Source organism: Lithobates pipiens, unplaced genomic scaffold (assembly GCF_037356315.1).
Source record: "Lithobates pipiens isolate NorthernLeopardFrog02 unplaced genomic scaffold, aLitPip1_a1.2 Scaffold_28, whole genome shotgun sequence".
NCBI lineage: Eukaryota > Metazoa > Chordata > Amphibia > Anura > Ranidae > Lithobates > Lithobates pipiens.
Genome location: NW_027507789.1, coordinates 192,559,622 through 192,847,979, shown reverse-complemented (window position 1 = coordinate 192,847,979; position 288,358 = coordinate 192,559,622). Strand labels below are relative to the sequence as shown.

The 288,358-nt window shown below is 45.1% G+C and overlaps 4 protein-coding genes and 1 long non-coding RNA gene across 7 annotated transcripts in view; 2 read left to right on the top strand and 3 right to left on the bottom strand.

The window, feature by feature from the left end:
* Positions 1-78,961, bottom strand: part of JPH2 (junctophilin 2) — a 113,505-nt gene extending 34,544 nt beyond the window's left edge. For both annotated transcript variants that reach the window (XR_013263590.1, XM_077460210.1), the window contains exons 1-2: positions 78,094-78,961; positions 50,803-51,583 (exon numbers count right to left, since the gene is read on the bottom strand). Coding sequence is in view for 1 of the 2 variants with exons in the window: in XM_077460210.1 (XP_077316336.1) it covers positions 50,803-51,583; positions 78,094-78,472 (1,160 nt within the window). In the remaining variant the exon portion in view is untranslated. The remainder of the gene's footprint in view (positions 1-50,802; positions 51,584-78,093) is intronic.
* The window catches only part of LOC143935969 (uncharacterized), a 105,372-nt gene extending 18,110 nt beyond the window's left edge, over positions 1-87,262 (top strand). The window contains exon 3 of the long non-coding RNA XR_013263592.1: positions 87,133-87,262. This is a non-coding gene — a long non-coding RNA (uncharacterized LOC143935969). The remainder of the gene's footprint in view (positions 1-87,132) is intronic.
* Positions 87,263-100,925: 13,663 nt separating this feature from the next.
* OSER1 (oxidative stress responsive serine rich 1) lies at positions 100,926-189,161 on the bottom strand. 2 transcript variants are annotated; one of them, XM_077460213.1, is made up of 4 exons: positions 189,050-189,161; positions 109,598-109,721; positions 106,901-107,014; positions 100,926-104,278 (listed from the first exon to the last, which is right to left on the bottom strand). In XM_077460213.1, exons 2-4 carry the CDS (start codon positions 109,672-109,674, stop codon positions 103,606-103,608), a joined length of 864 nt encoding a protein of 287 aa, XP_077316339.1. In that variant the 5' UTR covers positions 109,675-109,721; positions 189,050-189,161; the 3' UTR covers positions 100,926-103,605. The 2 variants fall into 2 exon arrangements, with proteins under 2 accessions (XP_077316339.1, XP_077316338.1); XM_077460212.1 differs by lacking the exon at positions 189,050-189,161 and adding an exon at positions 129,438-129,585.
* On the top strand, positions 149,962-236,118 carry GDAP1L1 (ganglioside induced differentiation associated protein 1 like 1). The gene is made up of 6 exons (XM_077460211.1): positions 149,962-150,302; positions 171,965-172,157; positions 193,924-194,097; positions 195,599-195,693; positions 199,852-199,966; positions 226,535-236,118. The coding sequence occupies exons 1-6, from the start codon at positions 150,123-150,125 to the stop codon at positions 226,876-226,878; spliced, it is 1,101 nt and encodes a 366-aa protein (XP_077316337.1). The 5' UTR covers positions 149,962-150,122; the 3' UTR covers positions 226,879-236,118.
* A 21,827-nt stretch (positions 236,119-257,945) lies between these two features.
* On the bottom strand, positions 257,946-266,939 carry FITM2 (fat storage inducing transmembrane protein 2). Its single transcript, XM_077460209.1, has 2 exons — positions 266,716-266,939; positions 257,946-262,863 (listed from the first exon to the last, which is right to left on the bottom strand). The coding sequence occupies exons 1-2, from the start codon at positions 266,886-266,888 to the stop codon at positions 262,257-262,259; spliced, it is 780 nt and encodes a 259-aa protein (XP_077316335.1). The 5' UTR covers positions 266,889-266,939; the 3' UTR covers positions 257,946-262,256.
* Between the last annotated feature and the right edge of the window lie 21,419 nt (positions 266,940-288,358).

The following is a 288,358-nucleotide window of genomic DNA, read 5'->3' as shown; positions in this document are numbered from 1 at the left end:
ATGTTACCCACTAGAGTTTCCAGAACCAGGATTTGCTGATCCGTATGGGAGGCAGAACAGGGACATGCTTAGCCTTATGGAGGCAAGAACAGGGGCACTTTTACCCATGGGAGCACCAGAACAGGAGCACACTGGTTCCTTGCAGCCAGACAAAGTGGGGGGTAATCATACTACTGAACAGGGGCAAACCAACCCATGTGGGAGCCAGACTAGGGGCACAATGACCCTTGTTGGATGCAGAACAGGGACACCCTTACCATCAGGGGTGCTTTAACACAGAGGCATTTCGACCCTTAGGGGTGGGTTCTATAACAAGTGCACTTTGACCCCTGTGGGTTCCAGAACAGGGGCATGCTGGCTTGTGGGAGCACCAGGACAAGGGCACACCAACTCATGGGGACCCTGATGGAGGCCTCTGTTGTAGGTCATAGGATGATCGCTCGCTTTCCCCTCTCGCTGTCCTGTGATACCAACGCAGGCGTAGCTGTCAGTCTCCTATGACTGATCCCAGTGACGGGGGATTGTGATGAGCTAAAGCTGATAATGTTCATGCCATTGTCAAGAGCTGTAGAATTCCAGTGCACAGCAGACAATTGTCCTTCCAGCAGATCAGCTAATCATTTAGATGTTTAGAAGCAATTATGAGCTAACTCTTGCTAAGCCCATCGCTGGCTGGCTATTTTCCAGGTGTTATACGGGTGGCATTTTATCAAGCATGTCTACTACAGACCAGCAGCTCCTGTCTGAGCCATCCAGGGTTCGCATATAATACAAAGGGCATGACAGTACTTAATGAACCCTATTTATTAAACGGCAGCGTTCAGTAAGCTAGGAAACACTGAAACTGCCAGCAACTCATATAGGAATGTACATTTCCCATGATTCCTTGCAGCCAGACCAAGCAGGGGTGATCATACTACTATTGAAAGGGACTACAACCTCTTGCCACTTTTGTTTTGTGCAACTGTCAACCACTTGCCCACCAGGCCAATTCTGACATTTCTCTCCTACATGTAAAATTCATCATTTTTTTGCTAGAAAATTACATAGAACCTCCAAACATTATATATGTTTTTTTTTTAGCAGAGACCCTAGAGAATACAATGGCGGTCATTCCAACTTTTTATCTTGCACGGTATTTGCGCAGCAATTTTTCAAACGTGTCTTTCATGCTTTAAAAAAAAAACAAAAAAACTGTAAAGTTAGCCTAATTTTTTTGCACAATGTGAAAGATGAAGTTGCGCTGAGTAAATAGATACCCAACATGTCACGCTTCAAAACTGCACACGCTCGTGGAATAGCGCCAAACTTCGGTATTTAAAAATCCCCATAGGCGATGCTTTAAATTTTTTTTTTTTTTTACTGGTTAAATGTTTTGAGTTACAGAGGACGTCTAGGCCTAGAATTATTGCTCCCGCTTTAACGTTCGCGGTGACACCTCGCATGTGTAGTTTCAACACCGTTTTCATATGTGGGCGGGACTTATGTATGTGTTCGCTTCTGCGTGCGAGCACACGGGGACAGTGGCACTTTAAAAAAATATATAATTTTTTATTGTTAATTTTACTTAAAATTTTCTAATTTGACAATTTAAAAAAAACATAAAAATTTTTGCTCACTTTTATTCCTATTACAAGGAATGTAAACTTCCCTTGTAATAGTAATATGACATGACAGGACCTATTTACAGTGAGATGTGGGGTCAGTAAGACCCCACATCTCACCTCTAGGCTGGGAAGCCTAAAATAAAAAAATACAAAAACAATTTTTTTGAATGCAGGGGTCGGGGGTGACGTCATAATATCGTGCCTGGCCCCCGACGATCATAGAGACTCCGGCGACCATCTGGTCCACCTGGAAATCTTTATGGTGGACATCCAAGCCTGGCGGATCCATTCTCCTACTCACCGATTGCAGAGGTGAGTCGGTAGATTCACAGGAGGGTGGCGGGAGGGGGGGGAACGTCCCTTCTCGCTGCCCATAAGAACAATCTAGCGGCTGACCAGCCGCTATGATTGTTGTTATGGTGTAGGAAAACGCTGATATCTGATGCCTGCAGCTTCAGGCATCATTCAGATATACCACCACAAAGCCCAGGACGTCCATGGACGTTCAGCCGCCGGCAAGCGGTTAAACTGAAGCCTAATACTTAAATCTCAACTCTGAGATTAGCAAATGTCTAAATACAAGATCCCTTCGTAGTATTTTTCTTAAATCTTGCTGTGCTTTGTGTATTTCTTCCAGATCTGAGCAGTGATCCAGTGTGAGACTTTCCCTCTGTAATAAAGACTGCTCCCTGGTAACACAATGTCGGCACACAAGCAATGATGAAGGTGCAGTTGTGAGCCCCTGAAATGCGTTGACCTATTTATGCATTGTGTTTAATGAAAACCTTTACTGGGCTTCCCTAATCCTAAATCTGGTTGGTTATATTGGTTGACTGTTTTGTCCAAAGACACCCAACTTTGGTAAAGCTGGTAAGATCTGGAGAGAGTTAAGGGGTACTGTCACTTTGCCCATTCAGGATCTTTGTAAACGCTCACCCTCCAACCCAATGCCAGGTACTCCCTTTTCATCTCACAATCTCAAACACATCACATTAGTTGGTTTTCCCCTTAACTGCCTCTATTCTGTGAAACCACTTGTTGTAATGTCATACAAGTGCCCTAAATACCACCCCAGTACGGTGAAAATATTCAACCTTTGCCATTAAGCCGCCTCAGACTGTATCAGATGTGGGTATAGAAATGCCAGAATTTTTGACCAATTAAAACAACGCAGCTTATCATACTAGAGTGTCACCTGAAAAAATGTCAAGTGGATTTTTCTACGAGGCTTCTACAGTCTTGTTAAAATAATCTCGACAGATAAAATGTCACCAGAAACAATGGCCTGAACTTTTGTTAAACCCGAGAGCCGTCTTCTTATCCTGCTTAGACTTCAGTAGTCTTTGGCATTTTGAAAATAATTTTTTTTCTGTGTGTGTCAAAAATATGACATATGATATAATGAAAAGTGAGATCCCTGATAATAAAGGAACTTTTGGCAATCTTATTGTGAATGTGTATTAAAGTCCGTTGGGCCCCGCACGTAAGATGGCCCCTGGCACATGTCCTTTGCACTGATGGATCAATAACAAGTGCAGAATTTGCCGTCATATATGCAAGTGTCATGGCTGGGCTCAGCCCTTCCTTCTCTGAGCTGGCCACTCAGCTGTTGGCTAATTGCCAGCTCCTATCTCTCCACAGTGACTCACCTGTTGATGATATCCTGCTCGTCAGTCCTGCCTACTTAAGCCGTCCAGCCCAGATGATCTCTGCCTTCACCTTGGTCACATCTCTAGAGACTCTCTCCTTTGTTCCTATTAAAGACTTGATTGGCTGACATTTCTTCTGTCTCCAGATCCTGCTTGCTGTTCAAATACGCTTATCTCTGGCTCCCTGACGTTTTGGCTTGTCTGACTATACATTACGGTTCCTGACCTCTGGCTATGTTTTAACTACGTTTACTCTGTTTACCTTTTTTTATTTGTAGCGGCCACATCATTTGCTGTGCGGCTTTGACTTATTGGGCTTACCATTTACCTTCTCTTGGCCTGCTCTTCCATGTCTAGTGGTTCCCAGGGTTGATACCCAACGACTTGAACACTGACACAGATGAAGTCCTCCTTTAAAAGTCTTTATTTTGCAGCAACAACTTCAATAACACAGTCTCTTAGGGAACAGAGAGCATGTGTGAAGAACTCAGGCACCTTGAACTGCAGGTCTAGCAAAGTCTCTATTTGTCACCCAGAGAGTGGCCACTCGCAGCTGGGTACTTCAAGGCTGAACAGATCTCTAGCCAGAGATCATGGCAGTCAGCACGTTGACTCAAAACTTGAACAATCAACTAAGGGTGAACAGGAATCTCCATATCTGGAACGTTTCCCGTCTACTCAATGGTACTGGAAAAGTGTGAATTCGTCAATGTCCTTCCCAACTCAGTAACCAGGCACTTCTCAGGATGCCACTTGCCGGCCCTCCTCTGAAGTGTCCTCCCCCGGTCACTTCCACGAGCTGTGGTGTCCCTCCAAGCCAAGAGCACACCCGGACACTTTGAATCCTCCCGCAGTTACTGCGCCTCAGACCAGCAGGTTGTGAGACTCGGGAACAGACGGATCCCTACCCCAGACCAGGCAGGTCTATCAGGGGCAACTAATAGGAACATCTTGCGGGATGTCGAACACCCCGTGACCGTGCCCCCTCACGGGGCTACCCCAGTCCTGGGACCAGACCCCACAGGTCTCACAAACTCCTCTCATGACCCACACCCCTTAAGTACCCCTTCCCAGACTCCTCAGCGGGCCCTGGCACTCCCACTGATTGGCTCAGAGAAGGCTGATACCTAAACATCCAACCAGACCTGGTTCTGGCCTGTCATGCGCACCTCACCGCTCACATGACCAGGCAGAACTTCCAAACACACCATGGCCAGACTGGTGTTAAGGCCTACCTACACCATGAACCCCTATTGTTCTGAGGCAAAAACTAAATTTACATGCGTGTGACATTTTATCCAAAATGTCATCCGCTACATATTATTATTAAACAAGTGAGATTTAACTGTACTTCTGTCTCAGTCTGATTCATGGTTTCTGACAGAAAGCCATGGGTGTGAACTTTTAAAGTGAACCTGTATGCAGGGCAATACAACAGGTTCATTTTAATCTCTTCTCCTGGTGTGTAATGCACATGTCAGCACATCTGGTTGGCCCAACACTAGCTGTATGCATATGTGTCAGCACGTCTGGTGGGCCCCAACTCTAGCCCTACACATGTACGTGACAGCGCATCTGGTGGGCCCCAACACTAGCCCTGTGCATATATGTGTCCGCACGTCTGGTGGGCCCCAACACTAGCCCTACACATATATGTGACAGCGCATCTGGTGGGCCCCAACACTAGCCCTGTACATATATGTGTCCGCATGTCTGGTGGGCCCCAACACTAGCCCTATGCGCATATGTATCAGCATGTCTGGTGGGCCCCAACATTAGCCCTACTCATATATATGTGTCAGCATGTCTAGTAGTCCCTAACACTATCCCTACGCATATACCTGTCAGCACATCTGGTGGGCCCCAACACTAGCCCTACTCATATATGTCAGAATGTCTGGTAGGCCCCAACACTAGCCCTACGCATATACATGACAGCAAATCTGGTGGGCCCCAACACTAGCCCTGTGCATATATGTGTCAGCATATCTGGTGGGCCCCAACACTAGCCCTACGCGCATATGTGTCAGCATGTCTGGTGGGCCCCAACACTAGCCCTAATCAGGGCCGCTGATAAGCCAGTAAGACTGGCCCTGTTGTACCGGGCCTGGCCACCAGGGGGGGGCCCAGGCAATATAAACAGGGATGAAAGAATGCATAGTAACTAATTTAAAAAAAAAAAGTGTAGCCCTCCCCTTCTTCAGCCCGCTCACCTTTAACTGTAAACAATGCTGGAGTGGGGCTGAATGGGGGAGAGCCAGGAGGGAGACACAAGGAGGTATGACTACAGCAATACAAGTTCTGCAGGAAACGGGATCGTATGGAGCACAGTTACACATAACTGGCTGGCTGCAGTGTCTTCCGTGGGATTAGCCAGTGTACAGGTTATCGTTCAGCCTCCCCTCCCTCTTGTCTTGCTGGTTACTTTTTTTTTTATCTGCCTAACCTGACCTGCACATTGTCTGATCACACTGATAAGATTCCTGGAAGACTCTGTAGCAGCTTTTAACCATTTCAGCTTATAATCAACTATTTAGCCAGAGCTCTGTGTGTGCTGCACAGATTGTTTGATATTTTAATTCTTTTTTGGAGAAGGATTTACTTCTAAATCAGGCTAGAAGCTTCACAGACCCATTAACTGGTTACTGTCCTCAGTAATCCTGACCAGTTCACTGTTTGTAAGAAAATGAGTATTTTGGAAATTGTATGTGAAGCTGTCTTCTGTCACTTGGTTGTACTTTCAAAGGAAAATCACTGACTTGATTTTGCAGAGGTGGTTTAAATAGAGTGGATCAGCCCTGTGATACTATATACTTGTACACTGGGTTCAGCCATAAACGGAGTCTCTGACCATTTCCTGAATCAATCATGTCTGCGATCCCTAACCATCTCCTGTACTATGTCTGCAGTCTCTGATCATCTCCTGTACCATGTCTGCAGTCTCTGATCATCTCCTGTACCATGTCTGCAGTCTCTGATCATCTCCTGTACCATGTCTGCAGTCTCTGATCATCTCCTGTACCATGTCTGCAGTCTCTGATCATCTCCTGTATTATGTATGCAGTCTCTGATCATCTCCTGTACTATGTCTGCAATCCCTAACTGTCTCCTGTACTATGTCTGCAGTCTCTGATCATCTCCTGTACTATGTCTGCAGTCTCTGATCATCTCCTGTACTATGTCTGCAGTCTCTGATCATCTCCTGTACTATGTCTGCAGTCTCTGATCATCTCCTGTACCATGTCTGCAGTCTCTGATCATCTCCTGTACCATGTCTGCAGTCTCTGATCATCTCCTGTACCATGTCTGCAGTCTCTGATCATCTCCTGTACCATGTCTGCAGTCTCTGATCATCTTCTGTACCATGTCTGCAGTCTCTGATCATCTCCTGTACTATGTCTGCAGTCTCTGACCCTCTCCTGTACTATGTCTGCAGTCTCTGATCATCTCCTGTACCATGTCTGCAGTCTCTGATCATCTCCTGTACCATGTCTGCAGTCTCTGATCATCTCCTGTACCATGTCTGCAGTCTCTGATCATCTCCTGTACCATGTCTGCAGTCTCTGATCATCTCCTGTACTATGTCTGCAGTCTCCGATCATCTCCTGTACTATGTCTGCAGTCTCTGATCATCTCCTATAGTATGTATGCAGTCTCTGACCATCTCCTGTACTATGTCTGCAGTCTCTGACCCTCTCCTGTACTATGTCTGCAGTCTCTGATCATCTCCTGTGGTATGTCTGCAGTCTCTGACCATCTCCTGTGGTATGTCTGCAGTCTCTGATCATCTCCTGTGGAATGTCTGCAGTCTCTGATCATCTCCTGTAGTATGTCTGCAGTCTCTGATCATCTCCTGTACCATGTCTAAAGTCTCTGACCATCTCCTGTGGAATGTCTGCAGTCTCTGACCATCTCCTGTACTATATCTGCAGTCTCTGACCATCTGGGGAGGGGTGGGGCTGGAGGAGGGACCAGGGGAGAAAACAGGGTGGAGCTGAAGGGGGCCCCGTCAGGTAGGCTGTACGGGGCCCCATGATTTCTATCAGCGGCCCTGGCCCTAATCATATATGTGTCAGCACATCTGGTGGGCCACAGCACTAGCCCACGCATATATTTTTGTCAGCACGTCTGGTGGGCCCCCACATTAGCCCTACTTGTATATGTGTCAACACATCTGGTGGGCCCCAACACAAGCCCTACGCATATATGTGTCAGCACGTCTGATAATTTTTCTGTGCATTGTCTCTTTAGCTCTCCCTGACCGCTTCTACTTACAGTATGTTCCTTTCCTTCCCTGGTGGCTCAGTTCATCTTTCAGGAGTGAAGCAAAAGTCCAGAGCTGTAATGTATGCAGGGCTATGGGTGCTGATTGACCCAACGCTATCACATGGAGTAACCAAGTCCTGCATACCTGAAAGTACTAAGAATTTCCAGCAGCTCCCAGCACTGGAGTGGCGGAGCAAATGAGATGTGAGCACATGCTGGAGATGGGGGTTCAAAGCCTTAATTGGCCAAAACAGGGTGTTTTAAAAGGGCAGGGATAGCATGTGCTGGATGTACAGTAATATACACTATATTACCAAAAGTATTGGGACACCTGCCTTTACACGAACATGAACTTTGATGGCATCCCAGTCTTAGTCTGAAGGGATTGCGTTGGCCCATCCTTTGCAGCTATAACAGATTCAACTCTTCTGGGAAGGCTGTCCATTAGGTTTAGGAGTGTGTCTATGGGAATGTTTGACCATTCTTCCAGAAGTGCATTTGTGAAGTCAGGCACTGACGTTGGATGAGAAGGCCTGGCTCGTAATCTCCACTCTAATTCATCCCAAAGATGTTTTATTGGGTTGAGGTGCAGGCCAGTCAAGTTCCTCCACCCCAAACTCGCTCATCCATGTCTTTATGGACCTTGCTTTGTGCACTGGTCCAAATCATTTGTTGGAGAGGGGATTATGGTGTGGGGGGTTGTTTTTCAGTCGTTGCGCTTGGCCCCTTAGTTCCAGTGAAGGGAACTCTTAAGACATCAGCATACCAAGACATTTTGGACAATTTCATGCTCCCAACTTTGTGGGAACAGTTTGGGGATGGCCCCTTCCTGTTCCAACATGACGGCGCACCAGTGCACAAAGCAAGGTCTATAAAGACATGGATGAGCGAGTTTGGGGTGGAGGAACTTGACTGGCCTGCACAGAGTTCTGACCTCAACCTGATAGAAAACCTTTAGGATGAATTACAGCAGAGACTGCGAGCCAGGCCTTCTTATTCAAATCGACATCTTTGCCTCCTCACAAATGCACTTTGGGAAGAATGGTCAAACATTCCCATAGACACCCTCCTAAACCTTGTAGACAGGCTTCCCAGAAGAGATTAAACTATTATAGCTGCAAAGGGAGGGCCAACTCAATATTGAACTCTACGGACTAAGACTGGGATGCCATTAAATCTCACGTGCGTGTATAGACGTTCCCAATACTTTTGACAATACTGTATGTATATGTATATGTGTATATATATATATATATATATATGGTGTATATTTAAAAAAAACATCCTGATAATGGTGTGCAACTTCATTTACCTGTATATACAGCTGAGACCTCTGCGTTTATGAAGAAGTGTGAAGTCAGGATTTAATTGGGTCCCTTATGCCGACAAGCGTTGCTGAGCGCCGAGCAGTTGCTGCGAATGGCCCCTCCATTTGTATCTCTCTTGTAAATTAGAAATTGATGAGCTTCTTGCATATTTCATTTCTTTTTAGAGCCTGTAACTGATGCACAGTTGTTGTAAGGCAGAGTCAATGAGCTCTGACAGCCCAGGGACTGAGCGTGGGGATCAGCCGGGACAGGTACACCGGATAGACAGTGATATACTGCTCTCTAGTGGAGGCTTTGTGTACTGTCAGCTTTTACACGATAAAGATGATGATGAGCGCAGTGTAGAAATATCAGGGAGGGTTGTTAAACGTAGATTTTAACCCTAATTTGGTATGTATCATAAACCATTTGTCATTTTTTTTGTAAATGATAAAATGCTGTTTTCATCTTCTGTTATTTTGTTCCATCTGCTGCTGATCTCCTGCAGCCTCTTAGCAGACACCACCAATCTACTAGCAATGCCTGCGTGTCATTTCTCGGGGTGGGTCTCCCGGTGGTGACAGTAGTGGATCACGTCTGTGTAATGGGTATTGAAACGCCATCATCGGAAGCCTGTGTACCAGGTGACAACACAGGAGTACATTTGGGAGATGGGGACAGAGCGTTGTCACCCTACAACAGGAAGTGCATGAACAATGACCTTTATGGAAGAATCACCATCTATTACTTTAGTAGAAGATTTAAAAAAAGACAGAAAATGACTTTACGTGTTAGACGTTTATGTGAGATTTTACATATAGTAAGGAAAAGACAGAGAACATGGGAAGTATTTGCCTCAGACCATGCACTAGCACAGGTCTCCTATATCAGCCCAAAGAATGCTAGATAGTGCTGCTTAGTGAAGATATAAAAAAGAATCGCAAGGCATCAAAGCTGTAACAGGTATGTGCAGGTGTCCTGAGACTTCACTGGCTGCATGCTTGTTCCATAGCCAATATAAAAAAAGGTATCCTGGGATAAGTGTGAATGGAGCTTAAAGGTCTATTTCCTTCTACTAGTAACTTGCTTTCCATTTGCCTAAACAAAAACGCTTACACCTAAAAAAAAAAAAAAAACCTGCGTATAAAAGTGCGAATAAACAAAAGCACCTTAAAAAGTCTAAAGAAGCCAACAATCAAAGGCCTATTTGGGTCAATTAACCACTTGCCAACCATCCGCCGCAGTTGTACGTACTGCGGCAGAATGGCACGGCTGGGCGAAACGGCGTTATGTAACGTTACTTCGCCCTGTGGCCAATAGGGGGCGCATGCACGCTGCCGGAGGCGCACGCACGCGCCCCCCGGGCTGATGCGAGTTCCCGGTGGTCACGATCACCGCCAGGCTCTTGCGATCGCTCAGCACACACAAAGAACCGGGATCAGTTTCAAAGTATGAAAAGCGATCTGTTCTCTTCCCTGCACAGTTACCCCCCCCCTTCAGTTAGAGCACACACTAGGGAACACATTAACCCCTTGATCGCCCCCTAGTGTTAACCTCTTCGTTGCCAGTGACATTTACACAGTAATCAATGTATTTTCTATAGCACTGATCGTTGTAATGACAATGGTCCCTAAAATGTGTCAAAATTGTCTGACGTGTCCGCCATAATGTCGCAGTCCCAATAAAAATCGCAGATCGCTGCCATTACTAGTAAAAAAAAAATAATAATAATTAAAATGCCATAAAACTATCCCCTATTTTGTAGATGCTATACATTTTGCGCAAACCAATCAATATACGCTTACTGCGATTTATTTATTTATTTTTTACCAAAAATATGTAGAAGAATACAAAAAATTGTCACTTAAAGCGACGCAGTGGCGAATTGCAAAAAGTGCTCTGGTCAGGAAGGGGGTAAAATCTTCCGGGGCTGAAGTGGTTAAAATAATTAGGCGTCTACGCGTGCGTTGGAAAAAAATTAAAGCATTCTGTCAGGGCTGGGCTCAGCCCTTCCTTCAGCTGTCGGCTAATTGGCAGCTCCTATCTCTCTCCATAGGTACTCAGCTGTTGATGATATCCTGCTCGTCAGTCCTGCCTACTTAAGCTGTCCAGCCCAGATGATCTCTGCCTTCGCCTTAGTCAACATCACGCTGTCCTGCATGCCTTTTGAAAGACTTGTTTGACTGACATCGATTATTGCTAGTGGCTACAGCAGCTGCTTGCGATAATTGCAAGAGAATATGGCAGGCTGGTTGTACCCAAGTTGATCGACCAATCATAGTCGCTAACGATAATTGCTGACTTCCCCTGCCACCCCAACCCCACCAGGAGAAGACAATGGCCTGTCTGTGTTTGATGGGGGAATCGAGCAAATTTCTTTCCTTCACTCTGCATATGACCCGGCTAACTCACATAAACCTACTAGGGCCAATCAACCTACAAGCATGTCTTTGGAGTGTGGGTAAAACCTACACATATACAGGGAGCGCATGCAAACTCCATGTAGGTAGTGTCCTGACAGGGATACAAAGCAGTGACCACAGTGCTGCAAGGCAGAAGTGCTAACCACTGAGATAAAGGTATTATTATTTATTATAAAGTATATTATTTCTGAGTGTTTTAATCATAGGCTGATGGATTGATGAATAAGGCTAATGATGAAGGACTTCTCGTCCTGCTTCTCATTTGAGGTTTGCTTGATACATTTTGCTTGCTCATTTGATTCTTCTTCCTATATATTGCATTGTTTTGCATATCTAAAGTCCTCTTTTTTTTTTTTTTTGGATGTCCCATTGGGGAAGCACAAGAGAAAATGAACGTAATCCATACAACAGTTGGTCTCCCCATTGGAAAGACTTCCTCTCTGTCCAAAGTTTGGGTTTTCCCCCATTTTACTCCCGGTGACAATAGTAGTCAAGACTAATGCCCCGTACACACAGTCGGACATTCCAACCACAAAATCTGTTGGATTTATTCAGACAGATTTTGTCCGAAACTGGTGTCGCATACACACGGTTGGAGAAAGTTGTCGGAAAATCCGATCTTTCCAACGGAAAAAGTCAGATCAGATTATATTGTCCGAAAAAGTCCGATAGAGCCCACACATGATCGGATTTTCCGACAATATAATCCGATCGGACCTTTTCCGTCGGAATTTCCGACCGCGTGTACAGGGCATAAACAGAGTACAGCAGGGACATAGAAAGGAATAAAAGTTTCTCGGGGGTTCTCACCCTTCGCTACTCTACCCCAAACTAAAAGATAGTTTTCTCATGCGATCATTATGTACTGATATATGGAAAAAGGGTGTAGGGTCAATCTGATCATGTGCATGTGGCATCATAAGATATAATTCTAGGGGTACCAAAAGTATAGAGCAGCCCTTCTCAACCTTTTTAAAGCAGAGGAACCCTTGAAATAACTTTTCAGTCTCAGAAAACCCCTGCTAAAAGTTACTATATCTACAACTCATGATTAGTGTGATGGTCAGTGGGAAGAATGCTCCTTACACTTTGTGGTCATTGGGAAGAATTACCCCCCTTAGCCCTTGTACACACGGATTCCTGCTCCTCATTACTACTTCTCCGGTACTGGGTGGTCCTCAATGATGCAGACAGCGTCATAAACGTGATGATGTTGACATCATTCTTTGAATCACTGTGTTATAGAGCACTGTGGTGCCCCCCCTTTTGCCCATTGGGTGGCCAGTGACTTCCTACACTCAGTGGGGTTGGCTTGAATGATGCTGGTTGTCATTCAATCTGGAAAAGAATCAGAGAGCGGAAGGTGACGGTACCAGAGAAGAGCATTATTTCATTATTTGTTATTTGGTGGGCTTCCTATTTAAAAAAAATAAATAAAATAGATTTGGGTTTTTAACCGCTTGCCGACCAATGCACGCTGATATACGCAATGGCAGTGGTGGGCAAATGGGCGTACCTGTATGTCCCCTTTAAATATAGGGGCTATTGCGCCCACCACGTACAGCGTGACCATGCCTGCAGGACCCGCGGACTCTATGTCCGCCTGGCTCCCAGCGATCGTGTCATAGAACCGCAGAACGGGGAAGTGCCTATGTAAACAAGGCATTTCCCCGTTCTGCCTAGTGACATGACAGAGATCACTGCTCCCTGTCAAATGTTTTTTTAAATATATTTGTGCGGGATATTTATTAAAAATGTATTTTTTTCCAAAATTGTTGCTTTTTTTTGTTTATAGCGCAAAAAAATAAAAACCACAGAGGTGATCAAATACCACCAAAAGAAAACTCTATTTGTGGGGAAAAAAGAAGGTCAATTTTGTTTGGGTGCAACATGGAACGACTGCGCAATTGTCAGTTAAAGCAACGCAGTGCCAAATGGCAAAAAGTGCTCTGGTCAGGAAGGGGCTAAAAACTTCCGGGGCTGAAGCGGTTTAACAAAAAAAAAAAAAAAATAGACTTGGGTTTTTAAAGCGACGCTACATAAAAATGTATTTCCTTTTTTTTTTCTTTTTTTTTTTTTTCAATCTTCTTTGTAAATGGTTATAAAAAAATGTAATATTCTTGCGTACTGTTACTTTATACTATTAAATTTTTTTATTTTTTTATTTTTTATTGGGACATCTATAGAATGAGGTGGCATGACAGCAAACAGCAGATACCTGTGACGGGTAGACAGCTCTTGTCTGATAAGCAGGGTGACCCGTAGTAGTCATGCTGACCTCACAAGTGTTTGTTAGAATGGAATGAGATCACAGCTATCCAACAGTTGTAACTTCTCCCCATAAAAGGAGTCGGAGTTCTCCCAGTCCAGGCTCGCTACTGAAGCCATGTAGCCTCTTAAAAAGGCATTTTTTTATTTTTTAGTGACAAGTAAACGCATGCATTGTACTTTTTTTTTTTTTTTTTTTTTTTTTTTTTTTTTATCCTTCTAATATATATATATATATATATATATATATATATATATATATATATATATATATATATATATATATAAATATATGAAAAAAAAAATTGTCCTGCTTTTTATATATGTCTCATAGTCTGATTCCTGAAAAAAGATACTCCAAAGACAGAATTTGTTGGCATTAGACCTGCAGTATCTTATCAGCTTTAAAGGAAAACTTTAATAGTTTAGAGACCATTTCATTTTAATTGTTTGAAGGCTCTGTTTTTTTTTTTTTTTTTTTTTTTATAATAATTTTTTTTTCATTTACTACACAGCAAAGCATTTCCAGAGCAATTTGGGTTGGCTAAAGAGACAGAGCTGCTTGCTTTCAGACATCATTTATCTGATTGAAACTTCAGAGTGATCCATCCAATATAAAGCATAACACGCTGTGATGAGACTGAGCAAAGAAGGCTTTAAAGCGGAGGTCCACCCTAAAGTGGACCTTCCGCTCATCGGAACCCTCCCCCCCCCTCCGGCGCCACAATTGGCACCTTTCAGGGGGGAGGGGGGTGCAGGTACCTGTACAGTACAGGTATCTGCACCCACTTCCGGGATAGCTCTCTGCGGAAAGGGGCGTAGATTACGCCCCTTTCCGAAAGTCCCCCGCTGCCTGCTGGGAAACGCACAGATCCCAGAGGCAGCGGGTCCATCCTTATTGCGTAGCGCGACTCGCGCATGCGCAGTAGGGAACCGGGAAATGAAGCCGAAAGGCTCCACTTCCTGATTCCCATACCCAAGATGGCGGCGGCAGCACCCGAGAGACGATCGGGAGATTGGCTTCGGGTGCCGACATCGCGGGTGCGCTGGACAGGTAAGTGTCACTATTTTAAAAGTCAGCAGCTGCAGTATTTGTAGCTGCTGGCTTTTAAAAAAAAAAAAAAAAAACGCGGAGTCCCGGCGGACTCCCGCTTTAAAAAATAAAAAGATGACCAGAGCGCCTCCTTTTGGCTGAATAGAGGGCTGCCCAATAATAATTTGCAACATTTTATATACAGTGCATCCAGGAAAGTATTCGCAGCGCTTCACTTTTTCCACATTTTGTTACAGCCTTATTCCAAAATTGATTAAGTTCATTATTTTCCTCAGAATTCTACAAACAATCCCCCATAATGACAACGGGAAAGAAGATTGTGTGAAATCTTTGCAAATTTATTAAAAATAAAAAAAAGGAAAAAAAATGTACAGAAGTATTCACAGCCTTTGCTCAATACTTTGGTGAAGCACAGTTGGCACCAATTACAGCCTCAAGTCTTTTTGAGTATGATGCTACAAGCTTGGCACACCTATTTTTGGGCAGTTTCTCCCATTCTTCTTTGCAGGGCCTCTCAAGCTCTTTCAGGTTGGATGGGGGGCGCCGTTGCACAGCTATTTTCAGATCTCCTGAGAGATATGGGGTTGAAGTCTGGGCTCTGGCTGGGCTACTCAAGGTCATTGACAGAGTTGTCCCATAGCCATTCCTTTGTTATCTTGGCTGTATGCTTAGAGTCATTGTCCTGTTGGAAGATGAACCTTCACCCCAGTCTGAGGTCCGCAGCACTCTAGTGCATGTTTTCATTTCATTAAAGAGGTCTCTGTAAATTGCTGAATTCATCTTTCCCTCGATCCTGACTAGTCTCCCAGTACCTGCCGCTGAAAAACATCCCCACAGCATGATGCTGCCACCACCATGCTTCACTGTAGGGATGGTATTGGCCAGGTGCTGAGCGGTGCCTGGTTTACGCCAGACATTCTTGCCATTCAGGCCAAAGAGTCCAATCTTTGTTTCATCAGACCAGAGACTTTTGTTTCTAATGATCTGAGAGTCCTTCAGGTACTATTTGGCAAACTCCAGGTGGGCTGTCATAGGCCTTTTACTGAGGAGTGGCTTCCGTATTGCCACTCTACCATACAGGCCTGAATCAATTTTGGAATAAGGCTGTAACATAACAAAATGTGGAAAAAGTGAAGCACTGTGAATACTTTCCGGATGCACTGTCGCTGGAAAAAAAATAATGTGGGTTGAGACTACAGCACTGGGGTTGACTTACTAAATAAGCTGAGAATCTTCACACTATAAATTGGTCATTGGTTCGAATCCCAACAACAGCTATGAGTAAGCACTGATTATGGTGCGAAACGCGTCAGCATCGTCCTGTACCCTGTTATTCTTTTGCTGTGGATTTTTTTTTATTCTGTTTTGATGTGACCCACGTTGTTTCAATTAAAGATGGGATTTCAAGTCTTTTTCCAGTGTGCGGCTATCCAGAGTTTTATCCTGCTTGTTTGCTCACAGCACTACCTGCCTGGAGTTTGGATGTTCATTCAATGAAATTGCAAAAAAGAAGAATTAGTCCCAAGAATTTGAATAGTTCCATTGCTGGTAATAGGGTGCCACAAATCACACTGGTGTAAACCAGGGCTGGCTAAACTCAGGTGTACTTTGATATGCACCTGACAGCGCTCACAACCTCAGAAGTAGTATAGTAAGATAAATAAATCTAGAATAAAAAAGAAAACAAATTCTAGCACATTTCTATTTAACTCCATATACCGGCTCGCTCCCGCTGTGGTAATGCACAGTGATAGCCAATCAGCGGGGGCCGCGGACTCTATGTTCGGTACAGAGGCAAAACGGCAGTCTATGTAAACAAGGCAGATCGCTGTTCTGTCAGGAGGGAAGACGTGGATCCATGCCTTCCTCTAGTAAAAGCATCTCCCCCACAGTGCACAAACACTGGCTAGGCATGCCGTTAACCCTTTGATCCCCCTTAAATTTCATTATTACAATGACATTTTTAGCACTGATCACTGTATTAGCGTCTCTGGTTCCCAAAATAAAGTGTCAAAAGTGGCGGTGTCCGATTGCCCACCGCAATGTCGCAGTCCCGATATAAATCACTGATCACTGCCATTACTAGTAAAAAAATAAATAAATAAAAATTCCATAAATATATCCAATAGTTTGTAGGTGCTATAACTTTTGCGCCAACAAATCAATATACATTTATAATTTTTTATTTTATTTTTTTTTACCAAAAATATGTAGCAGAATAAATATTGGCCTAAACTGATGAAGAAATTCGATTTTTTTTTTTTTTTTTTTTACATTTTTTTTTTTTAATTGCATATGTTTTATGGCAGGAAGTAAAACCTAAAAAAAACACAGAGGTGATCAAATACAACCAAAAAACAAAAGCTCTATTTGTGGGAAAAAAAAGGACAAAAAATGTTATTTGGGTATAGCGTCTCACGACGCAATTGTCTGTTAAAGTAACGCAGTGCCATATCGCAAAAAATGGCCTGGCCATGAAGGGGGGTAAATCTTCTGGAGCTGAAGTGGTTAAAAAAAACACACACACACACACACACACACACACACACACACACACACACACACACACACACACACACACACACACACACACACACACACACACACACACACACACACACACACACACACACACACACACACACACACACACACACACACTATTGCCAAAAGTATTGGGACACCTGCCTTTACATGCACTTTAATTGCATCCCAGTCTAAAGCCCCACACACACTATTAGATTTTCTGCAGATTTTTTACTTCAGATTTACCAAAACCATATAATACGAGGTCAAACCTTAAGAGTTTCAATTTGTATGCAATCAGGCAGGCCTTTCCACTACCTGGTTTTGGTAAATCTGGGGACAAATATCTGCAGAAAATCTAATAGCGTGTATAGAGCCTTAGTACATAGGGTCCAACAATGAGTTGGTCAATCCCTTGCAGCTTCAACTCTTCAGGGAAGGCCGTCCACAAGGTTTAGGAGCGTGTCTGTGGGAATGTTTGACCATTCTTCCAGAAGCGCATTTGTGAGGTCAGGCACTGATGTTGGATGAGAAGGCCTGGCTCGCAGTCTCCGCTCTAATTCATGCCAAAGGTGTTCTATCGGGTTGAGGTCAGGACTCTGTGCAGGCCAGTCAAGTTCCTCCATTCCAAACCTGCTCATCCATGTCTTTATGGGCCTTGCTTTGTGCACTGGTGGGTAGCAATGTTGGAACAAGAAGGGGCCATCCCCAAACTGTTCCCACAAAGTTGGGAGACTGAATTTGTCCAAAATTTCTTGGTATGCTGATGTCTTAAAGTGTTTGTTAACCCAAAAAAAAAAAAAAAATGCAGATCCCGGTCCTTTAAAGCAGATTACACAGCACAGCAAAAATATGTAGCAGAATACATATTGGGCTAAACTGATGAAGAAATTTGATTTTTTTTTTTTTTTTTTTTTTTTTTTATTGGATATGTTTTATAGCAAAAAGTAAAAACACATTTTTTTTTTTTTTCAAAATTGTCGGTCTTATTTTTTGTTTATAGTGTAAAAAATAAAAACCGCAGCGAATGATCAAACACCACCAAAAGAAAGCTGTATTTGTGGGGGGGGGGACATCAATTTTATTTGGGTACAGCATCTCACGATTGTCAGTTAAAGTGCCGTATCGCAAAAAATGTCCTGGTCATGAAGGGGAGGGGGGGTAAATCTTCTGGAGCTGAAGTGGTTAATAAGTGCTTGGAGTTATGCTGGATCCGGCTGTCCTAGCATAAGGCTCAGTGGGTACTGGTCGGGCGCAGTCATTGTGCCAGTGACTTGTGTGTCCATAGAGAGGAATGTGTGATGTGTAGTACTATGAAGCCATGAACTTACATTCACAAGTCCTGTGTAGGACATTGAGCGAGGTGCTTTGGCTGGGAGTTGCAGTGTTGGCTCTCAGCTGTCACATTCTCTCTCCCAGCACTGATAAACCATTGCTATGCATTGCCATATATAGTCAGGGAGTATGTGCTGGCTGCGGCCCCCCCCCCTCACCACCACCCCCCACCACCGCATTTATACCATATACCCAACCGACTGCTGCTGCTGAGATGCACTTTTCTAATGCACCAGCCCTGGGCCGAACACGAGACGCCGTCCATCTGACCGTTCCATGGGATCAGTCCCAAGAGGTCAGGGATCTGTTATTTCAGGATCAGTATCAAGACATTGACACTGCTGTCTAAGGACATGCCGTGCACTTGTGTGATGGAGACAATCTAGGAAAGGACCGCCGATGTAACGGGTCAGTCCACCCAAAACTGAGATTTCAGTGTTTGGTAGGGCTTTTTTTTTTTGCAGGAACTAGGGGAAACTCCATTCCACCACCTCTGGCTCAGGTCTTCTGCTCCCTGCTCACCACTAGGAATGACCCGAACACCCCCCCGGTTCGGTTCGCACCAGAACTGTCGAACGGACCGAAAATTTGTGCGAACTTTAGAACCCCATTGAAGTCTATGGGACTCGAATGTTCGAAATAAAAAGTGCTAATTTTAATGGCTAATATGCAAGATATTGTCCTAAAAAGGGTTTGGCGACCTGCCCCAGGGGACATGGGTCAATGGCAATTTTTTTTTTTTTTAAACGGCCGTTTTTTCGGGAGCACTGATTTTAATGACGATTAAAGTGGAAAAAAAAAAAGTAAAATATTCCTTTAAATATGGTGCCTGGGGGGTGTCTGTAGTATGCCTGTGAAGTGCCACGTGTTTCCCGTGTTTAGAACAGTCCCTGCACAAAATGACATTTAACGGAAAAAAGTCATTTAAAACTGCTTGCGGTTTTAATGTAATATCTGGTTCCTGCAATACAGATGAAAATCGTTGAGAACAAAATGGCATGGGTAGCCCTCCCTGCCCATTACCAGACACTTTGGGTCTTGTACGCATATTAAGGGGAACCCTGTACCCAAATTAAAAAAAGGAAAGACGTGGGGCCCACAGGCACTAATGGGCACTCATAGGTACCACTGATAGATGGGACTGATGGGCACTGATAGGTGGCTCTGCTAGGTGGCACTACTGGGCACTGATGGGCGACACTGGTAGATGACACTGATGGGCACGGATATGTGGCACTGAGGTGCAGCACTGTTTGCTGAGGCAGATTGTGGGCACTGATAGGTGGCACTATGGGCACTAATGGGTGGCACTATGGGCACTAATGGGTGGCACTGATGGGTGGCACTTTTTCCTATACTTGGGTGGTACTGGCAGGTGGGCACTGATGAGCTGGCCCCAGCTCGCCGTGATCGGGACTGAAGTCCCTCTCACGGCCGCCGGTGAACGGCTTTTTTTTTTCTCCTTGCGCTATCAGCGCGAGGAGGAAAAATAGCCGATTGCCGGCTCTGTTGTGATCACATGACATTGGCTGACAGCTGATCATGTGGTAAGGGGTCGGGATCGATCCCTTGCTCCGATCTGTGTTCCAGGTGAGTCTCGTAGACTCGCTGATCACAGAGCGTGCCGCGCACGCCCCTCAGGGGGCGCGTAGGCCGCTCGTGCACGGGACGACGTCAATAGACGTCGTCCCGGCAAAGCAGGTCTGCGCTGTAGCCGTCATTCGGCTATAGCGCGGATCTCAAGCGGTTAAAGTGTAACTGCAGTCAAAAAATCTATTTTTAAGCTTTTTGTAAAACATAGGGAAGGGTTATCACCCCTGAAATTTTTTTGGGGCGGTCCGTCTTTTTTCATCTCACTTCCTGTTGTCTCCTTCCGTTTGCAAGTAGGAGACATTTGTAAGTTGGATGTTTGAAAGTAGGGGCCTGCCCTATATGCTCTGCAGAAATGGGGGCCTAAGGTGTTGGTGTTGCCACAACACTGTAAGCCCTCAAAGTGACTTTTGCTGGGCGCTGGAGCACCCTGCTGTGAACGATTATATCAAGAATTACATGCCATTGTTGTACAGTGGTAGAAAAATTGGGCCTTTGGTGGTTGTGGTGCTGGTGCCACAACACTATAAGTCCTCACAGTTACTCTGGGTGGGCACAGGAAGGGGCCCTCCTGTGAAATATTATAACAAGAATTGTAATTACATGTCCCTGTTAAACAGGGGCTGAAAAATTGGGCCTTAGGCACTGCTTGCTGGTGCCACGACACTGCAACCTCTCCCATATACTCTAGTTGGAGTGCAGGAATGAGCCCTGCTGCAAATCATTGCTTCAAAAATTGTAATTACACGCCCCTGTTAAACATTTAACAACAACCTTCGAACAAAATTCCGCAGTTTTGTTGCCGGAAAGTCCAATTGTGTGTACAGGGCATAACATTAGCTGTTGCTTAGTTCTTGTGTTAAGAGTTCCAAGGTTTGCACAGCTCCCATGGTAAGGAGGTCCCCCCTCTGCAGATCTCCACATTTCATATTTTCCCCCGGAACTTTATATAATTTATCTAAAACTAAATTCCAGGTATGGATATTTTTCCATAGTTTTATTGGTCCAGCTAGGACTAATATACAATGAACGCATATGTGCCATGCCTGGCCGATCCCCATGGAAGCTGGAAATCACTGTGATAGGCACTGGGTCCTGTGCTGATCCGCTGCTCTGCTGCTTATTGAACATAGGAGGTCACTCACTCATCACAGGCACCATTCACAGAACGCCTTGAATTGTTTTTAGTGAATGCAAAACATTCTCTAATTGGAAAAGGTGGATATTGCATACCTCCCAACTCCACTTACTAATACAATTTGGTATCTTCCTCTGCTCTCTCCTTCTGTTTAGTGCTAGTTAGTTCAGTCCTAGCTAGGCCCTGCCTGTTTGTTCCATGTTCATACCTCCCAACTTTTTGAGATGGGAATGAGGGACACCTATCAGAAAAAAGTATGCAGGCATAGGACACACCCCTTGCCATGCCCCTTAAAGGGGAATTGTACAAAAAACAAGATTGGTTAAACCCACAAGTGCTTTTTTTTACCACTACTATTCCTTTATATTGGCTTTTGGAAGTTACAAATGCAGCAATTTAGAAATGGGATAAAACGTTTAGCGCTGGAAAACACTTTTTGATAGATAAAAAGTGCATTTTATATACATCTATATAGATCAGACCAAAAGGGACAAATGAGGAGGAATGAGGGACAGAGGGACATTGCTTCAAATCAGGGACAGTCCCTCGAAATCAGGGATAGTTGGGAGCTATGATATTGTGACGTCAGCGCCCCATTTATCCACCTTGTCCAATCAGAGAATGCTTTGTATTCATTGAGAAAATGCAAAGTGTTCCTGAATGACAGCTGTGCCGAGCGAGCTCCTGTGTTCACTGCAACAGGGCACTCTGCATGGGAATTGGAAGCTAGTGAAGATCACTGAAGTAGTGGTTTGTGCTTCATGGATTTTGAGCTGCTAGAGCAGGGATAGGCAACCTTGCCCCCCCCCCCCCCCCAACCGGGTGCAACTACAAGTCCCTGACAACCACAGGCATGACTCCTAAAGACAGAGGCATGGTGGGATTTGTAGTTTCACCAAAGCTGGAGTGCCGATATTGCCTACCCCTGTTCTAGAGGGATCATCCAGGACATCCAGGCTGGTGGGGTTAATTTACAGAAATAGAATATTTCCCACTTAGTATTCTCTTCAACCATCCAAATGTGTGCAAAGGAAATCCTTTTTTGTCATCCTTTGTACATGATTGACTGTTCAGGTGAATGCAGGTCTACTTGGCTAGGTGAAAAATGTCCTTCATTGGTAAATTTCCACCCCCCCCCCCCCCCCCCCACACACACACACACTTTGTGTCTGCTTGTTCGCAACAATAAAGTTACACCTACATTGAATTTTAACAGCGAACCCGCGGCTTTTCTTCTTTGGATTTACTGCTGGTTGGGGCAAAGGATGAGCCCTTGCTTGGCTTCTGCCACCCGATCAGCCAAGACAGGGGGTCAGTGTAAGGAGCTAGTGAGCAGTGAACACACACTTTATTAACAAAAGTATTGGGACGCCTGCCTTTACACGCCCATGAACTTTAATGGCATTCCAGTCTTCGTCCGTAAGGTTCAATATTAAGTTGGCCCTCCCTTTTGCAGCTATAACAACTTCAACTCTTCTGGGAAAGCTGTCCACAAGGTTTAGGAGTTCATTGAGATTTTTATTGCTCCCAACTGAGGAGATTCATTCTCTATGTCCTGGTCACTACTGTCACTAGGGATGAGCTCGGTGTTCGACTCGAACATCGGCCGTTCGTCTGTTCAGCAAATTCAGAACTTTGTGGACAGTTCGCACCAAATTCGTGTGGTACGAACGGCCCACAATGCACTACGCCATCGCAGTGCATTGCTGGCTCATGATTGGCCAAGCATGCACTGTGACCCCACATGCTTGGCCAATAACAGCGCCGGCAGCGAGGAGAGCCATAATTGGGCAATTATAGCTCAGGGGGTTTAGTACATGCCCCACACTATATAAGGCCGCCAGCGCGGCGGCCTTGTGTAGTGTGTTCCGGCATGCAGAGAAAGAGCAAGATAGGCAGGGACAGTGTGTTCTTTTCTCAGGCATCTGCAGGAGTTAGTGGGTGTTGTGTGCCTCCAGCACAGTATACACCTGTATCTACCCTTTTTGCTGGTGTTCTCTAATACAGGCATCTGCAGGAGTTAGTGGGTGCTGTGTGCCTCCAGCACAGTATACACCTGTATCTACCCTTTTATGCTGGTGTTCTCTAATACAGGCATCTGCAGGAGTTAGTGGGTGTTGTGTGCCTCCAGCAAAGCACAGTATACACCTGTATCTACCCTTTATTGCTGGTGTTCTCTAATACAGGCATCTGCAGGAGTTAAAGTGGGTGTTGTGTGCCTCCAGCACAGTATACACCTGAAGATACCCTTTATTGCTGGTGTTGTCTGTTGCATATCTTGCATATTAACCTTTAAAATTGGCACTTTTGATTTCGAACATTTGAGTCCCATAGACTTTAATAGGGTTCTAAAGTTCGTACAAATTTTTGGTCTGTTCGAAGGTTCTGGTGCAAACCGAACCGGGGGTGTTTGGCTCATCTCTAACTGTCACCAAGACAGGAACTGATAGGAAACTCTAAATGTTACAGTGGTCACCAAAACAGGAGGTGGAGGGAAATCTTCCAGTAGGGACATCTGCTTTAGTGACAGCTGTTTATGAGATTTCTTTTTACTTATTATGGTCACTCTAATAGGAAATAAGGGGAAAGTTCCCCAAATGGGACACAGACAGCCAAAAACCCTTCCATGCACCGACAGCTCTTGGTTAGGGTCTTTGATTGAAGGCCATCCTGCTGGTGCCAAATCATGCGATCACTGTGTGAGCTAATCACAATGAAATTGCACCACATTAAAGCCCACTTAAAGTGGTTGTAAACCCTTACAACCAACTTTGACCTACAGGTAAGCCTAGATTAAGGCTTACCTGTAGGTCTAAGAAATATCTCCTAAACCTACACGGTTTAGGAGATATTTGCCGAAAGACAGGCACCGCTGTCTACGGCGCATGCGCCGTAGACAGCGGTGCGCAGGCGCACTGAGCATGCCGCTGTCAATGGCGATATGCCGCGAGTGGCGGCTCCCATGCGCATGCGCGGGAGTCACGTCTTAGCGGCTTCGCCGAATGACAGCGGCGGAGCAGCGAGACCCACTGAGAAGATGGATGCTCCAGACTACAGGGGACAGCGGTGACTTCGCTGGCTCCTGTGTCAGGTAAGTGACACATAATGGACTACTATGTGATGCATAGTAGTCCATTATGCTTTACCTTTGCAGGGAATCAAAGACGTGAAGGAGTCAAAAATTCATTAACATTTGTATCTACTACAGGATGAAGTTTATACCGGCTGAGAAAATGTTAGTGAAAATCAAGGACCAGTAAATTACACAAGGATTTCCCCAATTTTTCCACATTATTAATATCACATGGTCATTTTTACATTATGCCACACCCTTAAATCACCATATAGGTCAACACTTACCCAACGCAGGATGTCAATGGGCAGGGCTTTGGGGAGAAGTTAACATGCCATGAACTAATGTTTTACTCATGCTGGGTACTTTAATGGTACCCCCCGCAATTGATCAAAGTCCCCTTCCCTTGGCTGCATGAGTAGAGGTACCTGGTATACCCACAGCTCAGATTTTTACAACAAACACAACTGGGATAGTTAAAAAAGGAACAGTAGATCTCTTTAAATATATCGAAAGCCCAAACTGTTTTTGTTGAGTATAGTTAAAACCCACCAGGTGTTTGGGATCATCTCAAGAAGCTAGAAGAGATGTCTGCAAAGGATAGGAAATCTTTTCTTACATACAGTATTTACCATGGAGACTCTATTGGAGACTTCCCATCCATTTCATTTCTGGTGACAGTAAAAATGTTGGATCTTTTCTCCATTCCAGTCATGGTTGTCACCAGGACAAATATTGTGACTGGTCTCAACGGGGAGACACAGATTTGTATGTAGTTGAAAGGTTGTAGTGCACCAGAAATGTCAAGATGTTGTGTCTGGTGCCGGGGTGGATTGCTGCGGTTCTTCTAAAGACACTTGAAAAGTGCTTTGATTTTTATGCCAGGTCTTCCTAGTAGAGACTGGAGTTGGACTAGCCATTGATGGACAGGAAAACGTGTGCGTAGCTGTTATACATGTGACCTTTTCGGGGGGGGGGGACCTTCTCCCTTCTCTTGAGTCATTAAAAATTAGAAGCAATCTGTTAAATTTATTAGAGATTTACAACTACCTGTAAAGAAAACACCAATCACCTTCTAGACAGAGGTACCCCCAACCACCTGGAAGGTGAAGCACTGCTAGCGAGAAATGTTATCGGGAAAGGCTACAGTGGACCAGGCCAATAAGCGATATATATTCCTTGACTACCATCAGTCATCTTAAATCTACAGTATATGTACATTAAAAAAAAAAAAATTACCTAAGTAATCGCCTACTATGTATGTAACTAAGGAGTAACCTCTTTTTGTTTCAGAGAATACTGGGAAGTCAGAACCCGGAACTACATATAATCCATACATGTATGGTAGCTTCCAACTCCAAAGTTAATGGTGTTCGATGAAGCCATATCCAAACCACACGCTAGGTGATTCTAAACTTGGGGTTATTGTAATACTTTACAGAATAAGGGGTCGATTCATACAGAAAAATTGCACAGCTATTTATCAAGCAAAACTGTATGTACTTTTGTTCTGTGTTAATAAGCATTCGCTCATTAGTTTTAGGGATTTTTTGCACAATAAACTTGGTGTTCTTAAGTTTTTTTCTCTTCTAGTGGAATGGGTTTTCTTTTAGATTTTTTTTTTTTCTCTTCTGATGTTCTTAGCCTATTATGTTAGGCTATTTTTGATTGAATGTCCTTTGGCTATTGTTTTTGGGCTTTTTTTCTCTACTGGTTGAATGTTCTTGGCCTATTGCTTTAGGCTTTTTTTCTCTTTTGATTGAATATTCATTGTCTGTTGTTTTAGACTATTTTCTCTTCTGGTCAAATATTCTTGGCATATTATTTTATATCATCTTTGGTTGAGTATTACTGGGCACGTGTCTTTTCTTTTTATCAAATTTACTTGGGCTATTGTTTTGGGCTTTTTTTTTTTTCTTCTGTTTGAATTGTCTTAGTCTATTGTTTTAGACTTTCTAAGATTTCTCTCTGGATTTTCTCTTCTGGCCAAATATATTTAGAATATTGTTTTACGTTATATTTGGTTGACTGTTACTGGGCTAATATTTTACGTAAGTTTCCCTTTTGATTTGAACCTTCTTGTGCTAGTGCTTCAGGCTATTCTCACTTCTGGTCAAATGTTCTTAGGCTATTGTTTTGGGTTGTTTTCTGTCCTGGTGAAATGTTGTTGGTCTATTGTTTTAAGCTATTTTCGGTGGACTGTTGTTGGGCTATTGTTTTACACTATTTTATATTCTGGTTAAATGTTCTTATGCCGCGTACACGTGATCGGATTTTCCTTCGGAAAAATCTTGGATGGTTTTTCCAATGGAATTCCGCTCAAGCTTGGCTTGCATACACAAACGTTTGGTGAACTTTCTACCGTCAATAACGCGGTTACGTACAACACTATGACAAGCCGAGAAAATGAAGTTCAATGCTTCCGAGCATGTGTCGAATTGTTTCTGAGCATGTGTAGGAAACATGCGTGTCTGAATTGCTACAGATGATCGGAATTTCCGATCGGAATTTTTTCTGACCAAAAAATTGAGAACCTGCTCTCACTCTTTTGTTGGCGTGAATTCGGCCAGCCAAAGTCCGATGGAGCATACACACGGTCGCATTTTCCGACCAAAAGCTCTCATCAGTGTTTTGCTGGCTGAATTTCTGATCGTGTGTACACGGCATTAGGCTATTTTCCTTCAGGACTAAAAATGGTCAGGGTAGAAGGGAATGTAACATTTGCCCTACAAAAGACAACTTAAAATAAAAAATTTTAAATGTTTTAAAGCGGTACTATTGTATATACATTTATAGACCCCCTAGGTATCACGGATACCCTTACACAGTATAATTTATATATATATATATATATATATATATCAATCCATAAGATAAACTTTTAAAATGGAAAACAATATTATAATATAAAAAATATTCAATAAAAAAAAAAATCAAAACTATGCTTAACCTTTTTATTAACAAAAAGGTGAACAGGTGTCCCCAGTGGGAGATTTCCCCTCAACACCTGTTTTTGTGTCACGAGAAATTAGGGGAAATTTCCCTAATGGGGATAGAATTCCTCTGTAATCTGAATGATATACATGATACTTATCTTGGTCTAAAGGTTCTCATTTATAACTGCGTAAAACTGTTTTCTTTCAAGTCTTTTTATTTTTACAATATCCTCCTTATTATATATTACTATGGATAATTGGACACATAAACATTTTCTGTGTACTTTGGTAAAGTTTTCATAACAGTGGAATATCGACTCTCAGCAACTGGTAGTTAATCCCTGAACTGCTATGATCCCGGAAATATTATAATTCTACTGAATTCACAGAATCTGCCCAGTGTAAATTTTATGAATTCCAGAGCAATTGGATTCAGCAGGCTTTTTACAGTGCTCCCAAATTTGCTATTTACTGTACCTGCTGGAATGTGGGGAAGGCTGCAGAGCCTTCTGAAAGAGTCAGGGTTTTTTTTTTTAACAGGTAACACCTTAAGCCCCATACACACTATCAGATTTTCTGCTGATTTTTTTCCTTCAGATTTACCAAAACCACATAATATGAGGTCAAACCTTATGAGTTTCAATTTGTATGCAATCAGGCAGGCCCTTGTACTACATAGTTTTGGTAAATCTGAAGGAAAAAATCTGCAGAAAATCTGATAGTGTGTATGGAGCTTTTGCCTGCCTTTCTGTGATCTCAGATCCAGAGACAGCCAAAAGGTCATGATATGGACGGTTGTATAGCAATTTAGAGTGAATGCCAAAATGGAATTCAGAGCCAGTGAGTCATTCTGTCCTGTACTGAGTCAGTAAGTGCAAATTTTTCATTTTTGTTTGTAGTGTCTATATATGGTGTGTGTGTATATGTGTGTGTGTGTGTGTATGTATATGTGTATATATATATATATATATATATAGATATAGATATAGTGTGGCAGCAGGCAGGTAAAGTCACCTGGTTGTATCCAGGATGGTAAATATGTGTGTCCTAGATTCAGGCTTTATGCAGACTTTTACAATTAGAGGGGAAGAGTTAATCAGCCCAGCTGAATTAAGTGGGCTCATTAAGGCCTCTACAAAAAACCCCAGCATGCATAGGGAGATGCTCCATCCTGGAACCAGTTTTGTGTGTATAGACTGGGGAGTCTGAGATCTGTTCTGTGCGGTGAGTTAACGCCTGTGTGGCAAACCCCTACAATAGAGACAGGGACTGGGGCAGCACAAGGCTGCACCCAGTTATTAGACAGGGAGTCTACGTGTGTAGTTAGAGGTCAAGCTGACCAGGATTTATTTTCTTGTTTTATTTTGTTTGGCTGTTATATGTATCACTGCATGTAGCCTAAATAAACCGGATCTTTTGTTTTTTGCACCTACACCGCTGTCTGCTGTGCCTGACTTTGTGTTGTGAACCCATCCAGGGGGTCACACACACCCGCTACCGAGCTAACCCCCTCACAATAGATATATATATACACACACACACATTTCAATTGGCCATACAATCCTGGATTTTTTTTTTACTTCTGTAATACTTTGTACTACTTTAGGAAATGTTTGAATGGTTAAAAAAAAAAAAATTATAAAAAATGTTCTGCATGGCTGCAGTTGCTCTCTATGGACCCTGTCGACAATTATGGGGGCTGAGCCCTGCTGAAAATAGTGGTCATTGTGCTATCCATGGTTTGATGGTCACCTGGCTATCCTTGGTTTGATGATTACCTGGCTATCTCTGGTTTGATTGTCCCCTAGCTATCCCTGGTTTGATGGTTACCAGGCTATCCCTGGTTTGATGGTTACCAGGCTATCCCTGGTTTGATGGTTACCAGGCTATCCCTGGTTTGATGGTTACCAGGCTATCCCTGGTTTGATGGTTACCAGGCTATCCCTGGTTTGATGATTACCAGGCTATCCCTGGTTTGATGGTTACCAGGCTATTCCTGGTTTGATGGTTACCAGGCTATCCTTGGTTGGATGGTCCCCTGGCTATCCCTGGTTTGATGGTCCCCTGGCTATCCCTGGTGTGATGGTCCCCTGGCTATCCCTGGTGTGATGGTCCCCTGGCTATCCCTGGTTTGATGGTCCCCTGGCTATCCCTGGTTTGATGGTCCCCTGGCTATCCCTGGTTTGATGGTCCCCTGGCTATCCCTGGTTTGATGGTCCCCTGGCTATCCCTGGTTTGATGGTCCCCTGGCTATCCCTGGTTTGATGGTCCCCTGGCTATCCCTGGTTTGATGGTCCCCTGGCTATCCCTGGTTTGATGGTCCCCTGGCTATCCCTGGTTTGATGGTCCCCTGGCTATCCCTGGTTTGATGGTCCCCTGGCTATCCCTGGTTTGATGGTCCCCTGGCTATCCCTGGTTTGATGGTCCCCTGGCTATCCCTGGTTTGATGGTCCCCTGGCTATCCCTGGTTTGATGATTACCTAATTATACCTGGTTTGATGGTCCCCTGGCTATTCCTGGTTTGATGGTCCCCTGGCTATTCCTGGTTTGATGGTCCCCTGGCTATCCCTGGTTTGATGGTCCCCTGGCTATCCCTGGTTTGATGGTCCCCTGGCTATTCCTGGTTTGATGGTCCCCTGGCTATTCCTGGTTTGATGGTCCCCTGGCTATCCCTGGTTTGATGGTCCCCTGGCTATCCCTGGTTTGATGGTCCCCTGGCTATCCCTGGTTTGATGGTCCCCTGGCTATCCCTGGTTTGATGGTCCCCTGGCTATCCCTGGTTTGATGGTCCCCTGGCTATCCCTGGTTTGATGGTCCCCTGGCTATCCCTGGTTTGATGGTCCCCTGGCTATCCCTGGTTTGATGGTCCCCTGGCTATCCCTGGTTTGATGGTCCCCTGGCTATCCCTGGTTTGATGGTCCCCTGGCTATCCCTGGTTTGATGGTCCCCTGGCTATCCCTGGTTTGATGGTCCCCTGGCTATCCCTGGTTTGATGGTCCCCTGGCTATCCCTGGTTTGATGGTCCCCTGGCTATCCCTGGTTTGTTGATTACCTAATTATACCTGGTTTGATGGTCCCCTGACTATTCCTGGTTTGATGGTCCCCTGGCTATCCCTGGTTTGATGGTCCCCTGGCTATCCCTGGTTTGATGGTCCCCTGGCTATCCCTGGTTTGTTGATTACCTAATTATACCTGGTTTGATGGTCCCCTGACTATTCCTGGTTTGATGGTCCCCTGGCTATCCCTGGTTTGATGGTCCCCTGGCTATCCCTGGTTTGATGGTCCCCTGGCTATCCCTGGTTTGATGGTCCCCTGGCTATCCCTGGTTTGATGGTCCCCTGGCTATCCCTGGTTTGATGGTCCCCTGGCTATCCCTGGTTTGATGGTCCCCTGGCTATCCCTGGTTTGATGGTCCCCTGGCTATCCCTGGTTTGATGGTCCCCTGGCTATCCCTGGTTTGATGGTCCCCTGGCTATCCCTGGTTTGATGGTCCCCTGGCTATCCCTGGTTTGATGGTCCCCTGGCTATCCCTGGTTTGATGGTCCCCTGGCTATCCCTGGTTTGATGGTCCCCTGGCTATCCCTGGTTTGATGGTCCCCTGGCTATCCCTGGTTTGATGGTCCCCTGGCTATCCCTGGTTTGATGGTCCCCTGGCTATCCCTGGTTTGTTGATTACCTAATTATACCTGGTTTGATGGTCCCCTGGCTATCCCTGGTTTGATGGTCCCCTGGCTATCCCTGGTTTGATGGTCCCCTGGCTATCCCTGGTTTGATGGTCCCCTGGCTATCCCTGGTTTGATGGTCCCCTGGCTATCCCTGGTTTGATGGTCCCCTGGCTATCCCTGGTTTGATGGTCCCCTGGCTATCCCTGGTTTGATGGTCCCCTGGCTATCCCTGGTTTGATGGTCCCCTGGCTATCCCTGGTTTGATGGTCCCCTGGCTATCCCTGGTTTGATGGTCCCCTGGCTATCCCTGGTTTGATGGTCCCCTGGCTATCCCTGGTTTGATGGTCCCCTGGCTATCCCTGGTTTGATGGTTACCTGACTATCCCTGGTTTAAAGGTAACCTGGCTATCCCTAGCTTGATGGTCGTCTGTCTATCCCTGGTTTGATGATTACCTAATTATACCTGGTTTGATGGTCCCCTGACTATTCCTGGTTTGATGGTCACCTGGCTATTCCTGGTGTGATGTCCACCTGGTTATCCCTGGTTTGATGGTTACCTGGCTATCCCTGATTTTCACCTGGCTCTTTCCGTTTTGATGATTACTTGGCTATCCCGTACTTCGATATTTTGAGTATTCGTATGTATAATTTTCTGTATGCCTGGAGTTGCTCTCTAAATGTAACCTGGCAAGAATTATGGGGGCTGAGTACTGCTTAAAGTTTTTACCTGGCTATCCCTAGTTTGATGGTCACCTGGCTATCCCTGGTTTGATGGTCCCCTGGCTATCCCTGGTTTGATGGTCCCCTGGCTATCCCTGGTTTGATGGTCCCCTGGCTATCCCTGGTTTGATGGTCCCCTGGCTATCCCTGGTTTGATGGTCCCCTGGCTATCCCTGGTTTGATGGTCCCCTGGCTATCCCTGGTTTGATGGTCCCCTGGCTATCCCTGGTTTGATGGTCCCCTGGCTATCCCTGGTTTGATGGTCCCCTGGCTATCCCTGGTTTGATGGTCCCCTGGCTATCCCTGGTTTGATGGTCCCCTGGCTATCCCTGGTTTGATGGTCCCCTGGCTATCCCTGGTTTGATGGTCCCCTGGCTATCCCTGGTTTGATGGTCCCCTGGCTATCCCTGGTTTGATGGTCCCCTGGCTATCCCTGGTTTGATGGTCCCCTGGCTATCCCTGGTTTGATGGTCCCCTGGCTATCCCTGGTTTGATGGTCCCCTGGCTATCCCTGGTTTGATGGTCCCCTGGCTATCCCTGGTTTGATGGTCCCCTGGCTATCCCTGGTTTGATGGTCCCCTGGCTATCCCTGGTTTGATGGTCCCCTGGCTATCCCTGGTTTGATGGTCCCCTGGCTATCCCTGGTTTGATGGTCCCCTGGCTATCCCTGGTTTGATGGTCCCCTGGCTATCCCTGGTTTGATGGTCCCTTGGCTATCCCTGGTTTGATGGTCCCCTGGCTATCCCTGGTTTGATGGTCCCCTGGCTATCCCTGGTTTGATGGTCCCCTGGCTATCCCTGGTTTGATGATTACCTAATTATACCTGGTTTGATGGTCACCTGGCTATTCCTGGTTTGATGGTCACCTGGCTATTCCTGGTTTGATGTCCACCTGGTTATCCCTGGTTTGATGTCCACCTGGCTATCCCTGATTTTCACCTGGCTCTTTCTGTTTTGATGATTACTTGGCTATCCCGTACTTCGATATTTTGAGTATTCGTATGTATAATTTTCTGTATGTCTGGAGTTGCTCTCTAAATGTAACCTGGCAAGAATTATGGGGGCTGAGTACTGCTTAAAGTTTTTACCTGGCTATCCCTAGTTTGATGGTCATCTGGCTATCCCTGGTTTGATGGTCACCTGGCTATCCCTGGTTTGATGGTCACCTGGCTATCCCTGGTTTGATGGTCACCTGGCTATCCCTGGTTTGATGGTCACCTGGCTATCCCTGGTTTGATGGTCACCTGGCTATCCCTGGTTTGATGGTCACCTGGCTATCCCTGGTTTGATGGTCACCTGGCTATCCCTGGTTTGATGGTCACCTGGCTATCCCTGGTTTGATGGTCACCTGGCTATCCCTGGTTTGATGGTCACCTGGCTATCCCTGGTTTGATGGTCACCTGGCTATCCCTGGTTTGATGGTCACCTGGCTATCCCTGGTTTGATGGTCACCTGGCTATCCCTGGTTTGATGGTCACCTGGCTATCCCTGGTTTGATGGTCACCTGGCTATCCCTGGTTTGATGGTCACCTGGCTATCCCTGGTTTGATGGTCACCTGGCTATCCCTGGTTTGATTTTCACTTGGCTCTTTCTGATTTGATGGTTACTTAGCTATTCTGTACTTCAATATTTTGAGTTACAGACCCATAAAAAGTATTTAGTTGATTATGTATTGCTATTTGATAAATACGAATAGAGCGTTATGTAGAGTGCTCGGCTCACTTCTGCTCAGAATACAGCACAGCAAGGTTTAAGGGAACGTATACCATTGCACGTGCCGGATTGTAGCCTTTTGGTTACGGCTGGTCATAAGCATTAATGTGCATTTGCTAGAGTACATTAATGTGTGTCCCTGACGTTGGCCATGCTCACAAACCTAGGAGGTATTTAAACGTGGGCATTGTTGTGTTTTCTTGCCAGCTAACTAATGTTAGCTTACTGTTATTCTGCCTTTCTCGTTGTTGACCCGGATTGCCTGACTCTGCTCATGTCTCTTGCCCTCGTTGCCTGCCACCTACCTAGACCTCTACCTGGACACCAACTACTTCCTTGACTGCTGCATGCCTCACCCTTTGCTTTGACTTGACCTTTCACTATATTGTTACCCTGTCTTCACATTGGAGCTACCCTGGTGGGATGATCCTGAAGGCCAATAGGGTCACTGGCTCATCACTGCTTGTGGGGTGCTCTGGTGAAGACCAAGTTGTTATCATATTCCAATCCTTGGATAAGCCAACATCATTTGCTAGGGGTGTTAATCATAACAATTATGTAAATACTTCAAGTCCAACTGGTAAAATAGGTGTAGCACCCTGATGTCTAGGCAGGGATGCTGTTAAATTTAGTTGCCAGGCTTGTTAAATTTAGTTCCCTTAACTTGGGGGATGCAGAGGAGGCCCTGGACTGGGGGGTGCAGAGGAGGGTGCTGGGGGGTGCAGAGGAGGCCCTGGACTGAGGGGGTGCAGAGGAGGGTGCTGGGGGTGCAGAGGAGGCCCTGGACTGAGGGGGTGCAGAGGAGGCCCTGGACTGGGGGGTGCAGAGGAGGGTGCTGGGGGGTGCAGAGGAGGCCCTGGACTGAGGGGGTGCAGAGGAGGGTGCTGGGGGTGCAGAGGAGGCCCTGGACTGAGGGGGTGCAGAGGAGGCCCTTGGCCAATTGTTCAGAGGTAAAATGATTTCACCCTAATTCTGCAATTGCGGCACTTCTCTCTTCTGTGTCTAGGTGGCACCTGGTGACATTGGATAAGACAAGGGCATTGCAAGGATAGATTAGAAATGAATGGGGTGTCTCCGCCAATGGGCAGGGATTTTCTTGGATCCCTTGGCCTGCTGGGAGAGGCTATTTATTTGGGTAGAGTCAGGTGACTGGGGTTCTGTGCCACCTGGATGGCTGTCGGGGTGGATGAGTGTTTTACTGCTCCGGGCTGCTAGGCCGGAGTCTGAGGCCTATCCTGGGGGGGGCATTTGGCTGCTAGGCTGCCTGAGAGGCCTATCCAGAAGCAAGAGAGCAGCAGAGGGTTGGGTGCAGTCCAACCAGAAGTGATGGTTCTGCCAGCCAGAGAACCTGTCATGGTCAGAGGAAGAGGGGAAGCTGTCGCCACTACCATCCACCTTATTACCAGGGACCACTGTGAGCAGCTGAAGTAGGTACCAGAGCAGCGTTCTTACCAACCGGGGATGGTGAAGAATTGGGAAAATTCAGCAGGTGCCAAGCCAGGGACCCAGCCAGTGGAGGTGACGTTTGCAGAGTATTATTGTGTGCCAAGCCAGGGACCGAGCAGGCCAGCGGGTTGATGCTTGAGGAGTATCTGAGTGCCAAGCTAGAGACCCAGCAGAGACACGGGGGTGACGCTTGAGGAAGATACTGAGTGAGAGGATTGTAAGAGCTCAGAGTATCCAGTGGCAGTGGATCAGCAAGTCTGAGAGCTCAGTTGAGTGAAGATCTACAAGAGGAGGTTGTAGAGGAAGTAAAGGAGTTTGTTACAACTTGTGTAAGAAACTGTTACAAGACTGTTGCCATGGGAGACGGCGATCCTACTCATGCAGATGTGGTGTCCTGCTGGATGCCTTTCCCTGCATGGCTGTCTACCTATCTCGGAGCCAATTAACATTGCAACTGCTAGATGGTGTCCTGGCCCTAACCCTCTCTCCCACACTTCTGTTTAAGAGACAATAAATCTCTTTGCATTCAAGAAGTGTCTGGCGCCCATTAATCTACCTAACACTGCATCCACCATGCCTCATAACCCACTTTGCATAAAAGTATGTCAGCCGTCCCTAACTCTGGAAGTCACCATTAGGCCTGGAGAGGCCCAGGACCTGGCTACCTAGGGAAGGGTTAGAATCTGTCAGGGTTTTTATTTCCATCTGTGTCCCTGTTAAGTTGCTTGCCTTTCACTTCCTGTCTTGGTGACCACACAGAAAATGAAAGTGGATTTCCGTGATGGGGACAGAGACCTTTTAAAACGCTAACAAACAGATTTTATTAAAAAATAATGTTCATCTTCCAGTTCTTAGGGAGTGTTATTAATGAAAGCATCTACAGTTTTAGCCGGTGTAGTGTCAATCTGTATAGAATCTCAAGGTCTGTGGGGATGCCATCTTGTCACAAAACCCCCGAGAGAACATGAGTCAGTTTATAAATGTCCCCCCAGCAAGAAGGGTTAAGCTCTGCTGATGTATCAGAAAACCAGCAGGTGTCAGATTTGGATAAAAATGGCAGCAGGCTGCCCCTCCAGACATGACCCCTTTTTAAACATGCCACAGCCTCTAGATAATTCTGCTCCTGGGGGATTGTCACTTTAAATGCCTACTCTGCTATAATTCCAACCGACCATCTCTGCAACCTGAAACTGGAGTGGGCCTAGCTTGTGCCACCTCATCAACTTACTGAGGCCTAGACACACCCCGCACATTCCAAGGTGTCCGAGTGCACTCGGCGAGATATATATATATATCAACACGCCAAGTCACATACTTCAAATACAGTACATGTGGTCACCATTCAGCCTCAGGGCACATTCATCTCTGTGTGTTTAATCAGGGTGTGAAATGCAGCGTGAGCCTCATAACTCAGCCTGAATAGGCTGTAAAATTGCATCATAAGTCTACTCCATCACTACAATGGGCAATAATTTAAATACCACATTCTAGAGCAGAGACGCTTCTGTTGTTGTGAAGAAGGCGATCACTGTGTCTTTGGGTCTATAGGATTAACTGCTGGTTTTGCTTTGTGGTCTTCCAATGTTCCTCTCTTTATCTGCCCTAAGAATTTGATTTATTTATTTATTTTATATTTATTTCAGTGAGTAAAATAAGTATTTGATCTCCTACCAACCAACAATAATTCCGTCTCCCACAGACTGGCTACAGTAAGGCTCGGTTCACACAGGAGGCGGCACGACGCGACACGACTTGCAGCGCCGCGACCTGCCGAGACCTCAGCGGCGACTTGCAAAATGACTTCTGTATAGAAGTCAATGCAAGTCGCCCGAAGTCATGCCAAAAGTAGTACAGGAACCTTTTTTCTAAGTCGGAGCGACTTGAGTCGCTCCTCTTAGAACGGTTCCGTAGTACAGAACGGGGGCGACTTGTCAAGTCGCGGCGCGGCAAGTCATGCCGCGTCGTGCCGCCTCCTGTGTGAACCGAGCCTAAGTGCTTATGTGGTACACAGATTAGTCCTGTCAATTCAAGAAGGTGCTCCTAAGGGCCGGTTCACACTGCGAGGCGAGGCGAGGCGACACGGCTCGCCTCGCCTCGCTCCCGCAAGTCGCCCCCATTCAGTACTATGGAACCGTTCTGAGAGGAGCGACTCGAGTCGCTCCGACTCAGAAAAAAGGTTCCTGTACTACTTCGGGGCGACTTCGGGGGCGACTTGCATTGACTTCTATGCAGAAGTCCTCTGCAAGTCGCCGCTGACCCCCCCTGCAAGTCGCGGCGAGGAAGTCGGAGACGCCTCGCCGCGGCTCGCAGTGTGAACCGGCCCTAAGGCTTGGTTCACACAGGGGCAACACTACTTTCAACACGACTTTTGGAGGCAACTTGGACATGACTTGGACGTGACTTGGACGTGACTTGGACGTGACTTGGACGTGACTTGGACGTGACTTGGACGTGACTTGGACGTGACTTGGACGCGACTTGGACGCGACTTGGACGCGACTTACAACACTACTAGTTGCCCCAGGCCAGGCGACTTGCCGTGGCCAATCAGAGAATGAGCTCTCAGGGGGGAACTCCTTTTGAGAGCTGATAATTCTCTGAGGCCGCGTACACACGGGCGGACTGTTCGCCCAACTTAGTTTGTCAAACAATCCGACAAACAGTCCGCTCAAAATTTGCATGAGCGGACCACACACGACGAACGAACAGTCCGCTGAAAGCATGCGCGATGACGTGAACGGCACGTACGACGGGACTAGAAAAACGACGTCCTATACACTGCAATGCAACCTTCGGCGTGTAAATCCTTTCTGAGCATGCGCGGAACTTAGTTTGACGAACAAGCCTACACACGAGCGGACTGTCCGCTCAAACCAAGTTTCAGCGGACTGTCTTACGGGAATTCCGAAAAACTTTGTTCGTCAGACTGTCCGCTGAAACTGTCCGCTGAAGCCCACACACGAGCGGACTGTCCGCTGAAACACTGTTCAGCGGACAAAGTTGGGCGAACAGTCCGCCCGTGTGTACGCGGCCTGAGAGTTGCATCCGTATAGACTGAGATCCGACTTGGAGGCGACCTCCATTGAAATCAATGGGTACCAGTCGCCTACAAGTCGGATTGAAGTAGTACAGGAACCTTTTCTGAAGTCGGAGCGACTTCAGTAGTGTGCATTAAGACAGCTCTCATTCACTTACATTGATTTCTACATGTTGTGCGACCTGAGGTGACTTGGGGCGACTTGAAGTCGGATCTGAGTCGCCCCTGTGTGAACCGGCTCTAACAACAACTCATTATGTGTATAAAAGACACCTGTCCACAGAATCTTTCTTCCATTCAAACCTCACCATCATGGGCAAGACCAAAGAGCTGTCAAAAGACACCGGGACAAGATTGTAGACCTGCACAAGGCTGGAATGGGCTACAAGACCATCGGCACGAAGCTTGGTGAGAAGGAGACAACTGTTGGAGCAATTATTCCAAATGGAAGAAATACAAAATAGCCATCAACCGCCCTCGGTCTGGAACTCCATGCAAGATTTTGCCTCATGGGGTAAGGATGATCATGAGAAAAGTGAGGGACCAGCCGAGAACTACACGGGAGGAACTGGTAAATTATCGCAAGGCAATTGGGACCACAGTCACCAAAACAAACCATTGGTAACACAATACCAAATCCTGCAGTGGTCGGCTCCAAAGGGATGAAGCTAAAGGGAAAATAATACTGGGAGCATGCTATAGGCACCCTAACCTGAGGGAGGAAGAGGAGACTGATCTGCTATCACAATTTGGATTAGCAGCAAGGATGGGAAGTGTTATCATAATGAGGGATTTTAATTATCCAGACATAGACTGGGCGGAGAGAACCGGGCATTCATCTAAGGCTCCCTAGTTCCTAAATGTCTTGCAGGACAATTTTATGGGTCAGATGGTAGACTCACCAACTAGAAATAAAGAATGAGGAAGGACATCTGGTTACAAAGGATCCCCCTTCAAGAGTTTACATACTGTTGATGTTAGGCTAACTGGTCTGTAATTCCCAGGGATGTGTTTTGGGCCCTTTTTAAATATTGATGCTACATTGGCTTTTCTCCAATCAGCTGCTACCATTCCAGTCAGTAGACTGTCAGTAAAAATTAGAAACAATGGTCTGGCAATTACTTGACCGAGTTCCCTAAGTACCCTCAGGTGCACGCCATCTGGTCCCGATGATTTATTAATCATTTATTAATGTTAAGTTCCCCAAGTCTAATTTTAATTCTGTCTTCTGTTAACCATGGAAGTGCTTCCTGTGATGTGTCTTGAGGATAAACGCTGCAGTTTTGGTTACCGAAGCCCCCCCAATTCCCTTGTGAAGACTGAGGAGAAGAATAAATTCAATACCTTCGCCATCTTTGATTTGCCATATGATTTTTGTTCTCTAAAGGGGAGATCTGGTATAGCAGCTGACTAGAAAAAGATAACTGGCCTACAAGCAGCTTCAAGCTGAATATACCTAATGCAATGTGTTGCTGTGGGTGATTTTACACAATGTTCCCTACAAGTGAGAGCTGGTATAGCAGCTGACCAGCAAGATAGTCGGTCCACAATTTGTTTTACGCTAACCATATGTACTGCAATCTGACTTTATATAATTTTTTCATTCCCTAATTTTTTCATTCCCTACTACTAACAGCAGTTTGCATAGGGCAGTGTGAACTGCCGCCGGGAGGCATGCGATGCGGGAACCCGCAGCGGATTCGCAGCGTTCCCGCATCGCAGCAGTGTGAACCCAGCCTTAGGCTACTTTCCCTTTTTTTAAATAATCTTTATATCTTATTTTCCATTACATATATGTCGAAAATATAAAATACAAAGACACAAACTCAAACCCCTGTACAGGACCATTCCTATTACCCCCATACAGGACCACCCTACACCACTCCTCCCATCTCAACTTTTCTTTCTAAAGACCACAGATTCCTTGCAACACATTTTTTAGTATATTCTTAAGCCTCGTACACACGATCGGATTTTCGGCAGGGAATCGTGTGATGACAGACTGTTTGCCCAAAATCCGACCGTTAGTACGCTCCATCATAACTGTTGTCCAACTTTCCGCCAACAAATGTTGGATGGCAGGCTTGTAAATTTTCAGCAGACAATGGTCTGTTGTCAGATTTTCCTATCGTGTGTACACAAGTCCGTCACACAAAAGTCCAAAGTACAAACACGCATGCTCGGAATCAATGCTCACCAAACACGACATTAGCAGAAGGTGCCCAAAGGGTGGCGCTCAAGAGCTGAAATTCCACGTAGCACGTCACTACGTTCGTGTTTGTTGTCCGACAATTGTGTACCGTTTGTATGCAAGACAAGATCCTGGCGCACGCCCTTTGGACAAAAGTCTGACGCTCTGTTGGCCAACAATCCGATCGTGTGTACCAGGCTTAAGGCAGATGTTATCAGAATGGAGTGTTCCTTTAAACACACTATACATGTTGTAATTTATGACTGCTTTATATACAAGCAATTGCACAAGAGCAATACCTCTTACAATGAATTATCCAACAACTCCACACATAGATGCTTGATTTGTACACAATTCGATCTATTGTGGTCAACCACAACAGAAGCGCAGCTAGTGCGTAACTCATTACAGCTCTCAGCCTTGTTGGCTACTACCAGCATTCGCACACCACCAGCTCGCCTCTGGCCCTCGGCAAACCCAACTACAAAGTGCAGAAGAGGCAGCTTGACACAAACCAGCTCTGAGTCAAACTGACAGAGGGATCAGCTATTCTGAGAGCAAATGGATCTGTTTGTGACACTCGATCTGCCCGGTGCTACGGCCAAGGTTCATCAATTCATCAAGTGTCAATGTGCTGAACGGTGCCAACCGTCCCCTGACGAGGACCAAGGCACGCATGCCAAGAGACATAATAACGACAAACAGATGGGTGCCCGCGCCCGCTGACACCAGTCTAGTAAAATAAATATTTTTAAAATCGGAGCTGACCATTGCGATGTATGTAAGCGTTGGCCGCGTCTGCTGAGTTGCATCATGGTCGGCATAAGGGAGAGTGGGCGCAGGTAGCAGGGGCGAACAGGCAGCCAACATCTAAAAACACAAGCGTGCCTATCCAGATAGTAGTAGAGATGAGTATTTCTTTCCTTGAAATTCCACCATTTTAACAAATTGCGTTTGAAGTTAACAGGGAAGAAGTAAAGTGGTTGTAAACCCCTTACATATACCCAGTGAAGTTACACAGAGATGGAACAAATCCTCCTTCTCTTCTCTACATCTGCTCAAAGTTCAGAATTTATAACGCTCAGAAAAAAGGGGGCGGGGAGCTGAAGTTACACTCAACCGAGTTCAGTAAGGAGAGCTCTGAGAGCTGATTGGAGGAAAGGGGCACACCCCCCTCCACACAGCTCACAGGAACAGAGCTGAGGCTACCATCAGCTGGAGTCCGTCCCATGTCACCTTTTTTCTCTTGATGTCAGGAAAACGTGTCAGAAGTGACTCGCGCAGATAGCAGAGGAACGAGGCAGCAGACAGAAATGACACTAATGCCCTGTACACACGGTCGTACATTCCGACAACAAAATCCATCAGATTTTTTCCAACTGATTTTGTCCTAAACTGGTGTTGCATACACATGGTCGGACAAAGTTGTCGGAAAATCCGATCATTCGGAACGTGATGACGTTCTTTCATTACGACGGGACTACGTTGAGGCTAGTAGCCAATAGCTTTGGTCTCGTAATTTGATCTGAGCATGCGTGGCACTTTGTCTGATCTGAATTCTCTACAAACGATCGGAAAAAGTCAGATCGGATTTTTTTGTCGGAAAATTTGAGATCCTGCTCTCAAATTTTTTCCGTCTGAATTTCCGACGGAAAAAGTCTGATAGAGCCCACATGACCTTTTTCCGTCTGAATTTCCGACCGTGTGTACAAGGCATAAGGCTTAGGTTCACACCATCGCACTTTCTAGTGCGGCTTGCATTTTGCAGAAGCGCAGTGAAAGCCATTTAACGTGATTTCCTATGGGTAACGTTCACAACTATGTGTTTTTTTAGAAAGGGTCTAGGATTTCTTTCCCTGCAGCTATTTGCGTTTTTGATCCAATAGACTTTAATGGGCCTGCATCCAAAAGTTTTTTTTTTTTTGTTTCACTGCAAACACCTCCCACTGAAAACAGACTTCCCATGCTGCCCTGCAACATGATTGTATTGGCCAACACAAAAAGAGCAAAATGCATGAAAAATGCAGGTACAAAAATGCAAAACGCATCGGAAAAAAAATGCATATGGAAAACGAACCAACTGCAAACTGCATAAGTGTGAACCTAGCCTAAGTGCTCTGGATTGAGACAAGTATACACTATAGAGGGATTTGCTTTGTTCATATTTCATGTCTGAGGGCTTACAACCACTTTAACTTCTTCAGATCCGCACTATAGCCGAATGACGGCTACAGCGTGGACCTGCTTTGCGGGAGTATGTCCTGGCAAATCCCGACCCCTTACCACGTGATCAGCTGTCAGCCAATGACAGCTGATCATGTGATGTAAACAGAACCGGTAATCGGCTATTTTTTTTTTCTCCTTGCGCTGACAGCATGAGGAGAAAAAAAAAGGCGATCACCGATGGCCGTGAGAGGGACATCAGTCCCGATCACAGAGAGCTGCCGCCAGCTCCTCAGTGCCCACCTGTGCCACCTGCCAGTGCCCCTAGCAACAGTACCACCTATCAGTGCCCACAATCAGTGCCCATCAGTACCACCCATCAGGACCCATCAGTGCCGCCTTATATGTGCCCATGGGTACCGCCTTATATGTGCCTATCAGTGCCCACCAGTGCAGCCTATCAGCACCCACCAGTTCCGCCTCATCAGCGCATATCAATGAATGAGAAAAATGACTGGTTTGGAAAATTTTATAACAAACTATGAAACATGATTTTTTTTTTCAAAATTTTCCATCTTTTTTTTTTTATTTAGCAAAAAATAAAAATCCCAGCTGTGATTAAATACCACCAAAAGAAAGCTCTATTTGTGGGGAAAAAATAATAAAAATGTAATTTGGGTACAGTGTTGTATGACCGCGCAATTGTCATTCAAAGTGCATCAGCGCTGAAAATTGGTCCGGCAGAAAGGGGGTTTAATTGCCGAGTAAGCAAGTGTTCTTGTGTCAAAAAATGGCTCCTCCTTAGGCTTTTAATTTTACTTTTATGCAAAAAAGAAAAACTTAAAACCATGAAAAAAAGTGAAAATAGAAAGCAACAGTACACAGAGATCAAGTACACACACACACAAAAAAAATAAAAAAAATAAAATATATATATATATATATATATATATATATATAGTGATACAAACTGATAGTAGTGACAGAGGGCTTCTATTTTTAGTACATAATAGATGTAATTGGAATTTAGTGGAAGTGCAACTGTTTATGTTGTTTTGTCTGTGAAGTCTGCCATCTTCTGTCTGTTTAAAATGCTCATTGTCATCGGGTTACTGTCTGCATACATTGAATAATCTTTAGACATTGGCTTTATCTGCGCAGGCTGTAAAGTGAAATGGGATGGTCTCCTCGCCCTCTCTCTTCTTATATTGCACATTACATTTCTACATCTCAGTGCATGAAGAGATATGTAGTAAACAGAGAGTTGAATGGAGCGTTAGGTTTTAAAGGGTTTGTAAACCTTCGTGTTTTTTCACCTTAATGCATCCTATGCTTTAAAGAGGAAGTACACTCTCCCACTCTGATGCTTCTTTTCATTTAGTCCATTATAATAAGTCATTATCAGACTATAGCCACTGTAATCCAGCCCAAATCTCATATTACTTACTGTTTAAAGAAACTTTAAAAAACTTGTTTCCAGGGGTTAGGCAGCACCATCTTAAGTATTGTTTTCTGAGTCCACAGAGGAGTGTATTTCCGCCCTTACATTGAGCACTTCCTGTACTGCTAACCAAGCCTCCTTCTCAATACGTTTCTATGGCAACCCTGCTTCCCTGTTCATAGCTTACTTGTTTATTTCATAGTATTTACTTGTGCCGATGTCTAATGTTTCCCTTTGTCAGACTTATCAGCTTCAGCTGATAAGACTGCAGTAATGGCCACGTTTAGACTGTATGTGAGGTCACATGGTCACATGGTGTGTAGGAGGAAGCTCTGAGTAATTAGCAGAGTTCAGTGTTGTGCCGTAGTAAGTCCTGATAACAGATAGATAAGACATAGAGAGTGTGCCTTACATCAGGGGAGATCTGGGCATGCTCAGTGACTTCATTCTACAGAACAACAAGGATTACAACAATACTAAGCAAGTAAGGAAATATCTACAAGTGTTCATTAGGGTTTTTTATGCTGATTTACATGGGACAAAGTTGTGGGAGAGGGTTTACAACCACTTTAAGGATGAAAAAGCTTCTGGCAGTCACCGTCCCCCCTGCCCCCACCCCCGTTTTAGTTACCTGAGCCCTGGAACTTGACCTGGCGGCGACACACTGTCTCTCTGCCCGGTGTTCTTGGCTCTTGATTAGATAGATTGATAGCAGTGCAGCCATTGGCTCCCGCTGCTGTCAATCAAATTCAATGACACGGGCGCCAGGGGGCAGGGCCAAGTCCTGCATTTGTGTCTATGGACATGTGGCTTGGCACAACACCCTGCTGGCCCCTTCCACCAGTCATGATCTGCTTCCATTGCACAGAGAAGCGCAGAGTCCCAGTGATGACATGACTGGGTAAAAAAACGGTATGCAATAAAAACAGGTTTTATTTAATATTTTTATTAGTATGTTGATAAAGGGGAAGGGCAAATATAAGCAAATTAACTTCACTAAGGCAAAGCAATAGGTTCTCTTTAATGCCCCTTCTCACAACAACACTTACTTATCCTCCCTTTGCTCCCTTGTCATGTTATTCGGCTACCAGAAGCAAAGTATAGGGATGGTATGGCCCACTGCACTTCCTGTTGTGTCACAGCACTAATGCTTGGTGATTGGCCCAATGCTGCCACAGCAGGGGCAGGGAGAAGGTTTTCAGCCCCATGTAAGCTCCGGCCAGAGCTTACACAGGGCTACTTCTCCCGGTGCTGAACGGAGGAGTGAGGAGAGCAAAGGGAAGCTGAGAATAAGTCTAAGCTTTGTTCCTGTAGAGAACTTTGGAGAGTTTACACAAGCAGTAAACATGATCTGCTCTTCGTCAGCGGGGGGGAATGCTCTGTTTTGTTCAAACAGTACAAGAAGTAACACTTGCATAACTTCATCTGAACTTCCCCAGTATGGACACAACTGACAGTGCAAGTGTTCTAAAGAATTGGATCTCATTATTACCCAGCCTGACAGTACAAGACTGGAGTGTACTAAAGGATGATATGTCTGTACCTGGCCTATAGTACAAGGCTGGAGTTTTATAAAGGAGGAGATGTCTGTACCTGGCCTATAGTACAAGGCTGGAGTGTGCTAAAGGATGAGATGTCTGTACCTGGCCTATAGTACAAGGCTGGAGTGTACTAAAGGATGAGATGTCTGTACCTGGCCTATAGTACAAGGCTGGAGTGTACTAAAGGATGAGATGTCTGTACCTGGCCTATAGTACAAGGCTGGAGTTTTATAAAGGATGAGATGTCTGTACCTGGCTTATAGTACAAGGCTGGAGTGTACTAAGGGATGAGATCTCTGTACCTGGCTTATAGTACAAGGCTGCAGTGTACTAAAGGATGAGATGTCTGTACCTGGCCTATAGTACAAGGCTGGAGTGTTCTAAAGGGAAGGGAAGGGATGAGCGAGCGCCCCCACCTCCTGAACCATACCAGGCCACATGCCCTCAACATGGGGGGTTGGTGCTTCGGGGCAGGAGGGCTCTGTGCCCCCACCCCACCCCAAAGCATCTCGTTGGGGCGGGACAAGGGCCCGCCCCAACGATGGGGACAAGGGCCTCTTCCCGACAACCCTTGGCAGTGGTTGTCGGGGTCTGCGGGCGGGGGGGCTTATCGGAATATGTAAGCCCCCTTTAATAAGCGAGCGCCCATATCCCACCATCCCCCCTATGTGAATGAGTATCGGGTACATTGTACCCCAACCCATTCACCAAAAAAGAAAAGTAGTGTAGTGTTAAAAAATACAGTAGACAAGTCTTTTATTAAAAATATCTACTTATTGCCCGCTTCTTCGGTCTTCCTCCATCTTCTCCCACATTTTCCTCCTCCGGGCTTCTCCTTCTCCCGCTTATTCTTCTTCTTCTTTGTTCGGGGGTTCATTTTCCCCTGCCGCCAACAACCGTCCTTCGATGCTGCGTCCCGCTAATCTGTCCACGCTGATGTCAAGCATGTCTTAGAATACGATGGGGGAGTAGCCATCAGATGATACCAGCCGGAGGCCCCGCCCCTTGTGACATCACCACCCAGACATGATGGTCCGTGACATCACAAGAGGGCAGGGCCTCCGGATGGCGTCATCTGAGGACACGCCCCCATCGCTATCTAAGACATGCTTGACATTGGCGCAGACAGATCAGTGGGTTGCAGCATTGGAGGAGGGTCGGCGGTAGCAGAGGAGGAAGAACACCGGACAAAAGACAGATGAAAGAAGAAGCCTGGAGGAGGAATATGCGGGAGAAGATGGAGGAAGAAGCAAAGAAGAAGATATTTTTAATAAAAAAAGACTTGTCAAAAACTGTCTACTGTATTTTCTCACACTACACTACATTTTTTTTGGTGAATGGGTAGGGGTACAATGTACCCGATACTCATTCACATGGGGGGAAGCCAGATCTGGGGGCCCCCTTGTTAAACATGAGGGCAAGTTGCTTTGGAGTGGGGGGTGCACTCATGGCAGCACCTCTCTGTGCACACTGCACACTACATGGCACTTATTTTTATATCCTAAACAGACATGAAGCCCACTCATACCACTACCTGGATTTCTGCCTTTCTTTTTCCTTGGGGATGATGTTTTGGGCACCCGGGTCCCTCTCCTGCGGGCTCCTTCCACAGCTCCCGGTACAGACAATTGGGACAGTCTGATTCCTTGTGCCCAATTTTCCAGCCTAATCATGATAGTTGCATGCATCTGCCCCTAAAGAGTGGTATTATCCATGGAACGTGTTGGGATTTTAGGATGCCTTCTCATGCCTAGTGATAGGAACCTGCTTAGAATCATGATCTACAACCAAATGATTATACTTTGTTTTTTACCATTGATTAAACTGCATAGTGCCATTTATATGACATGTACATATATGAATCTGCAATAATTCATTTTATCCATATTAAATCTCTTGTCAATTTTATATGAAGTACCTTTGATATGTATTTGTAATGTATTCATGACATCAACACCATGTATGTGTGTGTGTGTGTGTGTATACACATTAAACCTTTTCTACTATGTGCATGCTTGTTATGTATTGTCAGACTCAATATGCCAATTAAATATGCTTTCTAATTATCTCACCCCCACAAATCAATAGCCTGATTCAAAGTCCCACCTTCCCTTTTCTCATACCTGAACCAGGGATGGAGGCACACACCGTATGCTTCATTTAAAGTCCCAAACTCCCCCCTGTTATTTTGTATCTGGACTATAGTACAAGGCTGGAGTGTTATAAAGGATTGGATATCTGTATCTAGCCTATAGTAGAACGCGGGAGTGTTATTAAAGTAGTAGTAAACTCTCCATTATGACTTTCCTTTACATTTCACATTTTCCTTTGTTATAATCTCTCATGATCAATGTACATGGTGCTGTGTTGACATTCTTTCTAACCTTTGCCATTGTGTAGAAATCCAGTGTTCAACTGAATGACCTCACTGACGCATATCTGCGGCGATTCGCGACACGCTCTGCGTGCCGTCAGTCTATCCAGGAAGATGCCATACCTGCATCATTCACTCTCTGTGGAATTGCAATCCCAACCTCATTCACACCTTCCTGAAACACTCCATGTGACTTTGCTTACACCACAGGGGGGTGTAAACATTGGCACTAATCATGGCAAAGGCATAGAGGAGAGACAGTACATCGCCTATCGCCAGAAAGCACATGCACGATATTTCAGTCATATGTACTGCAAGGAAGGGCGGAAGTAACACACAGTACAGATGCGGAAGAGAACAGATAGTGTCGGCTTCAGACAGGAAGCATAAAACACAAAATAAGCTGCAAAAAAGTAAGACAAACCAGAGGAGGATAATTAATAAGGGGAGGGACGATTTAATGAGCTTTTGCGTACTGGCTATATTTGATTTTCATTATTTGGGTGGCAGTGTTTACTACCACTTTTAAGGAATTGTAGGCCTGTACCTGGCCTGTAACACAAGGCTGGAGTGTTATAATGGATTTGATGCCAGTTCCTGGCCTGTTGTATAAAGCCTGAGTGTCATAAATATTTGGATGTCTTTATCTGGCTTGTAGTATAAGGATGGAGTGTTATAATGGATTGTGTTCGGTACCTGGCCTGTAGGACAAGGCTGGAGTGTTATAATTGATTGCATGCCAGCACCTGGCACCAGGGTGCTATAAAGGACTGGGTGAGATCTCTTCCCCACCTAACATTCCAGGTTTACCACATTCAACACTGCCTTCTTTTGAACTTGTTACAACAGAGAAGGTTGCTTTTTTACTCTGGAGCCCACCTAACCACCTGCCCCCTGGACCCTACCCACTAAGGACTACTCTGGTCAACTTCTTGCTCTATTCTGTGTTCTCTAAACTTTAAATTCCTCCCCCTCTCTACTGGCATTTCCCCTTCCTTCTAAAACGAGCACCACCCATACTTACAATGCCCTCAATGTACCACACCAGTTTGAACCACTAAAGACTCACCCCCTTGATCTTCTTTACCTCCAAACTTCTAGAACACCCAGTCTTCAACTGTCTAAGCTGTTACCTCACTGATAACAACCTTCTCGACCCTTTACATTCTGGCTTTAGTCCACAAAACTCTGTGAACTGCCCTTCTAAAACCCACTAATGACTTACTAACTGTTAAAACCAATGGCCACTACTTAGTACCCTTTCTATTTCGACGTTTAGGCTGTTGCAGATACAATTCACCATAGACTCCTTCTCCAAAAACTTCACTTTCTTTACCTCCAAGACTCTGCTCTTTCCTGGTTCTCCTCCTACCTATCTAAGCACTCTTTCAGTGTCACCTACAACTCTCTCTCCTCTCCCTCTGTCTCAGGGCTCTCTCCTTTGACCCCTTCTTTTTTCTATCTATACCTTGGTCACTTGGTAACCCCCTACAGCTTCCAATATCATCTCTATTCTGATGACACACAATTGGGCATCCTTAATAACATTCATATGCAAGGTCAGGATGGGCATTGACCACCCTCCAATGGGATACAGGGTCAGCATGGGCACAGACATTAAGCCTATGAGATACAAGATAACCCTTTTTTATAGTTACAAGGTCATAATGGGTACAGACCACTCTCCTATGGTGGTATAGAAAGTCAGCATGGGCAAAAAGGCCCCCTACCCCTTCCCCATCCAATGGATGATTACTAAATTAGTATGGGAACCCTTTCAGATTAAGTAACTTTGACACTCGGATATGTGTTTTACAATTGGCCAACAAACGGCACTAGACCGCTTTGTGCTCCACTACCTGAATAGTTTGGTGTAGGACCCCATAGAAACAATAATATTTTTTCAGAGGTTACAACTGAGGTGGATGGCGGAATTCTCGCCCACCAGGACAGGTAATCTGACAGCGTCACCCGCCACTATCAGAATATACTGACCAATGACTACAACTGATTGGCTGCAGCCACTGATTGATGGAAATGTTTCCAACATGTCCCTTCAATAAAAGTCAATTTAAATAATTGACGTCTGTCGAGCAGGGGAGGCCAAACACTGATTGAAATTCTGCCAGTCCAGCAGGGGTCGACTGAATTTTGATCAGCTTAATGGAAGTGTTTGAAATGCCTCGTACACACGATCAAATAATCCGATGGAAAAGAAAGTATTTTTGCACTCCACTCTGTCCGCCGGGCTCGCATTTCAGCGGACAATCCGGCTGTGTGTGTGCCAGTCCGCCGTACTTTTGAAATGAACGGACTTTTCCCGCCCGAAGAAAAGTCCGCTTATTTTGAGCGTGTCTCCAGGTAGCCGGGGCCAGCGAAGGAGGCGTCGCTGGCCCTGTCACCTGGTATGGACTTGAAGGGGAACCCCTACGCCAAAAAATCAGCGCTGGGGTCCCCCCAGGTCCATATCAGACCCTCATCCGAGCACGCTACCCGGCCGGCCAGGAAAGGGGGTGGGCACGAGCGAGCCTTGGGGAAGGGGGGGCCGTGCGGCTCCCATTTAAGTTCATACCAGGTGGCGGGCCAGCTGGCCCCGGATACCTGGAGACCTGCTTAAAATGAGCGGACTTTCCTCCGCGTGTGTGGGCGAGTCCGTTCATTTCAAAAGTACGGCGGATAGTCCCGCGGACTTAGTACGCCGTATTAGTCCGCTGAAAAAGTGCCGTGTGTGGGCAAGTAGCTCGTTCGGAAAGTCCACCAGACTAAGTCCGCCGGATAGTCTGCTACATGTGTACGCGGCATAAGAGACCATTGGTTGGCCAATACTACAAATAAATATTACATACGGTAAGTGGAGAAACTGATAAATTATAACGTATGTTAACTAAACATAGCTGTAATGAAATGATGGACCAGACTGTTGTCATCTGCAGCTTTGAAATCATGACTGAGATCATGACTCTGACTGCTGCTGTTCAGATTTTCTCACCTGACTTCCTCCACCCAGCCACATAAGATAATTCGAATGTTACTCCTGTCCTGCACATTCATTTATCAGTGTTCAGCGAGAGACAACAACACAGCTGCCATAAAAAATTGGGTGCCTATAAGATTTGGACACTGCTGATCTCAGGAAGCAGAGAAAGGCAGGGCCCAATGGCTTTGACACACCAAGCTTAAGCTGCCTTCCCACCATTATGTACCATTATTATATACGCACATATGCTATCTTGACCAGAAAGACTTTAGATATATCTATGTATAAGGTATTTACGTTTATGTTATTCATCTTAGAATATGTAAAATCATTTTCTTTGCAGGACTAACGTTCGATCTTACCTGGATGCAGCAATCTCCGATTTCTGTTTTGCTATGGCTGCCGCTCTCTGGGCCCCTTCAATACTTCTGTCCACTTTCTGCCTGATCTTGGCGCTCTTCAAGGGGATCACCCTCTTTTTCATCCCTTTAATTAAAACGTTGTTCCTGTATTTTCCTTCTTCCTTTGATCCATCTGGAAAGGTGGTACACCCATAGCCATGTCTCAGGTTGTCCAGCCATTCTCCTTCGTACTTCAGCCCACTGGAGCGCTCGCTGATCCCAAACCCAGACCTCTTGTCTTTCTTCCATTCACCCATGTAGAGCTCGGTAGTGGTGGCATCAATATCTGCTTCCACTGGTGGAAATTCTTCTCCTTCTATTGCATCACCAAAGCTCACAGTTGAGGTGGCATCGCTAGCGCCGGAGCTCATCCCACTCACACTTTTCAGAAAGCTCAGCTTACTTCTCTGGGACGAAAGTGAGGACTTAGAATCAGATCTCCTCAGTTTACCCAGAAGAGACCCTCTTCTGAAGATCCCTTTCTTCTGTGCCTTGAGAACTTCAGGGTCTGCATAGAGGGAGAGGGCGAAGCCTCCTCTGGTGATGGTGGAGCACACAATGTTATCTGGTGAAGGGGTCATGGCATCGTGTTGAGCCAATGTGCCGTTGCTGTGTTCACTGCGAAGGGAGGTCAAGGAGGTGCGTAAGGGGTTTTTGACAGCTGCCGCCATTCCGTATGGGACGCTCTGACGTACACCATAGCCTTCACGGATTCCATTTCCAAACTGACCCTGGTAGGTTCCTGAAGAAAAAACAAAGAATTTAATTTTATCTGTTCATATTTTCATTTTGTATAGACAATGATCTTTGGGAGGGCGAGTACCTTTTTATATCTCTTGGGGTTTCCTGCAAAAAAGATCTCCCCACCAAGCAAAAGTTCACTAACCTTGGAGATATTCCCACACATTCTACGGCATTCCTTTATAAGATCAATTAAAATGCAATCAGTAGCAACTGGGATATGTTTCATAATCTTATTGTGCCCCAGGGGCCAGGCATTGGTGGGAATCCACAGACATGAGATTGTCACAACATCTACCCAAAAACAGATTAGACCACTATGATCTCATGTCTAAAGTGGGGTACACACTATAAGAAAATCGGAAACAAAAATTCCATACGAGGCACGATCGTTTGATTTTCGTATAGTACCCACAACTTTCGACATCCGATTCAGGCTTTCCAAATTAAAATTTCCAAAGGGACAAACGCCAAACTATTTCTCGTATTGAATAGAACTAACGATTTTCGTTTTTAATGTGCATGGTTTTTGTACAGTTTTTGTACAAGACCAATTTAGATATGAAAGACTGCGCATGATCAGAAACCAAAAACAACTAATTTTAGAGAATTTTCATACATTAATTCCATACTCGGTTTCGACCTGCTGTGTATTATAGAAAAAAATGGGAAGATCGTTCACCCGATTTTCTTATAGTGTGTACCCAACTTAACTGCCCACGTCATTGTAAAATGACAGACGGGCAGGAACCCTGTTGTTCTGGGACATGGTCATATGACGTCTTCCTGAGAACGGGCCACGCCCCAGCGCGATCTGTCAACTGCTGTGTCCACCGGACACAGTGGCTGACTGATCACTATACTGGCCCACTGCCAGCGTCATGTGATCGCTGTGACTTCCTTTCATGCCATTCATTGTATACAATTGTGTTGCTAGCTGTGATTGGTCACAGTGATCACTTGGTACAAACGTTGCTAATAACAACCCATTTGTACCATGTGATTAGCTGTGACTAATCACAGCTAATCACAACAATAGACAGTGTCTACCCACTGTCAGTAAAAATATGCGCTTATAGCAGCAAAATTCACTGCTATAAGCAAACATAGTATGTAAAAAAAATCCTGATCAACCCCCTAGAGTGGTACAGTGTTACTATGGTAACACTGTATTGCTCTGGTCACAGTATGTTAAAAAATTAAAAATAAATAAAAAATTATGAAAAACATTTTTTTTTTTTTTTTTTCTTTTTTTTTTTTTTATACATACTGTCACTAGTCAGTGTCCACTGCACCAGTTATATGATGACGCTGTACTGCACTGGTGACAGTATGTAAAAAAAATCATAATATATATATATTTTTTTTTTTAATATTTTTTTTTCTTTATTTTTCCAAAAAAGTCTCAAAATTACTTTAAAAAAAAAAACACGCCATGCCCCTTACTAATTACTTCAGACTGTCTACTTTCCAAAAAGAAGTCATTTGGGGGATATTTGTACTGTCCTGGCATTTTCATGCCTCAAGAAATGAGTCTGACAGCACATCAGGATTGATCAATTTTCCGATATATATCCCATAGTTTGTGGAATCTATAACTTCCCTACACACAAAATTTTATATTTTATATATATATATATATACTGATTTGTGTTATTGTCACCGAAGAAATGCAGCAGAAGACAATTCGGCCTAAATTTCTGAAGAAAGATTATTTATTTTGCTAAATTTTATAACAGAAACGAAGAAAAAGGAGGTTTTTTTTTCTAAATTTTTGGCCTTTTTTTTTATTTAGCAAAAATAAAAAAAACTGGTAAATAAATGCAATTAAAAGAAAGCTCTATTTGTGAGAAAAAAAAAATGATAGAAATTTCATATGGTTACAGCATTACATGACCGTGCAATTGTCATTCAAAGTGCAACAGCGCTGAAAATTGACCTGGGCAGGAAGGGGGTAAAAGTCCCCGATAATGAAGTGGTTAAAGGCACCTCCAATTTTCCATATGTTACAATCCAGTTATATAATTTCCCGAAATTTACCAACAGCTGCAAAAGCGCAAGAGCCTACCCGACTAGATATAGTATAAGGTGAATGTATTCTTCAGGTGGGCCTTTGTATTAAATAGATGTTGTACTTTAGATTTATCAATCAGATTGCACTGTGTGTGGCCAGATTAAAGCTCCGGCCTCGCTAAGAAAAGTCTTGAAGCCAACTGCATAGTGTTTCCTAGAGATAGATGCAATAGCGGGGTGGCTGCAGGTTCCATAACACATGTATGATCATCCAGTACAAGCAATCTATGTTTATGTACATAATGTATGACTGTGATGGGGAATATTTATTGCAAATTCCTTTATGGACAGAGACGGCTGGAAAGGGTTTTCTGTAGGGCTGTGGAAATTAATTTTTTTGATCGATCAAGATTCTTTTGATCGGTACTCACCTCTCTGCCGGCTTCCGAGTCTTCAGGGAGTTCCGTCGGAGATCTGGTGACGTCACGGACATCGACGTCACCGGACTCCTCCCCCCCTTCCTCAAGTGCCTCTGTCTGCTAACGAAGGGAAGGGGGAGGAGTCTGGTGACGTTGAAGTTCTGATTGTATGTAACGTGCACGGGGGAGGAGCTACGCATGACGTCACTCGCTGCTGCCCTACGGAACTAACACGATTGTCGGCTTTACATGGTGCGTTTTTATCATCTTTATGTGAGTAGTTTGTGTTTGAACACAAAAATGAAATCTTATACTTAAGCGGTGAGCACTTAGATCTTTTCTTTCTACCCATGACCTGGCGTCCTTGCTGAGATCTAAGGAGACGTGAGAGAAGTTTATGGTCCGTGTTAACCCTTTTGATACCCGCTTGCATGACCACCTGTTTGCACAGGGGTCCATGCCATAAGGTGAGAGTGATTAGTTAGACCGGAGGTGGAGGGATTGTCTCACTACTGTGGAAAAAAATGACTTACGTCAGTGCTACGGTTTGAATTAAAAACGTATTTGTGTGAACTGTGAAGTTAAGTCATGGATTGTGGAAACTAACTAGTGTCGGGTGATTTGTATATAGTGTATACCACATTTACCACTGACTAATGCAGAGTTGCAATGCAAGATCAGCTAAAAGTAGTTGGATCTGTATGTGCGTTATAATTAATCGAAATTAGTCGATTAAAAAAAAAATCGATTAATCGAACACGAAAATTTTAATCAGTAACAGCCCTAGTTTTCTGTGAATGTATTGACATACCTTCCAACATTTTGAGATGGGAATGAGGGACACCTACTAACAAATGTATGTAGGCATAGGACACGCCCCCTGCCACACCCCCTTAAAGGAGAATTAATGACCAAAAAGGTTAATTAAACTCACAAGTGCTTTTTTTTTTACCACTTCTATCCCTTTATATTGGCTTTTAAAATGTAAAAATGCAGCAATATAGAAATCAGGTGAAAGGTTTAGCTCTGGGAAACACTTTTTGATAAAAAGTGCATTTTATATACATCTATAGATCAGACCAAAATGAGGGACAAATGAGGAGGAATGAGGGACAGAGGGACGTTGCTCCAAATCGGGGACAGTCCCTTGAAATCCGGGACAGTTGGGAGCTATGTATTGATAACAATCCTGAAAACAGAAGTAAATTGAAGCTGTGAAGTGTTTCCCTCCTGCCTTCCACTTTCCAAGCTTTAGTAACACACAGCGGCCCACCATAAACAACGCCCAGCGTGAGGCTGTACAATGCGCTGGCGCTCGGCTTTCTGCTCTTTTAAGCGGCTGCAGCCTCCAGTATTGAAGAAGGGCCAATTAGTGCGGAGAGAACAATCCGGCCTTCATTCTCTGCCGGCAGGCTTGCCTTCTAAAGAACTCCTTCCTTATTCTGGACAGTTCTATAGACACACAAAGACTGTTGTCCCAAAGCTAGCTGAGGTCATAAGTCCATCTGACGGCAATCTCAGCCAGGGTCATGCCTGACCAGAATACCACATTACAATGTAAAAGGATTTCCAGCCTTTTTGCAGATGGGAATGTGTTCAGCATAAAGATGAACACCAATTGATGCCATTATGTATTTATTAAAACATGCAGCTAGTTAAGTATCTGAATCTGCCTTGATATAAGCCTAGATACCATAGCACACAGGGAGAAGTAAGGGCTCCACCGGTGCTTCATGTGCATGTGTTGACAGGGAACATACTGGCAGGAGGAGAGAGCAGAGTGATGATGTCATTAATGTACTGTTGATGTTGAAGCAGTGTAGGTTGAAGTGCTATGACTGCAAGACTAGCTGAACAGACTTACAAATCCTCTTGTATTTCCAAGAACTGGGGGGGGGGGGGTAGGAATCCCCCATGGGCCTCCAACACCGAGAGGTAATGGTTCCCAGTGGGTCTCCAGCAGTGGGAGGTAATGGTCCCCAGTGTATCTTCATCACTGAGAGGTAATGGTCCCCAGTTGGTCTCCAGCATTGGTAGGTAAGGGACCCCAGTGGGTCTCCAGCACTGAGAGGTAAAGGTCCCCAGTGTGTCTTGATCACTGAGAGGTAATGGTCTCCAGTGTGTCTCCAGCATTGGTAGGTAAGTGTCCCCAGTGTATCTTCATCACTGAGAGGTAATGGTCCCCAGTGGGTCTCCAGCATTGGTAGGTAAGTGTCCCCAGTGTATCTTCATCACTGAGAGGTAATGGTCCACAGTGGGTCTCCAGCATTGAGAGGTAAGGGACCCCAGTGGGTCTCCAGCATTGAGAGGTAAAGGTCCCCAATGTGTCTTCATCACTGAAAGGTAATGGTCCCCACTAGGTCTCCAGCTGGGAGAGGTAAGGGTCCCCAGTGGTCTCCAGCAATGAGAAGAGTCTCCCCAGTGGGTCTCCAGAAATGAGACCCACTGGGTCTCATTGCTGGAAAGGGTACAGAAAGCTGACTGCCAGCGCATTGTACGGCCTCACCCTGGACGTTGTTTATGGTGGGCCGCTGTGTTTCGGTGTGTTACTAAAGCTTGGAAAGTGGAAGCAGGAGGGAAACACTTCACAGCTTAAATTTACTTCTGTTTTCAGGATTGTTATCAATACATTCAAAAAAAACTTTTTACAGCTGTTGCTGGGGACCCAGTGATGGGTCTCCAGTAGGGATGAGCTTCGTGTTCGAGTCGAACGTACGTTCGACTCGAACATTGGCTGTTCGGCCGTTCGGCGAATTCCGAACGTTTTGGCCGTTCGCGTCAAAATTCGAGTGACGCGCGCGCGGACCACAATGCACTGCGTTGGCGCAGTGCATTGCTGCCCGATGATTGGCCAAGCATGCACTGTGACCCCGCATGCTTGGCCAATCGCAGCGCCGGCAGCGAGGAGAGCCATGATTGGCCACAGGCATCCTGCCTGTGGCCAATCATAGCTCAGGCTGTGTAGTGCACGCCCCACACTATATAAGGCCGCCTTTAAGGCGGCCTCCTGTAGTGTGTTACTTTGCATCTGAAGCAGTGGGTGTTCTGTGTACCTTCAACACAGTACACACCAATCGTTTTTGGCTGATTTCCTATCTTGCTGCTGTGTAGTGGTTGTTGTCTGTGCCCTGACTGCAGTATACACCACTATATTCACCTCACCTATATAGCTAGTGATCTAGCTTTAACCACTTAACAACTGCCCATTGCCGATTAACGGCTTCAGGGCGGTTGTTTAACTCAGAGAGGCCGTTAATTAACGGCCTCCTAGAATTCTGCTCTCGCATGCCCCGAGGTGTGCGCACTCAAGAGCATCCGTGACCGCCGGGTCCATAGGACCCGGCGCATCACGGTAAACGGCCGCTCATAGCGGCCGTTTACCACGTGATTGCTCCGTCAAATGACGGAGTGATCACTTGGAAACAAACCGGCGTCATGTTATGACGCCTGTTCCTCCCTCCCCTTTCTGTACCGATCGGTACAGCGGAGGGGAAAGAGATCGGTGTCAGCAGCGATGTGGGCTGCATCTGCAGTGCCCACATCGCTGCTCACCGAATTTAACCCCTCAATTCCCTGCCAATACTCTGCAATACCAGTGCATACTCTGCAGTACCCCGCCATTACTCTGCAGTACCCCGCCATTACTCTGCAGTACCCCGCCATTACTCTGCAGTGCAGTACCCCGCCATTACTCTGCAGTGCAGTACCCTGCCATTACTCTGCAGTGCAGTACCCTGCCATTACTCTGCAGTACCCCGCCATTACTCTGCAGTACCCCGCCATTACTCTGCAGTACCCCGCCATTACTCTGCAGTGCAGTACCCCGCCATTACTCTGCAGTGCAGTACCCCGCCATTACTCTGCAGTGCAGTACCCTGCCATTACTCTGCAGTACCCCCCATTACTCTGCAGTAACCCCCATTACTCTGCAGTACCCCCCAATACTCTGCAGTACCCGCCATTACTCTGCAGTACCCCCAATACTCTGCAGTACCCTGCTATTACTCTGTAGTACCCCGCCAATACCCCGCCAATACTCTGTAATACCCTGCCATAAATTGCCATACCCAGCCATACTCAGAGATACCCAGCCATACTCGGTGATACCCTGAAATACCCAGCCATAGACGCCCCCCACCCCTCACCGCCCTCCGGTGCTTCTACCAACTCGCCAGTACGATCAAAGCCAGAATCTTTTTTTTTATTTTTTATTTCAGGCTTCCCAGCCTAGAGGTGAGATGTGGGGTCATATTGACCCCCCAGATTTCACTGTAAAGAGGACCTGTCACCCCATATTCCTATTACAAGGGATGTTTACATTTCTTGTAATAGGAATAAAAGTGATCAAAAATATATTTTTGGGAAAAAAAATGTCAAACTAAAATAAATAAAGTAAAATGAACAATAAAAAAATAAAATAAAAATTAAAGCGCCCATGTCCCCATGTGCTCGCATGTGCCACACATGTGAGGTATCGCCGAGAATGTTAGAGCGAGAGCAATAATTCTAGTCCTAGACCTCCTCTGCAACTCAAAACATGTAACCAGTAAAAAAATATTTAAAGCGTCGCCTATGGGGATTTTTTAAGTAGCGACGTTTGGCGCCATTCCACGGGCATGTGCAATTTTGAAGAGTGACATGTTTGATATCTATTTACTCAGCATAACTTCATCTTTCACTTTATGCAAACATTGGGCTAACAAGTGGTTAATAATAGAGCTTGCAGTCAGTAGTGTTAGGAGATAGTGCGTGCTGTCTGCGTGCTCTGTACCCAGTACATACCGCTATAATATAGGGCAGGCCCCTACTTTCAAACATCCAACTTACAAACATCTCCTACTTGCAAACGCAAGGAGACAGTAGCAAGTGAGATGAAAAAAGATGGACGACAAAACAAATTATACAGGGGTGATAACCCTTCCCTATGTTTTCCAAAAAGCTTAAAGATAGTTTTTTTGACTGGAGCTACACTTTAAAAATGTACCGGTTGAAAATGACAAACAGATTCAACTTAACACAACAAACCTACACAGTCCCTGTCTTGTTTGCACCGCCTGTATACTGCTGTTCTGAGTATATAGGGCCTGGGGGCCACACGCATTTCCTTTTTTTAATATGGGTACAGGGTTCCCCTTAATATGCGTACAAGACCCAAATAGGCTGGTAATGGGCAGGGAGGGCTACCCATGCCATGTTTCTCAATGATTTTCAACCATATTGCAGGAACCAGATATAACATTAAAACCGCAAGCAGTTTTAAATGGTGTTATTTCCGTTTAATGTAATTTTGTGCAGGGACTGTTCTAAACACGGGAAACACGTGGCACTTCACAGGCATACTATAGACACCCCCCAGGCACCATATTTAAAGGAATATTTCACTTTTTTTTTTCACTTTAATCGTCATTAAAATCAGTGCTCCCGCCAAAACGGTAGTTTTTAAAACTTTTTTTTGCAGTGACCCATGTCCCCTGAGGCAGGAGGCAGGTCGCCAAACCCTTTTTAGGACACTATCTTGCATATTAGCCGTTAAAATGAGCACTTTCCAATTCGAACGTTCGAGTCCCATAGACTTCAATGGGGTTCTAACGTTCGTACCGAACGCGGGGGTCGTTCGCAAGTTCTGGTGCGAACCGAACCGGGGGGTGTTCGGCTCATCCCTAGTCTCCAGCAATGAGAAGTAAGGGTCCCCAGTGGGTCTCCAGCAGGGCTGTCTTTAAGGCAGGGCAAAAGGAGCAGCTGCCCTGGGCCCTGTCATTGTTGTGGGGCCCAAAGCAGCTGCCTCATACTTGTCAACTATCTCAGTTTAAATTCCCTCCTCCCTTAAAGTTTTAGTCCCTTCCTGTGTCCTGATATCTGTGTGAAGTGCTGCTACTAATGCTGCCCAGCTCTGCCCTATTGTTGTGTACAGATGACTCACCTACAGACCCTGTGTTTACATGTAAATAATCGTCATTCATATGTAAATGGAGCGCCATGCATATGTAAATAGCTGATGCCAGCGGCATTGATATGTAAATAAAGGTGGCATTCATATGTATATCATGCCCCCCTGCAGTGAGGAGAAGATGTCCTGTAACCTATAGCAACCAGTGAGCAGTATTACTGTACAGTAATTTCTAGCAGCCAATCAACAGAAATCATGTGCTGTAACCTCTAGCAACTAATCAGTGAGCCTTACTGTGTGCTGTAACCTCTAGAAACCAGTCAGTAAGCGGTAATGATATGCTGTAACCTCTGGCAACCAATCGCAATCGCTGCCTGATCTGATACAGTAAAATTATTTTAAGTCTAGCTGCTATTTATTGTATGTCTCAGAGAAGGTGGAGAGCGAAATTGCATGGGGGGGCCCCAACAAAATGTTTGCCCTGGGTCCAATCAATATTAAAGACGGTCCTGGTCTCCAGCAATGAGAAGTAGAGGTCCTCAGTGGGTCTCCAGCAATGAGAAGTAGAGGTCCCCAGTGGGTCTCCAGCAATGAGAAGTAAGGGTCCCCAGTGGGTCTCCAGCATTGAGAAGTAAGGGTCCCCAGAGGGTCTCCAGGAATGAGAAGTAAGGGTCCCCAGTGGGTCTCCAGCAATGAGAAGTAAGGGTCCCCAGTGGGTCTCCAGCAATGAGAAGTATGGGTCCCCAGTGGGTCTCCAGCAATGAGAAGTAAGGGTCCCCAGTGGGTCTCCAGCAATGAGAAGTAGGGGTCTTCCATGGGTCTCCAGCAATGAGAAGTAAGGGTCCCCAGTGGGTCTCCAGCAATGAGAAGTAGGGGTCTTCTGTGGGTCTCCAGCAATGAGAAGTACGGGTCCCCAGTGGGTCTCCAGCAATGAGAAGTAGGGGTCTTCTGTGGGTCTCCAGCAATGAGAAGTACGGGTCCCCAGTGGGTCTCCAGCAATGAGAAGTAGGGGTCTTCTGTGGGTCTCCAGCAATGAGAAGTACGGGTCCCCAGTGGGTCTCCAGCAATGAGAAGTAGGGGTCTTCTGTGGGTCTCCAGCAATGAGAAGTACGGGTCCCCAGTGGGTCTCCAGCAATGAGAAGTAGGGGTCTTCTGTGGGTCTCCAGCAATGAGAAGTACGGGTCCCCAGTGGGTCTCCAGCAATGAGAAGTAGGGGTCTTCTGTGGGTCTCCAGCAATGAGAAGTACGGGTCCCCAGTGGGTCTCCAGCAATGAGAAGTAGGGGTCTTCTGTGGGTCTCCAGCAATGAGAAGTACGGGTCCCCAGTGGGTCTCCAGCAATGAGAAGTAGGGGTCTTCTGTGGGTCTCCAGCAATGAGAAGTACGGGTCCCCAGTGGGTCTCCAGCAATGAGAAGTAGGGGTCTTCTGTGGGTCTCCAGCAATGAGAAGTACGGGTCCCCAGTGGGTCTCCAGCAATGAGACGTAGGGGTCTTCCGTGGGTCTACAGCAATGAGAAGTAAGGGTCCCCAGTTGGTCTCCATTCCTTCAGAGTGTGGAGCTCTGCAAGGGAACAAATTAATTTCCTACTAAGTGTATAGTGAATCTCTCTCCTCTGCTAGACTGAATTGGCTCATTACTAATGATGTGCTTTGTGTCTGTGGTCATCATATGTACTACATCACACTAATGAACATGCAGGAGCAGAACAGGGCAAAGTTCCCTTCGCATCATTGATGTGATCAGACCTTCTGAACTGCATAATGTGGAAGGAGTTTTTTTGTTCTTCTCTCTGCAACAGAAAGACCCCCATGATATGTCTTCACAGACAGTGCTGTGTAAGGTAGTCCAGTGGTGGTGTGTAGATGTTGGGTGCTGTAAACCAATGATGGCCTTCGATCCCCATTCCACATCTCAGTAGGAACCTTGCCAGAATTATACTTGGTATGGTATTGGTATGGTACTCGGTATGGTACTTGGTACTCCAGACGGCTCATTTTCCACCCCCAGGCTGTATTGGGAATGATATGCTAATGGAGACTCGGGATAGAACGCTGACACGACGCGTTTTGCATCAGCTGATCTCTTGAATAGACTGAGCTGTGATCTGATACCTGGGATGATTGATCTGTATATCTCTGGGGAAATATGTCCTATGTTAAAAAAAAAAAAAAAAATGTTTTTTTCTCATCATCTGCTTTAATACAGGTGGAGGCGGCCATGATGGCTAATTTGTTGTGTAAAAAAAATCTGACATTTCTGACCTTTTGTTGAAAATGCAAGTTGCCTGGCTGTCTCGGTGACACTCTTCTTCCGTACTTTGAGTCCCTGACTAGCAACAAGTATGCTACTTAACACTTCCCAAATCACTCTCACCTTACCAGCCTGCGTGATTGTTTCAGGTCCATGACAGTGATAAGACAGTTGGCCTGCATCCCACTGTCTCATTTATTGTATGGAACAGTATATACGACAGTACAGGCACCCCCTGCATCCCACTGTCTCATTTATTGTATGGGACAGTATATACTACAGTACAGGCATCCCCTGCATCCCACTGTCTCATTTATTGTATGGGACAGTATATACTACAGTACAGGCACCCCCTGCATCCCACTGTCTCATTTATTGTATGGAACAGTATCTACTACAGTACAGGCACCCCCTGCATCCCACTGTCTCATTTATTGTAAGGAACAGTATATACGACAGTACAGGCACCCCCTGCATCCCACTGTCTCATTTATTGTATGGGACAGTATATACGACAGTACAGACACCCCCTGCATCCCACTGTCTCATTTATTGTATGGGACAGTATATACTACAGTAAAGGAATCCCCTGCATCCCACTGTCTCATTTATTGTATGGGACAGTATATACTACAGTACAGGCACCCCCTGCATCCCACTGTCTCATTTATTGTATGGGACAGTATATACGACAGTACAGGCACCCCCTGCATCCCACTGTCTCATTTATTATAAGGTATAGTATATAATACAGTACAGGCATCCCACTGTCTCATTTATTGTAAGGTACAATGCAGTACAGGCATCCCCTGCATCCTACTGTCTCCATTATTCTACTATACAGAATACTATGTAGTACAGGCATCCCCTGCATCCTACTGTGTCCTTCATTGTATGGTACAGTATATAATACAGTACAGGAATCCCCTGCATCCCACTTTCTTCTTTATTGTATGGTTTGATATACAGTACAGGAATCCCCTGCACCCAACTGTTTCTTTTATTAAATTATACATTGAACAGTGTAGTACACCTGAATCCCACTGTCTCCTTTATTGCACAATACAGTGTGCCATGCAGTACAGGCACCCCCTGCATCCCACTGTCTACATTATTGAACGATCCAGTGTAGTACAGGCAGCCCCTACATCTCACTGTCTCCTTTAGTGCACAGTAAAATGTACAATGTAGTAAGGCATCCCCTGCATCCCACTGTCTCCACTGTAGGGTGCACTATACAATGCAGTACACACATCCCCTGCATGCTACTGTGCCCCCGTTATTGTTATACAAAGCAGTACAGCATCCCTTGTATTGTTAAAGTACTAGAAAGGTTTCTTCACAGTAAGAGCTGTGAAAATGTGGAATAGACTCCCTCCTTCTGGTCAGCTCAGTAGATTGCTTTAAAAAAAGGCCTGGATTATTTCCTAAATGTACATAATATAACTGGGTACTGACATTTATAGGTAAAGTTGATCCAGGGAAAATCCGATTGCCTCTCGGGGGGGATTAGGAAGGAATGTTTGCCGGCTGTAGCAAATTGGATCATGCTCTGCTGGGGTTTTTCGCCTTCCTCTGGATCAACTGTGGGTATAGATTTGTGTATATGGGATTGTATGACATTTTTTTTTTTTTTTTCATCCTAATTATTTAAAGTGAAGTGTTCAGTATTATCTGCATACTTTTAGTGACTTAGAAAGCACTGAAGCCACTGAATCACCATCACAGCCAGGGAACAAGCATTTTTATAACGTGATCACCTATTGCAGCCCCACATACACTCACCGGTCACTTTATTAGGTGCACCTGTTCAATTGCTTGGTAACACAAATGGCTAATCAGCCAATCACATGGCAGCAACTCAATGCATTTAAGCATCTAGATGTGGGAAAGACGACTTGCTGAAGTCCAAACGGAGCATCAGAATAGGGAAGAAAGGGGATTTTAGTGACTTTGAACGTGGCATGGTTGTTGGTGCCAGACGGGCTGGTCTGAGTATTTTAAAAACTGCTGATCTACTGAGATTTTCACCCACAACCAGCTCTAGGACTTACAGAGAATGGTCCGAAAAAGAGAAAATATCCAGTGATATCCAGTTGTGTGGAGGAAAATGCCTTGTCGATGTAGTCATGCCCCCATAGGGGTTGCTGAATGTTGTGGTTCACCTGTCACACTGCACAGCCCGGCATCCATCTCTCAGAGACACAGACCAGTCCATGAGCTTTGTTCTTTTTTGTTTTTATTGAGGGGGTTGAACTTGGATGGGGATAGGAAATTATGAGATGCCCAGAAAGTTGAGTGCAACTTGCTTGGGATGTCTATATACACTCCTGTATATACACTCCAGTATTCTCTCCAGCACAACTCTTGCTTAAAGCGGTAGTAAACCCACACATTTTTTTTTTTTAAACCTGCAAAGCAAAAGGCATAATGAGCTAGTATGCACCGCATACTAGCTCATTATGAAATACCTTAGAACGAGGCCCCGACATCTGGCCCGATCCACGCCGAGGGAGCTGACATGCTCCCTCGGCGTTTCTTCCGGGTATCGCGGCTCCGGCGCTGTGAGTGGCCGGAGCCGCGATATCGTCACTCCCGCGCATGCGCGCGGGAGATTTCAGTCCGGCCGCTCGGCCGCTGCCGGATTTTGACGGCGAGAAACCCCTTGTGCACATGCGCCGCTGCAGTCAGCGGCGCATACCGAGGGGAACCTGTACGGTTTAGGAGATATTTTTTTTACCTACAGGTAAGCCTTATTATAGGCTTTCCTGTAGGTAAAAGTTAAAAATGTGGGTATACAACCACTTTAAGACCTCTTATCCTTCACACATCCAGCACTTCACTTGCTGCTCACCATTACTCCTCCAGACTAGCTGCACCACATGTTTAAGCCTGACACTAACTCAGCTAGGCATCAGCAATTTGCCTTTTCGGGCAGGGACCCCGGGCCCCTAAAGTGTAGCAGATAGTTAGTCCTTGGTGCTAGCTGTCCTCTTCCTAGCTACTGATCCCAGATAGCTTTCGCCAGCCTGGCTGCAATGACCTCTCCACTGCCCTTCCCACAGTCCTATATTCTAGTTCTTCACAAATCTCAAACTGCAATCTCCCAGTTCTCTCAGGTGCGCCTCCCCAGTCCTCAGGACTGTGCCTCACTCATCAGCCCTCCTTGTCCTCCCTGGAGTCTCTCAGCAATTTTCTCTCCCGCTGTCCTCTCCTTGCTCTCTTATGTGCCTCTCATTCCAGGATCTCTTCTCTCCCCCTGGGTGCACCCAAGCCCCAGCCCGGGGTCCCCCCTCCCAGACTGGGGAGCTCCATGTAGAACCCAATAGCCTCCACTTTCACTCCAGCTCTTCCACCCGACAACTCCTCCCCAGCTGGGCTGAGCCTGGGTATTTAAGGAGGCCTGCCCCCTGCCAATCCAAGTTGGGGATTGGTCAAGGCTCCCTAGAATACCCCAGGCAGCTCCACCTCTCCTCTCCTCCTCTTTCTAGCACCTTCTAGAAAGAAGAGGGAGGTGACAGTGATGCTACCTGTGAGTCACCCAGCCCTGCCCTGAGCCACTTCCAGCCCAGAATGAAAACAAACAGGCCTAGCCACCAACTAGGCCTGCCTAAATTTTCCTACTCTGTAAGGGTAGGAAACTAGAGGGTGCTACACTGATGTCAGAGGAGAATGGGCAGACTGATTCAAGATGATAGAAAGGCAACAGCAACTAAAATAACCACTCATTACAACCAAAGTATGCAGAAGACTATCTCTGAATGCACAACACATGGAATCTTGAAGCAGATGAGCTACAGCAGCAGAAGACCACACCAGTGCCACTCCTGTCAGCTAAGAACAGAAAGTTGAGGCTACAATTCACACAGGCTCACCAAAATTGGGTAATAGAAGATTGTAAAAATATTGCCTGGTGTGATGAGTCCCGATTTCAGCTATGACATTCAGATGGTAGGGTCAGAATTTGGTGTAAACATGAAAGCATGGATCCACCCTGCCTATCAACGGTTCAGGCTTGTGGTGTAATGGTGTGGGGGATATTTTCTTGGCACACTTTGGGCCCCTTAGTACCAATTGACCATCATTTAAATGCCACGGCCAACCTGAGTATTGTTGCTGACCATGTCCATCCCTTTATGACTACAGTGTACCCATCTTCTGATGGCTCCTTCCAGCAGGATAATCCACCATGTCACAAAGCTCCAATCATCTCACCACTGGACAATGAGGTCACTGTACTCCAATGGCCTCCACAGTCACCTTATCTCAATCCAATAGAGCACCTTTGGGATTTGGTGGAATGGGAGATTCGCATCATGGATGTGCAGCCAACAAATCTGCAGCAACTGTGTGATGCTATCATGCCAATATGGACCAACACCCTGTTGAATCTATGCCACAAAGAATTAGGGCAGTTAGTTAAGTAAAGTGGCCAGTGATTTGATATTATTCATGACAAGTTTCCTTAATGAAATTGTATCTTTAACCGCTTCCCGTCCAGCCGCCGCAGTTATATTGTGGCAGGTTGGCTCACATGCGCGAGCTGTCGTAGCTGTACGTCGGCTCTTTAAGACACTGTAGCACACGCGCGCTGCCGGAGGCACCTGTGCAAGCAGCGTGTCCCTGAAGCCGATGCATGTGCTCAGCGGGCGCGATCGATTGCGACAGAGTGAGAACCGGGATCTGTGTGTGTAAACACACAAATCGCGGTTCTGTCAGGGGAGAGGAGAGAAATTGTGTGTTCCTACTAAGTAGGAACAATGATCTCTCTCCTCCTCTAGTCAGCCACATTCCCCCACACAGTTAGAACACAACCAGGTAACACAGTTAACCTCTTGATCGTTCCCTAGTGTTAACCCCTTCCCTGCCAGTGACATTTGTACAGTAATCAGTTGCTATTTATAGCACTGATCGCTTTATAGATGCCAATGGTCTAAAAAAAGTGACAAAAGTGTCCGCAATGTCTCAGTCCCGATGAAAAAATCGCAGATCACCGTCATTACTAGTAAAAAAAAAAATAATAATAAAAATGCCACAAATCTATTTTGTAGAAGCTATAACTTTTGCCCAAACCAATCAATATACGCTTATTTCATAAATTTTTTCTCCAAAAATATGTATGTAGCGCCGGGCTCCTGAAGAGCACGTGCTATGTTTTTCAAAGTTAAAACTTTACCAAAGCTACAGCTTGGTTTGGGTCTATTTGTCTAAATTGGACTTCTTTGTCAGTCTAAATGGACTTTGATATGCTCAGCCTGGCCACAGGGGGCACTGTCTCTGGTGGCAGGCGTGGAACTATGGTCTGGTCGGGTGCTTGGATTACTCTCTCTCTCAGAGCCAGGTCAGTGGGAGTGGCCCTCTCGCTGTGCTCTCTGGGAGAGGGTATTTAAGATGCGGATGTCACGTGGTTCGGGGTTCCGGTCCAGTATGCTGTGCTGAATACATGGTCCTGCTCCTCCTGACCAGCCCACAGGAAGGCTATGGCCTGGGGTGCGGTTCCACCCGACTTTAATGCCTCGGAGCTGGCTAGCCCAGGGCATGGAAACTAGAGGAGGATTCTGAGGTGGTTGAGTGCCGTCTCAGGTTCGGGAGAGACCCATTGGACTTCGAGCATTCCAGGGGAGGACTCTTTAGAAGAACACCACCTAAGAGCCTGGAAGGGCCAAAGTAACTGAGAGAATCCGGACTTGTGGATATCGCCAAGTAGGCTGAAAGATGCAGGTATCCTACAAGTGTTCTACAGCTTAGTTTCCTACGTGTTCTGCAACAAGGTTGGTGATAAAGACTTTGTTCCTGAGTAAGCACCTTGTTGGCTGCTAGGCCTTGTAAGAGAGGGACTGTCCAACCTGAGTGCTCATCCAGCTGCGAATGGCTATTCTCTGGATGCAGTCAAAGTAAGCAAATTCCTTAACGTTTATAGACTTTGGCATTGAGGGTACCTGAACTTTCCTTTCCAACCCTCTGATGCCAAGTTAAAGCAAGTTCAAAGGTTGACGTTTGCAAATAAAATCCATTCAATTGGATCTATTGTCAGTCTCAAGTTACTGGGCCATCTACCACGGGACATCCCCTAGACGTGCAACAAGGAGAAGCGGAAGGTAACGGTAAAAAATAACCAGCAGCTCCTTCGGGGGTTAGTGCTACATGTAGAAGAATATATATCGGCCTAAACTGATGAAGAAATTATTTATTTATTTGGGGGGGTATTTATTATAGCAAAAAGTACAAAATATTGTGTTTTTTTTTTAATTGTTGCTTTTTTTTGGTTTATAGCGCTAAAAATAAAAACTGCAGATGAGCTCAAATACCACCAAAATGCTTTATTTGTGGGAGAAAAAATGACATACATTTTGTTTGGGTACAGCGTCGCACGACCGCGCAATTGTCAGTTAAAGCGACGCAGTGCCGTATCGCAAAAAACGGGCTGGTCATTCAGGGGGAAAATCTTCCGGGGCTGAAGTGGTTAAGGCATCATCAGGTTGGCTTGATGCTTATCAGGAGCATAGCCGTGTCATCAGACAGGTACCTTGAATCCATCACAAGTTACATAAATGTAAGCGGAGAGCCACATATCTATAAGCCACTTCTATCTGAGTGTTTGCAGGACAACAAACACATTTGTGCTGGTAGTTGGATCCCGGGGACTCCTGGTGTCTGGTTGGTTAAAATTGGAGCAGAAGAGAGGCTGTAGCTCATAACAACCAATCAGATTTACAAATGTTATTGTAAGAACCTGGTTTCTCTGGGAAATGGCACCAATTTGACTTTTTAATGGCACGTTTCTGTAAATTACGGTCCTTGGGATTGCAGCCATGCATTCCTCCAGTCCCAGCAGTGTCGTCTTCATATTGTAGGCCTCTCGGTGGTGACTCATGAAATTCATGTGGGAATAATGTGAACAGCTGTACGGTGAATGCACCCCCCATGGAACTATAGAAAGGGTCTGCTGTTCCTGGCTGTTCTGACACATTCTAACAGTAGGAGAACATTGGGAGTAGAATAAAAGACTTATAATTGCTGGTGTATTCACAGATCTTCCAGCTTCAGAGACAAGGGAAAGCAAAATTAATATTTTTATATTTGGTGATCTACACAGCTCTGGGGAAAGTATTTTATATTTATATTTTTAAGAATGAATGCCTATTCTAAGAAAATGGTATGAATCACCCACGCTGTAAAGAATGCTATCTGTCTTTTCCTGTTGTGCCTGTGCAGACTCCTGAAGTAAGAAACTGGTGAGCAAGGCTGCTTGTGAGGAAATGTTGGCATTAAATGTTTCCGTAGGCCAACTTTCCCAACCAGGGTGCTGTAGCCTGGGGGGCCATCTCGATTTGTCAGCGGTGTCATCTATAGACTTGGTAATGGATGCTGTACACATTGAATGCTGCCAGCAATACACATTCACCCTGTGAGACACTTACTAGCTGTGCCAAAGCCCACCTGTCTACCCATTTGCTGCCAACGGTCAAGGGGAACTCTTGCATGCAGCACTGTGGTGCACAGTAGAAGGACTCCTGGTTGGCTGCCAGATGGTTCAGCAGAAAGGCAAGAGCGCTGGTGGGAACGATTGGTGGGGGGGTTAGTGCCCTTATTGGTGAGGTTATTAAAAAGGATGATGAGGGTGATGCTAGATTGCCTGGCAATGAGATCAGTCAAATATAGATGCTTGTAAAAGCAATTGTCTGCATGTCTGGAACTTAAACTCACCATATACAAGCCGATTGCTAAAAATTATAGGTCAATGTGGGCTTCACATTGAGCAGTGATGGGGAACCTTGGCACCCCAGATGTTTTGGAACTACATTTCCCATGATGCTCAACTACACTGCAGAGTGCATGAGCATCATGGGAAATGTAGTCCCAAAAAATCTGGGGTGCCAAGGTTCGCCGTCACTGGTATAGAGGATTCCTAGAGTCTAATAATGGATCCCTTCCCATTGATGGTAAGCAACATTTATGTCTTTTACATTTTAGACTGAGGTGTGTACAGGACACCAAGGATGGATGCTGGGTGAGAGGTATATTTCTCCACTGTTTTGGTTGTGGTCCCTTTAAGGGGGATAATGGGAACATATTAGTACTCAGGGGTTCTCACCCATGGAGGATGGGGGTTCCAGGGTAGTCCCACGAAGAGAAGAGGTGAACAAGGCTCTCTGGATAGGTAAATCCTCATTAGGGACCCAGAATTCGGAGACTCAGAGACACTTTGGGTGGTAAAGATCCTCCAAACCCTGATTACAGGGACTTGTCCTGAAAGGATTAACCTGCCTTCAAGGAAGGCCTGAAAAGGAACAGGAAGGAGTCGGCACATTGTCCATGAGATAAATTGGAATAGTTTACAGCTATGAGGCTGTGGTGACTGGGATATTTGGATTGCTGAGCTCCGGCAACCTTGGTGGTACCATGAAGTAGACGGGAACCCTAAACCCAAGTGTGGGACTGGTATACTGGCGGTGAGCCATTAGGTTGTCTTTATTATACCAGGCTTGTGGACGGTTTGCCCTACTTTTGCTGAAGGAGGCTTTTTTTTTTTTTTTTTTTTGTTCTGAGAGTCCAATAAAGACTGTTTACTTGCATGCAGCTGCCTGGTGATCCTTTGGTCTCCATATTACAGGTGCCTTGAGATTGTGCACAATTTTAAGGTGTGTCATGACTGAATAATGCCCCTCTAGGCTACTCTATGGCAGTGAATAAAATACAAACACTTCCCAGTGGGTACTCTGTATGCTTCATGATCCTTTTGTATTGAAATGTATTGGATTGGTTTTGCATCTATGTGGTGTGGTGATGAACGGTGAGGCGAGCATTACCACAACACATAGCAATGTACATAATGTCCTGAAAGGACGTTTGATTTGAATGACACCCCAGGGGGGCCTTGCCAGAACATAATAAAGTACCGCAAAGTACAGCTGTGTGTTTTGGGGTGGTGTATTAAAACAAAATGGTGCATTTTGGGGTTTATGTGCATTGGCAGCCCATTCAAAGCACAGGGCACTTTAAAGTGCAGTATTTAATGCATTCATATATATGCAGTAATGCGTCGCAACAGGTCAGGCGTGATTGTACCGGCATTAGATAACAAAGGTATAGTTGCAAATTAGCATTGCAATTGGGAGTAATGTGCACTTGGGGACTATACCACAGAAGAGTAGAATACATATATGGGTGCAATGCCTGAATCCCACTAGTCTATGACTATGATAAGCATGATTGAAGACTTGAATGCTGCATTTAGGGTTTGTCGCAGTGTGTCTAGAAAAGGGTTTCTGAATTGGGCGCGGCTTCCAGCTGTCAGGGGTACCAAGCTGTGCCCAGTATTTTTCAACAGCATCATGAGTTTCCATGGTGCAGGCGGGCTGCTGCCAGCACCATGCAAATGCATGATGCTAATCCAGGGCAGACGGCATTCACGGAAGCCCCAGCAGTAGGGTACAGTAGTCCGCCTCCTTTAAGACCTGCTCCACCTCCCACCCATTGCCCTGCTACCACAGCTGCACTATGGTGTGTGGTGAACAGCAGAAGGTAGGACTGTCTTAAGAATAGAGGGGGCAATGAAGACTCCAATGTGAAAGAGGGGGAACTGAGGACTCTGATGTGAAGGGAGGGATGGCGACTGAGGACTCCGATTTGAAACGAAGGAGGGGATTGTGGACTCTAATGTGAAAGGAGGAGGGGGCTGAGGACTGTGCTTTGAAAAATGGTGGGTGGGACTGTGATCTCGGATGTGAAAAGGTAGGAGGGGACTGAGGACTCTGATGTGAAAGGGGGGGATGAGGACTCTGATGTGACAGTGGGAGCTTCTATTGTGAAGGGTGATCCTATTTCAGACTGGGGTACGTCGAGATTTTGCATATTTTCAAAAAGTGCCGTGACTGAAAAAAGATTGAGAAAAGCTGGTCTAGAGCAGTGGTAGTCTACGAGAAAATGATGGTGGTCCCCAGGGGTTCTGCTGCAAATCAACATTGTGGTGGAAATATACCGCCCAATGCTGTTTTCAGTGTTGTTAATGTGCACTGACAACCAATACTGTCGGCGCGTATTGACATACGATGATGCCTCCACTGTAGTTCTGAGTCCTGTGAACTCAGAGGGAGGCACTGAGAGTAGTGCAGAGAGCAAGAGGTGAAGGTTGAGGGCATTTCCAATAGAAGTGCTGATCACAGACTACGGGAGGGAGCAAGGAGCTCGAGCACATGGCTTGTTCAGGGCGTGAGATCCAATGATGAGTCTGTGTAATGCCGCATACACACGGTCGAACTGTTTGACGTACTTAGTCCGTTGAAACACATTTCAGCGGACAATCCGCTCGTGTGTGGGCTTCAGCGGACTTTTGCAGCGTGCAGTCCGGAGTACTAAGAATTTCGGATTTTCCAAAAATCTGTCCGTCGTACTTTAGTTTCAGCGGACAATACGGTCGTCAGTATGCTAGTTCGACTGACTAAGAATGGCGCATGCCCAGAAAGGATTTACACGGCGGAAGGGTGCTTTGCTGTGTATTGGACTTCCTATTTCTAGTCCCGTCGTACGTGCTGTACACGTCATCGCACAAGCTTTCGACGGACTGTTTGTGTATCCGTTTGTGGTCAAGTCCGTTCAGTGGAAACTACGACGGATTGTCCGTCGGATTGTATGACGGACTAAGTACGCCATACAATCCGCTCGTGTGTACACGGCATAAGGCAGCAGTGTGAAGCATAGTGCGAGGGGGGGAGGAGTGGGGCAGAGAGTCGCAGCAGCGTGATCCAGGGGGAGAGGCTAAGTGCCGGAGCATTATAAGACGTAAGTAAAATTCATGCTAGTGGTCCATGGGATTCAAAATTGTGATTTTAGTGGTCTGTGAGGTCCAAAATACTGGCGACCACTGGTAGAGTATACACAGACACTAGATTAGATTATAAATTAAATTTTATTTCACAGAACATGTGTACAGGGCTCTATAAGTACAGGATGAATGACTCTTGTAAAATGTACAATTTGCAATTGTATATTCCATAGTAATTTATGTTTAAAATAAAAAGTCTATTAATGAATGTATAACTGAAATAATTGCAGTCTAACAGCAAGGGTTGCTAAGTGTGCACACTAAAGCAGATCATGGATCCAAGAGGGTGGGAGGACCTGCAAAATCTAACAGGCACCCAAAAATGTGCATTAGGATTAACAAAATTTACATGTTCGTATGAATGGACAACCATCATCTCATGTCTATGCCAACCTCAATACTCAAGACCACAACTGATTGAAGACCACACTACAAGACTTGGACATTGTGGGGTAAAACTCCATTCATTGCACATCAAGACTTTGCAAGGCTCAAGTGTATTTAATTACAAAACTTTTTTTCAAATGTTGTACAAAGTGTCTTATGCCGCGTACACACGACCGGACTTAGGTCCGACAGACTTTTGACGGAGTTCTGACAGAGTTCTGACGGACTTTCCGAATGAACGGACTTGGCCACACACAATCACACCAAAGTCCGACGGATTCGAACGTGATGACGTACGACTGGACTAGAATAAGGAAGTTCATAGCCAATAGCCAATAGCTGCCCTAGTGTCGGTTTTTGTCCGTCGGACTAGCATACACACGAGCGGATTTCTCGGTAGGAACTGGGTCCGGCGGAGTTCTAGCGGAAAAATTTGAAACATGTTCCATTTCTAAAGTCTGTCAGACTTTTGCAAATCAAAAGTCCGGTGCAGCCCACACACGATCGAATGGTCTGCCGGAATCATTCCGTCAGACTTTTGATGTTGAAAAGTCCGGTCGTGTGTACGCGGCATTAGGGTTAGAATCACTAGCTAATTTCTATGTCTGTCTTTGCTACTATTGGGGAGATTCACCCTCATTTTATGTCCTGGTGACCATTGCCATTAGAATGGAAAATAATAAGGAAATCTAAAATGTTACAATTATTACTGGACAAGAGAGAAAGGAGCAATCTTCCAATAGGGACACCTGTTCCAGTGACAGTGTCTACACGGACATTTTCCCTCAATTTGTAGATATTGTTTCTTGTTTCCTGTTGTCCCTCCGGGACAGATAGGAAAGATACATCTGCCCAACAGGACGCAGACAGCAACAAAAAAAATGCAATAAAAAAACAAAAAAAATCACAGGGGTTCAAACCCGTAGCTACTCCACCAAAACTAAAAACAACATTGGCTTTAGATCCAGGAGGCCCAAGGTAGTAGAGGGTCAGGAGACATCAATAACTGGGAATGGGGCTTTAGATGATTGTCTCCTGGTCAGACCTCTGGACAGCAGAAAAATACCTCAGCTGGTGAATCTTGGGAATTTCTTTAAGTTACTAGCCAGGGGTCTTACTATCGATCTTTGGTAGACTGGTATGGAAAAGGAAGGGGGGGCTTAAAACAATATTTCTTGAAAGAAAACAATGTTAATTGTCAGTCCAACTCAGCCAGCCAATCCTCAATCCAAGAAACCTCCAACTGAGGGGGGTCAAAGATGGCCTACAGACATACTAACACTCCACTGCCCACGTCAGTTGGTGTCCAGGTCAGGCAAATGTTCTTGGATTTATGTAGCACCTTTAGACAACCTAATCATTTAGCATTTCTTATTCCCAGGAACCAAGTGGCATCAGAGATGTCTCCCATGCTTCAATACATGCTTGGGTCATTCAAACATAAGTAGAGAAAAGTGACCAAAACAATATGCCAGTTAAATTGTGTCTATACATCCAAACATCCTCTTTGGTCTATGGCCACCTTAGTCAGTGACTCAAATATGACGTTAGGCCTAGTTCACACCTATGCATTTTCTATTTTTGCATTTTCAGTTTTGAAGAAACACACTACAGTCCATTTAACGTGGTTTCCTATGGGTCACGTTCACATCTGTGCATTTTATGGAAAGGACCAGGGACTTTTTTTTCTGGTTTTTGGTTCCATAGACTTCAACGGATCAAAAACATGTATTGAAAAATGCAAAATGCACCTGATTTATGCAAACTGCATAGGTGTTAACCAGGCCTTTAAAGTCAGCACCAAACCCTGGGTGGTAATATGCCTTTAGTTCCTGTTTGGGCCATAAGGCTGTCCATTATAAGATTGGCCCAATGGTGAGGCACAGGAGAGGTGGATCCATGTGTGACTTCACTTTAGTTGTCAAGATTATAATTCTTAAATTGTTTAAAAAGTTGCATATTGGACAGATCTTCCCACCAGCCATATATTTATGGCTGATCTAAGGCTAGAGCTACACAGACTTTTTTTTTTAGCCATGCTGATAAAATTTCTTAGAGTAGCTATGGATCACTACACAGTTGAAAGACATGGCCCTCCTATAGTGTAAGCTACACAAGTACCATGACATTGTACCAAGTACCATTGTGCAATCATGAGATGATACAACACAATACTTGTGTGGCATACATCCTATGGCCTTGGTGCCCGGCCTGTGGCCTGAAGGCCACTTGGTTCTTGCTGTGCAGTCCTTGAATCCCAACAGTAAAGAGATGGCAATGCCAATGATCTCTTGTAGTCTCCTATAACATGTTCTCGGTCTTTGTGCGTCCTGATGCATGTGTTCAGTCAACAACACCTGTAGCATATCCACAATCTCTCACTATCTCTTGTAGTATGTCTGCAGACTATATTCTGTAGAATTACATTCACTATATTGTCAAAAGTATTGGGGCGCCTGCCTTTACACGCACATTAACTTTAATGGTATCCCAGTCTTAGTCCGTAGGGTTCAATATTGAGTTGGCCCACCCTTTGCAGCTATAACAGCTTCAACTCTTCTGGGAAGGCTGTCCACAAGGTTTAGGAGTGTGTCTATGGGAATGTTTGACCATTCTTCCAGAAGGGCGTTTGTGAGGTGCAGACATTCTAATTCATCCCAAAGGTAGTTTTGCATCCACTTTCTTAACACAACAGATGTGCAGGATGTTTAAATATGATTGTGCAGTCAAATACCCACCAGAGTTAGACCCAGTACATTCAGTAATCAGCTCTCAGTAAAAGGCCTGGTCAGACACACCCCTTCTCCTTCTCTGTAATATACACTATATTACCAAAAGTATTGGGACACCTTCTTTTACACCCACATGAACTTTAATGGCATCACAGTGTTAGTCCGTAGGGTTCAATATTGAGTTGGCCCTCCCTTTGCATCTATAACATCTTCAACTCTTCTGGGAAGGCTGTCCACAAGGTTTAGGAGTGTGTCTATGGGAATGTTTGACCATTCTTCCAGAAGCACATTTGTGAGGTCAGGCACTGATGTGCAGGTAAAGGCCTGGCTCACAGTCTTCACTCTAATTCATCCCATAGGTGTTCTATCGAGTTGAGGTCAGGCCAGTCAAGTTCCTCTACCCCAAACGTGCTTATCCATGTCTTTATGAACCTTGCTTTGCGCATTGGTCCAAATCATTTGGTGGAGGGGGGATTATTGTGTGGATTGTTTTTTTCAGGGGTTGGGCTTGGCCCCTTGGTTCCAGTGAAGGGAACTCTTAAGGTGTCGGCATACCAAGACATTTTGGACAATTTCATGCTCCCAACTTTATGGGAACAGTTTGGGGATGGCCCCTTCCTGTTCCAACATGACTTTGCACCAGTTCAAAAAAGAGTCCTGACCTCAACTCGATAGAACACCTTCTGGAAGAATGCTCATTCGTTCTCATAGACACCCCTAAACCTTGTGGACAGCCTTCCCAGAAGAGATAAAGCTTTAATAGTAGCAGAGTGGGCCAACTCGATATTGAACCCTACGATTGGGTAAAGGCAAGTGTCCCAATACTTTTGACAATATAGTGTATACTGAACATTGTGTGTTGGCCCTTGGTAAAGTCAGGGACCACAACTAAGGCCCCACTGTACCTTGCAAGCTGACAATCTTTGCTCTGGGGAGTCATTTGTTGCATATGTGCAGTAACGTTGGCTACCCCTAGAAATGTATTAATTTTATTAGAATGATAAAAACTCCATATGTAGTTCTAGCATTGGTCTAATGATCAATAGGGATGGCTAAGAGCTGCACCCAGACTGATCTCACTGGTGCCAAGCCAGTACTTTAATGACCCCCAACTGGTGGCCAGCGTGTAATTCCAAAACCATCATCAAAACAGACAAACCGCGGGCGGTCGTAAGATTTGCAAATCAGACTTTTCAGATTTGCTGTTCAATAAGCATTGTCGGGTGCTGCGAATATGTAATAGATCTACATTTTTACCCCAATTGGAGTTAGATGCTAATAAGAGCTTTATTACTGGTCACCTAACGAGTGACATTTCTTTTTGTTTGCTAACCAAAACCTTTTTTTTTTTTTTTTTAAACGCATTTTTTTGGTTACAAAAACGATAGACCTGGTCAATGTTTAGACATAATTTCCCAATAAGAACTGAATAAATAAGTCCCATGAAAGCTCTACTTATGCCGCGGTGGGTAGGTCAGGTGCAATCTGCAATAATATTCTTACTACTGTCGTGAATTATCATGGCAAACCACAAATTGTGTAAAATTATTTGTGAATTTTAAAGCAAAATCAAAGGATTTGGGGCCAAAGCCTTCTTTCACCGCCCTTGTTGTGTCCTGATAGTTTAAAACAATTTGGGCACCAAATCCACCCACAGTTATAAATGTGATTTGTTTCAGTGGGCATAGGCACGAGGAGCCAAGAGAAGTGTATTTTTATTTACCTCCCACGATTATCAAGACTTAAATTTAATACAGTATTTTATTTCACGGCTTACTTATCCCACAACTTGCCCCCCACTGGATCATGGGCAACAACCTTAGAATATAAGCTACTTGAGGGCAAGGACTGATGTGAATGTACTATATATATATGTGAAGCACTGTGTAAATTTGCGGCGCTCTATAATTACCTGTAATTAATGAATTAATAAGATTGTTAATACCTACAAAACGCAACACACCACAACCATCTATGTACAAACGCTATAGTTCCATACCTCCATCTGCATACGTTTCAGTACCATATCCATCTTGTAGGCCACTCTGCCATGTTCCTTCGTACCTTGCCCCGCTGGTCATACTCTGTCGGACTCCATACCTTCCTTTAAATCCATGAGTCCATTCACCTTTGTACACCCAGTGTCCTTTGGTTTCCACTCCCAAGCCGTGTCTTTTGCCTTGCGACCAATATCCTTCGTACGTATTACCGCTCGGCCAAGTGTAGATGCCTACCACCTCGAACCCGTAATTCCAGGACCCCGAGTATTCTCCTTGGCCCTTCGGTCCTGTGCAGATGCCATGCCCATGGGCTTTACCACCTTCCCACCCCCCGCAGTATGCGCCTCCGTCGTCGAAGTCAAACCGACCTCCGCTCATGCTGACTTGAAATGCACAAAAAGAAGGAAAGAAAGAAAAAAAAAAGAAAAAAATTCTAAATAGGGGAAAAAGGTTTCTAATTTTTTTTTAAAAAATTGAAATTTTTAGACAGGTAAAATATAAATGCTATCTAAAAAAAAAAAAAAAAAAAAAAATTAAAATCAGATTCAGTGTAACTGTCTCATGAATATTGCGCATTGGCACTAAGCATTTAATTGGGTAAAAAAATAATTTTTGTGCGGGGCGGCGGGCTTAAAGCCAATGCTAGTTCTCACGGTGCAGAGAGGGTTAATCTGATTGGATCTCTTCGGCCTGGGTCGTGTCACAGTTAGGAAAGGGTTAACTTGCTCCGCAGCCTGTCCTTGCATTATTTGGCTCTTCTTGTTCATGATATCATTTCGGTGGTCCTAGATAATTTTTTATTTTTTTTTTAACCCCCCCCACCCAGGAAAATGGACTTGCTCCCCCCCTTGTCTCTCTCTGTGTCCGGGTGAGACAGCAGAGTAGAGTCCCAGGCACACAGCCTGTGAGTGCGGGAGAGGAGTGAATGTTAAAACAGACCTAACAAGGGTATTGCATCCCAGCTGTTCCAAAAATATAGCCCAATCCCTGCTCTGCTCAATGGCTACTTCTCACAGCAAGTACAGAGAGAGGGGGGGAAAAAAAACTTCACTAGTAGAGAGGGACTGGCTAATCGCATAAGAAGACAGACTTAAAAATAGATCTTGTGGACGATTGGGGAATATTTGTTCACGTCGTGGGGGCACTGCAGTTTTATTAGCCATTATTCTGCTTTGGTTTGAGCATGGCAAGAGAGCAGAGACTAGAAGACAGGCAACGCAAGAGGCACCTAAACCTCTATACAATATTGCATAACTATTTTTTATATTATTAGTAGTAGTAGTAGTAACAATAATCATAATCTTTTATAGTATTTTTTTGTTTTAGTTTTTTAACTCGATAGCCCAAACCTTTTTTTTTTTTCTTATTGAAGGTTTGGAAACGATAATATTTTATAGTATTTTTTATTTTTATTTTTAAATCAATAGCCCAAACTTTTTTTTAATTATTATTGAAGGTTTGGAAACGATAATATTTTATAGTATTTTTTTTTTTTTTTTTTAAATCAATAGCCCAAACTTTTTTTTTTTTTTTCTTCTTATTGAAGGTTTGGATAAAAGTAGAGAAGAACCCAGTCAGCTCACGTTTGTCTGCCTGTGTCCCATAGTGGAAATTTCCTTGAAATGCAACAGTAATGCCGCATACACACGACAGAATTGTCCAGCGGACTTAGTCCGGCAAACAATCTGGCAAACAATCCGCCAGACTTTCTAACGAACGGACTTGGCCACACACGGACACTCCGAAAGTCTGGCGATTTCTAACACGATGACATACAGCACGTACGACGGGACTAGAAAAAGGAAGTTCAATAGCCAGTAGCCAATAGCTTCCTTCTCGTACTTGCTTCTGAGCATTCTTAGTCCACCGGACTAGCACACTGACGAATGGATTGTCCACTGAAAGCCAAGTCCGGCGGACAAATTTTGAGTCAAAACTACTTTCTAAGTCCGCCAGACTTTACGATGAAAAAGCCCGCTGGAGCCCACACACGATCGAAATTGTCCGGCGTAATGCGGTCCGGCGGACAATTCAGTCGTGTGTACGTGGCATCAGTGAAAGGAAAGCTCTATAAAACGAGATGAAATCCCTCTTATTTAATGATAATATTTAATCATAATATTTTATAGTATTTTTTGTTTTAGTTTTTTAACTCAATAGCCCAAACTTTTTTTTATTTCTTATTGAAGGTTTGGAAACGATAATATTTTATAGTATTTTTTTGTTTTTTAAATCAATAGCCCAAACTTTTTTTTATTATTGTAGGTTTGGATAAAAGTAGAGAAGAACCCAGTCAGCTCACGTTTGTCTGCCTTTGTCCCATAGTGGAAATTTCCTTGAAATGCAACAGTAAGTGAAAGGAAAGCTCTATAAAACGAGATGAAATCCCTCTTATTTAATGATGTAATCAACCCAAAAGCAAACATTTATTATATTGCTTACCAATTCTTCGATGTGATGGCTGTATTCGTTTTTTTTTTTTTAACCACTTAAAGACCAGCCTCGCTTTGAGATTTTGGTGTTTTACATGTTTAAAACTGTTTTTGTTGCTAGAAAATTACTTAGAACCCCCAAACATTATACATTGTTTTCTTTTTTCTAACACCCTAGAGAATAAAATGGCGGTCATCGCAATACTTTTTTTTCACACTGTATTTGCGCAGCACACTTTTTTTGGAAAGAAATCACTTTTTTTGAATAAAAAAATAAGACTGCAGTGAAGTTAGCCCAATTTTATTTTATATTGTGAAAGATAATGTTACGCCGAGTAAATTGATACCCAACATGTCACGCTTCAAAATTGCGCCCGCTCGTGGAATGGCGTCAAACTTTTACCCTCAAAATTCTCCATAGGCAACGTTTAAAAAAATCTACAGGTTGCATTGTTTTGAGTTACAGAAGAGGTCTAGGGCTAGAATTATTGCGCTTGCACTAACGATTGCGACGACACCTCACATGTGTGGTTTCACTACCGTTTTCATATGTGGGCGCTACTCATGTATGTGTTCGCTTCTGCGCGTGAGCTCGTCGAGACGGGGCGTTTAAAAAAAAAAAAAAATTCCTTATTTCTTTTTTCTTGATTTTATTTATTTTTACATTGTTTTTAAAAATAAATTGGGTCACTTTTATTCCTATTACAAGGAATGTAAACATCCCTTGTAATAGAAAAAAGCATGACAGGTCCTCTTATATGAGATCTGGGGTCAAAAAGACCTCAGATCTCATATTTGGACTTAAATGCAATAAAAAAAAGCAAAAAGGGGGCAGAGACTCTTCCTCCACACAGGCCTTCTGACTGCCCGATAGAACTTCTACCTGGAGCGGAGGTCCCTTTTGGAAGAATCTTCCCATTAACTGAGCAGGAACTAGACACACTAAAGGACTACATAGACGAAAACCTCAAAAAAGGGTTCATCTGCCCGTCCACCTCTCCAGCCTGTGCTGGTATTTTCTTTGTTGAAAAAGACCATTCCTTGCATTAGACATGTGCGATTCGTTTCGTACGAATCGAAGATTTGTACGAATTTCCGGAAATTCGTACATTCATACGAATCCGAAATATGAATTTTTATGCATACCAATTCCGTATGAAATACGAAATTTCGTTTACGAATTTTGGATCCAAATTCATAACGAAAATTTGTAATTGTTACGAAAAGTTAACGAACCTAAAAGTTAAAAACCCAGGAAGTCATCAAAGTACAGGGATGGTGGGAGCCCCTCATAATGATAAATGCATCATAACGAAAATTCGTAATTGTTACGAAAAGTTAACGAACCTAAAAGTTAAAAACCCAGGAAGTCAGCACAGGGATGGTGGGAACCCTATGGGAATTTCTATGCTTACGAATTTTATATGAAATACGAAATTTTGTTAACAAATTTCGGATCCAAATTAACAGAAACGTGACTGATGTTTTGTTCACCAATCAGAAGAAGTCAGCACAGCACAGGGATGGTGAGAACCCCTCAAAATGGGCACAGCGGGTGTACACTCAGACCCGGGAACTCAGCACAGGGATGGTGGGAACCCCTTTTAATGGACACATAGCAGGTGTACAGACCTGGGAACTTGGCACAGGGATGGTGGGAACCCCTCATAATGGGCACATAGATGTACATACCTGAGAACTCAGCACAGGGATGGTGAGAACCCCTCATAATGGATACATAGGTGTATAGACCTGGGAACTGAGCACAGGGATGGTGGGGACCCCTCATAATGATAAAGTCATCATAACGAACATTTGTAATTGTTACGAAAAGTTAACAAACCTAAAAGTTAAAAACTCAGGAAGTCAGCACAGCACAGGGATGGTGGTAGCCCCTCATAATGATAAATTCATCATAACAAATTTTCGTTATTTTAATATTCGTATTTCGTAAGAATCCAAATTGAATTTTGTACACGAATTGCGAAATACAATTTTTTTTTCGTACTAAACTAAACGGAATGAAACAAAATACATTTTTTGGACGGCGCCCATGTCTACCCTGCATTGACTACCGGGAGTTAAACAAGATAACTATTAAAAACTGTTATCCTCTTCCTCTGGTGCTGGAACTTTTCCGAAGGCTAGGAACCACAATCATCTTCATTAAGCTAGACCTCCGCGGAGCTTATAACTTTATCCATATCCGAGAAGGGGACGAGTGGAAGGACGGCCTTCCGTAACTCGATTTGAGAACTTTGAGTACCTTGTCATGCCCTTCGGTCTATGCAATGCTCCAACGACATTCCAGCACTTTGTCAACAACCTTTTTCGTGATTACCTGGACTTGTATGTCATAGTCTACCTCGGCGACATCTTAATCTTCTCTTTTTCACTAGCCGATCAGGGCAGGCACGTCTAGAATGTTCTAACTCGACTCAGGCAACATGGACTTTATGCTAAGCCTGAAAGTGAGAATTCGAACTCCAGCTCACTAAATTCTTGGGCTTAGTCATTTCTGTCGAGGGTGGATTGGATCCCCAAAAGTTATCCGCCATCTTGGACTGGCCAGCGCCCACAGATAAAAAAGGGGTACAGCGCTTTATTGGCTTTTCCAACTTCTACCGGAAGTTCATCAGAGGCTTTTCCACAATAACTACTACTATCACCAAGCTGACCAGGTAAGGAACCTGATTCTCTTGGACTCCTAAGGCACATTCGGCTTTTGAAAGACTTAAATAACTGTTTACATCAGCTACCATCCTGAAACACCCTAACCCTTCTTTACTATTCGTTCTGGAAGTCGATGCCTCGGAAATTACAGTGGGAGAGGTGCTCTCCCATCAGCAAGATGCCAAAGCCCTTTTTTCTCACGCAAACTCTGTGTCGGAAAGGAATTATGACGTGGGGATTGGGAACTTTTGGCCATCAAGGCGGCTCTGGAAAAGTGGCGTTACCAACTGGAGGGTGCTGCACATCCCATTTTGGTCTATACCGACCACAAGCATTTGGAGTACTTGAGAACAGCCAAGAGACTAAGACCACGGCAGGCAAGATGGGCACATTTTTTCTCCAGATTTCAATTCCACATTACTTACAGACCCGGTTCTAAAAATATCAAACCAGATGCACTCTCCCACATGCTTCATGACTCTGAGAAAACTCTACCTCCGGATACCAGCCTTCCTTCTGGGAACTTTTTGCTATTCCAAGGGGATCTCATCTCCCGGATAAGACAGGCCTCTATGGAAATGTCTCCGTCTGCAGAAACCAATGTAAAGGATGGCCTGTTTTGGCACAAGGACACAATTGTGGTCCCTGAGGGTTTGAAGCTAGCTGTACTGGAGCTCTGCCAGGACCATAAGTTGGCTGGACATTTTGGTGCTCTGGAGACTGCTAAGATGGTACAGTGTACATTCTGATGGCGTCAATTGCTCAATGACTGTAAAAACTATGTAGAATCGTGCAGTACTTGTGCCCGAAGTAAGAATAGCCAGACGAGAGTTTGGGGCCTATTGAAACCCTTACCTGTCCCGGAAAGACCATGGAAAATGATCTCAATGGACTTTATCGTGGAACTCCCTCTGTCAGAAGGCTTTTCCACTATCTTTGTTGTAGTGGACAGGTTGTCCAAAATGGCACACGTTCTGCCTATGAGAGGCACACCCTCGGCTATGGAGATGGCAAAGATATTTGTCAAGGAAAAGGTTGCACTGGGCCCCAGCAAGTATTGTGTCCAATCGAGGTGTCCAGTTTACCTATGGTTTCTGGAAGGCCCTCGGTGGCTCCCTTGAAATAGAGTTGGTGTTCTCTTCAGCCTACCACCCCCAGACGAACGGGCAAACTGAGAGAACCAGTCAGACTTTGGAACAATACCACCGCTACTTCTCCACCTTCTCTCAGGATGACTAGGTCTCTTTACTACCTGTTGCTGAGTTCTCCTACAATAATTCCCTGCATTCTTCTACCAAGCAAACGCCATTCTTTGCCAACTATGGCTTCCACCTGTCCTTCCTACCCAGTTCAATACCTGAATGTACCGTTCCTGCAGTCTCTGAAACTATGGATTTTTTTTCTCAACGAATAATAGACTTTTACAAGAAACCGTGGCCAAGACTATAACAAGTATAACAAGAAAATGTTTGATAAAAAGAGGCGTGGAGAGCTTATCTTGGAACCTGGCAACCAAGTGTGGTTGTCCAGTCAACTTGAAAATGGCCTGTCCTTCTAGGAAACTGAGCCCTAAATTCATGGGCCCTTTCCCGGTGAAGAGAAAGGTTAATGATGTCGCCTATGAACCTGCCAACTCTCTAAAAGTACATACGGTCTTTCATGTGTCACTACTGAAACCTGCTACTCCCAATTCCTTTGCTGGCCATAGTACCGGCCCACCTGATCTTAAGCAATAATGAAGAGGAATTTGAAATAGAGGTAATTCTGGATTGCAGGAGGAGGCGCAACCAGATTCAATATCTTATTAAATGGAAGGGCTATGGTCCCGAAGACAACTCCTGGGAGCCCGAGAGCAATCTACTTGCCAAGGAACTCTTACAGGAATTCAGGAACTCCCATGCCACCAGATTGGCCCAACTGGGCATCCGGAGTCTGCCCTCGAGGAGGGGGCACTGTCAGAGAGGTTACCTTGATGGACTCTGGTGCCAGTGCTCGCATTCCTGTGCACGTGCCCCTGTGGGCACTGGTGTGCATGGCTCTGTGGGCACTGGTGTGCACATGTACGCGGTGTTTGGTGCCAATTGGCCTATTTTGGTTGCCTGCACACTCTGCTCAGTGCTGCCTGATTATCAGCTCCCAGTGTCCTTGCTCCTGTTACCTGTGCCTGTGTTCCTGATCTCCTGATGACCCGACTTGCCTCCGATACCCCTGACTTCTGCCTGCACCCGATCTCGGCCTGTCTTGACTCCGCTACTGCCTGCTCCTCTGTACCTCGCTGCCCGCCTGTTGCCAAAAACTGCTTGTATCCAGATCTGCCTGTCCTGCTCAGCACCTGTTGCCTGTGTTCCAGCCAGCCTACCTGCTGCTTGAAGATTATCTACCTTCCTGCATCTGGAACCTTACTACAAGGCTCTCATACCATTCTGCACTCCTGTGCCTCCTGTCTATTCTACCAGAGGCCGCAAGTCACAAACGTAAGGTAGACCACCTTCTGCCCAAGCCGACTCACCGGTCAGGTACATAGAAGTCTGACACCCATGGTCCAGTGCATCATCAGTATTAACCCAGAGGAAACCCTAAAATTATTTTTGGGTCTTCACTAAAAGCACTATGATCAATGGGGATATTGCCCTTACATTGGTGATCAGTAAGAATGCAATCCTTTAGAGGGAATTTCAATCTTACAAACAGCTAAAAAGCTAATTGGTGTCTTGCTCCTGGTTTTGCCAAGTGGCTTTGGAACTTTGCAGACCCCATTAAATGGAGGTCAATCAGCCATAGCTCAAGAAACTCCTAGCAACCTCTGGAGAAACCATAGGGTTCCATGTAACCCTTGGATGCGAATGGCTGATCTAGTGTATGTGGGTCTTGCACAACTGTTTTTTTGGTCCTTCGTGATGTGTACGACAAGTGTTTCTACTACTTGTATCTGGCCATCATTGTGGATTTGCAGTCTGCAAGTTGTCACACATATATAGATACATTTTTTGTCAAGGGAGACATTGTAGTGAGGTGGTTGCTGCATTATCAAAGCCCAGGTGAACCTTCTGATTTTATCACAGTGATGCAGTCAAGTGTCTTTTTGTATGCAATTTCAATTTGCTGCAACATAGACTTTTGTTTACTTTCTGCTGCAGGAACAGGTTAAAACACCCCTCTGCTTGCAGCACACCCAAGAGCCGGACCTACTCAACACGGATTGCAGAGGTCTGGTTCTCTGGTGAACCAATATGCCCCTCTGCACACTGCTCCAATCACTAGAACTCCTGCTCACTGGGCAGCACTGTTGATTGGAGCAGTGTGTAGAGGGCGTGTCGGACTACCGGAGATCAAGACCACTGCGCTCTGTGTTGAGCAGATTTTTGGCTCTCCAGTGCGCTGCTAGCGGACTGCCGCTCCTTGGATGCAGCAAATAGAAAGTAATGAAATAAGATACTCAAATGTATTACTTTATACAACTCCAGTGCTCAGATCTCAGCACTAGAACTTATGAGAGATATAAGGAAGATGTGGTTTAGAAGAACCTGACCTATCAGAAACATGGGATTTTCCATTGTAAGTACTGAAGACAGAAGGTTGGCATGACAGTCACATAACTAACATTTGCAATGGCCACCTCCATGTTCCTCCCTGGAAAAATTCCTTTTAAATCTCCATCTTTCCCCAAAATTGATCCAGCGGATCTGGTCGTAGTATTATGACTCAGGAACCGGTGACAAGTTCACTGAAATTCCTAGTAAACCATTCACAGAACCTCTACTGCTATTTATACGAACATATTTTTAGTGTTATATATATATATATATTTTTTTTTTAATGAAATGAGATTCTTGAAATAGAAAAGTAATGATTCACTGCACCCGCTGCTCTATTAATTCTCCTGGAGAAAGCTTTGTAGAAAATAAACTGTTTATGGTCTTCTGGTTTTGGAAGGGGAAGATGGCACCACAGGGAATCATGGAGCTGCAAGCTGTGATGAGTTCGGAGACTTTAAGATGTTGGCTCAGAAGATCGGGTCCTTGGAATGCCTACAAGGAATAGATAGATACAGTGCCACAGTTTATCTAAGGTATGCACACCAGCTGAGCAAAAAATCCAGTATTTATTTTAAAAGGTAAATTTAATTTAATTTTTAAATCAATGTTTTGTATTTATTTTTTTGATATAAGCAGACAATATTTATTTTATACATGATGCAGGATTTCTGGGGAACTATGAGCTAATGAAAAAGAGCTGTTTCCTTCAAGGCATGCTGTCCCCCTTTTTTTTTTTGCTGTCCCCATTTTTTGTGTGTGTGCAGACTTCAGCTTGAGCTATTGAGGTATGTAAACTTTTTTTTACAACAGGTGGGTAAAAGAGGATGAAAATATGCAAAAATGGGCTTGAAGTAACCCTGTCACTACTTAGACCATCCATTCTCAACCAGGGTTCCTCAAGCAGTTTATAGGGGTTCCCTTGAGGTTTGGTTAATTAACCTCCCATGTGATGGTAGCAGCATGACAGTAATCTTTGTAGGGTTCTGCAAGGGTGACATTAAGGCCATTTCTGGTGGGGGGAGAAATGTGCATTATTTATTTATTTTATTTATTTCAGTTACTTATATAGCACCATCAATTTACGCAGCGCTTTACATATACATTGTACATTCACATCAGTCCCTACCCTCAAGGAGCTTACAATCTAAGGTCCCTAACTCGCATTCATACATACTAGGGACAATTTAGACAGGATCCAATTAACCTACCGTCATGTCTTTGGAGTGTGGGAGGAAACCGGAGTACCCGGAGGAAACCCACGCAGGCACAGGGAGAACATGCAAACTCCAGGCAGGTAGTGTCGTGGTTGGGATTGAACCAGCGACCCTTCTTACTGCTAGGCGAAAGTGCTACCCACTACACCACTGTGCCGCCCATTCCCACTGACCCCCCCCCCCCCCCCATGACTGAGTCAGACTTAAAAAAAAAGACAGCTGCAAATGAATGGGTTAATAGTTACCCCCACCTGATCTACACTGTCTTCCAATGTTTACTCGTTATAGACTTAACCATCTATACTCAGACAAAAAAGTTAACGAAAAAACATCAAAGGAAAAAATAAATAAAAACAGGCAAACCCAGTCCTTTTTTTTGTTCTGTAAAAAGTATCTTGGCATCCATCTTTTCTACGTGGCTGATAAATCTGTAGAGGTGTCATTCCTACCTACTAGATTACCATCGGGGGTGTTCAGAAATTCATACCCCTCTCCCTCTAAATCTAAAAAGATCTTGCAAGTTGCTTAGCTTAGACCTGCTTTTATCAGCCTTGTTTTTTTTTTTGTCCCAGATGAAACCATGAAATAATGTTCAGGTCTTGGGGAACCTCTGCAAAAACCCAATTCATTAGAGATAAGTGGTGAAAAATGCACCTTACATTAGCGGTCAGTAGGAAGAAAACCTATCTTACAGTGGTGGTAAAAATGCCACCTATACAGACTGATAAAAAGAGTATTGGAGTCACGTCACTGGATATCAAGTGATATTGGCGACTATAGAGACACCATCAATTAGCCTTAGCTCAAAGAACCCCTAGCTATCCTATGAGGAACCCTATGGTTCCACAGAACCCTGGATGAGAATGGCTGGTAAGAAATGTAAAATTCTGTCACTAGAGTGGGACTGACCATGTACTTATGAGAACTGGGAAATATACTATGGAGGAGGATCATTGAATTACAAAAAATTACCTATCAATTTCTTTGAAGCCTTTAGGCTCCATGCATACTGGGCTTTAAAAAAAAAAAGCCAATTCCCTGGCCAGAAAAAAAAGACACTCATATAAATCGTTTTTTGTAGAAGGTTTAGACGAGTTTAAGAGAGTTTTGCGGGTTTTTTTTTTCTGCCAGAAGGCACCAATCAGAAGCGCAAACCAGAAGAAGGTTTTTTTTTTTATCTAGGGTTCCCCCAGAGGCTACTAGGGGTTCCTTGAGCAATGAACAATTTCTGCTTCTCAGATAAGTTCCATTGATCTTTTTAGCTATCTAATCTTCCCAATGACCACAAGTGTAAGGAGCATTCTTGCTATTGACCATCATACTAATGTATCTTGGCCTGTAGATATAGTATTTTTTGCAAGGGTTCCCTCATATCAAAAAGTTATTTTAAGGGTTCCTCTGTGGTGAAAAGGTTGGGAAAGGTAAATGTTGAGCTCAAAATATGCCTGTAATCGTCGTAATGAGTATGGACACATACTTGAAGGATAACATTAAAGAGGTTGTAAAGGTAAATGTTTTTTCACCTTAATGCATTCTGCCGGCGCACCCAGTCCCCCCCGTTTTACTTACCTGACCCCTCGAAAATCCAGCGCTCACCCCTGCCGTCCTCTTCGCCGCTCAGCCTGGCCGCTGATTGGCCGGAGTGGATGGATTGAAAGCAGCACAGCCATTGGCTCGCGCTGCTGTCAATCACATCCAATGACGCAGCGCGCCAGGGGGCGGGGCCGTGTGATACAGCGAGCGGCTATAGCCGCCGGCTGTATCACGGGAGCGCGCCCGCAGGTGCTTCTCACCATGCAAGGGGGCTTGCATGAACGTGAGAAGTACCTGCGGGAGGAAGCGGAGACAGCCGCCGAGGGACCCCAGAAGAGCAGGTTCGGGGCCACTCTGTGCAAAACGAGCTGCACAGTGGAGGTAAGTTTAACATGTTTGTTATTTTAAAAAAATAAAAATTTTTACTTTACAATCCCTTTAAGCTGCTTCTGCAAGCAAAACACAAAACTCCTGTAGAAGCAGCGATTTTTAAGCCAGTGTGCATGGAGCCTCTAGGTATGTTTAAACCCAAGGACGAAACCGAATTTGCTGCGGCTTACTAATGTGCTGGCCAAATTAGGTTTCTTTTTTTAAGGCAAAGTATCATTTCTGCAAGTACACAAAAATACCCGTTCATCCTGCTAAAAATCCAGTGTCATCGTAACTATGCTGAAACCCCAGTTTTCTGAACTAACCCTCTACACCTCCTGGCAATGGAGAAGAGGAGGTCTTTGTAGTTCAACTCAAGATAGCATCCTAGGGTGACAATGGTTGCTCCTCCAGAGATACAGCATGCCGAGTGATCACTGACACTGTGGGACAGGACATGTGGTATTGGAAAAATCACCTGGTGAAAATGAAGGGGGAAAAACAAACTTAAAAAACAAAACAAATGTAGCAACCACATATTAAAGTTTTTTTTGTTTTGGGTTTAGATACTTTAATTGCTTCCAGCGATGTACAGGTACCGCAATATCATTTTTTTCAGCCGGCGATTCGCTTCAAAGTAAAAGCAATCCTAGCGGCTATAAAGCTGCTGGATTACTTTTACAAGTGGAGGAAGGGGGTCCCTTCCCCCTCCTGCCGCCTTTACCGAGCTCTCCTGACGGGGGTGGCATCTGGTTCCAGGGACAAGTGAGAGAAACTGATGTTGTTCCTCTCACTGTGTGATGTCAAAAATTGGAAGTGACCAGGACATAATCACTTCCGGTTCTTTGTTTACCTTCCTGTTACCGGCCAGTGAGGCAGCCTATCAGAACGATCCGTATCTGATCAGCTGCATTGGAGACAAGAGGAGAGACCCCAGATCTCTCTATAAAGAGGACCTGTCATGGCCCATGCTATTACAAGGGATGTTGCTTATCCCCTGTGATATAAAAAGAAAAAAGAAAGTGTAAAAAATCTTTATTTAAAAAAAACAAACATAAAAAACAAGATTTTAAAGTGCCGATGTCTTCCCCGTGCATACATGTGAACACAGGCACCGGTCCTGCAAGTATATGTAAACAGCAATCGCACCACACATGTGAGGTATCACCCCGAGTGACAAAGTATATTAATAATAATTCTACCTTCTGACCTCCTGTGTAACTCCAAACTGGTGACCTGTAAAGGCCTTTAAAGTGTCACCTATGGAGATTTGTACGTACCATAGTTTGGCACAGGCGTATACAATTTTGAGGCATGACAAGTATCCATTTACTCTGCGTAACATCCTCTTTTATAGTTTACCAAAAATGTTGTATTATATTGTTTTAAAATAAAAATTTTTAGATTGCGTGTGTATATACAACACCCACCATTTTATTCTCTAGGGCCTCTGCTTAAAAAAAAACTGTTTAGGGGTCTAAATAGTTTTTGAGAAAAAATAATTTTTTTTTAAATGTAGGAGAGGATTAATTAATGAAAAATCAATAACTTTAACCACTTCAAGTCCAGGCCACGGACTGTAAGTGGTTAAAGTTGGCGATTTTTCATTTTGCATAGATTGCGGGAAGGGGTTGGGACATGTTTTTACGGTTATCTCTAATGGGTGAAATTGCCTTCTCTTTCCTGTTCTGGGGCCATATGAAAAACTAACCTGCAGAGGAGACCCATATACCAGGTTTCACCCAAAGCAGAGGGATCTGGTTTAGGTTCAGTTTCTTATAACCATGGCAAAACCCCCTTCAACCAACCTCTATCCTAGCCAGCCTTGCAAGTAAAAATAATTTGCCTGGATGTGGAGGGAGTGTGCATTGTCAGAGGCACCTGTTCTCCGCAGCATTCCCAGGGAGCATGATCGGCCAACTTCTGCTGGGTAAACTCTTTCTGTGATGTAGCTGAGAAACCTGATCTGACACAGATTACCTCGATGGCCATTGACGTGTAAAGCGGCCATTCTCTGGGTCTAATTTGGTGGCAGGATTAGAGTGCAGGCCGAAGCTTTCCCGTCGTTCCTCGGATATAAAATTAGAGAGAAAGGAGGGTGCCGGGCCACAGAATTGTTCCAAGCCATTACATGTGTGACCATTACGTAATCCTCAATCCCTTAGAATAACAATATACAATGTTGTGTCATGACCTCAGAAATAGCACACGTTGCGTGTCTGCAGTATTTTAGAGGGAACCTTAAAGGGAGGACCTGGAGGTCACAGGAGGACCAGAAGGGAAGGGGGTGGAAGGTGAATGTTTGCATTAACAGCCACAAGTGTAGCTGGATAGCTGCACACAGATTCACAAGCATATAAAAAAAGATTTTACTATCGTGCACCTGTAGTAGACAGGGGTCCTGCTGCCCGAAACAGTCTGGATATTTTACGGGAGTGCTAAAGTGAGGGGGGGGGGGGGGTGTGAATCAGCTGTCCATTTTATTGATGTCAGTAGGCCTACAATAACGTTTTCTACAGGCAAATGATATCCTACTGCATTCCACTCTAAGATATCCAATGTAAGGGCTAGTTTACACATGCTTCAAAACAAGGCTCCTGACACGCTTTGTTAAAGCTCTCTGAACGCCAGTCAGCTCCTGTCACTAAATAAAATGGGTAGCTTACAGTCCTGTTTACACCTTGCTTTTGCTTGGGGATTTGATGAGCCTTTGGTGGGACTTTAATGGGGCTTTGAGCAAGCTTTGCCATTGACTTCTATGGAGGCTTTAAAGACACTTTAACTGCTTCCCAACGGGTGCACGACGATGTACGTCGGCAGAATGGCATAGACAGGCAAATTGGCGTACAGGTACGTCCCTTTAAAATTGCCGTGCCATCATGTACGCACCGGTCGGGACCCCCGTGCGTCCGGTCGCGGGTCCCGCAGACTCGATCGCCACGGGGATACCAGCAATCGTCGAACGGGGAGATGTGGAAGAAAACAGCATCTCCCTGTTCTGTCTAGCAACAAGTGACACTGATCTCTGCTCCCTGTGATTGGAGCAGAGATCAGTGTTCACTAACACACAGCCATGCCCCCCACAGTTAGTAACACGCCCCTAGGACACACTTAACCCCTACACTGTGCCAGACTAAGTGGAGTAGTAGAGCACAGTTTTTACTGCACTTAGCCCCTGTACACACGGTCGGAGATTTCCACAACCAAATCCGTCGGATTTTGCCCGTCGGATCTTGTCCGAAACTGTTGCATACACACGGTCGGACAAAGTTGGCGAAAAATGCGATCATTCAGAACGTGATGACGTAATTTCGTTACGATGGGACTACATTCAAGTGTACATTCTAGTAGCCAATAGCTTTGATGTAGGAATTTGATCTGAGCATGCGTGGCACTTGGTCCGATCAAAATTCTCTACACATGATCAGAGTATGTCCGACCAACCCAGTTGGTCGGGAAATATTTCCAACATGTTGGAAAATTGGGTCCAACGGAATCAGTCCGATGCATACCACACACAGTCGGATTATCCGACGACACGGTCCAATAGGACACTATCCGACGGATTCTCCGACCGTGTGTACAAGGGCTTAGTCTGGTGCCCTCTGCTGCTCTTTTTAGCTTCACTCTTATGAAGAGCAGCAGGTGGTGTTGTGTGAAGCAGGATACAGAATGTATGGACTTATTTACATGGACGTTTTGGGGTTAAAAAGGAATTTATAGATTTAACTACCCTGTTTCCCCCGAAAATAAGACCTAGTGTGATTGTCGGTGATGGCTGCAATATAATCCCTAGTTAAAGTCCTTGTAGGTCTTATTTTCAGGGTAGGGATTATATTACAGCCATCACCGACAATCATGCTACCGTAGGTCTTATTTTCGGGGAAACAGGGTAGAGCTTGTTTTACATTTTTCTGCTTTTTCCCTTTTTTTTTTTCCCTATTCACTGGTTTGAGTGGGCCGCTCCCACCTTGCGTCATTTGCTTGTCTTTTGTTTTTGCAGAATGGGGTGGGTAAGTTTTTACTAAAAGGAAGTGTCAGAGATTTGCCCAATCAAAATGACCCACGATTTGGTTATGGAGGTAGGAATGTAGATTGAACTTCACTTAGGGCCCCTTTCACACTTGTGCAACTTTTACCACTTAAGGACCGAGCCTCCTTCTGAATTATAGCAAATGTTGTTTACAAGTTAAAAACTGTTTTCGTTTTTTTTTTTTTTTGCTAGAAAAATTACTTAGAACCCCCAAACATTATACATTTTTCTTTCTAACATCTTAGAGAATAAAATGGCGGTCGTTGCAATACTCTGTCACACCGTATTTGTGCAGCGGTCTTACAAGCGCACTTTTTTGGGGAAAAAAAAATGAATGAATAAAAAAAATAAAACAGTAAAGTTAGCCCAATTTTTTTTTTTTATATTGTTGAAGATATTACGCTGAGTAAATTGATACCCAACATGTCACGCTTCAAAATTGTGCCCGCTTGTGGAATGGCAACATACTTTTACCTTTAAAAATCTCCATAGGCGACGTATAAAAAACAATTCTACAGGTTGCATGTTTTATGTTACAAAGGAGGTCTAGAGCTATTATTGCTCTCGCTCTACCGATCACGGCGATACCTCACATGTGGGGTTTGAAAACCGGTTTCATATGTGGGCGTTTTGACGTAGCTTCCGTCCTTGCATTGTTATGGAGATGGGTGGGAGGGCCATCTTCCCCTCACTTGTCTCCATGCCCAGCCAGGGTAAAGATCCGATTGCCACTGCCAATAGATCCGGTAAGTGGCAGACGGCACCGGAGCATGGCGGGAAGGGGGGGGCGCTTTCCCGCCAATAAAAGTGGTCTTGCGGCGAATCTGCCGCAGAGACCACTCTTATCAGAAACCGGACCGCCGGCAGAACACGTGGATACTGGGGTTAGCTAGCTGCTGCCATAACAAAGATATCCCCTGTCAAAGTTAGGACGTATATTGGTGTGCGGCAGTCCAGAAGTGGTAAAACATCAGAGTCCCATGACAGGTCGTACCCCATGATTCCCCATGTTTCCCAATGATAACCATTTATATCTGTGCAACTTCAAGATAGTTCCTGTAATACTTTGGTCCGACTTTGATACGAGTTGAGGTCCATAGACCTCACGTTTACACAGGCATTCCCTGAAAATGAGGCCAAGTCGCAGCAGCGTTAAAGGGGCCTTATACTGGTTACAGGGTTGCGTCAATATTGATGCTAGCCATTCAAGGCTTGATAATCAAGCTGTGGCTTTGTCAGCACCACCTGGCTCACAAACTTGGATTGAAAAATCAAAGGAGCTAGGGCGAAAAGTGTTGGCCGAATAGTGACGGGATAAAATCATGGTTCAGGTGTTCTGTCAGCTTTGGGCGTTAGAATACAGTGGAAGTGGAGATTCCACCAGCCTTGTTTAGCATGGATGGAGGGTTCTATTGATTTGCTTTTATTCAGTCCACGGTAGATATTGAAGCATGGCTAGCCTAAAGCAGAGTAATGCATGCTGAATTATTTTTTTTTCATTACCTTACATCACAGTGCGTCCTCCTTGCCATGTGCTGCTAGGGGCGGGGCTGGAAAGCAGAAAGTGCAGGATCTGGAGGAGGGCTGGAGTCAGCTACCAGAGTCTGCTGAATGCTGAGACAAGGGATGGCAGAGAAGAGGGGGTGCTTCTGGCTGCACAGAGAGGGGGGCAGGATCTGTAGGGAGTTCTGTTCCCGGCTCCTGTGACAGGAGGGTGGCAGGTGAGCCTTTCCGCAGCTGCACGGAGAAGCACAGGATCTGGCAGAGTTCTGTTCTCCTCTCTGTTGCTAAGACAAGGTGGGGGTGGAGACGAGCGGGGTGCCACACTTGCAGGAGAGGTGCGAGGGCCACGTGAAATGACCTGGAGGGGCAAATTCGGTCCACGGCCCTTTTGTTTGACACCTGTGGTTTAAAACATCACACTCTTTGCATTCCTCTCCGGCAAATACTCCTCACTCTCATAGCAACAGCACTCCTCTCCGGCACATGTAATTTACTCTCATACCAACAGCAGCACTCCTCTCCAGCACATGCTCTTCACTCTCATACCATCAGCACTCCTCACCGGCACATTCTTCTCTCAGTAGTGAATAGTAATAATCCCTGCCTTGCTAAAATGAAAGTGTCTTCTTACTCGCTTGCTGCAAAATCATGCATGTCTTCGTCATTTTGCTCAGGTGGCTGAACCGGAGTGATGCCTGCAGATGCCGGTGTTCTGCCAAAATCTGTCTCCCCCCGTACTGCACAGGCGCAGAGCTTGCGCAATACAGAGGACAAGGAGACTCCGAAAGTCTCCAAAGATGAACGGCGCCTGCGCACTTGCTAGTACCTTCTACCCTGAGTCCAGGTTGAAGCCCCACCATGCAAGTGGGCATACAGTATGCACTTAGTAACAGGGCCCCTCACGGGCTCGCTTCACTCAGCAATTTTTTATTCTAACTCTTACCACTTGGATGGTGGGGCTTGAACCTGGACTCAGTGCGCAGCCGCCGTTCATCTTCGGAGACCCTCTGCGTCTCCTTGTCCTCAATACTGCACAAGCGCTGTACAGGGCGGACACTATCCAACACTACACCGGAATTGTCTGACCAGGTCTCTGATGTAGTAACCCAGAACGAAGTCACAAAATCACTGGTTTACGCAGCAGCCAACGGTACCAGTTTTAAAAAAAATGCCAATCTTGCAGTTTAATATTTTTAAGTGCAGAGGAGGGGTTTGGAGTCTTTTAGACCCCAGATCCCTCCATAAGAAGTACCTATCACTGCCACAAGGGATGTTTACATCTCTTGTAACAGCAATAAAAGCGATTAGAATTGAGATTGGAGGACATTTTTGAACCAGTGACATTATTACAGTGATCAGTGCTAAAAATATGCACTGCTAATGGCAATGGCAGGGAAGGGGTTAACATCAGGGGCAATTAAGGGGTTAAACGTGTTTCCTGTTTGTGTTTTCAAACTGTACTGGGTAGTGTGCGACTGGGGAAACACACAGATCCATCTTCCTGCTTAGGAGAAAGACAGGATCTGTGTGATCTTCCTTTTCAAGACGGAGATCTGCCTTAACACAGGCAGATCTCCATTTGGTCACTGCGGGGAACGATCGCAGGTGGCTGGCGGCCATAGAGTCCGCTGGACCCGCCGATTGGCTCCCCCGCTGGCCAATGGGGAGCACGCCCACAAAATTGTGTTCCCAAGCCGACGTACACCTACAGCGATTTGCAGGAATGAGCCAACCTGCCGCAGTATGACAGTGACTGGTCCGCAAGCGGTAAAAGGGGCCCATGTAAAAAATAATTAAAATAAACAGGCAACCAATAAAAAAATAAATGAAGGCGAAGCTTATGGAGATTTTTAAGCACTGTAGTTTGTCGCCATTCCACAAGCATGCGCAATTTTAAAGTCTGACATATTAGGTATCCATTTACTCTGCGTAACATCAGCTTTCACATTATACAAAAAAAATAGGGCTAACTTTACTGTTTCTTTTTTTAAATTAATTGAAATACATTTTTTCCAAAAAATATTGTGTTTGAAAGACCGCTATGCAAATATAGTCTGACAAAATATTGCAACGGCCACCATTTTCTTCTCTAGGGTCTCTGCTTAAAAATATCTATCTCTCATATATATATAATATTTTAATGTTTGGGAGTTCTAATAAATTTTTAGCAAAAAAAATACAGATTTTAACTTGTAAACAAATGTCTGAAAAAGGCGTGGCCTTGAAGTGGTTAATCATGTGATTTTACAATGCTCCGCCTTTGTATGATTGATCACTGTTACTAATCAATGTTGTGCATGTTACACCATAGGTGAACCTTGGCTCCCCAGATGTTTTCAAAACTACATTTCCCATGATGCTCAACTACACTGCAGAGTGCATGAGCATCACTGCTATAGGGCATGATCAGTTAGAAATTATTGGCTGTTCTTCATGATTAATCACAGGAGATTTTAGAGGGCAATTGATCTAATAAAATTACTGTATATCTGCAACAAGCACTCCAAGACCCCCTTATAGTTACAATGCCAGCTGTCCTTCACTGCACCTTTCAGCTCTGAAATCAGCAGTGACGTCACTTCCTCAGTCATGTGATGGTGCTCGGGCCTAGTCATTGGCTGCTAGGGCCTGAACACCATCACGGAGAGCAGGTCACATGCCAGGTCAGGTGAGATGAAGGAAGCACTGGTATGAGGAGTAGAGGGGATACATTGACAGCATTGCAGGGACGTGGTCACTTTGCCCCATTTGTCAGCAATTGAACGCTACATTTTATGATGAATCTCAGTCAATTCCAAACGATTCACCCCCTGATCCCAGAGCAGGACATTCCCTGAGCAAAGACCGATCAAAACAATGAAATGACTTGTTGTACAGCATGTTTTATTTGGCTTAGAGAAAACGACTGTGTTCCAGCACATCCCAATCCACGCTGTCTGGAAGAGACCACTGCAATAGGGAAACATCTAGATTTCTTGTAAGTCATTCTCTCAGTTCACAATCCAGACTCTAATTCTTCTATTTTTAAAAACACACAGATCCAACATGACCAACATTGATGTAACACTGCAAGAAGTATTTTCCCAGGAAGCCACTTCAAAAATAGCGGCAGGACAAAGCGTTTTAAAAATGGATCTATTTTGTCCCCTCCCAGCTCGGGATCGCACATTTCAGGACTGGAAATGACCGCCACAGTACAGCGATCCTCCCCCACTGCTGCATGCATCTTTATGAGCAGATTCGTATCCCACCTGCGATTCTGAGGACAGGATGGACAACGATAACACAGGTAATGTACAGTATTACAAAGGACAATCCAGACGATTATTGGAGTCAATGTCATGTATGCAGATAGCCCTGAACATAATTAGTAAGACTGATTTCACTTAAAAGGGCCATTCAACAATAGCAAATAAAGAAAAAGAGTTCTGAAATGAAAAACAAATCTATAGCCCAGACTTTGTTTTAGTTACAGATGGATAGGGACTGGCTCCAATGTCATTTGTCTGTAACCTGTTTAGGGAGATTTCCTTCCCCAGAGACAACAGGAATTAAGTGCAGCTCCCCTTCATTGGCCATACATGGTACAAGCTGCATGTACAATCTACTTTACGTTTATGAAAACTATGAATCAGAGTGTACCTAAGCAGTCCATCTACTCTGTATCCAATCAGGCAGGTGCTTTCAGTACACAGATGTAGGCAGTTTTAAAAGGAGATTGTACAAGGAAGCTGTAACATATGTTGATATTAAAGTCTTGTTTTTTTTTGTGTTTTAAAATAACATGTTATACTTACCTGCTCTGTGCAGTGGTTTTTGCACAGAGCATCTCAGATCCTCCTCTTCTCAGGTCCCTGGCTGGAGATCCTGGCCCCGCCCTCCTGTTGAGTGCCCCCACAGCCAGCTATGGGGGCACCCGAGCTACAGCTCCATCTATCCATTCAGACACTGAGCTGTAGCTGGGCCCCACCCCCTCTCTCTCTCCTGATTGGCTCCCACTGCTGTCTGTCTATCAAACTCAGCCAATGGCACAAATACTGTAAAGATGACTCTTCCGAGAACACAGAAAGCAATAAAAACATGGCAGGGATTCTAAGCCACACACTCTGCAATAGAAAAAAGGTTTTGGTCACTTTTCCACTATAAAGAGACCCTGTCACCAGAAAGATAATTATTTGTTTTGATTTCTTCTTAAAGGGCAAGTTCACCTTTACAGAAATCTGTATGGTGAACTTACACTGGACGTTCCTCCCCCCACCGGTCCGGGAGTCCCAGGGATCACCCGTTGTGAGCGTTTGAGTCGCTGCTTTACCAGTCCAGGGATTTGAAATCCAAGCAGCTTTCTCTCCTCTTCTCCAGTGCTGACAGGACGGGCTAGGTAGGTTCTGATTGGTCGGCACCATCCATGTGAAGATGCCGACCAATTAGAATGCCTCCTATATGTATCTTTATGAGGTACGTTTAGAAGATTAAGCCGCAGAAATTTCAAATCCCCAGACCGCTGAACTGGCAACCGAATGTGTCAGAACGGGGGATGGCACAGCAAAACTGGGGGGCATGAGGAGGGGGTCCAGTGTAAGATCACCTTGGCAAGGAAAATCAGAAGACTGACAGGGGCTCCAAAACACAACCCCAGTGCTGTTTATGTCTGCTGAGCCACTGCCAGTGTTGGATCCTTCTAATTCTCCCCCTGCAGGCTGTAAATGAAATCACAACCCAAAGGGTGACAAAACTAAAGAACAAAGTCGTATTAACATATAAAATGGTCACATGGTCTCCCCCCCCCCCCCCTCTCCAATTTAGAATGGAGCGCTGAAGGATTAGAATCCCTGTTAGCTTTTTATTGCTGTGTGCATCTGCAATGGGAAGATTCGCCCTCTATTTGTCCTGATGACTGCTGTAAGGAGAAAACCAAAAAGGTTATAGCTGTCACCAGAACAGGAAGAGAGGAAATCTTCCAATGGGGGACATGCGTTTAAAGCCCCATACACGCTATCAGTTTTTCTACTGAGTTTTTCCTTCAGTTTTACCAAAACCATATAATATGAGGTCAAACCTTAGGAGTTTTCATTTGTATGCAATCAGGCAGACCCTTGCACTACATGGTTTTGGTAAACCTGAAGGAAAAAAAAAGCAGAAAAACTGATAGTGTGTATGAGGCTTTAGGGAAGATTATCTCATTTTAGAATGATTTCCTCTCATAAAGTAGAGAGGAAATCTTCCAAAGGGGATGTGTGTCTAAGGGAGGATTATCTCACTTTAGAACGATTTCCTGTTGTGTCTCCAGCACAGGAAGTAGAGAGGAAATCTTCCCATGGGGGACATGCGTCTAAGCGAAGATCATCTCACTTTAGAATGACTTCTTCTCATTTCCTGGTGTGTCTCCACCACAGGAAGTAATGAGGAAATCTCTCCAATGGGGTGCAGACAGCCTGACAAAGAGTTCAAACCTTTCAAAACTTAAACAAAAAAAAAAAAAAAAAAAACATATTTGGGTCTTTAGATATACTTTAACATTAAAAAAACATAATAGAATGCTTTGAAATGTAGAAATCTTTATCAACAGTAAACCAACCAAAAAACAAATCAAAACATACTTCAAAGCTTTCCACAAACCCAACTGTACTTAACCAGAACAGTAGACAATGAGATGAACCAAGAGGATAAAAAAAAAAAAAAAATCTGTTCTTATCCCCCATCTTTCCCATCGCAGAGGGCAATGAGGTGGCCGCTGCACTAACCTACCGTGTACACACACCATCCTATTCACTCTCATAGTACAATGTGAAGAAGTACTGTCTATGCCTTGTAATGATTTCATCTATTTGTAGATCAAATGCAATATTCAGAGCAGTTTATTATCCTCAAAGACACAGTATTCGTTCTGGTGACAGGATTATTAATCGATCACACAGCGGGGTACAATAAATCTTTTTAAATCTGTGCCGTCAATGTCTCAGTGTTTGTTAGTCTAGGACTACTTCATAGAGCTGCATGGAGCCTGACATTTCCACACTGCAGTGCTAATTTAAAGCTGAACTCCAGGCAAACTGGTGAAACTCATGTATGAGGAGTCGTTTTACCTGACAAAATGATTTGTATTTCTGTGCATCCAGTACTGAGATTTACACAGCACAGTCCTGGCTGGCAGGGCAGAAAGCCAGGTTTTTTTTTCTGCTGCAGTTAACACTTACAGGTCTTGCTCCTCCCCCAGCGTAGGATTAAACAACGAAGGAGAAGTAGCAGACCAATCATTTAGTTTCTCTGCTATCAGCACGTCTCTTGAGAGAACGAGCACTGCAGAACAACGGATTGGCTCCTTGTATGGCTTCACCCTCTCTGTCTGAGCTCTGCTGTACCGAGGCAGATACCAAGCCAATAAAAAGGTACGTATACCTGTCTGCATTAATTATACATAACATTGTAATTAATGAATACAGAGCAGCATTAAATTTGTGTCTGGAGGTCAGCTTCAATAATTACCTTGCAACATTATTCTAGATACTCAACGCAGCGCAAACCAGTTAAACACTTTTTTTTTTTTTTTTAACAAGTAGTTAATGTCTTACTTAATCTGTAGATTTGAGGTGACTACCTTACACCTAGGAGTCCTGTGCATTACCAGCAGCCAACAGCTCTTTGCAGGAAAAAAACAAAAATCAGACACATTAGAAAAGCTGCTGCAAGTGGCACTGCATCCACGTCACCTGCCAGAACTAATCTCACCAATCACAGTGCAGCTAAACATTTGCATTTATGCAGCACTCAAGTGTAACAAGCTTCAACTTGAACAGTGTGTACAGCAAGCTTTTATAAAGAATTTACCAAAGATTTCCAACAACTTTGTTAAAGACTTGAAAGCAACCTTCCAGGGCATTAAAACACTGATTTTAATGAGGATGCAAGTTTGATGCCTGCTAGCAGCCTCCTGAAAGTGAACCCGGTACAGACACCTGGTCACTCCTACAGCCACGGGGATGGACACCTGCCATGTATCCCATGCTCTGCTGTCCCATCTGCAGGGGGCACAGACTGGCATAGTAGATTTTGTTAGTTAGGGTGGAGGGAGCTCAACAAACATCCGTTCTCCGAATTTGTGACATGCATTATACCAGCAGAGTGAGGCCATTATTCACTGTTAGCTCTAATATCATGGCTGGTAAGAGCTTTTAAAGCATGGGAAGCTCAACCTGTGGCTCTCCGCCTGATGCACAAAGACCCATGAGGCATTGCAAGGCTATCAGTTAAACAAGCATGATGGGACATGTAGTTCCGCAACAGCTTGAGGGCCACAGATAGCCTTCAAAACATGGGTGCGCAAAGTAAAGCTTTTACATAAAAAAAAAAAGTACATCTTTTTTTTTCTTGCAAAAACAGTGATTATTTACTTATTACTTACTTATTATTTTTACTGGCAGAAAGAATCCATGAACTACGAGTGCCTTCGCAGTTCATTGAAAACTACAAGCCATGGGCTGCAGAGGCCGAAGGTAGATGTAGTTCATTCATTCACAGAGCCATGTGAATGAATGACGTGGCTGCTCTGTTTTTAAATTCTGACAGCGGATGGGGGGAGAAGATCCTCTGCCCACTGTCACAGGAGGCAGGCACTAAAACATGTTTCAAAAGTCAACTTATCCCTTAAATAATTACTCTCAGATCATTTTGGGTACCATCGTTTGTTGGCGTTGTATGGCCAATTTTATAGCTTCACATGTTGAGTACCCATTTACTTGATGCAGCCTCAACTTTTTAAAACTTTATCCAAAAATGGATAATATATTGGAGAGTTGCTTTAACAAGCTGAAGCTTGCTGTACACAATGCACTGTCGTAGACTGTAGTGAAGCTCTGCATATCCAGGTTCATGGTTGCAGATACTTTTAAAAGGAACTCTGTCAGAGATGGGGGTTTTGGCATCCCCCAATTTTCTCAATTTCTGGTAGTGTCAAAGCTCTATGGCTACCTACCATGGGGTTTAGTAAACAAAGAAAACATACTACTCAATTTTTCATCAACAGTGGGAACCCCTTCAAGTGAGAAAAAAAAACAAAAAACACAGGTAGTCTTTTTGAAGCCAGACACTCTTGAAATTTCTAGACAAACTGTGCAGAATGCAGATGACAGATTTAATAATAAACACCAAATGACTGAAGGCCCAAAGAGATTTCACTTGGCAACATGCGGCTCATGGTCAACTCCCTGATGATGCTGAATGCTCAGGTGTACATCATTTCTGCCATGTGGGACATTTTCTTTGGAATATACAAGTAGTATTCCATGTACCCAGCCAGGTCTTCGATGGTGACATCATCAACCGAGGCTCGGGCCTGCTCTGAGCAAGAGCGAGGGGAACCGGAGGCATTGGAGCCACCAGCATGAGTTCTGTTTTGTAAAGGCTGAGAACAGTCCTCCTTCACAGTCTTCTCGCACTCAGTTAGCATGTCTCGTAAGCCCGAGAAAGAATAGACTTCCATGTTTTGCCAGTTGTCACACTGGCAATCCCCCCCATCGTTGCAAGTACATTTTGTGGCGGTGCTGAGCTTCGACACAGAGTGGAAATCTGAAGGCAAACCGGCCTTGATGCTTGTCCCAGGATCCAGGGAAACAGGAACCTGAGAGGTGGTCTCTGATGGAGATAACTCAGAAGGCTCAAGGCCAAATCTTCTGTAGCCATTGACATTAAGAGTAGTGCTTGGTGGATCGCCGGTGGCCAAACGAGCGATGGAGGAGCCTCCGTCTGAAGTGTCGCAGAGGGTCTTGTGCTTTAGCTGAGTGCTGCAAGATGTCTTTGCGCTGCAGTGTGTAAACTTTGGGGGGTGGAGGACTGGAGATTTAGAGCGTCGTCTGCGAGGTGTTCTGGTGACTCCCCGTATGGTCTTTCTTGAGGATCTGAAGTAGGGGAAAAAAAAAAGCTGCATTTAATAAAGGCTTGAATCAAACATGGACACATTAATATTTATTTATACCAGGGGTCTCCAAACTTTCTAAACCAAGGGCCAGTTAACTGTGCTTTAGGGGGCGCCGGACTGTGGTCACTGGAAATTTAAAAAATCCTTGGCATCGATATATGGTGCTCCTCATTGGTTTTAGTGGGAGGAATAGGGCCTTATCATTCGTATTTAGGGGAGGAACGGTGCCCCGTCATTGGCGCCTGGGGGAGGAACGGTGACCCGTCATTGGCGCCTGGGGGAGGAACGGTGACCCGCCATTGGCGCCTGGGGGAGGAACGGTGACCCGCCATTGGCGCCTGGGGGAGGAACGGTGACTCAAGGGTTGGATAAAGGCAAGTGAAGGGCCACAGTTTGGAGACCACTAATTTATACGGGAAAAAAAAAAAACACAAAAGAAACTGGCATGGAATTCAGGATGCTTTAGCCCAGTATTTACTTCCACTGACAACAGAGAGCACTCAGAAAAGTCATATGCCAGCTGCACATTTAAGGGACATTGGCTGCATTGTTCTTGGACTGTGTCCAGCCCTAATGTGACATCTTAGAGAAACAGTGAGAACCGCTCCTATTGGCTGCAGCTCAGTCCTAAAGATAGTATCAAAGAAAAATAAGACTCTAGTAGACAATTCTACCCATGAGCTTCTACTCCATTGAACATTAGGGTATATTTTCATTTGACGGGATATTAAATATTAAGGATAAATGCTCTCCATGCTGGAAGCTCTGCACTGAAAAATGCAGACACCAATCTCTGAAAGCTAATGTATTATAGGTAACTCCTCTCTTTCCCTGTCCTCCAGAAATCAAACCGATGGCCTTTAGACAGTAGCTATTCATTGCTTGCACTACAGTGACCCTGTTTAACAACAAAATAAAACTGGAAGCAGCCTGTGAGGAAAGAAAAATAAAGAAATTGTACAGAAAAAAAAAAAAAAGGAAGGAAGGGCAGCACTGAGAAACTACAGATGACTTACTCCTCCAAGGTGCAGGTTCATGTATTATAGGGCATGTGTCCTTATTGCCAGGCACCTGGAGATAATGGGAGCTGTAGAACACAATCACATAGGGGGGCATTCATGATTGCAGTTGCAACGATGATCCTGTTGCAAAGCACAATTCCTTGCATTTTGTTTCCTGAAGCAACCATTATGTGTATTAATAAATGTACTGCAGATAAACAAAGTGTTCTGTGAACAATGCATGTGCCAAGCAAGAGACCTCCTGTGTTCAGTAAGCAGCAGAGCAGCCACTCGGCATAGGACCCAGGCGCCAGCAGCAATCACCATAGTAGTGATGCCCTAATTCAGTGATTTCCAGCCTCCACGGGGTTCACACAGGTATGGCACATACATATTAACACCACTGTAACTATAAAAAAAAAAATTACTATATCAAACTAACATATGTATGCGCAAAAATGCACCTTGTCTAGATCCAAATGCAGCAGAACAGGAAATATAAAAATGTTTAAGTGAATATGGAACATTGTCTGGTACAAAGCATTTACATTTATTTTGCTTCCATGTATCTCTTGGGAAAGGTCTCCTTGCCGGCTGCTCCATGAAATAGTTCCAGGCTGTAAAACAATCTGTGTTCTACTACTTCAGTGTAGGATTAGATCAATCTACAGCTATTCAAACAATGCACAAGCTCTCCAGCATCTCAACATGTTTGTTTTGGCCAACTTTAGCTTGTAGGCCTTTTCTTATCACAGCGACAAGAGTCACTGAATTATCAGCTGCACGCTCCTAAAAAGAAGACACTTCCAGCCAAAATAATAAAAGGAATGGACATACCAGAAAGACTCAATTATATACACTTTAAATAAACATTTTGATTGGTTCAAGACAATTACTTTAAGTTCAGGTTAGGAGGAGGCCGAAGGAAACAAAGTGGGAACCCCTCAGAATCAGCACAGCAGGTGTGCAGACGCAGGAGCTCAGCTTAGAAATCTCACCAACAAAGACTTTCAGGGGGTTTAAAGTGGTTCTAAAGCCTTAATTTGTTTCACCTTTATGCATTTAAGGTATAAAACCTGTGCTGCAAAATACCCCCAGCCCTCCCTTATACTTACCTGATCTGATTCAGTGATGTGCACGAGAGCAGCAGGGTTCTCGTTGTCTCCCTCCTCCTTGGGCAGATTGATAGCAGCAGGAGCCATTGCTGTCAATCAAATGCTATGACAAGCGAGGGGGGCTGCCAAGCTGCCCGCTCTGTGTTAATGGGTGCATACAGGGCAGCTCGGGAGTGAGCACCCATGAAAAGTGGCTTTCCATGGAGGCGCTTATCGAAGAGGAGGAGCCTAGAGAGCCGACGGGGGGCCCCATAAGAGGAGGATCAGGGCTACTCTGTGCAGAACCACTGCATAGAGCAGGTAAGTATAATAGATGCACGGTAACATATCAGGTGAAAATTGTATTTTTAGCAAAAAAAAAAAAAAAACAACTCAACACAGATGCGTTATTAATGTTTTGAGAGAGAGAGAGAGAGAGAGGTTTTGGGTGGACTGACCATTAACAGTAAAAGAGAAAAAATTTTACTGAAATCTCCAAATATTTACCCATGCCAGCTATCCTTCAGGCAGCCAAAAACTTTTGGCTTGGTGTCTTCCAAAGAAGGCCTTCCACACGTCCTTGTAGTGCCACCATCAGCAGCAGGCAGAGATGCTGTGCCCCTGCAATACAAACCAACCTACCATAAATCGTTATAGATAGAAGCCCAGACATGCATCATTATACATATTACTAAACTACCAGCTTTAAGACAGCAATATAATCCATCTTTACTGTGGCCAGCTTTAATCATCCCTGCAGATTTTCCCCAAAATCTTAATTCGGCATACAAAAAACAGCATCTTTCTGTGGATGAGTCAGTGACTGCAGTAAGAGGCTGTTGGTGCTGTAGAGGTGCAATGAGCTCCAACATACTGTATACAATGTGAACACAGATGATGTACCTGTGCAAGAATCAGAGCATTGTGGGGGGGGGGGGGGGGGGTTGGGGGTTTTGGGGGGCTGGTGATTACAGAGGATCCATCATCAAGCCAACTTCCCATACATACAAAGCACATGATGAAAACTGAAGCGGTGTACCCTCTGGGTTAGTCCTGGGGTAGTGAGATACTTGTTCAGTATCACTGTAAAGCTACCTTCACATGGGTGGATTTTGTTCTGATCTGTGAGCTGATCCCCTGCTGATTGGAGCAGAGTGGGTGGAGAACACATCTACGTGCGCTCAGCTTCTCCAGCGCAGACACGGACAAAGCCCTCTCTGCTCTATTGTTGGCCTGAAGTAAATTGACGCCACTGTCTGTTTACAGCAGGCTACACTTTGATCTGCTACAATTAAACAGAAGAAGGCAGACTATTTACATCCGCCTGTCCATAGGGATGCATGGACAATCCAATCAGGTCCGCCTGAAAACTGACAGGTGGGCATGATAGGTCAGCCAGTGTGAAAGGGGCCTTTAGAACTAGTGTACGGCCTTCTGTTGAGTGGCCAGAGACCAGGTAAATCTCTTCCCTAAAATGACAGGCACTGAAATATCTGCCAATACTTGAACATGCCCCCGTGTACCGACAGATAGGAGCAGCTCATCTGGTCAGTCGTTCCCTTTCCTCTTCCCAGTAAAAGGAAAGGATTATGCCACCATACAGAGATTTCCCAGTAAGCAGTAAAATCTCTGAATGTAGAAATATCTACCACTCTGCTGGAACTCATACATATACTGGCCAACAACACACAGAACCATCAATGGCGGCGGCAGCACCCGAGAGATGATTGAAAGTCAGCAGTTACAGTTTTTGTAGCTGCTGGCTTTTTTTGTGGGAGGGGCGGAACTCCTCTTTAAGGAGGCGTGGCATCTATTGGGTGGAGACACAATGATTGCTGCTACACTGTTGATGCTTGTATTAAAGTATTCAGAAGACTAGAGTGCGGCTCTCATTCATCGATTCCCTACAATGGTAAGCATGGACCCTATTTATCCATAGATAGGGAAGAGGAGCAGGTTTGGAGCCGAGCTGCGGGTTCGGGATGTTTTAACTACAAGAAATGCACTTCTATAGAGAGACAAAACTGTATTCACCAGGAGGTTCCAGGCATTAATATTTCTAACATTTCAGTGGTTGTCCAGTTTAGGGCTATGGTTTTCCTGATGTGAAGGAGAAGTCATCTCAGTAAAGTCTTCTTTTAAGTCCCTAGGTCAATGTTCCCAAATGCTCTAGAGAAGGCACCACTTTAGATTGTATATAATGGGAACTTGTAAATTATGCAAGATAAACTTGGTAACCTGCAACCAAAGAGGTCTAATTTTGGGGCATCCACAAACCATGTGAAGATCATCCCCATCCACAGCTAAGCATTTGTGACAAAGACAAGTGTCCCTCTTACCCATTTTTGGACAGTCTAATGGGTAAAATATATGAAAACACCATTATTGAAGAAGTCAACTTTTCCACATATACCGGGGCTAAAATAAGAGTTACAAAGTTCAGTCCAATCCTGGTCTGTAATATCCCTATTCTATTGGTCTCAGATTCGGGGTAACATAGAAGGCTTACCTTACAATAAAGTACTAGAAAACCTAGCAAGCAACTTGGGGTGATTGGATTATAATAATTCACTTTCCAATAACAAAGGTTGGAAAAGTAAATCGAATTAATCTAAACTGGGGCTCAGCAGCATGCCTAGGTTGAAGACTGCCATCTGCATCCACACCCAGCTGGTGCAGTCAGCCTAGGGAGGTGGATGCAGACAGCGGCTACACAGTTGCAGCCGCATGCCAAATTTTGATGGCCTTGCAGGAGAGGGTACATGGTTCTGAACACTCAGGACCACACAAAGGACTTCCCATGAATATAGCTGATGATGCATGTACTCAAATCCCACATGATCCCACTGGGGACCAGTTAGAACAGTCATAAAATGGACTAACTCTGGGTTACACCAGACAGGTTTAATAGTAGAAACAGAGTGGACCATCAGTAGGACAATCTGAAGAGCAACAGACTATTTTAGTAGAGTCTTTCCTATGGCCTGGAAAGATTCCCTGTTCCGGTTTCCCAGGCAGCGATTGGCTGGAAAACTAGAGCAGAGAGACAACTGAAGCACTATGGGTGACATGCAAAGCTTTATTGTTCCACCAAGAAAACAAAACAAAAACACAGGATTGGTTGTGAGCAGGTTCCAGAATCAGCCCCTGTGAAGCATACAAATCAGTATAAACTGCTAGCACAGAACCCCCCACACGACTCACCCTTCTCCATCTACACGCAGTTTTTTAAAAGCGCTTTGAAGGTTGTCTTCGTCGCCGTCTTTGGCCTCCGACTCCATCAATGACTTGTGCAGGCAAATGTGAAGGCAAGAATCGCAGCTGCAATCTACAGCGACACAGAAGGAGGAAGATGGTCAGAACACAAAGGTCCTTTTGTATTGTCAGAATGTGAACACGAGACATGTTAAGTCATAAAACAATGAAGAAAAGGCCTTCACACATCTTCTCTTCAAACTAGACATGATGCTGGAGCTCAGACTGACTATAATACTGTTTACAGTATTCTGGCTGTGATGTAACAAAGGCAAGTCTGGGCAAATCTCACCCACAACTAGGAGCTAGCACTATGCAGCCTGCAGGGGTCAGGTGCGTGCAATGTACAGAGCGCGCAGGGGTCAGGTGCGTGCAATGTACAGAGGGCGCAGGGGTCTCGTGCGTGCAATGTACAGAGGGCGCAGGGGTCTCGTGCGTGCAATGTACAGAGGGCGCAGGGGTCTCGTGCGTGCAATGCACAGAGGGCGCAGGGGTCTCGTGCGTGCAATGCACAGAGGGCGCAGGGGTCTCGTGCGTGCAATGCACAGAGGGCGCAGGGGTCTCGTGCGTGCAATGTACAGAGCGCGCAGGGGTCACGTGCGTGCAATGTACAGAGCGCGCAGGGGTCACGTGCGTGCAATGTACAGAGCGCGCAGGGGTCAGAAGTATATACAGCCCTGTGCTTCAGTTTACCACCACCACTACCCCCCTATGTGCATCACAACAGTACCACCTACACACACACACACACACACACACACACAATATATATTCAGAGGGGGCCAGATTTAAGTATGTTTAGGTGCAATGCATGTCGTGTGTGTTTTTCACCTTAATGCATTAAGGTGACAAACCATGAGGGTTTACAACCCCTTTAAATCTGCCTTGACGTTATCTAAGATGCATAGAGCCATAAACTCTCTCAGGCTATTCACAGACAGCGTTCCACAGACTTGTAAAGCAAGCTTTAGTACCAATTATATTACAAAAGTTATTTTCATAAACAAGTAAATTTTATCAGCAGAATGGAGTTTGATAATATGGAAGAAGAAGTTTCTGCCATCCATACAAAGTGTAAAAGGAAGAGAATGCCACAGGTTAGTGAAAGTCTGTTAAAAAGTGAATAATCTCTGTACAATTCAAAGACTAATCGGATGCAATTTGGGGGTTTCGGGCCTCCCTTCATCAGGGCCTGGAAGCTGGCTGCAATACAGGCTAATATGTAATCTCCACTTGACAGCCCAGCATAGCCCACATAGTGATCTGCAGAGTCCGGCTGTAACTTACCATCAGAGCCGACCGACCACAGGTGAGGAATGAGCACTGTGACATGCGGTATTATTTCAGGGAAATTCCACACAGAGCCCATCACATGGTGACAACACATGACAGGGCATAATAAACATGCCCATGTGGAGTCATATTCATAAGCTGATACCAAGCGAAATATTCCAACACTCCTGTGATGAATGACTCAGTGGAAGATGTCATTATGTTATAACAGTGAATTCATAATAAGCCGATTGATCATTTCCCTTTATCGGAGGTGAAATGATCAGAACTCCTGCTGGTCAGTAAAGCTCTTCTGTCATCTGAATACACAGAACATAATAACATGCCTACAATGTGTAAAGTCACAGAATGTTAGATCTCTACATACATACAACCTGTGTATTTTTTAATTTATAGCACACCAATGCACTGTACTACACAACGCATCACAATGTACATAGAATGTGTTGTGCTGTGTTTACAAAATAAGGTCATGGATGTTTTTTTTTCTCCATTGTGGTGTACTGGCAGTCCATTCATGATGCCTGGGCTGTCTCAATTTAATGCATACTAATGGGTGAAATAAAGGTGTGTTAGCACACACAGCTGCATGGAGATGAGGCTTTGAAATCGTGTGGCTTCAGATGAAGTGTTCAATGTAAATTCAAAGTCGTGTTCAATGTAAACGAGGGCTAAGAGTCAGTATGTCTGCGCTCACCCTGCTTCAAGATCATTGGAAGGCAATAAAAGCCATGTGTGTCAGTGCCCCGCCCCCACACCTCACATCTAAGGCTCCATGCACACTAGCGGTTTTTATAAAGTGTTCTTTTCATACAATCCTGTTATGAATGCTAATGCTGTGTGTCCCTGTGTCTCTGCTTTATAAAAAAAAAAAATGTGGTCTATACCTTATTTCAGAGCACCTCTTGGCTCTCGTGTGACTGGCCGCCTCTACTTAGTCTGACAGCTAGAGCAGGAGGGGGGGGTCGAGAAAACCCTGCTGATGTAAGTAGTGAGGAGAGAGGCGGCCAATCACGTGTGCCCCAAGAGGTGTTCTGATATAAAGGTATAGACCACATTTTTTTTTTTTTAAAGCACAGACACAGAGGCGCATAGCATTAGGAAACACAGAGGATTCTATCACGATGTAAAAGTTATACTAACAGTGCGAGGGGGTGGGCACTGTCACAAGCCGACAGGCAGGGAGGGGAAGAGGGAGAGAGGACAGAGCAGGGCTATGTATGGAAGCGGCACGTAAATTAACCACGGTGTCAGGGCTTAGTAGCCATGATAAACCATGGTCAGTTTACAGAGGGGAGGGCATAGCCAAGCAGGATCAGACTGGTATTTCAGGTGATAGAAGAGGCCAAATTACACAGCACAAGCAATGTGAGGTACAACATGCTTTAAAGGAACAGGATACATTTTTTTTTTTAAATCCGCAGCGTTTTCCCGCATTGCACACCTCCCGCCGGCAGTTCACACTGCCGTATGCGGACGGCTGGGAGTGTCAATGATGTTAATGACACCCCCAGATCCGTCCGCATATCGCAGTGCGATCTGCCGACTCGCACAGGAATCGGATCGCATGGTGTGAACCCCCATGCGATCCGATTCTGTTGCGGACCAAAAAAGGGTCCCGTGCGAGTTTGCTGCGGGAGCGATGCGAATTCAGCCATACTATCTGTATGGCTGAACTCGCATCGCTACGGAGATCGGATGTGATTTGCACTGCAGTGCGGGTGCGAATCACATCCGGATCTCCCCCCGCAGCAGTGTGAACCCAGCCTTAAGCTTGAGCTTTTTTTTTTTTTCTTTATGTACTGCAAAAACGCTAATTAAATGCTAATGCTCCTATAAACTACTAGAAGCTGGCACAAAAATGCTATCAGCAATTTTCTAGCTTTTTGTGAGCTTATGAAAAACACTAGTGTGCATGGGGCCTAAAAGAAGGTCTGTCCAATCGCATGATTGGCAGTCAGACCCTGTGACCCACCCACCCACCAACCCAACCCCCCCCCCCCCCCCTCATGTCTATAGGCCCTCAGGGGCGTACCTAGAGAATTTGGCACCCGGGGTGGATACTATTATCTGGTACCGAGAAAAAAGGAAGAGGAAATCTGCGCTACAGTGTATACTTAACGAAAATGTGTGATGCAGCAATTCTAATATATACCCAAAGTGAAATATACATATAAAAACAAAGAAAAAGAAGAGAACTGAGCAATCCCTAATACTTCTATTAGGATGTAAACCACTCTACCTTAAAGAAGTGTATCTTGTGATCTATTGTTCTAACACACCAAACTAATGACTAAATAAACCATAAGGCATTACTTATAACTAAATACAGTAAACATATATATTGCCCCTCATAGGTTATGAACCAAAAGGAAAAAATGTACAATTCTAAGTCAGCGATTCAAAAACAAGAAACATATAAAGTAGAATCAAACAGTACTGAAAATGTATGTGATAACATAAAGTCCATTAAAAGTCCAACTGGAGAAACACCCTGTGTAGAAGGGATCTATTCAATCGTAAAACTTTTCAATCAACGTGAAGTAAAACCAGGTGCACCTCCACCAGACAAGTAATAATAGCCCCTTACCAGACGTCCCGGTAGGGAGCGCTTAGTCACAAAATGGGTCTGAAGATGGATCAAACTTGAGCCCTCCAAATGGAACACTTTTACGTAGGGCAGGTTAGGAGATACGCCAGTCATAAACCATCCAGCAGGGGAAAACGCTGTTTGAAGCGGGACTCAGATGTGTAGCATTGTAGGATCAAGGAAGGTTCACCATAGGGAGGAAAAGATGCTCCAAATAATGTAAAATCATTTATTAAAACAAAAATATAAAACAAGAGATGCACTTACAAACATGAAAGAACATCGGGCATATCATCAAACTGGGCAAGCGTCGGCCGATCGCGAACACCAATCGATATCCCTTCTGGTACCAGTTCACATGAGGCATGTCAGCGTGTCACGCCACCCAACGCGTTTCGTGAAAAATTCACGTCGTCTGGGGTAGATACGTCGTCTGATACCCCAGACGACGTGAATTTTTCACGAAACGCGTTGGGTGGCGTGACACGCTGACATGCCTCATGTGAACTGGTACCAGAAGGGATATCGATTGGTGTTCGCGATCGGCCGACGCTTGCCCAGTTTGATGATATGCCCGATGTTCTTTCATGTTTGTAAGTGCATCTCTTGTTTTATATTTTTGTTTTAATAAATGATTTTACACTATTTGGAGCATCTTTTCCTCCCTATGGTGAACCTTCCTTGATCCTACAATGCTACACATCTGAGTCCCGCTTCAAACAGCGTTTTCCCCTGCTGGATGGTTTATGACTGGCGTATCTCCTAACCTGCCCTACGTAAAAGTGTTCCATTTGGAGGGCTCAAGTTTGATCCATCTTCAGACCCATTTTGTGATTAAGCGCTCCCTACCGGGACGTCTGGTAAGGGGCTATTATTACTTGTCTGGTGGAGGTGCACCTGGTTTTACTTCACGTTGATTGAAAAGTTTTACGATTGAATAGATCCCTTCTACACAGGGTGTTTCTCCAGTTGGACTTTTAATGGACTTTATGTTATCACATACATTTTCAGTACTGTTTGATTCTACTTTATATGTTTCTTGTTTTTGAATCGCTGACTTAGAATTGTACATTTTTTCCTTTTGGTTCATAACCTATGAGGGGCAATATATATGTTTACTGTATTTAGTTATAAGTAATGCCTTATGGTTTATTTAGTCATTAGTTTGGTGTGTTAGAACAATAGATCACAAGATACACTTCTTTAAGGTAGAGTGGTTTACATCCTAATAGAAGTATTAGGGATTGCGCAGTTCTCTTCTTTTTCTTTATTATCTGGTACCCCCCAAAATTATTGAACGCAGTTACAGTGAGGTGATGCAGGTTTTTAGGGATTAAATCAGATGGTGAGGAAATAAAATGCTTCCTTGCCGCATATCAAACCTCTGTAAAGTGAATCATAGTGGTTCAATCTTCCGAGGGCAACACTAGTGTACCCCAATCTACAGCAATGCCCCTCATAGGGCTGGATCAATGCAGCCTCACCAGTGCAGCCTGATCGGGGCCCATCAATGCAGCCTCACCAGTGCCCATCAATAGGGGGCAGCAGGAGGGCCCCCTCAGCTGTGTTACCCCAGAGTTCAAATGCAGCATTGTTAGTCCCCCCCCACCACAGCACCTGGTTTGCACAGCTTCTTCTACCCAGGTCCTGGGTGCAGTGCCTGTCCTGCTGGGAGCCCAGGTTCAGCTGTGCACCGCTGGTACATCTGGTCCACTCCCTTCCTACTGGGCACCACCGAGCTGGGCAACTAGGGCTGGGGGGGCCTTTTACTTTTTCAATAAACGTTACTTGATTTAAAAACACTTTCATGGGAACAAAGTGATTGGTCGGAACAGATTTTCCTAACCGGTTGGTATTGCCCACCAAAAATGTAATGGGCCGCCACCCCCCTTCCATTTCATTACACAGGGGCTGCTGCAGCATATCTGTATACATGAACATATAGTGAAGCAGCTGCAGCAAGCCTTACAGGGGCTGTCTGATGGGTGAATAGCCAAGGTAAGCCCTTCTTTCCTCGCCCTTAGCTTTTAAATGTAATTTCTTAAACACAGGTAAGAAACTAATCACAGAAGTAGATATGCTGCTGGAGACAATAAGAAGTGTTCCCTAGTTTAGCACAATGTTCATAGATCAGGCCTCTGGAGAGTATACTGTTTACAAGGATGAACTCTGATCATAGACGTGCACCTACATAAAGTGATGCAAAGTAGGCCAATCACTGTGCAATACAACTCAGCAAGAATCACAGCACGTGCACAAACAGCGATGAGCGCCCCGTCTGTATACAGGCACAACCTACAACTTGTAGATGGGATTACTGACACCAAACTAGACTGACCACATGGGCCACTTATTGTAATGCTGTACATCACATCTCTTACACACAGCCAGAAAAAGTGCCACATGTACTTCCTTTTTAAACAGGGAAATGCACACATAGATGGGTTGTTTTACCAAAGGACTCGAAATGTCTATCCATCCTGTCCTGAACATTATACAGCCTTGCCAGAGCACAGTCTGGATAGTGACCTGACTTTTCTTTGCTTAAATTAAGCAATACAACTAGGTCACCTCTCCCCACCCCAGCCTGTGACTGGACAGTAAAGGAGCAGCAGAAAACCAATGGGCTCCTTCCTCTGCTCTTTTCTTTAGTCTGTAGATTCCCAAGTCTGAGTGCTGCAATACAAGGTCACAAGGGGCAGATTCAGGCAGTAGTGTTCTATTCACACCTGCCGCTGTATTACAGCGCAGCAGCTGACGTGCAGTGCGATTCACCCGGATAACTACAAATCTGATGTACCAATTGTGGTGCATCACATGGTTCACTTCTTTTAAACAAACTTTATTTATATGTCGCAGTGACAAATTCATTAAGTTCTACTGGCCACCTTGCACAGTACTGCACTCTCCCTAACGGGAACACAGGCAGCAATAAAAACTTGACAGGGCTGCATTCATGGTTTGGGAGGTGTAACCTTTTGAAAATGAATGTGCTGCCCAAGTTTCTTTACCTCCAGGCCCTCCCGGTCAGGATATCCCCCGTTTTAAACAAGTACAAGCCCTTTTTACTAGTTTTGTCTGGGCTGATAAAAAACCGTGTATACCTCACTATCAACTCTCCTTGCCAAAACAGTGTGGAGGACTGGCGCTCCCCGACGTGAGACGTTATTAGCACGCGGTGCATACGGGACGAGTGCTTGACTGGGGTTGACACCAGGAGTTTAAACTGTGGGCACAAATAGAACAACGACAGGCAAACGTACCCCTGAGTAATGCATTGTGGTGTTGTGACTCTCTCCCATTAGAGACAAAATTACATCCCTTGATCGGGAACACTCTAAAACAAAGTCTCTGAGTGCTGCTTCAGTATTCTCTGACGACTAAAACGTCGCCCTTAACTCCGATACTGGGCAATCCCAGATTCCCCCGGGGAACTCCTCCACACAATTTCAGGCGTTGAGGGACTCTAATTGTGTGACGGCTGCGCATTTTGTGTGACCTGAGGGATGGCCTACTTTGACAGAACTATCGGACCCTGTGGGCACGTTCAGACTTCCGTTCTGGAACGCTTTGCAGGTACATCATTTTCTCCAGAGTATCCCGAACCCTCGTGACTACTCTAGGCCCCTGACCCCTTTCGAAGGACTTGCGACAGGAAAGGAGCCGTTGTCGCAGGTTCTATCCCAGATGTATGTCCTCCTGAACACTCCCGCCCAGACACCGGCTTTGCCGTGTATAGCGAAGTGGGAGGTGGAGCTTCAATGCAACTTCACTGCGGCCCAGAAACAAAACATGATCGGTTTCTCCCTTAAATCCTCACTGTGTACCAAAATACAGGAGACCAATTATAAGATCCTGACGAGGTGGTACTTGACGCCTAGTCGTTTACACACTATTTTCCCTGACGCGTCGGCAGTTTGCTGGCGGTGTCATGAGGAAAGGGGAACGATGCTGCACAAGTTTTGGGCTTCTTCCCAGTTGACAGCGTTCTGGACTGTAGTGCGCGATGTATCTCAGAAATTCACAGACTTTCAGGTGCCTGATGACCCGGCCTTCTTCCTACTTCATATATCCACCCTATCCTCGAAACGCTATAAAAAATCCATATTGCGCCATTTGAACAATGCAGCCAAATCCCGTATCCCTATTCTGTGGAAGCAGCAATGCCCTCCGACTGCAGCGATGTGGTTGAAGAAGGTGGAGGAGATAAATAAAATGGAAGATTTGATACTGTCATCCCAAAATAGACAAGACACATATAGGAAAACGTGGTCTCTATGGAATATGTTTATACATTCGGACGAGAGAAAATCCCTTTTTATGACCTGAGTGATTATAATCTGTCAGTCTAGCTAAGGCAGCCCGATTCTACTGTTATGACACCAGAAACGGGTGGAGCATTTGTTCCTCCCTCCCACCCCCCCCCCCCTCTCTTCTTTTCATGCTATCTAACTTTTATTCTCTCTTTCCTACTTCTTTCCTCTGGTGGCAGCCTCCAGATGTATCCGGGGATGGCTCTGTTCCTGCTAGCAGACGGATTCTCGGAGGCTCAGGGCAGTTGGTAATCTTACCTTCTCTGTGTTGTTAAGGACACCGGGATGCAGTCGTCAGGTGATAATTGAATGCATTTTCTATGGCTACTCCCGGACGTATACCAAACGTATTGAATGATGTTTGCTGTTGCTGGAACATGTTGTTTGGAGGCTGCGACCTCTACTGCTTAACCACTGTTGTATGTTTGCTGGGCGCTTGCCCACATTTGAAAATTTAATAAAACTAGATTTGTAAAAAAAAAAAACAAAAAAAAAAAAAAACTTGACTGGGTGTTCTGATCCATCTCTACTCTATCCAAAACAAAAAAAAGTTTTACCTTTAGTTCTACTTTACACAACTGCTTTAAAGTGGTTGTAAACCCTTTTTAAAAAATAAATAAAATAAAAAAAACTGCAAGACAAAAGGCATAATGAGCTAGTATGCATAGCATACTAGCTCATTATGAATTACTTACCTGAGAGCGAAGCCCCTGCAGCCGTCCTCGTTCACCGCTCCGGCGGCTGACATCTCTACTGTTATCACGGCTCCAGCCAATCACAGCGCGCGGGAGCCGCCGGTAACGGCACAGCACAACTCAAGCAATGGCACGTACTGCACGTGCTTCAGTTTGCATGTGTCGGTGACGTTGGCACATGCAAATACAGGGGATATCACCTAAACCGTTCAGGTTTAGGAGATATCCAGTGTAGCTACAGGTAAGCCTAATTATAGGCTTGCCTGTAGAATAAAAGTAGTATAGAGTAGTTGTGAAGGGTTTACAACCACTTTAAACTAGTAGTAAACTCTGTACTACTGCTTGTACCTACAGGAAAGCCTATAAAACTTACCTTTAGGTCCTGTGAATATCTCCTAAAAACTTGCACAGTTTAGGAGATATTCAGACTGCTTGTAGCCGATATAATCCGCACATGTGCACTGAAGATCCAGCTTACAGTGCCTGACCTTCAGAGCTCGTGTCGGAAATGGCAGCTCCTGCACACATGCATGGGAGTGACGTCATCATGCCCCCCGGCCAATCATGTATCCGGAGGTTGCAAACCCGGAAAGGAAGACGTGGGGAAGATGTCAGTCATCTCAGCGCTGACATTGCAATGCTGGAGGGCTTTGTTCTCAGATGCGATGCATACTATACAAGCACATTATGACATTGCCTTGCATGGCCTTTTATTTATTTTTTTAATCACGTGCGGTTTACAACTGCTTTGATGAGTGTTTTTTTTTTATATATATCTGACTGGGGTTAAGCATTAAAGGCCAACTTTTGGCTACATTTGTATTTACCAATAATGTCCCCCAGCCGCCAATGCTAAAACAAAAAAAAGCAAAAACGAAGAGTTTAGGCTGCAATGCTCAGCTTTTATCTTGAGTTGTCCCATGCAGTACCTCTTCTTCACCACAAGATGTCCTCAGTCTTCTAGGTTGAATGGTTCCCAGTGTCTAATATTATGGAAGATCACGGACTCTAAAGAGAATGGAGAGGGGGGGTGTAATGGCCACCCACTGGTATTTACCACATTAGCTCCACTTTGTACATTAGTAAAGACCACTTATCAGTAACGGCGCTCTGTGGCTTTAGGTGACTGGCCTGAAGACTTCTAAAGGAGCCTATAAAACTATACAATTATTTTCCTAGTTCAGCAATACTACATCCTGTGCCACCTCTCCCTGCCTACTGATTGGTCATTGAATCAGCACCATCACCTCTGTTCAGTGAGCAGGAGGCTGACCCGTTAAAGAGCAGCAGAGCGATCTCACTGACTAGCATTGGCCCACACTAAAAATGCTTTGGCGGGTAAAACATATGTCTTTATTTGATTGCTTGGCATTGCCCTTTAAACCCCCAGTCAGTACCATCCAGGGTCTAGCAAGTCAAGTCTAGAGGACTAAGGGGGGGCCTCTATTTATAACAAAGATGCTTTGATAAAACGAAGGTGTCAGATGGACAGTTCTTGAAGCTCTGTCCTGCCTGGCCCCTGGGATTCATTGGTCATCTTATAAAGTGGCCCTGTGATGAGGATAATGACAGGGAATGTGCCATTCCTCGCAGTACAAGTGTTCAGAGCCACCACATCAATGAGCCTGCTGCTGATCCCTCTAAGGAGGCCTGGCAGGATCACCAGTCCGGGAGCTCATTAACACCTTGCTGGTGCCAGTTGTGGATTTTGTTGGCGATCATGTTTAATCGCTGCACCCGGACCACACTTATCAGAAGTGCAGCAAGACGCCTATTTATCAATGTGTGTCCCCATCAACACACAGCCTCCAATCAGGATCACACCTGCTCTGCACAACAGACCATGGCTACCATCAGGCTACAGACAGTTCAATAGAACCATTAACCTGCATTAATGGCATACATGGGAAAGTGTCCCCAGCACACCCTACAAAATGACAGCTGATGTCGAACTTTTCTTTTAACATGTTTTTTTTTTTTTAATAGAGTAGAATAAAATAAACATTCCCCAGTAAACTATTTACCCCGCCCACTTACAGTGTAAAACTTTCCATGCGGCTTCCCTGAACCACAGACTGCAATAAAAAATAAAAAATAAAAAAGACTCTTTACTAGACAAGGGTAAGGCCAGAACCCCAGTCAGCTTTTTATTACAGCTTCCATGTTGGGGGGGGGGGGTCTCCCTCACTTCCTATGCTGGAGACAATGTTGTCACTAATAGAGGAAGTAAGGGAACATCTCCACACTGGGGGCACACAGCTGTATCAGTACATATACACCATTACTGTCTTTATCCCCGTCCCCCAGTATCAGTACATATACACCATTACTGTCTTTATCCTCATCCCCCAGTATCAGTACATATACACCATTACTGTCTTTATCCCCGTCCCCCAGTATCAGTACATATACACCATTACTGTCTTTATCCCCGTCCCCCAGTATCAGTACATATACACCATTACTGTCTTTATCCCCTCCCCCAATATCAGTACATATACACCATTACTGTCTTTATCCTCATCCCCCAGTATCAGTACATATACACCATTACTGTCTTTATCCTCATCCCCCAGTATCAGTACATATACACCATTACTGTCTTTATCCCCGTCCCCCAGTATCAGTACATCTACACCATTACTGTCTTTATCCCCGTCCCCCAGTATCAGTACATCTACACCATTACTGTCTTTATCCCCATCCCCCAGTATCAGTACATATACACCATTACTGTCTTTATCCTCATCCCCCAGTATCAGTACATATACACCATTACTGTCTTTATCCCCGTCCCCCAGTATCAGTACATCTACACCATTACTGTCTTTATCCCCGTCCCCCAGTATCAGTACATCTACACCATTACTGTCTTTATCCCCATCCCCCAGTATCAGTACATATACACCATTACTGTCTTTATCCTCATCCCCCAGTATCAGTACATATACACCATTACTGTCTTTATCCCCATCCCCCAGTATCAGTAAATATACACCATTACTGTCTTAATCCCCGTCCCCCAATATCAGTACATATACACCATTACTGTCTTTATCCTCATCCCCCAGTATCAGTACATATACACCATTACTGTCTTTATCCCCGCCCCCCAGTATCAGTACATATACACCATTACTGTCTTTATCCCCGTCCCCCAGTATCAGTACATATACACCATTACTGTCTTTATCCCCGCCCCCCAATATCAGTACATATACACCATTACTGTCTTTATCCCCGTCCCCCAGTATCAGTACATATACACCATTACTGTCTTTATCCTCATCCCCCAGTATCAGTACATATACACCATTACTGTCTTTATCCTCATCCCCCAGTATCAGTACATATACACCATTACTGTCTTTATCCCCGTCCCCCAGTATCAGTACATCTACACCATTACTGTCTTTATCCCCGTCCCCCAGTATCAGTACATCTACACCATTACTGTCTTTATCCCCATCCCCCAGTATCAGTACATATACACCATTACTGTCTTTATCCTCATCCCCCAGTATCAGTACATATACACCATTACTGTCTTTATCCCCATCCCCCAGTATCAGTAAATATACACCATTACTGTCTTAATCCCCGTCCCCCAATATCAGTACATATACACCATTACTGTCTTTATCCTCATCCCCCAGTATCAGTACATATACACCATTACTGTCTTTATCCTCATCCCCCAGTATCAGTACATATACACCATTACTGTCTTTATCCTCACCCCCCAGTATCAGTACATATACACCATTACTGTCTTTATCCCCATCCCCCAGTATCAGTAAATATACACCATTACTGTCTTTATCCCCGTCCCCCAATATCAGTACATATACACCATTACTGTCTTTATCCTCATCCCCCAGTATCAGTACATATACACCATTACTGTCTTTATCCCCATCCCCCAGTATCAGTACATATACACCATTACTGTCTTTATCCCCGTCCCCAGTATCAGTACATATACACCATTACTGTCTTTATCCCCGTCCCCCAATATCAGTACATATACACCATTACTGTCTTTATCCCCGTCCCCCAATATCAGTACATATACACCATTACTGTCTTTATCCTCATCCCCCAGTATCAGTACATATACACCATTACTGTCTTTATCCTCATCCCCCAGTATCAGTACATATACACCATTACTGTCTTTATCCTCATCCCCCAGTATCAGTACATATACACCATTACTGTCTTTATCCCCGTCCCCCAGTATCAGTACATATACACCATTACTGTCTTTATCCTCATCCCCCAGTATCAGTACATATACACCATTACTGTCTTTATCCCCGTCCCCCAGTATCAGTACATATACACCATTACTGTCTTTATCCCCGTCCCCCAGTATCAGTACATCTACACCATTACTGTCTTTATCCCCGTCCCCCAGTATCAGTAAATATACACCATTACTGTCTTTATCCCCGTCCCCCAGTATCAGTACATATACACCATTACTGTCTTTATCCTCATCCCCCAGTATCAGTACATATACACCATTACTGTCTTTATCCCCGTCCCCCAGTATCAGTAAATATACACCATTACTGTCTTTATCCCCGTCCCCCAGTATCAGTAAATATATACCATTACTGTCTTTATCCCCATCCCCCAGTATCAGTACATCTACACCATTACTGTCTTTATCCCCGTCCCCCAGTATCAGTACATATACACCATTACTGTCTTTATCCCCGTCCCCCAGTATCAGTAAATATACACCATTACTGTCTTTATCATCATACCTCAGTATAAATGGGGGAGGGGTGTTTATACCTTCAGCTGAACTTTGCTACCAAAATCAGATCAGTGGTGTGGTGGTCCCCCAGTATCAGTACATATATACTATTACTGTCTTTATCCCCGTCCCCCAGTATCAGTACATATATACTATTACTGTCTTTATCACCATTCCCCAGTATTTGCCATACCCAGAAGGGACAATATTTGAAGATGGGGGGGGGGGGGGTTTATACCTTCAGCAGAACTTTACTACCTAAAACAGATCAGTGGTGTGGTGGTGAAGCCCGGATTCTGTCCAGGCATGTCATTGGAATAACGGTACAAAAAGGAAAAGGACGAAGTCCACAAGTCACTGGTTGCATAACGTGCACACAATCACGGCATGCCAGCCTGCCTTTAATAATGCGTATCAGAGACATGTGAGCAACACCCTGTAATTATGCATTACCAGCACAGCAAATAATGCCAAACATCCACAGATTATTATGCAACACAGATGTCAAGCAATCACAGGAAAAAGTCACTAAAGTCCAAAACACTGAACTCCAGGCACCTTCATTTAAAAATCTAGTCCTCAATAAACACAAAGGATGTAAATCCACCTTGTGTGCACCACATTCCCTTGCAAACTCAGATATTACCTAGTAAAAGTAGGGATGAAATAACTGTGCTGTACATAGCCTGTGCACAGAGCAAAGCTGAGAGAGGGCACTGTGCACTGTGTGTAGCTGAAGTTACATGTGATTTATACAGCGCTTAGACCCCATACACACTATTAGACTTTCTGAAGATCTTGGTCTTCAGATTTACCAAAACCATATAACATAAGGTCAAACCTTAAAGGCCCGTACTCACGGTCAGAAAATCTGAAGATAAATTTCGTCCGATCTGCCGATTTTTTGATCGTTAGTATGCTGCTTTTGACAGCCGATTACAAATTTTCGGCAGACAAAAAAAATGAATGTGCAGGCTTGAGAATTTTTGTCTGATGTGACCACAACGTTCGATTTTCTTTTCATTAGTACGGTTTTCTGCCAAGAAAAAAAATCTGAAGAGCAAGACTAGGCATGCTCAGAAATGAAAGAGCACGTACAAAACAATTCAACACAATGGGGGTTATTTACTAAAGGAAAATCCACTTTGCACTGAAAGTGCACTTGGAAGTGCAGTCACTGTAGATCCAAGGGGGACATGCAAGGAAAATAAAAAACAGCATGTTATCTTGCACGATTGGATGAGAAAATCAGCAGAGCTTCCCCTCATTTCAGATCTAACCCTTAGATTTAGAGCGACTGCAATTCTAAGTGCACTTTCAGTGCAAAGTGGAATTGCCTTTCGTAAATAACCCCCAATACGTCACTTCTGATGTTGAAATCTTTCGTCAGAAATTTTTCTGATGGCGAGTTCCCTCTTCACTTTCACTTTGAGACTAGCATCCAACAAAAAACTTCGTCCAATAATCTGACTGTGTACAAAGCATAGGAGTTTTAATGTGTAGGCAATCAGGCAGACCTTTGTACTACATGGTTTTGGTAAATCTGAAGACAAAAATCTGCAGAAAATCCAATAGTGTGTATGGGGTCTTTTGCCGCGTACACAGGATCCGAATTTTGGTCGGAAAAAGCTCTGACGGGATTTCGCTCAAGCTGTCTTGCACACACACGGTCACACCAAATTCCGACCGCCAAGATCGCGGTGACGTACAACGGGACAAGAAAAAGGAAGTTCAATAGCCAGTAGTCAATAGCTTCTGTCTCGTAGTTGAATCTTAGCATGCGTGATTTTTTGTGCGTAACTGCATACACACGATCGCAATTTTGATAGAAACTTTTTCCGGCGGAAAAATTGAGAACATGCTCTCAATCTTTTGCTGGCAGAAATTCGCCCAGCAAAATTCCGATGGAGCGTACACACGGTCGCATTTTCTGATGAAAAGCTCTCCTCTGTCTTTTGCTGGCTGAAATTTTCCGACCGTGGGTACGCGGCATTAGTGAAGGAAATTGTTTGCCTGAACCAGTTTGCTCCAAATGAACTATTTAAAGTGACAGGAAACATGGAGATCAGCTTTAAGGCTCAACTCTTCAACAAGAAAACTTTCTTTAAGTACTACTAAATCCCTCTGACCAGCAGAAGCCAAGGAGTCCATGGCACCCCTCCCCCACAGGTTACAGGAGAGACCATCTCTGTACAGCAGGGTTATGGAATTAGCAGACCTCCAGCTGTTGCAGAACTACAAGTCCCAGAATGCATAGCAAGACTGACAGCCAAAAGCATGACACCCAGAGGCATGATGTAGTTTTGCAACAGCTGGGGGTCCGCTAATTGCATATCCCTGCTGTACAGTAAGGCCCCTTTCACACTGGGGCGGTGTGGCCGTCGGCGGTAAAGCGCTGCTATTTTTTAGCGGCGCTTTACCGTCGTTTTACCTGCGGTTTGCGGGCTCTAGCGGGGTGGTTTTAACCCCCGCTAGTGGCCGAAAAAGGGTTAAAACTGCCCGCAAAGCGCCGCTACAGCGGCGCTTTGCCGGCGGTATTGCCACGCTGTCCCATTGATTTCAATGGGTAGGAGTAGGGATGCACCGAATGGGTTTTTTGGTGCCGAAACCGATACCGAAAATGAAAAATACACTAGGCCGAAAACCGAAACCGATACCGAAACAGCACCGATACCGAAAATGACTGTTTTTAAAAAATATTTTTATACAGGAGGTGGTCAGAGACTGGGGACATGGTACAGGAGGTGGTCAGAGACTGGGGACATGGTACAGGAGGTGGTCAGAGACTGGGGACATGGTACAGGAGGTGGTCAGAGACTGGGGACACGGTACAGGAGATGGTCAGACTGGGGACACGGTATAGGAGATGGTCAGAGACTGGGGACGTGGTACAGGAGGCATCCCCCATTGCAGCCAGTGTGCCCCATTGCAGCCAGTGTGTCCCCATTGCAGCCAGTGTGTCCCCATTGCAGCCAGTGTGTCCCCATTGCAGCCAGTGTGTCCCCATTGCAGCCAGTGTGTCCCCATTGCAGCCAGTGTGTCATTTTGCAGCCAGCCTGTGCACTGTGTGCAGGGAAGAGAGCCGCCTCCGCTGCCTGTTTGATAACAGCGCCGGGAACATCACAGCTTTCATTTCAATTGCTGTGTGTTCCCGGCCGTGCGCCGTCACACGCAGCCCCTCCCCCTTGTCCGGGCACTTTGATAGACAGATCATCCGTCCAATCCTGCGGATGATCTGTCTATCTAAGTGCCCGGACAAGGGGGAGGGGCTGCGTGTGACGGCGCACGGCCGGGAACACACAGCTATTGAAATGAAAGCTGTGATGTTCCCGGCGCTGTTATCAAAAAGGCGGCGGAGGTGGCTCTCCTGCGCTATGATGGGCGTCACCAGGGGCGGAGCCCCGCCCCCACCCAGGCCACGCCCCATTTCGGCTCCATTATCGGCCATTTTTCTCTTTCGGCAAATTGCCGAAAAGGGCATTTTCGGTCGATATGTTTCGGCGGCCGAAATTTCGGTGCATCCCTAGGTAGGAGCGGTTTAGGAGCGGTGAATACACCGCTCCTTCACCGCTCCAAAGATGCGGCTAGCAGGACTTTTTTTCCCGTCCTGCCAGCGCACCGCTCCAGTGTGAAAGCCCTCCGGCTTTCACACTGGAGTGAAAGGGGCTGTTTTTTTCAGGCGCCACGCAGGCGCTATTTTTAGCGCTGTAACGCCTGAAAACAGCCCCAGTGTGAAAGGGGCCTAATGATCTAGCCAGTATGACTACCCGAGTCCGGGGGCTCTGTGACTACACATCTGTCCTTCAATGTCTGTTTTCAACTCAACTGCTCCTCTTCTCAATACAAGTCAACCCATCCCTACTAGATTGGAAGCGCTCATCATCAGGACCCTCGTAACCCTCTTGTATTGAATGGTATTGTAACTGTATTGTCTCCCATTTATTGTAAAGCACTGTGCAAACTGTTGGCACTATATAAATAATAATAGAAAATACATACTACCCTCCACCAAAGCCTAAAATTACTTTTCACATCATTTTCTTACCCCCTTCTACCATGGTGTCCCTTAGACTGGGCTATCATGCCCAAGTGTTGGGGAAGGTCTGCCTAATCATGTGACCACTGCGATTGCCTGGCAGTGGTCACATGATCAGGAGCCGGCCCCACCAGTTCCTGATCATTAGTACAGAGCGGGAGCTGTCTCTGATGATGATGAGCTCTGGAGTGTTCACACAGCCCACGTGCAGAGCCCACCAGGAAGCCGGCACTGCACTGCGCTAATCACTGGCAGGGAGACATTTCCCCATCTCTGGGCAATGTCTCACTGCCTGTGATTAGAGCAGTGCCGGCTTCCTGGTGGGCTCTGCACGTGGGCTGTGTGAACACTCCAGAGCTCATCCTTAGTCTCTGACTTACCAAACTATCACCCCATCACTCTGCCCCCCCACCCTTTACCCCCTCACTCTGCCCCCCTATCACCCCCCTACCCTTTACCCCCCTCACTCTGTCCCCTATCTCCCTGTCACTCTGACCACCCACCCCCACCACTCTTCTACCCTCCTCACTCTGCCCCCCTATCCTTAACCCCCCTATCACCCCCCCCCACCTTTTACCCCCCTCACTCTGCCCCCTATCTCCCGGTCACCCCCACCCCACCCCTATCACTCTTCTTCCCCCTCACTCTGCCCCCTATCCCCCCCCACCCTTTACCCCTTCGCTCTGCCCCCTATCACCCCCCCACCCTGCCCCCCTATCACCCCCCACCCTTTAACCCCCCCACTCTACCCCCCTATCACCCCCCCCCACTATGCCCCCCTATCACCCCCACCTTTTACCCCCCTCACTCTGCCCCCCTATCACCCCCCCACCTTTTACCCCCCCTCACTCTGCCCCCTATCTCGCTGTCACTCTGACCACCCACCCCCATCACTCTTCTACCCCCCTCACTCTGCCCCCATATCACTCCTCACTCCCCACCCCCTCACTCTGCCCCCCTATCACCCCCCTACCACACACACCCCCACCTTTTACCCCCCTCACTCTGCCCCCTATCTCCCTGTCACTCTGACCACCCACCCCCACCCCTATCACTCTTCTACCCCCCTCACTCTGCCCCCATATCACTCCTCACTCCCCACCCCCTCACTCTGCCCCCCTATCACCCCCCCCCACCTTTTACCCCCCTCACTCTGCCCCCTATCTCCCTGTCACTCTGACCACCCACCCCCACCCCTATCACTCTTCTACCCCCCTCACTCTGCCCCCATATCACTCCTCACCCCCTCACTCTGCCCCCCTATCACTCCTCACCCCATCACTCTGCCCCCCTATCACTCCTCACCCCCTCACTCTGCCCCCCTATCACTCCTCACCCCCTCACTCTGCCCCCCTATCACTCCTCACCCCCTCACTCTGCCCCCCTATCACTCCTCACCCCCTCACTCTGCCCCCCTATCACTCCTCACCCCCTCACTCTGCCCCCCTATCACTCCTCACCCCCTCACTCTGCCCCCCTATCACTCCTCACCCCCTCACTCTGCCCCCCTATCACTCCTCACCCCCTCACTCTGCCCCCCTATCACTCCTCACCCCCTCACTCTGCCCCCCTATCACTCCTCACCCCCTCACTCTGCCCCCCTATCACTCCCCACCCCCTCACTCTGCCCCCCTACCACACCCCCCCACCCTGCCCCCTATCTCCCTGTCACTCTGACCACCCACCCCCACCACTCTTCTACCCCCCCTCACTCTGTCCCCCTATCACCCCCCCCCAACCCTTTACCTCCCTCTATCACCCCCCCCCCAATCTATTACTCCCCTTTATCTTTTGCCCCCTCATCCCCCCCTCCCCTCCCTCAAATATCACCCTCTCACTCTACTCCCCCCATTGCCCACTCGCTCTATACCCCCCCCCCCCCATTACCCCCTTACTCTGCACTCTCCCCCCAATATAAGCTCCCTGTACCCCCCTATGCAGACTCCCCTCCCCCCCACACCCTCCTGTGCCCCCCTGTAAAATCCTTACACACCCCATACTATTCTGCCCCTTTATTCTCTTCACTCCCTCTCTGGTATTCTAGTTATTATCCAGCCTCCTCGCCCCCCCAGGGGCCCGGGGCCCCGCTCTCACCATGTAGGCCCCTCACGACGGGCTCTTCTCCTCAACGTCGCTGTTTGCGCACAACACCCGGCAGTGACTGTGCAGCCTGACTCCAAATGACGTCACCCGCCCACAGCCATAGAAACCCAGCACAACACAGGCTAGAGCGGCCCCGTACTGCGGAGAGGGCACGTGACCGGCTTGCGTTCCACGCCTCGCATACCTTTGGAACGCACTGCAAATCTGCCATGTTGCTGGGTGTTTTTTTTTTATCTACTTCCCTCAATATGGAGTCAGTGGTTGTAATAATAGACCATAGTGTGCTCTGTGAGGATCCACAACATGAAATGTGCTCTAAACCTAAAATCTCATACATGTTCCTCTCTGCAAATCTGACACTTTCATTAAAACAATACCTAGTGCACCCTACTATAAATGTTCTTGTTTAGCCACTTCCTGCCTGTGTGACAACCATCTTCCAATGTACTCTTGCGTTGTCACCTTGTCACATTCATTTTATTTTTTATTTTTTTTAATTCATTATTTATTTTGAGTTTCACATTCATGTATACATAGCTCCCAACTGTCCCTGATTTCGAGGGACTGTGCCTGGTTTGGAGCAATGTCTCTCTGTCCCTCATTGGTCCTCATTTTGGTCTGATCCATATAGATGTATATAAAATGCACTTTTTATCTATCAAAAAGTGTTTCCCAGTGCTAAACCTTTCATCCGATTTCTAAATAGCTGAATTTGTCAATTTCAAAAGCCAATATAACGGGAATATTAGTGGTAGTGGGTTTAACCAATCTTTTTTGTATAATTCTCCTTTAAGGGGGGTGTGGCAGGGGGCATGTCCTATGCCTGCATACTTTTGCTAATAGACGTCTCTCTTTCCCATTTCAGAAAGTTGGGAGGTATGTATACATAATGCATGCAAAACAGAGTAGCTTTTGGTATACACAATAATACTATGTCATGTTATCAGTAGCATAGTTGCAAAAATTGCAAAAATATTTATAGGGACACTTTTTTGTTGGTAGGTGGAGTCTTGCTATAATTAGGGGTGGGGCATTCATTTGAAGGGGGGGCATATGGAGGAAAGAAAAATGTGGTGGCAAAAAATGGGTGTGATTTAACCGAAAATTGGCGTGGCTTAAAGGGCATGACTCAAAGGGGGTGTGGTGGTAGAGTCTGAGATGAACAAGGGATGGAAGGAGAAAGTAATTGAGAGAGAAAGAAAGAAAGAGGGAGGGAAGGAGACAGAAAGAAGGAAAGAAAGTGATGGAGGGACAGCAGGCCCAGATCATACATCAAAATAGAAATATGTGTATTCCAGAAAGTTTAACAATCAGCAGATAAAGATACTCCAAACATCTGGTGTTAGCGCTTCAATCATCCCGGCACCATGGTTGTTATGGTGTCAGGATGATTGAAGCGCATTATTTCTATTATTGCATTGTAATATACAATTAAATAGTTCAACTCACTATAATACAGAATCAGTGAGAGCCCTAAGCATGTCACTTGCCATGTCACTTGCCACCAAATGCCACTAGGTGTCCCCAGCAGAGTCCCACCTTACACCAGGCATTTCCAGTAGAGCCCCTTCTTACATCAGGTGCCCCCGGCAGAGTCCCTCCTTACATCAGGTGCCCCCAGCGGAGCCTCTCAATACACCAGGTGCCCTCAGCGGGGTCTCTCCTTACATCAGGTGCCCCCAGCTAAGTCCCTCCTTACATCAGGTGCCCCCCTTGGAGTCCCTCCTTACAGCAAGTGCCCCTGTTGGAGTCCCTCCTTACATCAGGTGCTCCCAGCCAGCAGAGTCCCTCCTTACATCAGGTGTCCCCAGCAGAGTCCCTCCTTACACCAGGTGCCCCCAGCAGGGTCCCTCCTTACATCAGGTGCCCCCCGCGGAGTCCCTTAATACACCAGGTGCCCCCAGTGGAGTCCCTCCCTACATAAGATGCCCCCATTGGAGTCCCTCTTTACATCAGGTGTCCCCAGCTAGCAGAGTCCCTCCTTACATCAGGTGTCCCCAGCCAGGGGACATTCAAAATATGCATATTAGAAAGAAGGTCTAATGAGTAAGCTACTGGGTTAATCCTGCAAAGAATAAGGAAAGACCCAATAAACCGAGGTGCGAACTTCTGTGAGAGAACATGAAGTCAGAGGTTGAGAGATGACAGCCAGACCCTGTCCCCAACCTGGTAGGAAGGTGCAGGCAGGTGTCTGCGGTCAGCATGGAGTCTGTACCTATCATTAGAATGTTGCAAAGCCTGCTCCTCTAATGCAGGAATATTCTACGGAACAAACGAGTCAGGCAATATAGAAGGTTGGAAACCATAATTCACCATAAACGGGGACAACCGAGAAGCAGAATTTAAGGCACTGTTGTGAGCAACCTCTGCCCATTGTAATAGGTCTGACCAGTTGTTATGATGGTCAGGAATATAGCAACTTAGGAATTGCTCCAAGGACTGACTGGCTCGTTCTGTGGCCCCATTAGACTGCAGGTGATACGCAGAGGAGAAAGCAAGCTGAATTCCCAATTCTGCACAAAAGGCTCGCCAGAACCGGGACACAAACTGACTACCCCTGTCAGAGACAATCACCTTGGGTAGCCCATGTAAGTGAAAGATCTCTCAAGCAAAAATGGAAGCCAGCTCCTTAGAAGTGGGTAACTTCTTAAGTGGAATACAATAACACATCTTTGAGAACCGGGCCAACCACCATAAGGATAACTGTGTTGCCCTGGGAGTTGGGTAACTCCACAATGAAATCCATAGACAAGTGGGTCCAGGACCTCTCTCCATTGGGTATGGGTTGTAGGAGGCCCACTGGAAGGTGTCGTGGAGTCTTACTCTGAGCACACATGGAACAGGCAGCTACAAAGGCAGTTACATCAGCACATAGACTAGGCCACATGAATTGTTGGGAAATGGCCCAAAAGAGTTGGGAGAATGGTAAGTCTCAGGAGGAGCATGGACCTGAGCAGAAAGTATTTTGTCACCCAAAGGAGAAGTGAGACTGGTGGGAACCATAGCCAGAATATGATAAGGAGGAATCACAGGAACCGGAACTGGCTCCAACTTTGAAGTGTAGGATAATTGTCGTGACAAGGCGTCAGCCCTTACATACTGGGTAAGAATGAGACAATGTAATTGAAACTTGACCAGAAAAGAGCCCATCGTGCCCTTTTGGGAGAGAGGTGTTTAGCCTCATACAAGAATGTGAGATTCTTATGGTCAGTAAGAATGAGAACCGGCACAGTGTTACCTTTGAGGAGATGTCTCCATTCTTTCAGGGCTAAAATGATCGCCAACAGCTCTTTGTCACCAATCCCGTAATTGCTCTCTGCAGGTGACAATTTCTTGGAAAAGTAGCCACAAGGATGCATAGCACTCCCAGAGGTAGGACGTTGAGACAGAAGAGCGCCAACACCAGTCTCAAAAGCATCAACCTCAAGGATTAAAGGTAACGTAGAATCAGGATGTGCCAACACAGGAGCAGAAACCAAGGCAGCCTTGAGACTCTCAAAGGCCATAATGATCTCCGGAGACCAGCTCTGTGGGTTAACGTCCTTTCTGGTCATATCAGTCAGGGGCTTGACCAGAGATGAGAAGTTACGAATAAACTTCCGATAATAGTTGGCAAAGCCCAGGAAACACTGCAGAGGATGTAAATCCACAGGTTGGTGCCACTGTAGAACTGCCAAAAGTTTCTCTGGGTCCATTGAAAAACCAGCAGTGGAAATGACATAGCCCAGGAATTTAACCTGTTCACAATGGAACTCGCACTTCTCCAATTTACAATAGAGATTGTTCTCTCTTCGTTTCTGAAGCACACAACTGACATCTGTGTGATGGCTCTCCAGGGACTTTGAAAATATGAGGATATCATCGAGATAAACCACCACAAATAACTGCAACAAATCTCGGAGGACATCATTAATAAATTCCTGGAAAACTGCTGGGGTATTACAAAGGCCAAAAGGCATTATGAGGTACTCACAATGGCCTGTTCTGGTATTAATTGCAGTTCTCCACTCGCTGCCCTCCTTAATCCTCACGAGATTGTATGCCCCTCTTGAATAAAGCTTTGTGAAAACCGTTGCTCCCTTGAGGCAGTCAAATAACTCCATATTCAAAGGAATCGGATAGGCATTCTTAATCGTGAAACGATTGAGACCCCTATAATCAATACAAGGTCTCAGTTTACCACTCCTCTTCTTCACAAAGAAGAAACCAGCACCAGCAGGACACGAGGATTTGCGGATGAAACCTCAAGATAGTGTGTCTGCAATATACTCCTCCATGGCCTTATCCTCCAAGACCGACAAAGGGTAAACCAGGCCACAGGGGGTATGGCACCAGGTTGAAGGTCAATTGCGCAATCATACGGCCAGTGTGGAGGCAAACTACCGGCTTGACCTTTGTCAAAGACATTGCTAAAATCGCGGTACTCCTCCAGCAGAGAGGAGAGTGAAGAGGTGCACAGAACCTTGGCTAACTTTTGGAAGCATGTCCCACTGTATTGTGGTGACCAGGAGAAAATCTCAGCATGGAGCCAATCAAAAGAGGGGTTGTGCCTCTGTAACCAAGGATAACCAATAACCAGTGAAAACTTAGGTGAGGAAATAACCTGGAATTGGATTATCTCACGGTGAAGAGCCCCTATGGCCATGGACAACGGAACAGTCTTATGAGTCACATGGGCAGGCTGTAGAGGTCTCCCATCAAAAGCCTCAATGGCAAGTGGAGTGTCACGCAGCTGCAGCGGAATCGAGTGCTTCAATACAAAGGCAGCATCAATGAACAGGCCTGCAGCCCCAGAGTCAATTATAGCCTGTATCTCGATTGACGACTCAGCCCAAGAAAGAGTGACCGAAACCAGGGGCTTTCCTTCTGGATAACTGGAGAGGAAACAATGCCACCTAAGGTCTGTCTGTGACCGAACCGCAAGGTTTGGGAGTTCCCTGGGTGGGTAGGACAAAACTTCAAAAAGTGACCTGCCTGGCCACAATAAAGGCATAATCTCTCCCTCCTCCTAAAAGTTCTCTCATCCGCAGAGAGACGTGTGAAACCCAAGTGCATGGGTTCACCTTCATTGACCGATTCGGTACCAGGAGGCATGGGAGGGGATGGAGGCACGGGTGGGACTGCAAAGCTCGGAGACAAACGTACAGGAGGCTTCTGCAAGTGCTCCTTAAAAAAAAGAGTCTCTCGGAGTCTGGAATCAATGAGGATGGCAAACGTGATCAACTTCTCCAGCTCAGTGGGTATATCTCTGTCTGCTATCTCATCCTTGATGGTATCTGAGAGACCATGAGAAAAAGCAGCCACGAGGGCTTCATTGTTCCATGCACAAGTCGTGATAGTCCTCGCAAGCTCGGAGGTCCAGGCCCCTGGAGCGCTTCTCCCCGGACTCCTCCCCCAGAGCTCAGCATCACACAGGGAGTCCCGTTTGGGCCCCTTTGGGACCACCCGCCAAGTGTTCCACTGTGCTCGCGGGTGGGGGTCCCGGGAGGAATCCCCCCACAGATGGAGTTAGGCAGGTGGGTGCTCCGGGAGCACCAGAGCAGCCACACGGCCCGCCCGACATCAGGAGAAGGAGCAGCCACACTGCCACGGCCGGCAGCTATCAATTTGCCAGGAGGCAGCTGCAGAGTACTGCACCGCGGACGGAGGCAGGACAGAAGACTGCCAAGAGCCCCCCGTGGCCGAGCAAGTCGTGGATGGATCTGGTGAGAGGAGGAGGGGCCAGCTGCCACATGGATCCTTGGCATCCAGGGACACTTCCCCTGGAGGGCTGTCGTTAGAAGGTGACGGGATGTCGGTGCAAAGGTCAGAGGGCGAACTGTTGGTGTAGGAAGAAGAGGAGCTCCAGAGGTGGTCGGCGGTGATGGAGGCAGAACCTTCGGCTGGTGGGACCCTTCCTGGGCAGCCTGGTAAGTCCATTTTAAACATTTCTAATTCTGGGCAGTCTGAGGGTGAAGAGGACGTGGTTCTTAGGGGTGGGCCTAGGTCACGGAGGGAGGGGTCGGACACATGGGCAAGTTGCCTGCAGGGTCCCCCCAGGCTAGTTCAGTCCATAGTACCACTGCTGCCGGGGCCGATATGGGATTGCAATGGTTCCCGGTTGTGTTGAAGTAATTAGTCAAGCGGTTTGAACAAGGGACAAGTGCACAAGTTAGCCCATCGGTGGCCTGGCGGGGGGGTGGCAACTGGGGCTCCCATGTCTGGGGGGCTCCCTCCACCATGGTGGAGATTGTGGTGCAGGGGCAGTCTGCGTCAGCAGTTAAGATGGCAGCGGGGGACAAGGCTGGGATGGCAGGGGAGGCCACTGGCAAACAGTCGGCCATTAGATTAGCCGACTCTGCAAAATGTGAGGTGTATGTGTGTTTTGAAGGGCCCCTAGGAGCGCACCTTAAACCGGAGGCCCGTGGAAAAATTTGGAAAGGTGAGTATGTGGAACTGTTCTCACTGCTGCCGCTGGAAAAGTTCAATCTGTATAGGGTTAAGCCAAAGGAGACCAAGAAGGAGGACGAGCCTAACATCAATAGTATGTAAACTTTTGGAGGAGACGATAAGGGAATATATACAAGATTTTAGTAATGAGAACAGTATCATTAGTGTAGCAGCCATAACCCATTGCAGGGTGGCCTTAACTTAATGGGCTTACCGGTTACCTTCTCTCGGCCTGCTCCTCCGCGTCTAGGGGTTCCCAGGGTTGATACCCAATGACTTGTACACTGACACAGATGAGGTCCTTTCAAAAAGGTTTATTTTGCAGTAGAACTTTCACAAGCACAGTCTCTTAGGGAACAGAGGGCACGGGTGAAGAACTCAGGCACCTTGAACTGCAGGTTTAGCAAAGTCTCTATTTCCACCCAGAGAGTAGCCACTCGCAGCTGGGTACTTCAAGGATGAACAGATCTCTAGCCAGAGATCATGGCAGTCAGCACGTTGACTCAAAGCTTGAACAGTCAACTGAGGGTATACAGGAACCTTTTTCCAACTGTACCTGGAACGTTTCCCACTTCCTATATGGTACCAGGCACTTCTCAGGATGCCACTTGCCAGCCCTCCTCCGAAGAGTCCTCCCCCGGTCACTTCCACGAGCTGTGGTATCCCTACAAGCCGAGAGCACACCCGGACACTTTGAATCCTCCCTCATTTACTGCGCCTCAGACAAGCAGGTTCCGAGATTTGGGAAAAGACAGATCTCTACCCCACACCAGGCAGGTCTATCAGAGGCCACTAACAGGAACATGTTGCGGGATGTCGAACACCCCGTGACCGGGACCCCTCACGGGGCGACCCCGGTCCTGGAACCAGAACAGACCTCACGGGTTTCATGAACAACTCCGGAACCCTGAACACAAGACCCACACCTGTTTAAGTACCCCTTCCCAGAATCCCCAGCGGGCCCCGGCACTCCCGCTGATTGGCTCCGAGAGGGCCGATACCCAAACATCCAACCAGACTTGGTTCTAGACTGTCATGCACACCTCACCGTTCACATGACCAGGCAGAACTTTTAAACATAGCCTGGCCAGACTGGTGTTAGGCCTACCTACAATAATTAACCCTCAGAACCTTTATTGTCCTAAGGCCAAAAACTAAATTTACAATGCGTATGACATTTGATCTCAAATGTCATCCCCTACATTAGCAGTAATCAACATGCATTCATGAAGAATCTTTCTTGCCAAACCCATCTACTAACCTTCTATGAGGAGGTGAGTTGCCAGCTAGATAAAGGAAGGCCTGTAGACGTGTTGTATCTGGATTTTGCAAAAGCATTTGACACAGTTCCTCATAAACGTTTACTGCACAAAATAAGGTCCGTTGGCATGGATCATAAGGCGAGGATTGAAAACTGGCTACAAGGGCGAGTTCAGAGTTTGGTCATAAATGGGTAGTACTCGGAATGGTCAGGGGTGGGTAGTGGGGTCCCCCAGGGTTCTGTGCTCGGACCAATCCTATTCAATTTACAAAGCTAAGCAGGGCAATAACTTCTCCGCAGAATGTGGAAACCTTGCAAAAAGATCTGAACAAATTAATGGGGTGGGCAACTAAATGGAAAATGAGGTTCAATGTAGAAAAATTTAAAATAATGCATTTGGGTGGCAAAAATATTAATGCAATCTATACACTGGGGGGGGGGGGAGAACCTCTGGGGGAATCTAGGATGGAATAGGACCTGGGGGTCCTAGTAGATGATAGGTTCAGCAATAGAATGCAAAGCCAAGCTGCTGCTAACAAAGCAAACAGAATATTGGCATTCATTAAAAAGGGGATCAACTCCAGGAGGTAAAACGATAATTCTCCCACTCCACAAGACTCTGGTCCGGCCGCACCTAGAGTATGCTGTCCAGTTCTGGGTACCATCCCTCAGGAAGGATGTACTGGAAATGGAGTGTGTACAAAGAAGGGCAACAAAGCTCATAAAGGGTCTGGAGGACATTAGTTATGAGGAAAGGTTGCGAGCACTGAACTTATTCTCTCTGGAGAAGAGACGCTTGAGGGGGATATGATTTCAATATACAAATACCATACTGGTGACTCCACAATGAGGATAAAACTTTCTCGCAGAAGGGAGTTTAACAAGACGTGGCCACTCATTAAAATTAGAAGAAAAGAGGTTTAACCTTAAACTACGTAGAGGGTTCTTTACTGTAAGAGCGGCAAGGATGTGGAATTCCCTTCCACAGGTGGTGGTCTCAGCGGGGGGCACTGATAGTTTCAAGAAACTATTAGATAATCACCTGAACGACCGCAACATACAGGGATATACAATGTAATATTGACACATAGGTTGTACCTGATGGACTTGTGTTTGTGATTTTTTTCAACCTCACCTACTATGTAACGAGGAGAAGAGGCGGTACAGACTGATCCCACGGACTTTCCCTAACTGGTTACAGGGTTTCGCCATTATAGCCAGCATGATTGGGGAAAAGAACCCCAAACACTGTTTGTCACTCTTCTGTTACCTGGACTCTGTTGGAGAGGCCTACAGAGTCTACAGGGGGCATAGCCTGGCTGAGGTACAACAAGCAGCGGAGGGCACTATGCCCATCCCTGAGGTGAGACCACAAGGACATTAGTTTGTGGATGTGGCTTATGAAATCGGCACGGGCCCCAAATCAGTTTTTTTAAGGGGGGCCGATGGAGTTTCTACCCCTGGACAATCGGCCGGAATAAAGAAAGGGGTCTGTTGGCAGTACAACAAGGGTTCTTGCAAGTTTGGGGGTGCTTGGCGGTACAAGCACAAGTGTTCTGGTTGTGGAGGTGCCCACCCCTTGTCCCACTGCTTCAAGCAAGGGAAGGGTTGTGTCGGGGAGTCTGCTAACAAAAGGCCCAGCCTCCTCAAGGATCTACGTGGTGCTACCGACTACGTTGGACACATTGCTAATCATTTTGGTATCCCCTTGGCCCCAGATAAGACAGAGGGGCCAACCACAGTTTCTTGGGCATTATGTTGGACTCCAGCGCCATGGAGTGTCGCATTGCCGGAGGGCAAGCTGGTTGCCCTCAAGGAGGAGATTCAGTGTCTTTTGGGATTGCGCAAGGTTCAGCTTCGGAAATTGCAGTCGTTCTTGGTTAAGTTGAATTTTGCGTGTCAAATACTACCAATGGGGAGAGTATGGCTGTCGGCAAGTACGGCGGGGGTCACATCGACCACGCATTTTGTGCTTCTGGTAAAGGAACATAGGGAGGATTTGCAAGTGTGGCACTCTTTCCTGGAATCTTTTAACGGGCAGGCATTGTGGAAGTCCAGGCCAGTTAGTAATTTCGATCTGGAACTTTACACAGGTACAGCCGGCTCAACAAGTTTTGGGGCTTTCTTCAAGGGCTGGTGCAGTGCAGGATCCTGGCCGCATTCGTGGAAGGAAGCGGGTTTTATCTGTAACTTGGTGTTACTGGAATTGTTTCCGGTGGTGCTGGCCGTGGAGTTGTGGGGTGAGTCTTTCAGGGATCTGAAAGTGTGCTTCCACGGGGACAATCTAGGGGTAGTACAGGTCATCAATAAGGTCTCAGCCTCATTTCTGGTGGTGTGACTGCTCCAACACTTGGTGTTGAGATGTCTGCAGTTAAATGTTTTTATTTATGCAGTTCACCTTCCAGGAGTTGAGAACGTCATAGCTGACGCTTTGTCTCGCTTTCAGTGGGACAGATTCCGGGAGTTGGCAACAGCAGCGGAGCAACGCGGGGTTCCTTGTCCCGATTGTCTGTGGAAGATTGCCTTGGGTTCATCTCCGGATGGATTAGAAGGTCAGTAGGTGAGGCGACGTGGGCTGCACACAGTAAGGTATGGCAAGAATGGCTGTCATTGGTGCATCAGGCCAAGGTGGACCAGGAGGGCCCGGAAATGCAATTCCTTGTTCTGTACTTTGTCTCTCAGAACCTTGAAAATTGGGTGACAGTGCCTGGATTGGAGAACAGATAGTAGGAGGTCAACTACAGGGAGGATAGGGTATCCCTAGTTCTGCACAGATCCAAAACGGGTGGGCAAGGGGAGGAAGGTTCAAGTCTTTTCTTTACCGGGTTTGCCATTATGTCCAGTGGGGGCTGTGAAAGGGTTTCTAGAGGTTCACCCGGAGTTGGCGGTGTCATTTTTGATACATGCCGACGGGTCCCCATTGTCCAGATTCCAATTAATTTCAGTTTTCCTGAAATTTTTAACTTGACTTAACTTTAAACCTGAAAGTGGTGAGTGAAAAAGAAAATTACTTTCTGTAGCAGCTAACACTCAAACAAAGTCATACAGATATAAACAAAAAATGTGTAGAGCTAAGGCATATGATAACCATGTGCAATAATGAGTAAAACTCCTTAAATAAACAATAGCGTAGAGTGTACAAGTTAGAGTCCAGTGGCCAGTGTAATACTGGTAGGTGAGAGTCTGCCTGGAAGATTCAAATCCAGATGGAAATCGGCAGAAGAGGTGACTGCACAGGAATGCAATACTTGTGACACGGAGAACATCAATACTTAAAACACTCAATGAGGTACTCTTACCAGCAATGGTGGACACACATACCATATGGCAGTGAGTCAAATGCGCATAGATTGCTCTCTTTAGGTATGATGACGGAATCCTGGTCACGGGGATGCGGGTTTGCGGCCAAAGATGGCCTTTAGGCTCGTCCAAAACCTCGAAATCCAACTCGTCATTGTTCACTGATGATGGAATGTCATAAAAATAGGGAAAAAAGTGCTCCATATAGTGCAAATCAGCCAATAATGTTTTATTGGAAAAATTTCTCACAATCAAGGAGACATAAAAGGAACATAGTAGTGTAATAAAATAATGGCATAAAAAAACATTAAAAAAATCAGTGTGGGAGTCTCAAATAGCCATCCCTACGTGTTTCGACTCCAACAGTCATCAACAGGGGTTTGGAGGAAAAATAATTTTCATTATTTATATTCCTTTCGTATAGGGGCAGCTGCGGAGGCTGCGAGGTGTGGGTTGGATGCTGAGGGGGTCGAGCGCATTGGTAGGTGTGAATTGCGTAGGTTCCAGCTGTATGTGCGTCCTCACCTTTTAGTTAAGTAAAGGGGAGCCTATGGGGCATGTTTGGATGGATATGATTGTACGGCTTGCCTGTTGATGTTATTTGTGGTGTTTTTCTTCTCTTTCAGGTGGAGTGGAGGCCTGGTCTGGATATTGGGCCACTCATACATGTTTTGGGGTGCCAAAAGAGAAAACATTAGGCCTGAGGGGAGACAATTGGGCATTTCTAGACAAGAAGTCTGTGTCCATTGGTTGGGAATACTGGGCATGCTATGGAGTAGGATGGTGCTGGAAGTGCATCGCTTTGCCTGACTGGATAGATTGCTGGACGTTTTGGTGCTACATGTAGGCGGTAATGATTTGGGAGTGAGGTCCATGTTGGACACAATGCCGGATATCAAATTTGATTTCCTGTGACTCCCCATTGCCTACGGGTGTAAAAAAAAATAATTGTAAAAAATAATTTAAAAAAATGTCTCATTCACATGGATTCTCTGGCTCTTACAGCGTGAATGAACAGTTTGTGCAGTCTGTCACTCTATGAGGATGCAGTGGCTGTATGAACACAGCCGCGGGTCATAACTTGATAAGTGTACAGGTGTGGGTCAGTGGCCCTAAATACACACTGTCTGCATTTGGGTCTGCACACCTGCACCCACACACCTGTCAAATTAGGACCTGTGGCTGTGTTCATACAGCTGCTGCATCCCCATAGCATAACATAGGCTTCCTGCAAATCGGCGGCTATTGCCTGCAATGGAACCGTCTGGTGACGCCGCACCAATTCCCAAAAGTGGTTTCTGTACTAGTTTTGCCGATTTCAGGTACGATTTTATTAGACATCTGTGCAGGAAACCGCACAGATGTCTCTGAAATCGTCTGACTGACATGCGGAAATGAAATCGTGCGAGTTCAGCTGAGCAGTGTGAACCTGGGCTCACCCTGTACAGGCCACAGCACCCATGTGAATGAGCCCCCACTTACACACAGAACTTTATTAATGCAATACAGTTTTATCTTTGGACATAGGGGGCTTTACAGGGCACCGTGATTTCTAACAGCAGCCAAAGATGGATAGCACCATTGAAGTTCACATAGCTGGTTGTGCCCAATTAAAGGCTAGCTCAAAATATCAGTTTTTTTTAGGATTCCTGGAAAGACTCCATTTGGGTCCACAGACCAACCAAGACCAAATTGGGGAAAAGCTGACGGGCTACAAGGGCATAGTAAAGATTTCTGGAAAAAATAAAATACAAATATTTTAAAGCTACAACATTTTATTGTTGGACTTTGCACCCTAGTATGTATGTTAATCGGCGCTGGGATGGTCCTCTAAGTCCAGTCTGACTTCCCGTTACGCAAGGTGTCATGCCAAGAGGTCTTAACAGTCAAGTCATATTTCTAAAACAGGGAGATGATCCCATCACCTTGTTACCTGCTCTTAGGTCATGACAGTCTTGGTTAATGGAAAATCCGAGTCTTGTGTTCTGCTTAACACAGCACACTGCCAATCAGACCCTCCATCCTCAGCTGGGATCCCAGAAACCATGGAGCAGATACAAGAGGTGATCAGAAGGGCCAGATATGGGAGGAAAGTGAAACTTACAAGGGGCTGAAGACCCTTCACCCTCATGTAACAGAACTGGGTGTCTGGAGCATACACCAGTCTGAGGATTGTCTCCCTGTCCCCATGTGACAGACCTAAGTGTCTGGAGCTTACAATAAGATAAGCTACCTCTCCCTGACTCCATATGACAGCACCCGGGATGAGGTACCTCTCACCAAACTCCATGTGACAGTGCCAGGTGTGGAGCTTGCACAGAGCTAAGGACTTTCTCCCTGCCCCCACAAGATAGTGATGGTCTAGGGAGCTTATGACTTCCATGTTAGAGTGCTAGTTGTCTGGAGCTTACACAGGATATTCCCCTACCCCATTGTTAATGTGTTGGGTGTCTGAAGCTTACACAGAGCTGAGGACTCTTTCCACACCATGTTACAGTGCCAGGTGTCTGAAACCTACATAGGGCTGAAGACTCTCCCTTCACCCTCATGTTACAGAACTGGGTGTCTGGAGCTTATACAAGGCTGAGGACTCTCTCACTGTCCCTAGGTGACAGAACTAAGTGTCTGAAGCTTACACTGAGATAAGGTCCCTTTCCCTGACTCCATATGACAGCACCCGGGGTCTGAAGCTTACACAAGAACGAGGTCCACCTCACCAAGCTCCATGTGACAGTGCTGGGTGTCTGGAGCTTAAACAGGGCTAAGGACTCTCTCACCACTTCCATTTGAAAGTGTCAGATTTCTGGAGCCTACACAAGGCTGAGGACTCTCTCGCCACTTCCATTTGACAGTGCCGGGTGTCTGGAGCTTGCACAGGGCTGAGGATTCTCTCGCCACTTCCATTTGACAGTGCCGGGTGTCTGGAGCTTACACAGGGCTGAGGATTCTCTCGCCACTTCCATTTGACAGTGCCGGGTGTCTGGAGCTTACACAGGGGTAAAGACTCTCTTTCCATCCCCATATGACAATGTGCCTGTATGACCAAGAACCCTGGGTTGTCACCTAGGGAGGAAGGGGAATGCTTTACATGTACCCCATACCTTTCTTCCATTGTCCAGGACAGCGACTCCAGACCACATCACACCAACCTCACCTGAAAAAACCATACGCAGAGTGACAGGACATTTTAAGTGGGGTGACACTGATGCATCTGTTGGAACACTGTGCCCCCATCGGTACAAACTAAGAAGAACAAGACGTCTTATGCGTCTGCCCCCGTTCATCCCACACCTGTCACTTTTCTGGTACACGGTTCCAATTTTCCAGGCAGCCAATAAATTTGGCAGGGGATCCTGGATACAGCACGCTGTCCTGATACAGCACATCCATTTTTCCATTAAGGATTAACGTGAGGAATAATCTTAAAGAGTTTTGTAGGGTGGGGGCCCATCTGTTATTGATATGATGCAGTTTTGATGGACCGGAGTGATATATGATCCCCTGCAACACTGGACTGCAAGTAGCACTGACAGCTAGAAGTTATGTGAGAGCTTAAAATAGTGGCGGTAATTATACACAAGAGGAAATTAGCAACAACTGACAAACCCCTTACAGGGCAGACTTTCTTAAAGAATTTTATATATATATATATATATATATATATATATATATATATATATATATATGTGTGTGTGTGTGTACATAGTATCTCACAAAAAGTGAGTACACCCCTCACATTTTTGTAAATATTTTATTATATCTTTTCATGTGACAACACTGAAGAAATGACACTTTGCTACAATGTAAAGTAGTGAGTGTACAGCTTGTATAACAGTGTAAATTTGCTGTCCCCTCAAAATAACACAACACACAGCCATTAATGTCTATACTGCTGACAACAAAAGTGAGTACACCCCTAAGTGAAAATATCCAAATTGGGCCCAATTAGCCATTTTCCCTCCCCGTTGTCATGTGACTTGTCAGCGTTATAAGGTCTCAGGTGTGAATGGGGAGCAGGTGTGTTAAATTTGGTGTTATCGCTCTCACTCTCTCATATTGGTCACTGGAAGTTCAACATGGCACCTCGTGCCAAAGAACTCTCTGAGGATTTCAAAAAAAAGAATTGTTGCTCTACATAATGATGGCCTAGGCTATAAGAAGATTGCCAAGACCCTGAAACTGAGCTGCAGCACAGTGGCCAAGACCATATTGCAGTTTACCAGGACAGGTTCCACTGCTGCAGAGGTTGAAGGGGTGGGGCGGCCTTGTTTATATAGGCAGAGCTCTGTCCTGTGTGTCTTACTGACGATCATCAGGTGCCGACAGTCATCTATTGGCCGACACCCTCTGATCGGCGCCTGTTGTGGATAATCACAGCACAGCCGGGTCGCCGGCGGCACGTGAACGTGCCCCCTACCTGGAACTGCCGGATCACATACCCGGTACATAATCCAGCACAGCAGAGCCGCCTTGCGTGTAAGTGATACGTAGCGGAAGAGGATAGTGTTGGCACACACCATTATGATTTACAAAGTAGGTGTGATATCAGTTTGCAAGATGATATGTATATATGTATATAGATAAATCTATAAATAAACACACACACAGTTCAACTATGTAACTAGCTGCTTAATTGCCACTGCCCTTATTAACCCCAATCAAAATCTTACAATAAATTACACCAGATCCATCATGTGATAAAGATTAAATATTGCATATTAGTACATTCTCCAATAGGTGGAACATTTACTTATTTCCATTGTCTCACTTTTGTAAATCAAACTGTTTACAGAAATCAATAGCTTAAGCTGTACTTTACATATACATGTGAATGAGTTATCAAAGTGACTCACACCTTATCAGAAGACTCATTTGGCAGACAATCAATGCTGATTGTCTGCTTGTCTACTTAGCTACCCCATAGTGCTCTGGAATTCCTTTGTCCTCTCAATCATATGCATTTAAAAACAAAGGTTTTAAAACCATAATAATAATAAAAATAAAAAAAAAAGCTAAAATAAAATGTTAGATGTTCCCTAATGCTTAGGAATCCCAAAATGCAGCCTTCTCTAATATGCAAATATTGACTTAGGAGGGATCAAGAGCTGCTTCATATACAAACACTCATATATTGCGTGTCCAGGAGTCACTTGGTGGGTTTGGTTTCTCACTACTGATAGTGCTAAATTCAATGGCCATGAGTACGCATGACGCATAGACTCATTCACACTGTGAGACATTTATTCTACAATTGTCACCTTTGACCTGTTTTAGAACTGTTTTAAAGTATAACTAAAGGAAAAACATATATTTTTTTTGTTTTGGATAGAAAGGAGGGGGGTTTGAACACCTGTCAGTTTGTATTACTGTCTGTGCCCCCATTAAGGAGATTTGTCCTGTTTACTATTACCATTGAAAGTGAAAGTAAAAGAAAATTCAAAATTTTGGGTTGTCCCCAGAAATGTAATAGAGGGGAAATCTTCCAATAGGGACACTAGTTCTGGTGATCTGTGGGTCCCCAAGGAATTCCCTTTATTTGCAGCAGTGGCGGCTGGTACTCAAAATTTTTGGGAGGGTGCAAACAAACTGAAAAATTCAGAAAAAAAAAAAATCAATTGCAGCCTCACTGTGCCCATCAAACCCAGCCACTGTGCCCATCAAGCGCAGCCACTGTGCCCATCAAACACAGCCACTGTGCCATCAAACGCTCCCACTGTGCCCGTCAAATGCTGCCACTGTGCCCATCGAATGCCGTCACTGTGCCCGCAACCTGCCTGGCACTTGCCCTGTCTCGGTGGGGCAGCAGGTGATGATGGCGGGCGACGAACAGTGTCCTCCATGCTCCTCCATGTTCTTGATGTCTTCTCCCGTCCTCTGCTATGATTGGACGTCTGATAGGCGTCCAATCACAGCACCTGTTGTTTCAGCCAATCAGGTGACAGGTAACAGACCCGAACACCTTATTGGCGTAGAGGCGGTTCAGCATTAGGAAAGCGAATATTCATTCGCTTTTCTAACACAACTGGGTGAACTGCGAGCGCCAAGCATGGCGCTCACTGTTTAAGTTTTTTGACACCTATTAGAGCCTACAGCTCTAATCAGGTGCTTCAAAAACATACCCCCGCTACTGTAATTCATGCGCCCGAAGAGGGGCCGGGCGCCTGAATAGGGGGTGGCAGCGGCCATTGATAGATTCATGCAACGCATGAATATTATCTATTAGTGATAGAGGGGGTAGCTGGAGAGAGGAGGCGCCCTTATGGACGCACTGCCACTGATTTTCAGGGATTTCCTCTCACTTCCTGTTTGGCCATGGGACAGGAAGTGAAGGGAAATCTCCCCAATGGGACACAGATGGCGAAAACAAATCTGACAGGAGTTATAAGTTATAAGTTTTGCCTATAGGTCTACTTTAAATTTTCCATACACAACTTTATCCACTAGATGGTGCTATTTGAACAAGCAGTGATTGCAGGAAACTTATTCAGTTTTTAATTGTTCTGATAATGAATTTAAAAAATCACAATAAATTGTTAAGTAGCAGAATAAAAAAAAAAAAGGAGTATTTTTTAAAAATTCTACTTATTTACATATAGTAGGCTGTGTCATAATAAAGTGGCTATATTCAGATTCATGTCGATCAAGATCTAATAGAGATGCCGCGGTGGAAATTGTAGGACAGCTTTGATAATTGGCAATAACAAAAATAGAGGAAATTGTGTGGCTTTATCAGAAAGATTAGGGATGCATAATTAACTAAGGGGTATATTTATAAAAATCAATCTGCTGATCATTTGTATTTATATATGTATATATTTTTTTGCTAAACTTTCTTCTATTAAAATGTAAAGCAGGGAAAAGAAACAAATGGATGTGTAGTAGGTTAGGCACACAGTTAACCCTTAACCCCAGTCAGTGTCATTAGTACATTGACAGTGTATATCATTGGCACTGATCACTGCATTAAGCCGGCCATAGATTTGAATAAATTTGAATCCAAATTTTATATTTTTGAAAATCGTAACTAAGAATTTTCGTACGAATTTCACACCATTAGTGGGCCGCAGCAACAGCTGACTTCCGTGCGGCCACCTGAATTTGAGTGATCGGGCATGTTAGAAATTTTTTTGAAAAACAAAACAAATTTCTAATCAATAATGGGAGAATCCTGCGAGAAATATAATGCAGGAAAGCGTGCGCTTTTGTACATGTTTCCGCACGGCAAATGGCGTGAACAAATCTATACACAGGAGCTTTTTTGGCAAAAAATAAATAAAAAACACACCTATAGGATCAGTAAAATTCTTACATGCACATGCATGTAGCCTAACACAGCCATGGGTCACCATTGTCACCAGTCATTGCTGGAGTCCATGTAAACAGGAAGTGTCTGTAAAGATACAGCAGGAAACCAGCAGCACAGGGTTGATTAAGGCCTCATGTACACTGCAGCTGTTAAACTCATGTTTAGGAGCAGTTGGGTGTATTTTTTCAGCAGCCCCTGAACTCTCCTCTCTTATCTTATGTGTATGTGCACTCAGTCATTTCTAGTAGCTTGGAGGCAGTTGAGTTTACTGACGTTTTATTGAAAGCAGAAAAATCGCGTTCAGAACTGTAGTTTACCAGCATTTCAAATGCAAACTGCTTGTAAACGTGGTAACCTGCGTTTCTGTGCATTTGCACTCATAAAAATGTGGGGGGAGGGAACGAGAGAGAGGGGGAGGGGGAAGAGGGAGAGGGGAAGAGGAAGGGGGGGGGAGAGGGAGGGGGGAAGAGGGGGAGGGTGAGGTTGAGGGATGGGGGACGAGGGAGGGGGTAAGAGAGGGAGAGGGGAAGAGGGAGAGAGGGAGGGGGAAGTGGGAGAGAGAAAGAGAGGGAAGGAGAGGGAGGGGGGAAGAAAGGAAGAGAGGGAGGGGGGAAGAGGGAAGGGGAAAGAGAGGGAGGGAGAGGGGGAGAGGGAAGGGGAAAGAGAGGGAGGGAGAGGGGCAGAGGGAAGGGGAAAGAGAGGGAGGGAGAGGGGGAGAGGGAAGGGGGAAGAGGGAGAGAGAGGGGGAGATAGGAAGAGAGGGAAGAAGAAGGAGGGAGGAAGAGAGGGAAGAAGAGGGAGGGAGGAAGAGAGGGAAGAAGAGGGAGGGGGAAGAGAGGTAAGAAGAGGGAGGGAGGAAGAGAGGGAAGAAGAGGGAGGGGGGAAGAGAGGGGGAGAGAGAAGGGGGGAGGGGGAAGAGAGGAAAAGAGGGGGGAGTGGGAGAGGGAGGGGAAAAGAAAGCAAGAGAGGGAGGGGGGACAAGAGAGAGGGAGGGGAGAAGAGAGGGGGGTGAGCGAGAGGGAGGGGAAAAGAAAGGAAGAGAGGGAGGGGGAGATTGAGGGAGAGGGGGAAGAGAGAGGGGGAGAGGGAAGGGGGAAGAGGGGGAGAGGGAAGGGGGAGGGAGGAGGAAGAGAGGAAGAGGAAAAGAGGGAGGGGGAGGGGAAAAGAAAGGAAGAGGGGGGAGAGATTGAGGGAGAGGGGGAAGAGGGAGGGGAAGAGGAAGAGAGGGAGGGGTTGAGGGGGGAAGACAGGAAGAGGGTGAGAGGGAGGGGGGAACAGAGGGAGGGGGAAAGAGGGAGAGGGGAAGAGAGGGAGGAGAGGGAGGTGGAAGAGGGGGAGAGAGAGAAAGAGGGAGGTAGGAGGCAGAGTGGGAAGAGGGGGAGGGAGAAGGAGGGGGAAGAGAGAGAGGGGAGGGAAGAGGAAGAGAGGGAGGGGGGGAGAGGGAGGGGGGAAGAAGGAGGGGGAAAGAGGGAGGGGGAAGAGAGGAAGTGAAAGGGAGGGGGAAAAGAGGGAGTGAAAGGGAGGGGGGGAAAGAGAGAGGGAGGGGGGAAGAGGGGTAGAGGGAGAGGGAAGAGGGGGAGGGGGGGAGAGAGAGATCCATAGGTAAAGCACATTGTTCTCTCTGCTGCTGCTTGCTCTTCTTTCACAGAATGGCTGAAATAGTTAATATTGTACTTGTTTTTCATGCACTGTACACATTTGCACTAATACACACCTCCTGAGTTATCTGTAGAAAATGCTTCTAAAACGCAAAGGCTCATGAATGCCACGAAACACACATAAACGCGGTATGTAAAAGCGACAAAACTGCCGTTTTTAAACATTGGTTACTGGCTATCAAGTTTCCAGCTTTTGGATGAGGTTTTCAAACATCCTGTGTACACGAAGCCTTACTAAAACTAGAGAGTGCAAAATCTGGTGCAGCAATACATGGTAGCCAATCAGCTTCCAGGTTTTATTGATAAAGCTTAAATGAACAAGCTGACATTAGAAACTGATTGGCTTCTATGCACAGCTGCACCAGATTTTGCACTCTCCAGTTTTAGTAAATCAACTCCTATATGTCATTCAGCAACAGTAGAAAATGAAATTGCGAATACGGAGTTGACCTTCAGGAGTAGAGAAGGAATTCCAGAGGGACATAGATGGGGGATGAATACTTGAAGCGGTGATTTTTTTTTTTTTTTTTTACACCCAGGCAACTGTTGTGTGTAGATGTGCGAGCGCCTCATTGTCAGCATCAGCATCTCTTAGCCAGCTAGCATCAGATGAGTAATGGGAGGATGCTGAGCTGTTGGTGATGTCCATAGAGCCATGTGATGCTCTGTGCTAGAGCAGCAGCCCCTCTCAGCCGTCTCCTTTTCTTCTGTCTCCGGCTGTCATGGCGACTGCCAGCAATGTTACTCCCACTAATTGCAGCTGGTGGCCTATTTCAGCTATAGACAACGATGCAGGCAAAACCGACGAGGGCCAGGAAGAGCCCGAAGCCTCCAACCCAAGCCCCAAATCCAAGGACAAGCTGGTGCTGTACCACTGGACCCAGTCATTCAGCTCTCAAAAGGTAAGAAGAGCAAGCATTGGGGCTATTTTCAGGGATTTGAATGAAAAGCAAGGGGAAGGGAGGGGGTTCAATGCAATTTCAATGCATAGAATGCAAGCTGCAATATCCCATTTTTCTTACACAAACAGGGAATATGGCTTGTGCTGAGCAAACATGCTTATGTTTCCATTCAGGGGATGCCCTCTATGCAACAGTCTTGCAAAGATTTGTTATTCAGATTCACCTAAAAGACCGGGTGGAGGGTTAAAGACACTGAACTGCACCATATATTGAGCTACAGGCACCCACCGATCTATATGAGGCCATAGAAATCTAGAAATTGTATAGAAATGTGTATAGGATGTAGGTTTGCAAGATCTGCAAACAGACAATTTCATATTTCTCTCCTATTTTTATCCTATCAACTGTCATTTGTCTACTGCCATTTATTATTCTGTAAAAATGTTATCCTATCTATCGATCTATCTATGTTTCAATCTATACTATGTATCAAGCATATCGATTTATAACCATCTATCAATATCCAGATCTATGTATTCATAGGTCCCTATATATCATCCAATTGGAACTTAATGTATAAAATAATAATAAATATACACACATGCATATACTGTACATCTCATATCTTATCCTATAACTTCATGGTGATGCACAGTCATGCCTGATCATCCTATAGAAGGTGTTCTTACACACCAGTATATTTTTGACTCTGTGCCATCTATAAGGGGCCCAAGCTTTTCCTTTTCCGGCTCATGGGCTTGGCACAGCACTATTTGGCCTTGAGTTGAGCTTGTGTGTAGTTAACCAAGGTATTATCAGCATATGCTGTATTTAATGACTGGGGAAATTCTCTGCCTGGAATTGAAATGGCTGACCCGTTTGACCTTATCTGCTGTATTGACTGAAAATGCCACACTATATTAAATCCTTTTCAGCAGCTTGGGAGATATAGAATCCCCAGAGGCAAATGTCAGCTGCTCCTATAATATAGCATCACAATGCAAACATTCAACATCTACAACACACACACACACACACACACACACACACACACACACACACACACACACACACACACACACACACTTTATTGTCAAAAGTATTGGGACACCTGCCTTGCGTGCACTTTAATGGCATCCCAGTCTTAGTCCGTAGGGTTCAATATTGAGTTGGCCCACCCTTTGTAGCTATAACAGCTTCAACTCTTCTGGGAAGGCTGTCCACAAGGTTTAGGAGTGTGTGTATGGGAATGTTTGACCATTCTTCTAGAAGCGCATTTGTGAGGTTAAGGAGCTGATGTCGACAAGAAGACCTGGCTCGCAGTCTCCGCTCTAATTCATCCCAAATGGGTTCTATCGGGTTTAGGTCAGGGCTTTGTGCAGGTCAGTCAAGTTCCTCCACCCCAAACTTGCTCATCCATATCTTTATGGACCTTGCTTTGTACACTGGTGCGCAGTTATGTTGGAACAGGAAGGGGTCATCCTCAAACTGTTCCCGCAAAGTTGGAAGCACAAAATTGTCCAAAATGCCTTGGTAGGCTGACGCCTTAAGAGTTCCCTTCACTGGAACTAAGGGGTCATGCCCAACCCCTGAAAAACAACCATACACCATAATCCATTCTCTGCCAAATGTTTTGGATCAGTGCACAAAGAAAGGTCCATAAAGACATGGATGAGCGAGTTTGGGGTGGAGCAACATGACTGGCCTGCACAGAGTCCGGACTTCAACCCGATAGAACACCTTTGGGATAAATTAGAGTGGAGAATGCAAACCAGCATTTCTCCAACCAACAGCAGTGTCTGACCTCCAATGGTCAAACATTCCCATAGACACACTCCTAAACCTTGTGGACAGCCTCCTCAGAAGAGTTGAAGCTGTTATAGCTGCAATGGGTGGGCCAACTCAATATTGAACCCCATGGACTAAGAGGCCGTTAAAGTTCATGTAAAGCATGTGTGCCCAACCAGTGGCCCGAGGGCCACATGTGGCCCGCGGAGCCCTCTGATGTGGCCCGCGACCTCCTTCTGTAGGATGGCGGATTGGCAAGCCCAGATCATGGGTTGCAGACCCGCCATCCCAGAGCATCTGTGTTGTTAATGAAGTCGGCAAAGCAAACGGTTGTGAAGCAGAGCTTTACAAGCTGATGCTTTCTGTATACTGCCGTCTGTTCCCACAGGCGGAGTGATACCAAATGCACTCTGACGGGGACAGCAACAGCAGCCAATACCTGAATGGAAGACTGTTATTAAAGGTCAGATTATTACTAAAATTGCAGTGTATATATGGGCATATCTGCACAGTGGTTACTGGGCTGCTTTGGTGTGCTTTCAGAAAGTGCACCACACCTGCAGGATATAATAGAAGTCTATGGCAAAGTGTAGCTAACCCGCAGGAAAGACACAGGTGCACTGCTCTGCATTAGTGTGAAAGGCTCCTTTCACACAATCGGTCCGACCCAATCCGACCCTCCATTTACCTCTATGAAATCAGATTTGTGTCCTTCAGATTTGTGTCCTTTTACATCCTCCTACCTCCAATCTGATTCGCTAAAATCCCCTTCCATCTGGGCAGATCAGAGGACCGATAGAGTAGCGTGGGTTTTGTCCGTGTCCTCTCTGCACGGACCTGTCATCCACCTGCTCTGCTCATTGTGGCCCACGACCGGCTATCAAGTCGCTTAAGTTGCCCTTGCTCTTCAAAAGGTTGGGCACCCCTGATGTAAAGGCAGGTGTCCCAATAGTTTTGATAATATAATGTATGTGGTTTGATGGTTGTGTTTAAGATCTTTTTTTTATAAAACCTTTACTATTGACATATAGGTGTGTCTTTTGATCTAATCTGGTTGGACCTCCAGCCATATACAATTATTGGCCAATGCAATTTATTGTCACCTCGCGGTATAAAGAGGGCATGTGCAATATGGTAGGATAGAGTGCAAAAAGATATTTCAAAAAACCTAAACAATATCAGAGTGGAGAAAAATCTGTAGAGAACTTCTGTGTAAACCCATGCATGCACCAATTACCCAAAAAGGTCTGAAATGACCTTTCTTTGGAGTATGTAAATGTGTTCCTGTACCCAATACAAATTATACTAGCTGAAACAGTGTGTAAAAGGCAGGTATGGAGAGTTGCTGGCACATACCTGGTTTCTGAATACCAAAGAACCCTCTGGGGGTGTGCTACTGTAAGCTCTTGCTTGAGGTGTTTGTATTTGTATTAGTGCATTTGCAACAGAAACAACTGAGTACTGTCTATCATACTCTTAATTTGGATCTAACATACATTTTTTGTCTATCATACTCTTTTAATTTGGATCTAACATACATTTTTTCAGGACAAGCTTTCGGGGCATGTCCCCTTCTTAAAGGTCCAAGCAGTACTGCTCAGACCCTGAATACTGCTCGGACATTGAAGAAGGTTCATACGTCGAAAGCTGGTCCTGAAAAATTGTATGTTAGTGCAAATTTAAAAAAAACTATTACGGACAGTATTCAATTGCAACTGTAAGCTCTGAAGTTGGAGGCCTGCCACTCTATCTGTTGAAGTTCAAGCTTCTGGATGAATGTATTGCATTGAGAGATGCAGGAGGCATGAGCAAGACCCAACATCAGAGCTTAAGGCTACCATTTGTAGTCCAGGGGCTTCTGGGGTGCCCATGACAACTACATGTCTGATGAAGTTGATGGTTATACTATATAACTTCCCTTTTGTCTTCCTGAAGGTTCGATTAGAAATTGGCAGCTTAAGGCCAATGGCAGAAAGCCACAGAAGCTTGTAAATTGGGTACACCAAGGCACACTCTCCATGCCACAAAAGCCTATACAAGCGGTTTAAAACCTGTTATCAGCCACACAGAGTGCTTTGTTTAAAAAAAAAAAAAAAGTATGGAAATTATAACCAGAGAAAAACGTTTTACTCGTTGGTGTCTATGTTTCATTTTTTTTTTACCCAGCTCTTCACACAAACCAAAGCAACACTCAAGTCATTAGTGTTGCACTTTCTCCTCTAGGCCCTGTATGAAAAAGGGCAACCTCTCCCTGATGCTTAGCACTGTCCCTGACAGACAGGTGACTGTTCCCTACTCTATCCACACACAAAATGCGCACCAAACCCAGAAGCCAGGGTCCTAAATAGACTCTGCCTGACCCAAGATGGACACCAAAGTTACATGGGATGCCAGCATCCAATTGGTTGCTGCCTCTCTGTGACTGAAGAGATCATAGAGGAATGAGACTCCTCTTGACTTCATCCTCCACGTGCGTCACCGCTACAGATGAGTTTCACCTGCAGTGGAAAAAAATAGATTGCACCTACAAGTGCGTATAAGGCTGCCTAGCGGCTATTGTCTGGTTTTGACAGGCAGCTTTCTCTATATTCAGAAAAAATCACTAGGGCTTGCGTTGCTCTGAAATAAAGATTCAAAAAGGTCAGCTTGACTCTAGTGATATGTTTAATAGATACTATTGTGAACATGTTTTATACTTCCTGCTGTGACCTTCTCATATCATGTGCTGCACCATTCCCACTATATTTTAGTGTAGAATGGGGAAATATCACTTGAATTCTAACATAGCATAGACATATTTTTAAAAGGGGACTGTAGGTTTTGCCCTGCCTGTGATTGGTGAATTCCCGCAGTGAAGAAAGACCATGTCAGTGTATATGGTGTGGTGCAGTTTTGTGGAGACCTGAGGGGTGAAAGGTCATGTCTTGGATTTCACTATAACAGGTGAATTAGAAGGCACCATGTAGTTGGGGTTTGGCTTCCTCAAACCAAAAAGGCACAGTTGAATATGCTCCTCATGGGGACCTTTGAGCATGTCTCCTCTGTGTAGCAGAGGCAAGCAGAATAGTCATTCCACTGTATGGCGTAAATGGCCTAAGAGAAAGTGTTCCTATGGAAACTTTGATAATGATGTGAGACTGATACTTAAACTTTAAAATGGAAAGTTGCTGCTGTTTATTCTACTCAGAATAAAAACACTATTCGCCCTTGTACACACGGTCGGAGAATTCCGACGGAATGTGTCCGATCGGACCATTTTGTCGGATATTCCGACTGTGTGTGGTCTACATCGGACTGTTTCCGTCGGAGTATCCGACGGACCAAGTTTTCCAACTTGTTGGTAAAATTTTCCGACAAAATGCTCCGATCGGACATACTCCAATCATGTGTAGAGAATTCCGATCGGACAAAGTGCCACGCATGCTCAGATCAAATTCCTACACCAAAGCTATTGGCTACTAGCGTGAACGTAGTCCCGTCGTAACGAAATAACGTAATCACGTCGGATTTTCTGACAACTTTGTCCGACCGTGTGTATGCAACAGTTTCGGACAAAATCCGACGGATTTGGTTGTCGGAATCTCCGACCGTGTGTACAAGGCCTTCAAGTTTGGAAGTTGACTGCAGATGTGTGCACACTGATCAGGGATTGACTAAGGCCACAAAGAAGTCAAGAATGTATAGATGGTCAGGGCCACAGGAGAAGCAGCTGTAGCCAAAGAACTTGAGTGTAGTTGACCAACATGGAGGCCTTCAAGACAGTATCGGATTATAACCCCCCCCCAAGTCGTAAAAGAGGTCAGGAGAGGAAATTATTAGTAATTTTCTTTTAACATAGAAGAGGCACTTGTGAAATTTGCATAACCCTAACTTCTAATTATGTCTTGACAATCTGGAGAGGCCCTTGGGGAGAGTCTAGCTGCATGAGTTCTATTGATGTCCAGTCCATGACAGACTGGAGCCAGCTTGAAAAACGACTGCAGTCAGCATGAGGGGAGAACTCAGTTATATGCAGCCCAGTGAGGTCTTATTTGTTACAGTCTTCAAAGGCACTAGGAGAGAACGCAACTGTATAAGGCCACGTAATATTCTGGCACTAAGAAAAAGCTCAGCTTTAGGAGGCCTAGTGATGTCCTGTCCGTGACAGGCTGAAGTGGAACTAAGAGGACAGCTCAACTCCATGAGGCCTAGTGATGTCCTGTCCATTACAGGCTGGAGTAGTACTAGGGGGAGAGCTCAACTGCATGGGGCCTAGTGATGTCCTGTCCATGGCAGTCTGAAGAGGTACAAGGGGGAGAGATCAACTGCATGAGGCCTAGTGATGTTCTGTCCATGGCAGTCTAGGAGAGGTAATAGAGGGGGGAGCGCAAAACTGCATGAGGCCTAGAGCTGTCCTATCCATGACTCTGGAGAGGTACTAAGGGGAGAGCTCAACTGCATGAGGCCCAGTGATGTTCTGTCCATGACAGTCTGGAGTGGTACTAGGGGGAGAGCTCAACTGCATGAGGCCCAGTGATGTTCTGTCCATGACAGTCTGGAGTGGTACTAGGGGGAGAGCTCAACTGCATGAGGCCCAGTGATGTTCTGTCCATGACAGTCTGGAGTGGTACTAGGGGGAGAGCTCAACTGCATGAGGCCTAGCAATGTCCTGTCCATGACAGTCTGGAGAGGTACTAGGGGGGAGCTTTCCACAGGGGACATGACCTCAAACTATATTCAAAACTAATTTTAGAAAGTATTATTTTACCGAAAGGGTAGCTGATGCTTGGAACAGACTTCCACCAGAGGTAGTAAGTCAGTCAACAGTAAGTGGATTCACACATGCTTGGGATAAACATAGGGGCAGACTCAACAGACTGCTTGGTCTTTCTTTTGTCGTCACTTTTCTATGTTTCTAAGGCAATCTGGATTGGTACTATGGGAGAGCTGAGCTTGGATGAGTCCTAGCGCTATCCTGTCCATGACAATCTTGAGAAATACTAGAGGAGAGCTGAGCTGCATGAGGGCTAGTGATGTCCATTCCATGATAATCCAGAAAGACACTAGGGGAAAGCTCAGTTACATGAGGTCTAGGGATGAGTTCAGCTGCATGAGTCCTAGTGATGCCCAGTCCATGACAATATGGAGAGGTGCTAGGGGAGAGCTCAGTTGCATGAATCCTAGTGATGACCAGTCCATAACAATATTGAGAAGTACTAGGGGAGAGCTAAGCTGCACAAAATCTAGTGATACCCAGCCCATGACATTAAGAAGAGAGGCACTAGAGGAGAGCTCAGCTGCATGAGTCCTAGTGATGCTCAGTCAATGGCAATATGGTGAGGTACTAGGAAAGCTTAGCTGCATACGTCCTTGTGATGCCCAGTCCATGACAATATGGAGAGGCACTAGTGGAGAGCTCAGCTGCATAAGTCCTAGTGATGCCACGCCCATTACAATATGAAGAGGTACTAGGGGAGAGCTCAGCTGCACGAGTCTTATGCCGCTTACAGACGATCGGACATTCCAACAACAAAACCGTGATTTTTTTTCCGACGGATTGCCTTTTGCATACACACGGTCGCACAAATGTTGTCGGAAATTCCGATCGCTAATAAAGCGGTGATGTACAACACATACGACAAGCCAAGAAAAATTAAGTTCAATAGCCAGTGCGGCTCTTCTGCTTGATTCTGAGCATGTGTGGACTTTTGTGCGTTGGAATTGTGTACACACGCTCGGAATTTCCTACAAAGAGTTTTTTTGTCAGAAAAATTGAGATGCAACTCTCAAACAGTTGTTGTCGGAAATTCCGACAGCAAATGTTGGATTGAGCACACACACGGTAGGAATTTCCAACAACAAGCTCACATCAAACATTTGTTGTCAGAAATTCCGATCGTCCAGGGGCGGACTGACCATTTGGCCACTCGGGCACTGCCCGAGGGCCCCGGGCCACTAGGGGGCCCCATCAGAGTTGCCAGCTTCACTAAAACCAGGGACAGTATGTAAAAATCTGTGGTTTTTTTTTACATCTGTCTCTGAAATGTCCCTTACCGACATCTTTTTGGTCTAAAAATCCTGAGATTATAGCTGCCCCACCTCTCCAGTACCTTCTCAGCCAATAGAAACATGTCTGTGTATACTGCGTGTACATGTATGTGTATACTGTGTGATTATATACTGTGTGTGTGTATACTGTGTGGCCCCATAATCTCTGATTGCCTGGGGGCCCTATAATCTCCTATTGCCTGGGGGCCCCATGAGTTGTCAGTCCGCCCCTGCGATCGTCTGTATGCGGCATAAGTGTTATCCTTTCCATGACAATCTGGAGAGGTACTAAGGGAAATCTCTGCTGTATAGGCACTAGTGATATGCTGTCCATAGAAAGAAAAGCATGTAGGAACAGGTTAACCAAGTGGTGAGTGTGGCCCAATAGCTTAATAGACTATTCTGTATAGCTGCTGCATGAGGGGATTGTGAAGAAGTATCTAGAGTTCTCATTCGGTCGAAGCATTATTACTACCTACGATTTCCTTCTGTTGGGAAACCAAAGGCGATATATGCCAGACCCCCATTAAACATGTATACACAAACATATATTAGACCCATAGGGAAAGTCATATTTGCTCATTATATAAGCAAGACCATCTTCCATAGGAGAACTGAGCAATCTGAAAGCTTGTGAATGCTCTTATTTTACTGTAAGTATACCAGACCAGATCTGTTTTCCTGAAACAATATACTACCTGCACACTCTAATGCCCCATAGACACATGGTCGGACATTCCGACCACAAAATTCGTCTGATTTTTTCAGACGGATTTTGGCCGAAACTAGTCTTGCATACACACGGTCGCACAAAGTTGTCGGAAAATCCAATCGTTTGGAACGAGGTGACGTACAAAACGTACGACGGAACTACGTGGAGGCTAATAGCCAATAGCTTTCGTCTCCAAATTTTTTCAGAGCATGCGTGGCACTTTGTGCGTCGGAAATTCTCTACATGCGATCGGAAAAATTGCGATCGGATTCTGTTGTCAGAAAATTTTAGATCCAGCTCTCAAACTTTTTCCTTCGGAAATTCTGACGGAAAAAGTCCGGTAGAGCCCACACACGATCGGATTTTCCGACAACATAATCCGATCTGACTTTTTCCGTTGGAATTTCTGACTGTGTGTATGGAGCATTGCATTGTAAACAGCTTGCAATGCTACTGTTAGGGGGAACCAAGCTGGCTTTGGTTAGGCTTAATCATGGCAAGGAAATGGTACCTTTTATTTTACCCCAAAAAGAAGTGTGAATTGGGAATGTTGATATGTACCCTGTGAATTAATTTAACATTGTATTTTAATTAGACATTCACTTAAAGCAATTCTAAACCCAACAACAAACATTTTATATATTTCGGACTACCCTTCCTTAGGTGTGGTGGTTACAGTACTTTACTTTTTTAGGCTTTTTAAACATATTTTTACCTGATCATCCTGCCAGTAACACGCTTCCTGTCCTTGGGTGACAACGGTCACTCACTACACTGTATCGATGGAGAAGCAACGTTGTCACCTAAGGGTTGCTCTCCTGATTTAGACTACAAACATCCCCGTATACCCCTGACCCCTCACCTTATCTCCGTTACATATGGAGGACATGTTCTGTTTTCAGAAATAGCTGGGAAAGCTGATATTTTGGTTTAGTACAGAAAAAGTTACAAGGACAATGGGTTTCTGGTAAGATCAACAGGTATTCTATGCCTCCCAAGAAAGACAATCCTTCTCTTTCCCCATTTGTCCATGCTGCAGATGGAGAAAAACAAAGAAGTTTCCTATTGGCTGCTATAGACAACGCTTGTCTCACTTCCATAATGCGGTCTGATGTCCCAGCACAGCAATAAAGATACGTCAGCGCTGGCAGATATTTCATTTTCCCTCTTGGTATCAATTTAATGCGCAGATTAAAAGATCTCTTAATTACAGCATTGTCAACCTTGAGCTCTGTATGAAGAGATTCAGCCTCTCGATGCCGACTGTTTCATCTAAAAGCTGCACATAGGCCCACGCCTATTTCGGTACAGAGATCAATGAAGCTGCTTTGTTTAATACCCATTAATAGAAGACCACCATGGGATTGGCGCTATTAGGATTTTATGCGGCCAGTCGATAGTCGTTCCATTACTGCAAGGGTCGTGATAAGGTCTAGAAAGTGGCATGGTAACCGACACAAGCAGACAAATTAGTATGTGGTTGATCTTACCTGGATTTAATAAGCTAGAACTGTTTTAAGTCAAAGAACACCTCTAGATAAATACATCCAACCACCATTTAGTTCTCTTATTTATTCCTGATGAGGTTACAAAATCTTTTCAGTTAAGTTAGTATAATTACCTGTAATCTGTCTTTATACGAAGATTCTCATTGTGGCAAGGCGGTAGGCACACTAAGCTGCAATAGGCGGTAGCACACCAAGCTGCAATATGCGGTAGCACACCAAGCTGCAATAGACAGTAGGCTCACCAAGCAGCAATAGACGGTAGCACACCAAGCAGCAATAGGCAGGAGGCTCACCAAAGGAGCAATAGGCGGTAGGTTCACTGAGGAGCAATAGGCGGTAGGCTCACCAAAGGAGCAATAGGCGGTAGGCTCACCAAAGGAGTGATAGGCGGTAGGCTCACCAAAGGAGCAATAGGCGGTAGGCTCACCAAGCTGCAATAGGCGGCAGCACATCAAGCAGAAATAGACGGTAGTACACCAAGCAGCAATAGACGGTAGCTCACCAAGGAGCAATAGGTTGTAGGCTCACCAAGGAGCAATAGGCAGTAGGCATACCAAGCTGCAATATCCAGTAGCGCATCAAGCAGCAATAGGCAGTGGCACACCAAGTAGCAATTGGTTGAGCTGTCATTTGTTTTGGTTTGGGAGTTCAATTTAAATGGCACCCCAATCCATCATCTCCATAAATCAGCTGTATCACAGCACACCACAATGCGTAATATGGTATGAAAAATAGAGCAGAACCAATTTTTTTCCTGCACTGGGGGCTTTATCATGCAAGTGTGAATGGATCCTAAAGTTGGTCTTACCTGGATTTAATAAGCTAGAACTGTTTTAAGTCAAAGAACACCCAACCACCATTTAGTTCTCTTATTTATTACTGATGAGGTTACCAAATCTTTTCAGTTATGTTAGTATAATTACCTGTAATCTGTCTTTATACCAAGATTCTCATTGCGGCAAGGCGGTAGGCTCACCAAGCAGCAATAGATGGTAGCACACCAAGCAGCAATAGGCGGCAGCACACCAAGCTGCAATAGGTGGTGGCACACAAAGCAGCAATAGACAGTAGGCATACCATGGAGCAATAGGCGATAGACACACCAAGGAGCAATAGGCAGTAGTACACCAAGCAGCAACAGACGGTAGCACACCAAGCAGCAATAGATGGTAGTACACCAAGCAGCAATAGACAGTAGGCACACCATGGAGCAATAGGCGGTAGGCACACTAAGGAGCAATAGGTGGTAGGCACACCAAGGAGCAATAGGCGATAGCACACCAAGCAGCAACAGACAGTAGGCACACCATGGAGCAATAGGCGGAAGGCACACCAAGGAGCAATAGGTGGTAGCACACCAAGCAGCAACAGACGGTAGCACACCAAGCAGCAATAGATGGTAGCACACCAAGTAGCAATAGGCAGTAGTACACCAAGCAGCAATAGACAGTAGGCACACCATGGAGCAATAGGTGGTAGGCACACCAAGGAGCAATAGGCGGTAGGCACACTAAGGAGCAATAGGCGGTAGGCACACTAAGGAGCAATAGGCGGTAGGCACACCAAGGAGCAATAGGCGATAGCACACCAAGCAGCAACAGACAGTAGGCACACCATGGAGCAATAGGTGAAAGGCACACCAAGGAGCAATAGGCAGTAGGCACACCAAGGAGCAATAGGCGGTAGCACACCAAGCAGCAAAAGACGGTAGCACACCAAGCAGCAAAAGACGGTAGCACACCAAGCAGCAATAGATGGTAGCACACCAAGCAGCAATAGGCAGTAGTACACCAAGCAGCAATAGACAGTAGGCACACCATGGAGCAATAGGCGGTAGGCACACCAAGGAGCAATAAGCGGTAGGCACACCAAGGAGCAATAGGCAGTAGGCACACCAAGGAGCAATAGGCGATAGCACACCAAGCAGCAACAGACAGTAGGCACACCATGGAGCAATAGGCGGTAGGCTCACCAAGCAGCAATAGGCGGTAGGCTCACCAAGGAGCAATAGGCGGTAGCACACCAAGCAGCAACAGACGGTAACACACCAAGCAGCAATAGACAGTAGCACAATTGATTGCGCTGTCATTTGTTTTAGTTTGGCAGTTCAATTTAAATGGTACCCCAATCCATTTTTATAAATCAGCTGTATCACAGTACACCACACTGCGTAATATAGTATGAAAAATAGAGCAGAACCAATTTTTTCCTGCACTGATCAGTATAAATGGGCTTTATCACGCAAGTGTGAATGGACCCTATAGCTGACCCATTATGGGTGTGTGTTTACTCTGCAAACCAATGGGCGGAAGTTGAAGTTTATAAGCAGGCTTAAGCTAGCCATACATTAGTAGATTTGCAAATGAACGTTCATACAGAAATAGACATTTTACAGTCCAACAGACAAGGTATGTTGGACATGTTTGCAAGTGAGTCTGCAAGGCATTGCCCCATCATGATCAGTGGATGGCAGGTGCAATGCCAGGCTTTGGCAGACTCTTCTTCCAGTTCCCTGTTTGTAATGAGGTTCAGGCATTCAGTAGGAGAGCTGAACAAATTCTAATGGACTACAAGTACTGTGATCACCACACTTGTATTCCATTGAGAACTACAAGTCTGCTGGAGTGGAAGACAGGACTTGTAGTTCCTTCATTCATAGAGATATGTGAATGAATGATGTGGATGTGTGTGGTAGAGACTATTTTAACTCTAATGCCGCGTACACACGACCGGACTTTCCGGCAGAAAAGGTCAGACGGAATCATTTCATCAGATATTCCAATCGTGTGTGGGCTTCATCTGACTTTTTTTTTCAAAAATTCTGATGGACCTAGAAATAGAACATGTTTTAAATCTTTCAGACGGAATCAATTCCTATCGGGAAAACCGTTCTTCTGTATGCTATTCCGACGGACCAAATACGACGCAAGGGCAGCTATTGGCTACTGGCTATTGAACTTCCTTTTCTAGTTCCGTCGTACGTCATCACGTTAGAAACAAACGGAATTTGGTGTGATTGTGTGTAGGCAAGTCCGTTCGGCCGGAACTCCGTCGGAAACTCCGTCTGTCGTGTGTATGCAGCATAACAGCTGCTTTGAGGGGGGAGGAAACTCAACCTTTTGGGGGGGGGTGGTGGGGGACCTTTTTGGGGGTGAGGGTCCACTTGGCACCATGTTACACCCAAACTATGGGTGTAACAGTCCAAAAGTGGAGCTACCCGTTAAGAGCTTGTTCGCACTATATCCAATAACCTGTGTAGTCTGCACAGATCAATGCAGACTAACTCCTAGGGCATATTGAAACAATTGTTTTCTCTGTGTCCTGTTTGCACCACAATGCTGCCTTGAGGAGGGTTGCAGTAAAAATGAAATGTTACAGACATGCCGTGCTCTTTCTCAAAACGCTGGACCCATTTCATGTCACTGGTGGTCACCGCATGGAATTGAATGAAATGTAATTTTAATAAACTTAAAACAGTATTTTGCATTGTAATAACACAGGCATCTCCCATACACAACGGTCACCAGCCTGCACGCTAAAGCAGCTTGTTTTAATATTTGAGCCGGTGTGAACAAGCCCTTATACAATGCATACACTATATTACCAAAAGTATTGGGATGCCTGCCTTTACACACATGAACTATATTGGCATCCCAGTCTTAGTCCGTAGGGTTCAATATTGAGTTGGCCCAACCTTTGCAGCTATAAAAGCTTCAACTCTTCTGGGAACGCCGTCCACAAGGTTTAGGAGTGTGTCTATGGGAATGTTTGATCATTCTTCCAGAAGAGCATTTGTGAGGTCAGACACTGATGTTGGACTAGAAGGCCTGGCCTGCAGTCTCCGCTCTAATTGATCACAAAGGTGTTCTATAGGGTTGAGATCAGGACTCTCTGCTGACCAGTGAAGTTCCCCCAACCCCAAACTCCCTCATCCATGTCTTTATGGACCTTGTTTTGTGCACTGGTCCAAAACATTTGGCGGTGGGAGGGGGCATTACGGTGTGTAGGGTTGTTTTCCAGGGGTTGGGCTTGGCCCCCTAGTTCCAGTGAAGGGAAATCTTAAGGTATCAGCATACCAAGACATTTTGGACAATTTAATTCTCCCAACTTTGTGGGAACAGTTTGGGGATGGCCCCTTTCTGTTCCAACATGACTGCACACCACTGCACAAAGCAAGGTCCTTAAAGACATGGATAAGCAAGTTTGGGGTGGAGGAACTGACCTCAACCCGATAGAATGCTTTTGGGATGAACTAGAGCGGAGACTGCGAGCCAGGCCTTCTCCTTCACATTAGTGCCTGACCTCACAAATGCTCTTCTGGAAGAATGGTCAAACATTCCTATAGACACACTCCTAAACCTTGTGGACAGCCTTCCCAGAAGAGTTGAAGCCGCTATAGCTAATATTGAACCCTACAGACTAAGACTGGGATGCCATTAAGGTTCGTGTGCGTGTAAAGGCAGATGTCCCAATACTTTTAGTAATATTGGGGGTTATTTATGAAAGGCAAATCCACTTTGCACTGCAAGTGCACTTGGACATGCAGTCCCTCTAAATCCAAGGGGTAGATCTGAAATGAGTGGAAGCTCTGCTGATTTTATCACCCAATCATGTGCAAGCTAAAATGCTGTTTTTTATTCTCCTTCCATGTCCCCCTCGGATCTACAACGACTTTACTTCCAAGTGCACTTTCGGTGCAAAGTGGATTTTCCTTTAGTAAATAACCCCCATAGTGTAGTTTAATTGGGACCCGGTGGGAGGCAGAGGTGGACAGAATCACTAAAGGACCTCTAGGATGAGATCAATTATTGGGATAGTCCAAGACCCCCTCCCCCCATTCAACTATAGCTCAAGCACAAACACATATTTCACTATGGAGGTTATTTATGAAAGGCAAATCCACTTTGCACTGCAAGTGCACTTGGAAGTAAAGTCGCTGTAGGTCCGAGGAGGATATGCAAGGAAAATAAAAAAACAGCATTTTAACTTGCACATGATTGGATGATAAAATCAGCAGAGCTTCCCCTCATTTCAGATCTACCCCTTAGATTTATAGCGACTGCACTTCCAAGTGCACTGCAGTGCAAAATGGATTTGCCTTTTGTAAATAACCCCCTATGTATAGACAGTATAAAAGGGCTCCAGAGGGCTGCACAATCTGCCCCAGTAGTGGATTTTCCATTGAGGGCACAGGAAAGGTGTAGATTGGCACATAACTTCAGCTGCCCATATCACCACATCTTCTGATCGTTCTGCCATGTGGATTTCACTGAAGGGAACCTCCGCTGATGTAGGCTGTCATCATGGCCCAGATTTGTGACAGCTTCACTTTAAGAAGAAAAATGACCCGTAGGATTTCTACAAACCATCAGCCGATGTATTACTCTGCAGAAACAGGCCACCGTGCCCTGAATGTCAGCGGCGGCCCGGCTTCCCGCCACCACAGCCAAATTGCCTGCTATAATAAACCATAAATCCAATAAGCTTATGCTTAAAAGCGATAGACTAGGCAGGGACAAGATAAATCTCCAGAGGAAATGTGTATTGCCTGCCGCAGAATGTAACAGATATTATCCACAGGAAAGCGAAGAGTCGGCGGGGTTGGGGGGGCATCAGCTTGGACACTTTTTTTTTAACATGTGACTCCACTTATGTAGAGAAATCTCACCCCTCCAGGTGGTGTACGTACATTGGGAGGATTTTATCACACAGCTATATATTCTTACCATTGTGAAGGAATAGCTGTATGATGTATCCTGTCCTTCCTCACACTGATCTCTGAATGGGAGGATCAGCCTTTATTATCGCCAACTGACTTATAATCGGGAAAGCTGCACTCTCTGGATCCATTGGCCAAGAGCCTCTTTCAGACAATCGAATAGGCTGCTGCGTTCACATCTGGACGCAGCTGGATGATTGGCCACGGCCAGTGTATAAGCGGCTAGAAATGCAAATTGTCTGCATCATCCAGGGCTTCTCAGAGCCTCTAATCACAGCTCACCACTCAGATGAGAAGTTCAATGCCAACAGCAGTGACACCAGCTAATTGACTTCAAATCTGGCTGTTCACACAAGGTGTGCTTGGGGCTAGTCAGCGCTGTATCTTGGCCTAGTCTGACAAGGCCCAGGCCCAGGGCTGCCCCCCCGCACAAAAAAACAGCCTCCTCCCGCCTCCTGCACGAAAATAGTCCTCGCCGACTTGCGCTACGTTCAGTGTAGCGCCAGACTTATGGGGCAGGCTGTTCCATGGTCCAGGAGGCAAATTAGTCTGGTGCCCCCATAAAGCGGCCCCACTGCTGCCATGCCGGTATGATAATACCCACCGCTGAGGATGTTCGGACAAATAAGTGAAATAATCCTATGATTACAATCAGTGGCAGCAAACACAAGTCCAAATATCTTACAAGATAGGAGTAATCTTACTAACCCAATGACATAAGGCTGCCCTGATGGGAACTGATAAGGCTGCACTAATGGCCACTGATAAGGTTGCATTGATGGCCACTGACAAGGTTGCATTGATGGCCACTGATACGGTGCATTGATGGGGCTGCACTGATAAGGCAGCACTGAGGGCCACTGATAAGATGGCCCTGATGAGGCAGTAATGATAAACTGCACTGATGGGCACTAATAGGGAAGCACTGATATGCTGCACTGATGGGTAATGATATGCTGCACTGATGGCCACTGATAAGGCTGCACTGATGAAGCTGCACTGACAGGGCGGGTCTTAAACAGAAAGGGGTGTGCCCTTTACAGGAAGGGGTGGGTCATGTTTAAATTAGGGGTGCACAAGTTTAGTCAGGCCTAGGCACAGCACAAAATCTAAATACACCACATGGGCTAGTTTTTATTACCAGCAACAATCACAGATTCCCATTGGCCAATGCTTGTCCGAAAAGAGCCCTAAAGTCGGCCATAGACGGATCAAAATTTTGATCCATGTGTGGCCAGCCTTTCAGTTTTTTTTCCCATTTGATCACTGCTGGCGGCAATCACTGTTTTCTGATGGCTGGGAAACTGCCCGCTGTCAGAATACATTAGCGCATTGGGAGGGATTTCCCCATCAACACTAACTTTTGTTGATGGGGGATTCAAGCAATTTTCTTTCCTTCAACTGGGGGGTTGAAGAAAAGAAAATGGTATAATGTATGGCCGGCCTCGTAACACACGGTACAATTGTTGGCCAACCCAGCGTCTGATCTTTGTCAAAAGGGTATGTGCCAGGATCTTGTCTTGCATACAAATGGTACACAATTGTTGTGCCACAAACACGAATGTAGTGACATACTACAAGGAATTTCAGTTCTTGAGCACCACCCATTGGGCCCCTTCTGCTACTTTCGTGTTTGGTGAGCATTGATTCTGAGCATGCGTGTTTGTACTTTTGACTTTTGTTTGACGGATCTGTGCACAAATCATAGAAAAATCTGACGTCAAACCGCTGTCCAACCCGAAAATTTAATAGCCTGTCATCCTACATTTGTTGGCGGAAAATTGGACAATTGTCAAAAGGAGCGTACTAACAGTAAGATTTTAGGACAACAGTCTGTCAACAGAGAATCCCCTGCCAACAATCGTACCGTGTGTACGAGGCTTAAGGGTGGATTTGGAAAGAATTTTCTTTTGCAAATTTTTTTTACTAATTTTCGTTCAAACTTCGCACCATTAGTGGGCCGAAGCAACAGCTTATTTTTGTGCGGCTATCAAATTTGAGTGATCAGGCATGTTGGAATTTAAAAAAAAAAAACATACGATCTTCTAATCAATGATGGGAGAATCCCATCCCGGAGAGAAAAGAAGAAGATTCCCGGAAAGAAAAGAAGAAGATTCCCGGAAAGAAAAGAAGAAGATTCCCGGAAAGAAAAGAAGATTCCCAAAAAGAAAAGAATATTCCCAAAAAGAAAAGAAGATTCCCGGAAAGAAAAGAAGATTCCCAAAAAGAAAAGAAGATTCCCGGAAAGAAAAGGAGATTCCCGGAAAGAAAAGAAGATTCCCGGGAAGAAAAGAAGTTTCCCAGCCACGAAAATTAATTTCTGTAGCAACATGAGGTGAAATTGAAGATTCCCGGAGAGAGATTCCTGGAAAGAAAAGAAGATTCCCAAAAAGAAAAGATTCCCAGAAAGAAAAGAAGATTCCCAAAAAGAAAAGAAGATTCCCGGAAAGAAAAGGAGATTCCCAGAAAGAAAAGAAGATTCCCGGGAAGAAAAGAAGATTCCCGGGAAGAAAAGAAGTTTCCCAGCCACGAAAATTCATTTCTGTAGCAACATGAGGTGAAATTGAAGATTCCCGGAGAGAGATTCCTGGAAAGAAAAGAAGATTCCCAAAAAGAAAAGATTCCCAGAAAGAAAAGAAGATTCCCAAAAAGAAAAGAAGATTCCCGGAAAGAAAAGGAGATTCCCGGAAAGAAAAGAAGATTCCCGGGAAGAAAAGAAGTTTCCCGGAAAGAAAAGAAGATTCCCGGGAAGAAAAGAAGTTTCCCAGCCACGAAAATTCATTTCTGTAGCAACATGAGGTGAAATTGAAGATTCCCGGAGAGAGATTCCTGGAAAAAAAAGATTCCCAAAAAGAAAAGAAGATTCCCAGAAAGAAAAGAAGATTCCCAGAAAGAAAAGAAGATTCCCAGAAAGAAAAGAAGATTCCCAGAAAGAAAAGAAGATTCCCAAAAAGAAAAGAAGATTCCCGGAAAGAAAAGAAGATTCCCAGAAAGAAAAGAAGATTCCCAAAAAGAAAAGAAGATTCCCGGAAAGAAAAGGAGATTCCCGGAAAGAAAAGCAAATTCCCGGGAGGAAAAGAAGTTTCCCAGCCACGAAAATTCATTTCTGTAGCAACATGAGGTGAAATTGAAGGCTTGATTGGTCAAATTTCGAAATCAATGCCTTGTTTCTATTTTTCAAAAGAAAATTTGTTCAGAATTCGACCCATGTATGGTCTGCATAGGATTACATTCACACCTAAAGCCTCGTACACACGGTACGATTGTTGGCAGGGGATGTTCCTTTTGACAATTGTTGTCCAACTTTCGGCCAACAAATTTTGGCTGACAGGCTAGTAAATTTTCAGTGGACAGCGGTTTGACGTCAGATTTTCATATGGTCAAATCCGTCACGCAAAAGTCGAAAGTACAAACACGCATGCTTGGAATCAATGCTCACCAAACACGAAATTAGCAGAAGGGGCCCAGAGGGTGGCGCTCAAGAGCTGAACAACACGACAATTGTGTACTGTTAGTATGCAAGACAAGATCCTGGGACATGCCCTTTTGACAAAAATCAGATGCTCGGCTGGCTAACAATCGTACTGTGTGTACGGGGCTTAAGGTCAGCCATACATGGGTCGAGTTTAGAAAGAATTTTCCTTGGAAAATCAATTCTAAGAATTTTCTTTCGAATTTTGCACCATTAGTGGGCTGCAGCAAATGGGCAATTTTTGTGAGGCCATTGAATCAGAGTGATGGTGCATGCTGAAATCTTTGAAAAACGAACGATTTAAAGCGGAGTTCCACCCAAAAGTGGAACTTTCCCTTATTCGTCTCCTCCTTCCCTACGGTGCCACATTTGGCACCTTTCAGGAGGGAACGGGGAACTGTTTTTGACAGGTCCCCTTCCCCACTTTCGAAGACAGTGCCGCAGTGCCATCTCTCGGAAGTTCAAGCCCCCCTTCCGCCTTCTCCGCCGCCCTGTCCTCAGGGTCGTCTATAATATTGATTGGACCCTGGGCAAAACATTTCTTGGGCCCCCCCCCATGCAGTTTCGCTCTCCACCTGCTCTGAGAAATACAATAAATAGCAGCTAGACTCAAAATCAGTTTAAGGCATCAGATCAGGCAGCTATTGCGATTGGTTGCCAGAGGTTACAGTGTATCATTACCGCTCACTGACTGGTTGCTAGAGGTTACAGTACATATTACGGCTCACTGATTAGTTACTAGAGGTTACAGCACATGATTTCTGCCTGTTGATTGGTTGCTAGAGATTACCGTGGATATGACCTCAGGGGGACATGGTATACATATCAATGCTGCCAGCCGCTATTTACATATGAATGCCACTGCTATTTACATATGAATGCCAGTAATTTACATGTAAACACAGGGTCTGGAGGTGAGTTATCTGTACACAAGAATAGGGCAAAGCTGGGCAGCATTATTAGCACCACTTCACACTGAGATATCGGGACACAGCACGAGACTAAAACCTCAAAGGACAAGGGAATTTAAACCAGGATAGTTGGCAAGTATGAGGCAGCTGCTTTGGGCCCCACAACAATGACAGGGCCCAGGGCAGCTGCTCCTTTTGCCCTTCCTTAAAAACTGTGCCCTGCCTGTCCTCGCCATGTGCTTTAACCACTTGAACCCCGCTCTAGCGTGCCACAGCTGCGTGCATTGGGCACGGTTGCAAAGTGGCCAGATTTGTGCTTGGTGGGCGGTAACACCTGCTGAAAGTGGCAGGGGGTATAATTCCAGCTGTTGCTGTGAAGAAAGCATGTGTATACCCCTGCAGCTGAAGGGGTTAGTGGGTGGAGGGCAGTAAGGGCTTGTTCATGCTAGCTGTTGGGGGGGGGGGGAGTAAACCAACGCAGTTGAACCACGCTTTTACTGTCCCCGAACCACTACCTTTAAGCTGCAGGAGCCAGGGTGTACACATACTACAGCCACAATGCCTTGCTTCTCACCCGCAGCAGGAATTATTCCCATTGGTGCTTTTCGGCTCTTGGTGTGTATTTAAAGACTCATTCACACTTTTCCTGCACCAGACAATGCACATTTTCATGCACTGAGGCAGCACATTTATTATGAATTGACAGTTAACACCCTTAAAGAGGAGGTCCACCTAAAACAAAAATATTAAAAGCCAGCAGCTACAAATACTGCAGCTGCTGACTTTTAATAAATGGACACTTACCTGTCCCAGGGTCCAGTGATGTCGGCAGCCGAAGCTGATCAAGCTGCTTTGAGAAGCGATTCACATTGGATTGCTTTTCAGAGGGTGTCACCCCTCACCAGCTATTCTAACCCTTTAAAAGCCAACACCATGGTATGCCGGACCTTCAGAGCACATGCGCCGGTGATGTCAGCAACTGCATGCAGGGTGAATGTCTCTTAAACCATGCACGTTTAGGAGATATTTTGCCTACAAGTAAGCTTTACTGTAAGCTTACCAGTAGGTAAAAATAACAAAGCAGGCTTTACTACCGCTTTAAACTAAAGCTGTCACGGGAGAAGCATGGAAGATACCATTGGTGACCTTTCTATCTTAAAATGTTAGTTGCCTGGCATGTATGCTTCAATACTGTGAGTCACTGACCTAAAACGAGTATGCATGTTCTGGGTCAACAACTCAAAAGGTACTAAAGTCAAAAAGGCAGCAAAACAGCCAGGGCACTAGCATTATCTGAAAGAGATTAGCCCCTATATTTACTTTACCAGATACTGAAATAAGATATCAGCCACACAGGGAGTGTATGGTTTTCATCATGTCAGCTAACTCATAGGCTTGCACTGTGGGAAGTATCAGTGAAGCCCAGCTATTGTGTAGTTTTGAAAAGCAGGTGCTAGAGCCTGTGTTAAAAGAAAAATCCTGTACATCCCGTTTAAATGCCAAATTTCTTCTGTACGTGTTCCAGATTCGCCTGGTGATCGCGGAGAAGGGGTTGCCTTGCGAGGAGCGTGATGTTAGCCTACCCCTGGCAGAGCAGAAAGAGCCATGGTTTATGCGCCTGAACCTTGGGGAGGAGGTACCGGTGGTCATTCACGGGGATCACATCATCAGCGACTACAACAAGATCATTGACTATGTGGAGAGCAATTTTGTGGGAGGTAATTTGGTGCACCAGCCGCTGGACCCTGAAGAGGCACAAGCCATCCCGTGTCATTTTTGAAAAGTGCAAAGGTTTTAGTGTACAAACCTGACATGATTGATGGATGTTATAGGGTTAGATAGTTTTTTTTAACTATAAATACATGGCACCCCTCTATAAGGAGATGGTAAATTCTAGTGCACCTCATAGCTGCCTCAGAACAGAAGCATGGAAGATGAAAGGCCTTTTTGTGAGGCTAAACATTTTTAAAGTCCAGTCCAAATAGAGATTTAAAAGAGAAGTACAGTGGGGAAAAATAATTATTTGATTCCCTGCAGATTTTGTAAGTTTGCCCACTTGTATAATTTTTATTTTAAATGATAGAAACAGAATATACACCAAAAATAGAGAAAAATAGAGAAAAAAACACATGATACAAATGCTATAAATTGAGTTGCAGTTCAGTGAGTAAAGTATTTGATCCCCAACCAAAACATGACTTAGTACTTGGTGAAGAAACCCTTGTTGGCAAGCAGAGGTAAATGTTTCTTGTAGTTGGTAACCACAGGTTTGCACACACCTCAGGAGAGATTTTGGTCCACTCTTCTATACAGATCTTCTTGGTTTCTTGGGTGTAACTTGGCAACTCAAAGTTCCAGCTCCCTCCATAAATTTCCTGTAGGATTAAGGTCTGGAGTCTGGCTAGGCCACTCCATGGCCTTAATGTGTTTTTTCTTAAGCCACTGCTTTGTTGCCTTGGCGGTATGTTTTGGGTTATTGTCATGCTGAAAGACCCATCCATGACCCATCTTCATTGTTTTGAGGGAATAAGGTTCTCATCCAAGATTTTACAATACATGGCCCCTTGTCTATTGGCCCCTCAATGCTGAAAAGTCGGTGTGTAACTTTAGTAGAGAAACTGCCCCAAAGCATAATGTTTCCACCTCCGTACTTGACTGTAGGGATGGTGTTCTTAGGGTCGGTCCATAGTGAGCATTTTTCTTCCTCCGAACATAGCAAGTCCCCCTCCTTAAGAAGGCACATGTGCAGTCATGCCAATGAACATCTAAATGATTCAGAGAAGGGTTGGGAGAAAGTGCTGTGGTCAGAGGAGACCAAAATTGAGCTCTTTGGCATTAACTCAACTCGCCATGTTTGGAGAAAGAAAAATGCTGACTATGACCCTAAGAACATCATCCCTACAGTCAAGGTAAATTGGTGACAAACATGGTATACATGTGTAAAAAACAGCAGGTAGATGAATAAATAAATAAAGTGCAATAAAATCAAATGTCCCATGTGCCACTCTATGGACAAAATAGCAATCAAACAAAATAGTAATCCATAAGTCAATCAAAAGTTGATGGGTAAGTGATGAATCTCTTCACCAAGAACAGTGAATGAATGGCTGATGCCTACGCAATCCAATGTGATGATACCTCTGTGCACTAGCCTCTCATCTTACTACTGTAAGGTAATAGCATGAAAAATCTTAGCCAAGTGCTTCAAATGGCCTCCGGGGGTTCTCTAGGGGTCCTTCTCTGGTAGGTCCCTGATTCCTTATGGTGAATGGTTCCTCCTCTATGGTATCCTCGATATCAGTGGTAAATGTGGGAGAAAGGTTACAGATAGTGTAGTAACGTTTAATAAAAAAAGTAAAAGCATATCTGGTACATTCACTTTTAAAAGAAATGAACAAACAATCAATGAGCGGCAAGCTCATACTCCTGCGTCACTTTTGCCCATTTAATCGTAGTCTCGTGTTCACTTAGTATATTGCGGTCATAATGCCTAAGACCCAGGGCCAGAGATTATGAATAAATATTGATAAGATGAATTGATATGTTATATTATGGGCATTGACCTATAAGAACAAATGTGATGTAGAGAAAACAATGACATTAAATAACGACTAGGGGGTATGCATAGAGCCCAGGGATACCGGAGGCAAGGCAGTAATAAACATAAAGCCTGGGCCATGATGATTATGACAGATGAATAAAAATAGAAATACAATTAAAAACTGAGCAGGCTTAAATATACACTCTGTCACATGAATAAAGCAATGTTGTCCCCCAAAGTGAAAAACTGCTAAATGGACACAGGTATGAGTGAGAGATGAAGCAGAGAGGCACTGATTACAGTGCCTAATTAATGTATCGGAGCCCAATAGTTATCAAAAATTATGAAGAGGAAATTGATGAAATAAAGCTCTGACAGAGAAAATTAATGTAGGGAGTATGGAAAATGTATTGATGAAATAAAAGCCTAATTAAAAAACTAGATGTGGACGGTACAGCAATCACTAATATTACATATGGGGTAATCAAAAATCCTTGATGAAACAATTTTAATCGAACTCAATGTTGAGTCCATGAGGTGTAAATGTATCCATTAAAAATATCCATTTTGATTCAAGTTGATTAAGGATTCTATCCTTATTGCTACTTTGTCAGTATTTTATGTAGGGTACAATTCCCCAAAATTTCAAATGTGTGGGATCTTTATTGTGAAATCTGGCAAAATGTTTGGACACACTATGCTTATCATATCCTTTCAGGATATTTTGAACATGTTCTTTTAGACGGATCCTCAGCAGTCTCTTTGTACCACCAATATATCATAAATATTATCAACAGAAGACAGGAGTGACCATGAGAGCCAAGTTTGCATCTGGTATGACAGGGCTTTTCATGGCTCAATGGGAAGAAAAATCTATTTTTTGCAATCCACCGGCAGAACTTGTACGCTACAGAAGGTACATTGACGATGTTTTCATTTTGTGGAAGGGCGACTGTGAAAAGCTACAAGAATTTCTAATATCAAATCAAATTATCATGGGAAATGAATGATAAAACCTTCCTTGATATAGAAATTACTTGAGAAGATGCTAAATCTATCACAAGAGCACATTTCAAGAATGTACTGTATTTATTGGCGTATAACACTCACTTTTTCACCATGGAAATTGGGTGCAAATAGCGTGTGCGTGTTATACGCCAATACAAAAATGTACGTTTTTTCCTGAAACTTCGCTTTTAAAATGAATGTGCGTGTTATACACCTGTGCGTGTTATAAGCCGATAAATACGGTAGATCGAAACAGCTATCCACCTATTGAAAGTTGTCACCATAAGAATTGGCTTTTTAATATAACCAAAGGCCAACTTATGCGTCTGAGATGCAATTGTACCAATGTAGGAGATTATATAGCGCAAGCTAAAATGATAGGAAACAGATTTGTACATAAAGGATACAATAAGAGATTTATAGAAGAAAGAATTACTGAGGTAGCACAAAGGGATAGAGGAAAACTGATTAGAGACAAGACACAACAAGATCGTCAATTATTCTGGATTATAGTATACAATATAGAAAAATAGAGAAGATAATACAACGTCACTGGCATATTTTACAGACAGACATCTTCAGGGTATATTACCTAATAAATATTGCTGTTACTGATTAAAATTGTCGTGTTCGATTAATCAATTTTTTTAAATCGATTAATCCACTAATTTTGATTAATTATAACTCGCATACAGATCCAGCTACTTTTAGCTGATCTTCTTGCATTGCAACTCTGCATTAGTCAGTGGTAAATGTGGTATACATTATATACAATCACCGGACACTAGTTCGTTTCCACAATCCGTGACTGAACTTCACAGTTCACACTAATACGTTTTAAATTGAAACTGTAGCACTGACGTAAGTATATTTTTTTCCACAGTAGCGTGACAATCCCTCCACCTCCGGTCTAACTAATCACTCACACCTTATGGCATGGATCCCTGTGCAAACAGGTGGTCATGTAAGCGGGTATCAAAAGGGTTAACACGGACCATAAACTTCTCTCACGTCTCCTTAGATCTCAGCAAGGACGCCAGGTCATGGGTAGAAAGAAAAGATCTAAGTGCTCACCGCTTAAGTATAAGATTACATTTTTGTGTTCAAACACAAACTACTCAAATAAAGATGATAAAAACACAGCATGTAAAGCCGACAATCGTGTTAGTTCTGTAGGGCAGCAGTAGGTGACGTCATGCGTAGCTCCTCCCCGAGCAAGTTACGTTCAATCAGAACTTCAATGTCACCAGACTCCTCCCACTTCCCTTCGTTAGCAGATGGAGGCACTTGGGAAAGGGGGGAGGTGTCCAGTGACATCGATGTTGGGGAAGGGGGGAGGAGTCCAGTGACATTGATGTCCGTGACGTCACCGGATCTCCGACGGAACTCCCTGAAGCCGGCGGAGAGGTGAGTACTGATCAAAAGAATTTGGATCGATCAAAAAAATATCGATTAATCGAGGAATTCATCTTTAATTTCCACAGCCCTACTAATAAACCTAGATTAATTTACAAAAGAGCTCCCACCATCTGTGATCAGGTGGTGAAAAGTATTATAGATCTCCCCAAAAAGGGTTTTACCTTCTTTACTGGAAAGGGTTTCTACCCCTGCAAAAGATACTTCACATGGACATGAACCAAACGACCCAATGAAAGGGGGCGTGTCCAAGATGGCCGACTGAGCGGACGCACTTGCTGAGAGCTCCGGCCGATCATCCGCTGCAAACGACCCTTAGCCCTGCAGATACCGCTCGTGGAGCAGCCTAATCCTGTGAGCACGATCCCGGGAGGGGATGATCAAAGGTAGGGGCAATTCCGGTTGCCGTAAGACCCCCGCATCGGCCAAATCAAAGCCGAGGCCTAACTCCGGCCTGTCTCCGGACCCGAAGCCTGCGGCCAGCATGGCGTCTCCGTCGGAAGATCCGGACCCGGCGCTCTCAGAGCAGTCGAATTTTACGGCGCTGATGCAGGCTATCACCACCTGCCAATCTACCCTGACGGGCAAGATCGAGTCGGTGCAACTCGATATCAGCCTTATCCGCAGAGATATGGATTCGTTCCGCGCCCGGCTGACTGAAGCGGAGCGGCGGGTGGGTGACTCTGAGGACGTGCTGCGAGACCACTCCGGGACACTCAGAACGCTGCAGACCAGGGTGAAGATACTGGAAAGCAGGGCAGAAGATTCTGAGAACAGGAATCGAAGGAATAACCTTCGCATTGTGGGACTGCCTGAGGGGGCGGAAGGAGCAGACCCCCACACCTTCACAGAAAACCTGCTTCGCACACTCCTGCCCCAGGCACCTTTTTCAAGTTTCTTCACGGTGGAGAGGGCACATAGAATGCCTGCCGTCCGGACCATTCCGGGGGCTCCTCCACGCACCTTCATCCTTCGCCTTCTCCACTTTCGGGACCGAGATTTGGTGCTGCGGGAGGCACGCAAGGTGGAGGCCCTTACCTATGAGGGGGCGCGACTGATGATCTTCCCGGACTATTCTATCGATACCCAGAAGTTACGTCGATCATTTGACCAGGTTAAGCTGAACCTCCGCAATAGACGAATTAAGTACAGTATGTTGTTCCCGGCCCGACTTCGTGTGCAAGATGGTGAAACGGTTCGTTTCTTCACATCGCCGGAAGAGGCTGCGACCTGGTTGGAAACCTTGCCGAGGAACAGGGATGATCGGTGAGCTGCCCCTGGGGTGCTGTTTGCTGGATTTTCACCTGTACCCTACCTTCAATTTACGCGGCGCCCCAGCCGGACTCGTTGGACATGGGCCGGCTTGAGCTCCGTTTTGTGACAATGGCGGTGTTCTACTACTTTACTTCCCGTTTGACTGCCTACTATTTTTACTGTGCCTGAGCCTATTCTGAATATGACTTTCATTTGTTGGTGGCGCATTACTTATTTCTTTTGTTATGCAACAGTTCTTCTTTCAAGACTCTGCCCCCGGCTCCTGCCGGGTGAACTTAGATAATCATGCCTCTGCAGGGCCCTTTTATCCGACAGATGGTCTGGGCCGGACTTGTGGTGCTCAGAAGGTTGCACACATGGTGCTCATCTTTTCATGCATCCCCATGGTTATTGCCAGGGCGGTTTGGTTTGGGGTTAGGACACACCGAAGTTTGGGGGGTGGTGTCGGGGTGGGGGGTGGGGGGGGGGGTTTTGGGTATGGTGTTCAGGAAATTCTTTTGTATGTATTATTCTTTGTTTCTATGTGCATTGCTGAGGTCAGATTCTTGCTATAGGTTTGCAGTGTCAAGGGAGGAATTTTGGGAATGTATATTTACTACTGTGGGGGGTGGGGAGGTTCGGATTTGTGGAATAGCAGGTGGTCTCCTGGGTCTCGGGTTGTGGTTTCCGGGAGGCCGCGTCTTTTTCTGTGAGATGACTCTATGGCTCCTCTAACCATTCTGTCCTGGAACGTGCGAGGCCTAAACTCGAGGCTCAAACGTTCCCTGGTATTCACATATCTCAAGCAGTACTCTCCACAGATCTGCATACTGCAGGAGACTCATCTGACGGGTGGGAAGACGCTGGCCCTCAGGAAACCCTGGGTTGGGGCATATTATCACTCTACTTACTCGGTGTATGCCAGGGGGGTCAGTGTTCTGGTGCACAGGTCTCTTCAGTTCAACCTGTTAGATCTCCATTTAGATCCGGGTGGCAGGTATGTGGTGATCCATGCCATGTGTAATGGATTGGAGATGCTGGTGATGGGTGTCTATGTTCCACCGCCGGCTACCATGGAGCTCCTTAACAAGTTGACCCCTATCATGGCATTGTACCCAGGTGCTGCTATATTGTTGGCAGGTGACCTTAATATGACCCCAAACCCTTCTCTAGATAGGTTTCGGGGGGGGCGGGTCAGAGCTCCCCGCTTATGACCTGGATGGATCTCTACGGGCTCACTGATATCTGGCGGTGGAAACATCCTACTGATAAACAATACACGTGCCATTCTGCCACTTATGCTTCTTTTTCAAGGATTGACCTGCTGCTGGCAGACGCTTTGCTACTGCCCCGCACGGTCAATGTGGAAATCTTGCCTAGGGGTATATCAGATCACGCTCCCATGCTGCTGCGGCTTGAGGTGGGCCCCACTTTGGGGCCAGCCATGTGGCGACTTTCTGGTTATTGGGTGGCGGACGAGCGGGTTGTCCCGGAGGTGGAGGGGGAGTTGGGAGCTTACTGGGGGGTAAATGCCGGCACCGCGACGTCCCCGGTGCTATGGGACGCTTTTAAGGCCTACGCCAGAGGTCAATATCAGATTGCCATTTCCAAGGCCCGGAAGCATTCTAGGTTGGCACTGGCGGAGGCGGAGAAGAAGGCGCAGGAGCTTGAGAGAGTTTACACGCTGGGGGGTGGCGGAGCCTCCTATACTGCCTTGCAGTCGGTACACAGGGAGATCGCTTTGCTCAGGACAGAGGGTAGTAGAAAGATCTTGTTGGCCCAATCACAACGCATTTTCGAACAGGGGGAAAAAACGGGTAGACTCTTGGCCTGGTTGGCTAGGGAGAGGGCTTCTGTGGCGCATATCGCCAGGATCAGAGGGGAACACGGTGAGGTGATCTCAGACCCTTCTCAAATTAACGCTCGATTTGTACAATATTACAAGGCCCTTTATGCTCCTAGGGAGGTTTTTACTCTGGCAGCGCTTGGTCACTTTTTAGACCAGGTTGACTTTCCGCAGCTCTCTGATGGTGACCGTACCCGCCTGGAGGCCCCGATCTCTCTTGAAGAGGTTCAGGCGGCTATTGCCTCCCTCAAGGGTTCGAAAACTCCGGGCCCAGATGGCCTACCGGCAGAGTTCTATAAAATGCATGCTGACACACTTGCGCCGCGCTTTCACGCCCTACTCCGTACTATGCTAGCAGAGGGGAGTCTGCCGCCCACTATGTCCGAGGCGGTGATAGTCGTTATCCCTAAACCAAATAAGGACCCTGAGTGTTGCTCCTCCTATCGCCCAATTTCTCTGCTTAATGTTGACGCAAAGATAGTGACAAAGATTTTGGCAAATCGGCTTAACTCTGTTATCTTGACCCTGGTTCATGGTGATCAAACAGGCTTTATGCCGGGCAAGGGCACTGACATTAACATTAGACGCCTCTATACCCACATTTCTAGGGCGAGGGTGGGTCAGGGACAAGGAGTAGTGGCGTCGCTCGACGCGGAAAAAGCGTTCGACTCTGTTGAATGGCAATTTCTCTGGGGAGTTTTAGAGCGCTTTCACTTTGGCCCCAAATTTATCTCCTGGATTCGGCTGCTTTATAACCACCCCGTGGCCAGAATTCGCACCAATGGTGCGGTGTCAGAGGAGTTTGCGTTGGGTAGAGGCACGAGGCAGGGGTGCCCTCTGTCCCCTGGCCTCTTTGCGCTGGCAGTAGAGCCCCTGGCCATACTTTTAAGGGCGTCGGAGGAATTTGTGGGGCTGCGGGTGGGCCCCCTTAGAGAGAAAATTTCGCTTTATGCAGACGACGCACTCCTTTACCTACCTGATGCATCTGCCTCCTTACAGAGGGCCCTATGTATCATGGAGGAATTCGCTTCCTTCTCGGGAATTAGGATTAACTGGGATAAATCCTTGTTGTTCTCACTCTCTCAAGACCCTCGGGATGAAGTCACGCCAACGCCACTGAAATTTGTTCAGGGGTTCCGTTACTTGGGAATTCTAGTGCGAGGAGATCCCAAGCAATACCTAGTTGACAACGTGTACCCTATCTTAGACGACCTGACTGTCAGGTGCCAAGTGTGGAAGTCTTTGCCCTTGTCACCGGTGGGTAGAATCAATCTCTTGAAGATGACCTTTTTGCCAAAGTTTTTGTATGTCTTTCGAAACACCCCTACCCCGATCCCGAATTCCTTCTTCCTCAGGGCGGATCGGGTGATCAATACGTTTATTTGGGCTGGAGCGGTGCCCAGGGTGGGGAGGCGGGCCCTTCAGCTGCCTCTTTCGGCTGGGGGACTGGCCTTGCCATGCCTGAAACAATACTATTGGGCGGCGGTGCTGGTGACAGTGAGGTGGTGGTTTGTGCAATCGAGGTCCAATCCGTCGGTCAACCTAGAGGCGGCCATTCTGGGGTCTTATGCTGCGCTTAGTAATTTGGTATTTAGGGGCCCTAAAGCTCACCCTACGGTAACGTCGAATATGGCGACGATGGTGCGTGTGTGGATGCAGGTGTCGAGGAAACTTAACGGTCCTCTGAAGGTCTCACCCCATACGCCGTTGTGGGGCAACCCGCAGTTGCGCCATTTCAACTCTGTCCCGGATCCTGCCCTGTGGGCCAAATATGGCATCACGACCATACAGCAGATTATGCCTAGGGGGGTCCTCCTAAATTTTGATACCCTTAAGAGGGATTTCGGGTTGCCGAATAAGATGTTTTTTCGATACCTGCAGCTGCGCCATGCGGCGCGGGCCCAATTCCCTGCCCCAATCTCGGTCTGCTCGCACCAGATTGAAAAGTTTCTCATCTCCAAGTATGCTGATCGTGTCCTCTCCTCCTTGTACCTCAGGCTCTCCGCTTCGGAACCCGTAGCAGAGTCTGCGCTTTTTCGCAAGTGGAGGTCTGATCTTCCATCACTGAGTGAGGAGGACTGGCAGGAAGGCATCCAGAATTATATCCCCCGGATGATCTCTGCGCGCGATAGATTCATTCAACTGAAGTTTCTTCATAGGGCTTACTACACTCCACAGAGACTCTCGAGAATATACCCACTAAGCTCCGATAGATGTCCGAAATGTGATGTGGAGGTTGGGACATTTATGCATGTAGTGTGGGAATGTTCAGTTATTCAGACCTTCTGGAGGGAGGTGGTGGGGGTTCTGAATTCGGTGGGGGGCCTCTCGGTGGGGATGGACCCTGTGGTCCTGCTGTTGGGGGTGTGTGACGGAGTGGTGGTGGGTACGCATAGATAACTGTTTGTATTTTATGCGGCATTTTATGCCAGGAAGACCATTCTCCTTAACTGGAAGAAGGCGGACCCCCCTGGGATTTCTCAATGGAAAGGGTTGATTGACTCCGCTCTTCCACTATATAAGTTGACTTACATGAGTCGGAAGTGCCCGGCTAAATTCGACAAGATTTGGGGATCTTGGGTGGGAGTGTAGATGGGTCAACCGTGGGATGGGTGGTTGTAGGATCTGGGATGTTCTCTTGTATTTACTTGATCACTACTGAATGCTACGAGTAAAATGCAGTATTGATGTGGTTTGTCTATTCCTATGAGCTGTATCTGGAGGCTTGGCCTTTGATTTCTTTTCCCCCCTCCCCCCCCCCCTCTTCCTCCTCTCCTTCTTTTTCCCTTTTACCATATTTCCTCTCCTCTACCTTTTGACCCTCATCAGCTGATCTGTAAGTTTGATTAACCGACTGTATACTGAACACTGTGTTATGTTGTGTTGTACGATGCACTGTTGTATTGTACCGATGTTTGTTTATTTCATTTAATGGTGATAAATAAAAACTTACCTGTTAAAAAAAAAAAACGACCCAATGAAAAAAAGTTCAACTTTAAATCAACATGTAATGGAACTGTGTATAATATACAAGATTTTATAGGATGCAATACTGAGGGGGCAGTATATGCCTTAAGCCGCGTACACACGGGCGGACTGTCTGGCCAACTAAGTCCGTCAGACAATCCGACGGACAGTCCGTCCTACTTTTGAATGAACGGACTTGACCACACACGATGAACAGACAGTCCGTTGAAAGCTTGCGCGATGACGTGTACAGCACGTACGACGGGACTAGAAATAGGACGTCCAATACACAGCAATGCAACCTTCCGCCGTGTAAATCCTTTCTGAGCATGCGCCATACTTAGTCCGCCCAACTAGCCTACTCACGAGCGGACTGTCCGCTGAAACCAAAGTTGGACGGACAATATTACGGAAATTCCGAAATACTTAGTCCGCCAGACTGCACGCTGAAAAAGTCCGCTGAAGCCCACACACGAGCGGACTGTCCGCTGAAATGTGTTTCAGCGGACTAAGTTGGACAGACAGTCCGCCCGTGTGTACGCGGCTTTAGAATGTAGCTCCGGACTGCAACTATATTGGTCGTACAAAGAGACTCCTGAGGATCCGTCTAAAAGAACATGTTCAAAATATCCTGAAAGGATATGATAAGCATAGTGTGTCCAAACATTTTGCCAGATTTCACAATAAAGAACCCACACATTTGACATTTTGGGGAATTGTACCCTACATAAAACACTGACAAGGTAGCCATAAGGTTAGAACCCTTAGTCAACTTGAATCAAAATGGATATTTTTAATGGATACATTTACACCTCATGGACTCAACATTGAGTTTGATTTAAATAGTTTCATCAATGATTTTTGATTAGCCCATATGTAATATTAGTGATTGCTGTACCGTCCACATCTACTTTTTTAATTAGGCTTTTATTTCATCAATTTCCTCTTCATCATTTCTGATATCTATTGTATTTACTGGCCACCGATACATTAATTAGGTGCTGTGATCAGTGCCTCTCTGCTTCATCTCTCACTCATACCTGTGTCCATTTAGCAGTTTTTCACTTTGGGGGACAACATTGCTTTATTCATGTGACAGAGTGCATATTTAAGCCTGCTCAGTTTTAAATCTTATTTTTATTCATCTGTCATAATCATCATGGCCCAGGCTTTATGTTTATTCCTGCCTTGCCTCCAGTATCCCTGGGCTCTATGCATACCCCCTAGTCGTTAGTTAATGTAATCGTTTTCTCTTTATCTCAGTTGTTATTATAGGTCAATGCCCATAATATAACATATCAATTCATCTTATTAATATTTATTCACAATCTCTGGCCCTGGGTCTTAGGCATTATGACTGCAATATGCCAAGTGAACACGAGACTACGATAAAATGGCCGCTATAATAATATCCATATGGGAGACTATTGCAAAAATGGCCACCGCAATAGATTTCAAAAGTGAGCTACGAGAAAATGGCCACCACAATGTAATTGAACTACACTATTTAAGGACACTCATCTCTGCCTGTCGTTATCCTCTAATGACGTCATGTGGGTCATGTGACGCTACACGTCAGGATTGAGCGATAGGCCAAACTGGAAGTGACTCAGGAATACGAGCTTGTCGCTCGTGGGTTGTTTGTTTGTTAATTCCTTTTAAAAGTGAGTTTACCAGCTATGCTTTCACTTCAATATATTTTATAAAGCATTACTACACTATCTGGAACTTTTTTTCTACATTTACCACTGATATCGAGGATACCATAGAGGAGGCACCATTCACCATAAGGAACTACCTACCTGTCAGACGTACCAGAGAAGGAGCCTTTTAGAGGACCCCTGGAGGCCATTTGAAGCACTTGTGCATACAGAGCTGTCATCACATTGGATTGGCTAGGCATCAGAAATTCATTCACTGTTCATGGTGAAGGGATTCATCACTTATCCATCAACTTTTAATTGACTTATGAATTACTATTTTGTTTTATTGCTTTTTTGTGCATAGAGTGGCACATGGGACATTTTATTGCACTTTATTATTCGTATTCATCTACCTGCTGTTTTTACACACGTATACCATGTTTGTCACCAATTAACCTTGAATTTAACTTGAATCACATTTACACTTTGTTTGCACATGTTTATTGTGGGCTTATTTATACATATATACATTTAAATATACATTTATTGATGCTCTTTGCACTTGCACTTTAAGCGGATGTTTTTCATCTATTACATACTATCTGGTATTCAACAGCGCAGCACCACTATTATTACACTTTTACTTTCATCTGCCATGGATTAGCTGAACGGTGTTTGCAGCAGTTGGTTGTTTTGACAGCGCAAGAGTATTACAAATTCATCCCTACAGTCATGCAGGGAGGTGGAAGCATGTTGCTTTGGGGCTATTTCTCTGCTAAAGGTACAGGCCAACTTTGCCACATTGAGGGGCCAATGGAAGGGGCCATGTATAGTAAAATCTTGGATGAGAACCTTCTTCCCTCAGAGCACTGAAGATCGGTTCGTGGATGGGTCTTCCAGCATGACAATGACCCAAAACATACTGCCAAGGCAACAAAGGAGTGGCTCAAGAAGAAGCACATTAAGGTCATGGAGGGGCCTAGTCAGTCTCCAGACCTTAACCCTATAGAAAATGTATAAAGGGAGCTGAAACTTTGAGTTGCCAAGAAACCGTAAGCATTTATAGAAGATCTGTAAAGGAAAGCGCTAAAATCCCTCCTGAGATTTGTGCAAACCTGGTAACCAACTACAGTAAACGTCTTACCTACTGTATGTGCTTGCCAACAAGGGTTTCTCTACCAAGTACCAAGTCATGTTTTGCTTGTGGATCAAATACTTATTTTACTCACTGACCTGCAACTTAATTTATAGCATGTATTTTATGTGTTTTTTCTGGATTTTTGGTTGATCTTCTGTCTCTATCATTCAAAATTCTATTATGATAAGAATTATAGACCCTTAATTTCTTTGTAATTGGGCAAACTTTCAAAATCAGCAGGGATCAAATAATTTTCCCCATTGTATGACCAAAGCTTTTTTGCCCATGCTTCCCTTGTGGGTCAAAGGAGTAGCCTCATTTTTGCTCTCTTGGGACCCAGAATAAGCTGACTCCGGGTTATTGCCTACTATCAGCTGACATCGCAGAGCTGCTCCAGGCTTTGGAAGGATCCATTCCCAACCATATTGTCAGGATGCACCCAGCTGTGTGATTGACAGCTGGCTCCAGTTCTTAGTGCATGGCTGAAAGCCGAATCAAGCTGCACCCATCCCCTCTCCAGCTCCAGAAAGCAGAGCAAAGAGCACTGACTGACAGTCACTGACCTCCACTCTAAAAAAGGCTAAAAACTGAGCGATCAGTGGTCATGTGATCACTCAGGCTTAGAGCTGGCGAGGGAGGGCTGTAGCATAACACCAATGCTGTGGCATAGAGGTATGTGTATTTCTTTTTTATAACCCCAAACTTATTCTTTAAAGTGTATATGAACCCTACCAATGAATGTGTTTGCCCCTGATTTGTCTGATTAACCCCTTGATGCCAGCCGCATGTGCGGTGGGCCTTAACGCCGAGTTGCCGCATATATGCGACCCCGTTAAAACAACTTACAGTGCTGAGAGCACGCTCCCTGCATGGTAGCCAGTGGGTACAGTTTACAATGCATGTGACAGACATTCATAGTGGTCACATGACCCGAATGCCCACCTCCACCTCCCAACTTTTAGAACTCTTAGCCCTTGTACACACGGTCGGAGAATCCGTCGGAATGTGTCCTATCGGAACGTTTTGTCGGATAATCCGACTGTGTGTGGTATGCATCGGACTGTTTCCGTCTGAATATTCGTCGGACCAAATTTTCCAACTTGCTGGAAATATTTTCCGACAAACTGGTCCGATAGGACATACTCCGATCATGTGTAGAGAATTCCGATCGGACAAAGTGCCACACATGCTCAGATCAAATTCCTACATCAAAGCTATTGGCTACTAGCCTGAACGTAGTCCCATCGTAACGAAATTACGGCATCACGTTCTGAAACATCGGATTTTCCAACAACTTTGTCGGACCGTGTGTATGCAACAGTTTCGGACAAGATTTGGTTGTCGGAATGTCCGACCGTGTGTACAAGGGCTAAAAGGGGTGGGAGGCAGTCGCTGGGAAGGGGTTATTATACAATTGAAAGTGGTTTGTGATATCTGTTTGTTAAGTGCAAAAACATCTTTCTGGAAATCTTGTTGGCTGAATATTTCCTGTGCCATTTGCCCTTGTTGACTGTTGGTGTTCTCAGTTCTCTCTGTAAACTTCAGGACACCTCTTCTATGTTATGGAGATGAGAAGAGGGGGAGTTAATTTGTAGACCTGTCTTAAGTGACAACACTGCTCATCCACAGACAGGGGTCAAGTCCTGGGGAAAAAAGTGTGGGAACTCCCACCCAAGATCCACTCCCCCACCAAAAAAAAAAAAAAAAAAGATACACTCATATGCATATATATATTTCACATAAAATACAGTGACTGCAAATGCGACATGCTACAAGAGATGACCAGACTGCGAATGTGACTACAGGAGATGACCAGACTGCGAATGCGACTACAGGAGATGACCAGACTGCGAATGCGACATAGTACAGGAGATGACTAGACTGCGAATGTGACTACAGGAGATGACCAGACTGCGAATGCGACTACAGGAGATGACCAGACTGCGAATGTGACTACAGGAGATGACCAGACTGCGAATGTGACTACAGGAGATGACCAGACTGCGAATGCGACATAGTACAGGAGATGACTAGACTGCGAATGTGACTACAGGAGATGACCAGACTGCGAATGCGACTACAGGAGATGACCAGACTGCGAATGCGACATAGTACAGGAGATGACCAGACCGGGAATGAGACTACAGGAGATGACCAGACCGCGAATGCGACTACAGGAGATGATCAGACTGCAAATTCGACTACAGGAGATGACCAGAGTGCGAATGCAACTACAGGAGATGATCAGACTGCGAATGCGACTACAGGAGATGATCAGGCTGCGAATGCGACTACAGGAGATGACCAGACTGCGAATGCGACATAGTACAGGAGATGACCAGACTGGGAATGAGACTACAGGAGATGATCAGACTGCGAATGCGACTACAGGAGATGATCAGACTGCGAATGCGACTACAGGAGATGATCAGACTGCGAATGCGACTACAGGAGATGACCAGACTGCGAATGCGACTACAGGAGATGACCAGACTGCGAATGCGACTACAGGAGATGACCAGACTGCGAATGCGACTACAGGAGATGACCAGACTGTGAATGCGACATACTACAGGAGATGACCAGACTGCGAATGCGACTACAGGAGATGACCAGACTGCGAATGCGACTACAGGAGATGACCAGACTGTGAATGCGACATACTACAGGAGATGACCAGACTGCGAATGCGACTACAGGAGATGACCAGACTGTGAATGCGACATACTACAGGAGATGATCAGACTGCGAATGCGACATAGTACGGAAGATGACCAAGTAGCTAGTTTTAAAATTTAAACCTGTCCTCAGCCCCTTTATGGCACCTCCTTTACATTCCTGTCCTCACCCCCTTTGTAGAACCCCCCCTTCACATTCCTGCCCTGCCTCCCTTTTATATCACCTCTCCTCATTCCTTTCAGTTTCTGATACTTTCCCCCTCCCTCCTTCATAACAGTGCCCTCTTCCCTGTCTTACCTTACACAGGACACAGCAGATGACATCGGAAGTGCAGCAAAGGGATGGACAGAGGGCGGGACCTGCCCCAGTTAACTGATTGGTTGATAGAATGCAGAGCAGTTCTATTAACCAATCAGTTAACTGAGCCAGCCCCTGCCCTCCGTGCATCACTGTGCTGCTCTTCCGATGTCAGCTCTGTGAAGACAACGCAGCTAGCAGACTGTGCTAGAGCCTCGGGCGGCTCTGGTCCTGCAAAGGGAACGGCGTTCCTGCTGTGAAAAAAGTGCGGGGACGCCGTTCCCACGCGTTCCCACGCGTTCCCGCAGGACTCGAGCCCTGTCCACAGATACAGTTAGTGAGTGTTGCCACACTAGGACAGGAAGTGTTTTACTACCAGGTGAATAGAATAGAAAAAAAAGTCTTAAAAACTAAAACGATATCTCATTGCTAAACAACGACCTGAAAATCTATGCTAAACTGTTAGCCACTAGGCTTGTAGATATATTACCTTCCTTCATCTTCTTAGACCAATCTGGTTTTAAGATAGGGCATCAGACTGCTGATGCTACTCGGCGCTTAGTTAATATTATACATTTAAATAATAAAAATGGAATGCTTTCTCTGCTCCTTGATTTGGATGAAGAGAAGTCGTTTGATAGAATATACTGGGAATATCTAGCGCAAGTGCTTACCAGTTTTGGGTTCACAAGCCCGATCTACTCAGCTATAATCGCCTCGTACACAAACCCATCTGCCAAAGTATATGTATCTGGCATGCTGTCAACTTCATTCAATATATCTAATGGCACTCATCAAGGGTGCCCACTGTCACCACTTACCTTCAACTTATTGAGGGAACCCATGGCCACATATATATATGTTCTCATTCTCGTATTGTGAGCTTCCCAGTGGGAGATGGGAATGCATACTGTGAGTCTTTTCGCAGATGACGTAATTTTAATGCTAACTGAGATGGAGTCCTCTCTGGCTTCGGTACATCAAGCACTACAATTCTTTAACAGCGTGTCCTATAACAAAGTAAATGAGACAAAATTGTAAATACTTGACCTGGGAGTACCTTCTAGAATCAAAAACTGTTTTAAGAATACATTTCCCTATGTATGGAAAGATCGAAGAATTTCCCTTTTTAGGTATTACACTTACTCATTAGGCTGGTGAAAACTATACCCCTTTTCTGAACTCTTTTCGACACCAAATCGAATTATCATGGTCAGCAGCTTTCAACATGCAGATACTTCCACAATTGCTGTATATATTTAAAACATTACTTGTACCAAATTCTTCTTTTTTTTTATCCCTGCAATCCACACTGAATAAATACTTATGGCAGGGCAAGGAAGCATGCTGTGCATTCAGCAAACTAGTTAAATTAAGATAAGTGGGAAGAGTTGGCCATACTCACACACGTGATTATTATATAGCTTAGATTCTTGCCCAATTGAAAATGTGGTTTACCCCTCTACCAGATACTTTGTGGGCAGTACATGAGCAGTATAAGATACCAGGAGGAAACTTGTATACCGTAACTACTTAATAACAACTCCCCACATGTACATACCAATCTCCCACCAACCATTGAAGCTTCAGTGGTGGCTTGGCTTAACCTTTAGAAGGCCTCATCTACAAGCCATAAACTAACTCCCGTGAAATCTCCAATAACTGCCTTATATCTTCTCACACCTGATCTTGTTCTTGCAACTTGGTGTGCTAAAGGTATCCTATGTTCAGATGACTTATACTTTGGCCCAGCCATTAAGACGTATTGAGTATTGTGGTTAAAATATTCTCTCCATTCTACTGAACATTATAGGTATCTATAAGTCATCCACCTCCTACAAAATACTTGAAACCTGATTACTTTTTGCTTCACCAAGCAGCTCAATATTATTCAATCAGCCCATAGTGGACTTAAGGGACTCTCTTTATTCTGCTCTCTCCCTCATGATAAATACACGTTTGTCAAGTCTTCTATAGTAGCTTGGCAAAAGGACCTTGGCACTGAGTATCCTACTGAGCAATGGCAGAGAGCCTTGAGTACTACATACACTGCTACCAAGAGTGTGAATTTATGGGAAATGACTGAAAACATTTTGATGTGTTGGTGCTTAACACCGCATTGTTTTTCTTGGGTTTCTTTAAATGTGTCTCCCAATTGTTGGAGAAATTGAGGGGGTACCGATACTCTAATACATATTATATGTTCTTGCTCACATCTTTCCAAATTTTGACTTCAGTTTTTAACCTTATTACACGAGTTTTGGGATTGAATATTCCATTATCCCCTGGTATGTCATTGCTTTCCTTGGGAGTTGAGTCCATTCCTCCCACATTTAGAACCCTGGTCTTACATACAGTATACTTCTAGCAGCCTGTCTTACTTTAGTTCAGCATTGGAGGGACTCTAAAGTCCCAAACCTCAGGGAAGTTATTCAAACGACACACACTCATGGTACTAATGAAACACTTTTTGCATCCAGTATTGGAAAATATTCTACTATTACTAAATACTGGCGACCCTGGTTGACATGGTACTCTAGGATCTCTAACTTTTGATACAGCACTCTTCTTATAGTTGGAGCACCCCATTAGTCATTTAACCCTCCTTTAGGACTACAATGCAATTGAAAATCGAAAAATCCTGACTGTATTTGTTCGCTGTTTAATGCCAACTGTTATGCTCTCTTGTTGTGAACTGTACACTTTGAGCTCAGCCTACACTTAGGTTGCACAGCTTGTGCCTTATTGCTAATTTTTTCATATCTGTTGAATGTCTATTGTTGTCTTGACTCTCTTTTGTATGTTTTTCTACAAAACCCAATAAATATGCATTGAAAAAAACAAAAAATAATAATAATGCAGCCGCCACATCTAAGGCCTGGTTCACATCATTGCAGGTGGTTGCGGGAATCACACCCGTTCCCCCACCCGCAGCCAAAATGTGCTGCTGTTTAGAAATGCACGGGGCTCCGATTCAATCTTAATGGTACCCCCAGGCATCTAAAAATGCAGTGCATTTGTGGGCATGGGAACTGCTGGAAAAGCACAATGCGATTCCACAGCCGCTGCATTCTGAAAATGTTGCAGGAACCACGATAGTGTGAACCAGGCCTAAAGGCAGATAGGATGCAATGGATTAAAATGTTTCCATTCTGAATTTGTTGGATAGAAGATTGCTTTTCACTTTTAGTCAAGAACCGCTTTTTTTTCCCGGCTGCTTAGCAGCCTTCAGAAAAGTGATCCCCCATAGATCACTTTTAGAGAATATACAAGTATGAACTTAGACTTCGAGCCAAGGGCTAAATATAACAATACTATTGGGTACTTCCTATATACAGTACAGTATAGATTACAAAAGATAAATAAGCACTTTATTATACAGCTAAAAGTACACTTATCCTTCAATGCAGAACTCCAATTAAATTCTGTAATAAACATGCAAATCAAAGTCTATCTAAACCAAAGAACAAAAAAATAATATATTGCAGCTTACCAGTCCTTAGATGTGGTGGTTGCATTTGTTTTCTTTATTGTGGGTTTTTTTTTTTTACTTATTTCACCTGGTGATCCTGCTGATAACACATGTCCTGTCCTAGAGTGACAACACTCAATCTTTGTACAGTGTCTATGGAGGAGCAGCGTTGTCACCCCAGGACAGAACTACAATGGCCTCCCCCTCTCTCCCATAACATAGGGGGAAGGTGTTGAGTAGTCCACAGAGATGCACAAGACAGAAAACACTGCTTGACATTTTAACAACAAAGGCAGATTGTACAGGAAGTTATCAGCTCACAAGATTTTTGGCAGGATCAACGGGTACTTTTTGCACTTATTGAAAATATATAATATAATGTTTTCAGTTTATATTTAACAACCCCAAGGTGAGCAAAGTTAGAGAGTCAATTGTTAGGGTTTCCATACATAGCATTTGTTACCAACATCTAATACATTATTGCTCTCTGGCTGTTACAATCTCATCTCATATCTATCTAATGGACAACCCTATCTAAACAGCCATCTAATATACTGTATGTTAAGCACCTTTCCACAACACAATTAGCATGCGTATTTCAGACCAGCATGGTTTATGTGCCTTTCTGGAATTGTCAGCGTCTGCGGCGGTGCCTCTGATCACACTTTAATTTGCTTTTTAAATGCCATCTGCGAGCAGCCAGCTGTTAACGCTGGTAAAGGACTAAATTATGGCTGCCTGTCTGCTCCACTTACCATGGCAAGGGGTGAGAAGGAGTAAGGTAACACTCATAAATATCAAAGGCAGCTCCTGTTTAAGGAGAACCTTGTATTATGGTCACATTGAAGACAAAGATACTGTACACACATGATATCCCAATTTAAATATAAGTTTAATTCAATTAATATAAATAGAAACCAATTTGTTGTCTGAACCACACATTCCCGTTACACATATAAGACTGTATTGTAGATCTTCTCTATTTTGTTCCATGTGCCCTCTTGGCCCTGAAGCCGTGCGACACCCAGAAATCTGTGGCTTTAGATCAGAGGTCTCCAACTATGACCTGCTACAAGCTTGTATCTGGCCACCAGCTGATGTGCACAGTCTCCACTCTGATGGGGACTCTCATGTAAGGGGGGGTTTTATTGGGGACCCTAATTTAGACCCTGATGTAAAGGGGATTCAGGTGGGGACCCTACTGCAGACATTGATGTAAAGGAGATTCGGATGGGGACCCTAATGTGGACCCTAATGTAAGGGGGATTCTGATGGGGACCCTACTGTAGACCCTGATCTAAAGGGGGATTCTGATGCAAACCCTACTGTAGATCATGATGTAAGGGTGGGGACCTTACTGTAGACCAAGGGGACTGCTGACACACACACCATATGATTGTCAGACAAAGAACTCACCTGCAACTGGGCTGTTTTGAAAGTTCAAAATTCTCTGAATGCCGAAAGGAGTCAGCAGTATGGAATGGGTAGAGCCAGAGTCTTTGCACTAAAAACGTAACACAGATCATATTTTATAAAGTTAATTTATATAGTTAATTTACTGTCGATTGTTTTTCAGTATTTTTGTTAGGTGAGGTCTTCTTTTAAATTCCTCCATCCAATAAAACAACCTACCTTCAGGTAAATGGGATGGGTACATTGTAATCTAGTTCGGATTGGGACCCTACTGTAGATAATTGATGTAAGAGGGATTCTGGATCCCTAATATAGACCCTGGATTAAACTTAATCCATAGGAAGGAAAAAGAGAACCCTTATAAAGCATGGTTCTATTTGCTCCATCAGGGGGAACATGGCATGTTTCCCTTTTGACTGTTCTTTTGCACCTTACCCCTGAGAAAGGGTAAGGTTTTTTCCCCCAAAAATGTGGTGGTTGTATTTGATGTTGTCACCAAAACTATGAAGGCACCATCAGATAGGAAGTCTTTCAGCCCCCGTTTAGCGAACCCCTAGCAACCTGTGGAGGAACCATGGTTGAGAATGGCTGATTTAGTGTAATGCTATTTCCTGCAGACCATTGGGCATATTAAAGTGTGACATAGAACAGGGACAGTTAATCTCTCATCCGTTGAAGGTGAAGAAGCTTGAATGAAATCTTGATGAAAGTCATAGTTAGTAAGCTGGGGAAGAGTTGAGTAGCCTGTACAACTAAGATTTCTAATATATGATCGGTCTACATTTACGAGTTATTGTTTATCATTTTCAGAACTTATTCCTCAGTTGATACCAGAATCTGGAAGCCTTCTACACTCCAGAGTCCTCCAATACCGAGAGCTGCTAGAAAACCTGCCCATTGATGCCTACACACATGGATGTATTCTTCACCCAGAACTTACAATAGATTCTATGATCCCAAAGTATGCCACTGCTGAGATCCGACGTAAGTGTCTATATATGAGATGCATATTTGAAAGGTTTATTAGTAGTAAAGGATATGAACTAGAATCGACTCATACCCCTAATAACCTGTCCACCTTATGCCCCGTACACACGAGCGGACTTAAGTCCGACAGACTTCCAAAGGAGTTCCGTCGGAGTTCTGCTGGAATTCCGACGGAGTTCTGACAGACTTTTCGGCCGAACGGACTTGGCCACACACAATCACACTAAACTCCGACGGATTCGAACGTGATGACGTACGACTGGACTCGAATAAGGAAGTTCATAGCCAGTAGCCAATAGCTGCCCTAGCGTCGGTTTTAGTCCGTCGGAGTAGCATACACACGAGCGGAGTTTTCGAAGGGGACCGGGTCCGGCGGAGTTCCGTCGGGAAAATTTGAAGCATGCTTCATTTCTAAAGTCCGTCAGACTTTGGCGAATCAAAAGTCCGTTGCAGCCCACACACGATCGGATAGTCTGACGGACTCGGTCCTTCGGACTTTGGATGTTGAAAAGTCCGCTCGTGTGTACGGGGCATTAGTCTCAGCTGATTTCAGATAAGTGTTGAAACTTCATGCAGCTCATCCACAAAAGATAATAAGTTGTAAAACACAGAACAGGCTCTTCCTGAAGGGTAGCCATACAACGATGTGGAAGTACTGCTGCCAATTCCAGGATTGCTTGTGATAACAGGCCCATGCAAACATTCCCTATAGAGCGATAACCAACACTTACAATTATCAGCATGTTTTTATCTCTCATATAGATTTCCCAGTCTGCTATCACTTTTAATTTGTTGTAGCTGCTGTAATGTGATGAAAAGTTGACATCTGATTGGCTGCTCAGGGTTAGCACGTTCAGTTTATCGACATTGCTCTTTTCACTGCTTTACTCAAGAAGTCAGATTGTGTGGATGGTAGAGGTGAGGGGAGCTGAATGACTCAGTTGGTGCGAGATGGAAGTTGCGGGAAGACCACACAGACCCCTGCCTAGGGAAAGAGTTTTGGGGAATTGGCAAGTTACCCCTTTGAATGTTTAATGCTGTTATTTTGCTTTTTTTAAGCATGCCGCCAAATAAATGCACCTTTCACCTAAAATCACTAAATTCCGTTGCAACCTTTAAAGGGTTGGAAAGGCTGTTTTTTGAGCTACTTGGTTAAGGGGAAGAAGAGGTTAATTTGTTTTCTACTGATCTTTCTATTAAGGATTTTTCCAATATTTGTAGTATCCAGCCTTCTCCAGGGCGTGTTACAAGAAGTCCTTCCTTATGGCCTTTCACTCTGCTAAAATGGTGTCTGTAATTTACACTTCTAGGAATACACAAGCAGCCCAGACTTGCTTCTCAATGTATGAGAGTGCTGTCTTTACAACCAAACAATATAGGATGTATATAGTATGTGTAAAAAGTGGTGATTAACTAATGAATGTATTTTACTTCTATATATTTCAAGGATTTCATTCATAAGTTGACACAATTCTCTTCTTTATGCATCATCCCTAAGGACACCTGACCAATGCCAGCACAGAACTCTTGAAACTCGATAATGAGGATCCTCAATTCGCTGAGCCATATCTTTCCAAACAGAAGAAACTCATGGTAAGTCATGAAAGCATAGGAAGTCCACCTTAGCTCCTCTGGAGCTCTAGTGGAAACATCGAACCTGGATCAATTTAAATAAAGGGGAAAAGAGAGCATTGTCCACTGACACACCAGGAGGGAGGGTGCCATCAAGAGCAGGGGATGGACCTTGGTTTTTTAGTCCATAAAGAAGCTCATTTTACAATCTACAGGGGTCTATATAGCCAAACTATAAGGAACCCCTTTGTTTTAAAGAGAACTTTCTTTTTTCAATGTGTGAATGCAATTTTAGATACCCTTGGCCATATTAAAAACGAACACATTGCATGCAGAGTTGGAGTTCTCAGGGTGGGCATTTGCAAAGTTCAGAATTATTTCCAAGAGGCTTCAGCTCTGTCCTGTGAAAGCCCTACTCAAGCCCTGAAAAAAATGAGCCTGATATGAATATACTGGCTTTAGATCTATTGTTTTACTAATAACTGAACTTACTAATAACTGAACTACTAAGTAAGATATCTTTAATTTAGCCCCTTGATCATAGGCCCACTTTGTAGAAAGACCTGAGCCAAGCATCACCTATCCGCAAACCAATAACAGTGCCTGAAAGGCCGCAGGCCCCTCATTAGTTGGTTTGGGAAATTAAGGGGCAAGGCCAGGTTCAAGATATACTACAGTTATAGCCTCTTTACACAGTGCACTTAGGATCAGGGAGCTCCTAGCATGCCTAAAACAAAACTTGGTCCTCAGTAAAGGTAAACAGCATTACCAGGTCAGAGAATGTATTTACTTGCTGCTAGGAGTGGCACAGTCATCAAACTTCACCTCTATCCACCAGAAAATGGGCAGCACATTAGCTAAGTGGTTAGCGCATCCACCTGGCAGCACTAGGGTCATTGGTTTGAATCCCAACCACAGCATTAAGTGCATGGAGTTTGCATGTTCTCCCTGTGCCTGTGTGGGTTTCCTCTTAAAAAAAAAAGCCGCCTGCACTCCGCTCCCACGGCCAACATCTTTCACCGGAGATACTTCCAGGTTCGCAGGCTCCGGCACTGTGATTGGCGGAAGCCGAGATGACATCACTCCCACACATGCATGGGTACTGAAGAAATGGCACAAGCAGGCCGTTTCTCCAGTGAGCATGCGCGATGACTTCGGCAGCAGCGCATATAGTGAATATTTCCTAAACTGTGCAAGTTTAGGAGATATTTACGCTACCTACAGGTAAGCTTTATTAACAGAGTTTACAACCACTTTAAGGTTTCTTGGGTGTCGCTTGGCAACTAGAAGTTGTAGCTCCCTCCATAAATTTTCTATAGGATTAAGGTCTGGAGACCGACTAGGACACTCCATGACCTTAATGTGCTTCTTCTTGAGCCACTCCTTTGTTGCCTTGGTGATTTTGGGTCATTGTCATGCAGGAAGTCCCATCCAAGACCATCTTCAGTGTTCTGGCTGAGGGAAGAAAGGTTCTCATCTAAGATTTTACAATACATGGCTCCGTCCATTGGCCCCTCAATGCGACAAAGTCGACCTTTAGCAGAGAAACAGGCCCAAAGCATAATGTCCCCACCTCCGTTTTGACTGTAGGGATGGTGTTTTTAGGACCATAGTCAGCATTTTTCTTCCTCCAAGCATGTCGAGTTTATGCCAAAGAGAAAAATGTTGGTCTCATCTGACCACAGCACTTTCTCTCAATCCTTCTCTGAATCATTTAGATGTTCATTGGTAAACTTCAGATGGGCCTGTACATGTGCCTTCTTGAGGAGAGAGACCTTGTGGGATCTGCAGGATTTCAATCCATGGCTGTGTATTGTGTTAACAATGGTTTGTTTGGTGACCGCGGTCTCAACTGCCTTGAGATCAATTACAAGCTCCTCCAGTGTAGTTCTGGGCTGCTCCCTCACTTTTCTCATGATCCTCCTCACCCCGTGAGGTGAAATCTTGCATGGAGCTCCAGACCAAGGGAGGTTGCATTTCTTCCATTTGCGAATAATCGCTCCAACAGTTGTCTCCTCCTCACCAAGCTTCTTGCTAATGGTCTTGTCGCCCATTCCAGCCTTGTGCAGGTCTACATTCTTGTCCCTGATGTCCTTTGACAGCTCTTTACTCTTGGCCATGATTGTGAGATTTGAATGGAAGAAAGAGATTCTATGGACAGGTGTCTTTATACATATAACAAGTTGTCTTTAGGAGCACCTTCTTAAATGAATGGTACTAATCTGTGTACCACATAAGCACATACTGTAGCCAGTCTGTGGGAGCCAGAATTATTGTTGGTTGCTAGGAGATCAAATAATTATTTTACTCATTGATCTGCAACTAAATTTATAACATTTGTATTGTTTTTTCTGGGATTTTGGTTGATATTGTGTCTCTATCGCCAACGGCCACCCCCAATCGCGTGCACGATAGCCAGCACGGGGATTTGTGTGTGTAAACATAAATCCCTGTTCTGTCAGGGGAGAGGAGACATATCGTTTGTTCCTACTAAATAGGAACAACGATATGTCTCCTCCCCCAGTCAGCCTTATCCACATACAGTTAGAACACATCTAGGGAACACAAATGTAACCCCTTGATCGCCCTCTAGTGTTAACCCCTTCCCTACCAGTGACATTTACACAGTAATCGGTGCATATTTATAGCACTGGTCGCTGTATAAATGTCAGTGGTCCCAAAAATGTGTCAAAAGTGTCTGATCTGTCTGTCGCAATGTCGCAGTACTGATAAAAATTGCAGATCACTGCCATTACTAGTAAAAAAATAATAAAAATTCAATAAATCTTCCCCATAGTTTGTAGACGCTATAACTTTTGCGCAAACCAGTGTATATACACTTATCGGGATTTTTTTACCAAAAATATGCAAAATAATATATATTGGCCTAAACTGATGAAGAAATTTTTATTTATTTTTTTAAATTGTGGGATATTTATTATAGCAAAAAGTAAAAAATATTGTTTTCTTTTCAAAATGTTCACTCTTTTTTTGTTTATAGCTCAAAAACCGCAGAGGTGATCAAATACCCTCAAAAGAAAGCTCTATTTGTGGGGAAAAAAGAAAAAAGGATACAAATTTTGTTTGGTTACAGCATTACATGACTGCGTAGTTGTCAGATAAATCGACGCAGTGCCAAATTGGAAAAAGTTCTCTGGTCAGGAAGGGGGTAAAATCTTTCGGGGCTGAAGTGGTTAAAATACACCTATGATAAAAATGATAGACCCTTCATTTCTTTGTAGGTAGGCAAACTAAAAAAAATCTGCAGGAGAGCAATTATTTTTCCCACTGTATAAATGTGAGTTAGGGACCTTATATTGTAAGTTCCTTGAGGGAATATACTGTGCATTATACAATATATGTATAAAGTGCAATGTACAATATATGTATAAAGTGCTGTAAGTACCTGTAATAAATAAGCTGTATGTATACTGGCATCAGACTCGGGAACCAACACAGCATGACTTTGTTCTTTGACTCCCCTTTGGGCTGCTTTCAACTGCTTTTGATTTGCTCAGTTTTTGAGGTGCTTATCAGTTTTTGAGGTGCGTATGGGTTGCTGACTGTTTCTGAGTTACCATAAGCTGCTCCTGATCTGCTTAAACTTGTTTCCAAGATACTTTATCACTTTTATCAGTAAGCAAAGCAATTCAGAAGACAAATGTCCCCATACACAATCCCTAGCTCACCTCTAAAAGACCTGCCCTTTAAGTATAATGTTCCCAGGGGCGGACTGGCAACTCATGGGGCCCCCGGGCAATAGGAGATTATGGGGCCCCCAGGCAATTAGAGATTATGGGGCCACACAGTATACACAAACACACACAGTATACTATCACACAGTATACACAGACATGTTTCTATTGGCTGAGAAGGTACTGGAGAGGAGGGGCAGCTATAATCTCAGGATTTTTAGACCAAAAGGATGTCGGTAAGGGACATTTCAGAGATAGATGTAAAAAAAAAACACAACTTTTTACATACTGTCCCTGGTTTACTGAGGCTGGCAACCATGATGGGGCCCCCTAGTGGCTTGGGGCCCTCGGGCAGTGCCCGAGTGGCCCAATGGTCAGTCAGCCCCTGAATTTTCCCTTTCCTCCAAGCAGTATGTGCATGGAAACTCCTATAGTAGTGTAATCCATAACATATAAGTGACTTGTAAACATGCTCTTCTTCCAGGCTAAAATATTGGAACACGACAATGTGAACAACTTGAAGAAAATCCTCTTTGAGTTAGCCATGGTCCTGGATCAGATCGAGGCTGAGCTGGAGAAGAGGAAAATTGAATACGAAGGTATTGTATGAATTAATAAGTTTTTATAAACTAGTCTATTTTTGGTGCTATGAAAAGCAGTGATCACCTGCTGTGCTATTTCCATCCCTTATTAATCCTGGCAGTTTAAAAAAAAAAGAAAACAATCAATTCTGGAGGTGTCTGATGCAGTGTCCCCCACCGCGAGCTGTGGTTACTTCTTCCGACCCATATGTTACTACAGTATTGAGCAGTGACATGGGGGTTGGAGGATGGCACCAGGGCCATCTTTAATATTGATTGGACCCTGGGCAAAACTTTTCTTGCCCCCCTCCCCCCCATGCAGTTTTGCTCTCCACCTGCTCTGAGACATACAATAAATAGCAGCTAGACTCAAAATCAGTTTACTGAATCAGATCAGGCAGCTATTGCAATTGGTTGCCAGAGGTTACAGTGTCATCATTACCGCTCACTGACTGGTTGCTAGAGGTTACAGCACATATTACAGCTCACTGATTAGTTGCTAGAGGTTACAACACATGATTTCTGCTTGTTGAGATTACTGTACAGTAATACTGCTCACTGATTCGTTGTTAGAGGTTACAGCACATCATCTCCTCACTCCAGGGGTCATGCTATACATATGGATGCCGCCTTTATTTACATATCTATGCAGCCATTTACATATGAATGCTGCTTCTATTTACATATGAATGCTGGTTATTTACATGTAAACACAGGGTCTGCAGGTGAGTAATCTGTACACAACAATAGGGCAGAGCTGGGCAGCATTAGTAACAGCGCTTAACACTGAGCTATCAGGACACAGCAAGAGACAAGGAAATTTAAACTGGGATAGTTGACAAGTATGAGGCAGCTGCTTTGGGCCCCACAACAATGACAGGGGTCAGGGCAGCTGCCCCTTTTGCCCTGCCTTAAACACCGCCCTGGATGGCGCCATGGTATGAGGTAGGAAACACAGTCATCACACACTTCATGAGTAGGAGGGTCATCTTTCTACCATCACATGATCACAAAAAAAACAGCTGGGATCAGCAGGAAACCAATGACCCAAGCAGAAAGTTCCAGTTTTGTGCATGCACAGTTTAAATATAGGGTCCCCCATACAAGGAAGCCATGCCTGAACTGCTCACGAATTTTAGAAAATCATAGCTGCCTCAAAATCTAGAAAGTTCCTCTTTCTGGTATAATAATTTTCATTGTAAAAGGAAGCATAACTGTATAACAGCCGTTCATCCAGACAGGGGTAGAACCAATCAAACATAACTTCCAGACATGGGCTAGAAAAGCTACATGAGCAGTTAACTTTTAAGGAACAAGTGACCACTGAGCGACCTGGGGGCACAAGCCGCAGGTCCTCCTTTCTCATCTAGACCCAAGGGCCAATGGAGGGAGCCCATGGGTCAGCTGAACTAGTTCATATCAAGGGGAAAGGTGGGTTTAAGTCTACTGGGCACCCCCAGCCGGGGCTGGGATGAGTGACTAATAACTAGGGGAGAAAAGAGAAAGCTCATCCAGTAGAACAACTCCATGGGAGAAAACTCAAAGAGATTGACCAGACGGCATAACCAACAGTCAACTAAAATTCCCTGGGTCCGAGGACTTAGGGTTACACAAAGATAAGGAGGGACCGATGGCAGGCAATGGACCAGCCTCTCCCTCAAAAGGGAAGGAAACAGAAGAAATAGAGAAAAAGAAGAAAAGGAAGAGGGAGGAGTGGGAAAAAAAGAGGAGGGGGAGGAATCCTGCAGGTTGAGGAATTACTTAGCAGACCTTAGGAAAGACCCAAGCTGTCCTGATGAAGGGTGGGTAGAGCACAAGACCACCAAGGTGACCACACGTTAATGAATTTAGAGTGAGAGTCGTGAAGGATGCTAGATATTTTTTCATTGACCATAAGGTCAGTCAAAATGCATTTCACCATGGCAAACGGGACAAAGGGCTTCTTCCAGGCTCTAGAAATTGTCCTTTTGGCTGCTATGAATAAGTAAGATGCTAACTTCTGTTGGTAAGAAAACAATCCCTGTATCGGGCACTGATGAGGAGGCACTGATATGCAGCACTGATGGGCACTGACAGGCAGCACTGATAGGCAGCACTGACAGGTGGCACTGATGGACACTAATAGATGGCACTGACAGGGGTTACTGATGGGCACTGATTGGCACTGTGGTGGGCTCTGATTGGTACTTTGATGGGCACTGACTGGCAGCTGATGGCCCTGATTGGCATTGTTGTGGCACATCTGATGAGGGCTGTGCTGATTATCAGTGCAGAACCCCCCCACCCCGACAGGGACAGCCACCGATCGGATCAGCTGATCAGAGTGACACACAGCTCCACCGATTGCTACAAGTGATGGCGGCTTATCCTGCTGGCCCAGTCAGAATAACAAAACCACTGCCTGCCCGTCATTCTGCTACGGGCCGGGCGGGAAGTGGTTAAATGTGCTTCTCATATCCTGCAGTTTTTCCACCTTCATCTTTTGTGGATTTCAGTTAATGCAATTGTTCATTGACTCCCACCACTCCACTTCCAGTTCAGACTTGTTACCAGGTCTAAATTTGTCTCCCCGTGCTGGGGTTAATTCCAGGCTCAGCTGTTAAATCTCCTTCCTCTCTTTTACATTTATTGCATAATATCCACTTACATTAAAACTTGAAACAGTGCACTTTAACCGCTTCAGCCCCAGAAGATTTTACCCCCATCCTGACCAGAGCACTTTTTAGAATTTGGCACTGCGTCATTTTAACTGACAATTGCGCGGTCATCCGGCGCTGTACCCAAACGAAATTTGCATCCTTTTTTTTTACCACAAATAGAGCTTTCTTTTGGTGGTATTTGATCACCTCTACGGTTTTTATTTTTTGCTCTATAAACAAAAAAACAGTCAATTTTGAAAAAAAAAACAATATATTTTACCTTTTGCTATAATAAATATCCCCAAAAGTTTTTTTAAAAAGCACATTTATTCATCAGTTTAGGCCAATATATATTCTTCCACATATTTTTGGTAAAAAAAAAAAAAAATCACAATAGGCGTATATAGATTGGTTTGCGCAAAAGTTACAGCGTCTGCAAACTATGGGAAAGATTTATGGCATTTTTATGCCATTTTCTATTATTTTTTTATTTTTTACCAGTAATGGCAGTGATCTAACTGTGTGTGGATGGGAGTGACTAGGAGAGGAGCTATAGCGTTTTTCCTACTTAGTAGGAACAAACGCTATGGCTCCTCTCCTCTGACAGAACTCGTGCATGCTATTGCGCGTGGCTGGTTGTGCTGCCTCTGATGGCCGAAAATGGTGATTGCACCCAGGAGAGCCATTGTGCCGCAGTATATCTGCGTGACGCGGTCAGTAAGTGGTTAAAAGAACATCCGACGGGGTAGCTTCTCCCATATGCTCTTGTATGTTCCACAAACACAGTACTCTGTCATCCGACTCCTTCCATGCGTATCGTCACGATCATGTGACTTCCTCAGGGAATCATATCAGTGCTGCATATTATTGCCTCCTCAGTGCCACCTTATCAGTGGCACCTCATCAGTGTCCATCAGTGAAGGAGAAAAATAGGGTTTTCTTCCGTCACACTTTTTCGGATCGCAGCGGGTCGGATGTCAGCGGACATGTCAGCGCTGACATCCGCCTCTCCATAGAGGTCTATGGAGCGTCCGTTCAGGTCCGCCTAAAAAACTGACAGGCAGACCTAAACGTTCCCTCCATGTGAAAGAGGCCTTAATCTTCCCCTATGAGTCTTCAAAACAGTGCCTTATCCCTTATCAAACAGTTGGGTACAAGGTTTCAGATCCTCAAAGCAAGGATTTGTCTGCTGTGTTGTCTCATTAGCTAAACCAGTTGTGCTCTGGGAATCATTTGTCGCTTTTTTAATGTTTATTTATATAGCAAAGATTATATATACAGTATATAATCTTTGCTACACAAAAAGGATACCCAGAGCACCACTGGTTTAGCTAATGAGACAACACAGCAGACAAAGCTCGCTTTGAGGGTTTGAAACTTTGTACCTGTTTGATAAGTCACTGCTATGAAGACTCATAGTGTAAGGTGTGTGTGTACAGTATACATCTTTTACAGATTGTAATGCTCTGTATCTTTCTGCCTTAACGCCAAATACCAGGAGCGCAAATTAAATGTATTACACAGCACAAAGGATATTTTAATTAGTGAAACTGGAATGAAATGGGAAAATAAAGCAGTTGGTTTAATTTCCTGTTCTTTCTCAAATGCTGCATCAATGAGATAATGTGATCCAATTTACAATGGCAATATTACTGTATATATTAAAGGATTAGTCCACGCAAAACTGACATTTCTGTTATGAGTAGCTAGTGATTGGCTGAAACATATCATACTAGTTCTGTATCTAGATGTAGCTTCAGTTTTGTCATGAAAAAAAAAAAAATCCTTCCTTTCCTGGATCAGCTTTTCACATTATAGGCTCTATTCACAAGACTAACACACTGGGAAAAAGATTCTTATATTATTTACTATTTATTATTCTCAGTTCTGTAATGGGTCCAATTCGATTTAAAACTTACAGTCAAATGGCTGAAGCCAAGATCATTATGCAAAGATTTGTGAATCAAATCTGTTGCTGCAAGGATTTTAGCAAATGTTGTTGCAGATCCGACTCGTTTCTGTTCTCTAATGCCGCATACACACGACCGGATTTTTCGACGGACTAGGTCCGATGGAATGAATCCGTCGGATATTACGATCGTGTATGGACTCCAGCGGACTTTTGTGTCCATGTAGCAATTATATGAGGGTTCTTCAAAAAGTTTCCACACTTTTTTTGAATATCAATGTATTATATAATGTATTATATAATGTATATAATGGTTTTTAGGGTAGGGCTTTATTTTTAAAGGAGATATATAGATCGATAGATAGATAGATAGATAGATAGATAGATAGATAGATAGATAGATAGATAGATAGATAGATAGATAGATAGATAGATAGATAGATGTGTGTTGAAACTGCCACTTATAGTCTCCATGAGAAGCCCTTCTGATAGGGTGACACAGGGGCCCAATTGGGAGACGGGTTGATCAAAGACCTTCATGGCAGGATCACCAGGCATCACTGTTTTAAAAGCATTTGATTTAAAAATATTGAAGATGACTTTTAAAATGACACTTAACTTTAGGTGGACGTCATATGACAGCCTTAGGTTTAAGTGGAGATGTCTAAATTATGCCATTGCCCTCCTTGCGATCGGGGCGCCAGAGAATGAATTGGCCAGCGGCGGCTGTCTACCATCGAGCTGACTGTGGACCAGATGGTCCCTGGCCATCTCTATGACCTTCTGAAATTCACTCTCCGCTGACGTCACTGCCATCAGTCAAGGCAGCGCGTCATCCCGACTTCCAGGTCTGGATCCGCCAGCTGCCTTGACCAATGGCAGTCTCAGCGAGCCACTGCAACAGCTGCTCACTGCCCCTCCATAGCTCCAATGAGCGTGGAGAAGCAGACAGGAGAGCTGCTGACTGACAGTCAGCAGCTCTCCTATTGGGGATCTGTGAGAACAGAGCCATCAGCGATGTTCGGTGGCTCGGTTCTCAGTGCAGAGATGGGGGGGGGGGGACGGATGGACAGATGCAGCATCAGTCTGATGCTGCATCCACCTAGGTAAGTATGAATCTAAAATAAAATAAAAAAACATACTTCTCTTTTAAAGTAAGTGTCTTCTAAAAACTGGCAGTGGGTTTGATTTTTAGTCCATCTTCAACCCAAAAAGGTCCAACTAGCTCATATATAATAATACCAGCATCCCACCTCCACCTTGCTGGCGTCTGAGTGTAAGTGGACCTCTGTGCCCATTACTGATCCAGCCACAGGCCCATCCATCTGGTCCATCAAGAGTCACACTTATCTCATCAGTCCATAAAACCTTTGAAAAATCTGTCTTCAGATATTTCTTGGCCCAGTCTTGACGTTCTAACTTATGTGTATTCTTCAGTTGTGGTCAGGTTTCAGCCTTTCTTACCTTGGCCATGTCTCTCAGCACTGAACACCATGTACCTCTGGGCACTCCAGGTAGATTGAAATTCTGGAATATGGCAGCTCTGGAGGATAATGTGTTCCTGGTAGCTTCACGATTGATTCTTATCAAATTGCTGGCAGTTAATTTGCGTCTTTTTTTCTCAACATAGTTTTTGCTACCCTGTTGACTATTTGCAACAAAACGTTTGATGGTTCTGCGATTGTCTTAGCAATTTCAAGAGTGCTACAACCCTCTGAAATACTTTTTTACAATTTTTGACTTTTCAGTCAGTTAAATCTATTTTTTGGCCCATTTTGCCTGAAAAAAGGAAGCTGCCTACATACCTTGATATAGGGCAGTGATGGCGAACCTTGGCACTCCAGATGTTTTGGAACTACATTTCCCATGATGCTCAACTACACTGCAGAGTGCATGAGCATCATGGGAAATGTAGTCCCAAAACATCTGGGGTGCCAAGGTTCGCCATCACTGATATAGAGTATTGATCTCCTTAGACCACACCCTCTCTCATTACACAAATACACATCACTTAATATGCTTAAATCCAATAAGCATTCAAGTTTATACCGCTTGGAGTTCGACAATATGCATAACAATTATGATTTGGTCAAAAATGCTCACTTGCCTAAAAATTGTGCAATTATTATACTGATTTCTTCTTTACAAAACATAGTTTAGTGTTAGATCGTGGATACCTGTAGATGCAGGGATTTTAGTGTTAGGGTGGACTTTTACTTTAAGCCCTTGTACACACAGCCGGAGATTCCGACAACCGAATCCGTCAGAGTAATTCAGATGGATTAATTCCGGAAGAGGTCCGGAAGTGATGTTGCATACACACTGTCGGACTAAGTTGTCGGAAAATCTGATTGTACATAACGTGATGACGTTATTTCGTTACAACGGAATTACGTTCAGGCTAGTAGCCAATAGCTTTGGTCTAGGAATTTGATCTGAGCATGCGTGGCACTTTGTCCGTCGGAGTAGGCTACACATGATCGGAGTATGTCCGATCGGAGCATTTGGTCGAAAAATGTTACCGGCAAGTTGGAAAAGTTGGTCCGTCGGATATTCCGATGGAAACAGTCCCATGTAGACCGCACACAGTCGGAATATCCGACAAAACGGTCCGATAGGACACATTCCAACGGAATCTCCGACCGTGTGTACAAGGGCTTAGAGTGGTGAGATCTCCCCTTTTTTAGCTTTAAGAATCATGTCATCTCACTCCTTCTGCTGCATCCTCTGTCAGGTATAAAAAAAATGAGAATTGAGACGTGGAAGCAGTCTGATAATGGCAGTGACATAAGTCAAGAACAGGCTATGAAACATTTATACAGCGGAAGGCAAAGCCGCTTGTCAGACAGCACTTGTATCAGCACGCTGGTCTCTCTCTCTCTCTCTGTGTATACGGTATATGTGTGTATATATATATATATATATATATATATATATATATATATATATATATATATATATATATATATATGCTTTGCTTTCACCTTCCCTTTTTCTTTAATGCTTAGACGGAGAATTAATAATTAATGTGACCTTTACCGACTCCCATTAGGATCCAATCTCACATCTCCAATGCATTTTACTGTAATTAGCATAACGAGTACCCCTCTCCTGCCATCCTAGCTGTCTTCATTCTGGCTGCACTTAAATTAAAGAGTCAGCAGCCCAATATTAATGTCAGGTATGGGTTGACTAATGACAATTAAAGCACCCACTCAGTAGTTGTGATCTCTGTGTTCTCCGCTCCACCTAGCTTCTGTGGTTATTATTACAAGGATATTTGACCTACTTTTAGATTTTTAATTTATTTAAAGTAGGGCTGTTACCGATTAAAATTTGAATGTTAGATTAATCGATTTTTTTTACATCAATTTATTGACAAATTTTGATTAATTATAACGCACATACAGATCCAACTACTTTTAGCTGGTCTCCTTGCATTGCAACTCTGCATTAGTCAGTGGTAAATGTGGTATACACTATATAGAATCACCCGACACTAGTTAGTTTCCACAATTCATGACTTAACTTCACAGTTCACACAAATACGTTTTAAATTCAAACCGTAGCACTGACGTAAGTCATTTTTTTTCCACAGTAGTGAGACAATCCCTCCACCTCCAGTCTAACTAATCACTCTCACCTTATGTCATGGACCCCTGTGCAAACAGGTGGTCCTGCAACCGGGTATCAAAAGGGTTAACACGGACCATAAACTTCTCTCACGTCTCCTTAGATCTCAGCAAGGACGCCAGGTCATGGGTAGAAAGAAAAGCTCTAAGTGCTCACCGCTTAAGTATAAGATTTCATTTTTGTGTTCAAACACAAACTGCTCACATAAAGATGATAAAAACACAGCACGTAAAGCTGACAATTGTGTTAGTTCCGTAGGGCAGCAGCGGGAGACGTCATGCGTAGCTCCTCCCTCGTATACGTTACATTCAATCAGAACTTCGACGTCACCGGACTCCTCCCCCCTTCCCTTCGTTAGCAGACGGAGGCACTTGGGGAAGGGGGAGGAGTCCAGTGACGTCGTTGTCTGTGACGTCACCGGACCTCTGACGTAACTCCCTGAAGACCCGGAAGCTGTGGGAGAGGTGAGTACCTATCAAAAGAATTTTGATCGATCAAAAAAATGAATCGATTAATCGAGGAATTCATCTTTAATTTTCACAGCCCTAATTTAAAGGATAACTTTAGTAAGGTCGGGAGGTCACCTACAGAAAAATTTAACCACTGTCAGATTCACCATAAGGCATGATGTCAGCAGGCCAGGGAAGGAAAATCTACCATGAATGGGTAAATATGTGGAAGATGCATAGCTCCCAACTGTCCCTGATTTCAAGGGACTGTCCCTGATTTGGATCAAAGTCCCCCTGTCCATTTTTCTTCCTCATTTGTCCCTCATTTTGGTCTGATCTATATAGTTGTATATAAAATGCACTTTTTATTTTTCAAAAAGTGTTCCCCAGTGCTAAACCTTTCATCCAATTTCTAAATTGCTGCATTTGTGAATTTCAAAAGCCAACATAATAGTAGTGGGGAAAGAAAGCACTTGTGGGTTTACCTAATAAATTTTATTTGTATAATTCTCCTTGAGGGGGCATGGCAGGGGGCATACTATTGCTAATAGGTGTCCCCCTTTCCCATCTAAAAAAGTTGGGAGATATGGAAGATGTGGTAGAAAATGGGCACAATCAGTCATATGCCAGCTCAATGAGAGATCCTCAGGGGCCAAAAGTAAACTGCATTGAAATGCTGAGTGTCAGGGTGCAGGGCATATCAGAGACAGAGGATTAGAAGTGGCTTCTCTCATGGGCGTGGCCAAGCAGCGCATGTAGGCAGACGTGTGTTCCCGGAGCTCCGCTGATCATACGCACATACATCCTCCCCAGCCCGCGCTAGGGCGGCGAAAAGCTCCAGAATTGCTCCACCGGGTACCGGGAGACGACCGGGCTCTGCCTCCGGACCCCGCAGGACACCGGACATGTCTAAGGGACACAAATTGAGCAAGGCCCAGCCGGATCCTCCTGACCAAGATGGCGCCGGCGCGCGGAGGACGGCGAAAGACTGTTACAAGGAGGCAGAGCAGAAACTCCTGTATGGAGGGAAATCCTATAAAGAAGCCCTAGCCGGTCCACCCTCGTCCGGGGCTACCCCCCAAGGGTTCCCTGAAGCTGATGACACTCTTCCCTTGGAGGATGCTGATGGATTCCCTGCGCCATGGAACACAGTGAGTACCCCTGATGGCGTTGTGTCCCTGAGCTGCATGCTCACTCCCCTGCTGCTGATCCATCAGAACCTACTTTGAGAGACATATTTACTGCGGTTACCTCATGTAATAACTCTATAACCGCTCTCTCTGCTGACATTAAAGGTGTGAAAGCCGAGATTACTTTTGTCCGTCATGATATGCAGAAGCTTAGGGAGAGGGCCTCAGCCCTGGAGGGCCGGCTGAGCACAGTGGAGGATGACATGGCACCCATGCAGAGAGACTTGCGATTCAATTGCCATCTTACTGAGCAACACGCTATGCGACTCGACGAAATGGAGAATCGCATGAGACGCAATAATGTGCGCGCTCTGGGGATTCCGGAAAAGGCTGAGGGCAGAAATCCTGTAGACTTTATTGAGAATTGGTTGATTGCAACTTTTGGCAGGGAATCCTTCTCTCCTCTCTTTGCTGTGGAACGTGCCCATAGGGTGCCATCCCGCCCGCTGCCTCCTGGTAACCACCCACGTCCCTTCCTGTTTAAACTCCTCAACTACAAAGACAGGGATGCGGTACTTTCCAAGGCCAGAGGCTTCTCTGACAAGATGGTGATTGACAATGCCAAAATATCGCTGTTTCCTGACTTCTCAGCAGAACTACAGAAGAAACGGGCAACGTTTATTGAAGTCAAAAAGAAGCTCAGGGATCTTAATGTTCAATACGGCATGCTGTACCCGGCCCGTCTTCGGGTCACCGCCCTGGGCTCTACCCATTTCTTTGATAGCCCAGCTGCGGCCAGGCAGTGGCTGGACCGCGAAGATAAGGCGCTTAGAGAAGCCAGGCAACAACGCCCTCCTGTTTGATCCCGGATCCGAATGACTTCTTCTGATGGGGACTATCTTTTTTTCCAGATTCGGCGGAGCACGCAGGACTCAGTGTTTCTTATTACCTACTGACAGACTATGCTGCTTGTTTGGGTGAAACCCCTTTTGTTACCTGGGAATGTTTTCTCTGGGTGTTTCCGTGGCCTTCCCCCCCATCCCCCCATAAGGATAGTGGGGGCACGTCCCACCCTTGTTATGCAGACTCAGGGCCTGTTTGGTTCTGCACCTGACCTCTTTTTTTTCTCCCCCTGCTTTTTGGATTTTATTTTTTGTCTCTTTTTTGTTTTGTTTCCCTTTTTTCCCCCCTTTCCTTTTTCTACAGAGTCCCTCTGCTTCCACAACCTTCTCCTTGCTACGCAGACAATGCCTACATATCTGGATCCGGAACTATGACGGGGGGCTTTGTGCTTGTCCTGCCCAGATGCTCTGGCTCTTGGTGTGACTATGCCGGGGTGCTTTGGTCTGCTATTACCTTCCTGTTTTTTTTTATACTGTTATCACATATGTTGAGTGTACACATTTTTATGTTACTGAGCAATGTCGACCACCGTTAAGTGCCTTTCCTGGAATGTCAGGGGACTAAGCAGCCCTGTGAAGCGCCTGGCTGTCCTCCGGCACTTGAAGGCCATGGGTTCGGGTATTGTCTGCCTGCAGGAGACTCATTTCCCCCCGGATCACATACCTAGTCTTAGCCCGAGGACATACCCTACCCAGTTTCACTCTACGTTCTCCGCATTTGCTAGGGGGGTGAGTGTCTTGATACGTCAGGATACCCGCTTTACCTGTTCTCGGGCGGTTATTGATCCTGGGGGAAGATATATTTTTCTGCATGGCAGGATTGGTAATTGGGCATGTATTATAGCTAATATTTATGTGCCACCCCCGTACTCAGCTGAAGTTCTCCGATGTTTGGCCAAGTTTATGGCCCCTCACCATACGGTCCCCCTGCTGGCACTGGGTGACTTTAATAACTATCTTAACCATAGATGGGATAAGATTCCCGCCCCCCCGCCCATGCCTTCCCGCCCTGCGGGTGATACCCCGTTTGCAGACCTGTTGTCTGAACTTGGTTTGAAGGATGTGTGGCGGACTTCCCACCCCCGGGTCAGGTGCTACTCGTGCTGCTCTACCGCTCATGGAAGCCTGTCGCGCATTGACCTGGGGTTGGGTAACGCGGCCTTACTCCCTTTTGTTGCTGACTCTGGTTATGGAGACAGACACGTTTCTGATCATTCATCCTTTTGGGTCGAACTTAATCTATTTACCGCAGCTACCCCGAGACTATGGAAGCTGAACCCTTTCTGGCTGACGCTTTTTCCCTCACCCGACCCCATTAGTGACAACCTCCAGAGTTTTTTTCGGGACAAAATTGGTTCCGCCCCTTTGGGTACGGTTTGGGATACGGCGAAAGCCTTTCTGAGAGGTCGATTTATTGCCGCCATTACTTCTATTAAAACAAATACTAAGGCCTGGGAGCGGGAGGTTTGTAAAACCCTTAAGGATACAGAGGACCGTTATATCAACCATCCCTCAGATGATACTAAAAAGCTTTGGCTGAGTGCACAGGCTATGGCTACTCAGCTGACTTTACAGTTGGCGGAAAATAAGCGATTTTTTCTGCAACAAACACACTTTGAGGAGGGCGAAGCTACTGGTCACATGCTGGCTGTGTTGGCGAGAGCGCAGGGATCCACTCCGATGGTTTCCTCCCTGTGTGATACACGGGGGGAACTCCACACGGATACTCCCTCTATATTGCAAGTCTTCCGCTCGTTTTATGCTGATTTGTATGCATCCAAGGTCCATCCCAGTGCGGAAGAGATTGATGCTTTTCTGGCTGGGAGTGACCTACCTTGCTTGTCTACTTCTGATGCTTGTAAGCTGGATGCCCCATTGACCATAGACGAACTTGCTCTAGCATTGGAACACACCCACAACAATAAATCTCCGGGGGCAGACGGGCTTCCTTCTGAAGTGTATAAACGATATGCGGCCACCTTATTGCCGACACTTTTGAATGTTTTTAATAATGCATTGGACTCTGGCACGCTTCCGGACTCCATGAATGAGGCCATTATAATTGTGTTATTGAAGCCAGGTAAAGAGCCAACATCCCCTGACTCCTACCGGCCTATCTCCCTACTTACAACGGATGTTAAGTTGCTGGCTAGAGTCATGGCGACCAGATTGTCTCACGTTATTCAGAAGTTAATGCACTATGACCAGGCGGGTTTTATACCCACGAGATCCACGGCACAAAACATACGACGTCTTTATCTAAATATTCAAGTCCCTGTATTAAACCCTGGTAACCGAGCCATCCTTTCGCTGGATGCAGCTAAGGCCTTCGACAGTGTCGAGTGGCCTTACCTGTGGAAGGTTTTGGAAAAGATGGGCCTAGGCAGACGGTTTATTGGATGGGTCAGACTACTTTATGCTAACCCTGTAGCTAGGATTAGGGTTAACTCTGCAACGTCGGAACCCTTTCCCTTGTTTCGTGGTACCAGGCAGGGTTGCCCTTTATCTCCCTTGCTCTTTGCTCTGGCTCTTGAGCCTCTTGCTGCTAGGATCAGGGGAGATGCTGGTATTAAAGGTTTTATTCGTAACACGGGTGTGGATGTAGTATCGCTCTATGCAGACGATACTTTGCTATACCTAGGTGACACGCAGGACTCCCTGTCGGCCGTTATGACCCTAATTACGGACTTTGGTGCTCTTTCTGGCTTTTCTATTAACTGGAATAAGTCAGTACTCTTACCCCTAGACCCCATACCGACCGCCCTCCCTGACTGTGCAGCTATGATTCAAGTGGTGTCCACTTTCAGATATTTGGGGGTGCAGGTTTCCCGAGAGGTCACACACTATATTCAATTAAACCTGGTCCCCCTGCTGACTAAATTTAGGGAAAAATGCAAGGCTTGGTGCAAATTACCGTTATCAGTGGTGGGGCGGGCTAATCTTATAAAAATGGTCTGGGCTCCCCAACTATTATACGTTTGCCACAACTCCCCGGTGTGGATACCCAAGTACTGGTTTGACAAAATAGACTCCCAATTCAGAGAACTAATTTGGCGTAAAAAAGCTGCCAGGATTAGTTTGCGAACGTTACAATATGGTAAAGAGGACGGGGGCCTGGCTGTTCCACATGCCAGGGCCTATTTTTTGGCGTCTCAACTACAGCAGCTTGGTGGCTGGGGACTGGAAGATTCACTGGACCCTGTTCACAAGTTGCTGAGCAATACGGCTCACCACCGTGTGGCATTCTCAAACTTAGAGGCGGGCTTCCCTCATCTTCCTAAGGGAGCTCCGACTGTGGTCTTATTAAACACACTCTGGAAATATATTAAGCGACTGTTGAAAATCCAGGGCTTTTTTTCTCTAACCCCTATTTGGGACAATGGTTTTTATTATCAGCTGCTGAAACTCAAAGGTTTCCGCAGCTGGCAGGTGAAAGGTCTGGAATACTTGACCCAATTATACAATGGCCCCACCCTTAAGTCTTTTTTGGAGCTACAGAGGGAGTTCGCACTACCACGCACTGATTTTTTTAAATACCTTCAATTGAGACACGCTTTACAATCTCAGTCCAGAGCTACCCCACTTGCCTTGGTTGACCATGCAATTATACACTCTATAATGATGATGGACAGTAGGAAGGGTATGATTTCTAAGGGGTATGCCATTATTACCGGGGTGCTTCAAGACTCGGCTATGCTGCCGTGCAGGCGTGGATGGGAAGGGGACCTAGGACCTCTAGATGGTGAGACCTGGGATCTCTGTCTTATGTCTGCCCACAGGGTATCAGTGTCGGCCTCCCAGAGACTTTCCCATCTTTATTTGTTACATAGAGCCTATAAGACACCAGCTAAATTGTATGCTTGGGGCCTCCGGGACTCCCCCCTGTGCCCTAAATGTAAAAGAGACCACGGTGACCTTCTCCATATGTTCTGGAAGTGCCCTAAACTGACTCGTTACTGGACTACGATTCTGGAAACTATTCATCAGGTATTTCGAATCATGATTCCCACAAGCCCGGTGATATGCCTGCTGGGGGCCCTGGACGAGGAGTCCCTTACCCCGGCCGTTTGCACGGCGATTCTCAGGCTGCTTTATATGGCTCGTAAACTGATAGCCCAGATGTGGATCACGCCCAGGGTACCCAGCAGGCAACAGTGGATTGATCGGGTTAACGGGATGTTGATACGTGAAAAGCTGGCATACCAACATAGAAATACCCCCCAAAAGTTTTATAATATGTGGCAGGACTGGCTGGACGTCCCAGGTCTGGCACCGCACCAGTTGATTCAGAATAGGTTACTGCAGGGCTGATCTGTCCTTGATATTTCCCATGGGTCCTGTCTTACCTGTTTGGTTTGGATGTATACAATTGTTGAAGAATGCTTTTGAATGCCAATAACTGTGGGTATTGCGTACGGTACTGGTTCTATATGTTCCGTGGCTCAGGGATCTCTGACTATCTCTCCCTCCCCCTAGTTTATTCTGCTTTCTTTTTCTGTTACTTCTTTTTTTATTTTTTTTTATATATTTTTTTGTTCCTATTGACTAAGAAAATGTAAAATTTGAATACTGTAACTGCACAATAGTTTTCTCCTTTTTCCCCTCTTGCTTCTTATGCTGAGGACAGATTTGCTGACATTCTGTCTATTATCCGGTCTCCCTTATTCTTATTTACTGCACCTCCTTGATATGCTGGTTCTGGGAAGACTATGTTTGTTACTCTGATTTCATATTGTGTGTGTTCTCATTATGTGAGGCCATTGTATGGATGTCTTGTACCATTATGTTTCTCTAATAAAAACTCTTTCTGATTAAAAAAAAAAAAAAAAAAAAAGTGACTTCTCTATGCCTGGGATACAGAGGTTTGTGGGTGCACTGAGAATGTGAGGATTCATGAACAATTTCCAGAATCTGAAGTGGCTTCACTTTCAAAGAAGTAATAAAGTGGTTTTAAACGTTCGATTTTTATTTATTTTTTAATAACAAACATGTCTATACTTACCTGCTCTGTGCAATGGTTGTGCACAGAGCAGCCCAAATCCTGTTCTTCTGGGGTCCACCACCTGAGCTCCAGGCACCTCTTCAGCAGGTACCCCCACGGAAAGCTGCTTTCCATGGGGGCACCCGTGCAGGCTCGCTCCTGAGTCCTGCTGCTGCATCCATTGACACAGACAGTGGGACTCGGCCCCCGCCCCCCGCCTCACAGCTTTGATGGACAGCAGCGGAGCTAATTGCTCCTGCTACTATCAATCTGTCCAATGAGGAGAGTGACAGCGGCTTGAGCTGCTGGGTTGGATAGGGCCCAGGTAAGAAAAAAAGGGGGCCTGGGGAGGAGCTTCAGCATCAAATGTTTTTCACCTAAATGCAAAGGTCCAGCCCCCTCACCAACAAATTAAAAGTCAGCAGCTACAAATACTGTAGCTGCTGACTTTCAATATTAGGGCACTTACCCTTCCAGGGATCCCGCCAGGCATGTACTGGCCATTGGGACTACAGGGAGTTTCCCGGTGGGCTGATGGCTCAGTGGGCCGGTTTCAGTGACAAAGTAATGGCTGCGCGGCTCGCCCTCAACTTCACGCAGTGATGTGAGAAAGATGAGAAAAATACAGAGGAGAATAAGTGAAATAATAAAAGAGGTTAGTGAGGACTCCTTATGTTATGCTACTTATGTTTTTTTGCACAATTGCGTATAGTTTTATATACTGTTTTTGTGCTTGTTTGCAAAATTAAAGTGGGCTGGTCTGGATGAAGTCCAGGGCCAAATTTTTGTCCCAGTCCAGCCCTGGATCCCGCAATGTCGGCACCCCAGCTGTAGCAAATGACACTTTGCTACAATGTAAAGTAGTGAGTGTACAGCTTGTATAACAGTTTAAATTTGCTGTCCTCTCAAAATAACTCAACACACAGCCATTAATGTCTAAACTGCTAGCAACAAACGTGAGTACACCCCACAGTAAAAATGTCCAAATTGGGCACAATTAGCCAATTTCCCTCCCCGGTGTCATGTGACTCATTGGTGTTTTAAGGTCTCAGGTGTGACTGGGGAGCAGGAGTCTTAAATTTGGTGTTATCGCTCTCACTCTCTCAAACTGGTCACTAGAAGCTCAACGTGGCACCGCATGGCAAAGAACTCTCTGAGGATCTGAAAAAAAGAATTGTTGCTCTACATAAAGATGGCCTAGGCTATAAGAAGATTGCCAAGACCCTGAAACTGAGCTGCAGCACGGTGGCCAAGATCATACAGTGGTTTAACAGGACAGGTTCCACTCAGAACAGGCCTTGCCATGGTCAACCAAAGAAGTTGAGTACACGTGCCCAGTGTCATGTCCAGAGGTTGTCTTTGGGAAATAGACGTATGAGTACTGCCAGCATTGCTGGAGAGATTGGAGCGGTGCAGGGTCAGCCTGTCAGTGCTCAGACCATATGCCGCACACTGCATCAAATTGGCATGCATGGCTGTCATCCCAGAAGGAAGCCTCTTCTAAAGATGATGCACAAGAAATCCCACAAAGTTTGCTGAAGACAAGCAGACTAAGGATATGGATTACTGGAACCATGTCCTGTGGTCTGATGAGACCAAGATAAACTTATTCAGTTCAGATGTTGTATAGCGTGTATGGCGGCAACCAGGTGAGGAGTACAAAGACAAGTGTGACTTGCCTACAGTCAAGCATGGTGGTTGGAGTGTCATGGTCTGGGGCTGCATGAGTGATGTCGGCACTGGAGAGCTACAGTTCATTGAGAGAACCATGAATGCCAACATGAATTGTGACATGATGAAGCAGAGCATGATACCCGCCCTTCGGAGACTGAGCCGCAGGGCAGTATTCCAACATAATAATGACTCCAAACACACCTTTAAGACGACCACTGCCTTTCTAAAGAAGCTGAGAGTAAAGGTGATGGACTGGCCAAGCATGTCTCCAGACCTAAATCCTATTGAGCATCTGTGGGGCATCCTCAAACGGAAGGTGGAGGAGCGCAAGGTCTCTAACATCCACCAGCTCTGTGATGTCATCATGGAGGCGTGGAAGAGGACTCCAGTGACAACCTGTGAAGCTCTGGTGAACTCCATACCCAAGAGGGTTAGGGCAGTGCTGGAAAATAATGGTGGCCACACACAATATTGACACTTTGGGCCCAATTTGGACATTTTCACTTAGGGGTGTACTCACTTCTGGTGCCAGCGGTTTAGACATTATTGGCTGTGTGTTGAGTTATTTTGAGGGGACAGCAAATTTACACTGTTATACAAGCTGTACACTCACTAATTTACATTGTAGCAAAGTGTCATTTCCTCAGTGTTGTCACATGAAAAGATATAATAAAATATTTACAAAAATGTGAGGGGTGTACTCACTTTTGTGAGATACTGTACATGTACAATCCAACAGAGAGTTAAGTCCCAATCTCCTAATGCTTGGCGTGGCCAGGGGGGAGGGCACACCTGGGAAACCCGGAGCAGAGATCTTGTTGGCATATAAAAACCTATATACTGCACAAAAAGTGGGGATGGATGAGCAAATGGAAGCATTTTTAGGTCAATTAGAGGTACCATGTTTGAAACAAGAAGAAAGAGAGGAACTGGAAGCCCCAATAACTTTGAAAGAACTTCAGGAAGCAGTTGCGAGTATGCCAAATCAGAAATCGCCTGGGCCGGATGGACTACCGATTGAAGTCTATAAAAACTTTGGCAAGATACTGATTCCTGAACTCCTGGAGATGTTAAGAGGAGCATATGGGGAGGGTAAATTGCCTCCATCAATGATGGAGGCGGTTATAACCCTGTTGTACAAAGAAGGGAAGGACGCCTTAGATGTTGCAGCGTATAGGCCAATCTCTCTCCTGTGTACCGATACAAAGATACTGGCCAAGGTATTAGCGACTAGGCTTAATCGAGTCATAGCAAGATTGGTCCATATGGACCAAACAGGGTTTATAGCCAACAGGTCAACGAGTATAAATATTAGAAGAGCCTTTTTGAATTTGCAGGTCCCAATGGATAACGATACTCCGGGTGCAGTGGTGGCATTGGATGTAAGGAAAGCATTTGATAGCGTAGAATGGGGATATATATGGAAAGTTTTGGAGAAATTTGGCCTGGGTCCTTCCTTTATAGGATGGATTAGGATGCTATATGACAAACCTAGTGCGAGACTAAAAATTAATAATGAGTTATCCGGGAGAATAGAGTTGGGGAGAGGGACGAGGCAGGGGTGCCCATTATCACCCCTGCTCTTTGCATTGGCCATAGAGCCCCTGGCATGTGCAATTAGAGCAAACCGGGATATTGTCGGTTTTGTAAGAAAAACTGGAGAGGAAAAAATCTCACTTTATGCAGACGATATCCTATTGTTCTTAGGGGATATGAGATACTCACAACCAAGGGCAATGGGACTGGTGCAAGGGTTTGGAGGCTTCACTGGGCTGGAGATAAATTGGGAAAAATCGGAATGTCTCCCTTTGGACCCAATTGGTCAGCAAACGGCCCTGGGAACCCCCCAAATGCCAATAGTGGATAAGTTGAAATATCTGGGAGTAACCTTGTCAAGGGATCCTAAGCAATATATAAGTCATAACTTAGTCCCATTATTGGCTAAGTTTAAACAAAAAATTGCTATATGGAAACGGATGCCTCTCTCGGTCGCTGGCAGATGCAATCTGATAAAAATGATATGGATGCCCCAACTTTTATACATATTACACAATGCCCCAATATGGATTAACAAAAGCTGGTTTGATAAAATCGAGATGCTGTTTAGGGAGCTAATATGGAGGGGAGGACAGGCTAGATTGAGATTGCGGATGCTTCAGCTACCGGGAGAGGAAGGAGGATTCGCGGTCCCTTACCCGGAGTGCTATTTTTGGGCGTCCCAATTACAACAGCTAGGGGGGATCGATGAGAAGAATGGAGGAACCCCAAATGGGAGATTAGTATTAACAGGCTCCCCACATAGTACCCTGATTGAGACCCTGGAAGCGGACTCATTCCAGTGTAGATGCCCTACAGTAAAAATGATGTTAAAGCTATGGGGTACAGTTAAAAAAAAAATGGGATATAGTGAAATAACAAAGTATACGCCTCTATGGAACAATAAGAAGCTACAGGAAATATGGCGGGTTGGAAAAATTGCAGATTGGGAAAAATGTGGCATTGTAAGGTTAAGCCATTTATATGGCGGCAGGGGTATTAAATCCTTCGACCAGCTGCAAAGAGAATTTAAGATATCACAAAATTCATTCTATGCCTATATACAAGTGAGGCATGCTTTAAGGACCCAGTTTGGAAACCTGTTATTAACATGGGAGGAAATGCCCTTGCTATACCCAGTAGCACAAGCAGGACCCACTAAAGGATTAATATCTAAATTCTATGCCCAGCTGGGTGAACAGATTAATAGTGAGAGGAAAGGGAGGTTTGAGAAAGGGAAATGGGAGCAAGACCTAGGTAATATAACACGAGTACAGTGGAAAAATATCCTAGCGGCATGCCCAAAGGTCTCGGTCTCTCCTCCTCAGAGGATTTCCCATTTAATGGTAATTAATAGAGCATACTATACTCCCCAGAAATTATTTAAATTTGGTAAGAGAACAGATGACTTTTGCCCCAGGTGTGGGGGGTCAGGGAATTTAATGCACATGCTTTGGAAATGTCCCAAATTATTTAGATACTGGGAAGGAGTGGTAAAGATAATAAGTAGGGTCTTTGGGACGGTAATAGAGTTAAATCCCATAGTGTGCATTTTAGGTTACAGAGAGGAGGAAGTAGAAAGGAAGGGAACAACAACGGCAATCCTAAGATGTTTATTTCAAGCTAGAAGGATGATAGCTAGGAGATGGCAATCAAAGCTACCCCCTACAGTAGAGGATTGGACAAGGGCGGTAAATGACTATCTATGTAAGGAGAGGGCAGTATATGCAAAACGAAATAACTTAAAGGAGTTTAATAGGAACTGGCGAGAGTGGATAGAAGTGATGCATACCCCAGTTTAAACCATGATAGGAAAGGGAAGAGGGGAGGGGGAGGGGGGATGGGTAATGGGAAGGAGTAGTGTAGGGTACATTAAAGGTTCGGGAATCATTATAACACAATTATGCTATACTGTAGGATAAAAGCACCAATATATATATAAGAGGGGAGGGGAGGGGGGGCGGGGTTGATAGGAAGGATGGGAGGGAGGGGTGGGGTTATAACAATAGGAAAAACGTAGGAATTGCAAAAATAGTGATGGTAGGAGAAGGGGGGATATGGTACTGTTTAGATAATGTGCTTTTTTTTTTTGCTAATTATATGTGATGTATGGATGTATCTTCATGTCCCCCTTCCCTTCCTAGAACTCTAAAACTCAGATCTCGGAAGGGAAGAAAGAGGTATTTGAACCCTGGTAATGTTATTTTAAAATGTGGTCTGTATAAATGTGAAAATTTAATAAAGATTAATAATTAAAAAAAAAAAGAGATCTTGTTGGCAGGGTTACAATGAGATAGCTCCATCATCTAATCAGGTTTGCTATACCACTTTGGGTGGAGAGGTCCTCTATATTAAAGTGGTTGTAAGGGGTGAAGTTTTTTCTTTTACCTTTGTGCATTCTATGCGTGAAGGTAAAAAACCTTCAGTGTGCAGCTCCCCCCTCAGCAATCCATAATACTTACCCAAACCCTATCCAGGGATGTACACAAGAGCAGAGGCTCTCCCAGGTCTCTCTCTCTCTCTTTCTTCATTGGCTCCTGCTGCTGTCAGTCACAGCCAGTGAGGAGGGAACAGGGGGAGGGACAGAGCTACTCTCTATGTGTTCCAAAGATACACAGAGGTGGTGCGGGAACGAGCATGCATGAGTGCCCCCAAAGCAAGAAGCTTGCTATCGGGGCACTCAGCAAAGGGGAGGAGCCTGGAGCTCCTGTAGGGAACCAGAGACTAGGCGGATCAGGGCTGCTCTGTGCAAAACCATTACACAGAGCAGAAAATCTTGATGTGTTATGTGGGGGGGAATCAAACCTTTAGAACCACTTTAAAGAAGTGATAGTAATAGAAGGTACATTCTGTGTGGTCCCCTCTGCTGGCTATTTTAACTTATTCTACTCAGTATAGCAGACGTTACAGGGCTGTAACCTATTCGGCAGATTTGTCCTTGTCAGACCTATCTATTACTCCTCCTTTCTATTTATATCTCACGTTCTCTCCTTGCCGTGTTATTATTCTGCAATCTCATCTTTACCCGTCATCCACACACAGCAGAACTGCAGAATATGTTCATGTAAAGTAGCAAGTGTTCTTTAGGAGAATCCATATTCATGAAGATGTCTTTTCTCTGGTGACATCAATGAGGCTGATGGCATTTCAGCCACCCGGGAAGGATGAAGAACTGCAGAGGGCCTTTATAAAACTTGCATTGGCTTAGTTTCCCACAGTCCCTTAAAGTGGTTGTAAACCCTTACAAACCACTTTGACCTACAGGTAAGCCTAGATTAAGGCTTACCTGTAGGTCCAAGCAATATCTCCCAAACCTATATGGTTTAGGAGATATTTGCCCGACAAACGGGCACCGCTGTCTATGGCGCATGCGCCATAGACAGCGGCGCGCAGGCGCACTGAGCGCGGCATTTCCAAGAATGGAGCTGCCGCGTGTGTCGACTCCCGTGCGCATGCGCGGGAGTGACGTCATCGCGGCTTCGCCGAATGACAGCGGCGGAGCTGCGAGACCCCACCGACAAGATGGATGCGGCGGACTACAGGGGACAGTGGTGACTTCGCTGGCTCCTGTGTCAGGTAAGTGACACATAATGGGCTACTATGCGATGCATAGTAGTCCATTATGCTTTGTCTTTGCAGGGAATGAAAGAGGAAGTAAACTCATCACGGTTTACTTCCTCTTTAATTCCAGGGAGAGGGCCAGGATTTGAACAGCCATCTACATGTAATATTGAATTTTATTACTCACACTAATGTCCTTGGTCCTATCAATATTCAGGCTCGCACCTTTTTGTCTCTTTAAAATTCTGTACCATTACATGTTATACTTTGTGACTGTTTTTACTGCTAGAAAATGCCTTAAAGGATATCTAAAGATTTGTTTAAATAAAAAAACAAACAAACATGTCATTACTTACCTCCTCTGTGCAGTTGATTTGCACAGAGTGGCCCCAATCCTCCTTTTCTGGGGTCCCTCAGTGGTGCTCTAGGCTCTTCCTCTTCTTGAGTGCCCCATTGGAGAGCCGCTCTCTCTCTCTCGGGGCACTTGTGCAGCTGCTCTCCTGTGTCCTGCTGCTGCATCTATTGGCACAGACAGCAGGACTCGGCCCTGCCCCGACTCCCGTGTCATTGGATTCATTTGGCAGCAGCGAGAGCCAATGGCTGCAATGCTATCAATCTTTCCAATAAAGACCCCAAACACCAGCGGGAGCTGGAGCTGGTGTGCTCGTCCCCGTCGATGGAAAGACCGGGTTCAGGAAAGTAAAAGGGGGGCTCTGGGGGGCTACTGCATCACAGGAAGTTTTTCACCTTGTGCATTAAGAATGCATTAAGGGGAAAAACCTTGAGGGTTTACAACCCCTTTAAATATCCTATTATCTCAGAGAAAAGGCCTCCTTCTGCCCTCACACTGCAGTGGTAAAATGCTGGCAGAGCTGAGTAACAGCCACACCCCTCAGCACAGACTTGAACTGTAGAGAAGAGCAGGGTGCATGCCTGACCATTCATATTTAGACACCCTGCACAACTGCTGTAACAGCAAAGTGGAGATAAGGCTAAGAAAAAGAGGGATGCTAGTACAAAGTCTGACTTGCTTGAGGACAACTCTTGCAATGGGGACACCTGTGATGGTGACAACTGTCCAAACAGAAGGTTCTACTCACTTTGTAGAGATTTATTGTCACTTCCTGCTGTGCCGCGTACACACGACCGGACTTTTCGAGGGACTAGGTCCGACAGTCTTTCCGACGGACTTTCGGCGGAGTTCCGACGGACTTTCTGAATGAACGGACTTGGCCACACACAATCACACCAAAGTCCGACGGATTTGAACGTGATAACGTACGGACAGACTAGAATAAGGAAGTTCATAGCCAGTAGCCAATAGCTGCCCTAGCGTCCGTTTTTGTCTGTCGGACTAGCATACGCACAAATGGATTTCTCAGTCCGGCAGAGTTCCGTTGGAAAAATGTAAAACATGTTCTATTTCTAAAGTCTGCTGGATTTTTGGCAAGCAAAGGTCCAATGGAGCCCACACACGATCGAATTGTCCGACGGACTCCTTTGCTGTTAAAAAGTAAAAAAGTCCGGTCGTGCGTATGCGGCATTACACAATACAGTGTCTTGAAAAAGTATTCACACCCCTTGAAAATGTCCACATTTTGTCATGTTACAACCAAAAACATAAATGTATTTTATTGGGATTTTATCTGAAGTGGAAGGAATTTCTTTTTACAAATAACTATCTGAAAAGTGTGGCTTGTATTCAGTCCCCTTTACTCTGATACCCCTGACTAAAATCTAGTGGAACCAATTGCATTCAGATGTCACTGAATTAGTAAATAGAGTCCACCTGTGTGTAATTTAATCTCAGTATAAATACAGCTGTTATGTGAAGCCCTCAGAGATTTGTTAGAGAATCTTAGTGAACAAACGGCATCATGAAGGCCAAGGAATACACCAGACAGGTTGAGGATAAAGTTGTCAAGAAGTTTAAGGCAGGGCTAGGTTACACAAAAATATCCCAAGCTTTGAACATCTCAGAGAGCACTGTTCAATCCACCATCCAACAATGGAAAGAGTATGGCACAACTGAAAACCTTCCAAGACATGGCCGTCCACCTAAACTGACAGGCTGGGCAAGGAGAGCATTAATCAGAGAAGCAGCCAAGAGGCCCATGGTAACTCTGGAGGAGCAACAGAGATTTACAGCTCAGGTGGGAGAATCTGTCCACAGGACAACTACTGTATTAGTCGTGCACTCCACAAATCTGGCCTTTATGGAAGAGTGGCAAGAATAAAGCCATTGTTGAAAGAAAGTCATAAGTAGTCCCGTTTGCAGTTTGCGAAAAGTCATGTGGGGAACACAGCAAACATGTGAAAGAAGGTGCTCTGGTGAGATGAGACCTAAATTGAATTTTTGGCCTAAAAGCAAAATGCTATGTGTGGCGGAAAACTAACACTGCACATCACCCTGAACACACCAGCCCCACTGTGAAACATGGTGGTGGCAGCATCATGCTGTGGGGATGCTTTTCCTAAGTAGGGACAGGGGAAATCTGTTATGCCGCGTACACACGACCGGACTTTCCGGCAAACTAGGTCCAACAGCCTTCCCAACTGACATTTCAGCAGAGTTCCGACGGACTTTCGAACAAATTAACTTGGCCACACACAAACGAGACTAAAAAAGGAAGTTCAATAGCCAGTAGCCAATAGCTTCCCTTGCGTCATATTTGGTCTGTCGGACAGATTTGAAACATGTTCTATTTCTAGGCCCATTGGATTTTTATAACGAAAAACGATCGGATTAGCCCACACACGATCGGATTGTCCGACGGACTGATCCAGTCGGACCTAGTCTGCTGGAAAGTCCAGCCGCATGTAGAGTTTGCAAAAGACTTTATCCTGAGGCGGAGGTTCACCTTCCAGCAGGAACGACCAACGACCCTAAACATACAGCCAAAGCTACAATTGAATGGTTGGATGAAAGCATATTCATGTGTTAGAATGACCCAGACCTAAATCCATTTGAGAATCTGTGGCAAGACTTGAAAATTTCTGTTCACAGATGTGCTCTTCATCCAATCTGACAGAGCTTGAGCTTCTTTTGGAAAGTAGAATGGGCAAAAATGTCACTCTCTAGATGTGCAAAGCTGGTAGAGACATCCCCAAAGACTTGCAGGGAAAGGTGGTTCTACAAAGTATTGACTCAGGGGGGCTGAATACAAATGCACACCACACACTTCAAATATTTATTTGTAAAACATTTGGAAAACCATTTATCATTTCCCTTCAACTTTACAATAGTGTACACAACACACCTTTGTGGTGGTCTATCACATAAAACACATTTACGCTTTTGGTTGTAGCATGACAAAATGTGGAAAATTTCAAGGGGTATGAATACTTTTGTAAGGCACTGTATATCCATTTTAACATGATTCAGCTGAGAGAATAGAGGTGATGGTACTGATTGGATGTCCTGGCATGAAAGAGGAAACTGATTGTTACAAATATATATATATACAACTCATTTTGGGATCATAAGACCAGGGCTTGGTATGCATTGATGAAAGTGGAGATGGGACACAGGGGCTGATCGGTGGAGCAGATGAAATGGATAATATAGTGTATGCACATTCCACAGCAGCTAGTTTAGCAAGATTAAGTGTTTTGGGCTTCTTATATTGATGCAACCCCTGGGTGCAGTGCCAGCTGGGCAAGAGGTCCTAGAGCAGACCCACTGGCTGTATTAGATTTCCAGATAGCCTGAAAAAACTTGGAAGTCTTCAGGCAAAGCTACTGTCTACAGCAGCCTTTCTCAACCTTTTCAACACAGAGGAACCCTTGAAACAGTTCTCTGGTCTCGGGGAGCCCCTGCTAAAAATTAGACATCTACAACACATGATACATTAGTGCGATGGTCAGTGGGAAGAATGGTCCTTACATGTGTGGTCATTGGGAAGAATTACCTCCTTACAGATAGCTAAAAAGATCAATGGTGTCAGTGGGAACTTATCTGAAAGGCAGAGATTTCCCAATGCTGAAGGAACCCCTAGCAACCTCTGGAGGAACCCTGTTTGATAACCACTGGTCTACAGTGTGTAGTTTAAGTTTTGACTAACCAAATCAAGTCTGCTTCCCTCCATAATTCATAAGGGAATGCCCATTCTGAAAGCGATGATTATGAAAAATAAAAAGCACATTAAAGCCACATATTTATTTTTTTGCAGGACGGAAGTGCGAGCTTTGGCTTTGTGGAAGCACATTCACTTTAGCCGACATACTTTTGGGAGCCACATTACATCGACTCAAGTTCCTTGGACTTTCTAAAAAACACTGGGAAGACGGGAGTAGACCAAACTTACAGTCCTACTTTGAAAGGATACAGAAGCGCTATGCATTCCGGAGAGTGCTTGGAGACATCCACACCACCCTGCTGTCCGCTGTCTTACCCAACGCCTTTCGACTGGTGAAGCGAAAACCGCCATCTTTCTTTGGGGCGTCTTTCCTCATGGGCTCGCTGGGAGGAATGGGATATTTTGCCTACTGGTATTTGAAGAAGAAGTACATTTGAAGACCGGAAGGGTCATCTGTGCTATGTGCTAATATTAAGCCTAGTAAGAAAAACCCCAACAAAATGTCACCACAAAACAAGTATCCTTAATGCTAATGTAAACATTCCATTATAGAACACTTAGACCTTATATTGCAACAAAATACTGTTTGCAAATGTCTTTTGTAGGATCAAGCAAAAAAAAAAAAAAGTGTAGACTGTTGCAAACTTCTTAAACTGCTGTATTTACCCCACAAGTTCTAATTTGCTGTGTTAGTCTATTTCCTGTGCTTGCTGGCGGCAGTCATTTTGTGAAATGAGACCGTTTTGTATCTAGGCCTCCCAGCCCTGGTGCTGTTTTTAAATGATGCAAGACTTCGCCTCCTTTTCTTAGACTTATCTTCTAAAGGTAGATGACAGGCCTGCGGATAGGATGGATATTAGGCTACAGTACTGTTGCAATCCTCTACATTTGTAATAGTTGGTTACAGGCCCCTAGTACAGCTGAAGATGTGACTTCTGCTGCCAACAACTATTGATGTTAGATTGTAGTGCAATGTTCCCCCTGGTCAATGCAGGGTCAGTTATCAGTGATATAGCCTAGGCCACCAGTGTTAGGTTGTAGTAATATAGCCTAGGCCACCAGTGTTAGGTTGTAGTAATATAGCCTAGGCCACCAGTGTTAGGTTGTAGTAATATAGCTTAGGCCACCAGTGTTAGGTTATAGTAATATAGCCTAGACTACCAGTGTTAGTTTGTAGTATGCCCCCCTTGGCCTGTGCAGAGTCAATTAGCGGTACCATAGCCTAAGTGACCGGTGTTAGCATGCTCCCTTTAGGCTATGCAGGTTCAGTTGGTAGTGTTTTAGCTTAGGTCACTAGTGTAAGGTTGCAGTATGCTCCTCTTGGCTCATGCAGGGTTAGCAGCACTATATAGCCTAGGCTCCTCATGTTGGGTTGTAGCATTCTTCACTTTGTCTATACAGGGTCAGTTAGTGGTACTTCAGCCTAAGCCATTAATGTAAATTTTCAGTATCCCCCACTTGGCCTATGCAGGGTAGGTTATCAGTACTATAGCCTAGTATACTAGTATTAGTTGAAGCATGCTCACCTTGGCCCATGCAGAGTCAGCTTATGATGCCACTAGTATTAGGTTGTAGCACACTCCCTCTTTCCTATAGAGGGTCTCCAAACCGTGGGGATGCTGCCCTTTGCTTGTCTTTATCTGGCCCTTGGGGTACTGTTCCACCAACTGACGTCAATGATGGAGCATTATTCCCCCTACTGACAACATCATTGGGACCCTATTCCTCTTATTGATATCAGCAATGGGCACTATTCCTCCCATTGAAACTAATAATGGGGCACTAATGGCAGGCATTTTTTACTCCCACTGTCCATAGTCTGGTCCCCCTAAAGCCTATAAGAGAGTAAACTGGTCCTTTGCTTGGAAAGTTTGGAGACCCCTGATTCAGGGGTACTATAGCCTACATCACCAGCATTAGTTGTAGAATGCTCCCCTTGGCCCATGCAGGGTTTGCTAATGATGTTAGGTTGTAGTACACTTCGACTTTCCTATGCAGGGTCTCCAAACTGTGGCCCTTTGCTGGTCTGTATCTGGCCTTTGGGGTACTATTTCACCAACTGACGCCAATGATGGAACTTCAGTCCCCCTACTGCCATCATCAATGGGGCACTATTCTTCTCATTGATAAACAATGGGGCACTATTCCCCCCATTAAAACCAATGATGGGGCACTGATGTCGGGCATTTTCTTCCCCCACTGGCAACAGTCCAGCCTCCCTAAAGCCTGAAGGACAGTAAACTGGCCCTTTGATTAGAAAGTTTGGAGACCCCTGACTTAGGAGTACTATAGCCTAGGTCACTACTGTTGAGTTGAAGCATACCCCCTTTAGCCTAAGCATGGTCAGGTGGTGGTGCTATGCCTATGCTATAAAACAAGGTTCAGTGTGATGCTGGATTCTCCAAAGGGCCATCACCTTGTTCAGAGAGATTGCCCTTATTGGCCTCTGAGGCACTCCCTTTTGACGCTGGGAATGGCCGTTTGCAGAACTTAGTCCTGATGCCAGGCTCCTAGTATCACGAAGGGTTTCCTGAATAGTAAAAATGAGAGCGGGAATCTTTTAGCTGGTTTATAAGGGCACTTTTACCTTATCTTAGACCATGTACTGCCTCTGTTTGTCCTGGGCAACAAACATACTCCAGAACACACAAAAAGGCTGCAGCAGGCACGCACAGGGAACAGGCACTCTTGATGCCTAATTAGCGGTGGTCACGCCACCACCTAGGGAAAAAAACAACAACGAAATGACCAAAATAAAGCCATCGTCTTTGTAACACACTTATTTTTTTAAGATTATCAAAAAAGAGCACAGATTACAGTCCCTTCCATAAATTGCTGGAGACATAGGAATGAAACTGTGTTATCACTCTGTTAATTTATTGTGTTTGATTGCAGTTTTGATTTTTTTTTTTTTATTATTATTTCATTAAAAGGAATATTTTTAAATTCAGCTTTTTTTAGAATGTATAGGACTCGTGCACATCTTTTTTGATGCCTGAAAATAACTTGTTACCCTTTGGTGGATCGTGTGCATCTGTCTGTTGTATGATTACCATATTTTTATTTCATTGTAGAGAGTGCTTGCAGCTCGGTAGGGGCACCTATATGCCAATAATGCCCAAGAGAGTGTGCGGCTCGTTCGCTGCGTGCTGATTGCCAGTAGAGATGGGAACATTTTTTTAAAGATACACTTTTTATGTATAAATATAATGAAGCGAATGATAATGAGTTCAGGTGAAGATGATCTACAGTGGGGAAAATAATTATTTAATCCCCTGCAGATTTTGTAAGTTTGCCCACTTACAAAGAAATTACGGGCCCATAATTTTTATCATAGGTGTATTTTAAATGATAGAGACAGAATATCAACCAAAAATCTAGAAAAAAACACCACATGATATAAATGTTTAAATTTAGTTTGAGTTCAGTGAGTAAAATAAGTAATTGATCCCCTACTAACCAGCAATAATTCTGGCTCCCACTGTCTGGCTACAGTATGTGCTCATGTGGTACACAGATTAGTCCTGTCAATGTAAGAAGATGCTCCTAACAATAATTAGTTACCGTATTTGCCAGTGTATAAGGCGACCCGGCATATAAGACGACCCTCTAATCTTACAGGACAAAAAACGCTTTTAAAACTGTACTTGCCGTATAAGACGACCCGGCTTTCGAGGCTTCATATTTCTTCCATCTTCCTGCATTTGCTGGAGCCAATCCTGGTGAGCGATGTATTCTATTAATGAATACAAAGCCTGCTTGGATTGGCAGAGGCTGTAACATCATCAGCCCGCGCCTCTCTGACTCTCCAAGCCAATCCGAGCAGACTACAGACTACCCTGCTCGGATTGGCAGAGGTTGTTACTGCAATCCGAGCAGGCTCTGTATTCATTTGAATACATTGCTCACCAGGATTGGCTCAGCGGTATATACTGTATGTGGCCGAAGCTACATACAGTATTACCGAACACCAAGCAGCCATCCGAGGGGCTGACCCGGCGTATAAGACGACCCCTGCTTTTTGGCCAATTTTTTTTACATGTAAAAGGTCGTCTTATACGCCGGAAAATACGGTATGTGTATAAAGACACCTGCCCTTAGAATATTTCTTCCATTCAAACCTCACCATCATGGGCAAGACTAAAGAGCTGTCAAAGGACATCAGGGATGAAATTGTAGACCGGCACAAGGCTGGAATGGGCTACAAGACCATCAGCACGAAGCTTGGTGAGAAGGAAACAACTGTTGGAACAATTATTCGCAAATGGAAGAAATACAAAATAACCATCAATCGCCCTCAGTCTGGAGCTTCATGCAAAATTTCACCTCATTGGTTAAGGATGATCATGAGAAAAGTGAGGGATCAGCCCAGAACTACACGGAAGGAGCTTGTGAATGATCTCAAGGCAGTGGGGACCACAGTCACCAAACAAACCATTGGTAACCCAGTACGCTGCAATGGATTGAAATCCTGCATCGCCCGCAAGGTCCCCCTCCTCAAGAAGCCAGATGTACAGGCCCATCTGAAGTTTGCCAATGGACATCTAAATTATTCAGAGAAGGATTTGGAGAAAGTGCTGTGATCAGATGAGACCAAAATTGAGCTCTTTGGCATTAACTCAATTCGTCATGTTTGGAGGAAGAAAAATGCTGACTATGACCCTAAGAACACCATCCCTACAGTCAAGCACAGAGGTGGAAACATTATGCTTTGGGGCTGTTTCACTGCTAAAGGTACAGGCCGACTTTGCGACATTAAGGGGACAATGGACGGGGGCCATGTATTTAAAATCTTGGATGAGAACCTTCTTCCCTCAGCGAGAACACTGAAGATGGGTCGTGGATTGGCCTTCCAGCATGACAATGACATAAAACATACCACCGAGGCAACAAAGGAAGGAGAAGCACATTAACCACTTGCCCACTGGGCACTTAAACCTCCTCCATAGCCAGGTAACTTTTTAGCGTTCAGTGCTGTCACACTTTGAATGACAATTACTCAGTCATGCAACACTGTACCCATATTACTTCTTTGTCCATTTTTTGGTGATATTTAATCACCATTGGGGTTTTTTTTGTGCTATAAATAAAAATAAATAAAAAAAGACTGAAAATGTTGTAAAAAAATGCATTTTTCTTTGTTTGTTATAAAATTTTCCAAATTAGTAATTTTCTTAATAAATTTTGGCCAACATTTATACTGCTTTATATCTTTGGTAAAAAAATAAACCAAATACAATATATTATGATCAAATATGATGTACCATCTCATTTTTTGAGACACTAACAAGCCAGGAAAGTACAAATATCCCCCAAATTACCCCTTTTTGGAAAGTAGACATTCCAAAGTATTTAGTAAGAAGCATGGCGAGTTTTTTCACATTGTTATTTTTTTACCCACAATTCTTTGCAAAATGAACCACTTAAGGACCGCCTCACGCCAATGTGCGTCGGAAGAATGGCACGGCTGGGCACAAGCACGTACCTGTACATTGCTTTTTAAGTGCCCTGCTGACGGTGTGCTCCCGACTCGGTCCTGTGCTCCGTGACCGCGCGACCAATGGACCCGATCGCCGCTGGTGTCCCACGATTGGGTTACAGAGCTGAAGAACGAGGAGAGGTCTGTGTAAACAAACCTCTCCCCGTGCTACCCTGTGTGGCTGCCACCGATCGTCTCTTCCCTTTTATAGGGAAGGACGATCAGTGATGTCACATGCCAGGCCACGCCCCTACAATAGAAAAAACACATAACGTCATACATAACACCTACACTGCCTCCTAGTGGTTAACTCCTTCACTGCCAGTGTAATTTACACAGGAATCAGTGCATTTAAATAGCACTGATTGCTGTATAAATGACAATGGTTCCAAAAATGTGTCATAAATGTCCGATGCATCCGCCATAATGTAGCAGTCACAATAAAAATCTCTGATCTCCGCCATTAATAGTAAAAAAAATATATTAATAAAAATGCTATAAAACTATCCCCTATTTTGTAAACGCTATAACTTTTGCGCAAACCAATTAATAATCCCTAATTGCAATTTTTTTTACCAAAAATATGTAGAAGAATACGTATTGGCCTAAACTGAGGAAAAAAATGTTTTTTTTATATATTTTTGGGGGATATTTACTATAGCAAAAAGTAAAAAATATTGCATTTTTTTCAAAATTGTCGCTCTATTTTTGTTCATAGCACAAAAAATAAAAAACGCAGAGGTGAGCAGATACCACCAAAAGAAAGCTCTATTTGCGGGGAAAAAAAGACGCCAATTTTGTTTGGGAGCCATGTCGCACGACCACGCAATTGTCAGTTAAAGCGCCACAGTGCTGAATCGCAAAAAGGAGCTTGGTCCTTTGGCGGCAAATTGGTCCGGGGCTTAAGTGGTTAAGATTTTATTTTATTTTTTTCACAAAATTGTCATGCAAATTTTTATGCAAATGCAATGTCACGGGTTATTTCTTTCAAATTGCATTTGCATACCACAAATTACACCCCAAAATACATTCTGCTACTCTTGTGGTATGGCAATACCACATGTGTGAGACTTTTACATAGCCTGGCCACATAGAGAGGCCCAACATGCAGGGAGCACCATCAGGCGTTCTAGGGACATAAATTACACATATAATTTCCTGACAGCCTCTTACAACTTTGAAGGCCCTGGAGCACCAGGACAATGGAAACACCCCCAAAATGACCCCATTTTGGAAAGAAAACAACTCAACGTATATTCCAGGAGGCATAATGAGTCTTTTGAACATGTTATTTTTTCCACGTTTTTGGAAAATGTGGAAAGAAAATGAAAATGCATTTTTCTATGCATTTTTTACGGCACTGACAGGCGCTGATGAGGATCCACTGATAGGGTGGCACTGATGAGCACTTACTGATGGGCATTTCATTGCCACTAATGGTCACTCTAGTGGCACTGAAGAGCACTGCTATGGCACTGATGTGACACTCCTTGGAATTGATGAGGCACTCCTTGGCACTGATGGGGCACTCCTTGGCACTGATGGGGCATTCCTGGGCACTGCTCTGCATTGCATTCTGCACTCAAGCAGCCTCACGCTGCAGCTTCACCCTCCTTTCCTCACACGATTGGGGTGAGGAGGCAGAGGATTGGATATGATGCTGGTTTGTTGACAAGGATTTCTCTGTCCAATTGGATGGAGTGATCACGTGGCAAAATGGCGCTGGAATTGGCCCTTTAACTAGATCCATGACGCACCGGGTCCTGAGAACCCAACGGTCACAGACATTCCTAGGGCGTGCTTCCGGAAGGACGTCATTGTATGCCCTCCCAGAGTTATCCAACCACGCTGTAGCTGTCATTCGACTATGGCCCGGTCGGCAAGTGGTTAATAATATGGAGTGGCCTAGCCAGTCTCCAGACCTTAATCCTATAGAAAATGCATTAAGGGAGATTAAACTTCTGAGTTACCAAGCGATAGCCAAGAAACCTTAAGGATTTAGAGAAGATCTGTAAAGAAGAGTGGACTAAAAACCCTCCTGAGATTTGTGCAAACCTGGTAACCAACTACAAGAAACATCTTACCTCTATGCTTGCCAACAAGGGTTTCTCCACCAAGTACTGAGTCAAGTCTGATCAAATAAAATAAATTTTACTCACTGAACTGCACTTCAATTTATAACATTTGTATCGTGTTTTTTCTGGATTTTTTGTTGATATTCCATCTCAATCATTCAAAATACACCTATGATAAAAATGATAACCCTTCATTTCTTGGTGGGCAAACTTACAAAATCTGCAGAGGATCAAATAATTATTTTCCCCACTGAAAGTCAAGTCATGCTATAATATGATCAAACCAAAACTGCCTAGAGCTGAACTCTGGGATAAGCAAGTATTGTCAAAATACAAGAGGCATGTGTATTCTTACTTGAACCTTGGTACTTTACTTTGTGTTCCAGATCTGTGCAGTGTTTCAGTATGAACTTCCGAACTTCTGGTAATTACATATTAGTTACATAGTAGGGGAGGTTGTAAAAAGACACACGTCCATCCAGTTCAACCTGTGAGTGTAGGTTTATGTTAATAGTACAATTTATACCCCTGTATGTTGTGATCGTTAAGATACCCATCTAATAGTTTTGTGAAATTATCAATGCTCCCCGCTGAGACCACTGCTTGTGGAAGAGAATTCCACATCCTTACCGCTCTAACAGTAAAGAACCCTCTACGCAGTTTAAGGTTTAAACGCTTCTCTTCTAAAAGACGGGCCGCAAGTCTTTTTAAATTCCCTTTTACTGAACAGTTTGTTCCCTATGCTAGAGTCACCAGTACAGTATTTGTGCATTGATATCATATCCCCTCTCAAGCGTCTCTTCTCCAGAGAGAATAAGTTCAATGCTTGTAGCCTTTCCCCATAGCTGAGATCCTCCAGTCCCTTTTTTAGCTTTGTTGCCCTTCTCTGGACTCTCTCCAGTTCCAGTACATCTTTCCTGAGGACTGTTGTCTAGAACTGGACAGCATACTCCAAGTGCAACCGGACCAGAGTCTTATAGAGTGGGAGAATTATCGATTTATCTCTGGAGTGAATCCCCTTTTTAATGCATGCCAATATTCTGTTGGATTTGCTTGCAGCAGATTGGCATTGCAATCCATTGGTGAGCCTCTCATCTTCTAGGACCCCCAGGTCCTTTTCCATACTAGATTTCCCCTGAGGTTCTCGCCCTAATGAGTATTTTGCATTCAGATTTTTGCCACCCAAATGCATTACTTTATATTTCTCTACATTAAACCTTATTTGCCGTGTAGTTGCCCACACCATTAATTTATTTAGGTCCTCATGTAGACTATCCACATCTTACATAGACGTTATTGCCCTGCTTAACTTTGTATCATCCGCAAATACTGAGATTGTGCTGTTTATCCCATCCTCCAGATCGATTATGAATAAATTAAAAAGGATTGGTCCCAGGACAGAACCCTGGGGGACCTCACTTTCCACACCGGACCATTCCGAGTACTCCCCATTTATCACCACCCTCTGAACTCGCCTCTGTAGCCAGTAACGAAGACCGCTCACTGCTGCTCTCTATCCTTGTGCAAGGTGACTGATCTTGTCTCCGCCCCCTCCCATTGTTTATTACAGGCAGCCTGTAGTGGGTGGAGCCTTCTGGGCCTTCCTACAGCTCTGCTATCTGTACAGGCTATGTACAGCACAGTCATAATTTCACTGCTATTCTTAAAAGGAAATATCTGGTTTTGTGGACACATTTGGTGCGCACAAAGCAGATTTAGATCCTTTGTGGCTAATAAGGAATATATTTATATGAAAGTTTGTATGTCCGAAGATCAGCTTTAATAAGACCTTTGATCGACATTCTTCAGCTCCACGTGCCCAGGCTGGACCCTGCTTCAGTTCTAAAGGAGTCAATTACCAGAATAACCTGAAGTCCCGGCCTCAATGGCCGCAGCCAACGTGCCGCACACTGACCGTACTGCTGCACTAATATGGTTATCACTTAGAGAAGGACATTTCTAGGTCACATTACCTCTGAAAGTCAGTGTTGTCTGTTTGTGTCCATTGCCATGATCAACCTCACAGGGTTTAAAACTTTCTTGTGCCTTTTGTATGTTGGAAAGAGTAATTTCACTTCAACAAGAAAGTATTATGGATCTTCAATAAACTGTTGGTGGGAAAACGGTAGAATTTTATTTCACAAATTTGATCTGTTCTTTACATACTTCAGCAATGACTGCAGCACCTCCAAATGTATGGCTTGGAAAGAAGGGCTGGTTCTGTGTAAGACAGGCTGACAGCAGCAACCAGTCAGGAGTCTCAGGACCCTTCATTCCTGCTCCATGAATGGCAAAATCCAGGTTATTGCAGTTTGCATACACAGTATGCATTGTTCTTCTGATGTCCTACGAAACTGCGGCTTTACATTGATTGAAGTTTCCCCTCAAAATAGGTCCCAATAAGAGGGCTAGCATAATCACAATGACCAAAGTGCCCAACATTTGCCTTGCAGCTCGACAAACATGGTGATACAATGCACTATGTGCATGCCTTGGTGAGTTTCAGTGCCATTCAAAGTGCATGTAACTTGCATTACCATATATTCCTGCAAAGCACAGATGCAAGCTGTGCCTAAATGTTTACTGGGCTTCTGGTAAAACTAGACCCAGAGTGTATGGTATTCTTTTATTTGTGTGGTAGAACTTAAGATTGTACACTTCTATAGCCAGGCAATGTCTGATGCAAACAGTCTGAAGTCATGCTTCACCGTGGAACTTCCCCTAAGCCCTTGTACACACGGTCGGACATTCCGATGGACAATGTCCGATAGGACCGTGTTGTCGGATAATCCGACAGTGTGTGGGCTCCATCGGACTGTTTCCGTCTGAGTATTCGACGGACCAATTTTTCCAGCTGGGCTATAAAATTTTCCAACAACATGATCCGATCGGACTTTGTCCGATCATGTGTAGAGAATTCCGATCGGACAAAGTGCCACGCATGCTCAGATCAAACTCCTAGACCAAAGCTATTGGCTACTAGCCTGAACGTAGTCCTGTCCTAGTCCTGTCCTAACGAAGTAACGTCATCACGTTAAGTACGATCCGATTTTCTTACAACTTTGTCCGACTGTGTGTATGCAACAGTTTCGGACAAAATCCGACGGATTTGGTTGTTGGAATGTCCAACCGTGTGTACAAGGGCTAAAAAGGGAACTTCCACTTTTCCTCCTAACAAACACCCACCACCGCCACCCCATACCCACAATTAGATTATTTTTTTTGGAGCATGTACCTATTTCTGACAGGCATCTGCTCCACTTCCACTTGGATTGCTTGGGGAATCTGTCCGAAAGTTCGCACACGTCCTCCCTGCAACCTCCTGGCACATGTCACACGGCTGCGGGTCCAATAAAAAAGGGCAGTGCTACTGGCTCATACGCAGTTGGAACCCAGCTATGAAGCACCAGGAAGTCACAGCTGGCTTCCCACTTCCAAGATGGCGTTTGCTGAGGACCCAAAGACCAGCAAAGAACTGGCCCTGGTGAGGTCACCGTTGGACAGGTAAATGTTTGTTTATTAAAAGTCAGCAGCTACAGTATTTGTGTCTGCTGGCTTTCTGACTTTAGATTTTTTGTTTTCCAGGGCATGGACATCACACATCTACAGTGGTGTGAAAAAGTGTTTGCCCCCTTCCTCATGTCCTGTTCCTTTGCATGTTTGTCACACTTAAGTGTTTCGGAACATCAAACCAATTTAAACAATAGTCAAGGACAACACAAGTAAACCCAAAATGCAATTTGTAAATGAAGGTGTTTATTATTAAAGGTGAAAAAAAATCCAAACCATCATGGCCCTGTGTGAAAAAGTGATTACCCCCCTTGTTAAAACATACTATAACTGTGGTTGTCCACACCTGAGTTCAATTTCTCTAGCCACACCCAGGCCTGATTATTGCCACACCTGTTCACAATCAAGGCATCACTTAAATAGGAGCTGCTTGACACAGTAAGGTCCACCAGAAGATCCTTAAAAGCTACACATCATGCCGAGACCCAAAGAAATTCAGGAACAATTGAGAAAGAAAGTAATTGAGATCTATCAGTCTGGAAAGGGTTATAAAGCCATTTCCAAAGCTTTGGGAATCCAGCGAACCACAGTGAGAGCCATTATCCACAAATGGCGAAGACATGGAACAGTGGTGAACCTTCCCAGGAGTGGCCGGCCGCCCAAAATTACCCCAAGAGCGCAGCGACGACTCATCCAAGAGGTCACAAAAGACCCCACAACAACGTCCAAGGAACTGCAGGCCTCACTTGCCTCAGTTAAGGTCAGCGTTCATGCCTCCACCATCAGGAAAAGACTGGGCAAAAATGGCCTGCATGGCAGAGTTCCAAGGAGAAAACCACTGCTGAGCAAAAAGAACATCAAAGCTCGTCTCAATTTCTCCACAACACATCTTGATGATCCCCAAGACTTTTGGGACAACATTCTGTGGACCGATGAGACAAAAGTGGAACTCTTTGGAAGGTGTGTGTCCAAGTATATCTGGCGTAGAAGGAACACTGCATTTCATAAAAAGAACATTATACCAACAGTAAAATATGGTGGTGGTAGTGTGATGGTCTGGGGCTGTTTTGCTGCTTCAGGACCTGGAAGACTTGCCGTGATAAAAGGAACTATGAATTCTGCTGTCTACCAAGAGATCCTGAAGGAGAATGTCCGACCATCTGTTCGTGTACTCAAGCTGAAACGAACTTGGGTTCTGCAGCAGGACAATGATCCTAAACACACCAGCAAGTCCACCACCGAATGGCTGAAGAAAAACAAAATGAAGACTTTGGAGTGGCCTAGCCAAAGTCCTGACCGGGATCCTATTGAGATGTTGTGGTATGACCTTAAAAAGGCCGTTCATGCTCGAAAACCCTCTAATGTAACTGAATTAGGACAATTCTGCAAAGATGAGTGGGCCAAAATTCCTCCAGGATGCTGTAAAAGCCTCATTGCACGTTATCGCAAACGCTTGGTTGCAGTTGTTGCTGCTAAGGGTGGCCCAACCAGTTATTAGGTTTAGGGGGCAATCACTTTTTCACACAGGGCCATGATGGTTTGGATTTTTTTTCACCTTTAATAATAAACACCTTCATTTACAAATTGCATTTTGTGTTTACTTGTGTTGTCCTTGACTATTGTTTAAATTGGTTTGATGTTCCGAAACACTTAAGTGTGACAAACATGCAAAGGAACAGGAAATGAGGAAGGGGGCAAACACTTTTTCACACCACTGTAGGTGAGTAACGTGCACTTTGGCCACTATGTCTCCTGTATGTCACCTATCCCTGGAGGCATAGTCCTTCATTAAGAAAGGAGGAGACGCCGGCTGAACCCAGAATAGCTGGCAGCTTCCTGTTGATGTAATGCAAGAAGATGGTGGTGCAGGACCAAGAGGGAGGCAGAAGGAAAGAGGATCTCAGCAGGACAACGCTGGGTGGGTGAGTATCTTAACTGTGCAGGACCCACAATCAGGGGTGAAAAAAAAAATGGAGGGGCAGCTGGGTGAAGATCAGGTTTAAGTACTCTCAATACAGAAGAAAAATAAAATCTACGCCTGCAAGTTACATGAATGAGCACAAGCTATTGAGTTCCTATCATATTAAACTTTACAATAGGGACACTGGTGGGTAGATGACGACTTGACAGATACAGAGAAGCTGGAGTCAGAGTTGGGCTCAAACGCTTTCCAACTTTTATTTATTAGCCCCCAAGGCCAACATCCAAAGCCAAAGCCAGTCATCGTCATTTCCCTGCTGCTTTTTTTCAATTAGAATAAACATATCTATACTCACCTGCTCTGTGCAATGTTTTTGCACAAAGCAGCACCGATCCTCTTCTACTGGGGTCCCCTGCCAGTGCTAAAGGCCCCTCCTCTTTGGCGAGTGTCCCCGCGGAAAGCCGATGGGGACACCCGTGCGTGCTCACTCCTCGAGTCCCGCTGCTGTGTCCATTGACACAGACAGCAGGACTCGGCCCCACTAAATGGCTCCCATTGCTATCAATCAGTCCAATGAGGAGGAAGACAGTGGTGGGAGCCGCTGCACTCGTACACATCATTGAATTGGATCGGGTTCAGGTAAGAAAAAGGGGAGAGGGGGTGCTGCAGCACAGAGAGTTTTTCACCTCAATGGAAGTTGGAAATGTATATGTACTGTATGTTACCATGATCTTCTATGTTGTTAGATTATATCACATTTACATTATATTGTGTTTTGTTGTAGCTCTGATGAAGGAGGAGTTTCCTCTGGGCCCTGAAACATGTAGGGATTTTTTTTGTGAACCAATACATTCATTTTGACTTCTTATTTGGTCTGGTGCTCCATCAATTGGTGCATATTTTCTATATCCAATAACCATGACAGACAAAAAATAAATGGACTTTCGTTTTAAACCAATTAAAAAAAAAATGGAGGTAAGTGCAGAGGCAGCAAGTATGGTAAATGCTCAAAAGGTTTTGTATTGTTAGTCAAGTCCATCTAAATCTGCTAGTCCAAGGGTGTCTCCATTTCTCCTCCAGTGGATTCGAGCCTAACACAGGAAGTTAACGGTCAGGTCACCAGGTGGAAATAAAAGGAAAAAGTCTAAAATTAAAATTAGTTGTCAAGGCTGAAGTTTTTAAAAACAAATTTACGCATTCTCTGCATTACAGCGGTAGTAAAGCCTGCTTTGTTATTTTTATCTACAGGTAAGCCTATAATAAGTCTTACCTGTAGTTAAAAATGAATATCTCCTAAACGTGCGCAGTTTAGGAGATATATGACATCACTGGCGCATGCACTCTGAACTGAGGGCTCCCACGTGCACAGGAGTGACGTCATTATGGCTCCGGCCAATCACATAGTCAAAGCGTGCGAACCCGGAAGAAAGATCAGGGGAAAATGTCAGCTCTCTCAGCGGTAACCGGGCGCCCTGGGAGGGTTTCGTTCTAAGGCAGCCTTTCTTGACCTTTTCAACACAGAGGAACCCTTGAAATAACTTTCTGGTCACAGGGAACCCATGCTAAAAATTATTATATCTACAACTCGTGATACATTAGTGCAGGGGTGTCCAAACTTTTTTTCAGAGAGGGTCAGATTTGATGAAGTGAACATGCGTGAGGGCCAACCATTTTGCCTGACATTCTTTGAACCATTAAAATGCGGTCTGAGTTTGTTCGAGCACTAATACACTGCCCAACAAGAATTCTTTTGCCTTTGTGCGAGTAAAGAGGTGAGTTTGGGCGTGTTATTTGGATATACCATATGTATTGGCGTATAACACGCACCTTCACTTTAAGAAGGAAGTTTCAGGGGGAAAAATAATAATTTTAAATAAGGAACTGTGAAGCAAAATAAGGATCAGTGCCCATCTGCAGCCTCACAAGTGTCATGAATGCAGCACCCACCATTGCCAGGAATGCCGTCCCCACCATTGCCGGGAATGCAGCGCTCCCACCATTGCCGGGAATGCAGCGCTCCCACCATTGCCATCAGTGCAGCCTGATTGATACCCATCCATCTGCAGCCTTGGAGCGGCCAGGAGGGGGGCGGGACAAGCGTCAAAATATTAGATACAGGAGAAACTCCTGTTTTCTCAGCGGCCTCTTTAATAGAAAGTCCCGCCTTCTTTGATGGACAGAACAGTCGTCCAATGGCAGCGCCGGAGACAGGACTTCCTATTACAGAGACTGCCATGTAAACAGGAAATTCTCCTGTGTGTATGGCACTCATCCCGCCTCCTCCCTGTCCCCTCCAAGGCAGTCAGCACATATATCTTTTGTGGGGGCCACAAAAGATATACATGTCCAAAAAAAAGAGGCAGAACGCGGGCCAGACTTTGAACATACCTGCATTAGTGTGATGGTCAGTGGGAAGAATTACCCCCTTACAGCTATCTAAAAAGATCAGTGGTGTCAGTGAGATCTGAGAGGTAGAAATTACTCATTGCTCAAGAAACCCCTAGCAACCTTTGGAGGAACCCTGGTTGAGAAACCCTGTTTTAAAGGTAAGTATTTCATAATGTGCTAGTAATTGATGCACACTAGAACATTATACAATGGCCTTACCAGTGATTTTTTTATTTTATTTTTAAAGCCACAATTAAAGTGCTTTGCAACCGCTTTAAGGTTAAAAGCCTTCTATTGTCAGCTCAGCCCCCCCCCTCAAAATTCTTACCCGAGCCCGAACTTGATCTAGCACTGTGCCCGAGAACAGTCTCAGTCTCTCTCGTCACCGGACGCCATTGGAATGGGCAGTCCATTTCAATGGCGTCCACCATGGGATAAAGCCCATACGTATGCCACAATAGAAAGTGGTGGCACAACGAGAAGAAGAGGGGCCCGGAGTGACAGTGGTCGGCACCTAGGGATTTAAAAAGAAAACAAAAAAAAAAAAAAGTTGATATCATTTTTGGCTGGGTTCACACTACTACGATGTCAGACATTACATGTGATTCATATTGCATTGCTGTGCAGATCACATGCGATGTCAGTGCGATGCGAATTTAGCCATACAGAATGCATTCTGTATGGCTGAATTCGCATGCATTCAGACCAAAATGGTGCAGGACCCTTTTTTCGGTCCACACTGGAATCGGATTGTATGGATCCGATTCCTGCACCTTTTCGCCGTTTGAACTGCGATCTACAAACCGATTTGGAGGTGCCATTAACTTTGTATTGACACTCGCAGTAGTTTGCATAAGGCAGTGTGAACTGCCAGGGAGAGACATGCGATGTGGGAAACCCCACACAGGAATCGGCGCTGGTTCCCGCATCGCATGTGTGTGAGCCCAGCCTTATTGCAGCCACCACATTTAAGGATTGGTAAAGCTGCAAAATATTGTCATTTTCTTGCGGGTTTAATACCCACTAAACTAGACGGACAGGAATACAAATCCTTTGGCAGGTAAACCAGTTCCTTTATACGTATGGCATATGTGTATTAGGCCATTTACTTGGCAACATTAAATAAAACAAACCTCATGAAGAACGCGTACCCTTTTAAAATTCTTGATGTATAGAAGTAGATGTCATGCCAAGGGATTATTTATTGAACAAACCCAAGCACATGCTAAACATCCAATACCGTTTATGAAAAAGCAAACGCTGCATTCTTCATAGCAATAAGACAAATCCTTGTGTAATATTTCACCAGATAACAGAAGTTTGACACCATTGGATGACCTTCAATGAATTCCAGAATCTGTTAAATTGCATCATTTGTGCCATTTATATTACTGCTAACGATTCATTTCAGTTCTCCTTAGAGAGGACACACAGCTGCTCCCTGGATATGGCTGAATCTACTCAACAGCCCAACTTATCTGCCTTATAATGATACTTTCCTAAAAAGAAAAATTAATTTCACTTATGTTACAGGAACCAAGCTTTATTATTTTACCAAAAGTATTGGGACACCTGCCTTTACACGCACATGAACTTTAACGACATCCCAGTCTTCGTCCGTAGGGTTCAATATTGAGTTGGCCCACCCTTTACAGCTATAACAGCTTCAACTCGTCTGGGAAGGCCGTCCACAAGGTTTAGGAGTGTGTGTATGGGAATGTTTGACTATTCTTCCAGAAGCGCATTTGTGAGGTTAGGCACTGAAGTTGGACAAGAAGACCTGGCTCACAGTCTCTGCTCTAATTCATCCCAAAGGTGTTCTATCAGGCTGAGGTGCAGGCCAGTCATGTTCTTCCACCCCAAACTCCCTCATCCATGTCTTTATGGACCTTGCTTTATGCACTGGCCCAAATCATTTGGTGGACGGGGATTATAGTGTGGGGTTGTTTTCCAGGGGTTGGGCTGGGCCCCTTAGTTCCAATGAAGGCATCAGCATATCAAGTAATATTGGACAGATTCATGCTCCCAACTTTGTGAGAACAGTTTGGGGATGGCCCCTTCCTGTTCCAACACGACTCTACACCAGTGCACAAAGCAAGGTCCATAAAGACATGGATGAGCGAGTTTGGCCGCCAGGCCTTCTCATCTAATATCAGTGCCTGACCTCACAAATGCCCTTCTGGAAGAATGGTCAAACATTCCCATAGACACACTCCTAAACCTTGGAGACAGCCTTCCCAGAAGAGTTGAAGCTGTTATAGCTGCAAAGGGTGGGCCAACTCCATATTGAACCCTACAGACTAAGACCCCATTCACACCTGAGCGTTTTGTAGCTTGAAGCCTGAAGTTACAAAACGCTAGAGGGGAAAAAAACTATTATTCTCAATGGAGATGGTTCACATCTCCACTCCATGTCGCCTGAAGCTCAAACAAGTTCCGGACCCTTTTTTGTCCCTCAAATCGAGCAGATTTGGGCGTTTTTCTTCTTTTAACATTGGTGACCTTTTTCCCTGCACAAAATTGCGGCAAATCGCAGTAAAAACCGCCGCGAATCACGGTAAAAAACGCTGCAAAATCGCGCGATTTTCTGCTTGAAAACGCTACGCTCAGGTGTGAATGCAGCCTAAGACTGGAATGCAATTAACCACTTCACATCCCGTCCATTGTCATATAACGTCCGCAGATGAGATCACCCATCCTGGGCGGGCATCATATGACGTCCTCAGCTTCCCAGCGGTATAGGAGGTGTGCCAATGCACATGTCCGGCGGCTGTGATGTCCTCCTGGCACCCGCAATCACTCGGGACAGAGCAGGAACGTGGATATGTGTGTGTAAACACACAGATCCACATCCTGTCAGGGGAGAAGAGACAGATCATGTGTTCCTAGTAAAGAGGAACACTGATTGGTCTCCTCCCCCAGTCAGTCCCATCCCCCACAGTTAGAATCACTCCCTAGGTAACACATTTAACCCCTTGATCGCCCCCTAGTGTTAACACCTTCCCTGCCAGTGACATTTATACCAGTATTCAGTGCATATTTATAGCAATGATTGCTGTATAAATGTCAATAGTCCCAAAATTTTGTCAATAGTGTCCGATCTGTCCGCCGCACTGTCACAGTCACAATAAAAATTGCAGATCACTGTCATTACTAGTAAAAAAAAAAAATATATATATATATATATATAAAATAAAAATGCCATAAATCAATAACCTATTTTGTAGGCACTATAACTTTTGCGCAAACCAATCAATATATGTTTATTGCGATTTTTTTTTACCAAAACTATGTAGAATATATATCGTCCTAAACTGAAGAAACATTATTTTTTTTTTTAATTGGGATATTTATTATAGCATGAAGTAAAAAAATAAAATAAAAACCGTGTAGGTGATCAAATACCACCAAATGAAAGCTCTATTTTGACCGCGCAATTGTCATTCAAAATGTTACAGCGCTGAAAGCTGAAATTGGCCTGGGCAGGAAGGGAGTGAAAATGAAGAAGCCAGTCGCCGCCATTCCAGGTAAGGGAACCCAGCAGTGAAGCCTTTCGGTTTCACGCCCAGTTCCCTACTGCGCATGCGCAAAGTATGCTGTGCTTTCTGATTGGCCCGGGCGGCAGAGGAGGGGGCCGAACTTTCGGGAGATCGGGCCACAGAAGTCAAAAACAGGTCCCTGACCCCCCCCCCCCCGAAAGGTGCCAAATGTGTTGGAGATGGGAAGCAATTAAGTGGAAGTTCCACTTTTGGGTGGCACTCCGCTTTAACTTTGTAGTGAGCAGCTGCATTAAAATGTCTTTACACATAAATGGTCTATATTGCAAACAGTAAAAAGAAAAGAAATGTACCGTGCTATAACAGGTCATACAGCATAGCTTATTGTGACTCGTGTAGTGTTCATTTCAGTTGTCAGTCTTAGGCCGCGTACACACGAGAGGATTGTCCGTCCAACTTAGTCCGCTCGTGTGTGGGCTTCAGCTGACTTTTTCAGCGGACAGTCTGGCGGACTAAGTCTTTCGGAATTTCCGTAATATTGTCCGTCCAAACTTGGTTTCAGCGGACAATCCGCTCGTGAGTAGGCTAGTTCGACGGACTAAGTATGGCGCATGCTCAGAAAGGATTTACACGGCCGAAGGTTGCATTGCAGTGTATTGGACGTCGAATTTCTAGTCCCGTCGTACGTGCTGTACACGTCATCGCGCAAGCTTTCGGCGGACTGTCTGTTCATCGTGTGTGGTCAAGTCCGTTCATTCGAAAGTTGGACGGACTGTCTGTCGGATTGTCTGACGAACTTAGTTGGCCAGACAATCTGCCCGTGTGTACGCGGCCTTATGAGGTTGCACACTGTAGTGACTGATGTAACACAAGGAGCTGGAACACACAACAGTGATCAGGGACAGCCAAATTGTACAGGTGGATAAGAGATGGAGTCTGGAATGATGACAGGGAGATCTCGTAACTTTACTCAGCGCACCAGACTCAACCCATTTGTAACATGGCACCTTTCAGGTTGCCAGATCTTTGGAATAATTTATTTTGCACTGGCATCAGCTAAAATAAACCTAAAGGATAACTAAACCTAAGAACAAAAATGTAATATATATATATATAGCTTACCAGTCCTTCGATGTGGGTGCTGCTATCGTTTTAATGTTTCAGACAAATAACATTTTGAACAAGTACAGAAAATACCGGCTGACCTTGCCAGAACTTCCTATGAGCTGAACTGAAAGCAAAAACCTGAGTAAATACCTAGAAAATCAGTTTCCGGGTGTCATCCAGGACTGTCACATGAGATAGGTTCTTTTGCTCTAATGAAGATTGGTTGTACCTGGAAACGCATTAGCTGGCGAGTCTCAGTGATGCCAGGGACACATCCCTTGCGACCTGGGAAGCAAAATGATACCCCAGCTCTACTGCCAATATGATGATCTATGAACTGTGGACCGGTGCTCTAGCCAGGTCACTCAGGCCCCAAAATGCAGTACTTGAATCAGAAATGGGCTGGCAACTCGGATGCTCTTGAATAAAAGTCCTTTATTTCGTTACATGGGTACACGGGTACAGGCTATGCTGACGTGTTTTGGCTAAGAAGCCTTCATCAAAGCAACCTGGGTCTGATCTTAATGCCTTTAGCTTGTGCTTTTGTGAGTATGTATTTTTCTGTTCTCATCTAGTCATGTATACTCTGGTAATGCTTTTGTGCCCCCTTTTTTCTTTTCTAAGATTTCCCAGTCTGAAGAGGGCGGCATCGCTGCGTGTTACCAGAGGGCACTATGAAGTGATGGTTTGAAAGGTCTGCACTATTAATCCTTTTATCCTTCCAATCTCTAGTGCTACGGTGTCATTTGGAGATCTTCATGATAAGCTCTGCCTAACTGCAGGAAACAGAAAGGTTAGACATCTTTAGCCTCTCAGTTCCTAAAGATGTACCCAAAGACCCGGGCATTAAACACAACAATGTATGGAGGAAAATCGATCATCCTGGAGGATCCCTGGACTAGATACCAACTCAGGTTACCTCAGTCATCCTCCAGGACAGTTTCTTGAGTGACCACAAAGATGTATACCTAAGGGGGGGACCTAATCTAATCAAAGTGGCTAATCTAAAGCTGACCATACGTTATACAAAAGTTTTTACTCAATTTCCTTCATATTTACCTTCAACTATCTAGTGCAAGGGTCTACCTGATTGCATACAAATTGAAAGTGTTTAGGTTTAACCTCATATTATATGGTTTTGGTAAATCTAAAGAAAAAAAAATTGCATAATATATGGCCAGCCTAATGCCGGGTACACACAACCGGCTTTTCCATCAGAATAAACTCTGACTGTCTTTCTGGCGGAGTTCCGCTGAAGCGGACTTGCCTACACATGACCACATCAAAGTCCCATCGTTTAGAACGCGATGATGTACGACGGGACTAGAAAAAGGAAGTTCAATAGCCAGTAGCCAATAGCTGCCCTTGCGTCATTTTTGGTCCATCAGAATAGCATATAGACAAACGGTTTTCCCAATAGGAATTTATTCAGTCGGAAAGATTTAAAACCTGTTCTATTTCTAGGTTCGTCAGAATTTTCGAAAGAAAAAGTCAGATGAAGGCCACACACGATCAGAATATCCGATGGAATGATTCCATCTGACCTTTTCTGCCGGAAAGTCTAACCGTGTGTACACGGCATAAGACATTTGAGTCAGAGGAACCCTGTGCCCCTCACACTTGCACTGGCGCTTTGCCTCCTCTAGGTTTTGCTGGGTCCTCCACCCTACAGACCAGCCTTCACATTGGACTCCTTTTAAAGTAGGGCATAACACTGCTCCACTACATCCAGTGTCCCAGCATGTGGCCATGGAACTAGAAGCACCCACACTTCATGGTTTGGTCCCTGCTCCAATACAAGTGATATTATGCCACTCCGATCCTTCCCACTGTGGCCCAGCAAGCGTTTTAGCAGCCACGAGGAAGGATTCTATCTGAATCACAACAGCCCATGTGGCGAAAGTCTCACCAGAAGTGGCGCTGGTTGCAATATTGCATATAATATCGTTAAACCCCGTATGAGGCCCGTGTCCCACAACAGCGGATCCTGGTTGCCTCTCTGTAGGTAAAGAGTGACTGATCAGCGTTAAATATTAGCCAATGGTCACAAGTCAAGGGAAGGTTGTAACTCAAGGCAACCAATGCCGCACATGTTCGCAGTGTCCTCCATCTCTATCGGCCAACTGGACCCACAGGCCTAACCCTACATGAGGGGCATGAAATATGAGCCATTAGTCACAAATAGGGGGAAGGTTGTAGCCCAAGGACCCACTGGCCTGACACTCAACTGTTGGTAAAGGTATTCCGAAGTACCTCCAGGGATCATAAAGGAGAGAAAAAAAAACAGGGATCTGTACAGTGTATCTGCAGGTGAAGCAGTAAGCACCAGAACTAAGGGGCAAGGTCTGCTGAAAGGCTTTTTCATCTCTCTGTGCTTGTGGGTGGGCAGAGCCCATCTCCTGTGACTGTTCTAGAGGAAGACTGGGGAAAACAATGTTATCTTTCTTGTGTAAATTACTAATTCCTTCATCCCCCCGTGTACTCAAAATGAACAGTCAATCATGTTTTAATCCCAGCCTGGGTGGAAACCATGGCTTCCTCCACAGGTACAGTGGAGGAGTGAGCATAGCCACCCAGAGACTGGAAGTGATTTTCAGGATCACCAGGTAAAACTAAAGGAAAAAGATTGAAAAAAAAACTAATGTGACAACCTACCTCCCTTATCTATGGACTGGTAAACTGCAATATATTAGATTTTTGTTTTGTTGAGTTTAGATATGCTTTATCGTCCACCAATCAAGAGACAAACACTTACTAGTGAATGGGAAGTGGTTGTAACACATGACTCTGACCAGGTAAGATGGGGCGAGAGGAGAGCCCAGCACCTTTACATCTGGCCGGTCCCTGAACTGCATCTATCCACTGAGATTATGAACAGCTGATTCTACGCAAACACCCAGAGCTGGCCGAATTACCTTTGAAGGAAAAATAAAATGCTTGTTCAGTGCTACAGTTCTAAAATTGTCAGCTTACAAAAAAAATTTATCAACTCCGATATTTTTAACGTCTCTATGAGGGTGAGCTTTTTAAAGCCTATTAGGACCATCTCTTTCCACCTACCTTATTAGTAAATACAATTCACAATTGGCTTTGATGCTGGCTCACAGCATCTTGTGAAAGCGACTTGGGAAAGTAACTTTGGCATTACAAGAACTAGTAGAGAAGGAACTAACTCGTGTCTGTCTGGAGGATTTGTCAATCTTCATAGTTGAGCACATATAAAAGACACAAATAACAGTTCAGTACTAATGAAAATGAGTGATTCTAAAAGGGAGAAGTTTTTTACCTGTCGGGGCTGGGCTCACCCCTTCCTTCTCTGAGCTGGCTGCTCAGTTGTCGGCTAATTGGCAGCTCCTATCTCTCCACAGTTACTCAGCTGATGATGATATCCTGCTCATCAGTCCTGCCTACTTAATGCAGGCCATACATGGTCGAATTTCAAACAAATTTTCTTTTCAAAATCAGAAAGTTTGTTTTTTTGTGATCTGATGTTGCCACCATTGATTTTCAAAATTTGGCCGACCAAGCCTTCAATTTCACCTCATGTTGCTGCAGAAAAGAATTTTGGTGGCCGGGAATCTTCTTTTCCCTCCGTAAATTTTCTTTTCTTGCACATTTTTTTCTCATTACATGTCTCGCACGATTCTCCCATCATTGATCAGAAAATCGTTTGTTTTTCAAAAAATGTCCAACATGTCCGATTCCTCAAATTTGATTGTCGCATGGAAATCGGCTGTTGCTGCAGCCCACTAATGGTGCGAAATTCGTATGAAAATTCTTAGATACGATTTTCGGAATTCAAACCGTGTATGGCATAAGTCGTCCGGTCCAGAGGATCTCTGCCTTCGCCTTAGTCAACATCACAGAAATGCTTTCCTGCGATCCTGTTCAAGACTTGCTTTGCTGACATCCCTTCTGGCTTCAGATCCTGCTTGCTGTTCCACTACATTGATCCCTGACTTCTGGCTTGGCTGACTATTCGTTCCAGTTACTGAACTTTGGCTACATTTGACAATGTTTGTTTTTTACTTTTATTATTAAACAAGTGAGATTTAACTGTACTTCTGTCTCGGCCTAATTTCATCGTTTCTGACTTTACCTTGCTATAGGGGCACTCTATATTATACTTTGCAGCTTGCTATTGGGGCACTCTGGAGGCAGGAGGAGCCAGGAGTGCTGATGGGGGGGCCCCAGAAGAGGAGAATCAGGGTTGCTCTGTGCAAAACCATTACACGGAGCAGGTTAAGTGTGAAACGTTTGTTGTTTTTAAATAAAATTAAAAAAAATCACTTTAAAGACTATGTGCAGGGAAGATCAGCATCTGAACCCAGAGAAGGTGGAGGCTGATAGACTGGAGGTAATAGAAGGCAATACAATTACATTTAAAATAAACTCTTACCAGTATTGTGCATTATATTTAAAATGAACCCCTTATAGAAGCGATTAACTGCTCTTTTTGTACTATAAAGGGCTAATTTTAGTTTTTTTTTTAACCCCATGATGACAGATGATACAAAAAAAAGCATGCTACTGCTACTAAACATTTTAGGCCTGGTTCACACCTATGCATTTTTTTGGGGGCCTTTTGCAGAAACGCGCTACAGTTAATTTAATATGGTTTACTACGGGACACGTTCACATCTATGCTTTTTTCAGCTGCCGCGTATTTGGAAAGGGTCAAGGACTTTATTCAACGCAAAACGGTGCTTTTTTTTTGCTTTTTTGGTTCAATAGACTTCAATGGAGAAGCTGCAAAAAAGCTTGTAGTGCCCAACAACAAATTGGCCATAAAAAATGCAAAGTGCAAAATTGCAGCAAAATCGTGTGTGCAAAAATGCAAAACGCACAGCAAAAAGCACTGCAGAAACGGACCAAAAGCAAAACTGCATTATGTTGACCATATACTTATCAATTTTCAGATGAGAATATTCATATGAAAAATCTTTGCTGAATGAAAGAAAGAATGTCATTTGAAAATTTCACGTGCTTTTAACATTCAGTTTTAAAATGAATGTCATTTCTGAACAAAAACCACATGCACTGTCTGAAAATTCCTTTGACCAAGAAGTTTTCTATTCTGCTCCTTCGAATTTTCTCATCACTGTGGTGGAAAATAAACATTGATTTGACCGCAATAACGACTAGAAAATTGAATGAATGTTCTTAAAATTACATTTTTTTTTGAAGAAAGACATTGATTTTGTATGGTCAGCATAGAATATATTACAGTTCTGTCTAAAAAAAATAAAATAATAAATCGGCAAAACGGTCTTTCATTTTTATTTTCTTTAGATAAAAAATGTGGTCTCTGAGTCTGATGATATTTACCAGATTCAGGGCCGGTGTTCTGGCGTATAGAGTCCGGGCATCACATAGTGTCCACTCCGTATTGCGCATCCGCAGTACAGAGCAGACGAAGCTTCGGAAAATCTCCGAAGCTGAACAGCGCCTGCGCCGTGAGTGGAGGTGGTAGCCCCACCATCCAAGCGGACATAGGGTTGTGAATTTTAGAGGGCCCCTCGCGGGCGAGCTTCGCTCGCCACGCTTCGGGCTCGGCCTCGCTGCGCTCGGCTCTTTTTTATTCTACCTCTATGTCCACTTGGATAGTGGGGATAGAACCTGGACTCACGGCGCAGGCGCCGTTCATCCTCTGCAATTTTCGGAATCTGTGTTCCTGTGTACTGCGCATGCGCAGTACGCAGGGGACACTATCTGATGGAGGACGCTATTTGATAAGACACCGGTTCACACTATTGCGATTGCAGACATCGCATGTAATGCGCAGCGCATTGCTGTTCACATTACATGCGATGTCTGTGCGGTGCGATGTCAGCCATACAGATAGTATTGCTGATATCGCACTGCATTCGGTGTGAGCACGCACAGGACCCTTTTTTCAATTCGGACCAGAATTGGATCGCATGTGTGTGTTCACACATATGCGTTCCGATTAACGTCTGAACTGTCAGTTCGCAGTGCGATATGTGAGCTGAAATGGGGGTGTCGTTAACATTTAATGTCACTCCCCAGCAGTTCGCATATGGCAGTGTGAACTGCCGTGCGTGCCGGTTGAGATGCGGGAACCCGCAGTTGATTGGCAGGGTTCTCAAATCGCTCAAGTGTGAACCGACCCTTAACCTCTAAGCCCTTGTACACACGGTCGGAGATTCCGACGGAATGTGTCCTATCGGACCATTTTGTCGGATATTCCGACTGTGTGTGGTCTGCATCGGACTGTTTCCGTCAGAATATCCGACGGACCAAGTTTTCCAACTTGCCGGTAAAATTTTCAGACAAAATGCTCAGATCGGACATACTCCGATCATGTGTAGCCTACTCTGACGGACAAAGTGCCACGCATGCTCAGATCAAATTCCTAGACCAAAGCTATTGGCTACTAGCCTGAACGTAGTCCAGTCGTAACGAAATAACGTCATCACGTTATGTACAATCGGATTTTCCGACAACTTAGTCCGACCGTGTGTATGCAACATCACTTCCGGACCTCTTCCGGAATTAATCCGTTAGAATTACTCCGACGGATTTGGTTGTCGGAATCTCCTACCGTGTGTACAAGGGCTAATAGTATACACAGTATATCTCTTGTCTGTTGTTCTCAGAGTGGATTAGAGATTTTGCTTCCTAACCAGAGTTATTTAGTTATATTTACCACTGCATATAGATATTTAAAAATAAATTGACTTTTTTTTTTAAACTTTACATATTAACTAAATTATACACCACGCTTTTTTTTAAGGTTATCCAATTAATCGATTATGAAGATAATCGTTAGTTGCAGCTCTAACTGCAACAGAGAAAAAATTTGATCTCCAGGATAGACAGGGCTGTACTGTGCAGCAGAGCTGTGTCACCAGAATAACAACCTCTTTGTCCAGTAAATTGGCTTCCTTGTATGCGTTTAACAATCAAAAGGGATTCAGCTTGGAAAGCTTTAAGTTATTTTATATTAATGCATAAAAACACATACACTTAAACATACACAAAAGATGCACTTTTCTATGTCTGGAGACAGTAATGGGTAAGAAATGTAAACTTCACATAAACCCCCCCACCCCGATATCACCTATGCTGTGAGACACCCAGCCCCCCCTGACATCCCCCGAAGAATGGTTACATATGAAGAAGGTGGAGATACTGTGCATTAAAAAAAAAAAAAAAAAAATATTTGCCCCTTCCTGATTTTTGTTTTGCATATTTCTCACACTTAAAGCTAACCCAAGTAAATCCAAGATGCAGTTTTTAAATTATTTCATTTACTATGTGAAAAAAGTAATTACCCCCTTCCCATGCTGAATCATGAATGAACTGTGATTAACCACAATTTTTTGGAAAGCCGAGTTAAATTTCACTTGCCACACCCAGGCCTGATTACTGCCAGACCTGTTGAATCAAGAAATCGCATAAATAGAAGCTGTCTGACAAAGTGAAGCACGCTAACAGATCACAAAAAGCCACACATCATGCCACAATCTAAAGAAAAATTCAAGAACAGATTATAAACAAAGCAATGTACATGAAATCGGTCTAGGAAGGGTTTCAAAGCCATTTCTAATGCCGTGTACACATGACCGGACTTTTTGACAGCAAAGGTCCAATGGAACAAGTCCGTCGGACAATTCGATTGTGTGTGGGCTCCATCGGACCTTTGCTTGCCAAAAATCCAGAGGACTTTAGAAATAGAACGTTTTAAATTTTCCCGCCGGAACTCCACTGGACAGAGAAATCCGTTCGTGTGTATGCTAGTCCGATGGACAAAAACTGACGCTAGGGCAGCTATTGGCTACTGGCTATGAACTTCCTTATTCTAGTCCGGTCGTACATCATCACGTTCGAATCCGTCAGACTTTGGTGTGATTGTGTGTGGCCAAGTCCGTTCATTCAGAAAGTTCACCAGAACTCCACCGAAAGTCCGTCGGGAAGACTAATGGACCTAGTCCGTCGAAAAGTCTGGTCGTATGTACACGGCATAAGGCTTTGGAACACCAGTGAACCAGGGGGAGAGCCCATATCCACAAATGGCGATAACTTGGAACAGTGGTGAACCTTCCCAGGAGTGGCCGGTCTACAAAAATTACTCCAAAAGCATGAGGACGACTCATCAACGAGGTCATAAAAGAACCCAGAACAACATCTAAAGAAATGCAGGCCTCACTTGCTTCAGGTAAGATCAGTGTTCATGATTCAACAATAAGAAAGAGACTGGGCAAAAATGGCCTCCATGGGAGAGTTCCAAGGCCAAAGCCACTGCTGACCAAAAAGAACACAAAGGCTCAGCTCACATTTACTAAAAAACATCTCGATTCATTGGGGTTTAGATAAGTTAGGTTTGGTTGTTTTCGGTCTTCCTTGGTGAGGCCTGTTGTTCCAGAGGAAGACCGAATATGTTGTGTTACCTGATGTGTTTTGCTGCGGTCTGTAGCCGCATCAGAGTGTTTGCCCCTGTGTGGGTACTGTTGGCCCGTGTGTGGGCGGTTTTCTGTACTATTAAAAAACTCAATAAAAACGATTTTGCAAAAAAAAAAAAAAACATCTCGATTAGCCCCAAGACTTTTAGGCAAATATTCTGTGGACTGATGAGACAAACATTTTACTTTTTGGAAGGTGTGTGTCCTGTTACATCTGGCATAAAACTAATACAGCATTTCTTAACAAGAATATCATACTAACAGTCAGACACGGTGGTGGTAGCATGATGGTCTGGGGCTGCTTTGCAGCTTCAAGACCTGGACGACTTACCATAGTTGATGGAACCATGAATTCGGAGCTCTACCAGAAAATCCTAAAAGGAGAATGTTCGCCCATCAATTCGTGACCTCAAGCTCAAGTGCACTTGGGTTATGCAGCAGAACAACGAAACACAACAGCAAGTCCACCTCCAAATGGTTCAAACAAAGCAAAGTTTAGGTTTTGGAGTGGCCTTATCAAAGCCCGGACTTAAATCCAATTGAGATGCTGTATCCTGACCTTACACAGGCCGTTCATGCTGGAAAACCCTCCAATGTGGCTGAATTAAAACAATTCTGCAAAGAGTGGGCCAAAATTGCTCCACAGCGATGTGAAAGACTCATTGCCAGTTATCACAAAAGCTTGATTGCAGTTGTTGCCGCCAAGGGTGGCACAACCAGTTATTAGGTTTAGGGGGCAATTACTTTTTCACATAAAGCCAGGCAGGTTTGGACAGCTTTTTTGCCCTTAATTAAATCATCATTTAAAAACAGCATTTTGTATTTACTCGGGTTATCTTTGTGTAATAATAAAATGTGTTTGATGATCCACGAGCGGTACAGTGGCATAGTGGGTACCACTCTCACCTAGCAGTAAAAAGGGTCACTGGTTCGAATCTCAACCATGACAATACTTGCCTGGAGTTTGCATGTTCTCCCTGTGCCTGTGGGTTTCCTCCGGGTACTCCGGTTCCTCCCACACTCCAAAGACATGCTGGTAGGTTAATTGGCTTCTGTCCAAAATTGGCCCTAGTATATGATAGACATGGGTGCCGTCAATAAATTTGTTTCGTTCTGTTCCGTTACGGTTCATATTAAAATGAGTTCGTACTTAGTGTCCGAAATTCCGTTTCAATTCGTACCAAATACGAATTGCCGTTAGGTTCGTTAACTTGTACGAACGTTCGTTACGATGAATTTAAAAGGCAAAAATATACCTCAATATGACAGTCGATGCTGATGGAAGTTTGGTTTTTTATCCGAAATACGAAATTCTGTTGAAGAATTTCCTATCCGAAATACGAATTTTCGTTAGATGAGGGGCTCCCACCATCCCTGTGCTGTGCTGACTTCCTCCTTTGGATTTGTAAACAAAAGTTTGTATTTCGTACAGAATTCGGACGCATGGCAATTTGTATTTCGGATCCTCCCGAACGAATTTGAGATTCGTACGAAACGAATCGCACATGTCTAGTATATGAATGGGTGGACTGTGGGCTCCTTGAGGGTAGGGACTGATGTGAATGTACAGGGATAGGGACAATTGTAGACATTCACTCAGGTTGAACTTGATGGACTGGTGTCTTTATTCAACCTTACTATGTAACTATGTCTGAGTCATTTAAGTGTGACAAATATGCAAAAACATTTTTTTAAAAATCAGAAAGGGGGCAAGTACTCTTTCACAGCATTGTATATAAAAATACCCTCTTCCTTAAGATGCCACTGCTATCATTTCAAGGCAGCATTACAAATACTGATAAGTTGCAGAACGATAATGAGGTAAAATAACTAAACAGTGACAAGGGGACATAAAATCCACTTCCGCAGAAGACAGATAGGAGACTGAAGCATATTTCCTACAAGACGTTGTTAATCCGAGTTTTAGTATGTCCAGGAAGGAAAGGGAAGGTGACCCCCAAGTGACATTATACGCACGTGATTTCGGACGCTTGGGGACATGCATTCCCTGGTTTATGGATGACTCCGGTGGCATCCAACACTCATCACTGTTTGTCAAACAGCCAGAACAGGAGCCATCTAACATCCAGAGGACATGAAAGTGTCACTCATAACCATGTCTTTTATCCAACATAAGCTATAAAATGCCATAATAAATGGCAAATTCCAAAATAACATGAAACTTTAGGATCTCCAACTCTTCAGATAATTATCAATGCTTTGGTAGTGACCTCCTGAACTCTGTAGATCTCTCCCCGGGGTTACCCTATCCTGTGCACATTTGTAGTATAATTATTAACTTTCCCCTCTGTGGATTCCTCTTTTTCCAGCCGTGTGTCAGTCAGCATTGCACAGCCACTTTGTGTCTGAAGCCCGGTCTTCTTCACTCCCCTCTGTAGTCCTCAGAACCACAGATTGTGAGGTGACATTACCAACGATGGACGAGCCAAGACCGTGAGCGAGCGTGCATTTTTGCATGAGAAACTTTCATAGACTGGGAGGGGATTTCATTGTTTTTAGCTTTTAGGCAATTATGACTCAACAAAGTGCAGAGGTGTGCAATGAGTTCTCCTATTTTATTGGATTGGCATATTTGGCTACTTACTAGGAGCACCAAGACCCTCTGCTGTGAGCTCAGACGTGTGGGACCTCCAATGACAGCCTCTACAATATGCACTAACCTGGGAGCCTTCCTGGCCGGAAGAACACGATTAACTGCCAGTTGCTATAGCCACTAGCAGCAATCGCATCCTAAAAATCCGTCAGGCTGGTTGTACTAAAGCCTATCCATTGATCGATGTCAGTACAATCAGCCTGCCCATACAGGGATCGAAAATCTCAGCTGGTCCCCGCTGATCCGGCTGACATTCAATCCATCTATGGCCGGCTTTACCGCCATGGCGCCCGTGTCTCCAGACTACATCCACTACTAGCGATCGTCACCACAATGCTGAAACTGCCCCTGTAATCCTACTCAAGTACCTCCCCCTCCCACCCATTGGTTTATAGAGCCGACACACCCTTTACAAGCCTAATTCCGACTTCCAGCAGGCATGCAGCAACTAACCAAGAAGACAAAATGACAGGAAAGGACACAGCTATGAAGAAGTGAACTACGGGGTATTTCATATATTTGATGTTTTCTTAAAAACATATTCAAACTTTGGTTTTTAACCAATCAACATTAGTGTCTGTACCAAGCGCAGTGCAGCAGGCGCTCATCTCTCATAGCAGCATCATTTACAGTTATTGATAAAACACAACTAGCTGTGAACATTAGTGAAATGGCGGCAGGTTTAGAGATGGCGTTCACCGACTAATACTGAACTCATCTGCAGCATTTTGAAGTATTAATTATAATTACATAATAATTATTAATAATTAGAGAATAAAACAGAATACACTTTCAAGACACTTTCTTTACTAGGGGGCGCTTGTCTATGTCTAAGTACTGTTAAACAGTCTGCGTTGCCCATAGCAAAGAAAGCGTTTTGAAAAACAACAGGTTTAAAATGACAACTGTACTGCTGCATCGAATTGCAGTGTTGGGATATTTAAATGTCATACAGTGCAAAACCGTAGGAGTATTCCTGCACCTTTTTTTCCCCCCAAAATGTTATTTAGTACTGTCCAGAGCCTGTGCGGTGTTCATGTACTTCAGCAAGTCATACAATCTCAAATGGGACAGCTTACTACTTGAAGCACAAAGAGACACTGGGAGGTTATTTACTAAAGGCAAATCCACTTTACACTACAAGTGCACTTGAAAGTAAAGTCGCTGTAGATCTGAGGGGGGCATGCAAGAAAAAATAAGAAAACAGCATTTTTGCTTGTACATGATTGGATGGTAAAAATCCAGCAGAGCTTCCCCTCAGATCTACAGGGACTGCACTTCCAAGTGCTCATGCAGTGCAGAGTGGATTTGCCGCTAGTAAATCAACCCCTCTGTCATATTGCCCATTCAACCCTGGTTCACACTAATGTGATGTGGGAAACGCACAAGATTCGCTGAATTTCCCCACATCGCCCATGCACTCTGCTGGGGGTGCCAATGTTAGACTGAAGTGGTTGTAAATCCTATACAACCACTTTAAACTACAGGAAAGCCTATAATTAGGCTTACCTGTAGCTACACTGGATATCTCCTAAACCTGCACGGTCTAGGAGATATCCCTGTATTTGCATGTGCCGACGTCATGCGACACATGCACACTTCAGCAAACTGAAGCAATGGCACGCACGTGCCGTTGCTTCAGTTGCACTGTGCTGTTACCGGCGGCTCCCGCGCACATGTGCGGGAGTGACGTCATCACGGCTCTGGCCAATCACAGCGCCGGAGCCGCGATACCCGAAAGTAACCCCCCGTAGAGATTTCGGCCACCGGAGCGGTGCACGAGGACTGCTGCGAGGGCTTCAATCTCAGATAACCAATTCATTATGAGCTAGTATGCTATGCATACTAGCGCATTATGTCTTTATCTTGCAGGTTTTTTTGGGGAATCGTTAAAAAGGGTTTACAACCACTTTAACAACCCCCCGAAACAGAACGTAAAATGCAGTGCTATTGCCAGAATTGGGACACCGATGTGATGAGGAGATTCAGGTGCAGGGGAAAAAATTGTCCTGCACCATTTTGGAGCATATGCGTTGCAGTTTGAGCCAGATAGAATGTATGGCACTAATCGCACCACACAGACATCGCATGTGATGTGCACAGGAATGTGGTGTGATTTCTGTGTGAATCACTTGCAGTGTTTTCCACGCACCAGTGTGAACCAAGGATAAGGGTAAAGTGTCAGGTTCTTCTAACAAACAACCATTCTTCTACTGGTAGCAACCTTTGCCACAACCCCTCCAGTTTTGTTTGCCAGATCCACAGAAAAAAATACTTGACCATTGCAGGTATGGGGATCACGTGAACCCCCTACCCCCCAACCTCTCTAAGAATGCAGCCCTCAGGCCTAAGCAGTCAAACATGATATAACACAGACCCAGAGCTTGTGGCAGGGGAGCAGAGGGAACACCTAGTGCTTACAAGTATGGAAGAGCATGTGACTGCCCTCCCTTCCCCAAAGATGGAGTGCTTAGAATGGATCAGCCAATTGCCAGGCCCACCACAGTCATATGAAGAGGAGAGGAAGTCATCTACCTTGGGAAAGCTCTGACATGATCCTACAAAGCTTATTCACGGTTTGGACTCCTGGCTCCAACAGAGCCTTGGAGCTTCTGGGGAGGATGTACAAGGTGGAAGATAAGGCAGCAGGGGTTGAACCTTTCAGAGAGACCCTTTCACATGAATGGGCATAGTAACAGTGTCTCTTTAGGACGGTAGAAAGAGTATATTAGACATGCCTACAGTTGCCACAATCCTGACAAACACATATTCAACCTCTCCCATCTTCTGCGCTGAGCAGAAAGTGCTGCAAGCATTCAAACTTGCTGTATAGGCAGGGCAGTGCCCATCTGTGTCCCTGGGCAAAAGAGGGGCAGGAATATACTTCATCTATATTAATATTATTATACAGTGCATATAAACCCAAAAACAAAGATGGAGATTGCAGCTTACCAGTCCTTAGGCTACGTTCGCACTTCACGTGCTTTCCTTTGATTCCTAACCCCCTCCCACCACTTACTGGCCCTTTAAAGTGCTGGGAGGCGGGCATTTCCGATCAAAGCACTTCATCACAAGTTTGCATCGGGAGCTTTTAATGACACACTGTGCTCACACAGGGAGTGTGCTCTCAGCACATTAAACTGTTACACAGAAACCTAAGAGCAAAGGTAGATGTGAGACTTTAGGTGCAATGACAGATAATATCATCAAAAGCACTTAAAAACAACAGTATAATAAACACTGTTGTTTTTAAGTACCTTTGGTGTAATAATCTGTCTATGCACCTAAAAAGTCCGGCATCTTCTACCTTTGCTCTTAGTTTTCAATACTAAGGGATGTTGGTGTTATAAGAATTGATAATCTGGCTTTGTCCACACAACTTACCAGGTGCTAAATAGAAACGCACAAATGCGGCCACTCAGCGTTAAAGCCCACCGGCCGAAAAGGCCGCATATATGTGTGCAGACAGCAGGAGGAGGTGAATGTCATTAATTCTCACGGCACCCCCACACATTTGCTATTAAAAATGCCGCAGCACCATGAGTTTTGGAGCGGTGTGATATCACAAAAGGGTCAGTCACTTCCGTGGCGTTTCTCCCGCATAGGACAGCCCAATGAAATAAAAAGGCTGCCCCACACGTGATGTGCGGAAACACACGCGTGCTCCAAGGGTGTGAAGGAGCCCTAGATGCAGTGGCTACATTCATTTTCTCTTTATTTTTTCAGGCTAACTACCTTTTCTGCAAGTCCGAAAAATACCTTTCATTAGCCTTTACCCGCTATCTATGGGGGGGTTATATAGAAGTGAAGAGAAGTGTATTCCAAATCAGGAGAACATAGTGTGACAACTCTGCTCCTCCAAAGATACAGTGCAGCGAGAGAGTGTTGTCTCCCTAGGACAGGAAGTGTTCTTGGCAGGATCACCAGGTGATAATAAAGGGAACTAAATGACTGAAAAAAAGGGAAGTGAATGCAGCCACTACATCTGATAATTGGTAAGCTTTTATATATCACATTTTGTTTTTGGGTTTAGACACACCTTAACCATTTCAGCCATGACATTTGATGCCAAAGTAGTTTTTAGATGGTCTATGGCTTGAGATTATATATATCTCGATATAGACAGAAATATATATAGAAATATATATAGTGTGTGTATTATATACAGTGGAACCTTGGTTAACGCGTAACGTGGTTAACGAGCGTTTTGAAAGACAAGCAACTTTTTTTTTTATACTGACTCGGTTTGCAAGTGCTGTCTCGCAAAATGAGCAGAATTCAAGCTAATGCTGTGTGCAGTACCGCATTTGGCCAGAGGTGCGGGGGAGGCTGGTGACACTCGGAATGGTTCAGAGTCGTTCGGAAATACTCTGAATCACTAGGAAATACTCCGAAATACGCTGTTCCCGAGCCTTTCCTAGTTCAGATGAGCTGTCCCCGAGGATTTCTGAGGCTCTCCGGTGCCCCCCCCCCCCCCCAACATGCAGTATTGCATGCAACAGAAGTCAATAAAGAACGAATTATCTTAGTTTCCATTGACTTCTATGGGGAAACTCGCTTTAATATGCAAGTGCTTGTAATCCAAAGCATTCTCCTGGAATGGGAGTAATCCAAGGTTCCACTGTACATGTACACACACACACACACACACATTTTTTTTTTCATAACTCAAGCCCAAGGTTTAGGGGGAAGACATATAAAGGGCTCCTTATTGGCAACAACAAACATTTTGGCTGATGTTTCCTTATGATGGTCTTGAACTAAAGGGAGAATTGATATAATACTGTGTAGTGTTGGTTTATTTTGCTTTTCTGTGGCCCTTTCCTGGAGGAGAGCTGGGAGGAAGTCCAGGGGACAACGTCTTTAGATACCACCACCTGTAAGTGATGTACCAGGCCAGGATTCCGAAGAAAGTTCCAAATAATTTTTGCCAAACAGTATGAAAGTAGACAGAAGTACAAAAGAACATCAGAGCCCAAATGAACACCAATAGTCCCAGAGACACAACCAGGGCGTGAATCAGTGGCTTCATCCCATGCTTCTTAAGCCTCTCATCTCGTAGTATGGCCGCTTCCTCCAGAATCATCAAGACGCAATACGGGAGCAGGAACGAGTGCCCGGAGATGTCAAACCCGACCCAGAATCCTCCGCTCTTGATACACTCTCTCTTGTCCCCGAGCTCCGTTTCATTCTCTAGTTGCATCTCGGAGAAATGACAACTACCGGTAACGTTCTCAACGTATATGAAAAAATTTGTGCAGACGTACCAAATGATGGTTCCTACGAGCAAGGTGCCTATCCGGCGAAACACGGCTGGGACGCTCCGAGTCACAATGTAATTGGTCAGTCCGATGAAAGGCAAGAGGAGAGATAATGTCCAGCCCCAGGAAAGCTTGACAAAATATCTGCAAAGACAAAAGGGAAGGTTTTTGGTGAGGGCAGGAAAACATAATAGTAAACAGATCGCACAATTCAGGAGACAATTTAGCAGAAAGCTGTAGAAAAGTCGCAGGGCCCCAGAAAAGAATATTAATAATAATACATAAAAAAAAAAAAACAACACTCTGTTATGTAAAAATCTTTAAAATGTAATTATATATATATATATATATATATATATATATATACACACACACACACACACATACACACACACACACACACATATATATATATATATATATTTAATTTTTTTTTTGTGGCTAGGGTCACACTTGTACTTCTTCATTCATTTTTGGTACATTTTTGTAGCGTGTTTTTTGTTGCGTGGTCATGCTTATTTCCTTTTATTTTTTGGAGGAGGAGGTTGGTTGTTAAAGCGGGAGTCCGCCGGTAGTTCCGCCGTTTTTTTTTTTTTTAAAGCCAGCAGCTACAAATACAGCAGCTGCTGACTTTTAAAATAAGGACACTTACCCGCCCAGCGCGCCCGCGATGTCGGCACCCGAAGCCGATCTCTCGATCGTCTCTCGGGTGCTGCCGCCGCCATCTTGGGTATGGGAATCAGGAAGTGAAGTCTTTCGGCTTCATTTCCAGGTTCCCTACTGCGCATGCGCGAGTCGCGCTGCGCAATAAGGATGGACCCACTGTCTCTGGGATCTGTGTGTTTCCCAGCAGGCAGCGGGGGACTTTCGGAAAGGGGCGTAGATCTACGCCCCTTTCCGCAGAGAGCTATCCCGGAAGTGGGTGCAGATACCTGTACTGTACAGGTACCTGCACCCCCCTCCCCCCTGAAAGGTGCCAATTGTGGCGCCGGAGGGGGGGAGGATTCCAATGAGTGGAAGGTCCACTTTAGGGTGGACCTCCGCTTTAAGCACAAAACAACACCAAAAATGGCATGTACATGTGTTTTTCCATGCGCTCTCTTTGAAGTCTTTGCAGCCAAAAATCACATGAAATTGCATTAAAATACATCCCTGACCTCTTCCATAAATGCGCTGTAGAAAACTCCATAGATAGGAGCGAAACCCATAATAAACGATAAATCGATTGCTGTGCATTTTTGCGCTTCTGGACATGCACAAAAAAAAAAAAATACACAGATGTGACCCCTGACTTACGGAATGGTTAAAGCTCATTATTTGATGTGCCCCAATGGAGAGACTTTCCTTCACTTCCTGTGCCAGAAACACAACAGAGGTGAGAGGAAATCTCTCCAAACTAAGAGAAATTTACTAAACACCAACGATGTGATTAATATAACCCCACTGACCCCAGCGATGGGATTCATTTATTCCACTGATATCAATGACAGGATTTATTTAATCCCACTAACCCCGACAAGTAAGGATGAGCTCAGGCGTGTTGGCATGCTCCACGTGCAGAGCCCGCCAGGATGTCGGCACTGCGAGACATTTTCCCGATGTGCGGCTGCAGAGATCTGGGAATGTTTCACTGCCTGTGATTAGCGCAGCGCTGCGCTGACTTCCTTGCGGGCTCTGCACGGAGAGCATGCGAACACGCCAGCGCTCATCCTTACCGACAAGTGCTACTAAAGCCTTAAAAAGTGTTACTAAACCCACAACAGTAAAATCAGTCTGTATATGCAGTACAGCATGCTTGTTATACTCACTGTAGAACCTACGGGGTTAATCCTCTGCATTGTGTAAAAAAGCTGTTTGAGCCTGACTTGTCTGATCCTCCCCTTCTTCCACTGTCCCCAATCCAACTCCCGATAGAACAAAGCCTCGGGGGTACTCTGCACATGCTCAGTTTGGTGTGTATTGTTAGAGTGTTTTTTTTTCTTGTGATCAGCACAGCACCAATTAGCACTATCCAGACAGAGGGTCAGGGGTCCTGCATAGGACAGTCAGAGGAGAATAAAAACTCCTCCTTCAAACTTTAACCAGACACTGATAAAAGTCACAAGACTGCTATATACTGCTGAGGAGAAAGGGTATTTAGCGGTTTATATTTACTAAAATTGCTTTTCCACGTTCTGTGTACTGTGGGAGACCAAATATAGTGAATGCAGGCTCTGGGTTTAGTAACATTTTAACCACTTGCCAACTGTACTATAGATGAATGATGAGTACAGCGCAGCCGCCTAGTTCTGGGAGACCGTCATATGATGGCCTCCTGTGGTCGTGCCCACTGTGGGGCATCACTGTGTCCTCTGAACACTGCTGATCACAGATTGAGGTAAAGAGCAAATCAGCTGCTCTGTGTCCAATCACGATATAAACAGAAGCTGGTTATCAGCTCTCTTTTCCTCACGCTGACAGCATGAGGATAGGAGAAGAGAGCTGATAACCGGCTAGTTTAAAATGTACACTGATAATCTGTGCACTTATCAGTGCAGCGCTGCCCATCTGTACTCACCAGTGGCACCTATCAATGCCCCTCAATGGCACCTCATCAGTGTAGCCTATCAGTGCCCATCAATGGTTTCATCAGTGTCGCCTATCAGTGCCCATCAAAGGTGCCTCATCAGTGCCCATCAATGGGCCTCATGAATGCCACCTATCCGTGCCTATCAATGACACCTTATCAGTGCTGCCTATCAGTGCCCATCAATGGTGCCTCATCAATGTCCATCAGTGCTGCCTATCAGTGCCCATCAATGCCACCTATCAGTGCCCATCAATGGTGCCTCATCAATGGCACCTTATCAGTACTGCCTATCAGTGCCCATCAATGGTGCCTCATCAATGTCCATCAGTGCTGCCTATCAGTGCCCATCAATGGTGCCTCATGTATGGCCCCTTATCAGTACTGCCTATCAGTGCCCATCAATGGTGCCTCATCAATGGCACCTTATCAGTGCTGCCTATCAGTGCCCATCAATGGTGCCTCATCAATGTCCATCAGTGCCCATCAATGGCACCTCATCAATGCCACCTATCAGTGCCCATCAATGGTGCCTCATCAATGGCACCTTATCAGTGCTGCCTATCAGTGCCCATCAATGGTGCCTCATCAATGCCCATCAATGGCACCCATCAGTGCCCATCAATGGTGCCTCATCAATGGCACCTTATCAGTGCTGCCTATCAGTGCCCATCAATGCCACCTTATCAATGATACCTCATCAGTGCCACCTATCAGTGCCCATCAATGGTGCCTCATCAATGGCTCATCAATCCCCATCGATGGTGTTTCATCAGCTCAGCCCAAAGGTGGCACTGATAGGCTAAACTGATGAGACACGATCAATGGGCACTGATGAGGACACACTGAGGCACCATTGATGGGCACTGATGAGGAGCCATTGAGGTGCCATTGATGGGCACTGATGAGGCGCCATTGATGGGCACTGATAGGCTGCACTGATGAGGCGCCATTCAATGGTGCCTCACCAGTGCCACCTATAAGTGCAGATCAATGGCGCCTCGTCAGTGTGATAATTGGCCTGGGCAGGAAGGGGTGAAAGTGTTCGCTGGGCAAGCGGTTAAAATAAGTTGGGGAGGGGGGGGGGTAAGAACACATGACACCTGAGCTCACAGGAGGAGCGACTCCATAGCACCAGGTTGGCAGTCTGTGTACAATGGTATTACTGGTGCGGTCATTACATGACCAGGCTGTGTGTGTGTTCACTGAGATTTAATAAAGTTGTGACAGTGGAGTGTTTGTGGGAATCCTGTCCCTCCACACACAGGACAGCCAGTCATGGACTATGTGAGGCTCATGTCTCTCTCATTATCTCCTCGGGGTCCCTGACCAGAGGGCTGCCATGTTGTTCTCTCCTGACTGACAGGAGCTGACCACGTGACAGCCCCTCCCCCTGCCCCCCGAACACGTGACCCGCCCGGTGTACTCACACGTTGAGGAAGTTTCTCTTGTTGTTGAAGTAAGAATCCGGCAACGGCCAGAACTCCTTCACCAGAGAGCCGCCCAGCGTCACACAGGCCAGGCCCACTGCCGAGTATCTGCGGAACCAATCACTGAGGAGCCCGAACCGGGCCACACAGGCACACCGCTCCAGCCACTCCATTGTGCGCGCCCACCACACCACAGCGTGCTCTCCGCTCCGGCCTGCGTGCGCGTCCCCTACACTGGCAGAGCCCACACTGCGCATGTGCACCACTCTCCTCAGAGGGAGTCTGACATGCAGGGTGGGGGAGTATTCTCCCAAAGGGGGGAGGGGACGTATGTTCTCAAAGGTGACCTTATCCTTTAATTGAGACGAAGCTGTGTCACTGACCATCCCTGCAACACCTTACTTTATAAATGGATCAGTGTTTGTATCCAATCAGAGCTCTCCCCCCCTCACCTTCACAGGACCCCAGTCACACCTCAGCATTGTCTTCATTGTCTTGCATGTTTTTGTGAGATTTTCTGCTCAAATGTAAAAAAATAATAATATAAGAATAAATACCTGTACAATAAAAACACAAATAACTAATGATCATAAATAATATGCAATAATACATTAACTACAATGAACCCCTAACCTTAATAAATAAATGATTATTATTAATATAAATATACACCCAACCCCCAACAAAAAAATACATTAAGAAGAATAATAGTAATAATAATTATTATTTTTTAATTATTTTGTGTGAGGCTCGGTTCACACTGGAGGCGGAGTCAAAGTCACCCGATTCTGAAGCCGCCCCGCACAACGCCACTTTAACGCGGCTTGCAAAGGACTTTAACCACTTCCTGCCCGCCTTATAACAGAATGACGAGCACAACGTGGTTACGTATTTCTGACCGGATGTCATGTGACGCCCAGCAGGATAAGCCTGGGGGGGGGGGGCAGCACGGCGATCGGTGGGGTGTCAGTCTGACACACCGCATCACCGATCTCGGCAAAGAGCCTCTGATGTAGGTTCTTTACCATGTGATCAGCTGTGTCCAATCACAGCTGATCACGGTGTAAACAGGAAGAGCCGTGTATCAGATTTTCCTCCACTTGCACTGACAGACGCGAGTAGAGGAGAGCCAATCGGCTGCTCTCCTGACGGGGGTTCTGCATTGATTGATTATCAGCACAGAGCCCCCCCCTCCGAGCATGCCACCCAGAACCACCAATGATGCCCATCCAGGACCACCTGGGATGCCACCCAGGATCACAAGGTATGACCACCAGAGTTGCCAAACATTGCCCATTAGAGGTGCTAATCAGTGCCCAGCAGTAATGCCTACCAGTGCCTCCTCATCAGTGCTGGCTATCAGAGCCATCTATCAGTGCCCATCAGTGCCACCCATCAGTGCTGCCTATCAGTGCCACCTATCAGTGCCCAACAGTACCGCCTATAAGTGGCCATCAGTGCCACCTATCAATGTTCATCAGTGCTGCCTATCAGTGCCCAACAGTACTGCCTATAAGTGCCCATCAGTACCGCCCATAAGTGCCCATCAGTGCCACCTATCAATGTCCATCAGTGTAGCCTATCAGTGCCGCCTATCAGTACCCAACAGTACCGCCTATAAGTGCCCATCAGTGCCACCTATCAATGTTCATCAGTGTTGCCTATCTTTGCCCAACAGTACTGCCTATAAATGCCCATCAGTACCGCCTATAAGTGACCATCAGCGCCACCTATCAATGTCCATCAGTGTCGCCTATCAGTGCCGCCTATCAGTGCCCATCAGTGCCACCTATCAATGTTCATCCGTGCCACCTATCAGTGCCCAATAGTACTGCCTATAAGTGCCCATCAGTACCGACCTATAAGTGCCCATCAGTGCCACCTATCAATATCCATCAGTGTCGCCTATCAGTGCCGCCTATCAGTGCCCAACAGTACCGCCTATAATTGCCCATCAGTGCCACCTATCAATGTTCATGAGTGCCACCTATCAATGTCCATCAGTGCCACCTATCAATGTCCATCAGTGTCACCTTTCAGTGCCCATCAGTGCCACCTATGAGTGCCCATCAGTGTCACCTAACAAAGTCCATCAGTGCCACCTATGAGTGCACATCAGCGCTGTCTATGAATGCCCACCAGTGCCACCTATCAGTGCCCATCAGTGCTGCATATTAGTGCCTCATCATCAGTGCCACCTCAGCAGTGCCCGTCAGTGCAGCTTTATCAGCACTGATCAATGAAGGAAAAAACTTACTTATTTACAAAATTTTCTAACAGAAATAAAGAAAAACTTTTTTTTTTCCATATTTTTTTTTTTTAAATCAAAAAGGTTTTTATTAAAGTTACAGGTATACAGCAATTTCCAGCGCACATAAACATCCATTTGGTACACAGTAGTCAAAATACATACAGGCAATACAGCAGTCCATGACCTCCTCCCTCCACCCCACAATTGCATAAAGTTCCCCAGTAGGTATAACATTTTCAAGCTAGGGCTCACATACCTGCCCTGCGTCACACATCCTACAGTAATCTGGACAATATTAGTTCGGTTGGACTTAGCCCAGGGGTGTCCAACCAACATGACCACAGGCACTCAAACCTTCCCGGGCATCCCCTATGCTGGTAAATGTATTTCTCCATAATAAGGGTCCTGCCCATATCAGTTATCCAGGTCGCCGCCACAGGGGGTTCTACGGATTTCCAACCTAGCAAAATAAGCTTCCTAGCCTGGAACAGCGCCCTGGATACTGCCAACTTGATAGGCTCCAACGACACCACCCCCTCCAGTATCCCCAGAACGCAGCACACTGGGTCCCTGGGTATCTGCGTGTGAAACACCGCATTAACAGTGTCCACTACCTCCGTCCAGTATCTGTGGAGTTTCGGGCAACGCCATAGAAGATGAATAAGGTCCCCTTCGTGTTGCCCGCACCTACCACACAGGGGGTCAGCCAGTCCACCCATCCTACTCAATCTCACCGGTGTATAGTGCGCTCTCAGTATGATATAAAGTTGGGAGACCCTTTGCGCCACATTCAGTGAACAGTAGGTGACAGCCTGCAGGGCCTCCTCCCACTGCTCACCCGTAAGGGCGCCAACATCTCGTTCCCAAAGTGACAGTGCTTTGCAAGGATGGCCACGCAGGTGCTGCGCTAGCAGCATCTGATAACATTGCGAGATTATACCCTTCGTGCCATCCGCAGATTGCAACGCCTGAAACAACGGGGTGGGCGACAACACCCAGTCACCCAAGTCCCCCTGCGCGGCCACCGCGTGCTACAAATAAGGGAAGATCATAGCCTCCGTAAGGTTAAATTTTTGCCGCAGGGCTGTAAATGATAGAAGCTTTCCATCCTGAAATACATGGGACAATAACTGTACGTTATGGGCTCTCCATCTAGGGTCAGGCTGCAATTTAGCGATCTCAACATATGTTTGATTTCCCCATATCGGACTATATTCCGTGAATCCTTGCACCCCCTGTAGCTGCCTACTCTTGTTCCATATTTTTTGTATCATAGATAGTGTGGGGGTTAGTCTGTTGGAGCTCTTGAACCTCTGGGCCTCCAGTCCCATAGGGATGGTCTCTGCCCCCGTTGCATGAAGCAGCAGCCTCGCAGAGGAGCCCGCCGGTCCATGCACCATGGAGCCCACCAGGTGCTGCAACTGGGCCGCAATATAGTACAGCCAAGGGTTGGGCACCGCCAACCCTCCGCTGTCCTTAGAGCGCTGCAAGTGCTCCAACTTAACCCTAGGGGGCTTCGTGTGCCATAACAACTTCCGAAAAAGCGTATTAATTACTCTGAAAAGTTTTAAATGAATGACGACCGGTGAGTTATGGAGGAAATAGAGCAATTGGGGCATTAAAATCATTTTTATAAGATTGGCCTTCCCGGCCAGGGACATTCTAAGGGTGTTCCACGTGTTTATCCTATCCCGGAATCTCGACAGCAGAGGATATATGTTCACTGAACAATAGTCCCCTACTGTGGACGTTATTTGCACCCCCAGGTATTTAAAACTAGTCACCACTGGTACTGGACATGAGTCCGGGACCGATACCTCTCCATCATCTAATGTCAACAAGGCCGACTTAGACCAGTTAATGGTCAGACCGGAAAACCTTCCGAAGTTCTCTATTATGGACATCACCCGTGGCAGGGACCGGCTGGGGTCATCCAGGAAAAGCAGCATGTCATCTGCATAGAGCATGATCTTCTCATGGATATCCCCATACTGAAATCCTCGTACATCAACACTGTCTCTGATAAGGGCCGCAAGAGGTTCTATCGCAAAGGCGAAGAGCAGTGGGGAGAGCGGACATCCTTGCCGCGTCCCCCTGGCCAAAGCAAACTCGGTAGACATTTTGTCCGTCATCCTAATAGTGGCTTTCGGGGAGGCATACAGTAACTTGACCCAAGCAATGAAACGCTGTCCGAAGCCAAACTTATCTAACACCGCCCACAGGTACCTCCAGCTTATACTATCAAACGCCTTATTGGCGTCAAGGGACAGAAGGGCCCTGTTTCCCCCTTTATCTGTCTGTAGCTGCATGTTCAGAAACAATCTCCTAAGGTTGGTTGCTGTGGATTTTTGTGGCATAAAGCCAGCCTGGTCCTGGTGAATAAGAGCGGATACTATCCCGTTAACCCGGAGCGCCAGGACCTTGGCCAGGATTTTGACATCGCTCTGCAGCAATGAGATGGGTCTATAGGACCCCGGGTCTACCGGATCCTTCCCAGGTTTAAGTAATAAAACGATAGTAGCCCTTGACATAGAGTCGGGAAGAGCACCACCCTCCAAGCATGCATTAAACACCTTCAACAAGTTAGGCAGGATATCTTCCCCGTATTGTACATAGACCTCCATGGGAATACCATCTGTCCCAGGCGCTTTGCAGGTGGGGAAAGAGCCGGCAGCCGCCATCAATTCTTCTAAAGTAATCGGGGCGTCAAGAATACGCACGGCCTCCTCCGAGAGCCGGGGTAAATTAATTGTGGTCAAATATGACTGTAGATCGTCATCCGAGTAGGCGTCCCTCGACCCGTAAAGATCCCGGTAGAAGTCAGCCAGCTCAGATATAATGATCTCCTGTGAGTTGACCACCTTGCCGTTTTTGGCTCGAATGGCTCCTATGGCCGGGGACATCTGTTGCGCTTTTGCAATTCTAGCGAGTAGGCGACCCGTCTGTTCCCCCTCCTCATAAAATGCCAATTTGGTGAAAAAGCGTCTACGCTCCGCAGTGGAGGATCTCAGGCGGTCCAGAGAATCCTGTGCCGCCATCCATGCCTCCCTTGCCGAGTCAGTAGGCCCCGTGACATATTCAATCTCCAGCCTTTTCACTAAGTCTCCTGCTTGCTCCAGTAGTGCCGCAGAGTTTTGCTTCACTAGGTGTATCTCATGAACAAACACCCCCCGTAGAAAAGCCTTAAAAGTTTCCCACGTCAGAAGGTCGTCAGGGTGGTGGCGATGTGTCAGAAAGAAACCCCGGATTTGGGATGCGATCCCATCCGGAGAGGGGAACAACTTAAGCCAAAAGGCATTCAGCCTCCACGGGGCTCTGGGCAGACTGCTAGGGGGTTGAGTAGTCAGCCAAAGGACCAAAGGGGAGTGGTCTGACACTCCCCGAGGAAAGTATTCCACCCTTGAGGTGAACCCCACCATGTTGGGAGTGCCCACACATAGATCTATACGGGACAGGGATCCATGGGTCTTAGAAAAACATGAGAACTGTCTACAGTCAGGATTTCTGATCCGCCAGATGTCGGTCCACCCCACCTCCGTCAGTAACCTACTAAGGGCCGTGCCCCTGTTACCCCCAGGAGGCGCCATCAGGGGGTGTCTGTCCAGTCTGGGATCCAGATAACAGTTAAAGTCCCCCAAAATTAACACCGGTACGTCCTGCTTATTGGCCAAATAAGAGATTAGCAGCTGAAGCACCTCCCGCGAAAACGGGGGGGGGGGTATGTACACAAAAGCAAGAATCAAAGTAAATGTATAAATTCTGCAATACAGAAAAACAAATCTGCCCAACACATCAATCAGTGAGTCCAGTTCCTGATATGCTAAAGCCCTATGTATCAGAACACTCACCCCCCTAGAAAATGAGGTGTGAGTGGAGTGATAGGCCTTCCCAACCCAAGCATATTGAAGAAATTTCACCGTGTCCCCTTGGAGATGCGTCTCTTGAAGGCCCACTATGGCCGGGTGAAATTTCCGTAGCCCTGCCGAAATCATGGTCCTTTTCAGAGGATCATTTACCCCCCGGACATTCCAAGTCACTATTGGTGTAGCAGCCATAGAGCAGTTGTGTGGAATCTACTGTACCTACTGAGGGTTCCGTGTCCACCAGACAGCATAGGAGGGAGTGGTGCATAGAACTGCAAAGTCAGGATAGCAAACAAGATGAAGATGTAGCCCAAAACTGTAAAAAGCATGTAACCTGTGCACTGGATAGAAAATGCTGAACGGTAAAAAATCTGGAAATTCCGCCGCCGAGCCATGTAGACTAAGCAGCAAACAAAAATATGTTGATCAACTTGTAATCCTATTCCTGCCAACCGGGCAGGAGAAGTGGGCTCCCTGACAACAAAGGAGTGACCCACAGGCGTCCCCAGCATGGCAGCTGGGCACGTGTAGGTTCCATCGCAGCTGAACTGCCACCGAGGCCGCAGGGAGCAAATGCAAACCCCATTCCTGCCAATCATAGCAACTCTTCGCCGTCAAAGGCAAACTGTGGTTGGAGATAAAGTCGCTGATAACAATCATCAAGTAGTGTCCCCTTGGTAACTGTGTAAAACCTCTCAGGTAGATACCTGCCGACTCCTCACGAGCCCTCCATAGAAAGACAGCACGGGATCAATCCTCCGCTCTGTGCCGGATGACATTCTCATTGTGGTCAAGCCAGCGGGCAACATCTTGCGCATTTTCAAAGAAATGATTCTGGTCCATGGCGGTGATGCGAAGCTTCGCCGGGAACAGCATAGCATATTTCAGTTGTAGCCTCTGCAGGCGGTTTTTAACATCGGCAAACTTAGCGCGTCTGCGTTGCACCTCAGCGGAAAAGTCCGGATAGAAGGAGATTCTACTGCCTTGAAACTGCACCGATCCCCTCTCCCTGGCCAACCGCAATGCAACTTCCCGGTCCCTGTAGTTCAGGAGCCTGACCAGCATTGCTCTCGGGGGGCCACCCGGGGGAAGGGGTCGCGGCGGAACTCTGTGCGCCCGCTCCACAGCATACAAAGGGGAAAAAGCTTCCTTGCCAAAGACATCCAGCAGCCAGTTCTCCATAAATTCAGTGGGATCCCTACCTTCCACCTTCTCCGGTAACCCCACTATCCGAACATTGTTGCGTCGCAAGCGATTCTCAATGTCATCTGTTCTGTCGAACGCTAAGTGTGCTTGCTGCGTTGCGATTCTCACATCGCGGTTCAGGTGAGGTAGTTGGTCTTCCATGTCACTCACCCTCCCTTCCACCGCCGTGGTCCTCTCCCTGATTTTCTGTAAATCCTGGCGTAGCAAGGACACGGTTTCTTTCAGTCCCCCAAACTGCTCTTTAAGGTCATCTACAGATGCTGTGCATCTCTGCACAGCGTGCAAAATCTCACCCAGTGTGGGCTGGGGTGTATCATCTGGCTGCCCCTCAAGTATACCAGGCATAGGGTCAGGAATAGAGTCCATAGGGGCAGCAGTATCATCCCCATCAGCATGGGGTGGTGAGGCCTGTCCTGCAGCAGACGCAGAGCACAGCGATGCTTCTGGGGATATGTCCTGTGACCCTACAAGCTTCTGAGTGTAATATAGCATGTCTCGAGGCTGATCTTTAGCATGAGGGGGTTTAGATGACTTACCCCCCAGCGAAGCTTTCTTGTCCAGACCGCGCGGTGTACTGTGTGGCTGTGACTGCCAGGCGCCATCTTGGCTGTGTGTGGAGGCTGCAGCAGCGGTTTCTCCTCGGTTTTTGCGGGTCATCTCGGCCGGGTAGCGAGCTGCAGTGTGGTCCCCGGCGGTAATAACGGCGGGGAAAGGATCAGTTAAGGATCACCAGCGGGAGCTCCGTAAAACACTGCTGCTCACATGCCCTGTCAGGCCACGCCCTTTTTTATTTTTCCATATTTAAGTCTTTTTTTTATTTGTTTAGCAAAATAAAAAAATCCAATGGTGATCAAATGCCACCAAAAGAAAGCTCTATTTGTTCGAACAAAATAATAAAAATGTTGTTTGCGTACAGCGTAGCATGACTGCGCAATTGTCATTCAAAGTGTGACGGCGCTGAAAATTGGTCTTGTGCAGGAAGGGGGGAAAGTGCCCGGTATTGAAGTGGTTAATAGAAGTCAAAGCAAGATGCTTCAAAGTCACCCCCAAGTAGTGCAGAAACCTTTTTCTAATGCCGCGTACACACGGTCGAACTGTTTGACGTACTTAGTCCGTCATACAATCCGACGGACAATCCGGCGTACTTTCCACTGAACGGACTTGACCACACACGGATACACAAACAGTCCGACGAAAGCTTGCGCGATGACGTACAGCACGTACGACGGGACTAGAAATAGGAAGTCCAAGACACAGCAAAGCCCTGTAAATCCTTTCTGGGCATGCGCCATTCTTAGTCCGTCGGACTAGCATACTGACGACCGTATTGTCCGCTGAAACCAAAGTACGACGGAAAGATTTTTGGAAAAACCAAAATTCATAGTACTCCGGACTGCACGCTGAAAAAGTGAAAAAATGTGTTTCAACGGACTAAGTACGTCAAACAGTTCGACCACGTGTACGCAGCATAAGTCGGAGCGACTTGAACGGTTCCATTGCACTGAATGGAGTGCAACTTGTCAGGCGACTAAGTCGCCTAGTGTAAACCGACAGTCAGGGTTAAGGTGTTTAGTTTATTATTATTATTATTTATTTTTTTAAGGTCTAGGCCAGGGTTATTTATTTATTTATTATTACTTAGTATTAATGTATTTATTTATGATTTTTATTTATTTGTGTATTTAGTTTACATTTATTTATTTTTATTATAAGTAGTAGTATTAACACCCTAACCCTAACAAAAAAAGAAATAAATAACCCTAACCCAACCTTAACTCTATCCCCTTACCCTAAGCAGCAACAACAACAAAAAAAATATAATAATAAATGAATAATAAACAAAGAAATAAAAGCTAAATAAAAATGATGCAACAGATAATAGTTTCACTATTGGCTAATAAAAAATGGCAAAGATCAAAAACACTGCATTAAAAATGCGCAAGTCACGCATAAAAAAACGACTGAAAAAACGCTCAAAGACGCTACACTCAGGTGTGAATGTAGCCTTATGCCGCATACCCACGATCGGACATTGATCGGACATTCCGATAACAAAATCCATGGATTTTTTCTGAAGGATGTTGGCTCAAACTTGTCTTGCATACACACAGTCACATAAAGTTGGTCAGAAATTCCGAATGTCAAGAACGCGGTGACCTACAACATGTACGACGAGCCGAGAAAAATTAAGTTCAATAGCCGGTGCTGCTCTTCTGCTTGATTCCGAGCATGCGTGGCACTTTGTGCATCAGAATTGTGTACACACGATCGGAATTTGCGCAAACGGATTTTGTTGTCGGAAAATTTAACAACCAGATCTCAAATTTTGTGCAACAGAAATTCCGATGGAAACTGTCAGATGGAGCCTACACATGGTCAGAATTTCTGACAAAAGGCTCCCATTGAACATTTTCCGTCGGAAAATCCGACCACAAAATCCTTAGGATTTTGTCCAACGGATATTGGCCGAAACTTGTGTTGCATACACACGGTCGCACAAAGTTGTAGAAAAATCCGATCGTTCAGAACGAGGTAACATACAAAACGTACGACGGGACTATGTAGAGGCCAGTAGCCAATAGCTTTCGTCTCCAATTTTTTTCTGAGCATGCGTGGCACTTTGTACGTCGGACTTCTCTACACACGATCTGAAAAAGTCAGATCAGATTTTGTTGTCGGAAAATTTTAGATCCAGCCCTTAAACTTTTTGCGTCGGAAAAAATCCGATAGAGCCCACACACGATCGGATTTTCTGACAACATAATCCGATCTGACTTTTTCCGTTGGAATTTCCGACCGTGTGTATGGGGCATAAGAGTTGGGTTATTCACCTTCACCTATTCATACATGTAAATGGAAACAGACATTGTAATAATATACAATCTATTGGGGCAAATCTAGAATGAGGTCTATGTCCGCTATGCCATCCACTCCTAAGGCTCCATTCACTCTTGTACCACTCCAAATTTGCACAACTTTGGGGTGCAACTTTGGATGTGTGCGACTTGGATAGGACTTTGGCTTTGACCAGTGATAATGGACAACTGTTGCACATTATAACCACTTTGCGACCGGCCCATGGTAAAAATACATAATTGATTTGATGTTTAACAACTTGCTTACTGGGCACTTTTACCCCCTTCCTGCCCAGGCCAATTTTCAGCTTTCAGCGCTGTCGCACTTTGAATGACAATTGCACGGTCATGCAACACTGTACCCAAATGAAATTTTTATAATCCCCGCAAATAGAGCTTTCTTTTGGTGGTATTTAGTCACTGCTGGGTTTTTTATTTTTTGCTAAAAAAAAATAAAAAAAGACCAAAAATGTAGGAAAAAAAAAAAAAAGTTTTATAGTTTGTTATAAAATTTTGCAAACAGGTAATTTTTCTCCTTCATTGATGTGCGCTGATAAGGCATCACTGATGGATGCTGATGGGCACTGATAAGGCAGCACTGATGGACACTGATAGGTGGCACTAATGGATGGCACTGAGAGGTGGCACTGATGGGCGGCATTGATAGGTGACACTGGTAGGTGACACTAATAGCTGGCACTGATGATGAGGCACTAATTGACATTAATAAGTGGCACTGGTAGGCATTGATAGGTGGCACTGGTAGGTGGCACTGGTGGGCACTGATTGGCAGGACTGATATGCACTGGCAGGTGGCACTGGTAGGCACTGGCAGGCAGCACTGGTAGGTGGCACTGATGGGCATTGATAGGTGGCACTGGTGAGCATTGATAGGTGGCACTGGCAGGTGGCACTGGTTGGCAGCCCTGATATGCATTGGCAGGTGGCACTAGTAGGCACTGGCAGGGGGCACTGGTGGGTACAGTTAAGGTGGCGGTGGCTCTCACTGTTCGGGACCAATGTCTCTTTGACAGAAGCCGGTCATTGGCTGGCAGCTAATCACATGGTAAGGGGCCGGAATTGGCCCCGGACTCCGATCTGTGATCAGCCGAGTCTCATGGACTCCGTGATCACAGAGCACCCTGTGCACGCCCCCCCCCCCCCCCCCCACAAGGGACATGCAGGCAGCTCATGCACAGGAGGACGTCCATTGATGCCCTCCCGGCAATTAAGGCCCACACTGTACCTGTCTTTTGGCTATAGCACGGGCAGGAAGTGGTAGCTAGCTGCCATAACCCCAGTAACATTTTTTATTATGGCCGGGTCTCTGTAAGATAAAAGTGGTCCCGCAGGAGGATTCGCCAAATTATCACTTATAGGAGCAACTGGAGGGGCTTCCCGGGTGTTCTTGGGCTTACCTGACCCATTAGTAAAGCCAGGGAGCAATCCGATGTGGCTATTTGCTGGGCAGGAAGTCAAGTGAGGCCAAGATGGAAGCACAGGGCTGTCATTCATTCTTAATTGCACCCCACGCATCTCAAGGCGTAGCCTGTTTGTGGGTCTGGCAAAAGCACCATGGGATTTCCCTGCAGCCGTGGGTGGCCGTGTCCGTGTTGGTTGAATGAAAAAAAAAAATGGAAAATATAATTCATGTATGGCCAGCTTTACTTTCTGTCCTATGTAAAAACAGAAAAAATCTTCTGCGCTCAGTTATGGTGCTGAGGGGGTCTCACTTTATTATTTGCCCGACCGATGTGCATGGTGCCAAAAAGGCCTTGCTGTCCTCACAGGACTGTGTGTGTCCTTGTAAACACTGGAACAACAACAAACAAGAGGAAACATCGACCTAGTGCATTACCAACATAACAATTTTATTTTGAAACGGTAAAAGTGTAATACTTACAAGCGCATGACAAACATGGGCATGTGAAAAGATGTAGACACGGCCACCTCCAGATCAACAGTACTCAGCCAGTGATGGGGGAATCTCTCATAGCATCCAAAGACTTATGCGTTTCGAGGGTCAAGCCCTCTTCTTCTGAGCAACACACAGACACTGCTCCTAAAACGCCCCAAAGATGCTGCTTGCAGGACTTTTTTTTAACGCAGTGCGCCAGTAAGAAAGCACTCCGGCTTTCACATTGGGGTGGCAGGGGAGGCGTTTTTCAAGCACTTTACGGCGTATTTTTAGCCCTTTAGCACCTGAAAAACGCCTCAATGTGAAAGGGCTCTAAAGCTCCGGATTTTCCGCAGACAAAACCTCAGACTTTTGTCAGAAGGCGTGTGCCTGGATTATATTTTGCATAAAAACAGCAAAGAATTGTCGGCAAACAAACATGAACGTACTGACGTGCTACGTGTTTTTTCAGCTCTTTAGCGCCACCCTTTGGGCTCCTTCTGCTAATTTTGTGTTAGTAGAAGTGTTAGTAGAAGTGTTGCTTTGCCCTTTTCATTTTGTGCTTTTCAGTTCATTTTTGAACAGTCGTTCGTCAACCAGCCATGTTGCTGAATCGGAGGAGATAAAGTTTTATTTATTATTGGCCTTGGAGCTATTGCTTTGACCCAAGTCCAATCCAGCAACAGGAGGAGAAGGAGTTTTTGGACCAAAAATTGCTGCTCTATTAATCATGACCAATTATGTCATATGCCTTTGCTGCGGGAGCTCCAGGAGAATAATCCAGATGATTTTCAGAGTTATCTCCAGATGAAGGACCCTTGCTTTCACCAACTCTTGGTATTGTTGATCCCCTATATTAAGAAGCAGGACACATGCATGAGGCTTTTATTTTATGTTCTGGTTGAATAATAATGATTTGATTTGTTATATTTTCTATATTTTTGGATGCATAGAATGCAATTTTTGGTTAAGTTCTATTGGCAGATAGCATGTCTAATTTTATTTGTTTTCTTTTTTTTAATGCACAATAAAAAAAAATTCTGTAGAATAATACTTGGCTAGGTGTTTTACTTCAAATGACAGTTTGGGAGTAGGCAGTTACATTTTAAAAAATACAATGTAAAATTGACACCAACATAGTTGTATCTTTGATCTTAAAAACTACAGGATAATGGTGCTGTGGTAACCTGCCCAAAAAAATTAAATAAAAAAGCATAATAATATTATTCTTAAAGAGGAAGTAAACCCTGATGGGTTTACTTCCTCTTTCATTCCCTGCAAAGGCAAAGCATAATGGACTACTATGCATCGCATAGTAGCCCATTATGTGTCACTTACCTGACACAGGAGCCAGCGATGTCACCGCTGTCCCCTGTAGTCCGCCGCATCGATCTTGCTGGTGGCGTCTCGCAGCTCCGCCGCTGTCATTCGGCAAAGCCGCGATGACGTCACTCCCGCGCATGCGCACGGGAGTCAAAACGCGCGGCTGCTCCATTTTTGGAAATGCCGCGCTCAGTGCGCCTGCGCGCCGCTGTCTACGGTGCATGCGCCGTAGACAGCGGTGCCCGTTTTTGGGCAAATATCTCCTAAACCATATAGGTTTAGGAGATATTGCTTGGACCTACAGGTAAGCCTTAATTTAGGCTTACCTGTAGGTCAAAGTGGTTTGTAAGGGTTTACAACCACTTTAAAGTCACTAGAAAAAAAAGCCTTTGACAATTAGTTTGCAATAACTCTATCAGTATCAACAGCAAAGCAGCTTCATTATTATCCCATTAAAGAAGAAGAGAATGTGCGCTGCATTTCCAGATCTCATAATTTGCCTTGTCACAAATGTTAATTCTCCATTACTAGTTTACAAGACTTTCTGGCTCGTTCTTGCTTCTGAGCATGCGTGTTTTTACTTTGGACATTTTTCGGCGGAAAATTTTAAAACCTGCCATCCCACATTTGTCCGCAGAACATCCGAAAACAATTGTCTAATGGAGCGTACAAATAGTCGGATTTTCCGCCAACAGCCTGTCATCACACATTTCCAGTCGGGAAAATCCGATTGTGAATACGAGGCTTAGGGTCATGATTTCTTTATGCCATTTCATAATACATATACTGCACTGTCCCCATCTAGTGGGAGAAAAGAAGAATTACAGACAAACAAAAATCAAATATACTTGAGCACCCCAACATGTATACTTATAGAATCAGGGCTTTTTTTCTCAGCTGGAGTTCCTCCTTAGAAATGTTTAGCAGATTTGTGCTGTAAAGGTAATCTTCCCGGTATAATTCTCTTTCACTCGCTCTCCATTGCAGTTATAGACATGCTGCCTCGCCTCATGGAGCTCAGTTCATGTCTGGTGGACTACATATACAATTCTCCTATGAACAGCTGGAAGATTACAACAACCCATCGGGGTCTCTACAATGAGGCATGTGTATGGGGGGCGCTCATGCATTGTACATTATATATCACTGGAACTTTGCATATTGGAAATGTGGATCTGATGGTGATGCTGATTTATAACTGATGTTGTGATACTTATGTTACATTACATGTTACACTATTGCGGAACATGGCGTCGGCTATATGGATGTGCCAATATCTAAATCGAGGGGTGCCCTCTTGTGTCAAGAGTCTGTTCTGCAGGTCAGAAGGAGCCCAGCATGCATTTGTGAAGGCGGCAGTGCCTGACGTGCATACCTGTGAACTTTCCAAAATTGGTGAGCCTGAGATCGGGGTGGGACAGGGTAAGGGGAGGGGCTAATAGCAGCCCACCAAAGTTGGAGTATTGGTTTAACCACTCCAATACTGGGCACTTTTACTCCCTTCCTGACCAGGCCAATTTTCAGCTTTCGGCGCTATCACAATTTGAATGACAATTGCGCGGTCATGCAACACTGTCCCAATAAGAAATTGTTATAATTTTTTTCACACAAATAGAGATTTCTTTTGGTGTTATTTAACCACTTAACCACTAGCCCTGGAAGGTTTTACCCCCTTCATGACCAGAGCATTGGTAATTTGGCACTGCGCTGCTGATTCAACTGGTAATTGCGCGGTCATGTAATGTTGTACACAAACTAAATTTGCGTCCTTTTTTTCCCACAAATAGAGATTTCTTTTGGTGGCATTTGATCACCTCTGGGATTTTTATTTTTGAGAAAAAAGACTGAAAATTTGGAAAGAAATAATGTTTTTTACGTTTTGTTATAAAAAAATATCAAATAAACACAATTTTTGTCATACATGGCCAAAATTTATTCAACCACATGTCTTGGGTACAAAAAAATTCACTAATGCCACGTACACACGATCGGACTATCTGGCGGACTTAGTCCGGCAGACAATCCAACGGACTTTGCAGCTGAGGTCCGCCGGACGTTCAAGTGAACGGACTTGGCCACACACGATCACTCCAAAAGTCCGGCGGATTCGAACGTGATGACGTAGAATAAGGATGTTCATAGCCAGTAGCCAATAGCTGCCCTAGTGTCGGTTTTAGTCCGCCGGACTAGCACACAGACAAACGGATTGTCCGCAAATTTGAAGCAAGTCTTATTTCTAAGTCCGCCAGACTTTTGGGAAGAAAAAGTCAGCTGGAGCCCACACATGATCGAATTGTCCGGCGGACTCTGGTCCACCGGGTCTGATCATGTGTACGCGGTATAAGTGTATATTTGTTGGTTTACACAAAAGTCATAGCGTCGACAAACTATGGTACATTTACTGGAATTTACACAGCTTTTACTTTCTGACTGCCTATCTCATTTCTTGAGGTGCTAAAATGGCAGGGCAGTACAACCCCCCCCCCATTACATCTTTTTAGAAAGTAGGCACCCCAAGCAATTTGCTGATAGGCATGTTGAGCCCATTGAATATTGAATACCTTTTTATTTTACACAAAATTGCCTCCAAAATGATATATTGCTTACACATGGCATGAGTACATGTAGAGTGACACACAAAAATACATTCTGCTGCTTCTCCTGAGTATGGGGATACCTCATGTGTGAGACTTTTTGGGAGCCTAGCCGTGCACAGGACCCCGAAAACCAATCACCGCCTTCAGGATTTCTAAAGGCATAAAATGGAGATTTCACCCCTAACTACCTGTCACAGATTCGGAGGCCCTGAAATGTCAAGATAGCACAAAACCCCCCCCCAAATGACCCCATTTTAGAAAGTAGATACCCCAAGGTATTTGCTAAGAGGCATGGTGAGTATTTTACAGCTCTCATTTGTTTTTCAAAATGAAGAAAGTAAAGAAAAAAAATGTTTTCTTTTTTAAATTTTCAAATCTTTGTGACAAAAAACAGAAAATTGTACCATACTTACCGTAATTTTCTTTTCCTGGTGCCTATCCATGGCAGCATACCTGTGACAAGCTCCGCCTTGGCTCCTCCCTCAGGACTAGTGAATATTATAAAAGAAATCGTTAGCACAGCCCCAGCATTCTCCGTAATATAGAATACCGAGGGTGGGATTGTATGCTGCCATGGATAGGCACCAGGAAAAGAAAATTACGGTAAGTATGGTACAATTTTCTGTTTTCCTGGTGCCTCCATGGCAGCATACCTGTGACAAATAACTAGCTAAAGATGGGTGGGATGATGCTTAGAAGTTTATTTTAAAGAAATTATTATTTATAAGAAGCAAAAGCTGATGTGACTGCCTATATGCCAAACTCCACTGATGAGAGAGCCCCTGGGTCCACCCTGTAATGTTTCGGAACGTATGTTGGGACGACCAAGTCGCTGCCCTACAAATAGTTTCAATTGACACATTCGCTCTTACCCCCCAAGAGGCAGAAACCGCTCTGGTGGAGTGCGCCCTGAGCGCCGAAGGGGGTTCCAGCCCATTTGTCTTGTACCCCTTGTGGATGAGTTTAACGATCCATGAGTCAATCGTTCTTGCTGATGCCTCCTTGCCTTTGTTTTTTTTTTTTTTTTTTGTTTTTTTTTTTGTTTTTTGTTTTGTTTTCTTTTTTTTTTTTTTTTTTTTTTTTTTTTTTTTTTTTTTATCCCAGGGAATTATAAACAGCCTGATGGATCCCCTGCAGATAGCATCTCAAAGTGGAGGCAATGTCCAGCTCATAAAAAGAGCCAGAGTCCTGTTCAGAAAATGTTGGGAGTGCCCAAGGTTCCGACATGTTCAAGGATGATGCAACCTTGGGAATAAATCCTCGCACTGTTCTGAGTTCTACTCTGACCGGATAGAATATCATGTGAATTTGATCTGTTCCTAAAGCTTGGGGCTTTGAAACCCGTCTGCCAGAGGTTATAGCTATCAGGAAGGCTAGCTTCAAGGTTAGATTCCAGAGTGATGCTGACTCCGAAGGGGCAGAAAGGTGGATTGGCTAAGGACGATAAGGATGATAGCAAGGTCCCAAGTGGGAAAGGATTGTTTTGTTGGCGGTCGGATCTTTTTGACAGCTTTGAAGAACTGGATTATTAAAGGATCCTCGGCCCATCTTCTACTGGTTGCTGCTGAAATCGCTGATACCTGTACCTTTAGTGTACCTCTTACAAGGCCTAGGTCTAGGCCTACCTGTAAAAACTCAGGAATTTGAGAGGATGATGGGGAACCTGGATCACAGCTTCTGCCAAGCATGAAGGCCCTGAACTTGTTCCACACTTTATCGTATATGCCGTTTGTGGGTGGTTTTCTTGCCTTGAGCAAGGTTGCGATCACTTTATTGGAACACCCTAGGGATTGGAACCTTTCTCTTTCAGCTGCCAGATGTGAAGGTCCAGCCTGCGGGGGCCTGGATGGGTATGACATCCTTGCGACAGGAGAAGAGGTATTATTGTAACCTTGACTGGAGGCCGGGTACTCAGATACATTGCTGTGGGGAATTGGCCGGTACGGTATGACCGCTATCACCGTCGTGGTTTCTGTCATAAGTCTTGACAAGAATCTTGGAATGAGAGGCCGTGGAGGGAAGGCATAGGCCCGGTTGCATGCCCAGGGGGCTGAGAGGGCATCTATTGTCTCCGCCTGGGGGTGAGGAAGCCTTGAAACGAACCTTGGGAGTTTGGTATTGAATGCTGTTGCAAATAGGCCTAGCTCGAGGGGACCCCACTAGTTCACTATCCAGTCAAAATCTCCGGGTGTAGAGACCATTCGTTGGCATCAATGAACCTGTGGAAAAGGCTGTTGGCCCTCGAGTTGAGATGACCGGGCAGATAGACTGCCCTCAGGTCCTTTAGATTCCTTTCTGCACAGAGAATTATGGGTTCCACCTCCTTCAGGAGGGACCTGCTGTGTGTCCGCCTTTGCCGGTGTACATAAGATACTGCGGCCCTGTTGTTCATTTGGAGGAGAACTGGTTTCCCTGTAATCTTGAACTCTAGGGATAGAAATGCGAGGTAGGCCATTCTTGACCTCCAGGACATTTGACACCAAGCCTGCTGTATGGAAGGACCGTCTTCCCTGCACTGAAATCTGGTTGCAGTGTGCTCCCCAACCTGCTGCACTGGCATCGGTAGTAATTGTGATCCAGTCGACATGCCCTAATGGGCGCGGAATCAGAAGTGTCTGTTTCTTCATCCACCAACGTAGACTCCTGAGCATCAAGGTCGTCAAGTGTATGGTTTGGGATAGATACCGTCTGTTCCACAGTCTCAAGAACTCCAGCTGGAAATGTCTCAAATGCTAATGGGCCCAGGGGACCATAGGGATACAAGACGACATCTGGCCTATCAGGCCCAAACAGTTTGAGACTGTCAGGTAGGATCTCGTACTCACTTTCTTCATTTGTTGAATAATGGATGTCACCTTCTGAGGTGGGGGAGCCACTGTTCTGTTCCTTTTATTGAACAGCGCACCCAAATAAACCATCTCCTAGGTTGGAGAAAGGTGACTTTTCTCCTGGTTTATCTTCCATCCGAATTCTGCTAGAGTTGTCAAAAGAATGTTCCTGTGTTCCCCTAACTGGGCTGGATCCTCCGCCAGGAGTAGAGTGTCGTCCAAGTAATGGCATACCTGAAGCCCCAATTCCCTCAGAGGGGTTATGATGGCAATCAGGGTCTTTGTGAAGACTGCTGGCGACGTGCTGAAGCCAAATGGATCTCAGATACTTCTGGAACTGGAGTATGGGTATACGCAGGTAAGCGTCCTGCAAGCCTATTGACAATAACCAGTCCCCTGGTTAGACTACATGAATAATCATCTGTAGTTACTCCAGTTTGAATTTTTCTAGGAAGATAAAGGGGTTTAGTCTCTTTAGGCCTATCACAGGTCTTCACCCTCCATTTCTCTTGGGGACTAGAATACAGGAGTAACAACCCGAAAAACCCTCTGATGGAGGCACTGGGACTACTGCTTGCTGTTCTTGCAAGGAGAGAAGAAATCGCTGTAGTGCCTCCGCTCTTTTTTTTTTTTTTTTTTTTTTATTTGGAGGGAACCTTGACACCCTTTTCGGGGAGAAGAAGTCCTTGGGAGATTTGTCTAGGGACAACCAGAAATGGCTGTATTTGACTGTGGAGACTACCCAAGGATCCCTGCACTTTTGTTCCCAGATCTTTGAGAAGTGTTTTAACCTGGCCCCCATAGCTTGGGCTGGCCTGGCGTCCAAGGATTTAGTGGAATCCTGTGGGGTAGGCACTGGTCTCTGCCTTCAGGTCTTGAGGAACGTAGACTGTGTGCTTTTCCAAGAGCATTGCCCTTGCGGAGCAACGAATTGAATCAATGGCGGCTTCACCAATAAAGTCTGCTGAGAGCTTCAGCTCATCCAAGGCCTTGATTACATCCTCCTTTGGGATTTCCTGTTGGCCTGCCGAATCTATATTATTAATCCAGACACGTAGTGCATTTGACACTGATGTCAGAGCTATCACAGATTTACAGACGTTGCCTGCCATCTGGTAAGCCTTTTTGGATCCAGATCCATCCTCCTGTCCAGTGGGACCTTAAAGAAGATGAGTCTTCCAGGGGCAACGTGACATTCTTTGCCAACCTTACCACTGCTGCATCGACCACTGGAGAACCCTCCAGCACTGCGGAACTAGCCTCAGAGAGGGTATAACGTTCCCAACTGATTAATGGAGAATCTTTTCTCTGTCTTTTTCCACTCTTCTTCAATCACATCCCTTCCATGAGAGGGAAAAAGGATATCTGGCATTTGAGAAAGGGGAAGTACGATTTAGACTTTTAACCTCTGTGTTGGTCTCTTCCCAGCCGCTCTCTTGTTTAACTGCCTGTACAGAAAGCTGTACCATGGCGAAAGCAAAGCCAGAGGCATCTAGGTCATCAGATGATTCCACTGAGATGGCATTCTCTTCCTGATGATTTTAGAGGAAGATGCAAGGGTCGGACAAGAAATTCCACTTGTGGACGGCCCGGGAATGGGAGCCTCAGCCGTTTGCTCCTGAGGAGGAGATGCTGGCTGCGTCGGCATTGTAGCTACCAATTCCGCAGTGGAATCATTTACTGCTTTCTTAAGTAGGTCCGCCACTTGGAGACTTTCAGATTCTCTGTCCGCTGCATAGTCCCTGATGCAATTTCGACAGATCAGTTTGTCTGGAAGTGGGGTAGCCCCACAGGGCTGACATCTTGGAGATCTAGGTCTCGGGGAGCATGAATGACGGCGCTTTTGGGCCGATGCTTTCCCCTGGATGACCTGCTGTGACGAGAGTCATCATCGTCTCCATGTTGCCTTGAGGTCTTCTTAGACGTCTTCTGGCATACAGGACTGAAATACATAAAAGTACCAGCCACAGTGCACTCTTTTATCCATTTTTAAAAAAAGTGTATCGACTTACCTGGACGTAGGTCCTTACCTCAGGTGTAGAGTAGGATCTTGTGCGTGCGGCAAATGGCTCATACTAGACGGATTAGCAGAAACAGCAGCTAAGAAAATAGTTTTAGAGAAGAAAGATCAACCCACCACGTCTTGACTTGGTAAAAGTGAAATTACCTCTATAAACAATGGGTTCTCTACCTTTGTCTTTTTTTTTTTTTTTTTTTTTTTTTAACCCAGATGAACATCTATTTAAATAATTCTTATTAATTTTGTTTATATAATAATTTAATATATTTATCTTAAATTATTTAATTAATCGCTCCCCTTTTTTTTTTTTTTTTTTTACATTTATTTATTTATTTATTTTACCTAAAAGGAATGGGTATTTGCTCCCTGGAGCTCTCAGACGCAGTACTCCCTGCGGCCACAGGCGTCCCACTGAGGCCGACAGGGAGATAAATAGTGAAACAGGAGAGGCAGGGCACGATGCCCTTATCCAAAATGGGCGCGGCGGCCCCCCGGGAACTACTGCGCATGCGCCGACCGGCGGAACGGAAACCCGGAAGCCTCGCACCGCCGGCGCATGCGCAGAGCACCGCGGGGAACGCCGAGGGGGCGAATAAAGTGCCGGGGCTGAGCGCGCGCGGCTCCTACGGAGCTAACAATGGCAGGGGCTAGGAGAGGGGTTTTTCCTCTAAAAGAAGCAACGAAAAATAAAAGAAAAAATGAGAGGTCAAAAGAAAGACAGAAATGGAAAGTTGAGGAGGGGAAGATAGAGAGGGAAGAAGAAAGAGAAAGGACGAAGGGGAGAAAGAGAAAAGCCAAAGATG

What these genes read in the sequence shown, in the direction of transcription:
- OSER1 (XM_077460213.1), bottom strand. Translation starts at nt 109,674, where the DNA reads ATGGAGTCGGAGGCCAAAGACGGCGACGAAGACAACCTTCAAAGCGCT. An exon ending in CTGCGTGTAGATGGAGAAGG is followed by an intron (nt 107,015 to 109,597) that starts GTGAGTCGTGTG and finishes TTTGTATTGCAG; the next exon opens with GGGCACAGCATCTCTGCCTG. An exon ending in CTGAAGGATAGCTGGCATGG is followed by an intron (nt 104,279 to 106,900) that starts GTAAATATTTGG and finishes CCCCTACTTCAG; the next exon opens with ATCCTCAAGAAAGACCATAC.
- FITM2 (XM_077460209.1), bottom strand. Translation starts at nt 266,888, where the DNA reads ATGGAGTGGCTGGAGCGGTGTGCCTGTGTGGCCCGGTTCGGGCTCCTC. An exon ending in AAGAGAAACTTCCTCAACGT is followed by an intron (nt 262,864 to 266,715) that starts GTGAGTACACCG and finishes TTGTCTTTGCAG; the next exon opens with ATATTTTGTCAAGCTTTCCT.
- GDAP1L1 (XM_077460211.1), top strand. Translation starts at nt 150,123, where the DNA reads ATGGCGACTGCCAGCAATGTTACTCCCACTAATTGCAGCTGGTGGCCT. An exon ending in AGTCATTCAGCTCTCAAAAG is followed by an intron (nt 150,303 to 171,964) that starts GTAAGAAGAGCA and finishes TACGTGTTCCAG; the next exon opens with ATTCGCCTGGTGATCGCGGA. An exon ending in CCAAACAGAAGAAACTCATG is followed by an intron (nt 195,694 to 199,851) that starts GTAAGTCATGAA and finishes CTCTTCTTCCAG; the next exon opens with GCTAAAATATTGGAACACGA.